At 47.2% G+C, this 243,793-nt stretch overlaps 15 protein-coding genes, 1 non-coding gene and 1 pseudogene across 45 annotated transcripts; 12 read left to right on the forward strand and 5 right to left on the reverse strand.

The window, feature by feature from the left end:
* Nucleotides 1-16,189: 16,189 nt before the first annotated feature.
* Nucleotides 16,190-24,604, forward strand: C17H3orf84 (chromosome 17 C3orf84 homolog). Its single transcript, XM_010978508.2, has 4 exons — nt 16,190-16,216; nt 18,069-18,182; nt 23,629-23,685; nt 24,083-24,604. Exons 1-4 carry the CDS (start codon nt 16,190-16,192, stop codon nt 24,497-24,499), a joined length of 615 nt encoding a protein of 204 aa, XP_010976810.1. The 3' UTR covers nt 24,500-24,604.
* Nucleotides 24,605-25,300: 696 nt separating this feature from the next.
* Nucleotides 25,301-30,135, reverse strand: KLHDC8B (kelch domain containing 8B). The gene is made up of 6 exons (XM_031470308.2): nt 30,003-30,135; nt 28,573-29,082; nt 27,375-27,539; nt 26,811-27,035; nt 26,612-26,713; nt 25,301-26,167 (listed from the first exon to the last, which is right to left on the reverse strand). The coding sequence occupies exons 2-6, from the start codon at nt 28,946-28,948 to the stop codon at nt 25,971-25,973; spliced, it is 1,065 nt and encodes a 354-aa protein (XP_031326168.1). The 5' UTR covers nt 28,949-29,082; nt 30,003-30,135; the 3' UTR covers nt 25,301-25,970.
* A 2,062-nt stretch (nt 30,136-32,197) lies between these two features.
* Nucleotides 32,198-35,974, forward strand: CCDC71 (coiled-coil domain containing 71). The gene is made up of 2 exons (XM_010978529.3): nt 32,198-32,273; nt 34,223-35,974. Exon 2 carries the CDS (start codon nt 34,275-34,277, stop codon nt 35,736-35,738), a length of 1,464 nt encoding a protein of 487 aa, XP_010976831.2. The 5' UTR covers nt 32,198-32,273; nt 34,223-34,274; the 3' UTR covers nt 35,739-35,974.
* A 15,971-nt stretch (nt 35,975-51,945) lies between these two features.
* LAMB2 (laminin subunit beta 2) lies at nt 51,946-64,103 on the forward strand. 2 transcript variants are annotated; one of them, XM_031470282.2, is made up of 33 exons: nt 51,946-52,066; nt 52,155-52,240; nt 52,358-52,530; nt 52,611-52,746; nt 52,827-52,900; nt 53,306-53,494; nt 53,584-53,647; nt 53,883-54,085; nt 54,174-54,294; nt 54,628-54,816; nt 55,017-55,196; nt 55,318-55,430; nt 55,695-55,774; nt 55,863-55,995; nt 56,179-56,337; nt 56,415-56,542; nt 58,495-58,627; nt 59,081-59,273; nt 59,351-59,494; nt 59,715-59,946; nt 60,029-60,192; nt 60,274-60,498; nt 60,587-60,804; nt 60,916-61,012; nt 61,104-61,476; nt 61,579-61,763; nt 61,837-62,078; nt 62,158-62,506; nt 62,833-63,040; nt 63,115-63,256; nt 63,340-63,516; nt 63,609-63,768; nt 63,848-64,103. In XM_031470282.2, exons 2-33 carry the CDS (start codon nt 52,156-52,158, stop codon nt 63,982-63,984), a joined length of 5,406 nt encoding a protein of 1,801 aa, XP_031326142.2. In that variant the 5' UTR covers nt 51,946-52,066; nt 52,155; the 3' UTR covers nt 63,985-64,103. The 2 variants fall into 2 exon arrangements, with proteins under 2 accessions (XP_031326142.2, XP_064352611.1); XM_064496541.1 differs by having other exon boundaries at nt 51,973-52,061.
* Nucleotides 64,104-64,332: 229 nt separating this feature from the next.
* Nucleotides 64,333-75,821, forward strand: USP19 (ubiquitin specific peptidase 19). 17 transcript variants are annotated; one of them, XM_031470293.2, is made up of 27 exons: nt 64,333-64,466; nt 66,037-66,299; nt 66,557-66,595; nt 66,765-66,893; nt 66,980-67,113; nt 67,187-67,489; nt 67,605-67,764; nt 67,951-68,107; nt 68,208-68,279; nt 68,395-68,510; nt 68,613-68,833; nt 68,918-69,113; nt 69,189-69,322; nt 69,431-69,589; nt 69,667-69,777; nt 70,266-70,376; nt 70,457-70,558; nt 71,263-71,403; nt 71,498-71,616; nt 71,841-71,978; nt 72,077-72,390; nt 72,496-72,606; nt 72,695-72,911; nt 72,994-73,146; nt 73,248-73,408; nt 73,488-73,666; nt 75,330-75,821. In XM_031470293.2, the coding sequence occupies exons 2-27, from the start codon at nt 66,173-66,175 to the stop codon at nt 75,444-75,446; spliced, it is 3,921 nt and encodes a 1,306-aa protein (XP_031326153.1). In that variant the 5' UTR covers nt 64,333-64,466; nt 66,037-66,172; the 3' UTR covers nt 75,447-75,821. The 17 variants fall into 17 exon arrangements, with proteins under 17 accessions (XP_031326153.1, XP_064352622.1, XP_064352620.1 ...); XM_064496552.1 differs by having other exon boundaries at nt 68,619-68,833; nt 70,233-70,376; XM_064496550.1 differs by lacking the exon at nt 75,330-75,821 and adding an exon at nt 74,678-75,183 and having other exon boundaries at nt 70,233-70,376.
* Nucleotides 75,822-78,958: 3,137 nt separating this feature from the next.
* QARS1 (glutaminyl-tRNA synthetase 1) lies at nt 78,959-85,784 on the forward strand. The gene is made up of 24 exons (XM_031470299.2): nt 78,959-79,097; nt 79,243-79,390; nt 79,762-79,871; nt 80,045-80,120; nt 80,344-80,408; nt 80,946-80,999; nt 81,142-81,202; nt 81,548-81,619; nt 81,747-81,832; nt 82,005-82,091; nt 82,642-82,741; nt 82,856-82,934; nt 83,016-83,124; nt 83,223-83,353; nt 83,461-83,553; nt 83,652-83,789; nt 83,877-83,964; nt 84,054-84,197; nt 84,298-84,402; nt 84,592-84,684; nt 84,800-84,927; nt 85,017-85,083; nt 85,158-85,283; nt 85,646-85,784. The coding sequence occupies exons 1-24, from the start codon at nt 78,981-78,983 to the stop codon at nt 85,694-85,696; spliced, it is 2,328 nt and encodes a 775-aa protein (XP_031326159.1). The 5' UTR covers nt 78,959-78,980; the 3' UTR covers nt 85,697-85,784.
* Nucleotides 85,785-86,947: 1,163 nt separating this feature from the next.
* On the forward strand, nt 86,948-127,966 carry QRICH1 (glutamine rich 1). 4 transcript variants are annotated; one of them, XM_064496554.1, is made up of 11 exons: nt 87,498-88,103; nt 88,605-88,664; nt 97,264-97,593; nt 111,136-112,179; nt 117,190-117,367; nt 117,987-118,141; nt 119,472-119,586; nt 124,516-124,624; nt 124,984-125,135; nt 125,471-125,561; nt 127,018-127,966. In XM_064496554.1, the coding sequence occupies exons 3-11, from the start codon at nt 97,285-97,287 to the stop codon at nt 127,208-127,210; spliced, it is 2,346 nt and encodes a 781-aa protein (XP_064352624.1). In that variant the 5' UTR covers nt 87,498-88,103; nt 88,605-88,664; nt 97,264-97,284; the 3' UTR covers nt 127,211-127,966. The 4 variants fall into 4 exon arrangements, with proteins under 4 accessions (XP_031326157.1, XP_064352624.1, XP_010976867.1 ...); XM_010978565.3 differs by having other exon boundaries at nt 87,498-87,799; XM_031470297.2 differs by lacking the exons at nt 87,498-88,103; nt 88,605-88,664 and adding an exon at nt 86,948-87,111.
* On the forward strand, nt 106,891-107,010 carry LOC116158409 (U8 small nucleolar RNA). The gene has a single exon (XR_004142711.1). It is a non-coding gene; the product is annotated as a U8 small nucleolar RNA (small nucleolar RNA).
* Nucleotides 127,967-128,200: 234 nt separating the features above from the next.
* Nucleotides 128,201-133,074, forward strand: IMPDH2 (inosine monophosphate dehydrogenase 2). Of its 4 annotated transcripts, XM_010978569.3 has the most exons (15): nt 128,201-128,400; nt 128,834-128,882; nt 129,098-129,199; nt 129,312-129,386; nt 129,705-129,911; nt 130,414-130,501; nt 130,575-130,774; nt 130,855-130,945; nt 131,045-131,140; nt 131,386-131,457; nt 132,122-132,265; nt 132,352-132,496; nt 132,591-132,734; nt 132,813-132,896; nt 133,001-133,074. In XM_010978569.3, exons 1-15 carry the CDS (start codon nt 128,303-128,305, stop codon nt 133,020-133,022), a joined length of 1,617 nt encoding a protein of 538 aa, XP_010976871.1. In that variant the 5' UTR covers nt 128,201-128,302; the 3' UTR covers nt 133,023-133,074. The 4 variants fall into 4 exon arrangements, with proteins under 4 accessions (XP_010976871.1, XP_010976886.1, XP_010976894.1 ...); XM_010978584.3 differs by lacking the exon at nt 129,312-129,386; XM_010978576.2 differs by lacking the exon at nt 131,386-131,457 and having other exon boundaries at nt 128,204-128,400.
* A 556-nt stretch (nt 133,075-133,630) lies between these two features.
* Nucleotides 133,631-135,262, reverse strand: NDUFAF3 (NADH:ubiquinone oxidoreductase complex assembly factor 3). 3 transcript variants are annotated; one of them, XM_031470305.2, is made up of 5 exons: nt 135,089-135,262; nt 134,673-134,763; nt 134,394-134,586; nt 134,162-134,228; nt 133,631-134,067 (listed from the first exon to the last, which is right to left on the reverse strand). In XM_031470305.2, the coding sequence occupies exons 2-5, from the start codon at nt 134,747-134,749 to the stop codon at nt 133,772-133,774; spliced, it is 633 nt and encodes a 210-aa protein (XP_031326165.1). In that variant the 5' UTR covers nt 134,750-134,763; nt 135,089-135,262; the 3' UTR covers nt 133,631-133,771. The 3 variants fall into 3 exon arrangements, with proteins under 3 accessions (XP_031326165.1, XP_010976915.2, XP_010976907.2); XM_010978613.3 differs by having other exon boundaries at nt 133,631-133,888; nt 133,967-134,067; nt 134,673-135,262; XM_010978605.3 differs by having other exon boundaries at nt 134,673-135,262.
* Nucleotides 135,263-135,821: 559 nt separating this feature from the next.
* DALRD3 (DALR anticodon binding domain containing 3) lies at nt 135,822-140,649 on the forward strand. Of its 3 annotated transcripts, none has more exons than XM_031470304.2 (13): nt 135,822-135,970; nt 136,285-137,795; nt 137,877-138,172; nt 138,321-138,577; nt 138,660-138,739; nt 138,824-138,952; nt 139,296-139,366; nt 139,471-139,532; nt 139,620-139,702; nt 139,890-139,973; nt 140,050-140,163; nt 140,254-140,322; nt 140,417-140,649. In XM_031470304.2, the coding sequence occupies exons 2-13, from the start codon at nt 137,631-137,633 to the stop codon at nt 140,534-140,536; spliced, it is 1,530 nt and encodes a 509-aa protein (XP_031326164.1). In that variant the 5' UTR covers nt 135,822-135,970; nt 136,285-137,630; the 3' UTR covers nt 140,537-140,649. The 3 variants fall into 3 exon arrangements, with proteins under 3 accessions (XP_031326164.1, XP_031326162.1, XP_031326160.1); XM_031470302.2 differs by having other exon boundaries at nt 135,825-135,970; nt 139,830-139,973; XM_031470300.2 differs by having other exon boundaries at nt 135,833-135,970; nt 139,794-139,973.
* Nucleotides 140,445-147,759, reverse strand: WDR6 (WD repeat domain 6). The gene is made up of 7 exons (XM_010978626.3): nt 147,361-147,759; nt 142,017-144,498; nt 141,830-141,913; nt 141,621-141,737; nt 141,400-141,518; nt 140,697-141,302; nt 140,445-140,581 (listed from the first exon to the last, which is right to left on the reverse strand). Exons 1-6 carry the CDS (start codon nt 147,458-147,460, stop codon nt 140,842-140,844), a joined length of 3,363 nt encoding a protein of 1,120 aa, XP_010976928.1. The 5' UTR covers nt 147,461-147,759; the 3' UTR covers nt 140,445-140,581; nt 140,697-140,841.
* On the reverse strand, nt 147,755-162,117 carry P4HTM (prolyl 4-hydroxylase, transmembrane). The gene is made up of 9 exons (XM_064496555.1): nt 161,796-162,117; nt 161,468-161,549; nt 153,072-153,262; nt 152,115-152,211; nt 150,620-150,782; nt 149,866-150,051; nt 149,056-149,146; nt 148,722-148,845; nt 147,755-148,196 (listed from the first exon to the last, which is right to left on the reverse strand). The coding sequence occupies exons 1-9, from the start codon at nt 161,955-161,957 to the stop codon at nt 147,976-147,978; spliced, it is 1,317 nt and encodes a 438-aa protein (XP_064352625.1). The 5' UTR covers nt 161,958-162,117; the 3' UTR covers nt 147,755-147,975.
* Nucleotides 156,460-157,973, forward strand: LOC116158229 (secreted frizzled-related protein 2). The gene is made up of 2 exons (XM_031470306.2): nt 156,460-156,648; nt 156,951-157,973. The coding sequence occupies exons 1-2, from the start codon at nt 156,504-156,506 to the stop codon at nt 157,265-157,267; spliced, it is 462 nt and encodes a 153-aa protein (XP_031326166.2). The 5' UTR covers nt 156,460-156,503; the 3' UTR covers nt 157,268-157,973.
* Nucleotides 162,118-163,808: 1,691 nt separating the features above from the next.
* Nucleotides 163,809-209,525, reverse strand: ARIH2 (ariadne RBR E3 ubiquitin protein ligase 2). 3 transcript variants are annotated; one of them, XM_031470277.2, is made up of 16 exons: nt 209,386-209,525; nt 206,746-206,809; nt 205,046-205,388; nt 180,855-180,922; nt 177,624-177,687; nt 175,980-176,130; nt 175,083-175,204; nt 174,004-174,113; nt 172,492-172,609; nt 171,436-171,486; nt 171,324-171,345; nt 169,290-169,441; nt 168,274-168,417; nt 167,605-167,673; nt 166,403-166,486; nt 163,809-166,185 (listed from the first exon to the last, which is right to left on the reverse strand). In XM_031470277.2, the coding sequence occupies exons 3-16, from the start codon at nt 205,292-205,294 to the stop codon at nt 166,114-166,116; spliced, it is 1,476 nt and encodes a 491-aa protein (XP_031326137.1). In that variant the 5' UTR covers nt 205,295-205,388; nt 206,746-206,809; nt 209,386-209,525; the 3' UTR covers nt 163,809-166,113. The 3 variants fall into 3 exon arrangements, with proteins under 3 accessions (XP_031326137.1, XP_031326138.1, XP_031326139.1); XM_031470278.2 differs by having other exon boundaries at nt 166,403-166,542; XM_031470279.2 differs by lacking the exons at nt 206,746-206,809; nt 209,386-209,525 and adding an exon at nt 191,335-191,380 and having other exon boundaries at nt 205,046-205,187.
* On the forward strand, nt 208,909-210,992 carry LOC116158348 (uncharacterized protein ARIH2OS-like; annotated as a pseudogene).
* Nucleotides 210,993-218,546: 7,554 nt separating this feature from the next.
* SLC25A20 (solute carrier family 25 member 20) lies at nt 218,547-243,585 on the forward strand. Its single transcript, XM_031470275.2, has 9 exons — nt 218,547-218,746; nt 225,482-225,574; nt 228,734-228,861; nt 231,495-231,585; nt 240,357-240,474; nt 241,178-241,250; nt 241,609-241,718; nt 242,211-242,335; nt 242,741-243,585. The coding sequence occupies exons 1-9, from the start codon at nt 218,642-218,644 to the stop codon at nt 242,801-242,803; spliced, it is 906 nt and encodes a 301-aa protein (XP_031326135.1). The 5' UTR covers nt 218,547-218,641; the 3' UTR covers nt 242,804-243,585.
* Nucleotides 243,586-243,793: the final 208 nt, after the last annotated feature.

The raw sequence follows: 243,793 nt of genomic DNA on the forward strand, positions 1-243,793 counted from the left end.
AGCTCTGGCAGTTAGCAGAAGCCAACCTGCTTTGCACACAGCATTGAGATCAAGTGTCTTTATATACAATAAACGAATTTCCTTCTAGAATATTTGGAGCTGTTGAAAGGATAAGAGTTCACAGCCAGGGAAATATTAATAAGTGGTATGATGTCTCTACACTTTTTTCTCAGGAATTCTACCTAAGTTATCTGCCTCTTCCACCACCAGAATTCTTCTAGATTCTTCCTTTTGTCCTAAATTTTGGAGGAAAAATTATTCTGTGACCTAAGGCACAGCTTTATGATCTCAGGGAAAATTTTTACCCACTATGTGTGATGATACTGAACCTTGATTAATGGGCACAGAAATTCAGGAGGTACAGCCAGAAGCAGGGGATTTATTAAATGGGATATCTCAAACTGTATGTCTTCTCTCTGGAAAGGAAAGTGTATTGAACATCAAATAAATACAGAGTGTCTTACAAAAAAAAAAAAGAAAAGAAAATGAAAGCAGCAACCACAGTTAACTAGATTAAACAGAAGAGATTCAATATATGCATGGTAGAAATTGAAATGATATTTTTGGTCAGTTGTTCTACCTTTACTTGGGCACCATGCTTGAGTTCACCATATGGTTTACCCAAGCCTGAATGTGTCCATCTTCCCAGCATTCAGCCAGAGGAATGGTGTCCTACATAAGCCAGGAATTTGACCATCAGTTATAATCATGACCCATCTAACCCCACTCACTCCCCACCCCCACAACAAAGAGGTCTTTGGATCATCTAATTTTATAGTTTCTATTAAGTATGGAGTTTTCCAGTGGCTCATAGGAAAAATCTACTGCTCCTTGCTCCTGACTGGATAACTCAAGCCCCATGATGCCCTCTCTGCTGGTGGTGGACTTGAGATGATGATGTTTGCATTTACAAAGGCTACAACTTTGGGAAGCGGCAGAATGAGAGAAAAAGGAAAGGAGAAAAGTAACAAAGTTCTTTGTTAGCTAGCCGGCTAAAGGTAGAGAATGTGGAGGTGGTTATGGGTCAAACACTCAGCCAGAACATGGACAAGTGGTGGGTGTCAGGCAGTGGGTCTCCAACTTTGAGTCCTAGGGAACTAAGTTCCTTTGTCATAGAGGTCTGCTTATTTTGTAGGGGCAGCAATTAATAACTGTGCACAAGATGAGAATACAGAGAAAGGTGGGCTTTTCTTGAGAGATACAAGTTATTGCTGACCCCAAACTGATCTAGAAATATTACATGTTAACAACTAAAAGAATCATGAAAAACATTTAAATTTAAGAGGCTAAAAAATTTAGATTAGCTGGTGCCTGCAGACTACATGGATTTAAAAACAGACATTTCTTTAGAAACAGTCACAATTTTAAACAGCAGCAAACTAAGCTATGCTATTTATTGCACTGCAGCATACACAGTTAATATTCCAGTATTAAATCGATAGCATCTATGATATGCAGCCTGAATTATAAGGACTAAAACTTGCCTGAAACAATCCCCTGAGGACACATGGTTGATGCATGCTCTAGCTGCAAAATTAAACAAGGTAACAGCATAACCAGTCATCAAATAAAGGACAAAAACAAATGAGCTTTGCTTTCCCTGCCCTCTTTTACCTGTTTATGTTCATTCCATACATTCACTGGTGAATTCTACTAAACATTTAAAGAAGAATTAATACTAATCCTTCTCAAATATTCTATTTCTATTTCAGAAAATAGAAGAGGAGATAACATTTCCAATCTCATTTTATAATACCAGCATTATACTTATCAAAACCAGACAAGGACACGGTAAGAAAAGAAAATTAAGCCAATATCAAAATTATCAGGCCAATATCCTTAATGAACATAGAGGCAAAAAGCCTCAGCAAAAAATTAGCAAACCAAATTCAACAGTACATTAAAAGGATCATAGACCATGTTCAAGTGAAACTTATTCGAGATACAAGGATGATTCAACATTTGCAAATCAATAAAAGTGATACACAGCATTAACAAAATGAATAAAAATCATATGATTGTCTCTATAGATGCAGAAAATGCATTTGACAATATCCAACATCCATTCATGATAAAAACTCTCAACAAACTTGGTATGGAGGGAGCATCCCTCAAAATAATAAAGACCACATATTACAAGCCCATGGTGAATGTTATATGTAATGGTAAAAAGCTGAAAGCTTCTTTTCTATGATCAGGAACAAGAAAAGGATGGCCACTCTTATCATTTTTATTCAACATAGTAATGGAAGTCCTAGCCATAGCAAGAAAATAAAGGACAGCCAAATCAGAAAGGAAGAAAAACTGACTCTATTTGCAAATGACATGATGTTATATATAGAAAACCCTAAAGATTCCATCAGAAAACTGTTGGAACTAATAAGTGAATTCAGTAAAGTTGCATAATACAAAATCAATAAACAAAAATCAGGTGCATTTCTATAAACTAACAATGAAATAAAGAAATAAAACAATCTCATTTACAATTCCCTCAAAAAGAATACCTAGGAATAAATTTAACCAAGGAAGTGAAAGATCTATACACTGAAAACTGTAAGACATTGATGAAACAAACTGAAGACACAAGTAAATTGAAAGATGTTCCATGCTCATGGATTCGAAGAATTAATATTGTTAAAATCATACTACCCCAAACAACTTACAAGTTCAATGCAATCTCTATCAAAATTCCAACAGCATTTTTCACAGAAACAGAAAAAACTATGCTAAAATTTGTATGGAACCACAAAAGACTCCAAATAGGAATCTTGAGAAAGAACAACAAATCTGGAGTCATCACACTTCCTGGTTTCAAACCATATTACAAAGCTATAGTAATCAAAACAGTATGGCCTTGGCATAAAAAACAGACACATAGATGAATGGAATAGAAAAGAGAGCCCAAATATGTGTAATTTACTGTATAAGAATTATGCCATAATAAACTTTTTTTTTAAAAAGGGAAAACATAAAAAATAAAATAATAAAAAAGGGGGCAAGGGCATAGCTCAGTGGTAGAGTGCATGCTTAGCATGGCTGAGGTCCTGGGTTCATTCCCCAGGACCTCCACTAAAAAAATGAATAAACCCAATTACCCCCCCCCCAAAAATGAAAAAATAAAAATAAAATAAAATAGATGTAAAAAAAAAAAAAAAAAAAGAGAGAGAGAGAGAAAGAAAAGAGAGCCCAAAATATGATCACAAAATTTATCATAAAGGAGCCAAGAATATACAATGCGAAAAGGTAGTCTCTTCAATAAATGATGCTGGGAAAACTGGACATTCCATTCTCATACAAAAGAATGAAACTGGACCCCTTACATCTTACATCATATTAAAAAATCAATTGAAAATGGGTTAAAAACTTAAATTTAAGACCTGAAACAGTTAAATTCCTGGAAGAAAACATAGGGGGTAAGCTCCTTGACATGAGTCTTAGCAATGATTTTTTTGGACTTGATACCAAAAGAAAAGGCAACAAAAGCAAAAATAAACAAGTGGGTCTACATCAAATAGAAAAGTTTTTGCACAGCAAAGGAAACCATCAACAAAGTGAAAAGGCAACCTACTAAATGGGAAAAAATATTTGCAAAGCATATGTTAAAATAAGGGGTTAATATCCAGAATATATCAAGAACTCATACAACTCAATAGCAAACAAATAACCTGATTTAAAAATGGGCAGAGGAACTGAAAAGACATTTTTCCAAAGGAGACACAAAAATGGCCAACAGTACATGAAAAAGTGCTCAACATCACTAATCATCAGGGAAATGCAAATCAAAATCACACTGAGGGGGTCAACTGTACGGTGGGTGGTGGAAACTAAACTTTTGGTGGTGAGCACACTGTAGTATATACAGAAGTCAAAATATAATGCTGTACACATGAAACTTATAAATCAATGTTACCCCAATTTTTAAAAACCGCTAAGATATCATCTCACACTTTTCAGGATGGCTATTATCAAAATGACAAGAGATAAGTATTACCAGGGATGGGAGAAAAGGAAATCCTTGTGCATTGTTGATGGTAATGTAAATTGGAACAACCAGTATGAAAAACTGTAGACAATTAAACAATTAAAAATGAAACTCCCATGATACAGCAATCCCACCTCTGGGTATATATCCAAAGGAAATGAAAGCAGGGTATCAAAGAGATAACTGTGCAACAGCCAAGAAACTGAAACAATGTAAATGTCTCTCAATGATGAATGGATAAAGATGAGATTATTCATATATACATATATTTCAACCATCAGAAAGAAGGAAATCCTGTCATTTTTGATGTGGATGGACCTTGAGGGCATTATGCTAAGTGAAATAGGCCAGACAGAAAGACAAATACAACAAGGTATCACTTACATAAGGAATCTTTAAAAAAAAGGTCAAACTCAGAAAGGGAGAGGAGAGGGTGGAGGGTAGGGGAAATAGAGAGAGGTTGGTAAAAATGTACAAACTTTCAGCTATAAGATAAGGTCTGAGGATCTAATGTACAACATGGTGAGTATAGTTGATAATACTGTATTGTATAATTGCAATTTGCTAAGAGAGTGAACTTAAATGGTATCAATCAATCAACAGATAAATAAAGTGAGGTGATGGATATGATAACTAGAGAGGAATCCTTTCACAATGAATATCAGATCATCTAGATGTACACTTTAAGTATCTTTTTTGTCAGTTATACCTCAATAAAGCTAAAAAACAATCTAGACAAAAACTTAAGAAATGTTCAAAAGCTATATGAGGAAAACTATAAACCATTCTTGAATAATGAGAAAGACATATCATGTTCTATGATAGAATGATTCAACATCACACATCACAAAGACGTTAAATATCTCTAGGTTAATTTATATCTTTGAAATGATCCCAATAAAAATACTATTAGGTTTATTTTTGCAGGCAGAAAACTGATTATGCATAAGACAAGATACAATAAACCTCCTAGAAGAAAATATAGGCAAAACATTATCTGACATACATCTCAAAAATGTTCTCCTAGGACAGTCTACCCAAGCAATAGAAATAAAAGCAAGAATAAACAAATGGGACCTAATTAAACTTACAAGCTTCTGCACAGCAAAGGAAACCATAAGTAAAACAAAACGACAGCCTACGGAATGGGAGAAAATTTTTGCAAATGAAACCGACAAAGGCTTGTTCTCCAGAATATATAAGCAGCTTATACGACTTGATAAGAAAAAAACAAACAACCCAATCCAAACATGGGCAGAAGACCTAAACAAGCAATTCTCCAAGGAAGAAATACAAATGATCAATAGGCACATGAAAAAATGTTCAATATCACTAATTAGCAGAGAAATGCAAATGAAAACTACAATGAGGTGTCACCTCACACCAGTCAGAATGGCCGTCATTCAAAAGTCCACAAATGACAAATGCTGGAGAGGCTGTGTAAAAAGGGAACCCTCCTACACTGCTGGTGGGAATGCAGTTTGGTACAGCCACTGTGGAAAACAGTAAGGAGACTCCTCAAAAGACTAGGAATAGACTTACCACATGACCCAGTAATCCCGCACCTGGGCATATATCCAGAAGGAACCCTACTTCAAAAAGACACCTGCACCCCAATGTTCATAGCAGCACTGTTTACAATAGCCAAGACATGGAAACAGCCTAAATGTCCATCAACAGATGACTGGATAAAGAAGATGTGGTATATTTATACAATGGAATACTATTCAGCCATAAAAACCAACAACATAACGCCATTTGTAGCAACATGGATGTTCCTGGAGAATGTCATTCTAAGTGAAGTCAGCCAGAAAGAGAAAGAAAAATACCATATGAGATCGCTCATGTGTGGAATATAAAAAAAACCAACATAAACACAAAACAGAAACAGACTCATAGACATAGAATACAAACTTGTGGTTGCCAAAGGGGAGGGGGTTGGCAAGGGACTGGGAGTTCAAAATTTGTAGATACTGACAGGCATATGCAGAATAGATAAACAAGATTATACTGTATAGCACAGGGAAATATATACAAGATCTTGTGGTAGCTCACAGCGAAAAAAATGTGACAATGAGTATGTTCATGTATAACTGAAAAATTGTGCTCTACACTGCAATTTGACACAACATTGTAAAATGACTATAACTCAATAAAAAATGTTAAAAAAAAAAGGAAAACTGATTATGAAGTTTATTTGGAAAAACAAACAAGACTAGCCAGGGCGATCCTGAAATAGAAAAAGAGGAAAGAGAAGAAAAAAAGAGAGGGCAGCTAGCCCTACAGGTATTAAAACATATTATAAAATTCTATAATTTTACAGTTTTATATTGGCAGATGATTAGATAGACAAACCAGTAGAATAGAATATAGCAATAGACCTAATTGAAAATGGAAATGTAGTATGTATATGATAAAAGGAGCATCTCAAATATCTTGGGGAGAGATAAACATTTAGAAAGTATAATTGGGATAACTGAATAGCTATATGAAAAAAATTGTACCTAGTCCTTTTACTGTATATTACAAAATATGCCAAATGGATCAGAGATAAAATAGAAATGAAACCATAAAGCACTGGCAGTGGGAGGGGAACTGGTAAATTCCTTCATAGCCTGAAAGTGGGGAAAACTTTGACTCAAAGTCTGGAAGAAAAAAACACTGACAAATTTGATTACAAAAAAATTTTAAAAAGAAAAGTTTATATCACAGAAAATTCTTCTAGAAAATGGTCAAGACAATGAGCCAACAGTTCACAGTAAAAGAAACACAAAGGCATATATATATATATATATATATATATATATATATATATGAAAATACAGGCAACCTCACTCACATTAAAAGAGATACAAATTAAAATCATATTGAGACTATTTTCTTTCTTATGAAATTGGTATAAATCCAAGTATAATGATATATTCTGATACTGAGGTTGTAAGGAAAGAAGCACTGTCATGAACTTCTGATGGGAAGGCCAAGTGGTATTTCTCTGTGGAGGAAAATTTGGCATTATCTAGGAAATATATATGTATTTACCATTTAATCCAGCAATCCTACTTCTAGGGATCTATCCTGATTAACACTTTGGCAAAAATACAAAATTATATATACACAGGCCTCATCAGTGCAACACCATCTATAACAGCAAGACCAGAAACAATTCAATGTCCATCAACTGAGGGATAGCTGAACAAACTATGGTACATTCATAAAACGGAGTTCCACAGAATTCTTAAAAGGAGTAAGGAAGATTTCTTCTGTATACTCTGGGAATGACCTCCAGGATATACTGCTAAGTAAAAAAAGGCAAGGTGAAGAACAGTGTGTATGGTATGCAGTATTTCATGCAAGAAAAAGTAGGGGAATATGAATATAGATACACACACATACAAATATGCTTATTTTTTTTTAAGGAAGGAAAGAAGGGAGGGAGTGTGGGAGGGAGAGGTAGAGAAGATAAACTGAAAACCAATAAAAATGTTTACCTTTAAGGGGAGGGTGGCAATAGGGTGGAGAGGTTAGGCTTCTCCAAATGTAGCAGTTTCCACAGTTCTAACTTAGAAGTATCTAAATATTGTTTACATGCAATCACACAATTACAAAACAAAATTAAGTCAAAATGGGAAAAAACAAAGCAAACTCATCAAAGAAGCAAAATGAAACAAACAAGGTGGTGACAGCCCCAAAGAGAGAGTTTATTTCTTATGCCTCTATATGTGGTGATTTGACTCCACATCCCTAGTGGAGCATATCAAAAAAAAAAAAAAAAAAAAAAAGAGCAACAAAGGAATCTGTGTATCTGTTTTCAGTAACCATAGTTAGTAGGGGAAAAAAAGTATATGTGTATATATATCAGTATGAAGCAAATAAATATATTAATGTCATTAGGAATCAAATTTTTTTTTTATTTTTAGAGTGAAGGTATATTTATTCAGAGAGATAACATACTCCATAGACAGAGTGCAGGCCATCACAGAAGGCTAGAGAGGCCATGAGGCATGGGGGTGGTTAAAGTAGATACCCACTCCATAGAGTGTGGGCTATCTCTGAAGGTGAGGGAGCAAGAGACCCAAAATTTTCAGTGTGTGAGAAAAGAGATACAAATATAAAATCAGTGACAAAGTTAAACAAAAACCCTATAATCTTATGTTTGAAATAAATTGAAATATCATTAACTTGATGTATTTTTATCTTTAAAAATATGTTTCATAGCTCTGTCCACTAAAAATGCCAGGAAACAGTGACCAACCTTAGGTCTTGAAATATCATTCCTCACTAAAGGGAACCAGTTTGGGGGCAGGAAATGTGCAAGATGAATCTGAGACATCCTGTTATACTAGAGAACAAGGAAGTTATCAAAGGCTACTAGGGCCAAAAACTACTGGAGCACTAACTAAAGGGGCTTTCTCTGTTAAATTTATAATTTTTTTAAAAAAACCTTCATCAGTCACTTTGGAGGATAGGCAACCAACTCATTTTTCTAAAAACTGGTAGGAAAAGAATCAATCATTTGTCTTACCTTTATAGAGCAAACCGTACCTCAGGGTAACCAACATATAGATGTGAAAGAGTTATTTTTTATAAAAGTATTCCAGCTAATAAACACAGAATAAATGGTAGAATTAGATTTTGACCATTTTGGAGCCCTAATAAAAATGATGGATCTAGGAAATAATCATTAACGGCTGCTAAAACCATGACATGAAGGGCTGATAGGGTACTTGATAATGCATAGATCAGGCTGGGAACACCTAACCTCTGGACTGATCTTTTCATCACAAAGAGAGATCCAGACTTAGTATGTACTTCCTGATGCAGTTGAATAGGAAGTTCCCAGCATTACCAAAGAAGTAAGTATACTTGCCCAAAATATTTAGCCTTAATTTGATTAAGCTTCTAGATGTAAAGACCACATTACAGAAAATACAGGGATTAAGTGACCCCAGAAGAATACAATCAGCAAAATCCAGAGAGTGGGGAATTCTACAGTTTAAATGACCCTATTCTTTCAAACCATAAAATGCAAGAAGGAAGGAGAGGTGGAAGACCATGGATTAAAAAAGATATATGAGGTGGGGAAGAGTAAAGTGTGTGCTTAGCATGTCAAGGTCCTGAGTTCAATCCCCAATACCTACCTTAAAAATAAGTAAATAAATAAACCTAATTACCTCCTCAAAATTTTTTTTAAAAAAGAGAATTCTAATTTAAAAAATTTTAAAACACACACACAAAAAAGATGAGGCACATCAACCAAATACAGCTGACCCTTGAACAACATAGGGATTAAGGGGGACGACTCTCGGTGCAGCCGAAAATCCAGGTATAACTTTTAACTGGCCCTCCATATACATGGTTCCTCCATATCTGTAGTTCCACATCCCAGGACTGAACTAGCTGTTCGTGTAGTACTATAGTATTAACTATTTTAAAAAAAATCCATGTATAAGTGAACTCCTAGTTCAAATCTGTGTTGTTCAAGGGTCAACTGTACTGGTCCACTTATTTTGGATCCTGAATTCTAAGAAAATAATCAAGGAAATTTAAACATTAACTAGCTACTTAATGATATTAATAAAATTGTCATTTTAAGAATGATAGTGATATTATCGTTATGATAAAAACAGTATATTTATACACAGATAAGCTTTAAACGGATAAAATAATGTTTTGTGCTTTGTTTTAAAACAGTGGAGATGGGTTCAGGGAGCTGGGGAGGGGTACAGATCGGCCTTGGATTGATCATTGTTGAAGCTAGGTGACAGGTACATTGGAGTTCATTCATTTATGACCTCTACTTTTGTATGTTTGAACTTTCCCACAATAAAAAGCTAATAAATGAATAGGTAAATACCTTGTATTAGCAGACAATTCCCAAAATTATTACCTCCAGCCCAGACCCCTCTCCTGAACTTCAGTCTGCTGACCTGACATCTCTACTTGGGTGACTAATATGAACCTCAAACTTAACATGCCAAAACCAAGATCATCATCTTTCCCCCTAAACATCATACACGTAATCTTCCCATTCCAGGTAATGGCAACATCATCTTTCCAGTTGCAAAGGCCCAAACCTGAGAGTTCTCCTTGACTCCCCTTTCTCATATTCAGTACGTTACCAAATACAAAGGCAATTCTTTCAAAACATATCCAGAAATTTAACTGGGTATCCTGTATTTCTATCTGCTAAATCTGACAGCCTTATTCCACTGCAACAAACCTGGATTATTGCAGTGGCCTCCAAACTGATCTCCCTGATTTCACCCTTGTCCCACTTTATAGTCTCTTCCCCATGATGCAGTCAGAGTTACCCTAACCTTAAGTCGGATCATATTACCCCTTTGCTCAAATTCTCCACTGCTCCTACCCTACTCAAAATGCAAGCCAGAGTTCTCATGTCTTTCTTCTGGGTCTTCTGCAATGTTCCCTTAGCCTTACCTCTCTCCCATCTACACTCCATTCCACACCTTTATGGGGATCCTCACTGTTCCCCTCCCTTGCTTGGTACACACCAGCTTCAGATCCTTTTCCCATTCTGTTCCTTCTTCTTGGTTTATTCCTCCCTCAGATATGAGCATAATAGGCCATCCCACCTCCTTCAGGTATTCTCTTAAATTATTCAAAATTGTAATACCACAATAGTCACTATGTTTCTCCTCTGCTTTTTCTCCACATCACATTATCATTCTAATATATATTTTATTAATTTATCTTATTTTGTCCGTCACAACATGTGCACCCATGCCTACCAGAATGTAATTTTAAGCTCTTTAAGGATAGGAATTTTTGTCTGTTTTATTCACTGCTATATCCTCAGAATCTAAAAATTGTGCCTGGTACATAATAGGTGCTCAGAAAATATTTACTGTTAAATGAGTAACGAAATGGAAACTAAACTAGGACAACAGAGCAAAACTTTCCAAGTATCCCCAAACTTAAAATACATGATTTATTCTCAGTTTTTACATTTCAAGTCTAGAGCAGCACAGACTTTATTCTATATTAAAGGAGATGAAGTAAATATGGGATTCCTGATTCTTATGTTTGCTTATTTCTTTGATAGTCCAAGTTTTTTTTCATCCACACTAGCAGAATTTCCTTCTTCTAAAGTATAAATTTAGAATCTTATACATATCACTTATACATATCACTACAAGGCCATAATTTAAGGCCATTATTACTTCATCTAGACGATAAATCCTACTGTCTTTCACTTCTGTTTCTGCTGATAGAAGGAGAGTAATTTCTATAGCATGTGGCTTGGGGTTTAGAATAACTACTCCTGAGGTTCCAGACCTAACTTACTCTTAAGAGGTTTTTAAAATGTGTTTAAAGAAATTCCATGGTTATACCCGACTATATCTAATGACCACCTGGTGGTTTACCTGTTCTGTGCATTGACTTGTCACCATGCTACCTTTTATATTCCCTAAGGGCAGAAATCCCATCTGCAGAAACCCTTCTCCTTGCAGATACTAGTACAAAACTAGTAATAAAGAGGTAGTCATTCTTAGACCCCAGACATTCTAAGGTAAATTAAAACTGAAATGCACAAATTAAAATCTTTCAAGGGCAGTCGGCTGGAAAAAAAAAATAACAGAAAACAAAAAACCAGAAACAAAAACAAACAAAAACTTTCATGGGTAGAGCTCCCTTTTCCTCTTATCCCCCAAACCTATTAAAGGAAGCATAAAAGGGAGAGAAAGCGACTATTTCCACAAGAAAGGCCTTAGCATGGCGGTAGGCAGGGAGGAATATGAGGGCTCAAGAGGGTGTCCTAAGGGGCACAGAGCCCTCCCATCTGACCCCGTCTTCAACTCCGAGAATCCTGGGGCCGGGGTGTGAGGCCATCCAAGTACCCCTCTGTCTCCTCCACTTGGAAAAACTAGTCTCTCCCTCAGACTCTGTGGACCCTCTGGCCTCGACCTGGCCCGCCTCAACCTCGTACAGTCGCTCTCTCAGAGAACGACTCTTCAGTTTCTTCTACCAGGAGACAAGGTCTAGGCTCCTAGATTAAATCATCATGCTGTCCTTTCCAGAAGCTACCATAATGATGACCAATCCCAGGGGGCTTCCCTGGGCTCCGGTTCACCCCGACTTCCGGGGCCCACCCTGTTCCCGGAGTCTCTGAGGCAGGCCGGGAGGCCGTGGCTCCCCCACCCCTGACCCGGTGCAGTGCATCTGAGGAAAACAGCTCTCGGAGGTTAAGCACAGAAGTCTCCTGGAAGAGCCAGGGCGGTCTTCCGTCACAGAGAAAGAAAGGGCGACTAGGAACTCCAAGGTAAAGTTCAGGCGGAGAAGCCAGCGCCCTGGCAAACTCCTCGATATCCCCGGGAATGCCGAACCCATCCGCAAGGCCCTGGCAGTTCCTCAACCTTCCCCCCACCCTCACCTCACTTCTCTTCAGCTCGTTCAACCATAACCCCTCCCGCCTCCACCTCTGAGGGCCCGCACGTGCCGGACCTGGGGCTGCGCGGATCGGTCTGGAAGCCACAGGGTTCCGCCGAAGCCGCCTAAGTATGCGCGAGGCCGCTTAAGTATGCGCGACCCCGCCCCCAGGGCGCCCTCTGACCAATGAGAGCTATGCCCCGTCCCCTGAGCCCGCCCCCGCTGCGGCACGCAAGTAACGGTTTTAACGGTCCTAACGGTTTTAGCGGTTAATCCTTTCACCTTTGGCAGGGCCTGCCCGCCTACATTTCGCCATGCACCACTTCGCGCCACACCCAGCCCACACGCACCTCACTAGATGGACTCTCACACCTCCACACTCACACCCTTCAGCCCATCCACACCTCGCCGGGAATCCCTTCGCTAATGCAGACCTCTCCAGAGTCACCTTACACACAATGGTTATTGATGGCTTTCCAAGCCATTCAATGGGATGAAATCACCAATGAAGGAGTATGGATGGAAAACAGATTGTACTGTGTCCCAGTACATACAACTTTAGAGGCCCAGATGCGAAAAAACCAGCAAAAGGACCTGAGTGGGAGTGGTCAGGCACAGAGGGACACCAAGAGAGTGAGGTGTTGTGGAAGCTGCCTGGACTGTCTTTCAAAGAGGGGATCAGCTGTGTCAAATGTTGTTGTTGAGTAAAGGAAAATGAGGAATGAGAATTAATTATTGGTGACCTTGACAGGAACAGTTTGTGATGTAGTGGGGACAAAAGCCTGACTGGTGTGTGGATTCAAAAGAGGTAGCTGATAAAGGACTGGTATGCAAAATATATTTTTTAAAAAACTCTTAAAATTCACAGAAAAAAATTAAACAGTGGGCCAAAGATCTGAACAACCTCACCAAAGAAGATACATAGATGGCAAATAAGCATGTGAAAAGATGCTCGATATTATATGTTTTTAGGGAAATGCAAATTAAAACAAGATACCACTACACAACTATAAAAATGACAAAAATCCGGGATGCTGGCAGCACAAAATGCTGGTGAGGATGTGGAGCAAAAGGAACTCTCATTGCTGATGGGAACGTTAAATGGTATAGCCACTTTGGAAGATGGTTTGGCAGTTTCTTACAAAACTAAGCATACTCTTATCGTATGATTCAGTAATCACACTCTGGTATTTGCCAAGAGGAGCTGAAAACTTATGTCCCACAAAGACCTGTACCTGGATATTTACAGCAGCTTTGTTCATAATTGCCAGAACTTGGAAACAACCAAGATGTCATCTACAATAGGTGAATGAATAAATAAACTGTGGCACATGCATACAACGGAATCTTATTCAGCAGTAAAAAGAATTATCTATCAAGCTATGAAAAAGCATGGAGGAAGCTTAAACTCATTTTACTAAGTGAAAGAAGTCAATCTTGAAAAGGCTACATACAGTGTGATTCCAACCATATGACATTCTGGAAAAGGCAAAACTCTAGAGATAGTAAAAAGATCAGTGGTTTCCAGGGGCTAGAGGGGGAGGGAGGGATGAATAGGTGGAGCACAGAGGATTTTTAGGGCAGTGAAACTATTCTGTGTGATACTAGAACGATGCATACACATCCTTTTACATTTGTTCAAACCCACAGAATATACAACACCACGAGTCTACTCTAAGGTAATCTATGGTCTTTGGGTGATTATGTTGTGTCATTTTAAGTTTAGCAGTTATAGCAAACATACTATTCTGGTGGGGGATGTTGATAATAGAAGTTATACATGTGTGGGAGCAGGAGGTATATGAGAAATCTTTGTACCTTCCACTCAGTTTTGCTGTGAACCTCAAACTACTCTAAAAAATAGTCTATTTTAAAAATGAACTTAAAAAAAAAGAGCAAGAGGAGAGATTTGGCATATTCATACAGTGGAAAGTTACTAAACAATAAAAAGGAATGAATGGTTGATAGGCCCAACAACATGGAAATTCTCAAAATAATTATGCTGAGTGAAAGAAGACAAAGACACACAGAAGAATACATATGGAATGATTCCGTTTGTAAGCCAACCAGCAGTTGCCTGAGGCCAATGAGTGCCATAGAGAAGGATTAACAATGGGCAGAAATAGATAAACAAGATTATACTGTATAGCACAGGGAAATATACGCAAGATCTTATGGTAGCTCACAGAGAAAAAAATGTGACAATGAATATATATATGTTCATGTATAACTGAAAAATTGTGCTTTACGCTGGAATTTGACACAACATTGTAAAATGATCATAAATCAATAAAAAATGTTTAAAAAAAACCCAATGGGCAGAAAGAAACTTGGAGGTGATGGATATGTTTACTATCTTAATTGTTGTTATTTCATAGATATATACATAGATCAAAACGTGTCAAATCGTACACTTCTAATGCATGCACTTTATTGTGTTAATTATACCTAAAGAAAGCTCTGAAAAAAAGTGAGCACATTACAGATAGAGTTGGAGATCCACGCTGCCCTCCCTGATGCCATTCCCCAAGTGACTTCTATCCCATTTGATGCTTATCATTTCTATGCATGCTTAATACTTTCAGTTCATGTGTATGTATCCATAAACAATATGGATAGCCTTGTTTTGCATGTTTGTATCATTTTATAAGTGGCATACTTTGTGTACCTTTCCACAACTTTTTGACTTACCTTTTTTTAAATTGAAGTATAGTCAATTTACAATGTTGTATTAATTTCTGGTGGACAGCATAGTGACTCATATATACTTATATATTCTTTTCCATTACAAGGTATTGAATATAGTTCCCTTGACTTACCATTTTTAAGATTTATCTCTGTGGATTCAAGTATCTGTAGCCAATTTATTGTAACTGCAGTATTTCATTGTGTGACTACAAGCCAATTTCCTCATTATCCTCTTGATAAACATTCAGGCTGCTTACAGTTTTCCCCCTATACACATGCTGCAGTGAACCTTTTATAGTTGTGAATACGTGTGAGAGGGGATCTCCAGGGTAACTATACTAATAGGGTGGACTTTCTGGCTGGTAGGGCTTGTGTGCCAGTGACATCAGCAGGTCTGAGTGTTTCCTGTTGTTGAACTTTTCATTGGCATATTTTTGGAAGCTGATCACCAGCTTCTTTGGGTTAGTAAAAGGAGTGAACTGTTCACATCCCTGTCTTACAACTCTGTGCAAGGCTAGCTTGGAATGGAACCACGATGTCAAATATTTTCATGCTGCTGCTTTTGCTGCTCTGTTTTGCTCTCCTCCTTCACTTGGGCCCTTTTAACATTCACTTGCCATGATTAGTGTTGCCAGTTACCACAAACTCCTGAGAAGTTGACAGAGCCTAATTCTGAAGCAGCATTTTTATCCTACCAGCTCCTTTAGCATTTATTCTGACTCCACGGAATGTGCTCTAAATTTACATCCCTGGCACTATGGTTGCACAGTTTTAAAAATGCAGGAGTTGCCTCTAAAATGTTCTTTGATATTTCATTGTCTGTGTGTTCATCAGACTCCACTGTGGAGCCTTATATGTTTCTTTATATAAAAACTCTCCCCCCCACACAAAAAAATTCTCCCAAGCTGTTAGCTGAGGGGCAGCTTTCTCTCAGAGAGAAGTAAAAACAGAGCAGGAAGTATAGAGGGTTAGCAGGCCGGGCACTGCCTCAACAATTAGGAGCATTGTGTAGTCACAACCTCCCTTTGTCACTAAGCAACAAGAAGTTGACCTGCTGAGATGCTCTTTCTCTAGATGTAGCCTGAAAAAGACAAGAGGAAAGTTTGCCTTTTCTGCTCCTTTCCTGGAAAGATGCAAAGTGCTTTAGTAGGCTCCTGGGTAAGAGTACACTTTACAATTAATCGTGGCCCCTGGCCCTGGGGTAGTACCTGTAATTTGAATGAATCCTAAGAGTGAAGCAAGAAAGGTTTCATCTGGCATCCAGGCTCAAGGGGTACCGCCAAACTACGCACTCCCCCTCAGCCATCCTGAGCTTACCTCGTCTTCCTGACACCATGTCTCCTTCCATGTATCCTGGTCTCATGCTAACTAGCTGATCCTCTTACTTCTCCAGCTGCTCCATTTATTTCCAGTCCTTTGGTTGATCCCCACCAAACTTGTGTAGTTTGACTGCTGTCTAGACTGAGAACATCTTTAGGATTTATTTAAACACTGTTTTCTTCTATATGTATGTTCCACGTCTTGTCCCATGCCTGGAATACAGTAAAGGCCCAATAAATACTGTTGAACTAAACTGAATAGAAAGGGGTGCTTGACAGGTAGTAGAAGGATGGACAGATAAGTTGGAAGACCCAAGCCCTCAGTGGAATGAAAAGATAAGGGGCTTCCCAGTCATACTTAGGAACCCACTTTGATGGCCAGAGGCCAGCTTGGGACAAATTCTTTCTGCTCAGGGCTATGATCATGGAGTGGACTAGATGCACTGTCCTATCCAGGGAGCATTCAGGACAATGAGGTTGGGCCATTAGGAGTTCACTGACCAGACTTGGTCATCCATGTTGTCAGCCCAATGACATCAGCGCAGTACAGCTCCTTATACCCTTGATAGGGGCTCATTTCTGTCTTCTGTCGGTCCTTATCTCTGAAATTGTCTCTAGAAGGTATCCACTGTTGGTGAAATACTTCTTTTGGCAAGTTGATCCCTTGCTTAGGTGCTCCAGTTTCAGAGGGTGCCCTACTTGCTCCAGAATAGTAAAATGTGTGGCGAAGAGATGTTCATGACTTTGTCAATAGATGCAAAATATGGATCCACTTAATCCTTGCTCTTCTGGGACCTTTGACCTATTAGAGAGGACAATGAAAGGGACTTCCTTTCAGATCCCCTGGGGAAAAACCGCATCACTAGACGGTGGCACTGTTCTCAAAAGTCTGCTCAGTGCTTCATAACTCACACCAATTCAGAACCTATCTGATACCCTCCCCTGCTGAAATCTTCCCTTGCTTTTAGAAGAGAATTCATATTTCTAACCCAGTCTAGGACCTGTCTCTCCTTGACCTCACCTGGCTTCTCCCCAGCTTGGTCGCAATCCTTAAGTCATAAGGCCTCTTTTTGTTGTTGTTCTTTTGTTCTTCCAACACTACTCTCTCTCTGGCCTCTATATCTTTGCACCTGCATTTCCCACCACATAGAATGCTCTTCCACTGCTCTCATGGTCAGGTATCACCCCCATTGTCATGAGGTGCTGTCCCTGTTCCCTGTCACTCGATCTAGTCATCAGGTTATTTCTTTCCCGACCCTTTTCACTTGTCTCTCTCCCCCATCAGGAAGAAGTTTCATAGGGGCCAGGGTCTTTCTGTCTTCTCACTGCTGTCACCCTAGCCCATATTAGGACCCTATGAAGAAAGAAGGAAAGAAAGAGAAGGAGAGAAAGGAGGAGAGAGGGAGAAAGGAATGAGGGAGGGAGGAAAGAAGGAAATTACCCCTTCCTTACACACACACATAACCCTCCCAGGTGGGCCAGCACAGCTGAGGCCAACTGCTCTAATGGTGGAGGGAGATGTCTCCCCCTGGGCTCTCAGCTGGCCCCTCGCCCAGGGTGTCCCCTGTTCTCTGATTCTTTCTATTCTGTGAGGAGCTCCCAGGAGAGGCTTCTAGCCTGGGGGACCCAAGGTCTGGGACTCAAGAGTAGGGGTTTGGCTGGGATTCACCTTTAAGCCTGCCTTGTTACAGCACAACAATGGCTTCTATGGGCACTACAGAGGCCAATTCAAGGGTGAAAGTTCTCGAGAATACCGCCTTGCAGCCAAGCCCCAGCCTCCAGCAGTGTTCCTGCAGCGATGTCAGGTAAAAGGTGGCCCTGGGGGCAACTAGGGCAGTTGGGCCAGATTCTGCTTCTCTGGCCCCAAGAGCATTATCCTCAGCACCACCACAGCTGGACTGTCACAAGGCCAGCCTAGCCCTGGGACTTGCATGAGGCCTGGACCCTCTTCCCCTGAAATGTCAGGTCTTCCCCCTGCAGATAGCATGGAGTAGAGCCAGTACCAGGCAGTCTTGCTCAGTGCTCCTTCTGCATGGAGGAAGGGTCAGGGCCTAGGTGGGATGGGTGGCCAGAGGGAAAGAGCCTCCAGAACCCAAGAAGTAAGCCCTGAGCTTTGCCAACAGCTGCCCTTCAGCACAGATTCCTTCATGCGGTGAAAGTCCACTCTAGCTCACAGTCAGCTTTATAGTCCAGGGGCTCAGGAGTGAGTAGGAGACCTCCTCTGGTCAGGGAGACAGCATTAAAAGTAGCATGTACCCACTCCCATGCCTAGCCAAGGAGGATTGGAAAGTATTGATGGCAAAAGTGGCCTAGGGTGGCTAGAAAAGGCTTCCAGAAAACAGGAGAGGGATGGAGGGATCCAGGCCCTCCACTACTTCCAGGCCTGGAGACAAGGAGGCACTAGCATTAGTCAGAGTCACAACAGTAAAAAGCCCACTCGAAACAGGGGAACTCAGGAGGGTATACATTCAGAAGAGTAGGTTTGGGGCCTCAGGAAAAAGCAGTCTCACAGGGTGGTAAAACTGAGTTATCAGTACTGCTGGGCCTGAAGGGACAAGGGGAAGGGGGTGCTCCTAGAACCCAGAAGGAGAGAGTCGTGGAGGGGGTTGGCCTGAGTTGGAGCCAGGAGAAGAAACACCTCCTCCCATCTTCCCTCCATCTTCTTCCAGGGCACCCCAGTGGTCAGAAGGAAGGCAATCTGGGGAAAAGTGTGCTCAGATAAGACTCCTGGGCTGGATTAGGGTGGAAGAGGGCTAAGGGGGACCTGGAGGTATGCCTGGAACAGGCTCTGCCCACTGCAGCTTCTTGCTTCCCAGCCTCTAGCCAGGTCCTATTTGGCCACCTGGATTCTCTACAAATTGCTTTCCCAGGCCAAGAGCAGGGTCTTGGAGTCTGCTGTGCTGCAGAGCCTGAATTTTCTTAGCATGCCAGTTGGAAGGGCTGCCTGGCATAGCCTACTGAGCCAGGCCGAAATGCAGCTCCAGACTGCTCATCCGGGGCTACTCTCCCTGAGAGAGTGATGAGGTCTGGGTAGTGCAGGGACAGAAGCAACCTGGGGACTTCCTGCTAGGTGTTTGTAGTAGTCCTCAGTGGCAGCTCTCATCCCAAAGAACCGAATATTCTCTCAATCCGTCCTCCAGGAACAGAGTAGGGGACATATTTGGGCACATGTTTTGATTGAAGACTTGCTACATAAAGCATTTATCAGCATTATCAGTAACCCCAAACAGTATGATCTGTGTGTTAGGTTCCGGTTGTACAAATGCCAAGTCTCCTGGCTCTTTCTCGATCGAAAGCTGTTTTAGTTAGCTGGGCTGCTCAAGGAAGGTGCACATTCTTTTCTCTTATTAGCTGAGAGATACCAGGTGTCAGCTGGCTGATTGTAGCTATTCTTGTTGAAGACCTTTCCAAGATACAGCATCCACTTTACTTCAGTTTGGAGCAGGTAGAAATTTTGTCATTCAGATGTAAGAAAACTCTTTTTTATTTTTATTCTTCATTTTCTTTTTAATTTCTTTCTATCTGACGCTTGGGAAATATAATCCTGGTCTTGTTTGTTCTTAAGGTCAGACAAGAGTCCCAGGGGCTTGGTTGGAGTCAGGTCCCTCATTGGTGGTGCCATGATTGCTGTGTCCCTTCCTCTGCCCCACCCTCCACCACTCCTCAGTCTGCCACAGGGGCTCCTCACTCAGTATCCGGCTGACTGCACACTGCCCAGCCTCCACAGGGACCCTTAGCCCTCCCACATGCAAACACTGACCCATCCCAGGAAACCTACCTCTCCTCCAAGACTTCTTCAGCTGGAACCCCAGCCCAAGCCCCACCTGCTCAGAGACCATGGGTTTTACCACCTCAGTGGAAAAGTAGCCCTTTTTTTTAGAAACAAAGATGCAGGTGAAATTCTCCTCAGGGACAAGGATACTCAGAACTGCCTGGATAGAGAGGAAATGACTGCACTTTTTACCAGGCTCCCACAGTTGTGAGAATAAAACTCAAGTCAGTGGGAGTCGATAGATTATCCTGTCACTGTAAGAAGAATGAGTTGCCTGAGTCAGAGCTGCCTCCACATTGTAGGGCTGTGTACAATTTTATAGCTGAGGATTGAAATGGGGAAGAAATTGGAGGGGTTAATTGGAAGATGTCCCAGACGCCTAGGTTTTTTTAATTGAAATTTTTATTGAGATGATTGTAGATTTATAAATAGTTGTAAGAAATAGTATAGAGAGGTCTCTTCTATGCTTTGCCCAGTTTCCTCCAATGGTAACATTTTGCAAATCTATAGTATCATATCATAACCAGGACATTGACATTGATGCAATCCACCTATCTCATTCAGATTTCCCCAGTTTAACTTGTACTCACTTATGTGTGTATATCAAGATCTATAAAATCTTATCACCTGTGTAGGCTTTTGTAGCCACCACTACAGTCCAGATACTGACCAACATCACAAGGATCCCTGGTCTTGCCCTTTTATGACTGCACCCACCAGCTTCTCATTCCTCCACTCTTCCCTTGACTCTAATACCTGGCAACCACCAGTCTCTCCTCCATTTCTAAAATTTTGTCACTTCAAAAATGTTATGTAAATGGGATGATACAGCATGCAACCTTTGGGGATTGATTTTTCTTGATCAGTGTAACTTCCTGAAGATTCATCCAAATTGTTGTGTGTATCAGCAGTTCATTCCTTTTCATTACTGAGTAGTATTCTGTAGTATGTATATAGCAGTTTACTTAACCATTCACCTATTGAAAGATATCTGGGCTGATTCCCATTTTTACCTCTTACAAATAAAGCTGCTATGAACATTTATATACAGTTTTTTTTGGTGAACATAAAATTTCATTTCTTTGGGCTAGATGATCAGGAGTACAATTGCTGGATCATAATGTAGTTGCATGTTAAGTTGTTTTTTGTTTTTTGTTTTTTTTTAACTGCCAAACTGTTTTCCAGAGTGGCTGTTTTATATTCTACATTCTCACCTGCAATGTATGAATGATCTGATTTCTCTGAATTTCTGATTTCTCTGAATTCTCACCAACATTTTGTGCATTGTGGTTTTAATTTGCATTTCCATTATGTTCAGTGATGGTGAACATCTTCTCATGTGTTATTTATCATCTGTATATGCCCTTTAAAGAAATGTCTTCATGTCATTTGCCCATTTTCCAGTTGAATTGTTTGTTATTTTACTGTTGAGTTGTGAGAGTTCTTTATACATCTAGATACTAGTCCTTTATTGGATCTGTGGTTTGCAAATATTTTCTCCCAGTTAGTAACTTGTCTTTTTATCCTCTTCATATGGACTTTCACAGAGCAAATTTTTTTAAACTTCAGATGAGTTCCAATTTATCAATTTTTTCTTTTATGGCTCTTGCTTTTGGTGCCATGCCTAAAAACTCTGCATGTCTCTGGATTCTGAAGATTTTTTCCTATATTTTTTTCTAAAAGGGCCCTGGGTTTTTAATTTCTGTTGCATCACCTTGGTTTTATGAGGAATGAAAGGTAAGGCAAGCTGTCTTCCTACCTTCATGGAGCTTTCATTCTATTTGGAGACCACAACCAGCTGTCTAAGGCAGGAGGTCCCAATAGGGGAGCTTATTAAAGGCTCCACTCTAAAGATTATGGTTCAGGAATCTGGGATGGAGCTAGCCCCTGACTTTTACCTAGGAACCTGCTGTCAGCCGTTGCTCATATCCTAACCTAGCCAATACTGAACTTACCAGGTCAGGTACTACATTCAGGCCTGCAGCAGGAGAAGCTGAGTGGCTGGGGAGTGGGGTCCTGGGGGCAAAGACTCGACTGCCTTGGGAGAGATTCCTGCTGAGGTCTAGGGGCCTGAGAAGTGGTCTTGCTCTGCCTGGGGATGGGGCATGGCTCTCTGGCCCCAACTGGGCCAAAGCAAATGCCCTGGGGACCCTCTGTCCCTGTTCACTGATTTAACAGCAAACATGAATTGAGCGCAGTGCAGTGCCAGGCTCTGTGCTGGAGATATAGATGTAAGATAGACAGTAACCTTTGCCCTTGAGGAGCTTATGCTCTAGTCAGGGGCATCATATGATAAGCAACATCATAATATGTAGTCATATAGTTCATTAGACAATTAAAAATGTGGGGTTGGGTGATGGGACTGCTGATGTAGTGGTCAAGGAAGGCCTCCCAAGGGGTAGGTGAGAGGGAGTCATGGCCAGCTGGGAGAAGAGTTCCAGGCAAAAGGAACAGGTAGTACTAAGGTCCAAGGTGAGTAGCTAGTGTATTTGGGGAGCAGTGAAGATGCCAGTGTGGCTGGAGGAAGTAGAGAAATCAAAATCATGTGGGTCCCAGGGACCTCTGTGATGACTTTGGCTTTTACAAACAAGTGGAACTATTGTGGATTTTGGCAAACAAGGAGTGTGATCTGATCTACATATTAAAATAATTACTCTGCTAAGAGGACAATAGACTGAAGGGGCAAGCTTGGAAGCAGGGACAAGGGGCAAGTAGGAAGCTCTGGCAGTAATTCAGGATGAGAGGAAGGTGACTTGGACCAGGGAAAGCAGTGGCCATGCTGAGGAGTGGTCTGATCCTGGGTATATATTGAAGGAGGTATCAACAGGATTTCCTGGCACATTGGATATAGGTTGTGAAGGAAAAGAATTAAAGGGACTCCAAGGTGTTTGGCAGGATCTAGCTGCCATGACCTGAGCTGTGGGAGGCTGAAGATGGGGTGGGTTTGAGGAATGATACAGAGCTCAGTCATGTGTTTGGAGATGCCCATTTGACATTTACCTGGGGATGTGGAACAGGCTGTTAGCTAGTGAGTCTGGAGTTTAGGAGAGAGCTTGAACTATAGAGAGAATTTCAGTTTCAAGGTGGTCCTTAGGGCCAAGAGCCTGGATTACTGATGAGAGAGTAAAAGAGGGAAACAGAGAGCTGGAGCCTGGTCCTGGCAGATATAGAGCTAATGGGCCTGATGGAAACGAGCCATTGCCTCACTGATGGCAGGATGTCCTGCAAGATGCCTCAGGCCCATCCTCAATCAGTGGCCCCAAAGACTTCTGCTTTGGGAGTAACTGCTAGGATGAGATGGCCCAGGAGTGACTTGGTTGCTTTAATTTGTATCTGCCCTTTCAGGGTGTTGGCAGGTTAGCAGTTTAAGGGTGGTGGCTCCTGGCAACTTCCCTCCATTATGGGACCCTGAGGTAATGTCTTGGGGACAGGTAAGCATCATTTTTTCTCATTCACCTTCTTTCTCACTGTCTTTCAAGGAGCCAGCACAGCAACATTTCTTCTCCAAGCATGACAACCGTACTTCCTTCGACAGAGTGAGTGCTAGAGAGAGAAAGGAGAATGGGTAGGCCCCCAGCCCAGGTTGAAGCTGAGGTAGGGAGGAGGGGATAAGACACTGAGGGGAAGGAGGGCTCCTTTATACAAAGGGTGTCTGTCTGCCTGACAACCTCTCTCCTCTGGGAAACAGATCATTCCCCAAACAGATGTACCTCCACTTTGGTTTCCTCCACCAGCTTGCCTAATGTACAAATATCCTGGGGCCACTGACTTTCCGGGGGCTTCATTCACTCTGGAATGGAAAGTATGGCTGGGAAGGCAGGCCAGAAAGCTTAGGCACAGGTCAGGCATCACTAGGCAGGCCTCGGTTTAGGAGAGGCCCAAGGAATTGCCTGGTACCAGGACTGTGGGCCAAGGGCCCGTACCGTTGAGGAGGGCCCTTATTGCCTGCTCCAGGGAATTGGAAGGCGGAAAGACCTGGAGCGCCTGTGGCAACAGCACACCTTCCTGCGCTGGGCACCCTGTGAGCTGGAGTTGCGCCAACAGCGGCCCCTCGAATCCTCCTACCAGGCTGATTTCCGGTCAGGGCCAGGACTCAGTGAACTCCCCCAGCGCCTTGTCCACTTTGTACAGATCCAGCCTCCCCGTATCTGCACCACTTACCAGCAGAATTTCTGCCAGCCATCCCGGGGTGGCCATTGTGGCAGTGACAACATGGGGCCCCAGGCCCGGGTCACTGACACATTGCCTAACCTCCCAGGGACCCCAAGACCCAAGCTGCTGCAGCATTACCTTCATGCTGGGGTCTCCGAGTGTCTAAACTGGTCCAGAACATTAAACAAGGACAGCTGACACAGTGGCCTGTCTGTGCTTGCAGCCCAAGGGATCTCAGAGGCTGGAGAAAGGCACTGCCAGGCCCTAGGCCTGGCTCCTATGGTGCCTGTGCCACACACCTTGTACTGGGCAGGGGAGATGCTGCCTTGGGAGCCCTGCCACTGAGTGAGAGGAGGTAAGGCCTGCAGGAGGCTAAGGGTCCCGGAGGGATACTTTGGCCACAGTGGGTGGGTTCCAGGACCACTCTTGCTGCAAACCCAGCTGTGAACCCCTTGCAATCAAGTGTGGTGGCAGAGAAAGCAGAGTCAATGGCCCCTACTAGTGGGCAGCAAAGACCAGAGGAGAAGGCAAGGGCTGGCAGTTTTGCATTCTCTGGGAGGCCACTGCCTCTAGGGGTCTAGTGAGTGGCCACACAGTCCTGCCTAAGAGACAGCTTCCCCACAGCTGGGACAGAGGGAGCAGCCCCTGCTGGACTTCCACTGAACCACCTCTCCCTATGGAGATGAACAGAGGCTTTGAGGAAATGCTGTGCAACATGGCTCTGGAGGTCATCCTGATCGTGTGGCATTTTGTTATAGTTTTCTGAGCTCTGGTCTTCCTGTGAGTGTGCTCTAACACCCAGGGCAGTGGGGGATGGTGGTCATCCTATGTCACCAAGAGAGAAACTGAGGCTTAGGTGGGGCTGAGACACCAGAACACTCTGAGGGGAGAGGCCAGGTCCTAAAGGCTCCTCTAGACCCTCATCCTTGGGAGAGTTAAGGTGCCCAAAGGAGGGCCAGGGGTGCAGGGTCAACACAGGAGTCCACACCAAGGGCTATATACCAGATTTTAGCAGCAGTTTTACTTCCACATCTGAACTCCCTAGGTCCTCACAACAGCCCTGTGAGGTAGGTAGGGCAGGAAGGTTTCAGAGATCCTCATTTATAGATGAGGATGCTGAGGCACAGAGAGGTGAAATGACTCGCCCAAAGTCACACAGCCAGCCGTGTAAAGAGCCCAAAGCCAACATTCTTCTGGCCCTCTGGAGGTTCCTACATCCACCCCTCCACCCCTCTGTGTTCCCACCCTCTCTGAACTCTCCTGGATCCACAGGGGCCTTCAAGGCCGGCTGACAGGATTTTTCAGGAACAGCCATTGGGGTGGGCCTGATCAACTCAACTCCAGGTAGGCACTGACCCTGTGGTACATGAGACCAGCTCTCCCTTCCCCTACTTCCCAGTTGGACAGAGGGCCTAGTAGGTTCCAGAACAAGGGTGGAGCTGGGCATGGTCCATGAATGAATGGGGGGGTAAATGTGGGTATAAGCGTATGTATGTCCTGCGCTAAAGATGAGAAGGCCACCCCTAAATCCCTGAGGCAGTGACTCAAGTGCCCCGCCCTGTGCCTCCCTCATCCCACATAGCCACAGTTAGCTTCCTCGGCAGCAAAAGGAACCACAGGCATCTGCTTTGGCACTGAGCTGCTCCAGGGGACAGGTCCCATCAGGCATTCAGACTCCATCACGCAGACACAATGCCTCCACAGCTTGACTGGGACCCTGGGCCACACCCCCGATGGCAAACAGCCGGGGCCCAGCCTGCAGACTAGAACAGGAGCAGCGGGCCGTAGGCATGGCAGGCAGTGCCTCCCAGCGCCGCCGTGTTAGGCTGAAGCCCTCCACAGAGCCTAGAGGGCACGGCTGGTTTCCTGCAGGAAGGAGACAGAAGTTGTAAAGGGCACAGGCTGCAGGGCCTACAGCTCTTTTGCTCCCTGAACCAAGAGCATGACCCAGCATGCATCGCCCCAGGATGGGCTATCTGTGGCCTGTTATTCATTGCCCCCATTCATCTCTTGTTCATTTATTCATTCACATTTCTATTTCTCCAGTATTCAGTGGTCATTTGTCCTGTTCCTGTTTCCTAGGACCCTGCTGGTACAGAACCCAGTTAGGCACTGAGGGACACCCTAAGAGCTGAGTCAGGTAGACCATCTGCTGCCTGCTTCACAGATTGGGAAAGGGAATTTCACAAAGCCCTGACCCCTGGAGTGCCTATAGAAGGGCAGGAGGTGGTGCCCATGTGGGGCAGGGAGGAGAGGCTCTCCTTCCTGTCTTGGGATCCCTCTCACATACCTAGTCCAACAGAGACTCACCTAGGCCCCCAATGGCCACGATATGGTCCCCAAGGGAGCCAACCACAAAGTCGGCCCTCTTATCCCTCATGCGCAGGCTTCGGGGCAGCTTGGTCCAGGACCCTACAGGACAGGGAAGGTCAGATCAACCCCCTGACACACACACTGTACCCTTCCATCCCCAAAAGTGGAAAGATTGCCCAGACCAGCCACTGCTTACCATGCTCCAGGTCAAACATCTCCACAGTGTTGACAAAGTGTGGGCGGGAGTAGAAATTGTGAGGCCCAGGCTGCTGCAGGCCACCCAGGCTAAAGACGCTGCCTTCGGCCATGGCGCAGCCAGCAAAGGCCCGGCGGCTAGGCAGGCTTGGGTGTCGGGTCCAGGTACGGGCCTCCAGATCAAAGGCCTCAAAAGCAGTCACTGGGAGCTTGCCCTGGCGGCCCCCTGCCAATGGAATTTGGGGACCTAGGAAGCAGCCCAGGGGCCCTGGCAGGCTCTTCCTATACCAGGTTGCTGAGCCTTTACCACTGCCAACCCCAGCCACCCATACCCAGCTGTGTGCACACCAGAGCATGGATCACCCACCCCAAAGGTCCTCAGGTAGTGGGGTTTGGCTTTCCAGCCCCAGCAGACCACCAGAGGTCAGAGCCTCAGAGCAACCCTGGCTCAACCCAACAAAGCTTCTCTTGTTCCACCATCCCAAACCAAGCTTAATCCCAACCACTCCACAGGGATAGGTGCTTCTGGACTTCATTTCCTTTCCCAAATCCCCCAGGTCCTTACCCAGGACATAGATCTTGTTCCCATGCAGAAATGTGGAGGCCCCATAGCAGGGTGTTGGCATCGAGGGCAGTGAAAGCCAGCAGTCCCGTCTGGGTTCATACACCCGAACCTGGGCCTGGGGAGCCGTATCAGGGCCCATTCCCCCCAGAGCATACACCATACCATCTGCATAGAAAAGAGTAATTCACACTCTATCCAAGCCTGGCTAGGACACCCCACCCTGACAATTGCCCTGATCAGGTGGGGGGTGGTTTGGGACACAAGTTTATAGTACTCTTCTCCAGCAGCAGAAACCCTCCTGGGAGGCTGGGAGAGCTAGGATTCCCACTCTGGCCAGGGCCCCTCCAAGTGAAGAGCAGGAGGCAGCAGATCTAATTATAATCCGTCTCCGTCTCCCTGGAGACGCTATGGCAACCAAGTCTGGCATTCAAGCAGGGCCCGGTGGTCAGAACTGGAGACCACAAGGTGGGGACTCTCATGGGGGAAGGAGGGTGGAGAATGGTTTAAGCCAGGAGTAAGGGCCATATGGATATCTGTTCAGCATGGAGCTGAGACTGGGGAGGGGGCTCTGAGGGTCAGCTGCAGGGTTGGGAGAGGGGCTTGGGCCTGTGGGATGGGGGTACTGTCCACAGGCCTTCTGCCCTGGAGTCCTGTCAGCACCTCTGTGCCCTGTCCTTTCACTAGAGTAGGTTCTTGCTCTGTTATGCCCTCAGAGTCAGCTGGGGGCCTTAGGGAGATGGGCTTCCATGGCAACTGTCCCCAGGCCAGCTTGGCCTTTGTCCATCTCAGGCTCACTGATTTGTGTGTGTGGTACGAGGAATCTAAGCATTTGCCAGGCTCTGAGCCAGGGCCCTGCTCCCCTCCCCCTCTCCCAGACTATTTATAACTGTGGGAGTCATCGGGCCACCCCTCCTCGACTCTTGGAGAGGAGGAATAGGGGAGGGAGGTGGTTGGGGCCTCCCATCATGCTGGGGACTAGCCTGGGCTCTGCCTCCCACCTCACAGCTGGAAAAGGCAGTTAAGGCTGCTGCCAGCCCAGCTCAAAGCTAGGTAGGGAAGAGTACAGGGGGAAAGCCATGTCCAGGGCACCTAGGTAAAATTTACAGCACTTGCTGAATCTTGGAAGGTAAGGGACCAAATCAGGAAAGAATGGAGAGTGTTGGGGCACCTGAAGGACCTTCCTGGGGAGGTCACTCACCTCTCTCCACAGTCGCAACCCCCATGGCTGCCTGAGGGAGGGTGGCCCGGCGCTCCCAGCGGCCCTCGTCAGCCAGAAAGGCCTCCACAGCAGCTACTGGGCTCTGGCCTTCATCCACACCGCCCACCACTAGCACCTGCTTGCCCAGTACCACAGCAGCTGCACCAGCCCGGGCAGTGGGCAGGGGCGCCAGTGCCAGCCATGTATGCGAGACCATGTCCAGTGTCTCGGCAGTGTTCAGGGGCAGTCCAGCCTGGCCACAGCCCCCCAACACTAGCAGATGCCCATCCTGGTATGCCACTGTGCTATATACCCGGCAGGTGGGCATGGGGGGGAACACCTGCCAAGCAAAGGCTCGGCCACCTCCAGTAGCCATGGTGTTCACCTCAAGTGGCAGGCCATGCTATCTGCTCAGGCTGCAGGCCTCACTGAGAGGCATGATGGGACCTCATCTTGACTCTACCAGGGCTACAAGGGGACGTCTGGCCAGTCCAGGGGCTTTGCCTTCACCTAAAGGAGAGAGGGAAAGCAAAGGGTCAGCCACTGACCAGCCCCTCAGGATACAGATGAGCAGCCTGTAGCTGAGGGCAGAGCTGGCCCAAAATCGCTGGTGGGAAAAGCAGGTGGAGGACCCACCCCCCTGCCTAGCACACTGCTATGGAGGCCCTCCTAGAGTGGGAAGGAGGGCAGTCTTCCAGTCACCCAGGCAACTTCACCCCTTCCTATGGGCCATGAGGAGTTCTCCTCCCATTCCCTGCCCTCACTGCTCCCAGGTCGAATCTAGGTCTAGGTGGGAGGTAAGGTGACTAGGATAGGACTTTTCACCCTAGACCTCTTTCTTTCCCCTCAACAGTCCTCATGCTGGTGCCCTGCATAAGTGGAGTTTTACTGTACCTTCCGCTTTACTGGCTTCCAGTGTGCTCTGGGCAGCCATCAGGGTCTCTCACCTGCTGCCATGGATCAGACTCCAGGGTATCCTTACAACCCCTTTGGGAGCCATTCCATAGAGTTCGTCCATTCCCACCAGCGAAAGGCCAAGATTAGGGTGTTTGGGACTGAGAAGGGAGGGGCTGGAGGCCTGAGTCCCACATTTCCCCTCAAGGTCTACCCTCCCAGGTTTGCCATGCCAGGTCCCCAGAGGCCAACCTTGGTGTCCGAAAGTGGGGAAGGGGATGGTTTGGGGATCCCATGAACACTGGACTCTACGTTCTCAGAGTCCAGGGCGTTTCCAGCAGGGGTGGGCAGCTGACTTCTGGGTTCCCTAACAGCAGATCCCCAAGTTTCCCAGTTTCTTGGGGCCCCTGGCGCGAGGGCCTCCGGAGGCCCCAAACTTCCAGCTCGTGGAGGGGGGGCGGGTCCCGGTGAGCGCGCTTGGGGCTCTACACCCCGCGCCCCAAACTTCCCCTGAGCGCGGCTCCCGCGGGACTCACCGGCCCGGGCTCCGGCGCCACCGGTGCGCGGGGTCTGCCGTTCAGGCTTGGCTGGTGCCGGCTCTGGCTGGGGCTGAGGCCGGGCTCCGGCGGGGCTCCGGCGGGGCTCCGGCTCGGCTCCGGCGCGGGGCGGGGCTGGACGGGGTCCGCCCCTCGTCCCCCCTCTCGCCTCAGGAAAACCTCCCCCCGGCTTTAACCCTGCACCTGCCGTGGACAGAGCAGGGCGCGCCGACCTGTGGTCACACGCAAAAGGATGAACTGACAGACCAACACGTGGACACTGGGCCTGCCCAGGATTTGGGGTCAGACCTCAAGTTGGGGAAGAAAGGAGGCAGCGGTGGGCTGCACAACACGCGTACGGTGGGAGGCGTTCCGAATGGGACTCAGCCTGGGAAGCACCGGCGAGGGGGCGGGCCAGCAGAACCTGGGGGCTTGAGGGGCGGGCGCCTGCCCACTGCCGCTGCGCTCAGGAGCCCAAGGACACTCTTCGCAGCGGCGCCCCCTGGAGGCCACTTGGGGTGTGGCCTGGGCCTGTGATAGGGGCTGTGGCTGGGTCGCCCTTCCCCAGGCACAGAATAGGCCTTGTGGTGTACACTGAGGCTAGCAGGGAGGGAGAAACAAACAGTGCCAGCCTCACTACTTGACAGGCCTCTCCACAAGCTTGGGTGGGAAGGTATCTCTGAGCAGAGGGTGAAGAGTCAGAGGCCAAGGGACCTCCCAGGCAGGTCATTCTGGTCTTACTCTGTAGGGCCTGAGGCCTGGGCTACTCTGGTGCCCAGGACACTTTGTGACTGTCCAACTTCAAGGTTCTGGGCCTGCCTCTAGCCAACTCTGAAGTCAGGGGAGAGCAAGTTGGTATGACAGAGGCTGACACCTCAGACCCAGACTCTGGCCCGGCCTATCTTCTGAGCATTCAGAGTATTGGCTAAGTCTGTGGATTGGGGATCCATTTATAAAAGTCAGTGGTCACCTATGAAAAGAGGGCCTCCTGGTTGTCTGTGTTTGCTACAGTCTTGTCCCTCTTTCATTGACAGTGTCTGCCTCACTTTCCCCAGAAGCACACCTGGAGACTGAGATACAAGTGCATATAGTTAATGTGAGATGAGGACAGGAAGCACCAGCAGATGAATGGCAAGGAGACAGGGAAAGCAGTCAATAAAGGGTGTGTCATCAAGCAAGTTCCCACTGTGGGCAACTGGGACCAAATCCTTCTGAAGACTCTGGGAACCAGTGTAGAACTTGGGCATCACATTTTTGTTCCCCTCAGAGCAAGGGTTACTAAGCTACTCATTCTCAAATCTTTATCAGTCCTGGGTTGAGAGGAAAGGTGCCTTTGGTCATAGCAATAGAGACCAATCTGACCCTTCAGACTCCTAGGGTTTATTTTTACTGGTGTCCTCTCATCTGGTGCTGCTTGGGCGGTGGGCCCTATAAGCACCACCCTCTGCTGGCTCCAGGGTACAAGCGGAAAGATTGAGATCCCACTCTTTTAGGCCAAAGGTCAAGGATTTGGAGCAGAGTTAAGACTTGAGGGAGGGCTTCCTATCATTGAGGGAGCTGAGGCTGGACCAGGATCCTCCCATCATACCTGTGGGCATGTTTGTAAGCAAGTACACTCAGGCCCACACTGGTATAGTGGGACTCTCAGATTGGACATGCCCAGCTTTGGGCTTACGTGCAATACATGTGTGCACACCAGCCTTTCAAGCCACATGCAGTAGGCTGCATTCTCAGAAAGGGGGGGGGGGTCTGCTGTCCTCAGAGATACACCTGCTGCAAAATAAAGGAACTCCAGTGGGACACTCTCAGGCAGGGGGTACTCCTCTTTCACCTTCTGGTCAGGTACCTGGGACAGAGGCAGGCCTTGTCAGTGGCTGCAAGCGGACTTGCGAATGAAAGATGGCTTGGACCTTGCCAGCAATCCCTCGCAGATGTCGCTGCACCACCAGGTCCCTGAGAGAGGGTGTCCGGCTCAGGCACAGTCCTGCCTCGGGCAGCCTCTGAAAGCGCCTCTGTCCCTCACACTCCTGCACAGGCCCGCAAGAGTTTGGAGCGGTCCCCGCAGCCACCTCCTCCAGGAAGTCTTCCCTGGTTCCTACTTGTCCAGCCCCCAGACTTTGGGGGAAACGGGGTCTTGAGGGGTCAAGGGTCACTAGGGCGGGCCAGATCCCGGAAGCGGAAGCGCAGCGCACTTCCGGTGCGCAGCGGGCGGCCATGTTGGAGCAGCGGAGGCGGCGCAGAGGCGCGTCCTGTGTCCCCGCGGCGGCGCCGGTAGGTTCGGGCCATGGGCCTAGCCACGCCGTGGAGGGGCCGTCCGCGAGGCGGCCGGGCGGATGGGCCGGGCGGCCGGTTCCTTCGGAACCCACGCCCTCCGCCGGCCCGGCCGAGACTCCCAACCCCCACCCCGTACCCAACGACCCCACCCTGGGGCTGCGCGACCCAGTCGGGCTCCCACCGCCCACCCCGTGCATTTCGCTCCCTCCAGGACCCCCGCTCCTACCCGCATCTCGGGCCCCAGGAACGCCGACTCCTAGCCCGAGGGCCCTGATCTGTCCCCACCCCAGTTCGGCTCGGATGGGTCCTCTCCCTTACTGCATCTTTCATCAGTCTCCCCTGTCGGCCCCGGGGGCACGTGTGAAGGGAACTCAGGGGTCGGGCTGCAGTATCTGTTTTCCGGAACCTCTTGAAAAGCCCGGAAGACCCCTCCCAAGGGCCCAGACCGACTTGGGCAGAAGAGCCCCCAGTTAACTGTTCGGAAAGTAACAGGCTCCTCATTCCACAGATCAAAGCTCTGGGAACTACCCGCCCTGGGGGAAAAAAAGTACTAAAGTCAAGTGCAAGGGCTGTACTTGGAGAGTGGCCTCTGGAGAGGAGAAGAGCCCGAGACAGCTGAGGATCTAAGAATGTTTCCAAACAAAGAGCTCCAGGGCACTTCCTCCAGGGAAAACTTCCTCTGCTCCATTAGGGCAGAGGAAGTAGCTGCACAGACGCACCTCTTGGCCCCAGGGACTTGCTTGATCCCAGCTGATCTTTTAATGCTTTGGTGCAGCTGCGGAGCTGCCTCTGGGGCCCCTCATTGCTGGGCTGGGCTGGAAATTAGTCATGATTGACTGCCTACAGCTTCTTTAGAGAAGCCTGGGGCAACTTGGGTCTTCCCAGACAGCTTCAAATGGCTGTACCGAGGTCTGCAGCCCTCTAAGCCCTAGGTAGGACAATTCAAATGTCCAGTGTCTACTTTATTAACCATGTTACTTAGAGTCATTAGCTCCCACTGTCAGACCTTGGGCTCATGGTCTGGCTGCTTGGCCCCAGGCTGCTTGATTGCCTAGAGATATGTTTCTAGTACCTGCTACTCATCATCTTTTTAGTTTCTGTTGAAAGAAAGTCTGGCTCTTTCCCTGGGGTTGGTCTCCATGACTCTGGTACTAGGAGTTGGACCTCCCAGTGGTCTGTCTGGGAACTCTGAAAGCAGAACTTATGCTTGGGAGGAAGATTTGCCCCTGGGCACCTGAACAGCAGCAACTGGAGGAGCAGAGATCATGGACCTTGGGTGTAAGTCTGGGCCCTTTGGCCAGCATCCAGGGAGCATTCAAAGCTTGTATTGCCCTATTTTCACCTGCTTTTCCAGCTGGACCTCCCAGCCCTGACCACAGATTTTAGTCACACTCAAGTTTGCCTTACTCTTTCTCACTTCAGAGCCAATGCATTGGCTGTTCCCCTTTTTGCTCTGTTTCCGTCTGGTCTTTTCCTGTTCATCACTCGTGTCCCACCTGGGTGTTCTTATCCCAGGAATCCTTCCCTGACCCATTGGCAAGCTGAGCTGGGTGCCAGTGTATACTCCCAAGAACCTTGAGGGTATCTTTATCTTGCATCTTGTGCAGGTCTCCTGAAGGACAGAGATATTTGCCTGTGTTCACAGTGTTGAGAATAATACTAGAGAGTTGGCCAAGCCCAAATCATTCCAGGGGCTGGACAACAGGTTGGATGGCTCTGATGAGCTTATGAGCACATATCCTGAAAAAACTGCCTCTGACTGTCCTCCACCCTCCACCATGGTAGATGAGGAGACCAGGGTTTTTCCCCAAGGAGTGACTCACTCTCACCAGGCCTCTCTGTGTCATTAGGTGTTGTGAAAAATGCTGGCCCTGATTGACTTACCTACCTGTCCTGTCCCCTGTCTTGGTGCCATTCTTATTGACTCTTTTCCTCTTTCCTTGGAGGTGCCAAGAACTTATTTGCGGATACCCAAGCAGATCTGCAGTGCCTAATGCCATGAGCGTGGTGGTGCAGCATGTGGAGGAGAAAGCTGTGCACTCCTGGTCGCGGATCTCCACAGCAGGGAAGAAGGCGCTGGAGGAGGCGCTGCTTGTCTTTAACCCCATGAGCCAGGATCTCAGTGCCACAGAGGCTCAGCTTGTGGCCTTCCTGCAAGGCCTGCGAGATGATGGCTTCCAACCTACCATCCTGCGCAGTGGTGATGTCTATGGCTATAGTTCATGCACAGCTAGTCCTCCAAGCCAGACAAAGCTGCAGGCTCGTGCCCCTACTGCAGCTGCCACATCACCTCCAGCCAGTGCTCCCCAAACTGCCATGCAACTGCCTGCAGGCCAGGCCACACTGCTCCCCATGCCACTGTCTGGCAGGCTGGCCAAAGCGTCCACACCAGCCCTTGCCAAACATGCTACTGCCAACCTGCTACTGAGCTCCCTGAAACAGTCAAGTGCCAGCCGTGCCCGGGGTGCGGCAGTGGGCTTTCCCACCCACCTCTATCCAGGTGTCTACCCTGCCATGCGGCTCTCCGTTGTCCTTGAGGCCCTGGTTCCACTCAAGACTCCCGTGCCCTGCTTGAGTGCCAAGCACAAGGCACAGTCACTGCAGCTCTCACTTGCAGACTCTCCCCTGAAGCTGAAGAAAGGTCCAGGGAAGAGGCTGGGGAATTCCCAGCCCAAAGCTCCCAGAAAAGCCACAAACAAGGGCCCCAAGTGTCTGACTCAAAGAGGCCCCAGGGCTGGACCCAGACAAGGCACTGGGCCCCAAAGCAAGACCTACAAAGCCACCACGTCCCTCAGTGGCCAGCAAATGAAAGGTGGCTCTGCCCTGGGCATCAAAACGGCCCAGGCCAAAGCTGCCCGTGCCCAGTCCAAGGTGGCTCGAACACAGGCCAAAGCTGCCAAGGCCCAGGAAAAGGCCAAGGCAGCACGGATCAAGGCCAAGGCCAAAGCCAAGGCAGCACGGATCAAGGCCAAGGCCAAAGCCAAGGCAGCACGGATCAAAGCCAAAGCCAAGGCAGTGCGGGCCAAGGCCAAAGCCAAGGCAGTGCGGGCCAGGTCCAAAGCCAAGGCAGTGCGGGCCAGGGCCAAAGCCAAGGCAGTGCGGGCCAGGGCCAAGGTGGCTCGGACCCAGCCCAGGGGCAGAGGCAGGCCAAAAGGATCTGTTCAGGCCAGGACTGCAAGGAGGGGCCGGAAGAGCTGCCCTGAGTCTGTGGGGCAGAAGAGGAAAAGGGCTGAGGAGGCAAAGGATCTTCCTCCCCGAAAGAGAACACGGCTTGGGCCCCGATCCCCTAAGGTGTGGCGAGGACCTGGAACAGCAAAGCTACTGAAACTCCAGGCCATCAAGGTAGACAGGCATTCTTCAGATGATGAGGTGCGTCAGCAGGCTCAACGGATCCTCTGTGTGAACCTTTCCCCTGTAATACGGCTCCAACCATTGCTGCCATACTCAGCATCCTTCATATAGCTTGTTTGTGGAAACTGAGCCCAACTATCTGTGTGGCCAGTGGCACAGTGTGCAATGCCCATGGATTCCAGAACTCCAAGGACTCCAGGTGCCTCTCCAGGACCCTTTCAGAGACTGGAGGATGTGGGGTGGGGTGGGCGGGTGGGAGGGGTGGTCTCATGGCGCAATGCACTGTGACTTGTTAGTCTTCAAGTTGTATGTCCACTGTTCCATCTATCACGTTTTATACCTTTCCACTTCCAGTCTCCCTGCCCACCCTCCATGTTCTTTTTTGCGCGTGGCTGCCAGTAGGCCGGCTTGAGAGCATATGGGAAAATGTCCCCAGGAACAGGGATGCCAGAGCCTGTCTTGGTAGCCCAGGCAGTTCATTGATGTGAGTGAAATGGCAACTTTCTGGCCCCTGAGGGCAGGGGCAGAGCCGCTCTGAGGTGGGACACCTCCCCTTGGGGCTGCCCTGGTTTTTTATCCAGATGGGTCCCATGGAGGAGGCTAGTAGGTGGCTCTGTGGGGAATCTTGCAGGCAGCAGGTTTTTGGGCCAGTGAAGGGGCGGTGTAGACTGCTTGGCCTTGTCTCCCAGCCTGCTCTGGCTGAAACCTTGGGGCTTTGCCTGGGCTTGTCAGGGACAGACTAAATTGGCTTAAGTACCCCTGCTCATTCTCCCTTCTTCTCCTTCCAAGAGAGGGACTAGCCTTGACTTACCCAGTTGATGGCAAGGGGTTGTGAGTTGAGTCAGGCAGGGCAGGGTTGTAGGGGCGGAGTCCTTTCACTGACTAGTTTTCTTGGATGGGTGGGGTAATGTGGTAGCTGAGCTTGGAGAGTGTCTACTGCCTCTCAGTGCTTTCTGCCTGGGTTCCAAGTGCTCTGTATTCCCAGGTCCAGCCTCAGCATGCTTTCCAACAGGGGCCTCTGTTTCAGACATTATCTGTTCTTCTTGGTTTGGAGAGGGGGCAGGGCCCTGAGCCCAGAACAAAACCAGATCCCTGCCCATCTGCCAGTCCTTTGCTGGCTGCCCAGCATGAAAGGCAGTGGCTGGGGCTGGCGGGGAGGGGGACACATTCCCCAGAGGCTCCTGGAGACGAACAGCCTTTCAGGGCTAGGGATAGAAGCCTCATTTGAATGAGAATCAGATCTTTTCTGTCTCTGTGGGTTAGTCTGAACCCTGGCCCCACTAGCACCAGCTGCCTTGGATAACGGATCTCTAGAGAAGTTCTGTGTGCTTCCTGGTGCCCCCCTCCCCACCTTTCTTCTGCATCTGGTGGCTGTTATTAATATCCTTCCCCTGGGCACGGTCACCCTTCGTTGCCGAGGCTCTGGAGACCCCCTTGCTCCTAGCTACACCATTGCCCAACAACCATGCACACTCCTTGCCTCTGGCAGCCCTACTTTCATCTACCATGTGAGTATGGGGAGGAACCTGAGGGCCGCATCAGATCCTCAAGGGCAGTCCAGCTGCGGGCCCACTCTACATCCTCTCTCTCAGGCCTGATTCCAGCTCCCACCACTCAGGACCCCCAGCCGGGCTAAGTGCCCTTCTTTCAGCTCTGCTCTGCTATCACCAGTGGGTAAGAGGTTGTCTCTTTCCCTGAGAGCCATCAGTAGTGGGAGAAGAAATTACCAGGCCTCCTGGGACGGGGTGAGGTGGGGGATACCCCTAGGATCTCTACTCAGACCCTGCCCCTCCCAGTCCAGGCTTCCAGAACAGTTGCTGAGGAGGTGCCAGACACACTTCCTCCTCCTGGCTGCTTCAGTGGCAGCTGCTTCCCACCTACCGGCAACCTGATTATTGGCCATGGCCAGAGCCTTCGAACTTCATCCACCTGTGGGCTCCATGGCCTTGAACCCTACTGCATTGTCAGTCACCGACAGGTGAGGAGGAGGGTATGGGCTCTGCAGATGGTATCTGGGTTTTCCTGGGCAGGTGACCCAGAAAGCCATGGCATTGAAAATGTGGTCTCCCAGAGTGGTCCTGGTGGCAGAAAGACCTGGTGGCAAGCAGAGAGTGGTGAGGGTGCTTGTGTGCCCATGTGTGCAGGTCTGGGATCTGGGGTCAGGGCCTGGTCACTGACCAACCCTTGTGATTAACAGGTGTTGAGAATGTCACCATCCAGCTGGACCTATAGGGTGCCTTTTACTTTACCCACCTCATCATGACTTTAAAGGTGACCCAATGCCCCAGCCTAAAGACTTATTCTCTCCCTCCTGACTTCATGGCTACCAGTGATGGTTGTCCCTGGTGACCCAAGGACCTCCCCTCTGGTCCCCAGACATTCCGCCCAGCAGCTCTGCTCCTTGAACGCTCAGTGGACCATGCCACTCCTGGCATGTGTACCGCTACTTTGCCCACAACTGCTCAGGCCTCTTTCCTGGGATCCCTCCAGTCCCTGGCCACAGAGTTGGTGACCTCGTCTGTGACCAGCATTACTCAGATATCGAGCTTTCCACTGAAGGAGAGGTCAGGCCCAGAGGAAGAGGGGTTGGGCCCTGGATTGAAGCCACAAGCTCAGGCTTGCTGCTTCTTCAAAGGTAATTTTTGCAGTTCTGGATCTGGCCATTCTGGTGGAGAACCCAAACAGCCCCAAGATTCAGGGTAATTATCCACAGGCAGTCCTGTACTTGTGTGTCAGGAAAACCAGATCTCACTGAGGGGAGGTAGGGTCCTGAATGGGTATGTGCACCAGTTGGGCAGGGTGGCAGGCAAGCCAGCTCAGTCCCCCAAGCATTTTTCCCCAGCTCTGCCCCATCATGGTCCTCTATTGTGGTCCCTGTTACGGCTCTCCATTTCTGTCCCTTTACTGTTCCCCATACCTGTGCCCAGTGCATACAGAGTGGCATGGATAGCAGTTTCTCTCTCTGTCCCTTAGCCCTGTTGCTGAATTCCTTTGTGAGGCCCCATTGTGTTGTCTGTCATTTCTCTCCATTCCAGCCTAATCTCTGTCCCCCGGCTCTGCTCCTATCACTGTACCTCATAACTCTCCCCTTTGTGAGCCACTGTCACCATCTCCTATTACTGCCCCATCACAGTACCCTGTCATTGCCTTCCTCCCTCCTTGATTCATTACCCTGGCCATGATTTCATCAGGGATTCAGTTGCCCAATCCCTGAGGCTACCTCCAGGTGGCGCCAGGGCATCTCCGGGTGTGACCTGTTGTAAAGCAGAAGTCATGTTAAAAGGACAGGAGAGGCAGGACAACCCAGCATGGCAGCCCAGAGCCAGGCCAAGAGAGTACCAGAGCAGGAGGACAAACCCTGAACTAGCTTTTTCTCTACACTCTCCACCCACTTTGACTTCAGTTGTTACCAGCTACTCATCCTGAACTTCCACTCTAGGGCCTAGAGCAGCTGTTTCCTGTTCCCCTAGTCAGGAGAAAGGGGAGCTCTGTTAAAAGAGGGATCCAGGAGGTGGCCTTGGCTTGGTAGTTGACGTAAGCTGTGTAGAGAAAGAGGAGCATGGACCCATCTCTCTCCATATGTGCATTTAACAAGTGCCCATTGAGCCCCACTGTGTGCCAGGTATCTTCTGAGCAGTGCTCAGTGAGGAGCAGACAGACAAGGTATCGGTCTTGGAGCTGACATAAAAATGAGAAAGACAGTTGATAAATAAGCAAACAAACATACCTTATGTGGTTTGGCTGGATAATAAGCTGACTTCTAATTTGAATGATGAGCTGGGGAATGGAATCCTTTTCTACATTGAGGAAGAGGTTTCAGATATCTAGAGGTGCTAGAAAGGGATGTCTGGGAAGTGGTGAGATGTGCACGTCTCAGCTCAGGAGCGATATCAGGTCTGGAGCAGTGCACAAGTGGAATTATCACCGTTAGGCTGTTCATCCTAGAATGGTATGCTCAGGGGAGCATGGGTGCTGGAGGAGGTGGCTGCAATGATGTAGAGAGGAGTGATGCACCCCAAATTCCTCCCCTCCATCCCAGACATAGAGGGATAACCACCAATGCACCTGAGGTCTCTTGATCTGTGTCTCCAGAGCTCCTGCATGTGACTAACCTCCTGTGAACTTCAAATTGCACACACTGGGTGACAGGCCCCTGGGGGGCCTCAAGGGACAACCCTTCTACTCCTATGCCCTCTATGAGCTTGTGGCCCAAGGCAGCTGCCTGTGCCACGGCCATGCCTCAGTGCAGGCCCGCACCTGGGGCCCCAACCAACGTGGAAGACATGGTGAGAACCCTGGGAAGGGCATCCTGTGGCTGGTGGGGTGGGCAAGCTGGGGCACTGGGGCAGATTCGTCTTGCCCTCCTCCCTCCCAGGTGCATGGCCTTTGTGTCTGCCGCCACCACACAGCTGGGCCCCACTGTGAGCGCTGCCAAGACCTGCACCAGGACCACCCAAGGCAGGCAGCAGAGCCTGAGCACCCCAACACCTGCCGGGGTAGGTGCCATGCCCTACTCTGCCTGGCCATACTTGCCATGGTCAGCCCACTCCATATCAACCTTCCTTGTTTGCCCCAGAATGTGAGTGCCATGGGCATGCCCGCAGTTGTCACTTTGACATGGCCCTGTATCTTGCATCTGGCAATGTGAGTGGAGGTGTGTGTGATGCATGTCAGCACAACACAGCTGGGTGCCACTGTGAGCTCTGTCAGCCCTTCTTCCACCGAGATCCCGGGGAGGATCCCTGCTCCCTTCACTCCTGCAAACGTGAGCCCTCCAACTCCCAGTTCCAGTCCTGACCCTGATCCTTCAGCTTCATGGTGAACTCTGACCTGACTCTGTTCTCACTTCTGACCCCTGATCCAGCCTATTACTGTGACCATATGGGTGCTCTGGAAGGGGGTTTGTGTGATACCCACACAGATGAAACCCAGGGCCTCCTTTCTGGGCAGTGTCGTTGCAAAGTTCATATCAGCGCTGTGACTCCTGCCAGCCTGGTCACTATCGCCTGGGCCCCACCCAGTCAGGGGGCTGCCAGCATGAGTGACCCTCCGAGTGGACCCCTACTCCCATGTCCTCCTCGGTTCTCCCCCCCGATTATTGCCCTAGTAACATGGGCACCCACCTACCCCTGCAGCAGTCCCATTAGCATCCTGATAGCCCTGTGCCTTAGTCTGCAGGTACGATCCCTGGGGGCCAAGTCCCTGGCGTGTATGCCTGTGATCCCCCCAGTGGTGCCTGTCGTTGCACACGGTTTATCTCTGGATGGGACTGCAGCCATTGTCTGGTGAGGCTTGACCCACCTTCTGATCTTTGGTTTTGGGTGCTGAGCTTCTAAAAGCTGTCAAGCACAAGACTGTAATCTGGGTGACTATAGACTGAGCCTTGCAGGTGGGTTGGTGTCACTTACCGACCTGGTCACCAGACTCGGCACCACCTTGGCTAGCTGTTTGAAGGAACACTGAGTGCATCTCCTTCTTGCCTTTCCTTGAATATTACAAATCTTTTGCTTAACTTTTATTTTGACCCTGGCTGTATCCTTATCGTCTTTCCTCTTACATCTTCTCCACAAAGCCATGCAGGAGTACACCAGGGTCTCCTCTCCCCCTCTCAGCCAGAGGCAGAAGAGCATTCAAGCCCTGCACTCACCCTCCTTCTTCCTGCAACAAGCAGTCCCAGCATACAAGACCTCCCAACCCCTGACCCTTCTCTCCTTGCTCAGATCTTCCTTTACTTCCTCCATCCACCTGCTCTCTCTTGTAGCCCGAGTTCTGGGATCTGAGCACTGACTCTCTAGGCTGTCGGCCCCTTGACTGTGACTTTGGGGGTGCCTACAGCAACAGGTATAAGGCAGGGCCTGGGGGTTTGGATCAAGTGGAAAGAATGGGGAGTTGACTCTGTCCCCTCCCTATCCCCACACTGGTCCAGGTGTTCCGTAGGGGAGGGCCTCTGCCTGTGCCGCCCCCACTTCCATGGCTGCCGCTGCCATGAACTCCAATCTGGGTATTTCTGTGCTGCCCTGGACCAAGCCACTGCTGAAGCCGAGCTGGGTCAGGGCCTCCAGCCTGATGACCCCCGGCTACCTGTGAGTGTCTAGGAAGGGCAGAGGCAGGGAGGGGTAGGAGGAAGTCAAGGCTCACACCTTGGGGCTCAGGAGAGGGAGTGAGTGTCCAGAGAGTGCTAGTTGGAGGAAGAGGCTGGACAGGGTTAGGAAAGTGAGGAAGTCCAGGTGGAGCAGCGTCAGCATGGTCAGAAGTTTGATGTCTTGGACAGAGCTGATATTCCCAGGACAGTGTGTGAGAAGACAGGGCTAGAGTTTTGGAGGTACTGACACACAACTTGCCCCCAGGGAGGCCCCTGGAATGCTCCCCACTGTACACAAGCCCCAGGGACCTCCCCTACTTGGCTCTGGCCCTGACTTCGGAGACAGCATGACCCTCGATGTGTCCTCCACCCTGCCAGGCGAGCCCATTACAGCCACCATCTACCCAAGGTGAGAAGTATGAGGAATGGGTTGGGTCACAGGTCACTAGCTCTTAGTAGGGACGAGGCCTAAGAACTGGGAATATGAGTCCCTGGGGGTCTTAGAGGAATGGGAACCTAAATCCTGAGGATCCTAGGTCCTGGAGTAGATGGTCTGGGCCTGGGAATCTGTGTCTCACATCCAGGCCCTAAAGGAGCCCTGCCTCTGCATCAGGGAACTGGCTCTGCATTGTGGCCTGGCTTGGACTTTGCATGTGTGGGTGATGCTGCTGGCCTCTCTCTGCTGGCACCCGCAGTACCTCGGGTCCTAGAATATAACATTGTCCTGTGCTATGAGACCCCGGTCAGTGGCGTGGGTGCCAGGCAGGTGGAAGGGTGGTGCTGGGTGGTATGTGGGGGCAGCTCTATGACTGCTGACCCCTAACCCTAGGCACCTGGAAACTGGCAGGCATTAGTCAGTGTCCGTGCCCAATCCCAGCCTAGCAGTACCCGCTGCGCCCATCTGCTGCCCTCAGAACAGCTGTTCCAGGCGACCTTGACCCATGCATACAGGTAGGCAGGACCCTGTGGCCCCCAATACAAGACTCTATTATGTTACCAATACATTTGAAATAATACCCAAATGAAGTGGAAACCCTGCAGTATGATAAATCATGTCACAGAATAATCAAAATATGGACCTAATTTAAAACAGAGGGATTTAAGAACTTGGTTTTTTTCCACTGATCGTATGGACCCCATATCTGCACAATGGAAATGGGGCATTCTTAGGACTACACGATAGTGGCCTTCTTACCCACCCTTACTCCTCTGCCCTCTCCCTGCAGAGCTGTGGTTCTATCCAGACCTTTCTGGTTTGAACCCAGAACCCACTACTCTGTGACCCTGTGGCTGTGGCAGACCAAAGGGGTGCAGAGGCCTGAGGGGGGCACCATCCTTCTGGATTCAGTAAGATCTTAGGGGCTCCACCCCATATCTGGGGGAGACACAAATTATAGCAGGGTATTATTGGATGCAGTGGGCCCGGGGGACGGGGTGGTGGAGGCCTAGAATTGCACCAAGAGGACTGAGACAGGTGGAGAGTGTAGGGAAGGGGATCCTGGCAGGAAGAGCACATGGCAAGGATAGAAGGTGAGGTACCAGACTTCACAGGGCCTTGTGGGCCAGGAGAGGGCTTATCCTTGGTCAGTGCAGAGCCATGGAAGAAATATGAGCAGGGAAGAGACATGGGGAGAATGGATTGTTAGGGGAAGGCTGCTGCAGTGATTGAGTGAGAGGTGGCATTGCCTGGACTAGATTGGAGCCATTGAAGAGGAAGGAGAAACAGACTCAAAAGAGAAACAGAAAAGGAGCGGGAAGAGGCTATGAAGGCCAACGTAAGGAAGTTACAGCAGTATAGGTGTTAGTGCGTGGGGCAGGGCTCACTTCCCCTGCCGACACCCTCAACCTACCAGATTGTGCTCCTGCCACGGGTGAAAGAGTTGCCTGGGCTGAGATCCGTGGACCCTGGGGCCACAGGGAGCTCCACAAGGTGGGCTGCATGGAGGCAGTGAGGATGGGCCCCTCTAGCACCAGGCCTGAGGCCTGTGCCCACCTTGCTTGCAGCATCTAGGCCCTGCTCCATGGGGGCGACCTCGGTGAGTGTGTGGCCCTGGCTTGAGGGATCTGAAGCATAGGGATTGCAGGAGGTACCATGAGGTTCATCTCATCTTGCCTTTTCCTGGTAGCATGTGAGTGCCATCCCCAGGGTTCACTGAGCACCAAGTGTGCCCTGCTGGGTGGGCAGTGTCCCTACCATCCTAATATCATTGATTGTAGCTGTGACCACTATGTGCCTGGAATGTATGGCTTCAACCCCACTGGCTGCAGTGTTGAGCCTTCAGGGCCAGTGGGTGTTGGTGTAGGGTCTGGGACCAGCCATCTCCTTTCTCTACATGGCTTGATTGCCCTGTCATTTCCCAGAGTGCCACTGCCACACTGAGGGTGCCACCAGTGCCATCTGTAACCCTATGAGTGGGCAGTGCCCATGCCAGGCTGGCTTTGCTGGTCTCCGCTGTGACCACTGCCTCTCTGGCTGGTGGGGCTTCCCTCACTGCCAGCCCTGTGCCTGCAATGGTCATGCTGAGTTGTGCCACCCACTCACAGTCGTCTGCCAGGACTGCCATGAAGCCACCATGGACCGGCACTGTGACAGGTCAGGCTGACATTGGAAGGGTTGGGGAGGAATTATGGTGAGTGGGCTAGTCCCCATTCTGTGTGCTCATGCCCCCAGGTGCTTGGATGGCTACTACGGAGACCATACCCTGGGCTCAGGCCAGCAGTGCCAGCCTTGCCTCTGTCCTGGGCAACCTGGCTCAGGCCTCTACCATGGGATTTCCTGCCATGTGGACAGTGCAAGTGGCCGTGTCCTGTGCCTCTGTGCACCTGGCTATGCAGGTGAGGCGCTGCTGGCAGTGACAAACCATGGCCCTGCTCACTTGTTCACAATCCCATCAGATCCACAAGGGAAATCTTTACCAGTGCCCTCTGTATGTAGAGCTGCAGGCTGGGCACCTCTCCTCAAGAAGTTGCTGTTCTTGAGAAATTATAGGCATGGAACTTGTAAGTCAAGAAGATGGACCATAATGTAGCTATTGTGTCCTCTGCCCTCCTGGCTTAATCTCAGACTTTCTGGCTGGTTAAGTGGGACTCAGAGGCCCCAAGGGTATAGGAAGATAACTGAGACAACCCACACATATCCCAATCTTCCCCAGGCCCCCGCGGTGTCCGCTGCTCCTCTGGCTACTTTGGGCGCCCTTGGCCAGGAGGAGACCCCAGGAGGAGTCCGTACTGGCCCTGCCAGTGCAACAACAATATTGATCCCTGTGACCCTGCTGCTTGCGATCCCCACAGTGGGCACTGCCAGCACTGTTTCCAGTACAGCCATGGCCCTGGCTGTGCACACTGTAGGCCTGGCTTCCATGGCACTGCCCTGCGCCCAGGGGGCTGCCGGCGTGAGTGTGTGGGTGGGATGGGTGGGGGCATCCCAAGGTGGATAGATAGGTTCTTTTTCCTCAGACCTTGTCAAGCCCTTCCTCTTCCCAGGCTGCCGCTGTAACCCCCAAGGCACCATCCCTGTGAGGTGCCCATCTGGGGCTGAAGCCTGCTTCTGCAACCAGGTCAGCGGGCAGTGCCCCTGCTGCCCCACACACTGGGGCGGGACTGTAGCTTCTGTGCCCCGCCTCTTCTGGAATCTGGGAGGGCCCCGAGGCTGCAAACCCTGCAGCTGCCATGCCCGACACACTTTGCAGCCAGTGTGTCACCCAGTGAGTGAACCCATGTTGCAGGTAGCATGTGGCAGCAGCCAGGTGTGAGTGAATGTGTGTGCCTGTGACAGGTGTGATTTATGGCTGGTTAAAGTGTTAATGTGATCACCAGCCGGGGTGTGTGTGGCTGCAAATAGCCGTGTCTATGCTCTTGTGTGACATTAACTGTGAGCAGACTCGAGATTGCATGGGCCCGACCCCACTCGCAGCCATGCATTAGTGTGTGGGTGAACCACAATGAGTGGGTCATGACAAGTGGAATGAGCGTGGGCTCAGGAGAGGGGGCAGAGGGTGAGGACTGAGAGCTGGCACAGGCAGAGACGGATGGCCTTGGGAAGCGCATGTTTCCGGGAGGAGCATGGTCAGTGACTGAACAAGATGATGTCTGAAGCATGTTCTTGTGTCCTTGAGGAGGAGAGGGTGGGTGTTGGGGGGTGAAGGAGGCATGGGTTGAGAGTGTGGAGACAGTGGGGTGCTCGACTCAGGACACTGAGGAACAAAGGGTAGCAGGTCAGGAGTTGAGAACTTGGAGGGCCAGTCTGTGAGGGGCGAGGCTAGCAATATGGGAAGGTGGGGACTGGTCAAGGGGTCAGGTTGGAGGAGGCAGGAGGGAGAAGCCCTCAGCCAAGCACAGGTGTGGTGCTGCCTCTGAGCACTCATGTCCTTCTCCCTCCCCTAGAAGAGGCTCTCATTATTTCTGACTGGTCATATTCCTTCCCCTCAGGTCACCGGTCAGTGCCCCTGCTGGGCAGGATTTGGGGGCCGCACATGCTCCCCGTGTCAGGATGGGTACTGGGGTGACCCAGAGCAGGAGTGCAGAGGTGAGCAGGCTGCTCACACAATCCCCCGCCAGGGGTGAGGCTGCCCTGACGGGGCCCTCAGTGTAGGGGAGCAGGGGAGCAACTGGGTGGTCCTGGGGGAGAGCACAGTGTGTTTATTGCTGTTTCCTCCAAAACTTAATGAAATACTCATGAAAACAGCTGTAGGAAAAAAGCGTTGGCCAGGCTAGGTCAGGTATGTCTGCAGAGAGGACACGTTGGTGGCTCTTTCCTGACCCTACCTTGCCGTCTTGACCCTAGCTGACCCCTGACTGGTCTGCAAAGCCCCTAGAGCCCCGTGCCTTCCTGCCCCAAGGCTGCCATGCAGTATGGCCTCTTTGGCCAAGGTAGATGCCCGTGCCCATGGCCGTTCTGGACAGTGGCTTATGTGAGGACCTTTACAGTCACACAGGGCCGTTTTCTTCCTTCAGACTTCTTGGAGGCGAGGCTCCGGTGAATGCTGCCTGCTTCCTTCCCTAACCCTGTCTCTCCCCCGCAGCCTGTGCCTGTGACCCCCAGGGCTCCATTGCACCAGCTGTGACCCACACACAGGCGCCTGCCACTGCAAACAGGGCATCTCAGAGTGAGATGCCAAGCATGTGCCCGTGGCTCCAGAGGTGGCTTTGCACAGTGCACGTCCTGCGCTCCCTGTTTCACCTCCTGGAATCAACACCTGGCTCTGCTCCAGCTGCAGCTAGACGTAGTGGCCTGGGAGGTGGCTACCCTCTGTCAGGGGATGCCTGGCTGGGGTACCAGGGGCCAGGGAAGACACCTGCAGGCCCTGGAGGGGATACTCCAGCAGGCACAGACGCTCCTGGAATCTCCCTCCCCCACTGTGGGGCCCCTGCAACAACTTGCAGAGTGGATAGCTGGACTCAGGCAAGGGGTCTGGGGCCAGTAGGGAGGCGATCTCCAGCTAGCTTCCCAGGTCAAGGACTCAGAGGGTCACAGGTTGGCCTATCTGACTCCTGGGTTTGGAAGTGAGGGGAGTTTTCTTGAGTGAGGAATTGGGGAGGAGAGGGCATCTCTGGCCAGGCTGTTGATACTCCATCTTCCCATAGGAGGAAGACAATTGCATTGGCCCAGACATTGTGGGCCACCAAACAGGTTGTTGTAGAAAGAGAGCCATGGGTTAATGGGCAGTGTGAATGTCTTAAAGAATTATCCCAGGAGCTAGACTGTGTCAAGGGCTTGGCCTGGCCCAAGAAGGCCACAGGAGCCCAAGGTGAGGCCAGGTGGGCAGGTGGGTGAGCAGCAGGTGAGGGGAGGGGCTAGACTGGGGCAGAGGAAGGAAAAGGGTGCCGTTGCTTACATATCTGGGGGACCCAGGAGGCCCATGGACCCTGCCTCAGCCACTGGAGCCCTGAGCTGCTCCTCTGTCCAACCTTCCCATTCCCTGCAGATGCTGAGGCCCAGGCCTATTCAGCTGCCCTTCTTCCCCAAGAGGTCATACGTGGACCCCAGATTATGGCAACACCTGGAGGACCAGACAGCATCCTGAGACAGGCCCGAGAGGCTTGGTGGTGGACTGAGCAGCTGCTGTGGGGGTTGGGCCAGCAAAGGGATAGCTGTGTGGCAGCTGAAATTGGAGGGGCTGGTCAACAGGGTCCAGAGTCTACACCCACAGCTTCTGAGACTCCTAGTCAAGCTGGAGTGGTGGGTGGAGATATGGATCACTGTGGGAAGTTTTGCCAAGACAAGGACTCTCTCCTAGGGGTAAACTGGGTATAGGGCGATGGGAGATCTGGGACATGCATTCCTCACTGGATCCCCTATCTTGTTGGCAGGAATGCACGGGTTGGGGACCTGGGCTGGCCTGTGTTCCTATGCCCTGTGTTGTTCCCTCTTGTCCCAGGACCCTGCCCACCACCCAATGGGTTCTGGTTGCCTCTTGTAACTCCTCTTATAGCCTGGACCTAGCAGTCACAACTTCGGAGCGGTGTCAGCAACTGGTACAGAGCCATGGGGGCCATGGAGGGGAACATGGGGGAAGTCATAGGGTATCATGGCTTGACCATGGGGTTGCAGGAGAAACATTCCACGTCTGATCTGCCCCTACCAGCTACTGCAAATCCAGGCCACTGCAAGCTCTATGGGAATCCAGGCCCAGAAGATGTGGCGTCATATAAGGGGGCCCAGGGGTGTGGCCACTGTGGCTCATGTGCAAGCAACTGTTCAGACTGTCCAGCATTCCCTCTTGGGTACATATCTGCTAGTTGTGTGTCTGAGGGCAGGGGCAGGTGGGCATCCAGGACCTGTTATAATACTCCTAGAATTAAGAATACTCAGTGGGTGGGAAGGGACTGGGATTTCAAAATGTAGAATAGATAAACAAAATTGTACCGTGTAGCACAGGGAAATATATACAGGATCTTGTGGTGGCTCACAGCGAAAGAGAATGTGACAATGAATGTATGTATATTCATGTATAACTGAAAAAATGTGCTCTACACTGGAATTTGACACAACATTGTAAAATGACTATAACTCATTAAAAAAAAAAGAAAGAATACTCATCAGGGTTGACCAAGGGTCAGGTGGGAGCACTAGTTTTCTATTAAATGTTTGGCAAGTCAGGGTTGGGGGTCAGGAGGAACTGATTTGTAGTGTTTGTCAATTTCCAGTGGAAGGAATCCCCCCGTGGCTGATTTCAGTCTACCTATCATTTAACAGTTGGTTCGCAAAATTCTTGAAAATTTGACAATTGGTTCTTGGAAGCCTCCAGCATACCATGTAGTCATGTTAGACGCAGGATCAGTGAGAGGTTAGGGTCAAGGTTCGTTGGGTCAGGGATCAGAATTCATGTCCAGGGTCCCTACCTCCATCCCTACAGATGAAGGTGCAGATGCTATGAGTGTGGAGCTGGTGGCATGGCATGGGCTGGCGGTGCCTCTCCCCCGAGGTGGAACAGCAGGCATTGCCCTGCTGGATCAGATCCAGGGTGCCTGCCCTGTACCAGATGTCATAGGCCAGGAACTGCCCAGAGCTGAAGGTGTCCTCCATCAGGCACAGCAGACCAGGTGAAGGGCAAGGAGGCTGGATGTAGAGGTCAGAGGGTGGGGAAGAAAGGGATGCCCAACTGATCATCTGTGCCCTTCAGGGAGGGTATAGTCAGGGCCCAGGACCAAGCACTGGATGTTCAGGGTGTGCTGGCTGAGGCGGGAACTCATGCAAGAGCTATAGAGCAAGGGCTGCAGGTGGTGAAACAGAGACTTCAAGGCCTGGAAGCCAGTATACAGGAGGTGATACCCCACCCAAACCCCTCAGCTCCCTCACACCTCTTGTTCAGAGGCCACTGTGATCCCTGTTCTCCACCTGAAATGTTTGACCCACTGTGATACTATGGTGCTACCAAATACCCTGACCATGTGAACACTTTACTTAGTTGCTACCCTAATGTGACCTCTCTGTGATCCCCTGACCTTTGCCTCAGGTGGCAGAGCTACTGGCCTGGGTGGCTCTGGAAGTGGATGTGACCCCAGTCCTGGGGCGTTTGTCCAGTGCAGCTGTGGCTCTCAGGACCCTTTTGGCCCTGAGTCAGCTGCAGGCCCAGGAGGCAGAAGAGCAGGCAGCACATGCCTTGGGCATGGCTGGGAGCCTGAACAAGATGAGATGGGAAAAGTGGACATTAGAATCTCAGGGACACCTCTGGAACAGTGTGAAGTGGGGTTTAGGCTGGGACTGGACTGTGCTGGGCTGAAGCAGGATCTCAGTTCTAAAAGCCCCTGCCCCCCAGGAACCTTGGGCAGCAATGTGTTTGGGACAGTAGGGTCTAGGTGGGGTGGGGTTTCAGATCCAGTCCTGCTCTAGGAGTTGCAGGTGTCCCAGTTAGGTGTGACAGAGTTGCAGGAGGGCACGTCTAGCCTGGTGATCATGGTGCAGGATGTAGGAGAGCGGGTACAGCGGGAATGAGCTGAGGCTCAAGAGCTGCTAAAGCTGGCACAGAACAGCTGGAGCCACCTGGAGGGTGCATGGCTGTGCCATGGTGGGGAGGGTACAGGGGCAGGATCAGGGTCAGAAGGGAGGGTCAGAGTCACAAGGGTGGTGTAGGAGGGTCAGGGCTGGGTCCAGGTCAGGTCCAGCTTCATGTAGGGATCAGGCTGCGGACAAAGTTCAGAACAGAGGGTCAAATGTTGACTAGGGTTAGAGCTCATTTAAGACTGGGGTCAGAGTCAGGCCGTGACAGAGATGAGGACCAGGGTCAGAGATGAGGGCCAAAGGTCAGAGCCTGGCTCAGATGACCTTGATCCCCAGGCTTGGAGCACCACCTGGCACAGAACGAGCAGGCACTGGGCAAGAAGGTGGCCACCCTGTGGACCCTGGAGCAGCAGGCAGTAGAGCTGCTTGAGGACACGTAGCTGTGGGCCAATGCGTATGCCACCTGCTGACTGCTGTCTATGGATGCCAGTAAGAGGGACTCTGGGACTGCTTGGGTGACTCAGAGTGACCAGAGTGGCCCAGGAATCTCCTGACCTTGAGAGACCAGAGACACCACTGAGTGGCTCCCCCATCCTGAGCCCCAGGAGACACCATGATGTCTTCCAGTGGCCCTCTGACCTTGAGAAACCTGAAGCATCATGTAAAACTCCCTAAGGCCATCGAGTGCCCCAAGACCCTGATAGATCCTTATCTTTAAGTGATCTAAGGTTCTGAGCCACCTCTAGTATCCCTGAGCCCCTCAGGTGGACTATGTGACCCTCAGGGTGACTGGAGATCTCTACTCCAGATAACTGGTGTAACTCCCAGCAACCCTGGAAGTCCAACAGATTGACTGCCTCCTGATTTCCCTGAAGAACCCCCAGCTTTCTCCCCTGGGCCAGCAGCTCCGGGGTACTCTCCACTCGACCCCAGACAGAAAGTGGGTGCAGCTGTGGCAGCTCAAAGTCATCCTGACATGGCCCTACAGTCCCACAGAGTCCCTGGTCCTGCCGCTGTCCCAGGGGCCTGGGTGGGGCACGCGCTCCGGCAGCGCGCATTCCAAGCCCGGGCTCAGGCACTCTCGGCAGGCCAGAAAGTCCGGAGTGGATGAATAGCCGTAAGATCTGGATTCGCTCGCTACTGCTCTGCTCTGTTGTCGGTGCCCAGCACCTATTTATACCAGGAAACTAAGCACTTCTCGTGCCTATGTGCTGTAGTGACTGGGGGAGGTGGAGACCTTGGGCAGGGGATGGTCTTTCTCCATTTCTATCCATACCCCTGTGTTGTCCTGTCTCTCCTGCCAGGCCATCCTAAACCTTCCCAAATCCCTGAGTAGGGGAGCTTGACAGCCCTGAGTGCACCCTTCCACCTCCCTGCTGATGCTGGAGCCCTGGGACTGAAAAGACTACTCGATGGTGACTTCCGAAGCATCGACAACACTGGGGACAAAGGCTAATTTCCATGGGCCCTTGAGGTCTCGAAGATCAGACTCCTTTGCTTATGCCATGGCCCCTGCTTGGTGCGTTCCTTAACTGCAGTGGCGTAAAGCCCCAGGCCCCTACCTTCCCCTGGCTCTGCACAGGCCTGGGTATGGGGGCACAATAAAGATTTGCAGGTGAGCAGGCCTGTGTCTGGTTTCTAGAATGAGGGAGGAGGAGGTTCTGCATGATGGTGGGCAGCAGAGGCTCAGGGAAGGGAAAGGTCCCAGGGGCCCACACCAATTTGTGGCTGAGCCAGTTCCAGAAAGGTGGAAGGTTTCTGCATGATGTTGTGCTCCTGCCCGAGATCCACTCCATGCTTTGCTTCCTGCCATGCTTCCCAACTTTGCTCAAAGTCGCCAGACTCGGAGCAAGTGGAGGGACCGCTGGACAGACAGAGGACTGAGTGGGGAATCAGCCAAGGACCCACACAGGCAGAGTCAGCATGGGACCCCAAGGGTAGGGGTGGGTGGCAAGGGCCCCAGACCTCCCACTTCCCCTCTCATCCCGATTCCCCTCCTCTTCAGGATGGACCGGGCCTCAGGGGAACGAGGGAGGGACCTGAGGGGACAGCTTGGGCCCTGGGAGTTTCGACTTGGCCTGCTGCTGAGTGGTGAGAGGGCCGGGTGAAGGCCTGGGGTTCGCGGGATGTGATGGTGGGTCCTCGGGTAGCTGGCCCTGTGGCTACTGGGTGGGAGCTCAGCAGAACTGGCTGACCCCCTGTTCCCAGTGCTGGCCACCGCCCTGGCCCAGGCCCTGGCCCCGGATGTGCCAGGCTGTTTGCGAGGAAGCTGCTACCCTGCCACGGGTGACCTGCTAGTGGGCCGCGCCGACAGACTGACCGCCTCATCCACCTGTGGCTTGCACGGCCCCCAGCCCTACTGCATCGTCAGTCACCTGCAGGTGCGGCTGGGGGTGGGGTGGGAGGGCTGACTCAGGGTGGGGCTGGCACTGGCTGAGGCACTGACCCTGACCCAACCTAGGACGAGAAGAAGTGCTTCCTGTGTGACTCCCGGCGCCCCTTCTCTGCTAAACACAACCCAAACAGCCATCGCATCCAGAATGTAGTTACCAGCTTTGCACCACAGCGCCGGGCAGCCTGGTGGCAGTCAGAGAATGGTGAGGCTGTGGGTGGTGTATGGGTGAGCAGGGCTGCCCACCAGTAGCCTCAAGTCCCTGATCTCCGACTCCTGCCCCAGGTGTCCCCGTGGTCACCATCCAGCTGGACTTGGAGGCTGAGTTCCATTTCACACACCTCATTATGACCTTCAAGGTGCCCGCGTGTCTGGGAGCCTGCTTGAAGCACCCTGCTTGGCTCCTCATTGCCCCTGAATAGAGTCCCAGCTTCTCAGCCCAGCCTCCCTGCTCTCATATGCTGTTTTCTGGCTGGATGGGAGGTTCCTTCACCTCCCACAACTTCTGTTGCCTCCTACTTCCAAGCCTTTGTCCATGCTGCCCCAAACCCAGGCTGGGTCAGGTACTGCCTCCCTGGGCCCCATGTCCGCTGAGTCTCCCCACTAGAGGTGGCTTCCCATCCTAATCCTTGCTTGGCTTCCTCTCTTCACCCTGACCTGTCCGTGATCTGCTTGAGGGCAGGCCTCAGCTGGGCAGGGCTCTTGATGGGCCTGGGCTGGACTTGGGTCCTGGTGCTCACTGATCAGCCATGCCCCCTACCCAGACATTTCGCCCTGCTGCCATGCTGGTGGAGCGCTCAGCAGACTTTGGACACACCTGGCATGTATACCGATATTTCTCCTATGACTGTGGGGCTGACTTCCCAGGAGTTCCACTGGCCCCTCCACGGCACTGGGATGACGTAGTCTGTGAGTCCCGCTATTCAGAGATCGAGCCATCCACTGAAGGAGAGGTGAGGGCTGGGATCTGGGCTTGGGGCAGAAAGGGGCATGATGGGCCTGAGTCAGGTCCAGTGTCTCTAATGACTCTATGCCCTTCCAGGTCATCTATCGTGTTCTGGACCCTTCCATCCCTATCCCAGACCCCTATAGCCCACGGATCCAGAGTGAGTGTTCCATTCTTTGAAACTGGCATAGTCCCAGCGTCCGGCTGGTGACTATTTGGGGCCTCAGTAGCTATTTTGGGTGCTTCCTAGGGCAGGTGCCAAGTCCAATTTAGCTCATATAGCTGTAGACACAGGAGGTCTCCCAAGGTGACCTTGGCAGCTTCAGCCCCTGGGTGGGCATGGGGCAGCAAGGGCCTGCCTGGCCAGCTGGTCCTCATCCTTTCCCCCCACTTAGACCTGCTAAAGATCACCAACCTACGGGTGAACCTGACACGGCTACACACGCTGGGGGACAACCTACTTGACCCACGGCGGGAGATCCGAGAGAAGTACTATTATGCCCTCTATGAGCTGGTTGTGCGTGGCAATTGCTTCTGCTATGGACATGCCTCACAGTGTGCACCCGCCCCAGGGGCACCAGCCCATGCTGAAGGCATGGTGAGGTCCTTCAACTGGCTGGAGTAGGACTGCGGGCAGGGGTGGCATGGCTGGACAGTGCTGACCACTTGCCTGCCCACCCTCCTAGGTTCATGGGGCCTGTGTCTGCAAACACAACACCCGTGGCCTTAACTGTGAGCAGTGTCAGGATTTCTATCATGATCTGCCCTGGCATCCGGCTGAGGACGGCCACAGTCATGCCTGCAGGAGTGAGTGAGACCCTGGCCCCCATAGTCCCACAACTCTGTGGCCTGGCTGTGCCCTGGGCAGAATCTTGAGCTGGCTGGTTAAGTTCCTAACACCTCAACTGTGTCTGAAGGATATCCACATCTTAATGCCCCTGGGGATTTCCTCAACTCTCCTCCACAGTCTGCTCTGGTTAGGGGCCCAGTTTTATGATGCTGAAGCCTTCAAGTCCCTGAACCCCTACTCACAAATTCTGGCCTGTGGCAGGGACCTCAGGAGACACTGGGGATCCCTAAGCCCCTTACCCTCAGGACATGGTCCCTCAAGTGACCTTTGCCCTGCCCTTCCCTCCCAAGAGTGCGAATGCCATGGGCATGCCCACAGCTGCCACTTTGACATGGCCATATACTTGGCGTCTGGCAATGTGAGCGGAGGTGTGTGTGATGGATGTCAGCACAACACAGCCGGGCACCACTGTGAGCTCTGCCGGCCCTTCTTCTACCGTGACCCAACCAAGGACCTGCGGGACCCAGCCGTGTGCCGCCGTAAGGCTGGGATTGGACACGGGAGAGGGAAGGCTGATCCTGGGGTAGGAGCTGAGGTTCCAGACAGCTGTCCAAGTTGCAGGGATTTGGGGTGGGGGGTATAGGATGGAGCCAGACTGAGAATCTAGGGTGGGGACTTGAGAGATGACTGGTGCTGGGTAGCTGGGATAGGATAACCCTGTATATCTTTTTGCCCTCAGCCTGTGATTGTGACCCCATGGGTTCCCAAGATGGTGGCCGCTGTGACCCCCATGATGATCCTGCACTGGGGCTGGTCTCGGGCCAGTGTCGCTGCAAAGAGCATGTGGTGGGCTCTCGCTGCCAGCAATGCCGTGACGGCTTCTTCGGGCTCAGTGCCAGTGATCCTCTAGGCTGCCAGCGTATGTTCTTCCTGTCCTGACTCCTGTGCTAACCTTAACCCTTGATCTTTTATTCTTGACCCAACTGGACATGAGCAATGCCACAGCTCCCCACAGTGCTGATAGGTCTCCTTCCCTGCAGGATGTCAGTGTGATACACGAGGCACAGTGCCTGGGGGCACCCCTTGTGACCGCAGCAGTGGAGCCTGTTTCTGCAAGCGTCTAGTGACTGGACGTAGCTGCAGCCGCTGCCTGGTGCGACTGGATGGGGCTGGAATTCTGCACTTATACTCAGAGCACAGGGATGGGGTGGTGTCCGAGCCCCATTGGGTGGGTGCTAAGAGTTTAGGGGCCAGTCCTGGTTGAGAGGCCTCAGGTCTGGGAGGCCACGCCTGGGAGTCAGTGGTCTAGGGTTCATGTTTTCCCCAAGAGATGGTAGAGGCTGACAGCCATCATTGGAATCCCTGCTGGACAGCGAGGGGATCTAATTCTGGCCCCTAGCAATTTCCTCTCCCCTAGCCTGGCCACTGGGGCCTGAGCCACGACCTGCTCGGCTGCCGTCCATGTGACTGCGACGTGGGTGGTGCCTTGGATCCCCAGTGAGTGCTGTATAAGGGGCTCCAGGACGGGTGGGAAAAGATCCTGGGCAGGATGGGAGTCCTTCTTGAGTAATCATTCACTTTCTAGGTGCAACGAGGCCACAGGTCAGTGCCGCTGCCGCCAGCACATGGTGGGGCGCCGCTGTGAGCAGGTGCAGCCTGGTTACTTCCGGCCCTTTCTTGACCACCTAACTTGGGAGGCTGAGGAAGCCCGAGGGCAGGTAGGGAGGGCAGGATGTGGGTGGTACTATGACTGGAGAGGCAGGGTTACAGGTGGTGCCTTCTATGGGGAGGGAGTCAGCCTTGAGCAGGGCCTCAGCTGAAGAGCTGGGGTTTGGGAACAGACTGTGGCAGAAGAGGAGATGCCTTGCCCGAGTCCCCACCGCCTCCACATTGCCTCCAAGGGGCTTGATGTGGTGGAGCGCCTGGCCACCCGCGGGGGTACTCCGTCCTGGACCGGCCCAGGCTTTGTTAGACTGCGGGAAGGCCAGTCACTGGAGTTCCTGGTGTCCTCTGTACCAAGAGCCATGGACTATGACCTGCTGCTGCGCTTGGAACCCCAGGTCAGGCCTTGTGACACTTAACCCAGAGCTGATCCTCCGGGTGTGGGAGCATCTCCTCCATCGTCCCATTTCCCCAGGTGCCAGAGCAATGGGCAGAGGTGGAACTGACAGTGCAGCGCCCAGGACCTGTATCTGCCCACAGCCCATGTGGGCATGTGCTGCCCAAGGATGACCACATCCCAGGGACTCTACGACCAGGCACTAGGTGAGGACACTAATGGTTACACCTACAGCTGTGGGTCAGCCCTAAGCTTCCTGCAGGGTACTTAGAAGACCCCACTGGTCATTAGTCTGGTTCCTTCCTTCAAGTGCCTCCTCCTCTTGAGTGCTGTTTGCCAGCTGCTGTTGGGCATGGCACTAGTCAGAGGAAGGAGGCAGACAGAACAAGGCCTGCTCCTGCATGGGCCTGGGTTCCAGGGGCCAAGGCAAGAATTAATGGGAACCCATCCAGTGTCAGTATGGGGAGTGCCCAGTGGGGGAAGCGAGGGCATCAGAGAGTACTCTCAGCAGGGATGTAACTGGTCTGATTAATGTTTTATTGTCTTTGGGGTAGTATTTGTTTCATGTATCTTCTTTTATTTAATTTTTAAATTTTTTTGATATAAGCAAGATTTTTATTAGTTAAGTAAAAAAATAGTGAAAGATAGTACACTCCCGAGAATTGGGAGCAGGGCAATCCAAGAGAGGAAAAACAGCCTGGTGTATCTTCTTTTAATTAATTTACTTCTTTTAAACTTTTTATCATGTAAATATTCAAATATACAGAGAAGCAGAGAGAATAGCATAATGAACCTGGATGTACCCTTATAGATATTTTGCCAATTATAACTATGTTTAACAAAGATTCTTCTAGTTGCTGAGTGAATAGACTTAAAGGGCCAAGGTGGAAGCTGGGAGACCCCTGGCAACTGTTGAGTTAGCTGAGTGACAGTGGACTGGGCAGAGGTGTAGCAGTTGAGGTGGTGAGAAGAGGAAGTTTTCAGAGGGTTCTAGTGACAGAGCTGATGGCTTAAACAGGTAGGAAAGGGAGAAAAAGTGGAAAAGTGACTCTAGGGTTTTTGGCTTGGGCATCTGAATGGGGTGAGGCTCTTTATTGAGATGGAGACATAGGGAGGAGCAATTCTGAGATGCTTAGACATGGAGGACAAGGCCAGTGCATGGTTGGATTTCTGTGTCTGGAATTACTGGGAGGGCTCAAGTTGGAGATATAAATTTGAGACTTGTCACGAAAGAGGTGGGTCTAGATTAAATGAGCAGAGAAAGGAAGGAGGACCAGAACCAAGCTTTGGGGTACTCTAGTGTTAGAGGCCAGTACAGAGGGAGGAGCTGGGGGATGGGGAGAAATTGAGAGTCTGGACAGAGTCCCAGAATCTAAGAGAAGAATGTCTCAGGAAGGAAGGCACACTGATCTCATCACACGCTGCTGAACACTGGAGCAGATAAGAATAGAGAAGTGACCTCTGGATTTGGCTACATGGAGGTCGCCAGTGACCTTGGGACAGGCCGTCTGCATGGCATAATGGGGCAAAAGCTCCCCTGAAGTGGGAGGCTATATATAGAGTGGAGACAGTGACTACAATCAAGTTTTAGTCACCTTGATCTCAGACTTCTAGCCTCCAGGATGCGAGACAATAAATTTCTATTGTTTAAAAAAAAAATGTAGGGATTCATTGGGCAAGAGAGCAAGGACAAAGCATCAATCAGCCAGGGAGAGACTGGAGGGACTGAGCAAAGATTTTTTTTCAGCGGGGATCAAAGAACCCTAGCATGGGTTTGCAGGCTGATGGGAATGACCTGGGGTGGTGGGAGGTGATGCAGTCTTGGTGAAGAGGAGCAGTGGTTGGAGGCTGGAGGTCGAGGTTGGAGGAAGTGTGAAGAGGTCACTGAGGAAAAATTGCTAAGTATTTGTGCCAGGGAAATGCCGTATGGAATGTTTTAAGCAAGACAAGTCTGCACAGGTGATTCCAGTGAAGCATGTGTATGGGAATCTTCTGTACAGATTCTCTGTCAGATTGTCCAGCTGTCTTTGGTCTGGCCCAGTCCTAGTCTCTTTCTTGGCCAATGGTTTGGTTGCTGTGTGTGGGGTGGGAAAGCCCAAGATGATGGGTATAGGGACTCTAGGTGACCCCCGTACCTGTCCTTGCCTACCTACCCCAGGTACATGGTGCTTCCCAAACCTGTGTGCCTTGAGCCTGGCATCTCCTACAAGCTGCATCTGAAGCTGGTGCGAACAGGAGGAGGTGCCCAGCCTGAGGCCCCCTATTCTGGACCCAGCCTACTCATTGACTCGGTGAACAGTTCCCTCTCCCCATACCAATCAAGATAGCAGGGCCTGTGGGGTGGGTCCTGTAGTGGTGGCTATATAGAAGGGGTCTGTGACAGAAGAGGCAAGTCCATGGGAGTGCTAAGCTTAGTGCTCTGGCAGTGCCAACATGGTCCTAGGTCTGAACCTCACTCTTCCTTGCTCATGTGTTTTTATTTTAATTTAAATTTTTAAAATTTTTTAAATTAATGGACTTAATTTTTTTAGAGCAGTTTCAGGTACACAGCAGAATTGAGCAGCAAATACAAAGAGTTCGCACATAGCCCTCCCCACCCACACATACATACTCCCCTACCCTCAGCATCCCTCATCAGTGTGACAAATTTGGTACAATTGAGGAACCAACATGGACACATTACTATCAACCAAAGTCCATAGTTTACATTGGGGTTCACTCTTCTTGTATGCTCATGTCTTAAGCTGGTGCTGCTGCCCCGTGTCCTGGTGCTGGAGATGTTCAGTGGAGGTGATGCTGCGGCTCTGGAGCGCCGTGCCACTTTTGAACGCTACCGCTGCCACGAGGAGGGCCTGATGCCTAGCAAGACCCTTCCCTCTGAGGCCTGTGGCCCCCTCCTCATCAGCCTGTCTACCTTTCTCTACAACGGAGCCCTGCGTGAGTGCCTGGGGGGTAGCTGGTGGAGCAGAGGTGTTGGGGTTCATCCTGACCTGCTCTTTACCCTCTTCCCACAGCCTGTCAGTGTGACCCCCAGGGCTCACTGAGTTCTGAGTGCAACCCCCATGGTGGTCAGTGCCTGTGCAAACCTGCAGTAGCTGGGCGCCGCTGTGACCTCTGTGCCCCTGGCTACTATGGCTTTGGCCCCACAGGCTGTCAAGGTACTCGCCTGCCCCTTCGTCCCTCCTGTTCTCTCTCCTCCCCACTACTGTTCTCCCTCCTCCCTCTGGCTCTGCTTCTTCCCTCCCCTAACTCTGCTTTGGACCCCACAGTCTTAGTCCTGGTCACATGAAATTCTCTTCCGTTCCCTGACCTTCTACCCTGACCCCACCAGAATCCTCTCAAGCTCCCTCCCTGGCTCAATCTCTGCCTTGCCCCCAGCCTGCCAGTGCAGCCCCGAGGGGGCACTCAGTGGCCTATGTGACGCGACCAGTGGGCAATGCCCCTGCCGAACTGGTGCCTTTGGGCTTCGCTGTGACCGCTGCCAGCGTGGCCAGTGGGGGTTCCCTAGCTGCCAGCCGTGTGTCTGCAACGGGCATGCAGACGAATGTGACACCCACACAGGCACCTGCCTGGGCTGCCGTGATCACACAGGGGGTGAGCACTGTGAAAGGTGAGCCTGAGCAGCTGTGAGCGAGCTGATGGGTGGGCAGGCTGCTCAGGGATGGCACAGCTCTTCCTCCTCCTCCCTGCAGGTGCATTGCTGGCTTCCACGGGGACCCACGACTGCCATATGGGGGCCAGTGCCGGCCCTGTCCCTGCCCCGAAGGCCCTGGGAGCCGGCGGCACTTTGCTACTTCTTGCCATCGGGATGGGTACTCCCAGCAGATCGTGTGCCACTGCAGGGCAGGCTACACAGGTGAGTAGGTAAGGCGCAGGCACGGGATCAGGGTTGTGCAGCTGGGCTAAGCACTCACGCCTTCCCCCTGACTGTGGGCAGGGCTGCGATGTGAAGCTTGTGCTCCTGGGCACTTTGGGGACCCATCAAGGCCAGGAGGCTGGTGCCAACCATGTGAATGCAGTGGGAACATTGACCCCACGGACCCTGATGCCTGTGACCCCCACACGGGGCAATGCCTGCACTGCTTACACCACACGGAGGGGCCGCGCTGTGCCCACTGCAAGCCTGGCTTCCATGGGCAGGCTGCCCGACAGAGCTGCCACCGTGAGTGTGGGCATGGGACGGGATGATTGGGGTGGGTCTCCACTGCTCCAGCTCCCCTTGATTAGTGTGCTCATCTTGCCTGGCACAGGCTGCACCTGCAACCTGCTGGGCACAGATCCCCAGCAGTGTCCATCCACTGACCGATGCAACTGTGACCCAAGCAGTGGGCAGTGCCCGTGCCTCCCCAACGTCCAGGGCCCTAGCTGTGATCGCTGTGCCCCCAACTTCTGGAATCTTACCAGTGGTCATGGCTGCCAGCCCTGTGCCTGCCACCCAAGCCGAGCCAGAGGCCCCACCTGCAATGAGGTATGGGACCTTACTGCGGCTCCCTGGGGAGAGGGGGCCAGCTACCTGCCTTAAGTCTTGAGGGCTCAGCCTCTGATTGAGGCCTTGACCTTTGCCCTGTTTCCCCTCTAGTTCACAGGACAGTGCCACTGCCATCCTGGCTTTGGTGGGCGAACTTGTTCTGAATGCCAGGAGCTCCACTGGGGAGACCCTGGGTTGCAGTGCCGTGGTGAGAGAGCCAGCGGGGCCAGGGTGGATGGGGGACTTCCCAGGATGCCCCCACCGGCACCCTAACTTTGTGGTCTCCCCTTTTCCTGCAGCCTGTGATTGTGACCCTCGTGGAATAGACACACCTCAGTGTCACCGTTCCACAGGCCACTGCAGCTGCCGCCCAGGCGTGTCTGGCGTGCGCTGTGACCAGTGTGCCCGTGGCTTCTCTGGTGTCTTTCCTGCCTGCCACCCCTGCCATGCATGCTTTGGGGACTGGGACCGCATGGTACAGGACCTGGCTTCCCGTACACGGCGCCTGGAACAGTGGGCACAGGAGTTGCAGCAGACGGGTGTGCTGGGTGCTTTTGAGAGCAGCTTCCAGCACATGCAGGAGAAGCTGGCCACTGTGCAGGGCATTGTGGGTGCCCGCAACACCTCAGCTGCCTCCACTGCGCAGATCGTGGAAGCCACAGAGGAGCTGCGGTGCGGATGGGAATGAGCATACGTGGTGGGTGAGGCAGAGGTCCAATGTACCAGGGCCAAAGCCTCTTTAAACAACATCCTACCCCGCCCCACCCCATGCAGGCGTGAAATCGGGGAGGCCACTGAGCACCTGACCCAGCTGGAGGCAGAGCTTACAGATGTGCAGGATGAGAACTTCAATGCCAACCATGCACTAAGCAGTCTAGAGCGAGACGGGCTTGCCCTTAACCTTACACTGCGGCAGCTTGACCAGCATCTGGACCTGCTGAAGCATTCAAACTTCCTGGGTGAGTTGTTGGCCAACTAGGCAGGTGAGTCAGGGTTGACCTTCACCTGACTGCCTGTCTCTGCCCGACTTAGGTGCGTACGACAGCATCCGCCATGCCCACAGCCTGTCAGCAGAGGCAGAACGTCGTGCCAACATGTCGGCCCTGGCAGTGCCCAGCCCTGTGAGCAACTCAGCAGGCACCCGGCACCAGACAGAGGCACTGATGGGTGCCCAGAGGGAGGACTTCAACCGCAAATACATGGCCAACCAGCGGGCACTGGACGAGCTTTCTGCCCGTACCCACACCCTGAGCCTGACAGGCATAAATGAACTGGTGAGGCACAAGTGTGGGGTGCAACATGCGGGTGTGGCCGTTCCTTCCACTGGGACCTGACTTGTTCTGTGTCTGGCAGGTGTGCGGGTCCCCGGGAGATGCACCGTGTGCTACAAGCCCTTGCGGGGGTGCTGGCTGTCGGGATGAAGATGGGCAGCCCCGCTGTGGGGGCCTCAGCTGCAGTGGGGCAGCAGCCATGGCGGACCTGGCCCTGGGCCGGGCCCGCCACACACAGGCAGAGCTGCAGCGGGCACTGGCAGAAGGTGGTGGCATCCTCAGCCAGGTAGCTGAGACCCGTCGGCAGGCAGGCGAAGCACAGCAGCGGGCCCAGGCAGCCCTGGACAAGGCTAATGCTTCCAGGGGACAGGCGGAACAGGCCAACCAGGAACTGCGGGAACTTATCCAGAGTGTGAAGGACTTCCTCAGCCGTGAGCCTCCCTTGTGGCCCAGGCCATGTGGTGTTTCCCCTGTGTCTGTGTTCATATGTGGGTCAGGGCCTGCATTGTACCTGTGTTTATGGTCACAAATGGGCAAGAGCTCATGTCTGGACCCTGAGCCCTTGTCCATATGTGGTCCAGAAGTCGACAGCCCTGAATTTATGTCCCATGTTTAGTCCCTGTCATTGTGGTTATGTCCTTATGCCTGTTAGCAATCCCTACCCCATGTGTGGTCCCTGAGTACATACCCCAAGATTGTGTCCCCATGCCTGTGCTGGGGAATCTGTGTCCCTAAGCTCTTACCTATGTTCCCATAGAGGAGGGGGCTGATCCTGATAGCATTGAGATGGTGGCCACACGGGTGCTAGAGCTCTCCATCCCAGCATCACCTGAGCAGATCCAGCACCTGGCGGGTGAGATTGCAGAGCGGGTCCGGAGCTTGGCAGATGTGGACACCATTCTGGCGCGTACTGTGGGAGACGTCCGTCAGGCAGAGCAGCTACTGAAGGATGCACGGCGGGCACGGTGTGACCCCGACCTTAGACCCCATTCTTGACACTTCCTGATACTTGCAGGCCCTGATTTCCTTTCTTCCTCAGGAGCCGGGCTGAGGGTGAGAAACAGAAGGCAGAGACAGTACAGGAGGCACTGGAGGAGGCCCAGCGGGCACAAGGTGCTGCTCAGGGTGCAATCCAGGGGGCAGTGGTTGACACACAGGACACAGAGCAGACCCTGCACCAGGTATGGTCTCTCTGGGACATCAGTGGGGCAAGGTTATGGGTGTGCCGCATAGACCTTTTTAACCCTGGGCCCATTCATGGCAGGTGCAGGAGAGGATGGCAGGTGCAGAGCAGGCACTGAGCTCTGCAGGCGAGCGGGCTCAGCAATTGGATGGTCTCCTGGAAGCTCTTAAGTTGAAACGAGCAGGGAATAGCCTGGCAGCCTCTAGTGCTGAAGAAACAGCAGGCAGTGCCCAGGGTCGTGCCAGGGAAGCTGAACAGGTGGGTTGTGGCAGAGCCAGTTGGAAGAGGGTAGGGGTAGAGGCTCGGCTTCTACTGGGCCACCACCCTGACCCTGCCCTTTATATCTGCAGCTGCTGCAGGGCCCACTAAGTGACCAGTACCAGACAGTGAAGGCCCTGGCTGAGCGCAAGGCCCAGGGTGTGCTGGCTGCGCAGGCACGGGCAGAGCAACTGCGGGATGAGGCTCGGAGCTTGCTGCAAGCTGCTCAAGACAAGCTACAGCGGCTGCAAGGTGAGGATGGGGGTGGGTGGGCTCCAGAGATGTGGGCCTCAGGGAGTAGGCCCCTTCAGCTGAGATCTGTCTCTCCTAGAGCTGGAAGGCACTTATGAGGAGAACGAGCGGGCTTTGGAGGGCAAAGCGGCTCAACTAGACGGGCTGGAGGCCAGGATGCGCAGCGTGCTTCAGGCCATCAACTTGCAGGTCCAGATCTACAACACCTGCCAGTGACCCTTGTCCGAGGACTACCCCAGACCTCAGTCCCCAGTCTCTCCCTGCACGCATTACTGCCTGTGCATGGAACAGTCCCCAGCCTGGCAAGGCCCCCAATAAACCGGTGTGAATCCCTACTGTGTGGTCTGGACTCTGATTTGGAGAGGGCGGGGTCTCTGGGCGGAACCTCGGGGCTGCCATCAGCCTGGGCCCCCGGCAACGCCGAGGCACCGGAGCCCCGCCTCCTCCGTTCGGCCCGCCCCGGAGCTGCCCGTCGCCGCGTGCCCGCTCCCGCAGGAAGTGCGTCACGGGCTCTGCGTTCAGCCTCCCGCGGCCACTAGAAGTCGAAACAAAACAAGCAGCTGAGGCGGTGGCGGCGGTGCCGGGACGGGGGAGGGGCGCGCCGGAACCGGAACCGACTTGACGCCGGAACCGGAACCGAGAGCGGGTTGCCAGGGCCCGAAGAGGGCTGGCGGCTGCGGCGGCGGCGGCCTCGCTCGGTGAGTTGGGCGGGCCGCTGCTCGCCTGTCTCGCCAGAGCCGGGAGGCCGCGACGCGGGCCCGGGGTGGCCTGTTCAAGGTCACGGGCCGTGCCAGCCTCCATCCCTCGAGCCCTGCGGCGTGCCGGGCCCACTGATGCAGGCGGGGCCGTTGCGCTACTCCCGTGGCCGTCCTCCCGCTTCGGAGAGTGCTGGCGGCGAGCGAGGGCGGCTTCCTGGAGGAGGTGGTGGCGGGCCCAGGGTTCGGAGGCTGGAGCTGGGGCGCAGCCCGGCTGGGGCGCTGGTCAGTCGTCAGTAACCCCGCGCCGCCGTATTAGGCCGGCTTGGGTCTCTAGGCAGCCCCTTTCCCTCCTCGATGTCCCAGGAGGTTAGGGGAGGGACGCGACCTTCGACTGGGGCTTGGGTGCAAAGAGGCGGAGGATGTCCACTCCTCATTCTCTTAACCTGTCGTCATTGAAGATCCAGCCCACTAGTCCCACATCTGACCCATAGAAGGATATCTACACCCACCTTTCCCCCCGCCCACACACTCACGTATCCAAACCCTGGGGAACACAGACTAGTAACTATCTGTCCTGCTACTGTCTCAAGCCAGGCTTGAGGCTGCCAGGGGTCGTGATCCATGATTCATCCCCGCCTTTATCTCAGTTTTGATAACTTTATTTTGGATGGAGAAACAGCCCAGAATCCACTGGTGGGTCTGTGGGAAACTGGGCAGAAAGCCTCTTCCCTGGCTCAGCGCTGATGAGTAAGTGGACCTGGGAAGGAAGGAGATAATGTCTGTTTCAGTCTCTAACTGGATGCCCGCCCTGCCTTGGCTCTGGGGCAGGGTTGCTGCTGAAAGGGTAATGTGACATCTGAACACCGTTTTCACCCTAGCTTTTGCAGGCCCCTCTCTGCATGGTACAGCAGCTGGAGAGAGGAATCTCTCCAGATGCAGAAAAAGAAGAAGAAGAAGAAGAAAAAAAAAAAAAAAAAAACCCTATGCAGTGGAAAGAAGCAGGTTCAGAGGAGGGTGGGAACTGGCAGGTGGCAGATGGGGTGCCTTAACTTCAGGACCTTGCCTGGGCAGTGGTAGCACCTGGGCTGGGCCTGTTTTCAGCCACAGAGCCTGGTCCTCCTGCTGCTTGGTTGTCTGGCTCCTCCTTTTCTGCCTTCGTCTTCTACCTCCTACGTCTCGGCTGGTGACTAAGCAGCCAGTGAGAGTGAAGGAAAAGTGAGCACCCTGCTCAGAGTGCCAGCCCTGTGGGCTGGAGCCATGGCTCTTCTCCAGACTGATGATGGAGCCTGGTCCCAGGTCATGGCTGCCTTGACCTGGCACCTCCTCAGTGAGGCTACTCTTTTTGTGGGTCTGTATGGCAAGCATCTAGGAGTCTCAGCCAGAATTGGTTGCTGCTACTTGCATTGTTTATTCCACCTTCTGAATAGTCTAAGAGTACTCAGGGGTATACCAGGTGATGGTGGGATATTGCTCTGTAGGGTTAGAAGTGTCCCAGGTTGTCTAGCCCTGGCTGTAACCAAGGAGCAAATTGTTGGTCCTTTGTAGTAATCACTGGTCACCTTCTCGTTAGGCTGTCAGTTCCTTGCTGGAGAATTTGGCCACAAAGAGTTGCCAAGATAGCTGGGCCAGGAAGAAAGCGCCGTAGCCCTGACCCAGACGCCGTTGCCGACCCCGGGGCACTCTGGCTGTCGACCAAGCGGCTCAAGATGTCTGGTGGGGCCAGCGCCACAGGCCCAAGGAGAGGACCCCCAGGACTGGAGGAGGCCACCAGTAAGAAGAAGCAGAAAGATCGAGCAAACCAGGAGAGCAAGGATGGAGATCCTAGGAGAGGTGGTAGTGGCATTCCCAGAGTGCTTGTGGCCTTCTCCTCCTTTCCTGTTGAGTATACAGAGTGGGGGTTGGGAGATGACTTTTTTTGCTGTTCCTTCCATCCTGGTCTGATGCTGAGAGGACCTGTGCAGCCTAGGTAGAGCCTCAGCTTTGAGGTTGGGGTACTTGGCTGAAAACCTAAAGATGGTGCTTGGTGGAGTGGCAGGGTCTTGGAGACTGCCTGCCCATCATCGTTTCCCTGTTCTTTCCTTTGTTGTCAGGTTCAGCATCTTCTCCTCGGGAGGAACAAACCAAAGAAGGTGAGTAATGAATAGGCCTTTTGGATGCTGGACTGCTAGAGGAGAGGATGGGGCACTGGGGATAAAGCCCTTATCTAGAACAGCCCATTAGGGCTGGGTGTCTGCTACCTGCTTATCCCCATCAGAATATCACAGAGACCCTCACAGTCTCTTTGGCACTCCTCTACAGAATTGTTACTCGATTGGAGGCAGAGTGCTGATGAGGTAATTGTCAAGCTGCGTGTGGGAGCTGGTCCCCTGCGACTGGAGGAGGTAGATGCTGCTTTCACAGACACGGACTGTGTAGTGCGGCTTCCAGGTATGTCCATCTGCTCCAAGCTTAGCAGTATATTTGATTCCTTTGATATCCCCTACCCTTGCTCACTGCTCCCACTCTGTCACCAGGTGGTCGGCAATGGGGTGGTGTTTTCTATGCTGAGATAGAAAGTTCCTGCACTAAAGTGCAGGCTCGCAAAGGCGGCCTCTTGCAACTGTCACTGCCCAAGAAGGTGCCTCTGCTCACGTGGCCCTCTCTCCTGGTAAGTTCCAGAGCAGGGTAGGGTAGGGATACCCTGTGTAGATGACAGGGCCTAACTGCTGTATCTTTGGCAGAAGAAACCTCTAGGGACCCAGGAGTTGGTGCCAGGGCTGCGGTGCCAGGAGAATGGGCAGGAGCCATCTCCCATTTCCCTGGAGCCAGGCCCTGAGCCCCGCCGGGTTAAGCAGGAGGCTCGGAACCAGAAGCGGGCCCAGGGCCGAGGTGAGGTAGGCGCAGGGGCTGGCCCTGGGGCCCAGGCAGGACCCAGTGCCAAGAGGGCTGTGCATCTCCGCAGAGGGCCAGAGGGGGAAGGATCCAGAGATGGCCCTGGGCCCCGGGGCGATGCCCCACCCTTCCTCGCTGAGCCAGCCACCCAGGTGAGAATGGGGTGCCTGCTTGGGAGTTGGGAGGTGAGGAAGAAGGGTGTGAACTGCAGTGGGGGCCTCATGCCAGACTCAGTGCTGATCCTGCCCACAATCTTGCCATGAACAGGCTGAGGCTGAGGAACAGCTCCGTGTACCACCACTGAACCCCCAGACCTGCCTCCTGGGCTCAGAGGAGAACCTAGCGCTTTTAACAGGAGAGAAGGCAGTGTCCCCCAGGAATGACCCAGTGTCCCCAGCCATGGCCCGGAGCAGAGACCCTGAGAAAGGTGACCATTCCAAAGAGGAGATGGCAGTGGCAGCAGATGCTGCAACCTTGGTGGATGGTAAAGGTGGGGCAGGGACTGGGCAGACAGAGCTCTAGGTTGGATTGCAAGGTTGGTGGCGGGTGGGGAGTAGAATAGCAACAGGCTGGAACTTGTACTGGGTGGTGCTGAGCTGTGGTCTCGATGTAGAGCCTGAGTCCATGGTGAACCTGGCATTTGTCAAGAATGACTCGTATGAGAAGGGGCCGGACTCAGTGGTGGTGCACGTGTACGTGAAGGAAATCCGCAGGGACACCTCTCGAGTGCTTTTCCGCGAGCAGGACTTCACGCTTATCTTCCAGACCAGGTGGGTGGGTAGGCAGACACACAGGGCAGACAGTGTGTTTCCAGCAGGACAGTGTATCTTACACTCTTCCTCCTGCCCTGCCCCTGCTCTGCCTCTACAGGGACGGAAACTTCCTAAGACTGCACCCAGGCTGTGGGCCCCACACCATCTTCCGCTGGCAGGTGAAGCTCAGGTGGGTGGTGCCCGGCCCCACCACTGTTCCTGTCCCACCCTGGGTTCTATCTCCCTGGCCCGTCCAGCTAGATAACCCCTCCACCTAAGTTCCTGAGTTCAGCCTTTTCCTGCAGGAACCTGATTGAGCCAGAGCAGTGCGCCTTCTGCTTCACAGCCTCTCGCATCGACATTTGCCTCCGTAAGCGGCAGAGTCAGCGCTGGGGGGGCCTGGAGGCCCCTGCTGCACGAGGTCTGCACACGAGCTCCCTTCATTGCCCAGTCTTCAAGACCAGGACCCCCATCCCTTGCCGCATGCTGCTAACCACCAGCCCTCTTGTTCCCCCTTTTTAAGGTGCAGTGGGTGGTGCAAAGGTTGCAGTGCCGACAGGTCCAACCCCTCTGGATTCAACCCCACCGGGAGGTGCCCCCCACCCCCTGACAGGCCAGGAAGAAGCCCGAGCAGTGGAGAAGGAGAAACCCAAGGCTCGATCTGAGGACACAGGCCTGGATGGTGTGGCAGCCCGCACCCCCGTGGAGCATGTAGCCCCAAAGCCAGAGCCACACCTGGCTTCGGTAAGAATCCTGTGGTAGGGAGGGCCAAGGATGAAGGCTAGAGAGCCTCAGGGCTGCTCTCTCACGCCCCTCTTGCTCTCACAGCCCAAGCCTACGTGTATGGTGCCTCCAATGCCTCACAGCCCGGTGAGTGGAGACAGTGTGGAGGAAGAGGAGGAGGAAGAGAAGAAGGTGTGTCTGCCGGGCTTCACTGGCCTCGTCAATCTAGGCAACACCTGCTTCATGAACAGCGTCATTCAGTCTCTGTCCAACACTCGGGAGCTGCGGGATTTCTTCCACGGTGAGAGCAGGGCCTGGAGCCCTGGGGATGGGATACCTTCCCTTGCTCATACATCTACTTGGTTGCTGTCCCTAGACCGCTCCTTTGAAGCTGAGATCAACTACAACAACCCACTGGGGACTGGTGGGCGTTTGGCCATTGGCTTTGCTGTGCTGCTCCGGGCACTGTGGAAGGGAACCCACCATGCCTTCCAGCCCTCCAAATTGAAGGTGAACTGTGGCTATTCCTACCCTTATCTGGAGAGGGCGGGAAGGGCCAGGCAGCTGGGGGCATGGAGGTGCTGGGGTTCCATGCTCACACCTTGCTCTTGCATCCAGGCCATTGTGGCGAGCAAGGCGAGCCAGTTCACAGGCTATGCACAGCATGATGCCCAGGAGTTCATGGCTTTCCTGCTGGATGGGCTACATGAGGACCTGAACCGCATTCAGAATAAGCCCTACACGGAGACCGTGGACTCAGACGGGCGGCCTGATGAGGTCAGGGTTTGGGGTGGAGGAGGGCATGCACATCCCAGTCTCCGGGTCTCCTTAGTCCTCAACACTCTACTCTTCAGGTGGTAGCTGAGGAAGCCTGGCAGCGGCACAAGATGAGGAATGACTCTTTCATCGTGGACCTATTTCAGGGCCAGTACAAGTCGAAGCTGGTGTGCCCTGTGTGTGCTAAGGTGTGATGGGCTCCCCTTGGAAGGCCCCCTCGCTTGGCCTAGCTAGCCTGGTCAGATCGGGGTCAGAGGCATGTGCACTTTTAGGTGCTGCAGGGCAAGATTTGGTCAAAAAAGCTAAGGGGAAGGCCTTAGGCCCTATGTGGGCTGCAGAGGTGAGGCTGGGTAGGCTTCCTGACCGAGTTATAAGTGATGTTTGGGTGACGAAAGGTGAAGTATGGGGTATGAGCAAGATTGGAAAAGCACATGGGGTGCAGGTCAGCGGCAAATTGATAAAGTGGCTCTGCTGGGCAGGGCCTCAAGTGACGGAAACAGGGATTGTTGTCTTCTAATGGCTCTCCTGGTCCATCTAGTGTTCTCAAGTCTGAGTGTTTGCTGGTTGGCCTTGAGGACCTGAGAGCCATCCAAAGGCCTGGATTGGGCTCTCAGGGCATGAGCATCCTGCCCCCCATTCCTAGTGTGGCCACCCAGTGCCACCGGTGTATTTGCAGGTCTCCATCACTTTTGACCCATTCCTGTACCTGCCAGTCCCCTTGCCACAGAAGCAAAAGGTTCTCCCTGTCTTCTATTTTGCCCGGGAGCCCCACAGCAAGCCCATCAAGGTGAGAAGAAAGCCTGTACTTCTGGGCTATCCCAGAGACCCTGGCCCCTTCCACCATGGACTCTACTCTTGTCACCACAGTTTCTGGTGAGCATCAGCAAGGAGAACTCCAGTGCAAGTGAAGTGTTGGACTCCCTTTCGCAGAGTGTCCACGTGAAGCCTGAGAACCTGCGTCTGGCTGAGGTCTGTCTGTTCTTCCTTTGTGGACACGTGAATGTGTTTACAGCATGCAGTTTCGTGTGTATGGTCATTAGTCTCTGTACACGTATGCACAAATGTGCGTGACCCCACAGAGACAGGTGCTGTGCTATCAGTTGAGGCATGGCTGAAACCAGGCATTTGGGCTTTGCAACCAAGTTGCCCACAGTTCCCAGCTGTCATGAGGGTTTACTCTCCACCTTTTGGTGGTACTTCTGACTGCTCTTCCCTCATCAAAGGAGCTTGAGCTGCAGGACTATTTCTGCCAGCTATGGTTCTCCCTTCATTCTACTTGTCCCTCTTATTTTCCCAGGTCTGTGTGCTGGTTTTCCCCAAAGGTTCCTAGCCTGTAGCCTGGCAGTGTCCTTTTTCTCAAGGGAATAGAGGTGGGGCAGAGTCTTCTGGAATGTGGCCCCTCCATAGTCTCAGCCAGCCCACTGGTTGACACAGGGTAGAGGCCCTCGGTGTGAAGAGTTGCTGTGGTTGATAGCTGTTCCAGGCCTGGTCTTTCAGGCTCCTTGTTCCATTGGGCACTGAGGCTGGTGCCAACAGAGGCATATTCTTCTTCTGGGTTGCATTCTCTACCCTGCACCCATAGACCCAAGGTCAAGGCCAAGTTTTCTTGTGCTTTGGGGCAGGGCTAGAGAAAGGGCTTGTCCTCACATAGGATCTATGTGTTCTGTCCCCAGGTGATTAAGAATCGCTTCCACCGTGTGTTCTTGCCCTCCCACTCACTGGACACTGTGTCCCCTTCTGACACGCTCCTCTGCTTTGAGCTGCTATCTCCAGAGTTGGCTAAGGAGCGGGTGGTGGTGCTAGAGGTGCAGCAGGTGAGTGGGGGCCGACCTGATGGCACGGGGCCCTGGTGGGAGGGGGAGCATTCCCACCTGGCCTGGCCTTGCTGAGCCAGACCACCCACCCTAGCGTCCCCAGGTGCCCAGCGTCCCCATCTCCAAGTGTGCAGCCTGCCAGCGGAAGCAGCAGTCAGAGGATGAGAAGCTGAAGCGCTGTACCCGGTGCTACCGCGTGGGCTACTGTAACCAGTGAGGATCCCCGTGGCCTCCCCCATCCCTCCTCACCACCTTTCACTTGGCCACCCTACCTCTTCTTCGCATAAAGACCCATATGTTTTAAGCCCTCCACCCGCCACCCCACTGGACACAACCTTTGGGAGGCAGGGCTGGCATACCCAGTTTCCAGGGCCAGATGTTAGCCCTAGCGTAGAGCTTGGGCTAAAGCCCCGTTCTTGCCTCCCTCTTTCCTTTAGACTCTGCCAGAAAACCCACTGGCCTGACCACAAGGGCCTCTGCCGCCCTGAGAACATTGGCTACCCTTTTTTGGTCAGTGTACCTGCCTCACGCCTCACTTATGCCCGTCTTGCTCAGTTGCTAGAGGGCTATGCCCGGTAAGTGCCCAGTGGTTGTGTTAAGGTGGGGTAGCTGCAGGGGCACAGGTGCCAGACAGACTGGTTTGGATTATTTTTGCTCTGCTGCTTGTCTCCAGGTACTCTGTGAGTGTGTTCCAGCCACCCTTCCAGCCTGGCCGCATGGCCTTGGAGTCCCAGGGCCCTGGTTGCACCACGCTGCTCTCTACTAGCTCATTGGAGGCTGGGGACAGTGAGAGAGACCCTATTCAGCCACCTGAGCTCCAGTTGGTGACCCCCGTGGCTGAAGGGGACACAGGGGTTCCCCGGGCATGGACATCTCCTGATCGGGGCCCTGTGCCCAGCACCAGTGGCGTTTCTTCTGAAGTGCTGGCCAGTGGGCCCATTGAAGTTGGCTCCTTGCCTGCTGGTGAGAGGATGTCCCGGCCTGAAGGTAAAAGTCTGGGGAAAGACTCTGGAGCTGGGGTAGGGGAGGTTGGGGGAAGCTTGTTTAGGCCGTGGTAGACAGGGAAGCTCTGATTATCATGTTCTCTCACAGCTGCTGTGCCTGGGTACCAACACCCAAGTGAAGCCATGAATGCCCACACACCCCAGTTCTTTATCTATAAAATTGACGCAACTAACCGAGAGCAGCGGCTAGAAGACAAAGGTGTCTGAGGCTGTGGGAGGGAGCCCTAGGGTGGGTTGGGCTAGCTACTCTTCACAGATGCATGACTCCCTTCCCTGCCTGTTTCCAGGAGATACCCCACTAGAGTTGGGTGATGACTGCAGCCTGGCTCTGGTCTGGCGGAACAATGAGCGCCTGCAGGAATTTGTGTTGGTAGCCTCCAAGGAGCTGGAATGTGCAGAGGATCCAGGCTCTGCCGGTGAGGCTGCCCGCGCTGGCCACTTCACTCTGGACCAGTGCCTGAACCTCTTCACGCGGCCTGAGGTGCTGGCACCTGAGGAGGCTTGGTGAGGACAGGGCAGCAGGCAAGTGGTGGGGCAGGGTGGAGTGGAGGTCTGCTGATCTTGACCCCACCTCTGTCCTCATCAGGTACTGCCCACAGTGCAAACAACACCGCGAGGCCTCCAAGCAGCTGCTGCTGTGGCGCCTGCCCAATGTGCTCATCGTGCAGCTCAAGCGCTTCTCCTTCCGTAGTTTCATCTGGCGTGACAAGATCAATGACTTGGTGGAGTTCCCTGTTCGGTGAGCGTCGGGCCCTTGTGACTGTAGTCGGGGCGTGGGGGTCAAGGTAGGCATCCTGGGCACCTGTTGACCGTCTTACCTCTCTCTGGCTGGCCCTGCAGGAACCTGGACCTGAGCAAGTTCTGCATCGGTCAGAAAGAGGAGCAGCTGCCCAGCTACGACCTGTATGCTGTCATCAACCACTATGGAGGCATGATCGGTGGCCACTATACCGCCTGTGCACGCCTGCCCAATGACCGCAGCAGCCAGCGCAGCGACGTGGGTGAGGGCGCACAGCCAGCAGGATAGGTGGTAGGGGTGGTGGTGCAGCTTATGTTCACACTCTTCCCACCTCGCTACAGGCTGGCGCTTGTTTGATGACAGCACGGTGACAACGGTAGACGAGAGCCAGGTCGTGACGCGTTATGCCTATGTACTCTTCTACCGCCGGCGGAACTCTCCTGTGGAGAGGCCCCCCCGGGCAGGTCACTCTGAGCACCACCCTGACCTAGGCCCTGCAGCTGAGTCTGCTGCCAGCCAGGTGAGGCATGGGGGAGGCTTCGCAGGCCAGTGGGGCTCAACTCACAGATGGGTGGGGGCGGGGCACAACTTCCTCTCTTCCAGCCATAGACCCCCAGAACCTTGGGATTTGTGAGAGCTGCAGACAGGGTTCCCTTATAGCAGAGCCTTAGCCTGAGGGGTCCCCAGACTGTAGGGACACTTACAGAGGTCATGCACACCAACATGCTGCCATCGATGTGCCCATAGGCACCCACTTGGGATGGGCCAAGGAGCTGCTCCGAACTTCACTGGGTACAGTGCCGTGAACAGACTGTACCTGACACCCTCCCAACTTTCCCTCTGCACATCCCCCCACATGCTAGCCCACAGACCCTCACTTGTGATCGTCCCTGTTCTGATGTGCACTCTGGACAGGGCCTATCCAGCAGGCCATAGCCTAGTGTGGCTGTCACCCTCTCTGAGGTGAGCGTCTGTCCCCACTGAGCCTTCAGGATCTTCTTCATACTGACGTGGGGTGCCATAGGCCTGGTTGGTGGGCAAAGCCGCATCTCTGTTCCAGACTGGTCTCCTTGCTGCCCTCTCTTCTCTTGATCTCTCTATGCTCAGACTCAGAGAAATTGCTGAAGACAGTGGTCAAGATCTGGACATAGGTGGGAGGGTGGCACCTGGGCTTGGCAGCTCTATTCTCCATGAGCCAGTCCCTTCTGTGGGAAGCCTGGACTAAAAAACTGACCAGTTAACCCCCTCACTCCTCCCCCCCCACCAGAAGTTGCATGTCGATTGGGGAGCTTGTTGAGGTCAAAATGCTGTCAAGATTCACCTTCTGTGGTGCTCTGTCTAGACAACCCTGCAAATGGCGCACTTGGCTCCTGCCTGCCTACCTCTCTGCTGCTTGACCTAGGATGTGTAAGGGTTTAGCACCTGTCACCTTGGGTGGGACTGTTGTGGCCAGGGGTCTTGGGGACACTGGGTCCCCCTAACTCTCCCACCCCCCATCCTGGGTGCTGATGGCCGTTTCCACACACCGTAGGCTTCCCGGATTTGGCAGGAGCTGGAGGCCGAGGAGGAGCCAGTACCCGAGGGGCCTGTGCCCCTGGGTCCCTGGGGGCCCCAAGACTGGGTGGGCCCCCCGCCACGTGGCCCTACCACATCAGACGAGGGCTGCCTCCGGTACTTTGTTCTGGGCACCATGGCAGCTTTGGTGGCCCTCGTGCTCAACGTGTTCTATCCTCTGGTATCCCAGAGTCCTTGGAGATGAGCTCGCCTGCAGGCAGCTGCTGTGAGCTGGCCCACCTGCCTACCCGCCAGGCTATGCCTGCCTCTGGTGGGGACCAACTCTGGGCTTGGGCCTCAGTGTGTGCATCTTAGGGGAGAGGGTGGGACTGTGGCTCCTGCAGGGGCAGAGGATCCTAGGGTGGATATCCATCCAGCTGTCTGTCCGTTTGTCCTGCTGCTCCGACCTTTGGCCTGGGGCTTAGCCCTGCCCAAACAGCTTCCTGTATTTAAAGTGTTAATAAAGCGAGACTGTTCAGGCCCGATCTCGTCTCTCTGTCTCAACGCCGCTGCTGTCTGCACCTGCCTTGGGGCCCTCCCCTGGGTGCCGGGGCTCCAAGCCAGCACCCCCGGGATGCCAGGCGGCATACTGGGCAGCCCCCAACCCCTGTCCTCATATTCTGTTGCAGGGACTAGGCCCTGGCCAGGCCCCCGAGGTGGCCCCCACGCGGACAGCCCCTGAACGCTTCGCCCCCCCTGTGGACCGCCCAGCCCCCACCTACAGCAACATGGAGGAGGTCGATTAGCAGGTCCCTGGCTGGTGGGAGGACTGGGCTTGGAGGATCCCCCACAGAGGGCCAGCTCTTTGCCGCTTCACTTTCTCTAACCCAGAGGACACTGGCTTCATCAATGGGAAGTTGTGGGGTATGATTTGAGGGTGGAAACCTCACAGGTTGGTACCTCTTTGTCAGCCTGACCTCCCAACCAGTGGGCCTTGGCTTCTCTAGCCACCCCCAGTGCTGCGTGATTTGATTCTCAGTTGTATCTTCAATTCTTTCTGACTCGCATTATAAACATTTTAATTTTATTCTAAAAATTGTAATTTTTTTTTTTTTGCATTTTGGAAGTGATTGCTGCTGTTTAAATATATTTTAAAAATAAATGACAAATAAGCAGACTTAGTCACTGTGATGCCCTAGGTGCTGTGGCAACCTCCCCTCCCCATCATTCATTGTGTTGTGTGTGTGTGTGTTTAAGACCCTGAAAGTGCTCATGCCTGAGGAGAGATGATAAGGTACCAGCTTAGGCCCTTTGGGTCATGAAGCCCCAATGCCATCAGCTCTTTGGGGCCTGCCTGCTGCCCTTTGATCCCACTGATTCTGAGTCCCAAATGGAGGCAGCTGTGGTTGGCATCACTGTCAATACCTCAGACCCAAGGGGTGGAGTATACTCCATTAAATTCAAGAAGCTGACAGCATGGGGTTGAAGTTGCAGGCACTGGAGCAGCCTGGGGTTGATAGCCAGATGGGAAGGACTTGTTGGGGAACAGGAGGTACTGGGAGAGGGGGACTCTCTCCTTTTCTATTCTCAGGTCTTTTCTGTAGTTTGAGCACAATCTGGATCACTCAGGAGAACAGAGCAGGAAAAAAAATGCTGTGGGGAAAGAGGCCCCATTCTAAAAGGACAGGCAGAGAGGACCAGAGCTAATCTTGGCTGACTTCCTGTGGGAGGGAGGTACGGGGCTTGCCAGGCCATTTCTTCCCTTGAGTCCCTGAGACTTTGGCTTTTGGCAGCTGCCCCAGGCTGTTTACCCACAGTGGGTCTGCAGGCTTGTCCCAGCCTCAGGGCCTTTGTGACCTTGTACATAAAGCAAAGGCAAATCTTGTGAGAAGCCTAAAGAGACTGCTATAATGCTGCTCCCTCCTCTTTCTAACTGCTTGGGGTTAGGAGTGGGTGTCTCCAGCTGGAGGGAGATGGGGAGCAAAGGTACTCATGAAGCAGGTGTTCAGGTAAGCCAGAAAGAGTGTAAGGCAACCCTAAAGGTCCATCCTTGCCCCCAAGCCTGTGGGATCAGACTTACAAGAAGTTCAGCATGTGGGTCCTGCTAGCACCCCTCAGTCTCAGCTTGCATTAGGGGTGGTGGTGAGCAAAAGGACCTCGTGGAGAAAGCTAGGCCTGTGACCAATGTTGGCTTTTTTCTATTGGGACAACAGCACAAGGGCCATGTAGGGTTGTTGGCCATGAAGAGGGGCCAGGAGAGCTGAGTGTGAGGCCCTGCAGTCATGGGAGAATTACCAAGCTGGGTGTTGGTGCTGGCATACTGCTGAAGGGCCTGCTAGACATGGGCTGCAACAGGATTGTGCTTGGCTTTCAATGTGTGTAGCCCCAAATATCTGGCCACTGGTGGTCTGCATGTGTTGGATGCACTGACCAAGGGGCTCTCTCCACCTCTGACCATGGCCCTGCTGCTTCTGAGCCTGCCACATTACCCTTCTGTGGCATTTGCACAGGGCTGCTGTGGCCATCAGTACTGTGGTCACTACTGCTTCTTTGCTGTCAGTCTGTGCCACCAGGACCTGTCCGTGGGCCTGGCTGCTGGACCCTGCCTCTTAACACGCCACAGCTGGGCTTTCTTGGTTGCTGCCTGGCTTTTCTTGTTGATTTTTTTTTTCTTGATTTTCCTTAAAGTAGCGCCAGAGGCTTACACAAGCAAGCCTGTCCCCCAGGGCCTGGACCCATACAACTTCACGGTTCTGCTCTGTGCAAGTCATAGGGCTCCAGAGGACTGGCTGGCCTGCCACTGCTAATTGTGGCATTCTTGGTCGCACTGGTGGAGCTACCACCCCATCCTGTGACATGGAACCACAAGGTCGGCACCATGAAGGAACCAGTGAAGAGGTTACAGATAGACCCTGACCCCACTGAGGGGATCATCACCAGACCTGCAGGACTCAATGTTGGTGGTGATGGTGCTGTAATGAATCCTGCAGTGGCATCAGGCACTCTGTTCATCATAGGCACCCTTGTGGTGAGCTAGGTACTTGCAGCTGTGGACTCAGCACAAGGCTGGTGTGCCTATGGCTCTGCTTCTCGTGCCTGTGTATAGCACCACTGCACTGCATCTCCTGCTTAATGCCTGCTCCTGGTCTTGGCTGGGCTGGGCATCAGGCTGGAGCTAAGGGGCTATCTGGAGCCAATACACAGGACTGGACCTGGATACTGATGTAATGTGTGGACCTGGCCTGTGGTCATGTGGTGCTCAGACATGGACTTGGTCATTAGTGAGATATGGCCACAAAGCAGGACACAGAATAGAGATATAGACTGCAATCAGGATTCTGCCCAGTGCTTGAAGGTCCAGGAATATTAGGGACACCAAGTTCTCTAAGACCCTGAGTTTCCATCCCAGATTTGGGGATCTCCTCACCATCCCACCATCAGCAGCTCCAGTTCCATAAAGAAAACAGCTTGTATGTCCAGCTTTACCCTGACCTTCCAGTAGGTCCTGGAAGTCCAGTGAGAGACTGTGGGGAGACTCCCAAGCACAATAGCCATCATCATGACTATTCTACCTCCTCTGTTCAACCCTTTCCCAATTGCAATAAAATATCCTGTCAAAAACCTGCATATGGATTTCAAGGTCTAATCTGCTTGTGGTTTTTCTGACATTTGAATACTTTGTTAAGGGGAATAAGTATGCCAGGAGATTTTAAACCAAATCACAGAACTTATGAAAGGTCCCTCCTGGCCCCAACCCTCCCCTCTCTTGGCCAGGTGTGTGTTCAGGTGGGTATACGAAAAATGTTGGTCTGCTGGGGTCCATCAATGGGCCATTAAGCATATTCTCTGCGCTGGAGTCTTGAGTGGATTTCCCGGGCTTCAGTTTGCTCATCTGTTTCTAAGACAGCTACAAAGCTGTGACGTCAGAAACGCGATGTGGACTCACGTTTGTTCCCAAGAACAGAATTGGGTTGGTCCCAAGGTTTCCAGGGCTTAAGAAGAAAAGTCTAAAAGCAAAGGGTCATGCCAGCGTCTGCCTCCTGCCTCGGTGCTGAACACCTTCCCTCCAGGACCGCGGCAAATCTCCCCTTAAAGCCCCGTCGCCCACTACTCCTTCATGGGACCGGGAGTACGAAGACGGAAGTGAGGCGCCCGGAAAACCCGGCTGTGATGCCTTCTGCCCTTTAAATGGCGCTGACAACTCTGGAGAGTCCCGCCCCTCCCCCAAGGAAGGACACCATTGGCTCTCCCAGACTGTTTCGCTCTCCTATTGGTCAGTGGGCTAATACTCGCATACAGATTGGCCCCAAAGTTTTCTTTCGGTTTCCGGTGTCCCAGCAATGGCGACTCTGGACTCCCTGTCGCTCTTCACCGGCCTCGGCCTGAGCGAGCACAAGGCCCGCGAGACGCTCAAGAACACGGCTCTGAGCGCGCAGCTGCGCGAGGCGGCGACCCAGGTACGAACCTAAGCCCCTGGCCGGGGCTGCCGACTGTGCCCCAGCGCAGCGCCCGGCCGGGTCCGGATCCCGACCAACCCACCTTGTCTTGCTCATGCCTCTCTTACCGGGCTTGGGGCTTATCTCCTAACCCCTCTGACCCCAGGCGCAGCAGACTCTGGGCTCCACCATCGACAAGGCTACTGGGACCCTGCTCTATGGCTTGGCCTCCCGACTCCGAGATCCCCGGCGTCTCTCTTTTCTCGTGAGCTACATAGCCAATAGGAAGATCCACACCGAGACCCAGCTGAGCGGTGAGACCCCTGCCTGTCCTGTCCCTTCCACCTCCAACTCTTCTCCCAGCCAAGATCCCTATCTACCCATTCTGACAAGTGCCCCAAAGTCTCTGGCTTACTAGTTCTATAATCTCCTCTAAACCCAGGCCCTGGCTCTGAGGGATGGAGGGCCACCTCTGGTGTGACTGACTAGGGAACTGTGTAGGTCTGAGGGAGAGTTTCCTTCAGAACACATGCTTCTTTCCTGTGGCCTCAGGGCTTCTCTAGAGGGGTGCAAGGCTTAATTTACCAGGAGGCCAAACTCTTAATTGGGGTTTCATGGGATTAGGGCCTTGTCTTCCTACTCTTTGGAACTGTGATGCACAGACTCCTTGGCTCTTTTTTCTCAGCTGCTCTTGAGTATGTGCGAAGTCATCCCCTGGACCCTATCAACACCACGGACTTTGAGCAGAAATGCGGCGTGGGCGTCATGGTGACCCCAGAGCAGATTGAGGAGGCTGTGAGTCTTTCCCCAGGCATTGGCTGCCTCCTTAGTAGTGACCCTGGAAAGTGTGGCTCAGTTTCTCCAACCAGGAAGACCCAGAGTGAGGGTGTGGGTGTGGGTGTGGGTATGGGTCCCTAGAGTATTGCTGAAGGACACTTTCCTGAACCACATGGTTTGGCTTTCTGTAGGTGGAGGCTGCCATAAATCGCCACCGATCCAAGCTCCTGGTAGAGCGTTACCATTTCAACATGGGGCTGCTGATGGGTGAGCAGGGCCTGGGGCAGAGGACTATATTGTTCTCTCTGGTTATGCCTTTTTTTCTAGGCATGAGTGAGAGGAAGGTGGGGGGAGAAGTAGGAACACCTTAAAAGTGGTCTAGCTGGGCCTAGGCTCTGGTTCCTGAGGTCAGCCAGATCCTTTTCTCGGGAAAGAGGGTGGGAAGTGTCTTCTTTTGCCTTTTTGCAGCTCCTTATGTTCATGTTTCTAGGAGAGGCTCGGGCTGCACTGAAGTGGGCAGATGGCAAAATGATCAAGCACGAAGTAGACATGCAGGTGGGTTCGTCCTTGAGCTGAAGCAGGTAAAGACCCTGCCGTAGAGAGGGCCTAGAGTCCACAGAGGAATAAATAGGGGTGGGAGGGGAAGAGACCCTATTCTTATTCTGATGGTGGATAGTAGAGCCTGGGGCGGTGGGGCAGCACCTGGGTGGGCAATGAAAGTCTTGGACCTCTGGGTTGTGCCTAATTTGGGGTGAGTTGCTTTATTCTGAATCTGTTTCCTCATCATAAATAGAGGGGAACATGGCCTTCATCTCAGGATGCTGGCAGAGACTCACAAGAGGGTGATGGCTTATTTTGATGCTGGGCCCGCAGTTGCTCTCTAAATGGATGTTTTTGTTACCTGTGTCCAGTATGGACCCTCAGGAGGGAAAGAGCATTTGAGGCTAGCAGAACCATGTGAGGAGCAGAGGTGGGATGGGCTATGTAGGTTTTTTTAAGGTGGTGCTGGTAGATAGGCCAGGAAGCCCTTAGGTGGATGGGATGGGTCAAGCTTTGGCTTCTGGTCCAGTCCTGACTCTGATCTCTACCCAGGTCCTCCACCTTCTGGGTCCCAAGACGGAGACTGATCTAGAGAAGAAGCCCAAGGTGGGACTGAGCATCGTCCTGGGTCCCTAGGGATGACATGGGGTAGGGTGAGACTTCAGGCTAGGAGAGGGAGTATCTGACCCTAGTGATCCCAATACCCTGCCCAGGGGAAGCCCTGACCCAATTTCTGGACTTCCCTCAGGTAGCAAAGGTTCGGCCAGAAGAAACAGCCGGGAGGTCAGCGAAGGATGTGGTGGAGAATGGTGAGAGGCTTGAGGCTCCAGTCACATTCAGTTCCCTGATTTCTGGGCTTTCCACCTGATGAGTCTTTACAGCTAGTCTCCTCAGGCCATTGGCTTACTCAGCACCCTGCCTTCTGCTGCAGGACTGGAATTCCTGGTGTTTCCTTTGTTCCCCTTACCCAGAAACTAGCCAGAGGAGGCCTGAGAAGTCTGGTTCTGTATCTCTTGTCTCTGGGGTTGGGGGAAGAGGGGACTGTTTGGTTCTATTTTGGTTGCAGGATATGGGTAGTACTGGCAGGCACCTCCCTGAGCTAGATGTGGTAGCTTTATCCAGAGAATAAGTTTTCCTTGATCTCTTCTCTGCAGGTGAGGCTGTTGGCCAGACCTTGTCTCTGATGGAGCAGCTCCGGGGCGAGGCACTTAAGTTCCACAAGCCTGGTGAGCTGGCAGGTTGAAACTGTGGAGGGAGGGCTAGGTCTGAATAGCAGCTCTTATAGCCAGGCCCCTGGGGTAGGGAGCCCTCGGCTGCAGCCTGGTGTCATCAGGCTTGTTCTGGTCTTGACAGGAGAGAACTATAAGACCCCAGGCTATGTGACCACTCCACATACCATGGATCTGCTGAAGCAGCACCTGGAGATCACTGGAGGACAGGTGTGTGGGAGTATTGCCAGGCAAGCTAGTGCAATCATCACTTGCCTGGGGGTTTGGGCTGCCTCCGTACTACCCCACCTTACCTATCACCGTGGCCTCCCTGGGAAGGGGCATCCTTTAATGTAGTCTGAGCTCTGACTTAATTCTTCTGCTTCCATTTCCCTTATCTCAGGTACGTACCCGGTTCCCACCAGAACCCAATGGAATCCTGCACATTGGACATGCCAAAGCCATCAATTTCAACTTCGGCTATGCCAAGGTGAGTGTGTCTGGGGATCTGGTAAACAGGGTGACCACTTGTTGCTCCTATTACTGGGTACCAGAGAGGTGTTCCTACCTTTCCTGATGCTCCATAATGTGACCCAGAGCAGACAGAGGCCATGGAGGGGATACCTAGAAATGTGTGACAGATACCTAGGAATCTACCCCATTGGGCTTATTGGGAGAAAGCTCTGGGTGAGGCAGTGAATTCAAATTTAGGGAAATTCCCAGTGCAACCTCTTGGACTTAGGAAGAAGCTATGCTGGGTTCCACATTAGTATGAGATGCCTTGTTTAGGGCATTTAGATACAGGAAGAGGGGAACAGAGTATATCTGTGGTAGAGCGCATGCTTGGTGGGCATGAGGTCCTGGGTTCAATCTCCAGTGCCTCCATTAAGGGGGAAGAAAGGATACAGGAAGATGAGTGAAACTCTTTAAGACATTTTTAATTGTGACGTGGAGAGTTCTGAGAATAGCCCAGTTTGATGAGCTGGACTGTCTGTAGATGCTGATGATGTGGGAGTTCATGGATACTGCAACTCTCCTAGGCCAACAATGGGGTCTGTTTCCTGCGCTTTGATGATACCAACCCTGAGAAGGAGGAAGCAAAGTTCTTCACTGCCATCTGTGACATGGTGGCCTGGCTGGGTATGGATTGGGCAAGGCCTGGGCAGAACTGGTGATCAGTGGGCCTCTCCCTGGGCTATGGTCTGCCCTCAGGTGTCTGGCTGGCTACTAATACTATGTCTCATTCTGCCCCAGGTTATACGCCTTACAAGGTGACATATGCCTCTGACTATTTTGACCAGCTATATGCCTGGGCCGTGGAGCTTATCCACAGGTGAGGCCAGGGTCATGATGTGGTGCCAGACAGGCTGACCAGGACATAGCCATGCTGGGCACTCACACCCCTTTCCCACAGGGGCCAGGCCTATGTGTGCCACCAGCGAGGAGAGGAGCTCAAAGGCCACAATCCACTGCCCTCACCCTGGAGGGACCGTCCCACAGAGGAATCACTGCTGCTCTTTGAGGTGGGGTTCTGGGGGCACCACTGGGTCTGGGCTGGCCAGGATGCTGAGGATAAGATGCCCTTGTGCTGAGTGGCAGCCTGAGCCCTTGCTCCACTCAGGCAATGCGCAAGGGCAAGTTTGCGGAGGGAGAGGCCACACTGCGGATGAAGCTGATAATGGAGGATGGCAAGATGGACCCTGTGGCCTATCGAGTCAAGTATACACCGCACCACCGCACAGGGGACACCTGGTGGGTATGAGCTTGGGGTGGAGTTGTGGAGTTGTTGAGTGGGGCGGTGGACCGTGGGTAGGGCAGAGTGGGGCTGGATGGTGGGGCCCACTGCCTGTGCCCTGCAGGTGCATCTACCCCACCTATGACTACACACACTGCCTCTGTGACTCCATCGAGCACATCACCCACTCACTCTGCACCAAGGAATTCCAGGCCCGGTGAGGGAGCTGGCCCATGGGGTGGGTAGGGCCAGTGGGATTCCAGCAGCCCTTCCTGGTCGGCAGTGGCCAGTCCTGACTCTACCCTCTTACCCCAGACGCTCTTCCTACTTCTGGCTGTGCAATGCACTGGACGTTTATTGTCCTGTGCAGTGGGAATATGGCCGCCTCAATCTACACTATGCTGTTGTCTCTAAGAGGAAGATTCTCCAGCTTGTGGCAGCTGGCGCTGTGCGGTAGGTGTGGCTGTTTGGCTCACTGAAGGCTGCTGATACTTGTAGCATGTGCTGTCAAAGGCCTTTTCACCACCTCCTTGCCCACAGGGATTGGGACGACCCACGGCTCTTCACGCTTACAGCCCTGCGACGGCGTGGCTTCCCACCTGAGGCCATCAACAACTTCTGTGCTCGGGTATGGCCCAGTGGGCTGAGTGGGCAGGTGGGGGCTGAGCACAGCAGTATGTGGTTATGGCTGTGACTGAGGCTGACCTTACCTGCTAGGTGGGGGTGACAGTGGCACAGACCACAATGGAGCCACATCTGCTAGAAGCCTGTGTGCGTGATGTGCTGAATGACACAGCCCCGAGGGCCATGGCTGTACTGGAGTCATTACAGGTGGTCATCACCAACTTTCCTGCTGCCAAGGTAGGTTTGTGTCAGTGTGTGTGTCAGGTATGTGCCTCTGGATCTGGCTGTGGGAATCCCAGTGCCTAGTTATGACTCAGATACCTATCTCCTTCTATAGTCCTTGGACATCCAGGTGCCCAACTTCCCAGCTGATGAGACCAAGGGCTTCCATCAGGTCCCCTTTGGACCCATTGTCTTCATCGAAAGGACTGACTTCAAGGAGGTGAATGGGGGGAAGGGGTGGAGGTTCCTGTTTGCTCCTGAGCCCAGTCCTGAGGTCCTGTCATCTGTCATTCCATCTACTTCCTGCTTCAGACAAACCAACCCCTGCCAGACACATGGGTGGGGAGAAGCCTCTTGAACCTGTCTGACCCTTGCAGCCTCTTGTGTCCACCCCATTTCCTACCTCTAGGAGCCAGAGCCAGGCTATAAGCGCCTGGCATGGGGCCAGCCTGTGGGCCTGCGGCATACAGGCTACATCATCGAGCTGCAGCATGTTGTCAAGGTGAGAGCCAGCTGCAGCCTTCCTACTGCAGTGCCTGCTGGGGTGAAAGTCTCGGTGCAGCCTGTAGCCTTGGTAGTGGTCTCCAAGTCTGATTGCAGTTCCCCTTGACTTCCAGGGCCCCAGTGGCTGTGTGGAAAGCCTCGAAGTGACATGCAGACGGGCAGATGCTGGAGAAAAGCCCAAGGCATTTATTCACTGGGTATCACAGCCTCTGAAGTGTGAGATTCGCCTCTATGAGCGACTGTGAGTGAACAGAGCTGGGGTAGGGGCAAGTTCAAGATGGGCATTGCTGTGGCCGCCCAGTTGGAGTCTCACCTTCATTCTGGCTACAGATTTCAGCACAAGAACCCCGAGGATCCTGCTGAGGTGCCTGGTGGATTCTTAAGTGACTTGAACCCGGTAGGCTCATGGGGTGTGGGGTGAGGGTGGTGGGCCTCTCTGTCTGGATGGCTACCTGAGTTCCCTGTCTGTAGGCATCGCTACAAGTGGTGGAGGCAGCATTAGTGGACTGTTCTGTGGCTCTGGCAAAGCCCTTCGATAAGTTCCAGTTTGAGCGGCTTGGCTACTTTTCTGTGGATCCAGACAGCTACCAGGGACAGGTGCTTGAATTTACCTTTCTGTAATAATAGTGGCTACCATTCACTGTGCAAGCGCTTTCTTATTTAATCCTCACCACTTGATATGGGGTTCATGTTCTGTTTATGAGGAAACAGGCTCAGAAGTTAAGTTCACACACAAAATTTTGTATGGACCTGCTTTTCTCACTCAAGATAGGGGCAGGCATGGGGATTGTTAGAATCCTTTTAAAATGGAGGCCCAGAGCCATCCAGTCCTTGAGCCAAAGTCATAAAGTTATTAGGAATTGAAGTTTCTTGACCCTTGGCTCCTCTCGGATGAGGTGAGGGTTGGAGTGTTGTCCTGGTTCTGGCCTGGTGGTCATTCTTACACCTCTTCCCTCCAGCTTGTATTCAACCGGACCGTGACACTGAAGGAGGACCCAGGAAAGGTGTGAATTAGAAGCCCCATGGACCTACCTCATCCTCTGGAGGCTTGGGGTACCCAGACTCCATGTCAATAAAGAACAGTTTAATCCCCCTGGAGTCTGTGTTACCTCTCTGCCCTCCTAGCGCCTGATGGCCTAGAGCCATGCTGGGGTTGGGGGAAGGTGCAGTGCACACAGGGCTGACAGCTTTGAAACCACTGGTGCACTCCTTGGTGCTCAAGGGCAGGGGCCTGGGCCTGACTGGATATCTTCCACACCTGGTCTGAGGGAATGGCAGGTCCTGGGCTGCTGCTCCACTGTTAGGAGCCCTGTGTCAGAGGGACCTGGAAGGCTTGTGTCTGCCTGCATGCCTGGCTCCAAGTTCCATCATTCAGCTAATAATTGAGTGCCTACTATGGGCCAGGAACAGTGAGATGAGGAAGACTTGTGCAGTGGCCTTCCAAGTCCACCATCTAGTTGGGGAAGCAGAGGGTGACCAGGCACTGTGCAGGAGAGGTCTCCCTGGGGCCTGTGTGAGGCTGGAGGAGCTTCCTGACCCTGCCTGGGCCTCAGAAAACTAATCTCAGGAAATACCTCCTGAGCAGAAACCCAAAGGACTAGGAGTCCACCAGAGCAAGGGGAACAAGTGCAAAGGTCCAGAGGCCTTTTTAAGAAAGATCCTATGGTAGACTGGTTGCCCTCTGGGGCAGTGTGGGCTACTGGTGAGGCCCATGTGCGCCTGCAGCTTTAACACTTTCCACATTTTCCCTGTATACAAACACCAGGCTACTGGAGGCCCGCTTTAAGGTGGACTGGACTGCAGAAGGCTGAATTAGGATGACAGCAGATGGAGGGTGAGGGGTGGGTCCCACATGCTAGGGACTCCTGGAGTAGAGTGAGCAGGGGCTTCCAAGGTAGGGTGCAGCTGGAGGCGCTGGGATTAGGTCAGGGGTTTTGGGGGGCCACCTTAAGTAAGAGGCCGGGCTCCGCGGCGCGACCCAAGGAGGCCCGGGAAGACAGCAGCAGGGTCCACAGAGCGAGCTTGGAGTCCTGGCTTGCCCAGGCTCCTTGGCTAGGCCGAACTCCAGCCCTGACTCCGCCCCACATGGAGGGGAGTCTGAGGGCGGGGCTCTCTGCCCCACCCCCCGGGCTCTTCTCTTTGCTATTGCAGCCCTAGGTTCGGCCCTTCTCTTCGGCAGAAGCGTTCCCTTTAAGTCTGGCCAGGAGGTAGCCTCAACTCTCGCGGGATTCGATGCTTCAATTATCGCGAGAGAGGCATTCAGCACCCATTGGCTGGGAGGGTTGAATGTAAGATGGCGCCCAGGGAGCTGTGAGGGGAAAATCCTGTCGGTCTTGGAGCGGCGACGGCAGAACCGGGGCCCCGAGCGGTGCGGCGGGGCCAGCGGGTAGAACGGCGGCGGCGGCGGCGGCGGCGACGTCGCCGGGTGAGGGCTCCAGTGGGGGCAGGGATGCGGCGAGGTTGCGGCCCTGAGACAGCGGGCCCACCCCACACAACGGCGGGCGGGGGCGGGCGGGACGCTGCCGCTGGGCCCAGGAGACCTCGGGGCGGCTCCGGAGCCGAGAATGTCCCTGGGCTCGCGCGCCCCCGCCCCCTGGGTGGGGGAGGGGCGGGTTGGGGATTCGGGTGGGCGCGGCGCGCGAACGCGCGCCGGTGCTCGCGCGCGACCGGGCCTGTTTATACGTTCGGGCGCGCGCGCGCTGTGCGGCCCTCCCGGTGCGCGTGGCCGCTGACGTGCGCGTCCCCGGCCCGGATATCTCTGTTCCTGGAGCTGCAGCCCGTGGGCCAGAACGGCTTTCTGGGGCGCGCGCCCCGAAGCCGGGGGTCGCGGGCGGGCGGGCGCGCGCGCCCTACTGTTGGGTGGTGGCACCGCTGCGAGGGCGCGCGGGACACCTCTGCTGCGGGGAGGGGCGGCTGGCGGGCGGGCGCCTCGCAGTGTGTAGAAGGTTGCGGGTTGGGCCCTTCCTGCTCAGGTGACGTCCCCGGACCGCCGGGGCCTAGGCCTAGGGAAAAACCAACCAGCTTTGCGGTCTGCCTTGCGGCCCCGCTTCTTTGCGAAGCGGGCGAGATTGCTGGATCTCTAAGAATGCGGTGTTCCGAGGCCCTTGTGCAGGGTGGGTGCTTGGGAGGTTGCTGTCCTGATTCTGAAACTGATCCCTGTTGGGTTTATGAGAGCGGCGAACCCCCTCGACTTTACTCACCTTGTTTTGATGCTTTGTGCTAGAGAGGGAAGGCAAATCCTAGAAGGCCCTTCAGTGGTACCTGCTTTCTTGTCATTAGAAAGTAATTCTACTTGAGCACAATTCCTACACGTCACCTCTGTGCGCTCCGGAATGGGATCCACTTCTTCGGACGCTGTGGAACCACCCAAGCTCTAAAATGACACTTTAAATCCTTAAACGCAGCCTTTCCCTCTATGTGAGTGGGAGGGGCTTACTTGTATTCTGTTATGTTAAGGGCCCGCTATTGCTCAGCCAAAAAGTTGCCGAAGCAAAATTGAACAACCTGAGAATCTTTTCTTGTTTTGTAAATCCAAAGTTCTCCAGCAGAAATTCCTAAAATCTGCCTATGTCTCACTTTTGATGGAGGATTTCAATCCATTTCAGCTCCCCGCCGTCCCCCCCCCCCCCCCCCCGCGCCTTGAAATCCCAGCACTGTGTTCTGATGCCAGGGGAGTTCTAGGTTTGTCCTAGAGAAATGTGCACTTCTTTTTCCTAAGACAAAACATCTGCTAGTTTATATTTTACAGTTTTGCTTCATTAAGTTGAAGGAAAAAGAAACCAAAAGAAGCTAACAAAATCAATAAAATTGATAATGATGGGGTACTTTTTCCTAATATTCTGTATTATTTTAAGAACAAAGTTAAAATTTAATAAGAGGCTGAGGGTGGAAGGAACTTCTTTGTTCTATCTTCTTCAGAATGTTACAAGTCTTAAGAACTCAGGACAAGCAGCAGAAATACATGCAACATGGTGACTGGTGAGTTAAAATCGTTCATATGCTGGAAATACGTGTGCAGTTTTTTTTCCCCTGGTAATATTGAAACATTACACATCCTGCCAATCATTCTGGGTACTGTCTGCCAGAAACTGCTAGGTGCTGGAAAATTGAATATGTGGGACAACTGCATCTTTGAATCCAGCTGGTTTGCTGCTTGAACAGTTTTTCTCTCTTAAAATATAAGTCAGTGCAACTTTAAGGTTTTAGCATGACAAGACATCAGCTTTTCTAAGGACCCGAATGGTTCAAAGACAAGCAGTCAGGTTAACCTAGAATACACTTAAATTTTTAATATACCATTTAAACCTGCTTTTTCTGGAATATCTTTGTTTTTAACCATTAAGTTTGAGATCTGCCTTTCAAATTGGTGTCTGTACAAAAATTTTTTCATAAGCTTATTATTAAGATTTACCTATTAAAAGATGTCCTACTTCCAGTCCTCTGTGATGAATAATTTGTGTATGTCTTCATGAACCTCTGCCTTTCCACATCTCCTTTCAGCTTATGTTGCCATTTTAAAGGAAAGATCAAATAGTGTTTGAATTTTCTTGTAAATTTGAATTGCTCCAAAAAGGTAACCAAAGTTAGGAGCTCTGGGTGTGGCTGTCTTCTATCATGACAGCTTCAGAATCTTTCAGAAGGGATTTCTTCCTTCAAGCTTGCCTGTCTTCTTTTAACTTAAGTGCAAATTTGTCTTTGATGTGCCCTGCTTCTTGCTTGTCTGTTTTTTAAATGGTCACTTTATCTGTAATGGTCTTATTTCTCAGCCTCAGAATGAGATGTTACATGAACACCTGTTCTTTTCAGTTACTTTGTATATAGGTTCCTGCATTTTGTTCCAGATGTTATAAGTTATTAGTCCTTTCCAGGCTTCAGTTAAGTGCTTTGTTAGTTTTTCCCTAAGTGTCACAGTGGATTGTGATTTCTAATTGTGGCTGCAGGAAGAAATAATAGATTAACCCCTTGCTTTTCTGGAAAGAGGAAAAGAATGGTTTCACACTTTAGGCTGGGGCAAAACTGTAGGAAGAGCTGGTAGGCTGTGTCAGAGAGCTTGTGTGTGTGTGTAAAATATCTATCTATATTAATTCAACTGATCTGTATACCGTTTAATGAAAAATTATAAAGTGAACCACTGTGTAGCTAGCACCTCGGAACTAGAACAGTGCCAGCACTTCTGAACCCTTCATGGAGCCCATCCTGGTCACAGCTTCACAACTCCTATTGCTGTTCTGACTTCTGTGATAATTGTATTTTTTGTTTTTCTTTTTAGTACCTTGTACCCCTCAACAATGTAATTTTATTTAATTTTGAATTTTATATAAATGGAGCCATAATGTATCTTATGTTTTCTTTTAGCTTTGTGCTTGTGAAATTCATCCACATTTTGTTCATTCATCCTTGTTTCTATATAATATTCTGCTGGATGAACATACCATAATTTATTTTTTCATTCTATTACTGATAGACATCTAGAATCTTTCCAGTTTGGGGCTAGTAAGAATGCTACTATGAACATTATTGTGTAAGTACCTTTGTATATGTGTGTGTCATATACATCTAGGAATAGAATTGCTGGGTCATGTGGAATGGATGTTTTTAGTTTCACCAGATAATGCAAACAGTTGTACCAGTTTACAGCCCATCAGTCGTTGGTAGGAATGTGAATTAGAAAAGTTCCTAGCTGAAAGTATGTTGTCCAGAACTAGAACCATGGTAAAAATGCCCCTACATCAGGGATTCCTGTCTGGTGAAGGTATGGGGCAGATGAATGTTCCAATGGGATCATTTCTATCACAAACCCTATAGTGGGTTAGTATCTTTTTTTTTAACCTCCAAAGAATTTTATAAAACTAGTTAATACTTTGAACAAATACAAAATAACTAGGTAAGAATTAAAATTACGCACTCTAAACCCAAGAAAGCGGAGACACCATTATAAGCCAAATCATTCTCTGAGCCGGTCATCCCAGGTTACAAAAATGCATAAAACAAAACTTGTACTTTTTAGGCTTAGTGAAGAGAAATAAAACAACTCCAGAAAGAGGGCTAGTATCTTTAAGAATAGAAATATGTCTCCTAATCTCCTTTGAAATGACTCCTTAAGTTAATTAGGACAAATGTGGCTGCAACTTCTTAAAATGGGTATTGATTTTTTTTTTTTCCACACAAATGTATTCTTCAAACCAGAACTAAGCTATGAGGATTCACTGCTAATAGATGTGAGCCTTGAAAGGGGCCCAAAAGCATGACTATTGGGTAACCAGGAAGAGGCTGGGCTCTGAGACAGCTCCTGGTGTCTTCTCTTAATCCATCACATATTCAAGACCCACTCTGCAGAGCTGCATGAGGAGCCAGGAAGAGTATCAGATTTGAGAGGACCCAAGAAGGGGTAATTCCCCTGAGTACTTAGACTTTCCTTTAGCACCTAAATAGAAGAAAGAAATTAGCAAACTGAAATGTAATAGATTGTTGCTTTGGACTAACGTTTGTCTATAGTACCATCTTACGTCCTAGTGATAAAATAATTAGAATAATGATAACATTGATATATCTCGGGTCTGCTTTGTGTCAGGCACTGTGCTAAGCTCCAGTAGAAGGAACTACAGGGGAAATACCATTGACAATATGTGTGTTGTAGTGAAAATTTCCTGAGTCTGTTGTTGAGGGGTTGGTTTACCTGTTTATTGTTTTGCAAAGCAGCTATACTTAAAGTATTCAGAAGCAAATGCTTGTTTACAGACTCCTCCACCCCAGTGAGCCCCAGAGTGTTTTCCCCTCCATTTCTGACTCCAGAAATTGGGAGTACTCAACTCCCAATTCATGTTTTCCAGAAGTATTCTAGTTAATCAGTTTATTTATTGCTCTCACCAAGTCTTTGACTTGGAGCTAATTAAGAATATTGTTTGTTTTAGGGTTATACAGAGTAGTTTCGTTAAGTTTATCCATTTTTATTTCTCTTGTTACCAAGGCTTAGCATTGTGTATCTTGTGAGAAACATCTTGAAGTTAACAGTCTCCATTATTATGCAAGCTTCTGGTGCTTGGTAGTTTTGTTTGTATTTTAAGAGTTTCAGATTTTGACGGAAAAATCAAACTGTGATCAACCATAATTGTTAATGTATCTGTTACTGTTTTGTGGTATAACTGCTGTGCAAAAAGTGTTACTTTTTAACTATGTTTTTGGTTTAATACAAATTGTGGAGAATACAGGAGTGTATTAAACAGGAGGAAATTTAAGTCTTACTGTGATTTTACACCATCCAGGCATAACTGCTGTTAGCATTTAAATGCAATTTTTGCCAGTTTTTTTCTTATGTACACAACTAAACCATACAGGGATAAATAAATAAAATTGTATTGGCTCCCTTTTTGCACATAATGTATTTCTGTGCCATTAAATTTTTAAATTTTAAGCCAAACGTTTTGGTGGGAGGAGGGATGGGAATCTTCTTTTTTTATTTTTTTAAGTAACTGTGTTACAGAAAGATCTGTGGAATCATACACAAAAAGCTTAGAAGCAGACCTTCTTTATATATATTTGGTATATAATCACAGTGGCATTTTAAATCAGTGAACAAAGGAATTTCAATAATTCAGTAAATGGTAAAGGGACAATTTGTTTGGTCTTTGGTAAAAATAATATTAGGCCTTTACCTCACACTATGCAAAATAAATTCTAACTAGATCAAAGCATTGTATAAAAAATTACACTGTAAATTTAAAGTCTGTAGATGAATGACTTTATGGTAAAGGAGAACTTTTTCTGAGCATAAAAGCAAAGGAAAAACCATTACCACTATTAAGAATTTGTTTAATTTTTCTCAGTGTTTTTCTTTACTCACTGACTAGTCTGAAATATTTAAGTGTATATCTGAAGCTTTTTGGCTTTCCTCTCTTCTAAGCAGCACTTTTGTGTCAGGTCAAATGCTGACTTAGTGTACTTTCATTATTGGGATGTGTCAGTCTGGTAGATACTGCCAAGTGAGCAGGTTAAAAGGACAAGAAATGAAGCCATGTGTGTTTTAGTCTATAAATGAGCAGATTGGAATGTTCTTTCAGATTGACTTTTTCTATTATATATATGTTTTTTAAGTACTCCATTGAATCCATTATTTGTTAATATTTTTTAGCTTCCTCTCATTTAGTGTTTCTCAAATGATTCTGTGGACTTTACAGAGTCAGTGAAGAATCTCCTGAGGGCTTAGTGAAAGAAAAAAGCAATAGGAATTGGGAAGCAGTGGCTTCTGCTTAGAGCCAGCAGTAGACTCTAAGCTTGGAGCACTGCAGAGGGTTTTTTATATTTTGGAGTCAAAACTGCTTAAAACATATGGCTAGCTACAAACCAAAAGGTGATTTTATAATAGGATATTTCAAAAAATTTCACAGTAGAGAACATAAAGAACCTATGTATGAACCTTTATTAACATTTTCTAAGTTTTATAGAATTTTTTCTACTTCAAGATGTTGGTCTTTTCCTTTTTTTGATGAAAACTTAAATACTGAACTTTGAGGTTTTATAACAGATACTTTTCCAAGCTTTTATTCCATTCTTACTTGCCCTTCTGCTCAGGGAATAAATTTATATTTGGACTATTCTTGTAGTGGCTTTTTTGAAGGTAGTTTTCTAGAAGTACTGACTGATAGGATTTATTTGGAGCAGATTGGTTTTATTGTTGGGACCTTGATTATTTAAAAAGTTTGATTTGATATGAAATGCTGTGTTTTAAAACTAAAAGGTTAAACAGAAGCTGTACTCAGCTAAATTCTTGTCAAGAATAGAGGGCATGGAAGTTTAATTTCCTTATCTTACATGGTGGGAAGTCCAGAAATACTGTAAAATTAATAAGTCTACGAGTAGAGATTTACAGCTATGAAAATGGTCATGACAAAAATTAAAATAAGACTGAGCAAGGGTTAGTGAGAGGAAGGTAATCTATTTTTTAATTATTATTTTTTAAAACTTTTTATTGAGTTATAGTCATTTTACAATGTTGTGTCAAATTCCAGTGTAGAGCACAATTTTTCAGTTATACATGAACATATATATATTCCTTGTCACATTTTTTTTTTCACTGTGAGCTACCACAAGATCTTGTATATATTTCCCTGTGCTATGCAGTATAATCTTGTTTATCTATTCTACATATGCCTGTCAGTATCTACAGATTTTGAACTCCCAGTCTATCCCTTCCCAACCCCCTCCCCTTTGGCAACCACAAGTTTGTATTCTATGTCTATGAATCTGTTTCTGTTTTGTATTTATGTTCTTTTTTTAGATTCCACATATGAGCGATCTCATATGGTATTTTTCTCTCTCTGGCTGACTTCACTTAGAAGGACATTCTCCAGGAACATCCATGTTGCTGCAAATGGTGTTATGTTGTCGGTTTTTATGGCTGAGTAGTATTCCGTTGTATACACAATGGAATACACCACATCTTTATCCAGTTGTATACACAATGGAATACACCACATCTTTATCCAGTCATCTGTTGATGGACATTTAGGCTGTTTCCATGTCTTGGCTATTGTAAATAGTGCTGCTATGAACATTGGGGTGCAGGTGTCTTTCTGAAGTAGGGTTCCTTCTGGATATATGCCCAGGAGTGGGATTACTGGGTCATGTGGTAAGTCTATTCCTAGTCTTTTGAGAAATCTCCATACTGTTTTCTACAGTGGCTGCACCAAACTGTATTCCCACCAGCAGTGTAGGATGGTGTCCTTTTCTCCACAGGAGAGAAAGGTGATTTAAATGCTCTAAACTTACCTTTGCTAAAGTGTTTAAAATTGGTAGATTGAGAACCAGGAGTCAAAGCATACTCAGCTGTTTTTAACTTTTTATTTTATACCTTCCTATACTATTGAACAATTTTCCTAAGAAAATAGATGTATTCCTTTTACCCTCCTCCTCCCAAAAAAAACAAAGACAAAAAAAAAAAAAAAGCAAAAAGTAGGTGGGATTTTATACTGAAAAGTGAAGAAAGCTTGTTTCTAGGAAGAAAAGTTGGTGTAATTCTGCTATATATTTATTATCAGACTTCAGATGAGGCTTAAGCCTCCTTCATTACTGAAACTTCAAAGAGTGAAGGAAAGTAAGGTCATGAGGAAGATTCTGTGGACAACTGAGTAGTATTTGTGTGAAGGTTTTTCAGTTCTATAAACTTAATTTGCAGTGTTTGATACAGTAGCTATGATTCAAGCAATGTCTTAAGTATTTTATGTGAATGCAACTAATTGTTGAAGAAAATATATTTGAGGAAGTATAAATTCCAGTTGCCTTCTGCTTTTCTTCTATAATGGAGGTGAAAAACTGAAATGTGTACCAGCATGGTAGCAAACTGGTTAATGAGTATTCACACAGTCTTTTCTTTGTCCCTTTTCGAGCAGAAGGGTATATGTAATTGGATATTAGGGTCACATATTTTGAACTTTGTAATGTTGTTGGTCTGTATTATGAGAGATGCCTTCTTAAGAAGGAAATTTCAATTGTGATGCTTTTATCAAAAGGAAGCTTTAACACATTCTGTGCCAGTGTGGTGACTGTGGGTCGCCTACACTGGAGTGACCTGCTCTGAATATGTAACAGAAGGATGAAGTGCTTGGCCTTGTTGCTCCTCCTGCTCTTTGTGCCATGAGTATCATTGATAGTTTAGTCTTGAGGTCCCATAGCAGACCTTCTAAGTTTCTGCTCTGAGAAAGATAACTGAAAGCCCTTGCAGCAAAGAGAAGGGAGAATTGGGCAAGGGAGATGGTTAGAAGAGAGGCGAGAAAGGGACGAACAAGAGTTAAATTTCAGAAGACTAGAGACCATCAGTGACAGTTCACCTTGCACTCCCCTGACCTGTATTTGTGTCCTCCATAGTCTCTTGTGCGTAAGGTCCCTGAGAAGTGTAGGCACTCCTGAGAGTAGTAGCATAGGAATTTTGATTTTAGACAGGATGAGGTATATGTAGTGTTCCTTATTTTTGGAGGAATGTATTTGCAGTATATTATGGGCATCAGTATAAAAGATTTATTGCTGGGTCTGTGCTTGAAAGTGCCCAAATACAATTTGTATACTATACTTACAAAGTGCCCCACAGAAATATTGCCAGTGTCAGTAAATTAACAGTAAGGATCATGTTTTTCCTTTGGTCTCACTCTTGCCCTGGATAAATAGAATTTTTTTTCCTCCCAAGGTATAAACTAACCATTTACTAGGGAAAAGCATACCATTTATGGTTGTGAATTATAGTTGTTACAGGAACAGGGTCATAATCCTTGTTCCACATTGAATTCCAAGTGCAACAGATATACAGAAAGTACCTACATGTGTCAGCCATTCAGAGGACCAGGACACAGCCCTGTCTACCAGAGTTTAGAGCCAGGTGGAAGATAGGAGATGAATACCCACACACCTTTTATCTGTTAACATAGACAGTGAAAGAGAGACTAATATTTTTAGCCTGATGGCTCAAGGAAACAAATCACTTTCCCAGACATTTGAGATTGACTGAGTCTTTTTCTGGCAAAGAGATTGACTTTGTTTTCTTTGCTCTCATATTCTGCCATTGCTTTTGTTCTGGAGGTGGTACTGGTCAAGAGAGAATGGTATGAAAGCAGCAGTGACAGAGTACTCAGCAGTTCATAGATAGATTGCATGGTTGTCCCCCAGTTAACTGAGAGCTGCTGTCCATCCCTGCTGATTAATTCTTAAGGTAAATACTGAGATGAAAAATTTGCAGAATTGATTTCCGAACGTTAGTAATGACCTAGTTATTTAATGTACTATTCAACTCGTTCCCCCAATTTTAATAATATTAGTTACTATTTCTATGGCACTGTCTGTATGTCAGGTGCTTTTCTAAGTGCTTTACATATATTTAATTCTCATGTCAACTTTGTGAGGTAAATACTATTTTAATTCCCATTTTATAGACAAAACTAAAGTTAACTGACTTGTGTAGGATTACACAACTAAGGAGAGATCGAGCTGGGATATGAACCCAGGAAGGCTGGCTCAAATCTGCTCTTAACTAGTAAACTCTGCTACAGAAGAATGTGAGCAGAATATGGCAAATGGGATTTTTGGTGTTTCTGGTGGGAGATGAAGAACGCATGCCTTGTCTCTAGGGTTTTGCCACAGCTAGGTGACACATACCTGTCCCTTTGCTGTAGGACATAGTTGGCAGTGGAAATAGAACATGTCAGTAGGAATACCTGCTCCTAGCTTCCTCTGCGATGGTCACAGAGCAGTGTTTGCATGTGACTTTTATTGTCCAGTGCTTGGCTCTGTGGAGAAGATGGAATTGGCCTAGAGCTGGGTGGAGAGTGTATTTTCAGCCCATTTCATCCAGTATTGTGACGCATGCTTTTGTTTTTTGTTTTCAGTGTGTTAGTTTGATTTAAGAAATGTTTATGGAAACAATTTTCAGATGCCATTAACTGAAAAAATAATGTTGTTTAATAAAATTTTACTTTGGATTCCAGATATGCACAGCTGCCTTGAATATTCCACTATGGTGTAAGAGTGATTGCTCTGTGCATTTCAAGATGTAAAAACAATGGCATAATTTTGAGTTCTGTCCATTTATTTCTAGGAACCCTAAGGACTCTGCAATATGAATAATTCTCTGGAGAACACCATCTCCTTTGAAGAATACATCCGAGTGAAGGCGCGGTCTGTCCCGCAACACAGGATGAAGGAATTTCTGGACTCACTAGCCTCCAAGGGGCCAGAAGCCCTTCAGGAGTTCCAGCAGACGGCTACCACTACTATGGTGTACCAACAGGGTGGGAACTGCATTTACACTGACAGCACCGAAGTGGCCGGATCTTTGCTTGAACTTGCCTGTCCGGTCACTACCAGTGTTCAGCCACAAACCCAGCAAGAACAGCAGATACAGGTTCAACAGCCACAGCAGGTTCAGGTAAAAGGGAAATGTTGAGGTGCATCCTATTTAATAGACTTTATTTGCCATCAGAATTTTGGTTAGTAGAGCATCACATCTATATACAGATGGTTAGAGGTTATTCTCACTAGGGAGTATTCTAGGGGTTTTTGAAACATTTTATTTAACACAAGGGCTTTCATAGTTAACACTGACTAATAATATTTGCAACTGTTGTAAACTGAAAAGACCACAGATACTTGCCTCTTGCTTTGCAGAACTGAACAGTATAGAAATTGGGGTCTTCTGGGACTGGATTTTGATGTGTTATAGCTGTGTGTGACTGAAGCTTCCCTTCTGTCTGTGTCACCCAGAGGAGATCAAGAACATAGAAAGGCTGGTCTTAGCTCATTACTAAAAAGCATGATATTTGGAACTTTTAAAATTTTATTTAAATTTTTTTGTGTGTAGTTTTTCTCTGAGAGGGGAGGTAATTAGGCTTATTTACTTATTTATTTTTGGAGGAGGTGCTGGGGATTGAACCCAGAACCTTGTGCATGCTAAGCATGCACTCTACCACTTGCGCTATATCCTCCCACCTAGAACTTTTTTTTTAAAATGGAAAGGCTGTCATATTTTAGTGATCTTCAGTTAGTTGTATGGTTCCATGACTCAGGTCACCTGTAGATTTCTAGGCCTGCATTTGATATTTATAAGCCTTAAGAAATGATACTAATTGATAATAAGCTTACTGAAAAAGGAGAAACTAATATATTTGCTGAGAAGGTACAAATTTTTCTCTTTATGGGGTCCTTGTGTGAAAGTAAATGTCTCCAGTTACAATTGCTGCTCTCTTGCTACTGTCTGTTGTGGTTGCATTTCATTTTGCCCTCGATGACTTTTCCACCAAGAGTATAGGAAAGGAAGTGGAACATGATGGAGAGGCAGGAGTCTGAAGAGATGTGTTTGTTGAGATAGAAGTCTTGGCCCCTTTGCCCCTTAGGAATGTAGGTGGGAAAATTAGAAGGGCTTTGGAGTTGCAAATTCCTGGGTTTAAATTTGGCTTGAGCTTTTATTTGTTAACATGATCTTAATCTTTTTAGCTCTAGTTTTTCTGTCTGTCAATAGGGTTAATACTATTTAGTGAGACTGAATGAGATAACAAGAAAGCATCTGGCACATGAAGGGATGCAGTCGTTTATTCCAGTCTTTGTAAGGAAGGAATGGTACAGGAAAGGTAAATCAGAGAAGGCTGACTTTTCGGTTCAAGAAATTATTCTGCTGTTATTTACAGCTTGGACCTTCTTTTCCATTAGATTAAAATAGTTTGGGATTTGAGTTTAAAGTGTAGTTTAAGACTTTATGTTCAAGATGGCTAATTGAGATCACCTATTAACATCATCTTCCCCAAACCTCGTGTAAATGAAAGAAGAAATACAAATATAATAATAAACCCATGAGATAAGTACAATATGGTGGGCTCACATGTATTCATATTTTCCCATTCTGAGTGACTGAAAAGATACTTTAAAAAAAATTTTTTTTTTCCTACCAGTGCTAGAAAAAACAAATACCATCAAAAAAACCACTAAATCTGAGAAATTGCTGTAAGAGAGGATGCAAACAATCAGATGACAGGAATTCATGTAGGAGAAAACTTTTGGGGAAGGTGGAACAGTTTTCAGGGTTCCTAATCTGAGAAGTGGAGATTCCAAAGAGCAGAAGGCTACCCTGGGGACTCTTGGGACCTGTGGACTGGGAGTTGACCAAAGACTTTAAAATAGATACAGGCTCGTGTGTCTGCCTATGTTATGAGTAGATACCAGGTATAGGATAAGGGTGGCTCTGCTGATCAGTGGACAAAGGATATTATTCTGTTAGTGAAGTAAGGCAGTCTGCTCCTTTTTTGGAAATAAAGTCGGATACCTCACATAATACAACTAAGGTTCAAATGGGTTGAAGAGTCAGATAAAAACAAAACAATGAAACTGTTAAAAGGCAGCATAGAAGATTTTTGTAATTTTAGGTTGTGGAAAGCTTTCCTAAGGAAGAAAGTAAACTCTGAGATAGCTTTCCCAATCTTTTTTTTACCCTGAAGGTATCTTTGAAATAATTTTCAGGTCTCAGGGAATCCTTGCATAAAAATTACTATATTTACAGCTCATGGAATGTTAACTTGATCAGCAAGCGATATAATAATTCAATAATAGTTATCAGTGCTCTTTTGAGAAGAATGATACGTATTTTTTTCTATGGATCTACATTTTGACCACCTTGTTAGGGTACTTTTTATGTGTGATTCTGTTCCCCACAGACAGGTTGTCAGTTTTAATTCAAGTTATTGTGTAGAGGAGAATTCATTTGTTCCTTTTTAAAAAAATTTCCTACTTGAGGGTTTTTTGCCTTATTCTGTAGTCCTAAAAACCACAAATTTCTACTGTACAAGTTGCCAAGATATAGTTTGTGGTATATGATATGTGCAAGAGTAGTTTTTTCCCCCTTTATTTAAAATTAAAGATGACCTTTTAGCCAACCTTTCTTGAACCAAAGGGTAGTTAAGCCTTGCTTACCTTTCTTGAGACTAGTCTTTCTTTCCTTTTCATAAATTTTTAAAGTTCTTAAAGCAAATTTATTTTCATTGATAACTGGCTTAAGCCAGATGGGATTTAGTTTTTTCTAGAAGTTGACTTTCTAGATTGAATTTAAATAAAGATTGAAGAGTGATACTAATTAATGTTACTTACTTGAAAAAAAATTTTTTTTAAGGCATCTGGGATTCCAGGCATCCTTTTTTTTTTTTTTTTTTTGGTCAGTGGTTGGGGAGGTAATTAGGTTTACTTGTTTATTTTTATTTTAGCAGAGGTACTGGGGGATTGAACAAAGGACCTTGTGCATGCTGAGTATGTGCTCTACCACTTGAGCTATACCCACTACTTGAAAATTGACAATTTTTATAAACCTAAAGCTATCAATATCATAAACCAGACAATATTAATAAATATATGGCTAAAGATACAACTTTAAATAAGACTTTGAAAAAACATTTTTTTTCTGAGTGGTGTCAGTCTCAAATATAGGCCTAGCAGTTACAAAATTATTTTATACACATGCTGGCTTCTTGATCTCTTTTATAGGTTTCTGTACTAAAAGTAGCACATGAGGCATAGAGAGGTTAAGTCATCTTCCAGTAACTAGCATTTGCACCCAAGCTGTCTTATCTTGAGCCTGTGCTCCTAGCTAGTACTCCTAATACACAAAGAATTTACAAACTAGAAAAAAATACTATAGTGGAAAAAGAAACAGAGGATATAAATAGCATATCAAAAGATGCTTCATGTGACTGGTGATTATGGAAGTGTAAACTTTAAAGTGAAATATCATATTTATTAAATAAAAAAACATTTATAAAGTTTTTACCCAGAGCAGCAAGGGTATGAAAGGATAAATTAGTGTATTTGGCAATACACTAGAAGTGAATTTGGCAATACTTGTCAAGTATTTAAGAATGCATACCTTTGGCCTTGCGTTTGTGTTGACAGATATGTGTGTATGTAAGGATATTCACTGCTGCATTGCTCGTAGTAGTAACATTAGAAACAAGTCACTCTTTCAGTAAGGGAAATGGCAAATAATGGTACAACTGTAGTGTATTGTCCTATGCAGCCAGAAGAAAGAGGTAGATCTATGCATATTGACAGAGTAGAGTGTTTAATATTTTCAGTTTAGTACTGGCTTTTAACATATGTAGAATGTAGTAATCCTTAAATAGTAGTAATAAAGCCCAAAGTAGTAATTGGAATGGGGAGTGGGATACTAAGGAGGAGAGCTTAAGTTTTTTTTGTTTTTTAAATTAAACATGAATTACTTTTATAATAAAACCAAAAAGTGTTGCTTGGGAATATTTTGATTTGAACATATAGAGCATTGATCCGCAACCTCTTCTTCCCTATCCCAGACATCTCCATATGTCTGTGTTGATGTGTAAACCCCTTTGCTAGATGCTTGAGTATAGCATTGAACAGGACAGAAAGCTCACTGATCTTGTGGCACATACATTATAGCTGGGAGGGGATAGATGATACATAAGATTAAAAAAAACTTGTTATATAGTGTGAAATGCAAAGGGAAAAAACAAATCAGATGGGGGTGGCCAGGGTAAGCCTTAATGTGTGGGTGACATTTGAGTTAAGACCATAGAGAGTTGGCGAATGAGCTATGTGGTTATCTGAGGAAAGAGCATTCCAAATCAGAAAGCCCCAAGGTGAGAGCTTGCTTATTTGAAAAACTGCAAAAAGGCTGTGTAACTAGAGTACACTGAGTGAAAGGATGAGACTAGAGAAGTGACGCATGCACTGAAATGTGGAGCTGAACAGACCTGTCTTCTCAACTCAGGTGTTAAAGGGCTCTTTGCCCCATAGTGTTTTCAGTCTAACCCTTTTGGTAAGAATGAAAAAATGCTTATATTAATGTTGTTTGAAATTTCAAAACAATTTGTTACCTTGAAGGCAGAGGTGATTTAAAATTAGATTGCTTTATTTTTAAAAAACCATCTGTCACCATCCCAGAGAGTTTGTTCTGTCCCCATGACTTTCTCATCCATCCAACCTAGAAGCAGCACATCGGTTTTTGGATTTAATGTAACAGTTACATCCTTAGAAAAGTTTAGTGAACTGATGGGAGACAGTTCTATGTCAGAGGTTAATTAGAAGAGTAACTATCTGAATAAAACTCACTGTGTTCCTTTACTCTCTGCTACTACCACACGCAAACTTCTGGCTACCAAATGTATGTGTTTTTTCCCACAACAGCCAGTTTTTTAGTCAGCTGGCTGACCTGTAATTCAACTCAGTTCTGACACTGTCTGCTTAAGAGTTAGCATCAGATCCCACAAGCTAAGGGATCGGTCTCACAAGACTGCCCCCTACTTTAGACACTAGTCGCAAGTCCCAGGTTGTCATGTGTACTTCTGACTAACTGGCTGTAAATTGGGGTTCTTACTACCTCTCCTTGAGTTTGATGGTTTGCTAGAACAGCTCACAGAATTCAGGGAAACATGTTTAGCAGTTTATTATGTAATAAAGGAAATGATAAAGGATACGGATGAACAGCCAGATAAAGAGATACATAGGGCAGGATTCTGAAGGGTCCTGAGCACAGGAGCTTCTGTCTACATGGAGTTGGGGTGCACTACCCTCCCAGTACATGGATGTATTCACCAACCCTGAACCCCATACTCTTGGGATTTTTATGGATGCTACATCACATAGGTGTGATTGATTAGTAAGTCAATTTCTAACCCCTCTTCCCTCTCCAGAGAATGGTGGTTGGCGCTGAAAGTACCAGGTTCTAATTATGGCTTGGTCTTCGTGGTGACCACACCCCATCCAGGAGCCCACCAAGAGTCGCCTCATTAGATTACAGTATGTTCTTAGCACCTATATTATCACTTAGGAAATTACAAAGGTTTTAAGAGCTCTGACCAGGAAGGAATTAAAGACAAAGACCAAAAATTTATTTTTCATTATATCACAGTATCACAGTAGCATATGTCTAAGATAGACACCTTTTTAAGGCAAAAGGAAGAGCTCTCATGTAAATACCTTAACAGTTTGTACAATACTAGGAAGGCCTAAGTTTCCTTTTGTTTATAGGTCTGCCTGAGCTAGGTGAAGGAAGTTCATTTGGAACTTGACTTTCAAGAGCTTTCTTGAGTTGGGTTACATTCTAAAGCATCCACATGGAGTTAAACGTGTATGCCAAAGAGAAGACCCTCTCATGTTGAGTTGGTTTCACTTGGCACCCATAGAATTGCTTGTTTCTTCTCTGCACTTCTACAGGGCTGGAACTGAGGCTTCTGACTCAGTGGGGTCAGTCTGGCTCTGCTAAATGAAGGGTGCTTTGGGGAAGGGGATTTCTCAGCACTTGCTTCTTTGTTGCTAGAAGTAAAGATCCCAAGCCTTCAGCGGATCAAAGTGCAATTCTTCCTTATTTGTCATCCCAGCGTCTGTCCGTCTTCCTTTTTTTCTTTTTGCTGTTGCACATTCCCTCTGTGCTGGGACAGTGAGTCCCTAACCCTTCACTACAACGTAGAATTGCTGAGAATGAGGAACAAGGTCATCAAGAGCAAGTTACTTTGAGAATTACGTAAAATAGTAAGTCCTGACTACACTCCCTGGCACATAGTCAGCCCTCAGTAAGTAAATAACAGCTGCTGTTACTGTTTTCTTCCTCTTATTCTCATTAGTGCTATTCCTCCCTAGGGCCCCAGTTGCTTTTGAGACATTTGAAAACTATCCAGACAAATATTTATAACAAATATTCCCACTATGTTGGCAGTTTGCCATTTTTGCCTTTTCTTTAAGACATAACGTCACAGATGCAGTTCAAATCTCTAGTACACCTCTGTGAATATCCTCCTCTTCCAAGGTAAATACTCTTAAAATTTTCAACTTGTGATATTTTCTGTATCCATGAATTTTGGTTTTTAGTTAGAAGTACTGGGCAACATTCACCCTCTTCCCCTTAGTTTACTCAGAAGAAGAATTGGCTAAAGGATAGTGGTTAGCTCAGGGAATTTATGGGAGGGCCAGAGAATGGGTCCTAAAGGCTACACAGCCAGGAATAGGAGTTAGGTCACATTGTTGTCTGCTCTGTTGGAGACATTCAGCCACACCCCTGGAACAGGTCCTTGTCCTACCGTTGTCTGTCATTGGGATTTATGCCATTCTGCTCCATTTCTGCCATAGTCCTCCACTGTTACCAGAAAATGGAGGTTGTGGTGCCTGCTACTTCATGTTGCTCCCTTCTGAGTCCAGATTTCATGCAGTGTGTCTAATTTGGGAAGCCTTGGTCACACGCCTGCACTCTAGCTGCAGGAGAGGTTGGGAGAGTGATTCCAGCTTCTGCCTTGGGGAGGCCGAGCTCATAATGTGGTGTATTCTACAAACATGAGTTTGTAGCCAAAAACAGGACTAAAATCAGCTACTGTCTCTCTGGAGCTTTGTGGGCTGATTGGGATCCTGATCATCGCTTCATATTAGTGGATCATTTGTTGCTGCCTTTCCTGGCCCTTCATGTCCAGCCTTTTACCCACATTTAAATATCTTCCCTCACCATGCCTAAGTTGATTTATATAGTAAGAGTTCGGTAAACGTTTCATACTTGGATAAAGATTTACCACGGGAGAGCATTATTTGAACAGTGAAATTCCGCCAAGGTTTCGCTGATTAGTTGTTAAAAGGCACAGGTGTGTTTGGATCCCAGGTGCTGTGATTCCTCACTCAGTGGGGTCTTCTGGCGCACTGAGCACTTCTCAGTAGTCCCTCCTCACTGAGACTCAGAACATGAAGTATTATGTGAGCCACATGTTATTCTAAATTTTCTTGTAGCCTTTTGTAAAAGAGAGGAAAGAATGAGGTGAAATTGACTCTTTTAAATCACATTTTATTTAACCTAATATATTATTTCTACATGTAATCAGTCCAATATTATTGATGAACTATTTTACCATTTTTGGCACAAATCTTTGAAATCTGATTGTGTTTTGCATTTTAAGCACATTGTAATTTGGATTAACCACATTTCAAGTGATTGCTAACTACTAACTACATATATCTAATGGGTTTGGACTGGTGCAGCTTTAAAGAAATGTGAGAGAGGAGTTCTTTATTCTTCCTTGTGGAAATAAGAAAGTAGTTTAAAAAATTATTTGTGAGGTGGAATTTGGAAATTGACCCAACACACTCACCTACTTGATTCTCCTTTCAATAAAATACTGGTTTTACACTCAAAGTAGCTCAAAGCAAGACAAATCAATCAATCTGTGCTTTCTTTTTTTTCAAGTGCCAGTGATTGGAAGAAGATTCCCAATAAGGATAATACATGTGTTACTTCATTGTTTCTCATTGTTCCTTAGTTGGAGTACTTAGTCCTTATGTTGTGTTGAGCCTCTATTTACTTAGGTTCTGAATGACACTGAGAAAAAAGATTTTTCATTTGCAAACAAGTTAAGAACCTAGACAAGTGGGGTCCAGTATAACTTCTAGACTCATGGTTATCAAACTTTAGGGTACACTAGAATCACCTGGAGGGTTTCTTAAAACAGAAATGGCTGCTGCCCCCCTCACCCCCCCCATTCTAATTCAGTAGATCTGGGGTTGGTTCTGAGAATTTACACTTCCTTTTTATCCCTGCAGTTTTATTGAGATATGATTGACATGCAGCACTATATAAGTTTTAAGGTGTACGGCTTAATGCTTTGATTTGCATGTATCATAAAATGGTAACCATAATATGTTTAGTTAACATCCATCATCTCAGATACAGAAAAAGAAAAAAATATTTTTTCCTTTGTGATGAAAATTCACAATTTACTTTGTTAACTTTCATATCTATCGTACAGCAGTGTTAACTCTAGGCATCATGTTGTATATTATATGCCTAGTACTTATTTATCTTACAGTTGGAAGTTTGTACCTTTTGACCACCTTCATCCAGTTACTTCTTCTTCTACCCCCTGCCTCTGGTAACCACAAATCTGATCTCTTTTTCTGCGTTTCACTGGATTTTTGTTTGTTTTTTAGATTCTACTTACAAGTGAGATCATATGATATTTGACTTTCTCTGTCTGATTTATTTCACTTAGTACAATGCCCTCAGTGTCTATCCGTGTTGTCACAATTGGCAAGATTTCTTCCCTTTTTCGACTGAGTAATACCCAAAATATATATATTCCACAGCTTCTTTATCCATTCAACATATTGATGGACACTTAGATTGTTTCCATGATTTGACCATTGTAAATAATGCTGTTGTGAACATGGGGATGCAAATGTCTCTTAAACAGTCTTTTCGTTTCCAGAGAAGGTACATTTCTAACAAATTCTAGGTTGATGCTGTTGTGGCTGATCTGTGGACCACATTCAGACGTACTTTCTGAAAAATTTAATTGATAGTATACTCAATGAAATAAAGAATCTAGGAATGAAGTCGTAAGAATAAAAGAAACAGAACCAGCTTAGAATCGAGATCTAATCCAAGTTTGGTAGACCCAGAATGCAGTCTGTCCAGGTTAGAATAGGAAATAAGAGTGCTCAAGAAGAAAGTAATTAGCATTAAACATATGTGATCAAGAGCCCAGAAGTATAGTTATTTTAAGTATATTTCTTCTGATCAACAGGAAAAAAAAAAGCAATTAAAAACCCTGGAAAAGGTGGTAGGGGGCACTGAATGAGAAATAATGATTTGGATGTGAAGGGAACTAAAATATAGTGTGATTTATGAGGGATTGATAGAAGGCAAGAAACAGTACTTTTTGAAACCTTAAAACCAAACTCATTGTCAGGTAGGCTAATCCTTCTTGTTCCTCCTTTTGGAGGGCAGGATAGAACATGATGATTGGAGCTCGCATGACTCGTGATTAATGGACTTGCTACACCCAGATTGTTCCTGTCTGATTCTTCCTGACAATCTCACCCATAAATATGTTAGAAAGAGAAGTATATATATGTTTTTTGAGTCTTTGATATGTCTATACAAACACATCTCTGCCCCAAAGCTGGAATGAGACACATGAAAAAGCTTTGTGTGGGTTTCCTTTGAAGGTGTTAATTAAATGATTAAAACTTGGGGAAAAAAAAAAAAGCAAATTCATTCCCCTAGAAATGATCCCCCTACTCCATTGAAATATAACTTTTCTAGCATACACATGGCTTTGAGATGATCTTTTTCCTTTTCATATTTCTTTAGAATCACCTTGAAGATCTAGGTTTAAGTTTCAAACTGCCTTTAAAAAAATTTTTTTTTGTTGTTTATGTATCAGTCCATCAGTTGGTTTTATGAGACAATTTACCTTGGGATTTTATTTATTTATTTATTTGGTGGTGGTGGTGGTAGGGAGTAGGTAATTATGTTTATGTATTTATTTTAATGGAGGTACTGGGGATTGAACCCAAGACCTCATGCATGTTAAGCATGCACTCCACCACTGAGCTGTATCCTCCTGCCTACCTAGATTTTTTTTAACCTTGAAAATTATAGCTAAACCCATTTTGAAACAGATAATAAAGCACAATACCAACCTTTAAATTCCTTCCTTAGATTTTTTTTCTTTTCCTCTTTTTTTTATTTTAAAGGAGGAATCTTTTAGGAGCTTTCTTATTTTGAAGAAATACTTATCTGAAATTCAGTGATTCCTTCAATTCACTTGAATTTTGTTTTCTTCTAAGTTCAAGTAAAATTTAAAAGAATTTTTTTTTCACTTTGCAGTTTCCAAAATTTACTGTGACTATGCGGTAATTATTTAACCAGATAAAAAGCTATATTTTTGTATAAAAAACATGAAGGGAGGTAATACAAATAGTAATTCAATTTCTTACTGACTTCTGATACTTGTGAGTAAAGGTTATAAATATATAATTGATTTCTTATTCAATATGTTGGCATTGGTAAGGAAATATCAGAATGTGCTTGAACTTCTACTCCCCTAATTTTAAATTCTAACTACTTTTGATATAAAATGGCATCACGTTATTTGTACTTGTTTGTTCTGTAGTGAGGGTAGATGCCTTCACTTCTAATTCTTTAGTGTTTTTGCTGACTTGTTTCTGTTGGAAGCTTTATTGTTGATAAATGGTTTCTAAGAAAATTCAGTTTAAAGAGATACAGTAAAATCTAAGTATATGAACTATAATTCAATCAGTGAAAATAAGCAAATTTTTGAAATTTTGTTTTTAAGCAAGTAATAATATAGTTATAAAACATACTGTGTATTTAACTTCACAGCATTGGTTCTTAAAGGGTAGTTCAGAGATTGATATTCCCTAACACCCTTTGAGGGTTCCTCAGAGTTAAAGCTGTTTGTATCATGATACTAAGATGTTATTTGCCTTTTTGACTGTCATTCTCTCATGAGTGTACAGTAGAGTTTTGCAGAGGCCATGTATGTGTTCGTAACAAATTGAATGCAGAAGCACATGTGAGAATCCAGCTGTCTTCAATTAAATCAGCCATTAAAGAGATTTGCAAAAATGTAAAATAATTCAACTCTTATTATAATTTTTTTGTTTTGGCAAATAGTTATTTTTCATAAGAATATATTATTTATGTTACATTTATATTGGTTTATGTGGTGATTTTTAATGAATTAATGTTTTTCTAAGTCTCCTAGTTTTACTTTCTAATACAGTAAATAGTGATGTCTATACTCATGTAAACAAAAGCTCTTTGGGGTCCTCAGTAAGTTTTTGGAAAGGTCTTGAGACCAAAAAGCTTGAAAACTGTTTTTCTGTCATAATTGGCTTCATAGTTTTATGTCCTTAGTGTCAAGCACTGAATCTCAAACTTGAGTATGCATCAGTCATCTGGAAGACTTGTTAAGATACAGAAAGTTGGGCCCATTCTGCAGAGTTTTTTGATTTAATAGTTTTGAGGTGGGATCTGAGAGTTTCTATTTTTAACAAGTACCTGGATGATGATAGTGGCCTGGAAACTACATTTTGAGACTCATTGATGTAAAGGATATTGCTTATAAGGAAGAAAACCTACTTTTTGAGCATCTACTATGTGTCAGTAAATATTTTATGCTCACAGCAACTCTGTGCAGGTAGGCAATCTCCTCCTTTTTATTGTACCCAAGGAAACAAAAACTTTGGAGGACTCGGAGCCAGGAAAGTACAGCATCAGTCCAAGTCTGTGTTCTCAAGATCTTTTGTTTTTTATACAATTGCCTCCTTGCTTATCTTTTTTTAATTATCAGTGGCTTTATTGAGATATAATTCTCATATCATGTAATTCACCCATTTAAAGCTTACAACTTAGTGGTTTTTAATCTATTCACAGTGAAGTGCAACCATTACCACATCAATTTTAGAACATTCTCATCATCCCCAAAAGAAACCCTGTACCCATTAGCAGTTACTTTGTATTTTCCCCAATCCTCAGCTCCTGGACAACCACTAATCTCCTTTCTGTTGCTACAGATATGCCTGTTTTAGACATTTGTATAAATGGAATCATACAACATGTAGTCCTTTGTGACAGACTTCATTTAGCGTAAGGTTTTCAAGATTCATCTGTGTGGCAGCATGTATCAAAATTTTATTTATTTTCTTACTAAAGAAGAAAATTCTGTTGTATGGAAATTTTATCCGTCAGTTGATGGATATTTGGGTTGTTACCACTTTTTGGTTATTGTGAATAATGATGCCGTTAACGTTCATGTCCAAGTTTTTATATGAGTATAGTTTTCATTTCTCTTGGGTATGTACCTAGGAGTGGAATTGCTGGGTCATGTGGTTTATTTTTCATATCTTTGTCATATGCTATGTTTACCCTTTTGATGAACTGCCAGACTATTTTCAAAAGCAGCTACACCAAGTTTACATTCCCACCAGCAATGTATGAGGATTCTAATTTTTCACATGGTCACTAACATTTGTTATCTTTTTTTATTATAGCCGTCGTAGTGAATTTAAAGTGGTATCTCATTTTGCTTTTGATTTGCATTTCCCTGACAGCTAATGATGTTGAATAACTTTTTGTGTGCTTACTGGCCATTTGCATATCTTTTTTGGAGAAATGTCTATTCAGACTGTCTCTCATTTTTTGTTTATGATATAAGGAAGAGGTCCAACTTCATTATTTTTGTATGGATACCCAGTTGTCCCAGCACCATCCTTGGTTATCTTTTGTGTTATGTATAATCACTCATCTGCCGCCTTTTCTACCTTCCTAATTCCTACATGCTTTTAGAATCATTTAGATATGTGTGTTTGATGGAAAAATCTTTTATTTTTTAAAATTACATACTATGAATAGCATTGTTTCATGCTGCTTTTGTATATGCTGAAGTAACAGCAATAAAACATGAGCTGTATTATTAGAAGTGTGTTGTCCAGGATATAGTAACCTTACTTAGATTAAATTATCTGGAATCTTGTGGGAGTTTTTACTGTCTTCTCTATTAAAACAAAAGTGTCTTAAACACTCTAAAGAATATTCAACAGTGCCTGCATCTTAGCAAAGTTGGAGATACCTCCAAGATTTCAAACATTTTGTCTCTACTGTGTTTTATAGTAGTTGTTTGTGGTGGGAGTATTTTTGGTCGTGAGTTGGAAATTGAGTGCCTGTGGAATGCACTTGTCTTTCTGACCTTTTAGAAGTGTCCCCACACTCTTATCATTAACCACATGGATTAACTATTTTTGAACATACACCTAAGTTTATATTTATTAATTATATACTTGTACTTCATATGTAAATTATATGACTGTATATCAGTATGCAAAAACAAAAAGCGTCAGATTTACCGAGAAAAGTTAAGAAATGAGCAAAAGTTTTGATATTTCCCAATTGATAGTGTTGCTTTCTCTCAGGTAGATAGATATGTGTTGCTCTGAATGCAGTGTGATGCTGGAGAATTTTGTGTATGGTTTTGGGGATTGTGGCCTCCTCAGAAGCCTTGGGTATGGCTGCCCCTCCTCCTCACATTACCCAGGGTTTCTCCCTGAGATCTCTTCTTCCCTTTGGGGCTGGATTCTCAATGTTGCCTGGTTCACTCACTGGTGGATCTTGTCACTGCAGGTACAGGTGCAGGTACAGCAGTCTCCGCAGCAGGTCTTGGCTCAGCAGCTCTCCCCGCAGCTCACCGTTCACCAGCCTGCTGAGCAGCCCATCCAGGTCCAGGTGCAGATCCAAGGCCAAGCAGCACAGCCGGCAGCCCCCTCCATCCAGACCCCGTCTCTGCAGAGCCCCAGCCCCTCACAGCTACAGGCGGCCCAGATCCAGGTGCAGCACGTGCAGGCAGCCCAGCAGATCCAGGCTGCAGAGATCCCAGAGGAGCACATCCCACATCAGCAGATCCAGGCTCAGCTGGTAGCTGGCCAGTCTCTTGCTGGGGGTCAGCAGATCCAAATCCAGACTGTGGGTGCCCTTTCCCCACCACCGTCCCAGCAGGGCTCACCTCGGGAAGGAGAGCGACGGGTTGGCACAGCCAGTGTCCTCCAGCCAGTGAAGAAGCGCAAAGTGGACATGCCCATCACTGTGTCCTACGCCATCTCAGGGCAGCCGGTGGCCACCGTGCTGGCCATTCCACAGGGCCAGCAGCAGAGTTACGTGTCTTTGAGGCCAGACTTACTGACGGTAGACAGTGCTCATCTGTACAGTGCCACTGGGACCATTACTAGCCCTACAGGAGAAACTTGGACCATCCCTGTTTACTCTGCCCAGCCCCGGGGGGACCCTCAGCAGCAGAGCATTACCCACATTGCCATTCCCCAGGAGGCCTACAACGCAGTTCACGTCAGTGGCTCACCCACAGCCCTGGCAGCTGTAAAGCTGGAGGATGACAAGGAGAAGATGGTGGGCACCACGTCTGTAGTGAAAAACTCCCATGAAGAGGTAGTGCAGACCCTTGCAAACTCTCTCTTTCCAGCACAGTTCATGAATGGCAACATCCACATTCCAGTGGCTGTGCAGGCCGTGGCAGGCACATACCAGAACACAGCTCAGACTGTCCATATATGGGACCCCCAGCAGCAGCCACAACAGCAAACCCCCCAGGAACAGACGCCGCCGCCACCACAGCAGCAGCAGCAGCAGCAGCAGCAGCTCCAGGTTACTTGTTCAGTAAGTGAGACTTAATCTGTAGGGCAGCCTGCTCCCTCAGGGCCCAAAGCAATGCAGAACTTACCTGGCAACCTCTGGTGCCTCTGGCTTGTTTACTGAAATGGTGTTGGTCTCACAGTAATACAGTATTTAGTATTTTAGTTACGGTTGGGGAGGAGGGCCAGAAGCAGCAGGCGAAGCTGCGCAACAGGCAGGATTTCTATCCTGGTACCTGGAGGTAAATGAAATGATCAGTAACTGGTTTGGGGATAGATGCTTGTGGTACTTTTTTGCAGTCTCTTTTTAGGAAGAGTAAAGTTCTAGGTAGAGACTAATGGGTCACCCCAAATGTTACCTGTGTCTCGGAAGCTACTTTCTGCATCACAAAGGAACAGATACAGTGGAACCCTTGAAGTTTAGCACTCAGGCTGTAAACTCATTATAGTGGAGAGGCTGTGACATTGTCTTTTCTTTAGTTGTCATCTGTGGACATAGTGTAGGTGAATTAGAAGATCTAAAAATCCTCCTGGTGGGCCTGTTAAAAGTGATCACCTTTGCGAGTCTTGAATAAGCCATCTATGCAGTGTGACTTCCCAAAGTTATTTTTATGTTCCTTAAAAATAGTTAAGCCCTCCTTAATTAAGTTTTCTGTCATGACAGCTATATTGAGCTAAGTTTTTAACTTTTCATCTTGAAATAATTTTATAGAAAAGTTGTAAAAGTAGAACTGTTGATATTTTAACTCTAATTGCTTGGCTCTTTTATCTTAATCTTCTTAAGGCTGTTACAGATTGTCTCTTAAGACTGTTAGTAAAATTTCTGGTCCCTTGTCTACCAGACATTTAGAGTAGATGTAGGGACTCTGGTCTCATGGGGCTGCTGAAGGCAATGTCCCTCAGCACAGGAGCAACTGGGAATGCATGTGGAGGAGTTGGCAGAAATAAAGCACTGTTACAACAGGGACCACACTCAGAAACTCAAGCCATAAATGAATGAGTAAGCAAAAACTGACCTAATGGTTTCATAGAGGCAACAGTATTATTAATCTTGGGTGACTTTCTTAAGGATCTGTTAAACATCCGCCTGTCAGGCCTAGAAGTAGAACAAGACAGAGTCATTGCTTCAGGTAGCTTTTAGTCTAGTGGAGGTAAGAACGTATGATTTTTGTTTCTTTGAATTATTTATAAAACAGCATAATCAAGTGTGACAGTGTGTGCTATGCACTCAAACTGGGAATTCAGAAATCATTCTAGGTTAAAATGAGAGCAGAGGCGTATTTGTGGAAAAAGTTGCGTTTGCTGCCTAGTTTATAGCTTAGATTGACAGAAGAATGGAGCAACATAAATACAGAGCTAGAGATGAACACAAAGGACATGGCCTAGGTTAACATGAGAGGGAGACTGTGAGAGAGAGAGATAGTACAGCGGGCAATGAGACTATTTGCCGAGAGCGAAGAGTTGACCTGATCTGTAGTAGGAAGTTTTTTCTAGAATCCTGAGTCGTGATAACAAGAAGAATCAAGTACAGGTGTGTAGAATTGATTGCATATGGAGAGACCAGCCAGGAGACTTGTAATGGGGATGGAGACAAAGCATCAGGCCTCTCCTCTGCTCTCCTGGGCCTGATGGTCCAGTTTGCAGTTCAGGACTCTTCTGTTGTTCATTGGTCTCTGCTTGTAATTTACGTATCTGGGCCCTTCAGCAGGAGAAAATCTTTTCTGGAATTTATTTTAGTAAGCCCTTGTTACTTGTCTAGAAGTTGTGTCTCCTTCGGTGAAAGTCTTTGGGGACTTTGTTAAAGTCTTTTAGGGACATATGTCAAGGGTTATTACCAGAAAAAGAAAAATTGGGAATACCAATCATGCAGGAAAGATGAGCTTGTCCATTTATACCACAAATATCCCTCTGCCCCCCTTATCAGGCTGTGTTCTAGGTGCTGAGGAACAGGGATTAATAAAACAGTCGTGGCCCTTGGAGCACTCAGTAACCCATGGAGAGAATCGTGCTGGAATGTGAGTTGAATCCTAAGGAGAGCTGATGACAAAATGTTGTGTTCCTTCACTTGGCATACCCTTTATGAAAACTTTTATTGCCTAACTTTAAAACTAGATTTGTGGCGAAACCTCCCTCTCTTGACCTCACATCCACTTCAATCTGTAGCCCTGTTTCTCCACTTTACTTTATTCCCAGAGTTCTCAAAAGCATTATCTGCACAAGCTGACTCTACTTGCTAACCAATTTTCTCTTCAGCTCATGACTGGGTCCGCTCTTGTCAAGGTCAGCAGTGACCTATTACCTCCCTGTGGCCAGATCCAATAGGCATGTCTGTTTTTATCTCACTTATAGCAACACATGGCACAGCTGACCATGCCTGCCTTCTTGAAGCATTCCTCTAGGTTTCCATGTTACACATTCCTGGTTTTTCCCACTGGTTATTTTTCCTTCTCAGGAAACTTTCTTGATGCCTCCTTCTCTGTCTGAACCATACACGTTTATGTTTCTCAGAGCTCAGTACTAACTCTCTTTTCTCCCTAAGGGATTTCTGTTTATTGCCATGATTTTCGGCATCCTCTAGATGACTGCTGCAGAAGATAATAATCACCGAAACCTGCCAGGCACTGTTCTTGGTGTTACATAACTAATTCATTTAATTCTCACATCAGTCTTAAGAGGTGTGTACTACTGTCTCCATTTTACAAATGAAGAAACTGAGGCACAGAGAGATTAAACAATAAGGCCAAACCCACCTTTAATAAGTAGCAGAATGGGCATTCAACCTTGGGCAGGCCAACTCTGGAGCCCATGTTTTAACACATGTGCAGCTCATGTGCTGCGTTGATACACAGATCTTTATCCCTAGACCATGTCTTTCCCCTTAGGATCCTTCCCATACATTCAGCAGCCTACTTACTGCTTTTTTTTTTTTAATTCCCCCCATTCCCAACTGCTCTGCTCCCTGCTTCTTCCTCCTCTCTCCACTGGAACCATGAGAATCAGCAGCCTACTTACTATTTACTTAGGTTTGTTGAAGATACCGCAGCTCTTTATTAGCATCATCTCTACCACCATCAAAAACTTTCCCATCTTAGAAAGTGGTACCATCATCCACTCAGTTGTTTAAGCCAGAAACCCAGGAGTCATCCTTGAATCTGCTTTTCCCTTACTCCTTTCAGCCAGTTCATCAACCAGTCACGTTAGTCATTCCACTGCCACCGTCCTAGTCCAGGCCACCAGCACCTGCTTTCACTTTTGCTCTTAGTCCATCTGTAGATCAGCAAGAACAATTTTCTTAAAATGTAGAATTATATCACTTCTCAGCTTAAAACTCTTTAAGGGCTCCATTATTAAATAGGAAAAACTCTACACCAAGTGTACAAAGCCCTATTGACATCAGTAATTTTCAACCTGGATGAGATTTCTGCTTCCTCTAGCCACTTACAAACAGTTGAACATGTGTAGAAGAATTTCTTGGTTGTCAAGATGACTGGGGATCTTACATTTAGTGGGTGGAGGCACACGGTGAAGGGAGCCTGGCTAATAAGACAGTAGAGAAGCACTGCCCCATATACTCTGGCCCCATCTACTTATCCAGTCAGACTCCTAGGTTTCCAGCTTGGGTAGGTGGTGTTGCCATTGAACAAGGTAACGGGAGGAAACTCAGAATATTTCTGGGTGGACAGAGTGATGAATTCTCTTCGTAGATGTTAGTTTGAGGTGGCTTTGAGATGTTCAGTTGGAGATAATACAGTACCCACTGAGTATATTAAGGTGAGGTCTAGCTTAGAGGTACATAGTTAGCAATCATTTCCACAGACATGGAGATCCAAGCTGGGAAAATGGGTGAGACTCACTCTGGAGAATGGTAGTTGAACTGAGAAGTGTATCTATAGAGTAGAGCTCCAGGGTTGACAAACATTTAGGGGCCTGGCACTGGTATTACTTTATTTCCTTGTTTAATAATGTATTTTATATCAAATATTGTAGGATAGTTTTTATTTTTATTTGTTTATAAGCAAATTTATGTGTCATATATAAATTATTTTGCCTTCAACTTGAATGATATGGCATTCCTCAGTCCTTTGGATAGGCCTTGGCATGGAGAATTGCTCAAGGGAATTTGTTCACAATGTAGACATGTGTGTGAGACCTAAGAACCTGTACTTCCTATGTGTGTTTGTGTCTGTCCTGCTCAGTGGGGATTGTGATTGAGGCTTATGGGCATTCTCTGCCCATTTGTCTGCATGGCTTGACTGTCAGACCATTGAGAATGAGATTACTCTTCCTTTGGAGTCAGGAAACTAGAATAGTGCCTCCTGTCTTCAGAATATGTCATTATGAGCCTTGGCAGTATTATGAGAAGGAATGTGAAGAATGATTCTCAACCATGGCTGGACATTAGAATCATCTGGAGAGTTTTTAAAAACACTGATGGCAGGAAAAAAAGAATTGATGGCAGGCCTCCACCATAGACCAGTTAAGTCAGAATCTCTGGGGAGAAGGCCCAGGTGTTGAGTATTTCTTAAAAGCACCTGGATGATTTTAAGGTGCAACCAAGTTTAATGATCTGGGCACTTGGTTCTCAAAAGTGTGGTCTGCAGACCACTCCCTCACTTGGGAGCTTGTTGGAAATGCAGAATCTCAGGTCCCACCTGAGATTTTTCTCATCAGTTTGACTAGCAGTTCTTTGGGCCAGTAGTTCTGAGCAGTGACTGAACGTTAAAGTTGGCTTTTTATGTGGGAAGGTTTTAAAAAGACTGATACCTCTTTAAAAAGAAATTCTGGGGTGGAGCCCAGCTATTGGTGTTTTTAAAAAAGAGATTCAGAAGTACAGCCAAGGTTGAGAAGCACTGCACTCGCCTTTGCTATCTCTGGAGTAAAGAATAGAACTCCAGAGTTTCTTGAAAGTAACACAGCAAGGAGAAGAGAGGTTTTTTTTAATTAAAAGAACTATAAGTAACATTTTCCTGGTAGTTTTGCTGGAGGGCCTAATGTAAAACAGTATTGATACATTTTGATGGTTTCTCTCTCATAGGCTCAAACTGTCCAAGTTGCTGAAGTTGAACCACAGTCACAGCCACAGCCTTCCCCAGAACTTCTGCTTCCAAATTCTCTGAAGCCAGAAGAAGGACTTGAAGTATGGAAAAACTGGGCACAGACCAAGAACGCTGAGCTAGAGAAGGATGCTCAGAACAGACTGGCACCCATTGGGAGTGAGTGTTTGAGAGGGAAAGGGGGTTGAATTCTATCTAAAATTCAGTGGTAGTGAAGCAGCAGGATGATGGCAGGAAAGTGATGTCCCTTGGCTGTGGGGACTAGGGAGCACCTTCTGAAAGAGTATGCTGAATTCAAGACAAATGACAAGAAAGCCTGACCTGCTGCAGATGAGCAGGATTTGTGCGGTTCGCCCAAGACTAGGCATTTTTGTACACATGAATTTCTGGAGTCAACCTAGCGTGTCCGGGAAGAGAGGCTTCTGGGAGGAAATAGGAACCAGTGAGTGCTCTCAACGGGCTTCTTCCTTAGCATTATCCTCATATACTTCCTCATATTACAAAGGGTGGGTTTTGGGTTTTTCTTTTCATGTATTGGCCCTAGTAATTATTTTGAGGATATGTGAGGTGGGAAGGATTGTGAGAAGGAAGCCCTTGGTGTAAAAGGGCAAACAGGATTATTGTCTTCGTAGGCCAGTTTCGTTCATACATACAAGTGACCATTTCATCCCAGCACCCTGATGGGCAGTGTCTGCTCTGAGACCTTCCAGATATGAGCAACCAGTAAAGAGATGGCTTTTGCCAGGACCTCTGCTCACCTCTGGGGCTTGTGTTGCAGGGCGTCAACTGCTGCGATTCCAGGAAGATCTAATCTCTTCTGCTGTGGCTGAGCTGAATTATGGGCTTTGTCTAATGACACGGGAAGCTCGAAATGGAGAAGGTGAACCCTATGACCCAGATGTGCTATACTATATTTTCCTGTGTATTCAAAAGGTAGGAAACAGAACTTCATAGAAACATGTTTGAGCTGTTCCATTTGAGTATTTGCTGGGTGGTCAGATTAGTAAAATGACAAGCAGCTGGTTATAATAAAGACATTCTCTTTCAGCTGTATAATGAGTTTTTGGAGGGGGGCAGTAATTAGGTTTGTTTGTTTAATGGAGGTACTGGAAATTGAACCCAGGACCTCGTGCATGCTAAGCATGTGCTCTCCCACTGAGCTATACCCTCCCCCAATAATGAGGGGTTTTTTTAATGCTTAATTTTTATTTTTATTTTTTTATTTTATTGAGTTATAGTCAGTTTACAGTGTTGTGTCAATTTCTAGTGTAGAGGATAATGAGTTTTTAAATGTATATTTTTTGAAATTGGAAAAGACCTACCTGTTCACTTTAGAAAACAAAATATAATAAACATCATCATAATTTCACTATCTAGAGAACCTTCTGTTAAAATATTTGATATATTACCTTAGAGCCTTTTTTAAAAATCATAAAGCATTTATATAACATTTTTTGTTACAGTAAACGTGTAGTTTGCATAAAAGTAGTTTATCCGAAATTAGGTATGGTGCTGAGATATAGCTTGTCTTCTCATTGTTCACTGCATTAATGCAAAGTAATTATTTGAAGGAATCTAGCTAGAATATACAACTGCAATTAGGTTTACAGGACATCTAAGGTGAAGTTTAAGAGAGGAACTCATTTTAGGACTGGCAATTTAGGAAAGCAGAGGTAGATTTTTTGTGTTTGAAAGCCCATAGTATGATGAAAGTACACTTGCTGGTTGTGACTCACCCTGTTGCCTAGGCCTAAGAAAAGCCCACTTTCCAATTTGTTCCTCTTTCTTACCATCACCCAGAACACTGGGTGTATTGCTTTACATGCTCTGTCTCATTCCATGTTCTCCCAGTCCTGGAAGGCAGGCATAGTCATCTCCACTTATAAACAACGAAACTGAGTCCCTAAAGTTAAAAGGCTCACATGAGTCACTTAACTTACACCATAGCTGATAAGAGGCTGGCCCCAGGGCCCACATCATGTTTTTTGCTGCTACAAGACAATGCCTTGATTGGGTGAAATAGCATTCACAAAATCTGCCCCGTTGACCCAACTCTCCAGAGTATTGTGAGAATCAGTTCACATGATCTGAAGTGTACTGTGAAAGTGCCACAGGCTGGACAGTTTTGACCTGGTATGTTGGTTTGTTAATAGGTGAGGAATGAGTAGGGAGAGGTGATGGTACTTTCAGAAAAATGTTTGCCTCCCCTCAAAATCTCACTCAGGAGACTACCAACAATTTTTACTGATTATTTTTCCTTTAGTATCTTTTCGAAAATGGACGGGTTGATGACATTTTCTCCGATCTTTATTATGTTCGATTCACGGAGTGGCTGCATGAAGTTCTGAAGGATGTTCAGCCTCGAGTCACTCCACTTGGTAAGAATCTTCCTAGTCCTTGAATGTCTTTCCTACCTGGGTTTTAAAAAGATCAACTGTTTGTGTGGCTGGCTGTGATACAACATGTGGGTGAGGACCCTCTAAATTCCAGGCAGCAGCATCTGTCTCTGTGCTGCTTGGCCTAATGTGAAAGGGGCACTGCTCACCAGACATAGGATCCAGCTGGTCCAGGTGTGGTACAGATCTGGGGGCATGGAGAGTGTGGAGTAGTTACTCCTTATTTTTTTCCTATTTAAATTTATTGATTAAAATTAGAATCATTGCAAAAATTAAGAATTATGAACTGTTTCCTTTGTAGGTTACTTGTGTTACATATTGGGGTTTTTTTTCCCGTATCTTTGAACATATGTTCTACATGTATAGAATGTAATTTTTTCTTTACCTGTGGATAACCTGAGCAGCATGTTATGTTGGAAAGAACATGAGTTTTGCAGTAAAATGTTTGAGGTGTTTATACATATTTTCTAATAAATTATTTTTTAGAGCAGTTTTAGGTTTACAGAAAATTGAGCAGAAGGTGCAGAAAATCCCATATACTTTCTCACACGGGGTTCCCCTATTAGTGTCTTGTATTAGTTGGTGTATTTGTTAAAATTGATGAGCCATATTTGATCGCATTATTATTAACTAAAGTCTATAGTTTACATTAGGGTTCACTCCTTGGGTTGTATATTCTTTGGGTTTCAACAAATGTATAATGACATGTATCTGTACTTCAGTGTCACACAGAAATTTCATTGCCCTGAAATCCCCTGTGTTCCACCTATTCATTCCTCCCTCCCTCGAATCCCTGGCAATTTCTGATCTTTCTGTTGTCTCCATAGTTTTGCCTTTTCCAGAATGTCATATAGTTAGAGTAATTCAGTGTTAATTTCTTTCAGTAATTTCTTTCACTTAAGAAGTATACATTTAATGTTCCTGCTTGTCTTTTCATAGCTTAATAGTTCATTTCTTTTAATTGCTGAATAATAGAATACTCCATTTTATGGATGTACCAGTTGTTTATCCATTCATCTATTAAAGGACATTTTGGTTGCTTCCAAGTTTTGGCAATTATGAATAAAGTTGCTATAAACATTGTGTGCAGGTTTTTGGTGAAAGAATAGACAGATTAGTGGAACAGAATAGAAAGTCCAGAAATGTAACTCACTTATCTTTGACAAAGGAGCAAAGGCAGTTAAATGGAGAAAGAATAGCTTTTTCAAGTATTGATGCTGGAACAACTGGACATCCACATACCAAAAGAAATGAATCTAGAAACAGACGGTATGCCCTTCACAAAATTAACTCAAAATGGGTCATAGACCTAAATGTGAAATGTAAAACTATAAAACTCTTAGAAGATAACATAGGAGAAAATCTAGGTGACCTTGGGTTTGGTGATGACTTTTTAGATACAATACCAAAAGCACACTCCATGAAAGGAAAAAATCATGTTGGACTTCATTAAAGTTAAAAAAAAAAACAAAAAACAGCTTATGCTTTGTGAAAGACATTGTTAAGAGAATGAAAAGACAAGCCACAAACTGGGAGAAAATCTCTGCAAAACACTGGTATCCAAAATATACGAAGAACTCTTAACACTCAGCAATAAGAAAAACAACCCAGTTTAAAAATGGGCAAAGAATCTGAACAGATACCTCACCAAAGAAGGTGGCAGATAAGTATGTGAAAAGGTACTTACCATATATCAACAGGAAATTACAAATTAAAGCAAAATATATATACCACTATACACACCTGTTAGAATGGCCAAATTCCCAAACATTCTCTTACCTTAGGATCCAGCAGTTGTGCTTCTTGGTATTTACCCAAGTGAGTTGAAACTTGTGTCCACGTGAATATCTGAGTTTTAATCCTGGTTCTGCCATTCAACATTCAGTAAAATGTATACTGCTTACCTTTTTTTTTCCATCTTTTTTTTAAATTGAGATATAGTTGACATATAACATTATATTAGTTTCAGGTATACAACGATTTGATACAGTATGTATATGTTGTGAAGTGATCTAGCCTAGTTAATATCTGTCACACACACGTAGTTACATACTTAACTTAAAAAATATTGGTTAAACAAGTATTTTTTGAGTGCCTACTATGTGCCAGGCAATTCCAGGTGTAGATAATATAATTCAGTAATGAACAAAATGGAGCTTACGGTCTAATAGGAGGAGACAGTATATAAATAATCAGACTAATTTATGATAATTAAGTGCTTTGAAGAACAAAGCACAGGGAATGGAAAGTGTTAATGACATTAGGAGAGAGGCCTCCCTGAAAGGCTATCAGTAGAACAAACATTTAAGTGAGTCATTCTACGTTACTTGCAAAATTTCAAGCCAAATGTGGCTATATAAAGTTTGCTTTTTAAAACTTTTTATTAATGGAAATTTAAAGCACATACAAAAATAAACAGAATAGGTTAATGTCACTCCCCTGTACCCACTCACTGTCCATGGCAAATCTTGCTTCATGTATATCCTACCTGTTCCCCCCCCATATTATTTTGAAGTAAATTCCAGACACTTTATCCATAAATATTTTAATATGTATTACTGACATACCACAATGCCATTATTGAACTTAAAAAAGATAATTCCATAATGTCATCAAAATCTGCCCTTTGTTCAAATTTCTGATTGTCTCATAAATGTCGTAATTTTGTTTGTATGAGTAAAGGTGCAAATAAGGTCCACACATTGAAATTGCTGATGTACCTTTTAATGTTTAGCTTTAATCTTTAATTTTCCCATTGATTCTTTTTCTTGCAGTTTATTTATGGAAGAATCTAGCCTTTTAAATTGTTACACAGTCTAATTTTTGCTGATTATATATATCTCTTTGCTTTAGTTTAACATTCTTCTGTCCCCTGTATTTACAGCTAATTGGTAGTTGCATATAAAGACTTGATTGATCAGGTTTTGGTTTTTTTGTGTTTTCTTTTTGGCAAGGCTGCATTCTGTCAGATTTACTTCTATCGGATGCCCATAATGTCTGGATCCATTCATTCATTAGGAGTTGCAAATGGTGGTATTCTGATGTTACTACTACTTCATTATTAGCTGAATGCAAAGAGAAATTTACCCTTGTCAATTCTTTGAATTCCTAGCAGTATAGATTGTATAGAAGAGGCAGGATAAGAGCTTGTTTCTTCTCCTTTGTTTAGCAGTTTTCACAGTAATGAATTGGTTCACCAGCTTCCCCTAGCTGGGTTTTTGTTTGTTTGTTTGTTTCTTTCTTTCAAGAACCATTGTGAACTAATTAATTTAAACATTTAATATGATTGAATTCATTGCAGTTGTTACCTTTAATGATGTACAAATTGTCCCATCTCTGGCCATTTGGAGCCTATTTAAATTGGTCCTTAAGTTCTTTTGATACAACCCTACTTCCTTAATTTCTGCTTTGCAAAAAATGTTCCAGGCTCATCCTGAACATTTTCTGTCCCAGTGTGGATTGGGCAGTTCTTCACTGAGTTCTCCATTGGTTCCTTTTACTGTTAAATAGTATTTCAGTATCACAGTCTGGATACTCGGATTGCTTATTGCTCCTGGGTTGATCATTGTTTCTACGCCTTTCAGTGGGCAGAACTAAAAAAACAAATATAAAATAGATCATTTTGATGCTTTGCAGTTCAGATTCAGAAGTATGAGGCTTCTTATATGATGTTTCTATATGTATTTACCATCTCCCATTGTCAGTAGTTGTGGTTTTCAGGCATTAAAGTTCACTTTGTGTTGTTAAGTGATTAAAGCTAGAGAAGTGACACCAGGTGGCAGAGTGAACCCAGAGAAAATAGGGCATGCCAAGGTAAGCCTGGGACTACTCCTAGGGCTGGCCTTCCCTGAGAAGGGCTGTCTTCTATCACTCTTCCTGCTTAAGATATGTCTGAGAGCAGGGCAGCTTAACTCATTGCCATTGGGCCACAAAATAGAGGAGTAAAGGAAGAGCTACCCGAAGAGATGGAAGTGCACTAATGGAGTCAGAGGGCCGGCTTCGGCAAGAACAGAGAAAAGGAATGTATTGGAATATTTTTTCCCATGCTTCTGGGAAGTGCCACTCTCACTGCCTGCATGTAGAATTCTGAAACTCCTGTAACAGGAGAATGCTGGTGTCTGCTGCTGTATCAGCATGCCCTCAGTGCCTGGCACACATAAACTTGGACATTGCCTCTTGAATGAACACGTGAAGGGGGCTTGGTGATCAACCAAAGTGTTATCTTCCTGTGGTATAGACGTGCCTGCCCAGGGCTCTTGATCAAACAACTGACCTTTGCCCCTGTCCATCTTTCAGTTAGCTTATGAACCAGGTCTTATAATAAAACCTGCCCTATGGGGGAAACCTGTAATACATCTGAATATCAGTCTTCCATTTATCCAGAGGGGATGAGCATAGTCTTACTTTCTAGAAATGGAAGACACGAGAAAAAGTTTAAGAGGGACAGAGGTGTGTATACCAGTTCTTTGGGCCTTGGACACCTTTAAAATTTTGGTAAAAGCTCTGTATCCTCTTTTCAGAGAAATGTGCATATATACAGAGGTTGGTTTATGGTTTTGAGTGTTTCCCTCTCTCTGAGGACTATCCTTTTACCCAATACTACCCTGGGATTAGAGGAAGAATTAATGTCAGGTAAGAGCAGTCATATAGAGGGCAGTGGTTCTCAAAGTGTGGTCTTAGGAACTTGTTAGAAACACACATTATTGGGTCCTACCCCAGAAACTTGGGTTGGGATCCAGTTGTTTGTGTTTTAACAAGCTTCCCAGATGACTCTTCCATACCCTAGGAAGACTTCTCCAGTTAAACTTGTACACACCTGTGTGATCCTTGTTGTGCCTCACACCTCCCATCCTGCACCTTTGAGGGACCTCCTGCCATCTTCTTCTTGTAGCAGTACTCTATTCCTCCTAGGCTATGTCCTGCCCAGCCACGTGACTGAGGAGATGCTGTGGGAGTGCAAGCAGCTGGGGGCTCACTCCCCTTCCACCCTGCTGACCACCCTCATGTTCTTTAACACCAAGTAAGTGTTCTGGAGGCTCTATACTTAGCCACTGCCGGCATCCACCCAATGAAAAGGGTAGAAACTCTCCAGATAGGCGTCTGAATTCCTTTGACACATACTTGAGAGCCTTTGGGCTACTGAAAGCCTTCATCCCCACTTGGCTACATTTTGTGTGGTGACCAGTGAGGCAGACAGCCTTGCCAGTTCCCTACCAGCAGTCTTTATGTGACTTCTCCACTAGACAGTGTGTTTGGGTGTGGGCCTGCCCAGATTCTGGGAGTGTGGGCAGTGGCTCCTCTGAAGCCCTGATGGCGGAGGGTAAATCATGGTCTCCTCCTGGCACCCCTCCCTTTGCCTTGCTTTCACTTGTGGTACAGATACTTCCTGTTGAAGACAGTGGACCAGCACATGAAGCTGGCCTTCTCCAAGGTCTTACGACAGACAAAGAAGAACCCCTCTAATCCTAAGGATAAAAGCACGAGTATTCGGTACCTGAAGGCACTTGGGATACACCAGACTGGCCAGAAAGGTAGGGGAAGGAGGCAGGGGTTACAGAAACAGGTGCTTCTAGTCCTGCCCTGCCTTTGTGCCTGTGGGGGCTAGTGATGAGTGTGAAGGTTGGGATTTGCTAGATAGGAGTTCTCCATTCCCTTCTCCCCAGCCAGAAACTTCAAACACTTCTAGAAGCAGAGATACCCCAGAAATGATAGCTGCCTTTTCCTTTCATACTCACCACCCATCCCTCACACCCTTTTCCCTCCCAATATTTCCTAGTTGGGATGGCTGGAAGCCTAAGGTTCCTAATCTGAGCCTAAGCAAAGGCAGTCTGATGCATGTCTGTGGTGGGGGGGGTGTGTTTTATAGTTACAGATGACATGTATGCAGAACAGACGGAAAATCCAGAGAATCCACTGAGATGTCCTATCAAGCTCTACGATTTCTACCTCTTTAAATGGTGAGGAGGCATTATTGTGACTGAGTGATGTGTGTGTATGTGTGTGTGCGCATGCACGTGTGCGCAGAGGCATTCTCTAGTCCCAGGCTGAGTAAAAACACACTTCCAAAAAGCTAAATTTAGAAACAGCCTTACTGGTTTTCCCAAAGCTTGTGCCTAGCACTGCTCCCTGATGGTTCCCTTTCATGGAGAGATGAAGGTAGAGGGAGGAAGGTACAGAGAGGCCGCCTCTGTCACATGTTGAATAGCCTTGCATCTTCCTGGCCTTGTCCTTTTGTCACTACCACCATCAATTTAAGGGGAACTCCTTTCCCTGACTTTTGGTCTCTTGCCCCTGCAGTTTGGCATATCATCTTCACAATGTTGCCAGAAGATCTTTCTACATTGTAGGTCTTACGTGATACTTAGATTAAAACCTTTAGTGGTTTCCTTTTGCTCTACAGAGAAAGACAATAATCCTAATGTGGCCAATAGGGCCTATCATGTACTCTCCCTTGCTCACCTAATGTCCATATAGCTCTTGACTCTCTTGCCACACTGGCTCCACTCCACTGAAGGGCATCATGCTCTCCCCTCAGAAGACCTCTGCACAGAATTTCTTCCTGTTGGGTAAACGCTACCACCCCCCACGTATTTGGCTATTTAGCTCCTATCCATCCTTCTTAAAACAGCTTTATCGGGGAAGCATTTCCAGATTTCCTACCTGTTCCCTGGGGCTGTTTCTTCTGCAGCACTTACTACTGTTTGTCATTTTGTGTGTCTTTATGTAACTGTTTAATTGCTGTCGGTCTCCCCTCTTACCTTTAAGCTCCATGATACAGGGGCTGTTAGGTCTTACTCATTTCCTTTAATATCAGCACATATCAGCACCTAGTGCAGGCCTGGCACACAGTAGCCCTTTGATAAATCTTGATTTAATGGTGAATAACTGTTAGAGGATGGCATGTGCTAAGTACTTAAGGAGAAGTACAGCACAACATTGAGGGGGTGTTGGAAATGTTTGTCCAGGTAAGGGCCCCAGCATCATCGCCAAGCTAAGAAGTCAGAGGCCCTCAGGTAAAATTGAGGAATTATCATAATGGGTGGGATAGAGGAAACAACTTAAGACTTGGAGATAGACCTTCTGGGTAGTGAAGTTAGTTCCTAGTGGAATATGGTTGGACTCAAGTAGATGGACCCCAGGAGCCCTAGGCAGCTGGTTAGTCAGAGGAATCACACCTGGCAGCGTATGATGGAGGAACAGAATGTAGGCAGCCTATCACTGGCATTTGCAGTAACTCCAAAGGGAAGTCCTAGAGGTAGTGTAGTATGTGTTGGCTGCATAGAATTTAGGAGCTATGCCGCCATACTTTGCAGAGCTTCCCATCCTTTGCAGACAGCATCTATCCAGGAGGTTCAAGGTGGGAGGGTTGAGATTATGGTGGTTTTACCCAGCTTTTACCCATGTATTCTTCAGCCCCCAGAGTGTGAAAGGCCGGAATGACACCTTTTACCTGACGCCCGAACCGGTGGTGGCCCCCAACAGCCCAATCTGGTACTCGGTCCAGCCTATCAGCAGAGAGCAGATGGGACAGATGCTGACTCGGATCCTGGTGATACGAGAAATTCAGGAGGCCATTGCAGTGGCCAACGCAAGCACCATGCACTGAGATCCTTCAGCCATGGTGCAAGGGAGACCATCCAGGAAAAAACGGACAGACTTTCACACTAAAGAAGAGGCCTCCATTTTTTTCTTTTCTTTTTTTATTGGTGTAGTTATGAAGCCTTTCAGACTGCTTCTGTTTAAAATGTAAAAGGAAACTTTGCCCCCTGTGCATCTTCATAAACCTGCTGTGGCAGACTCCTCAGCCCATGGGGGCTCTGGGTTTCCTGAGAGCCAGATGTCCTAGAAAGTTGCTGGCTGACTTTTTTTTGGTCTGGGGCCAGGGAAAGGGCTTGGACTGTTAGGAGAAATGTGGCCCCTTCCCTTCCTCTAGAAAGATTGAATTAATGATGGATGGACCCTACAGGGAATCTCCCCAGCTGGCTTCCATGTTGGCAGACTTCGCTGACCACAGGGGAGCCATAGTCTTTTTCTTTCTTCATGCTGAGACATAAACGTAGCATCTTAATGGAAGGAAAATGAGGGGAACTTCAATTATGATTTATTAAAGACAATTTCTATTACACCCTCCTTTATGACAAGTGACATTTTAGATGTTAAAGTAAAAACTTTACCATGCCTTTTTTTTTTTTTTTTTTTTTTTTTTTTTTGGCCTAACATTGAGGCCTTAAACCTGAGGCTCCTGTGCCTGATGGAATTCTTGTAACATACACTTGTGTATCATATAAAGATACCACTCTGTTTCTCTTATGTATTCTTAATCTAGTTGTTTATTAAGAATGACAAGCACGTCTTTTCAACATGCTATTGAACAACGCCTCTTTATTTGGGAGGAGCCTGGCGGGACGGTAGAAGCAAAGCCTTGACTTACTGAATGGGCCAAGGCCCTGCGGGAGGGGTTAGCGAAAGGCAACAGCCCAGCTCCCTGGTGATAACTGCTAGGGCGCACTCTGCGCATGCGCTCCTCGCCCGCCCCGCCCTAGCGGCGTACAGGCTCCACCCGCGCGTTCGGCGTTCTGACGTCAGCGACGCGCAGGGCGCAGTGACGGTATCGGCGGGTTTATATTGGCGCGGCCCAGAAGGCAGAGGCCTCTGCGGCTCGGTCCTTGGAAACACGCGGCTTTACCCCGCGCTGGCCATGGCCGACTACTTGATTAGCGGGGGCACATCCTACGTGCCGGACGACGGGCTAACGGCACAACAGCTGTTCAACTGCGGGGACGGTCTCACCTACAAGTGCGGGCCTAGCGGGCTCACCTGGGCGAGGAGAGGAGCGGCGCGCTGGGCTGGGAGGCCGGGTGGGGCTTCCATTGAGCCGGCTTGGGCCGGGGCGTTGGAGACAGGTTCCGGAAATTCCCCACCCATCTCGAGCTCAATTTGACAGATCTGAAGCGGGCGGAATGGAGGTGGCATCTTGGCAGTGCGTGGGATTTAAGGCTAGAAACTCTGGGCACATGGAGTTGTTAGGGTGCCAGGGACGCTGATGACAGCTAGGTGGCAGAAAAGGTCCCACGTCTCCATCTCTACCTTGTTTTCTGCCTTGCCTGTGACACTCGGGCTAGGTCATTGCTCTCTCTACCCAAATACCTTATGAGGTAAATTATGGGGAAGGCACTTCAGACTGCCCTAAGCCTGACCCTTACTCCCAATTCGCTCCCATCCCCTATAGTGACTTTCTCATTCTCCCTGGGTACATCGACTTCACTGCAGACCAAGTGGTGAGTATGGACAGGACTTGGAACCTGAGCATCATGGCTGGGTAAGGTGCTGCTGTCCTGTCTTGGCTACCTCAGCAGATTGGGTTGGGAGGTGGATTCTGTGGAAGAGTCTTACTGGCATGCAGGTCATAGAGGTCACCTGTTTTGTGGGGTATATGGCACCACCCTGAGGTACATGAGGTGCTTTTCCACATTAGTTGGCCTTACTTCTTTAGGACCTGACCTCTGCTCTGACTAAAAAGATCACTCTGAAGACCCCATTGGTTTCCTCACCTATGGACACAGTCACAGAGGCTGGGATGGCCATAGCAATGGCGGTGAGCATAATGGCATGTGAAGGCAGAAGCCTGGGCCCCATCTCTCTTTCCCAAAGGCATACAATCATTCCACTCTTTGTCACTTTTTCCCTGTCTTCTGTGTGTCCTGCAGCTTACAGGTGGTATTGGCTTCATCCACCACAACTGTACACCAGAATTCCAGGCCAACGAAGTTCGGAAAGTGAAGGTCAGAGAGCAAGGATCGTGGTCAAGAGCTCCTGGGAATTGCACTGAGTTGGAGTGGGGGATTTGTTCTCTTAATTTATACTCCTTTTCTCCCACTGTGAGGGTTCAATTCCTGAGAAGAGCCTGAGACCTTGTGTCCTAAAGCAACAGAAGATGACCAGGTGGACAGTGCACCCACCCACCTAGCTCTGGGTTTGAGGTGTTTGTGTGATCTGATCCTGTGGCACTGCCAAAGCAGAAGCTAGCACAGATCCCAGGCTTCAGACCAAGAGCCTAATGAAAATGATTCAGAAATGCCATTTCTCACCATCCTTTCCAGAAATACGAGCAGGGATTCATCACGGACCCTGTGGTCCTCAGCCCCAAGGATCGAGTGCGGGATGTCTTTGAAGCCAAGGCCCGGCATGGATTCTGTGGTATCCCCATCACCGATACAGGCCGCATGGGGAGTCGCCTGGTAGGCATCATCTCCTCAAGGGACATTGATTTTCTCAAGGAGGAGGAGCATGACCGGTTTTTGGAAGAGGTAGGTGCCACTAACAGCACAGCCAAGCTGACAGCCCAGGCTAAAGAAAAGGAGCCTTCTGTTGCCTGAATGGCATCTCTGAGGGCCTCTGCTGTCCAGGAAAATGAGTCCCCAGCCAAGTTTCCTGACCCTTTTGTGGGGTTCCTGCATCCCCTCCTCACTGGAGGCTTTCAGTCTGCCCAAATATTTGCCAGCATACATGTCATATTTTTTTTTCCACATTGAGTGGAAGCAGTGCTCAAGGACCAACTTTAGCCTCCTCTTGCTATTATTGCTCTGGTGTGTCTCTCCACAGTGTAATAGGCTGCTCCGTGTCCCTGACTTCTTTCTACTCCTCTTGCCACTAGATTGCTGCAGACTGTTGCATTTACTTAAGGAGGGTGGTCTAGGTGCAGGTGTGTGAATATGGTGGTCTTTGGAACCTCACCCCTGAGTTAGGGCAGGATCTCTTGGGAGGTGTGGTCTCTGATTGGCCCTTCCTCACAACTCCACTCCCTCCTAGATCATGACAAAGAGGGAAGACTTGGTGGTAGCCCCTGCAGGCATCACACTGAAGGAAGCAAATGAAATTCTGCAGCGCAGCAAGAAGGGTGAGTCCTAGAGGTAGGAAGGGTTTTGGAACCAAAGACCAAGGTCCTGATTCATGTCCTGCACTGCCCCCAGGGAAGTTACCCATTGTAAATGAAGATGATGAGCTGGTAGCCATCATTGCCCGGACAGACCTGAAGAAAAACCGAGATTACCCACTGGCCTCTAAAGATGCCAAGAAGCAGCTGTTGTGTGGAGCAGCCATTGGCACTCATGAGGATGACAAGTATCGGCTGGACTTGCTAGCCCAGGCCGGTGTGGACGTGGTGGTTTTGGTGAGCTGCTGCATAGGTGGGGTGGGGCAGTAGGAGCAGCTGCCATAACACAGTCTCACTGGGACTTCTTCCTGTCCCAGGACTCTTCCCAGGGAAACTCCATCTTCCAGATCAACATGATCAAGTACATCAAAGAGAAATACCCCAGTCTCCAAGTCATAGGAGGCAATGGTAAGACAAGACTGGGTATTGAAGGACATGGGGCGACAGAGGGGGAGATAGGCTCCCACCTAGACTTTCATGTGAGCCTTTCCCTGTTCCTCACTGCAGTGGTCACGGCTGCTCAGGCCAAGAACCTCATTGATGCTGGTGTAGATGCCCTGCGGGTGGGGATGGGCAGTGGCTCCATCTGCATCACCCAAGAAGGTAAGAAGATGCTTCGGCAGGGCCCTTAGCCCCACATGCCCTGGAGCCAAGTGCTCTTTTGGGAACTGCATTGAGTCCTCCAATAGGGGCAGCCCCAGGGCCAGTGAGGCCCCTTAGATGGGTGACATGCTGGAAGCAAGACGAGCTCTCGTCATTCCTCACCTGCCACTTCCCCCTCGCCTAGCCTGGCCTCCCGGCTCCTGCTCCGCGCCCTCTCTAAACTCTGGTCTGTTTGTTTTATTTAGCGGCTCCCAAGATCCCTCCAGACATAAAGTCCCACAGCCCCAAATGCCCTTCTACTGTCACGGGCTGCTATAGTAAGTCTGGCCCGGCACAGTGGCCCGGCCTAGCTGCCCACTGCCCGGCTGCTTGGTTGACTGTAGCTGTAGCTCCCGGAGTTTGTGGTGCTGACGGGTGGGCAGGGCATACTGAATGATAGACCATGGTCTTGGGAGCTGCTCAGGAACACAGCTCCCTCCTCCTGGGGTGCTTGTAGAGCAGGACCTCCTCCAGGTAGGGTCTGCTCTGCCCACGTCTCCTGCAGTAGGCACAGCTTAAGGACCAACTCTGGGGTCCACTTTTCCTTCCACAGGATCACTGCCCTGATACTGCCTGAGCTGCCCACCATGCAGGGAGCAAGGGGTGGGCCTCTGGGTACTAACTGCACGGTGACCCCTATCCCACCTGATACCAGTTGGGCGGGGCTTTCCCGGCTGCTGACTGCATGTGCCTGAGGCTGCCCTGGGCCACGCACACATGCACGCGCACACGCAAGGGTGAATGGAGGCCATCACAGCTGTTTGTACTGTTCAAGGCAGATGGAGCAGCAGCCATCCCAGACATGACTCTTCCTCAGCCAGGCTGCAGTCCTGGTGCAGGTGTAGCTGAGAGCTCCTGGGTACTGAATTGTGGCCACAGGGCCTCTTGCCTGTCCCCACTATCTCCACCCCCCTCCCCATTTGTCCCTCCATGTCTCAACAGTGCTGGCCTGTGGGCGGCCCCAAGCAACAGCAGTGTACAAGGTGTCAGAATATGCACGGCGCTTTGGTGTTCCTGTCATCGCTGATGGAGGAATACAAAACGTGGGCCATATTGCCAAAGCTTTGGCCCTTGGGGCCTCCACAGGTGAGGCCCAACACCCGGGGAGCCTGGTGGGACTCCTTCCCTAATGCCAGTCAGGATCCTCCCCCAGCACTCCTATCTGTCCCTAGTTATGATGGGCTCTCTTTTGGCTGCTACCACTGAGGCCCCTGGCGAGTACTTCTTCTCTGATGGGATCCGGCTAAAGAAATACCGTGGAATGGGTTCTCTTGATGCCATGGACAAGCATCTCAGCAGCCAAAACCGATATTTCAGGTGGGACAGGCAGGTCAGTTACCCTACACTAACCCTGCACTGGCAGCCTCATCCATGCTTTGACTTTGCTCGTGTTTCTTGCCTCTCCTTGTAGTGAAGCTGACAAAATCAAGGTGGCCCAGGGGGTGTCTGGGGCTGTGCAAGACAAAGGATCTATACACAAATTTGTTCCCTACCTGATCGCTGGCATCCAGCACTCCTGCCAGGACATTGGTGCCAAGAGTTTGACCCAAGTCCGGTACGCTTGGGGAGCTGGGCCATTGTTTAGAGGGGCTGGGCCAGGGCCAGTCCACATCTGACATCTGCCCCTCTGCAGAGCCATGATGTATTCTGGGGAGCTCAAGTTTGAGAAGAGAACATCCTCAGCTCAGGTGGAAGGTGGCGTCCACAGCCTCCATTCGTGAGTGACCAAGCCTTTTTTCACTCCTCTGTCCTTGGGGTGGAGGTCTCTCCCGTGCCTCTATTCTCCTGCTCTCACCTCACAGCCAGTCTTTCTGCCAACAGGTATGAGAAACGGCTTTTCTGAAAATGGATACAGCACACTCCCTCGGTTTTTCAATAAAAGTTTGAAAAATAAATGGTGCCTGATCTTTGAGGTCAACAGGCAAGTGGGGCTCTACAGCTGCCACCACCACAGATACAAACACAACACCCTTTCCAGGAAGAGTCTCGGGCCCTGAGATAAGGGTGCTCTGGAAGTAGGGGTTAGTACTAGATTCAGAAAGTTCCCCTGAAACAGCACAGACCAACCAACTCTGGCTCCCTAGGGTTTGGGCTCATACTGAGAATCTGAGTATGGCTGCTTAGGAAGGGTCATGGAATAGTCTGTGGGGCTCTGGACTAGCATCCACGGGGTCTCCTGCTAGCCCAAAGCTTAGCCACATAGGACCAGGTTGAGACCAACATACTTGTTCTCTAACTTGAATCTCTAAAGGACATTATGGAGAAAAGCACTGAGGTCCCCTCAAATCTGCATGTGAGCAAACAGATCTGGATTAGAACAGGTGCCTATACTGCCTCCTCACTCTTGAGAGGTAAGTAGAGATGAAAAGGTGACTCCTTGGTTTCTTCAGAATCCCGACCAAGAACCCACAGAGCCATCAGCTCCTGGCCAGCAACACACCAAGTACAAAATCAGAGGCGTGGATTAAATTATTATTGCTGGCAAGCAAAATAAATATTTACAGCACCAAAGGGGAGGGGCTAGTGAAAACTTTGGAACCCCTGCGCTCTGCAAAAGATGCCAGGGTCCTGGACAGGTCAGTTCCTGGTAGTTCATTCTGCAGTTTGGGGCAGAGATGTGAGTGGAGACCCTCCAGGTGGGGGTATGAGAGCAGCTCCTGTCACTCGGCCTTCATGACACAGGAAGTTGAAAGTGGCACAGGCATTGGGCTGCAAAAAGAAAGCCAGCATCAGCTGGGCTAGGGCTAGGCCTGGGCTCTCCTCAGCATTCCCAAGTCCCGGACGTACTGTGTCCTGCACTTCCACAGCGATGCCCCGCCGCCTCATGGCTCGCAGCACCTCGGACTGCAGCCGCTCAGTACGGTCTCCAGTGCCCACCACAACAATCTCTAGGGAAGGATGGGCATGGCTAGTCTACAACCAGGTCTGTCGAGAGGGTGGCTTTCTGGGGCTTAGCACCTCAGCCCTCCCCTCCTCCAGTACCTATTCGGGGCTCCAGCATCCAAAAGAGAGAGAAGCTTTCTTCGGTGATGTCCTGGTGGGAACCTACCTGTGTGGGGAGGAGGCAAGTTAAATACAAGTCCCCATAGATTTCCCCACAGACCCTCCATCTGCACCACAGCGGGGCAAAAGGAAAGCCAGGTTTGCCAGGGAGAGAATCGGGGCAGGTCTGTGACTCTGGCCCTTGGTTTCCTCATTTCAGGGAAGGGCTCACGTTCCACTGCACCACAGACTGCGGGAGCAGCGCGCAGGGCCCAAACACACGATTTCCGTTGACCGTGAAGCCGCGGCTGTTGTAGCTGTCGATGTACATGGCGTGCGGGGACTCGCGCTGCAGCAGAGAGATGCGCGTCCGCTGATACAGCTCGTCATCCGCTGGTGTGAGCCGGTGCCCACGCCGTGGGACCCTGCGGAGGGGTATGGTCAGGCTCCAGGGGGTGGGGAGTCGCCGACCGTTGGGGCGGGTGGTCTGGGATGCTCCGTCTGGACTCACCATGGCAGCTGCGCGGACGGCCAGCGAAGGGCAGGTCGCGCGCCGCACAGGTTTCGAAGGACGAACGGGGCGGCCATAGCGGACCGGAGCGCTGAGAGAATGGCGAGGGGTCAGCGGGGTCGTGGCGGAGCCCAGCCCAGCGCGGCTACAGCGCCCCCAGCGTCGCGGAGGGCACCGCGCAGCTCAGTCGGCCCAGCGCGGGAGAGAGGAGAGCCAGCCAGGGCCCTTGGTTTCAGGAGGGCGCGGCTCCGATGTCTGCACCTGCCGTCCGCCCCGCCCCGGGCCCCCGAAGGCCGTCCTGGGGGACCCGGAAACCAGGTGGCCCAACCGCGGTCTGACCCGCGGCTCTCAGCCATCACGCCGGGCTCCCGGGGCCTTGGACGAGGCGGCCGAGCATCTGTTCGAGTCCCGCACACCTGGCCAGGGCGTGGTGCCAGCCTCCGAGCCTCTAAATCCCAGCTTTGGGGCGACGGATTTCGAGGGCGGGGCGAGCGTCTCTGATTTCCCCCTCTCGCCCTCGAGTCACGCCCCTCCCTAACCGTCACCCGCGCGACCGTTGGCGTCGCCGCCGCGCGTCGCAAGGGGCGTGGCTGCGCATGGATTGGCTTCTCCGGAGCGTGAGGAGGCGTGGTTGGTTGGTTTTGCCTTAAAATGGTTCCAACTCTGCGGACAGAGCAAGCGGAAGCGGACGCTGTGGAAAATTAGTGGTACTTGGTCTGTTGGGACCGAGCGGGCCAAACCGGACCAGACATTCAACTAGACAGCGCCTGGAGCATCGCCCCGCCCTCGCTCACCTCGCTTGCGTCCCGAGAATCTCCCGCGCGCCGTCTTGAGCCGAATCAGAAGGCCTTCTGCCTCGAGAGTCGCTGGCGCCCGCGCCTGTTTCGGCAACTCCGCGCGCCCACCGTGTGGTACCCTCAGAAGAACGTTGCCGCGTCTGCTACCCTCGGGGCCCGGCGGGCGGGAGGTTCGGCACAACTGAGGACGGTCGCAGTGGATTTCCGGGGGGTCCCGTCGCCGCTTGGTGGCCCATTGGGGCCCCTAGCACTCCGGGCGCTGGCACCGTCACCGGACAAAGGGCCCCGGGTGCGGGGGTGTCCCCAAGGCGGGTTTACTTCCTCTCGGGCCCCACTGGCACGTTTCCCTCTTGGCTGATCTCAAAGCCCGCCCGGCCACCGTCACCGCAGTGGCCCTGACTGCATAGAACCAACAGGACTAATCCTACCCCGTGGATCTAATGCAGACCGGGATCTGTTCCCAGGGGAGGCCCCCACCATGCCTGTTGTTTGGGGGCCCAGGTGAGCGGCTCCCCCACTAGACTAGATTTTACCGCCTACTCCTGGGGCCGCCTCCTGGGACTAGGAATGAGGGGATTTTGATCTGGCCCCGGGGCGAGGGTATCCCCTGCTCCCCCACCCCCCCACCCCCCCACGGCTGGACAGCGGGCAACGGAATCCCAAAAGCAGCTGTTGTCTCCAGAGCATTCCAGCTGCGCTTGGATTTCGTTTCCTGCTCTCCTGCCTGAGCAGCGTCCTGGCCCAGATGGGGTGGGCTATCCCCTGACCCCCAGACATCATTTATTGGGTCGCTCTGGTCTCCGTCCCTCCCTCAGGTACGCCCTCAGACAGCAAGCGACGGGCGTAAACGTCGGAGAGCCTGAACGGCTGTCATCTCTGGAGCCCGAGGTAACACTGGCGAGGGAGGGACGACCCAGGGCCTCCGGATAGGGCTGCAATGGCGGTGAGTCCCACAGGGCCTCCCCAGCCCGCAGCTCGCTAAAGATAGCCCTTCACTTCCTGGGGTAAAACCACCCCCAACCGTCTTCATACACCGAGACTAGCAGCTATCTCCGGGTCGTGTGCCTGCGGCATGGAAAGCGCTTTGGAATGACACGATCACTCCCGTTGAGTGGGCACCCAAGAAGCCATCGGGAATGTCGTGTCCGCCCAGTGCTCTTTCGGCGCCTCCCAATAGGGCCTTGCATCCCTGGCTCAGAAAGGGGCCTTGCCAAGGTTTTCCTATCCCTCAGATCCTCTCCTTTGTGAGCTCTGGGCACACAACTGCTCCAGGGCAGAGATCACGGGTTTTCCAGTGCTCAGCTGCATCAGGTTCAGTCTTCGTTAAAGACAAGAGAGAAAAGGGGGATTTAAGTTACACTGAAGTGAAAACATTCAGGAGCCCCCGTGGGACAGCGGAAACAGCTTTCTTGCTGGTAGAGGAGTGGGATGCTCTGAGAGCTGTTCTTAAACTGGTCCCTCTCATGGTCACATTGTGTAGTTGATCCACAAAAGCTTGTTGCCTAAACCAGGAAGTGGGAGAATCCCTGTTAACGTACACCAGGTGAGAGTAGCATTAAAAGAATTCTGGAAACCATTATGATAGTTCTAATTCCACCACATTCAAGAGGAGAAAACTGGCAGTTCTACCAGCGGGCATTTATTGGGAATAAAGACAACGCGTATCTCAAAGGAAATAACCTGAGACCGCAGAACACAAATTCTTTTAAAAATTTATTTTTTCAGTAGGTCGTCAAAATGGCTTTAATGTTCGCTGCCCTATTTCAGTGATAATTCATTTGGAACTTTTGGCGTTTTTATCATGTGTAAGATGGGAGAAATGAAACGTTACCACAAATACATAGATGTAAGACTTCGATAGAGAAAAGCCTTGAGTCCCCACCGAGTCGCGTGGATTCTGTCCCCGGTTGCGAATACGGGTGACGCCGAGAGAACCCGAGGCCTGGAGCGGACCTGTAGATTGCTGACCTGGAGCCGGGCCAGGCTAGTGGGCTACGCGGAAGGAGAGCTGGGGCTGTAAGTCGAACGCGGTCGCCACAGCTCCTTCTGGCGCACCTGTCCACTCCGGAACCGCAGCCAAGTCCCCGCCCCAACCAGCGCTCCTCCCGGAAGTTCAACATCGACGTCTTGGTTCCGTTTCCGCTTGCTCTTTCCGGTCGCCATGGCGATGGGGCGCCTTGGGGTAGAGGAGACGCTGGAAGCCCTCAACGCGGCACTGGGTCCGGGCGGTCCCGTGTGGTTCAAGGAGACGCGCGCCCGTCACTTGCGTGTCCGAGACTTCTTTGCGCCGCGGCGCGCGCTACGAGCACGCTTCGGTGACGGACAGGTAGGCGCGGGCCGATGGGGGACGTGCGGCCCAGAGTAGCTGGGGGCGCTGCGACCCGCTCACCACCTTGTCTTCCCGCAGGTCCCCGAGCGCGTGGTTCACGCCATCGCCTGCTTGCAGGGTCCCGGTGTGGCCCCGGTGCTGCGCTGCGTGCCGACTCCCACGGGGTTGGCTCTCCAGCTGCAGCGGTCCGCCGTCTTCGAGCGCGTCCTCGGCGCCGTAGCCGCCTATGCCGCCCCTTCCGCGATCGCTGCACCAGGCCGGCGCGTCGTCCTGCACTGCCCAGCGCTACGTGGCGGCCCTGGCGCCCTCCGCCTTAGCCAGCTGCGTGCCGTGCTTGTTGCCGATCACCTGGCGCGAGCTCTGCGTGCTCATGGGTAAGCGGGGACGCGGGCCATAAAGGAGAAGGCACGCCGCCGGTGCTGCAGAGCCGCGCGGCCAGGGGCGGGGGCGGGCCGCAGTGGGTGGGAAGTCGGGGAGAGCCGGGCCCGGGGCTCGAGCTGAGACGGCCACCTCGCTTCGCAGGGTGAGTGTGCGCCAAGTGCCCGCTGTGCGGGATCCGCACATGTCGACCTTCCTGCAGCAGTTGCGGGTGGACTGGCCTGTGGCCTCGGAGAGAACCGCGAATGAAGCCCTGAGGAGCCGCGCGCATGCGAAGCTCACCTCCGCTGGTGACTCGGGAGCTCTGTTCCCTGGAGCCCTGGGCAGTGTGCGCCTGAAGGAGCTGGTAGATGAATGCGGACACACAGCTAGCTATGACCCCAACCTGGACAGCTGTCTGGGTAAGACCCAGACCCTAGCAGGCCCAGAAATTAGGTGGGCCCTGCACTCACTACTACTCCCAACCCTGTGTTCTCTTCGCAGTGACAGAGGATCTGCTGTCTGTGCTGGCTGAGCTGCAAGAGGCTGTGCAGCATCAGCTTGAGGAGGGCTCCCCAGGCATGGTTAGTGACTGATTCCCCACGCTGTTGGCCTTTTGCAAACCAGGTGTTTTGTGTTCCCGGCAGTGACTGGGCTACTCTATTTAGGCTGCGGCCCCAGACACTGGTGCAGAGGGTTACCTGGTTGTCCACGTGGTGAGCTGTGAGGAGGAGTTCCAGCAACAAAAGTTGGACCTGCTTTGGCGGAAGTTGGATGACCAGGCTCCTCTCAGACAGGTTAGTGACGGTGGAGCTCCCCTCACTCACTTCAGAGGGCCCTGGAAACCCACCAGGGGGCCTGTTAGCTGATGGGTCTAGAAGGTGACACTTGACCTTGGGGGAATGGGCAGGTGCAGCAGATGCTAGAAGAAGGTGCAGCCTGGAGGAATAACCCAGAGAATGTTGAAGAGTAGGTTGAGGAGGCTGGCCTGTTTCCTGAAAGCCCAGGCTTGAGGTGGAGGCCCCTAAGCCTGGTAAGGAGCTGGGGGGGGAGGTGGGGTCTAGGAAACAGATTGAGCTTCCTTGAGGTATTGCTGGCAGGTATTGCCAAGTGGCTGAGCCCCTGCTGTCTTCCTGACAGAAGCACCTGGTCTGTGGCCCAGTGAAAGTAGCTGGTGTACCCGGCACCCTGACAGCCCCTGAGTACTACGAGTGAGTGAGTAAGGCCAGAAGGACGGCCACCGAGCCAGGGTAGTTGAAGGTGGGGGGGTGGGGCTTCGCCCCCTGGCCTCCCTCTCACTCTTTTTAAAATGCAGGCTGCGGCACGCCCAGGTATGCAAGGCCTCAGCACTGAAGCATGGCAGGGACCTGGCACAAGGTGCGCCTGGCAGACCGGGCTGTGCTTTGGGTAGGGACAGGTCCTCTGCACCTGTCTCTGGAGATTGACTGATCCATACTTTCTCAGACCCAGCCTGGACAGAAATCTTCATGGTTCTCTCTGTGGCAGCCATTAAGTTTGAGATGCTTAGCACAGCTCCACAGAGTCAGGTGAGCCTGAGTGCCCAGCAGGGATAAGGCTGGGGGGCAGCGTGTGTGGTGGCTGTCCTCTCTCCCTGCAGCTGCACCCCTCATTCCTCAGCTTCTCCTGGCCCTGACTGACAACATTTCCACGAAGGGTACCAAAAGTGGCACCTTTGTCATGTATAATTGTGCACGTCTCGCTACACTCTTTGAGGGTTACGAGTGCAGCATGGAACAAGGTCTATACCCAACTTTCCCACCTGTGAGCAGTCTGGATTTCTCCCAGCTACATGATGAGGTGAGTGCCCCTCCTGGGGAGCTGGCACATACAGGAGGCTGGGGCCTTTTCCTCCCATCACCCTTGTCCCCCACAGGGTGAGTGGTTGCTGCTCTTCAACAGCGTCCTCCCCTTCCCAGACCTGCTGAGCCACACAGCAGCCCTGGCCTGCACAGCCCCGGGGCTCCACATCACAGCACGCACAGAGATGGTGAGGCAGAGAGGACCAAGACAGACTGCACACACTATTTATTCTGGTCTGGGGCACAGAGACAGGCCAGTGACTTGTCTCTGTCTCTAGGTTTGCAAGTTCCTGGTACAGCTCAGCATGGATTTCAGCTCATACTACAACCGTGTACACATCCTAGGGGTAAGCACACAGCAAAAGGGGGTAGGTACATTGTGGAGGGGGGCAGTGCAGGGGAAGTAAAGGATGAGAACAGCAGGCCCCCTCTCTCCTTTAGGAGCCTCGACCACACCTGTTTGGTCAAATGTTTGCCCGTCTGCAGCTTCTGCGGGCTGTACGTGAAGTGCTCCACACTGGGCTGGCCATGCTGGGTCTCCCTCCACTGAGCCACATCTAAGGCCACAGAGGCCCCAATAACTGGGAATGTCCACAAAGTCATCAACTGAAAGAGAAAACCCCCCACAGATTTTATTAGAGACCTGGAGCCAAAATAAACTGGCTTGATACAAAGTTCTGTTGTGGGGAGTGTTGGTCTGCACAAGCAGCAGTCTACTCACCTCCAGCTCCTGCTCTGAAGTCAGGAACCCGCGGCTGCCTCCTCCTCCCCTCAGGGCACACTGGGCTGGGCACAGACAGTCACTCCTGCACCATCCTGTCTGTGAGCAGGCCCCATGCCCAGCACACCGGCCACCGCGGGACACCTCAGTCATACCAGTTGTAAACCTCAAGGCCCTGGCCCCCAAGAGCACAGCGGTGGCCAAACTCAGGACTCACGGGCCAGCAGTCCATGTCGGACACATCTGGTACGTGGTACACTGTACTGTTCATGAAGGTGGGTTCACCATGCCCCAGACGCCAGAAGGTCAGCCGTTGATCGATGGAGGCTGAAACCATGAGGTTTGGGCTTAAGATCTTGAGGCCAGTGACGTGGGCAGCATGTGCACAGGGAACAGTATATTCCTCTAGCACTTGTAGCTGGGGCACCAACTCAGCACCTCCCACAGCCTCTTCCAGCTCTGGCATCTCCACAGCAAGCACAAAGACATGGAGGGAGCCATCCTCACTGCCACTGGCCACGAGATGACCCTCACGAGTGGGCAAGGTGTGCAGGCTGTTGACACCACAGCTGTGTGCCTGGAGGGTCAGGCAGGGGGTGCCCAGCCCTGGAAGAAGAAGATGGCAGTCAGGGCTCAGTCTGCCACATGGGTGAGTGCAGCGGGGACATGGGGGGACAACCACAGCTATATTCTAGCTACTCACGGTAGGGAAGCCCAGGGTCCGTTGGAGACTCCAGGGCAGTGGAGCCGTGGTCCAGCACAGTGGTGAGATCCCAGAAGGCCAAGCTGCCGTCCGTGGCTGCACTGCACAGAAACAGCCTCCTGGCAGCCAGGGAAGGGCAGGTGGGTCAGTGAGGAGGGTGGGTGGAAAGCAAAAGGAGCCCCCACCCAACCCATGAAGGACTACCATGCAGCCATTCTCACCGCCGCTGATTGGGTGCCTCATGTGTGAAGGAGTGGACCTTGAGGACACACCGCTTGTGGTGGAAGGTTTCAGCCAGGAGCTGCAGCCGCCGCCCAGAGTCCTGCAAGAGAAAGAGCCTGGGGGGGCGGGGGGTGGCCCAGCTCAGAACCCATTCTGGACATCCTTTGGTCTCCTTTGTCTCCCAGCCCCCTTGGTCCTATATTCTCACCTCACTGCCCCATCACTACAGGCTGCAGCCACAAGGGGACCAAGGCCAGGCTGATCAAGCTCACATACGGCGAGGGACATGTACCTGGAGGAACAATACACAGCCATCAGGTGACACCTGGGCGCAGCTGCACAGGGCTTGCCCTGCATGCTCCCACCCCATGCTCCTCTCTGGCAGGGTTCCTCACCTGGTCTCTGGGTCCACTTTGATCATCCGGTGCCGATTGCGCTGCCGGTCCCAGTACTCATCCAGCCGGTGGGATGAAAGGTGCATGACATGGCAGGCAAGGCGGCTTGGGGTGCTGGGGTCTGGGGTGACCATGATGCTGAAGCAGTGCATCTCAGCCCGGCCCCCCGCAGACACCACATGGGCAGTCAGGCCTGGCCGAGGATCCTGAGGGCCACCTGAGGTGCTAGTGCCCCACACAGCCACTGCACGCACGGAGGAGATATGGTTGCAGACAGCTGTAAGCGCATGGGCTGAGCCAGTGACTGTGGGGAGTGCCAAGACACAGACAGTAGTGTCCTCGCTGCTCGTGATCACGATGTCGATCAGGCCAGGCCCCTCACAGCTGGGCTCCAGGTGGTCAGGCTGCATGAAGCTGGGCACCCCAAATTCAGGCCCCAGGGTGATGGTGCCCACACGCTTTACGCAAGTGATCTCACGGCCATGCAGGCTCTCTCGTAGAATCACATGTGGCCGGGTGCACCCACCCAGAGCCCGGTACAGCATGACATCTCCATCCTTGAGGTAGGCAAAGGCCATAGCTGCCTCGGTATCAGAGAAGGCCCAGGAGCGATGCCCTCCACCACAGTTGATGATATGCAGCTTCTCATGTGAGCGGGGGCTCCACACCACAAACTCATTGGCATGGAAACCCAAGATGACCATGCTTCCATCAGCCACCATACGGACCCCAGCCACCCAGTTCATGCCTCGACAGGACTTCTGCCGTAGGACTGGCTGGAGTTGGCCACCTCGCACAAAGAGCTGGTAGTAGGCACCATCCCGCCCTGTGGTGTACACGTAGCCACCATAGCAGGTCACTGAAGTTACACCCTGCTTCCCATGCAGAGAAGGGAGGGTGGACACAGGGCCCCATTCAGCCAAGGTGCTCTCACACCCATCACTGCCACTACCTGCTCCAAGTGCTCCAGTACCAGCCCCAGCCTTGCCTCCAACCCCAAGATCCTTGAGCAGATCTGGTCGGGAGGGGAATAGCAACACGGAGCCCCTGCGGTCCCCACACACCAGGAAGTCGCCTGGGGGCAAGAAGGCACTGCACGTGTGCCATCTCTGCTTACTTGGAGGTAGCAGGTACCTGCAACGTTCCTTGACAAATATAGCCTTGCCGGTGGGTGCAGCAGAGATCTCTAGGCAAGCCACCACGCCACCAGGGCCTGATGCCAGCAAAAGGAGCTCCTCGTAGCCACGCAGGGCCCAGCTCAGGCTGTGCACCTTCCCGTGGAACAGGGTCAGGTCCACAGCTGCAGTTGGAGTGTTGATGGGGACAACCTTGACACGACCCTCCCCATTGGCCATGGCACACAGTCCGAAGCCCTCAGGACCAGGGGCTGCCTCCAGGAGGCAGTAGGACTGGAAGCGCTTGTCCTCCAGCAGCTGCTCCCAGCACTTGACCTCGAGGTCATACAGGTACAGGGCCCCCGCGTCTGTCACTGCCAGTACTCGCCATGAGCCAGCCAGCGTCACAGCCTTAAGGGCACCTGGCCTGCTACGGGACTTAAAGCAGAGAGCTGAGACCCCTGAACCCGGGTGCCCACGCCCCACCAGGTGCCACAGACGGATGCCCGAGTCGTCCCCCCCAGTGATCACCCAGGCCTGCCTTTCATGGGCAGCTATGGACCTGATCCCACGGCCCTGGTGGCCCCGAAAGGCCTGGAGGATTTCGCCTTCATGGCTCCACACCAAGCAGACGCAGTCTTCTCCTGCACTGATAAGGTAATTCTCTAGGAGCTTGACCTGCCATACACGGGCGCTGTGCCCGAAGCAGTGCCCAATATTCTGCACCCGACCCCCAGGCACTCGCAGGTCACCCACCTTCCAGATGCGAACACTTCGATCTTCTGAGGCCGTGGCCAGCAAGCCCTTGCTTTCTAGGTATGACATGCTGAAGATGACTCCCACGTGCCCACTGACCCGGCGGTCAGGGGCTACAGGCTTATTATCTATTAAAGCGGCTGCTGGGTACCAGACCAGGAGCTGGTTGGAAATGGCACCCGCCACTATGGTCAGCTCCTTCCAGGTGTCTCCAATCAGACAGGCTGAGGAGAGGGTGCACCTGTCCGTGCAGGGCACGTCCTGCAGGATGCACCCTACCACAGGGTCGTATAGCACCACTGAGTTGTGGCCCAGTGCCAAGGCTATGTTCCCCTCAAGCCAACGTGCATCCCAGATCCAGTCAGACATGTTCCACAGGCCAGAGCGCCACAGCTCTCGGAAGCGGCCCTGCCCCCAGCTAATTTTTACAATTCGGAGTCCCTTGCTCCCAAATACTGCCACCATGGCTTCCGAGTCAAGGTCTCCGCTGGGTTCTGGTCGCACCCGAAACCCATGGATAAGATAGTGTCCAAGTAGGTTCTGTACTCGTTTCATCATCCGCAGATGTCCACCAAAATCCAACGTGTACACCAGGACATCCGGCCCCTCACCTACACAGAGGCAAAGAGCCACATCAGAACCCCTCACCCAACTGATAAGCCATGAAGAAGAGACAGGGAGCAGGGAAAATTCTTAGTATGTAGCCTGTGACTGCCAAACGTCACTCAATCCTGCAGGCCTGAACCTTGGAAAATCCTTGGTCTCCGCTTCAGCTGTACTTTCAGTGCTGACTTTCTGATCCCCTAGTCAGTCGCATTCAGTCTCCTCAGCCCACCTAACTTCTCATGCTTCAAACAGGAACCCTCTCAGCTTTAGTCCCCAAATCTTTGGTCTCCTTTACCTCTACATGCCTTCCTCCCCCTCCCCCAGGAGAGAGGTGGTCCCAGTAAGGCAGCCTTTCTACCTTGGGGCCGCAGCAGAACCCCTCCTGATTTCCAGGAGCTTCTCTGTATCTCTGAAGATGTGAGCATGTTCCATATCAATAGGGAGAGGCAGCCCACACTCCTGTGACCCTCTGCTGCCACCTGGCTGCCCTGCAGGCACCTCCCACTCTACTAGCTTCCAGTTCTCTCTGCTCCTCATCCCAGTGACCATTACCACCCTCTGCCCACTCCCCAGCTCAAAACTGGGAAGCCCATTCCTCTAACTTCTCATATCCTGTCTCCAAGTTCTGCACATTTCATTTTCTAAAGAGTGCAAATCCCACCACAGTGACTTTGGTTCAGGACATCACCTCAACCTGAGATGACAACAGCAATCCCGCATGCTATTCCCAGCTGGCAATCTCAATCTTTTGACATTCAATAAACATTTATTGAGCATCGATTATAAACCAGGCAATGAACTATATGCTGGAGTAGTGAATAAGACCTTGCTCCTGGATTAGGCAGACATTAAACAATATCACACAAGTAAACATAATTTTGGTTAAGTTCCAGGAAAGAATTATACAGGTTGCTTTAAGAATATAAAATGGGAAAGTCTACTCCAGTAGTTTGCAACAATTTTTCCCCCAAAAGACATCTGGCAATGTCTGAAGACAGTTTTGGTTGTCACAACTGGGAGTTGTGCTACTGGCATCTAGGAATGGAGGCTGGGATGCTGCCTAACATCTTACAATGTACAGACAGTCCCACACAAAATAATCTGATCCAATATATAAAGAGTGCTGAGACTGAAAAACCCTGGTCTAATCTAACCAGACTGGGTGACTGTCAGGGGAGGCCAACTTGAGGACATTTAGGTTGAGGAATCAAGGATCAGCAGTAGTTAGCCAGAGGAAAAGCAGACAGGAGGGAGAGGGGGTGAGCCTTTCTTGGTAGAGGAAATAGCGAGGGTAATGGCCCTGAGGTGAGTGAGAGCTTTGGGTAGAACAGGAAACAAAGGGCTCAAGGATGGGCTAGAGATAATGCTACTGAGGTCAGAGACAGTGCCATGGCCTCAAATGATGGCAATAAACATAGAAAAATAGACAGATGCCACATGTATGAAGTACAGATCAACCAGACTGGCTTGGGGGAGTGAGGTCAATTCTTAGGCTTGGGACACCTGAGTGGCTGGTGTTCCCCTAATGAGCTGGAATACCCCCGCAGGGGTAATTCAATTTGTAGGCACCTGTGCACTTGAGCCTGGCGCACACAAGAGAACAGGGCTCGGAATTCAGATTACAGGTACAGATTACATGGGTGGGATTTGAGAACTATCAATATAAAAGTCACTTTGGAAGTCACAGGAATAGGTGAATTCCCTTTAGAGCTTTCTAACCTGTGTTTCCCAAGCCACTCCCCCGCTTAAAACCTTTCAGTGGGGCCTCCCCACCGCCATTAGGGATAAAGTCAGATCTAAGCCTAAAATGGTCAGGCCTCATTTTTCCAGCCTCTTCTCCTAGATCCCCACCCCTGCTGAAGCCGCACAAGAATTCCGTTTCCCACAAAGTGACAAATTCAGTCTCAAGACCTTTGGCATGTTTACTCTCTGCCAGGAACTCACCCCTTCTCTTCTAGCTTCTAGTTCACCCTTGCGGTTCTTTGGGTTTCTACCTAGCTATCCCCTTCCTCCAGGAGTCTTAGGGGTGCAGCTCACAGTAGGAACCCTGGGCTCCCAGAGCTCCCACGGCAGATCAAAACTAGGCCGTCTCTCGCCCCATCCCCCACCCCTACACATCTGTCCCTCTTAGGATTGAGAGCAGTCCACTCAAGACAGCCAATGCCCTGCCTCGGGACCCTTAAACTAAGCAGCACCATCATCGGTCCCTAGTGGCTTCCAGTCAGGACTCAACTGCTCTCCAGGGCTCTGCCACCTCAGATTCCTGACCGTTGCTTCCCGAGCCGACCCTCCTCGGAGGGGCACCGACATCGGATTCCTGGACCCCAAACATCTAGGGAGGGGCCTGAGCCTCCGCCTTCCCGAGCAGTGGCCTGCTCAGAAAGGTCTCATCCCACATTTCCCGCGACCCCATGCTGATCAGAGGCTCTTCATCCCCGCCTTCCAGTTAAGAGCCTCAACCACCGCCCCCTCCCACGACAGGCCACGCTCCCGGCCCTGGACCCGCCCTCCTGGGGGGGGGGGGGGCGGTGCTCATCACCGACCTCCCGTCACGTCCTCTTGGGGGAGACCATGCCCCTGCCTAGACCATCGAAGAGGCCACTGGCGTCTCTCCCTCCCCTTGCCCCGCCGACTGCATTTCCCCGCACCTTTCCGCCGCCCCACCCACCGCGTCAGCCGCAGTGTATGAAGGGCCTCGATAGCCCTTTGTTTCCTGGGCTCCTCTGGCTGGGCCTCAGTCCCGCCATCTCTCAGGCTCCCGCCCGCCGCCCGTCCTCTTCCGAGCATCCCTTTGTTCTCAAGACCCCTCCCCAAGCAAGCGTTCGGTTTCTTCTCCGCTAGGGCGCGCGCCTCAAGCCAATGCTCACCCGCCAACAGCCTCTCCCCAACGCATTCCAGACCCGTGACCGGGAGGAGTATAAGCTCCGAGGTTGCCCGCGGCCAAATGTAGTCCTCGTGAGCGTCCATGTCGGTCCCCGAGCCGCTGCAGCTGCCACCGTCAAGAAAGGAGGCGAGCTCTCGCGAGACAAGGCTTCCCGCGCGCCGCGCAGCCGCTCTACAACGCCCGTAGCAACAGGTAGCAGAGGCAAGGGGCGCCCGGCCCCGAGGTCCAATGACGACCGCCCTCCGCCGCACAGCGTCCGGCTGGGATTGGCTGGGCCGCCCTTGCCCCCACTTCACGTGACGTCCGCTGCACGCCCCCGGCCTCCGCCTGCTCCGACTCGCCCAGTCTTCCTCCCTCCCACCCACCTGGAGCTTATTGGGCCTGCGGCTCCAAGCCGTGGTTTTATTTGTCGGGGCAGCACGGGTCTGTACACAATAAATAACATGGCTATAGGAACTGTGTCCTAATCGCGGCTGGAGGCGGGGGTGGGCCAAGATACTGGCCAGGCCTTTGGCCTGCAGCTGGACAAGGGGACGGCATGGCCCCCGACCTCGGGCGGCCGGCGACCTGCGGCTGGGGAACCGGGTGGACACTCCCCTCAGAGCTCCACGCGCGCATCGCCGTAGGCCCGGTCCAGGGCCCACTCCGGCTGCGAATCGGAGCCACCTTCGCGGGCCAGGCGCGCCATCTCCTGCTGGAATAATGCCTGCCGTGCCCGGCTGGGGTCCACGTTGATCCAATTGTTGGCTATCCACTTAGTGCCGCGCGTGACCAGGCAGCCCCCGTGCAGTGAGTAGTCGTCCACGTCGCCCACCCAACCTAGGAGAGGAAGATGGTGTGAAAAAGGGGAGGGGCCAGAGAGACTAGGCTGGGCAGACCCGAACTTGTGGGCTGATCTGAACTTGACCTCACATAGCCCAAGTGCATGGCAGAGGTGGGCCTAGCTGTGCACACTTTCAGTGGCAAAAATTTGGCTCTAGGGCTTCCTTGGGGGCTCAGCACCTCTTTGTAATGAATGGCTTATCAACACCATTGGCCCTCTGAAACCAGCTTTCTTGCTGCCAGGCCTGTCCACAGCCTTTCTTAGTATGGGTTACTAAGGGACATATGTCCCCAGCCCCAGTGAGCTGGAAGGCTGGAGCATCAGGAAATCACAGGGTTCCAGATAACCCAGGATGCTGTACAGGTGCAGGCTGCTGAAGTCACTGAGGATGGTCTCTGGGCGACACTAAGAGCAGACAACCATTTGAAGGGCAGCCGGAAACAGCTCACCAGAGTGTCAGGCAATGCTGGGTAAAGGGAAGCTTCCCTCAAGGCAGCCCTGGGCTGGCCACGGGTCCTCACCTTGCCCATCAGGCAGGTAGTTGTACCAGAAGACTGCTGTGCCTTGGCGGGGCTTGACACGCAGGTTCCCCTTGTCACAGTGCCTCCGAGTGTCACGGAGGTCAACGTCATCCTGAATCAGACTCTGTGGGCAGCAGGGTGGTATAGTTTTCAAGCTACTCCTATTTTATGGCCAGGAGCTGAGGCCAAGCAGCCAAACAAATGTGGCCAGAGGGAAACCAGTCAGATGTGCCCAGGGGACCACTTAGATCCCAGGTCTTGAGGATACCAGTATGAATTACATTTGCCCAAGGCCCTGCCATCCCACCAGAGTAACTGCCCAGTTGTCCCTTACCATTTCATCATAGGTCCTGTTGTCTGCTACAGGGAAGACAGTCTCGCCCCCACCGGTGACGTTGTTCAAATAAAACAGCACTGTCATGTAGCTGTAAGGCAGGGGGGCTGTTGAGCAGGTCCCCAGCTGTGGACACTCCCAGGGGCTTACCTGTGGGCAGGATAAGCTGCCCAGGTTCCCAAGGGCCAGAGGGGCAGGCTGGGATCAGTGACAACAGAGCAGGTCAGTGCCAAGATGTCCCCAGTCCATTCTTCTCCCCACAAACCCAGTCTTTCTGTGTATCACAATGTCTTTTGGCAGCCAAGACCACAGGTGCACCTAGCTAAACTACATGGCCTGAACCAAGGGCCAGCTGGGTAAGGTAGGCTAGCAGAAGCAGCAAGATCATGCAGGGGGCTGGCAGCGACTAGAAGGGGCTGAGCCAGAGCAGCCACGTGAAGAGAAACCTGCCGCCATGCCTTGGCAGGGGAGGGGCACACAGCTTCAAAGGCGCAGAGCAGGTGGAGACAGGATCAGAACCAGGGGAGGGGGCAGGAAGAACTGGGGGGGTCTAACCTCACCCCTTGCCTGAGAGCTATGGGGGTTAGTTTCAGTGTCTGTGGGTCTCTCAGTCTGGCCACTGACATAAGATGGCCACCCTTTTGGGGCCACTTGGTAAACACCCTGGGGGGAAGGGTATCCTCGACCAGGATGGCCCAGAGCTCTCCTGGCCCCAGATAAAAGGGCATAGCCTCAGGGCAGGGCTGGACTTGTGCCATGGGGGTGCCTGGTCTGGGAGTTGAAGGCAGCTCCCAGGTGGGAGGTACTTGCCGGCAAGAGGTCTCGAAGGGTACAGACTCATTGGCCACCAGCTTGGTATGGGAGCAGATGGTCTCTGGGTACACAGGCCCGCTGTCCACGTGGGCATGGTAGTGGCCTCCCTCACCATACCGCACGACCTGCAGTGGCTCGCTGAGCTCCACGATCTCAGGTGAGAGTTGGGTGAGACGCAGCACCCTGGTGGGCAGCAGGCAGCATTCAGCTGGGCAAGCCCTGTGCCGGGTAGCACCCTGAAGGAGCTGCCAAGGTGGACCCTGGGCCTGCCACAAGCACTGCCCCTGCCTATTTCTCCTGGAAGCCCCTTAAGCCACCCCAGACTGGCCCTCCGGGAGCAGGAAGGGGTTACTCATGATGGGCCCTTCTCCCTGGATGCCAGAGACATCCACTGGGTGGGAAAGATGAGATTTCCACTCAGTTGGGGGAGGGGGTGAGAAACGCCGTCCGGGAAGAAGGTTGTTTATCTAAAGCCCGACTGCTCAGGGGCAGGGGGTCCTGTGGAAAGAGGTAAGAGGTCATTTCTCTAATTAGCAGAAAACAAACATTCCACCTATTCCTAATCCCAAATGAATATTGTTTGCCCACAATTAGGGCTAATTTGCCTTTGTTAACTGCCTAGTTCCTAATGGGTACCAATCCTGATCTAACAAGTAGAAATTAATCCTGAGTTGGCTAATCAATTCTGTTCCCTGGGACGCAGCCAGGGACTTCTCCCACTGCAAAAGGGAGGGCAGCCTCAGATGCTCACCTCTGGCGGATGGCGCGCATGACGTGGTGGGCACCTTCACCCTGGTAGAGCCACGTGTGGTGGCTGTTCCGCACCAGCTCGCTGGACTCTGCCTTATGGCTCCTCATGTACTTGTGAAAGTCTCGAAGGTCCATGTCGGAGAACTCCTGCAGGCTCAGCACTCCTGCACAGAGCACCCACCATCAACGCCCACCAAGCTCATGGCGGGAGGCCACGGTGGGGAGGCTGCACCTTCCTACCTACCCCTGGCCTCAGGCACTGGGGGGCCATATGCACCTGTCCCCCAACCTGGACTCAGGTCAGATGAAGTTGGCTTCTGTCACATCAGGCCCTACAGGAAGACCCAGAGAAGTTCATTTTCTCAGTTTAAGCCCTGATTTGGCCCCAAAGGATGAAACCCAACCCCTATTAGATTGGCCAGAGTAGGGTCTCCAAAGGAAGCTTAAGCCATATGGCCAGGACCCTAGGCCAAGGACTGCCCCTGGCCCTCCAGCCTGGCTCTGTAGAGCGTGGTGGCTACCCTGCGGTCCTGTAGAGGGTGAAGAAAGAGAGCATTCAGTGCTGGCTTTTGTCCAGGGCCTTCCACACTACAGAAGTCCCCTCATGACCTCAGGTCCCATTCTGAGCGGAATACACCTGGCGGGTCCTGCCTACTAGGTAACCAGCCCACCTCAGCAGAAAAAGCCAGGCCATGCTCCCAGATGAGAACATTCTCCCCTGTTCTTGCTCCATGTTATCCTGGCTGACCCCCAACTGAGACATTTCCATGCTTTGGCCCAGATTTCTCTGATGGTGGGGGCCCTCAAGGGCTGTGAGTCTGTCACTAGCTCTGTATGTAGGGGCAGTAGCAGCATGACACCCCTCTAGCCACAGGCCCTGGCCAGATTCTCCACTCTGGGTTCACCAGCCACAAGGCTATTCTTCCAAGTTCTGTGTGGCAGATGTATCTTCCTCAGTTGGTCCAGAAGTTGGGCATGAGGGTGATGACTACACCTCAGAAACCTCCTGGGGGTTATTACCAAATGGGTGGGGTGCTTACATGACAGCACCTCTGCCCACGCCCACCCCCAGCAGTTAGCATGACTCCAGGTGGGCAAGAGGAAGGCAAGGGGGACCTTGGTTCAAGCAGGGAGGCAGTCTGCTGGGGCGGACTGTGTGCCTGGCTAGAGAGGTGAAGCTGGAGCAGAGTGAACAGCCAAACTCAAGCTGATCTCACTGTCCCTCTGCTCCTGCTCTACCACTCTGTCCTCCACCAGCCAGCAACCCTACCTCCTGCACCCAGATGCTGCCTGACGAGGTCAAAAAAGTCTCCAAGAACTGCCTTGGAGACTGTCACCAAGGGGAATGGGAGGGCCGGGCTCCTGCCTACTTCCCAGGGGTAAGGCCAAGGCTGGATCCTCACCTCTTCATCTCTGGCTACTCTAGAAGCTGTGCATACAGGCTATCTGGCTGTGAGGGCTCACAGGGGCAGAACTGTGGTGAGGTATGAGCTCACCATCACCATCAGGGTCAGCCTTGATCGCAGAGTACATCTCCTGAATGTTCTCTGGAGTCATCCACCGTCCATTTCCCAGGCGAGTCTGGGCCAGGACCTAAAGCACAAATGGTGCCTCGGTGGTGTGGCCCCAATGACAGAGAGTCACCAGAGCAAAGACAGCCTCCCAGTTCTTGCTATAGGGCTAAGAGCTCAGGTGACAGGGCCTAGGTGAGGACACAGGACAGAGACCGAGTTCCCTGAGCTGGAGTGAGGGTAGGCAGAGAGGTCCAGAGGCACATGGGTAGGAGACCAGGAAGATAGTCAAGAAAACTGAGAGCTATAAGCATTCCCAGCCCTCACAGGACTGTGGCCTCCATGGGGAGCACTGTTGGCTGGTTGGAAGCAGAGTGAAGGACAGACCTATGTTCCACTCAGACACTCCAGGTGAGGTGGGGGAGGCCAAGGCCTGGGTGTGAAGAGGGAATAGGCACCATGGGGAGGCCTGGCCAGCAAATGACCACTGGGGCCATTAGCAGGCTCACTGAGGGCCTCTGTATAGGCAAGGGACCCTACACCCCACCAAGACCACTCTCAAAAGCCTGGGTGTGGGGTATGCAGGGAGCGGCAGACTTCTGGCCCCCTCTGAGCTACCACCCTACCCACCATGAGTTCTGTGGGGCCCCCAGCAATGGAAGCAAGGAAATCAAACCACAGACAGCACACCACCCAGGAACTGTGGCAATAAATGCCAAAACCCCCAGGTGAATTCTGCCATCCTCTGGGGTTCCAAGGGCAGCAAGGGGCTCTCCAGGGAAGGAGGGAGGACCCTGGGCCTGGGCCTGGGCCTGTCCAAGCTGATCTGAGGTGGCATCTGACTCTTGAGGCCAGAACTGATAGCACAAGAGAAATGGCCACCAAAAAGATAATTCTGGGTACCCCCACCCTGGTGCCTAATCCAGGTCCCAGGATCCCAACCTCACGGAGCTGCAGGCGACCATCGTGGTTCTGGTCCAGCAGCTGGAAGAGGTCCAGCTGGCTGATTTGCATTGTGCCCATTGCCTCTTCGTACTCTTCGGTGGGCAGGATCTGGCTGCGCTGTAACCCCTTCATCTGTGCCAGGTGGATGATGAGCCGACACTCCTCATCACTCAGGAAGCCAGGGATTTCTGCCAGAAGAGGAGGTAGGTGAGGCCAAGGTCCAAGCCACGGCACTGATGCACCCACTGCCTATCTCTCTGCAGAGTTCCTGGGTGCTCCCTGTCCCCTGCTGGTCACCAAGTCAGGAGGACTCCACATACCCCTTTACATCTGTTCTGGACTCTGACCCCAAGGTCAAGTTGTCCTGCAAAGGTTGGCCAGTGTTTGGAGCATGGGGCCTCTCTCTTTGATGCTGAGAGCACACATTTTCCAGGGGAGTCCTGGGAGGTGAGCCAGAGGTAAGCTGGGTGTGGGCTAACCCAACCTGGGGTGAGACCAAAGGCCAGAGGGTTAACCTCTACTCTTTAATGGGTATATATTTTAAAAGCAGGGGGATGGTGGCTGGTTTTTGCTTTTATTATTACTTTTCAGCGTCGTTCAGACAAAAAGCGAAGACGTCCAGCACTGTAGGCCAGCCCTTGCCCTCCATTCTCCTGCACAAGTGGGCACTGGTCATCTGTCCAGGGATGAGCTGCCCAGTGCTGGGAGGTCAGTGGGGATCACTCAGGTTTTTGGCAGATGCTCTGAGATGTCCCAGTGCCCTTTGTTTTGGGAACAGATGTACACTGAACACCTACTCCATGCCTCTAAGCGCGAGTAAAGGCCAGTCAGGCCTGGGGCTTGGCCCCAGTGGCTGGATACCCCCACACCAGCTCCACAAGCAGCTCGCTAGAGCTGGAACGCATGCCTCACACCTGGTGAGCCCACAACCCAGGGGCCCCAGGCACGTCTAGGCTCAGAGCCTGAGTCCTGCTTCATTCCCTTGTTCCTGGAAGAGAAGATTTCCTAAGACAGGGGGACAAGAGGCCCACAAAGGAACTGATGGAGGAAGGGCCGTGCCGCCACTGTGGTCTGCCACTTCTCTGGATTATTCTCCCAGCGTGAAGTTCCAGTCATTGCCAAGAGGAAGGAAAACGGCCACCCAGTGCCAAGACTGGAGCAGCTTTTAACAGTAATCACAGCAGATCACACTTAGGTAGCACAGACTCTGTGTCCTGACACAAGCTTGTCATCAACTCTGAAATCTGAATACTCATCCTAGAAAGAGACCCTGTTAACTCGCCCACCCTCCCGATGAGAAGCCTCCAGTGCAGAGAGATCAGGGAGCTGGCCAGGGCCACGCAGGCTGCTGTATTCCAGACCCCATGCTCACAACCAGACCCAGCTTCCATGGGTAGGTGACCCAGAGTGATGACACTGAGGACAGGACAAGGGCTCCTCGCCCCTGGCCTGCTTGATCCCCCCAACCTGGCAAACCCAGAGAGGGTGTGAGCCATCCCCTGGGGAGCAGCGCTGCAGGACAATGGGTTAGACCAAACTGCTAATCAACAGACTAGGCTCCTGATGGCTTAAAAAATTAATAAACAATTAAGTAAGCCAGAAGAAGAAAAGAAAACACAGGCCCAAGTTTCTTCAGTTTATTAGGTGCCAGTAATCCGCAGGCCCAAAGGAGATGCCACCAGTCTCTGAAGTCCCCTGCCATGTGCTAATCAAAAGCAAACAGCCCAGGCCAGCACACTGGAGCCTCACCAGGTGGGTCCAAGCACCTGGGAGCTGGGCAAATACTGGTTCCTGGGGTGTGGGTATAGCCCTATAAAGCCCCCAGCCTCAAGCCATTAAGACCAAGGCAGAGAAAGCAGGTGATGGATCGAGGACCGTGGCTGCTGGTGGCACTGGTGGTGCTATGGGGTGACGGCAGGGAAGGGGTTCCCTGGGGCCCCACGCGGTGCATGCCCATTCCCCAGGCCATGGCACTGTGCCACGACATTGGCTACACAGAGATGCAGCTACCCAACTTGCTGGACCATGACACTACAGCTGAGGCCATCCAGCAGTCAGCCAGCTGGTTGCCTCTGCTGGCCAGGGAGTGCCACCCTGATGCCCGCCTCTTCCTGTGCTCCCTCTTTGCCCCCGTGTGCCTCGACAGGTAGGGCAGGGGCTCCCAGGTGAGGGCGGGGGGCCTTCACTAGCCACTGCCGTGTACCTATCAGTGTCGAGTGCCAACGGGAAGATGAAGGGGTTTTTTTGTCAAGACGTTGCTGGAAGAGAGGAGCAGGTGCCCACGGGACAGAGGAGACATAGGCAGGGAAGCAGCAATGGTGAGCGCCTTTGATCTGGATCCACAAATCATCAAGGGCTCCGGAATGTCAAGGGAGGGCAAGGCGACAGGCTGCTTTAGGCTAGGGGGCTGAGGACCCCTCTCCAGTGGAAAGTCTGTCTGCCCAAGGGATCTGGGCAAGACATAGAGCCACGGCTCATCTGGTGGCCTTTTCTCTCAGGGAGTCGAGAGACTGCAAGGCTGATTCCTCTTCCCCAGCCTAACCTATCCCCGGAACAACAGTTCCTTCGGTTTCTTCCTTGCAGAGCTAGGACCTGGAGCCTCAGGGTGACCATGCCTGTGGCAGCAAGAATGGGCTTTTTCAGAACCTGAGGATTGGGCCTCTTCAATCCTTGCCAACCCCAGGACTGGCCAGAAACTGCAGCAGCCTGCAGGCCTTTCAGGACAAGAGGGAGGCCCTGCTTTCTCCCTCCAAGATGGGGAGTGAAGGCCCAGAGGGCAGGGCCCCCTCCCACACCCCTCTCCCAGGCACGAGAAGTCCACCGGAGCTGCAGGGGGAGGTGCACTGGAAACTGGAAAGGAGCCAGGCCGGGGGAGGGGAGGTAGGAATACAAGACAAGAAGGGAGATTCAGGGCTGAGGGCGAAGATTACAGCTGGCAAGCAAGAAGCCAGGCTGCAGGGCTGTTGCTATGTGACCAGGGTGTCGTTGCCCAGCAACAGCAGAGTTCCTGACCAAGCCTGGAGCTAGGAGCACCAGAGGCCCCAGCCTGGAGTCTAGGAACCCTGGTCCTAGGTGTCCCACTGGCCCTGACCTCTTCCCCCTCCACAGGGTCATCTACCCGTGCCGCAGCCTGTGCGAGGCTGTGCGGGCCAGCTGTGCACCCGTCATGGCCTGCTACGGCTACCCCTGGCCAGCCATCCTGCACTGCGGACGCTTCCCCACAGGCCATGGCCTCTGCGTGGCTGCCGTCTCCAATGGCTCCCGCCCGAGCCGCCCACGTGAGTCTCTGCACAGTTTCTAGGCTGATCTTGCCCTTGCTCGGCCCCAAGGGCTGTGCCCCACCCTTTCAAATCACTCCTCTCAGGGATCAGGTAAATGGGTCTCACAGGTGCGAAAAGAACAAAGGGAAAGCGGGAGAGACCCCTGCTGATGGCTCCCCTCCCCAACCCGGGGCCCAGAGGGAGCCTCACTCCACCCTTCCCCCCAGTGCCACGTGCCAGCTGCAGGGACTGTGAGTTGCAGGACACCCGCTCGTCCAAGGAGGTTCTGGACACGCTCTGCGCTAGCGACTTTGGTGAGCCCCTAGTGTCCGGCACCCCTTACAACCCCTTACAAGTGCCTTCATTGCAGCTCTTGGCTTGATGCTCAAACAAAAGAGGGGATATTCAAATGATACGCCTGGTTAGAACTAAAAAATAAGTTCCTTTAATAAGCGTGGGACATTGCTAAAATAACAGCCAAGAGGACAGGCCTTCTCTAGGACCCTGATTCCAAGAGCAGAGCATCAGACAAGAGTCTGGTTCACCAGGGTGGAGGGAAGGAGGGGGGATACTCCCAGAGGGAGACCCATCACCCTGCCCCTCTGATCCCATTCAGCAGTGAAAGTTAGGCTCTCCCGGCGCAATGGGTCGTCCTCCGGACCCTCAGACTGCGACCTGGACTCACGGCTAGAGGTTCTGAAGGCGGGCCCACTGTCTCCTGGGGAGCTGGCGCCCACTCTGCGACGCTGGCTGCAGCTGGATGCCACGTGCGTGCACAACCTCCTGCGTGGAAGGCATGCTGGGACCTACGTGCTGTGTGGGGAGGTACAGGGTCACCGTCTGCTGGTAACCACGGCCTATGCTTGGAGCCAGGGCCACCGAAATCTGCAGTTGGCTGTGCGCAGGTGGCGCCATCACCAGTGCCCAGAATAGCGGCTAACGCAGGCAGGGAGAGCCTGGGACTTCACAGCCACAGCCTCTGCAGTGGTCACGTGAACCATGTGCTCCCCTGGACACACATAAAACCTTCTTTCTGCTGCCCTCCATGGATATCTGCAGATCAGAGTCCAGAGAAGCCCCAAGGCTCACCCAGGACTGGCTCAAGTAGGATGGAAGCCCACCTACATGGTCACAGTGAGGGGCCCCTTCCTGAGCCAGTAGTGCCCTGCCTGGAAAAAGGTAGCTGTGTATGCTGGGCAGGCAAGACCACCTTTCTGTCCCTCCCAGAACTGGGATGTCAGCCTGGCTGATGCCCTGCTGCTGCCCACAAACTCCAACACCCTACACTGAGCCTTGGGGCAGGCATGCAGCCTCAGGCTACACTCACCCAGGCCCCATGCAACTTGTCAAGCCCCAGGCAGACTCGATTATATCTTCCTGACCTTTACTGGGTCCACAGTTCTGCCCAGCAGCAGGCTTGTGGACCAGCAGGGGGGTGGGTGCATATAGAAAACTGCATTAAGCTGCTTACAAACATGAACTAATATGCACACTAAAATTCTTTCCCTACTTCTGCGCTTCCAGTGCTTGTCAAGAGAGCATAGTGGTCTTATGTACCTGCCTAATTGTATTTTTTTAAGCAGAGAAAGAATGTGTTTGGAAATCCTATGCTAAAGCAGTGATAGTTTTAAAATAAATCGTTTGCTGTAGTACTGCTGTCAATTACTCATTTATGGGGAGAGGATACAGCTCCGTGGTAGAGCGTGTGCCTAGCATGCATGAAGTCTTGGGTTCAATCCCCAGTTACCTCTATTTAAAAAAAAAAATTACTCATTTACCCTAGTTAAGAACGTGTACTAAAACTCTTGCTGGCCCACTGGAAGTGCCCCCCGCTGCTCTTGAAGAGGAGGCAAGTTGGGAGGCACCTGGCCCGGATGGTGATGGAGACCACTCTGAGCAGACAGACAGGTGCTGCGCTGGCTGAGAGTACCCAGTAAACCCCTCCAGGTAGCCAGTAACTGTCAGCAGTAGACTGGCCGCTGCACACACAGTGGGAACAGATCAGGCCTCCCACACATGCAGCTCACCTTTAGGGGCAGAGGCACAATTGACAAATAAATACAGAAGATAGTTTCCAATGATGCTAAGTGCTGAGAAGAACAACAAGCAGGCTGACGCAGCAGAGTACTGAGGAACCGTTAAGACCAGTCTGAGGTGGAGAGAAGGCTCTGAGGAGGGGAGGTCTGAGCAGAGTGATGGGGGTGAAGGCAACCTCTGTGGGAGAAGCCAAACTGAGCCTTCTGGTGGAGGGAACCGCACACACAAAGGCGCCGAGGCAGCAGTGAGCTTGGTGCCTGAGAATCAGCAGGAAGGGAGTGAGGGGTGGAGTGGCAGATGAGGTTTGAGAGGTGAGAGAGCCTTGGGGATCAGATGAGACTTAGACATGAAATGGGAAATCTTGGAGTCGTTTAAAGAAGGGAGTGAGGAGAGCTGATCTGCTGTTTAAATAAGGAACGAATGTGGGCTGAGTGAGGTGGAGGGAGAAGTGAACCACCTGAGAGAAAGCAATGTCCCCAGGGAGGTGACAGTGACTCAGAATTGGAAGACCTCCCTTCTGAACTGAATGAGACAGTCCTCATCTGACTTCTGACAGTCCAAACCCTTGGGAAATGCCTATCGGTCAAACAGGTATTTGCCCGGAACTTAGGGTAGGGCCTTTTATGGCCAGGTCCCACTTGCCAAATGTCTCTAGGAACAAAAGTGGGAAACAGGAAATGTTCCCCAAAGGGAGAGGCTGGAGGCTGCATGGGGATTTCCCTGTGAAGTGGTGGGATGCCTTTCTATGGAGATGGGGACACCCTGAGGTAACATCCAGTCCCTCCTCCCCAGCTTACACTGTGAACACCTACCCCTTGAGCCATGGCATCTTGGGTCCCTGATGGTGGGTCACAGTAGGGTAGTGGTGGCAAAACCCACAGCAGGCCCATTCTCCTCGGGCCCTTCCTGCCTCTTTAGGGTGACAGTAGATGGATGGACAGGCAGGCACAGAAGACAGACAGACACTGCTCCTTCTTGGGGTGAGGCTTCCTCCTTTGGATTCATCCAACACCACATTCAGGAACGCCCCTCTTTGGACACCCTCTCCCATGTGGCTGGCCTGTCTCATAAGTGGAATTCTTATAATCATTGGTCCCTTCTTCATTTGTCTCATCTCATTTCACCAAGCAGCGAGCCCCAGGCCTTTTCAGGTAAAACCTGGGACATTTTTCACCAAAAGACTCAAAAGTCATGTAAGGGTTTTGGAGGAAATGAGAACCTCAATCAGGAAGGTCTTTCTGCAACTGCCCAGTTCTCCTAATCATGCCCCGTCATTCATCTGCAGAAACAGAGACCATCTGACAGCTTAACCAGAATCAACCGACCTTCTGTTCAATCTCTTCTGCTTCCTGTAGTGTACTCTTGGAGAATTTGGGTCTGGGTTTCTCATTCTCTGCTTTGTCGGACTTTGACACAACAAGCTGCATGTTAGGGGGTAAGGGTCAGGGGTTATGGCCTCATGGTTCACTTAACCTAGCATCCATCTTAATTAGGTATATACAGGTCCCAAAAAGGCTGATGAGAGAAAGCACACCCACCTCAGATGTGTCTGTTCACAGCTGTGTAGTAGTGATGGGGAGAGTTGTTCCCTTTGCCTGGACCACCTGTTTCTGACAGCCACCTGGCTTGATCCCACAGCTCCTGCAGGTCTGTGCTCAAATATCTTTCTCAGGGAGGCCCACCCTGGCCAAACCCAGTTGAAGTTCTGCCTTACTGGTCTGTGATCACTTATCACCATCTGACACACCATGTGTGTTTACTTATTTGTTTATTTTTTGTCTGTCTCCTCATCTGAATGTTAGCTTCAGGTGTTTTGTTTTTACTTTCCTGTTTTGTCCAATACTGTGTTCCCAACACCTAAAATAGTGCTATGCACAGACTTCAACATTATACAGTAATCATAATCATAATAATCTTTTAGAGCCCCTCTCACAACAGGATTTGTATCATAACCTACCTTCACTCAGACAGCATGCATGTGAAATCGGTCTCACAGGTCTAGGCATAATCCCACCCAGAGCCCTCTGCTCTGGGGGTAACAGCATGTGCTCAGATGCTCTGCTTTGGTTCCCAGTCCCCTCCTTAAATCCCCTTACCCACTCCATCCCCCAGCAGCCAGGAACACCTCAGGTCTGCAGGTAAGTGTGCCACTGAGGCTGGGTAACCAGGACTGGGCCAGACAAACCTATCCTGGGAAGGGTCATGGGTATGGAGTCAAAGACAGTCTTGTTGACATTGGTGGTCTTTGAAGGGCTTCAGTCTTCACAGCTAGCACATTGGCTTAGAGTGCAGGCTCCAGAGAAAGGCTGCCTTGTTCTAATCCTAGCTTCACAGTGAACCAGCTATGTAAGCCTGGCCAAGCAAATGGAGCTCTCTGTGCCTCACTTTGTCACCCACTAGCCTGAGGGTGAAATCTACAACCCACCTCCCAGAGGGGTTGTGAAAATTACACAAGATCGCATGAAGCCTAGCACATAACAAGGGCTCAGAAAATGTGTGCTCAGCTATGATGCTGGTTCCAAATGAGGTCACTCTGAAAGGCTTTGTCTACTACAATGGCTGAACACAAAACTTCATCCTAAGAATCCCAAACTGTGGTAGCAAAGGCTACCCTCATGGGACAGGTTTTGGCGCACTAGCTTATCCACATTTGGACAGCCTGCTTCTTATCAGACCACAGGGCCCACTTTGGGAGTGGGATTCCCCCTCAGAGGCCCTGAGATCAGCTAGGACCTGGTTATCAGTTTTTCCGACCCTCCCCCAATTCTAGAATGTGACAGAATTAACCATGGCAGGGAGTGTCCAAAGACAGTTTCAACGAAATGCTTATCTTTTCATTGCCCAACTCTGTGATGGAAGGATCAGCTGCAGAGTAGGGTCACAGAGGGGAGTGTGGAAAGGTCACCATGTCACCCTATTATGGAGGTGGGGGCGAGTACCTCACTTGGAGCAAACTCTGGGTAGAAAGGAAAGGGCTACTCTGGAGCAACCATTTCAAAACAGAAGTCACGTGGTCAAATGAGCCTCAATGCGGCCACAGCACCGCAGCCCCTGGCCCTTGGGGGGGGGGGGGGGGAGGGCGCCCAGCGTACTTACCAAACAGCAGCGGCTTGAGGCTGAGGGTTCGGATTAAGTGATCCCTGTCGTCGACCAGCCGGACCTTGCGCTCGTGCCCCACCTAAGGGAAAGCGGCACAGCGGGCAGCTAGGGCGCCAGGCCGTGCCACCCGAGGAGAGAAAAAGCGCCTCGGAGCGGAGCGCGGCGGCGGGAGACCGAGGGGGTGAGCGCGGCAGGCCGGGGGCGGCGCAGGGAACAGCGCAGGGAGCCTGGGGTTGAGCGCCGGCAGTCAAGGGCTCGGCGGTGCGGGGCCTGCAGCGCGCCGGGGCTGGGGGCTGGGGGCTGGGGGTGGGGGTGCGGTGCTCACCTTGATGCCTTCGAGCCGGGTGAGGGGCGCCAAGGTTGGCGCGGACCCAGGGCCCTGGGCGCGGCGCTGAGGCCCGGGGTCGCTGCTCTCGTCGCCGTTGCTGTAGTGTACGAAGAGCAGCAGGGCCAGCACGTTGCCCAGGTACAGGTGCACGAACACCATCAGCACCAGAAAGTAAGCGCGCGAGCAGATGCCGCGGGGCTTGCACAGCGGCCGGACCGGTACGTCCTCGCAGTCGCCCAGCCCTGCTGCTGCCCGCGCTGGGTCGTGTTCGGGCGGCACCCACCGCGGTCTCGCGGCTTCAGGCCGCGGGCCTGCCGCCGCCGCCGCCGCCGCCGCCGCCGCCGCCGCCATGGCGTCCAGGTCGCGCGTGCGCCCAGGGGAGGGGCCGCGGGGATGCCGGCGCCGCGCCGCGCCGCGCCGTCGCCGGGACAACCGCCGCCAAGCCCGCGCACGCCGTGGTCACGAGGAGACGGTGCCTCAGGATGCCGCGCGGTGCTGCGCTCCCTATCTCTGTGCGTTGGACCCCGGCCCACGCTAGGGTTTCTCGTTCCGAGCTGTGTTACTGTCAGGCGGAGATGCATACTCCCCAGGACAGACGCCGACCCCCCAAATGTAGATGCAGACAAGAGCTGCACAGTTAAGGAAACCCCACTGGTAGTTTCTCGGTTCCCGGGTTAAGACGCACTTCCCTCTTGCCGGGAAAGTATGGTTTACATTTTCTTGCTCCCAGGAGTAGGGTGGCAGCAAGGAGGCCATGCTAAAAGATGACTCATTACTGTCGTGGTTTGGGGGCACCGCGGAGGCCGATGACTGTGCATGTGGTGGTGTAGGAACCACGGCTTTCAGCACTGATACTCGCCAGTGTAGGAGACCAAGAACGCCTTGGAGGTCTGCTCTGCGGTTGATCTGAACCTCCTGGGGAGGCCTGCAGTTCTCAGGCCTTAGAAAGAAACTGCCTGATGTGCGGGGTAGCATAGACGAGGAACCCAGTGTGGGGTGGTCAGAGAGGGCTTCCTGGAGGAGCCCTGGCACCCTAAGTGTAACCTGCAGGAATGCAGCAAGTGCTCAGGTGCACAGGAACACTCCTTGCCTCAAGCTGGCACATATGAAGAAGGAGAAAAAGACTTTTCCATAACTGGGACCATAGCCTCAGAAGAAAATTAAACTCAGATTAGCACCAAATATGGAGGTGGGAGGACATACTAGCCGCCAAGTGCCAAAGCCTGTGGAGAGCTTCTTTTTTTCCCTACTCTGCTCTGAAGGGCTCCTAGAGAGTAGAGCCCATGTATCTTTCGCACACCATTGTATTCCTTGGGTTTGGCACATTAGAAGTCCAAAGAGGAGCAGCTGTGGAGTTCATACTGGCAGTGTCTGGGACTTCCCTGGCCTGGGCTGTCCTGTGCATGCTGCCCACAGCTCTGGAGCCTTCGACTCTGAGCTATCACTGAAGTTGCTGCCACTCCTGACACCACAAATGTGGACCCCCTTAATCAGAACTGAAGCCTCATTTCCTGACTTCAACCTTTGGGATTAAACTCAAAGTATTTCTAGTTTATGCCTAGAGCCATCACTTCATAACCCCAGGGCCCCTGTGAAGCCACAACCCATCTTCTCACCCCTATCCCCGCCATACTCTTTGGCCCTTCGCTGCCACATCTCCTTTGGACTCAGTAGTCTTCTGATGCAGCTCAGGGCATCAGCAGGGCTGTGGGGCATTAGAATCAGTACGTTAACACATCTTGGGATCTGTTTCTGGTGGGGCACAGTTTGGCCTGTGCCCAGGGAGGGAAAGGAGAGCCAAAACTACCAGGATATTCCACTTCCCTCCACAGTGCCCTCTCCCCAGAAAGGGAACAAAGGTAGAGCAGAGTCAGGCCAGTGGGGCCTTCACAGCCCTCTGGAGGAGGGGCCGGCCAATAGTAAGGCCCCCATTTGGTGCTCACTGGCAGAACCCCCTGGGGCACTGGCTCAGAAGGCTACTTGGATCCTCTGAAGAAAGACTTCACACAGTTTTATAATCAGAAACTTTCAGTTTATTTTGAATAAACCACTCAACTTTGAGCAGATGACATCGCCTCAACTTTTTCTTTGAAGAAGACAAAGACACACGGTAAATTCATGAAAACACCGTGCCTTCCTTTGCAGGGCAGAAAAATCCTGACTTTTCCCATCTTCCTGATGATATTAACGAGGGACAGCCACTTGGAGCACAAAAGGAAGCTCTCCACAGGTCAAAGGCTGCAGTCTGGACACAGAACCTGCTGCAGCTCCAATTGTTGGGGCCACGGCTGGATGCAAGTGCACTATGTGGCAGCTGTGCAGTCCAAAAACGCCCAGGGATGCCCAGGGTATGACTTAAGGTACAGAGCTGCAACTCAGGTCCTGCCTGTGCCAGGGTGGTGACAGAGAAAGGACGCATTGGAGAGGTAAAGGCTTCAGATGCCAGGATCTTCCATGTGCCAATGCAGCAGTCACGCCCCACCCCTAGGTACCCCCAGCAGGCACTCTCCTCATTCAGTTAGCTCACCACCATCCAATTCTGGGTTCATCTGCTACACTCCTAACTTATCCCCTCACTCCACCCCACTATCCCTCCCTTGCAGGGGATAAGAAGAAGAGGCAAAACCTGAGTGGGGAGAAAGGGAGCCTGCAACCAGCCATGTACCCCATGACCCCAAGGGGACAGCTGTCCTCTGTCCCCAAGAGTGATTCAGTTTACAGCTTACATGGTACCTGGGAAATTACTGACTGAGGTGAAAATGTTTGCATATCAAAGAATTTCCAACACAATATTTAATCACAGATCTCCCAAGCAACTCTTCCAGGAGGTCAAGGAGGCCCTGCTGAATACAGACAGTTCTGCCAGTCTCAGAGTGGAGGCACTGAAAAAGGCCACAGGCACCCCAGGAGATCACAGGTGTAATTTCTGAAAGGCCCTCAGCACCAACTTCAGGACAGGCAGGATACCACACAAACCACTTGTTCCTTTGTCCTAACTGTGGAAAAGCTGGCCCCGTCCTCTGTCCAGCCTCTCTAGCACAGGAACTGGGACCACAAACCAAAGACCCTCCTGGCCTCAGATTCCCAGACCCAAGAGATGATCTCCTCCAACAGCTTGAACCAGGCCAGGGGGAGCACATCCAACCCCCACAGCAGGTAACATGGAGACACACACTCCAAGTAACATGAAAACCACCTGTGCAAATAAGGCCCCTGAGCCAGGCCGACCAGAGCCCATGGGAGGGCCATGCTGAACTCTGACCCTGACGTTCACCAGAGGAGAGTGTGGCAGGACACTGTCAGGCACGGCTGCGTGTGAACCTGGTCAGAGTTACACCACTGGAACACTGGCACAAAAGAAGGGACCAAGGTAAAACAAATTTATTTGGGAGAACAATTCCCTTTAAAAGTGAATCTCTAGCTTTAGGAGACAAAACGAAACTGCTGAACTCACGTCCCCTGGTCTGGAGGGCCACAAGCCCACCTACGGGGTATGCTGTGGGCTCTGGCCTCAGTAGCCAGTCCTAGGTAAACCTCACTTTCAAGAATAAACATCAGTCCACAGGCCTGCAGCGCCATCAGACACGACTGACACACCACGGCAAGACTCTGTTCTGTACTGTCTCCTCACTGTCAAGGTTAAGGCAGCATACCTGACCACTAAAGGGTCTACAAGGACCAGGCAGGAGGCACAATGTGATTCCCTGTGCTCCACACCTGTTACACAGGCCTACTCAGTTTCCCACCATCTGCCGCCCATACTCTTCCCTTGGGACTCTAGCTGTACCAAACACATATGAATCTGGAAAGTGAAGGCCACCCTGGGAAACCTCTTGCAGTAAGTAGACATTCTGAGGAAAGGTGGGCAGGCAGCATACGTTACATTCTAAGTAAAATAGCTAGAGGGTAAAACACTCCAATGCCAATTTATTTTTAAAAAGGGTTCTGTGTAATTCTATGGTTTGCCCCCTTTTGTATAATTGTACAACCTTTGACAATTACATAAGTTGTAATGATCTAATACTATTAATAGTCATTCAGAAAAAACTTTCCCTCCCTCCCAATAACCATCCAGGGGGAATTGAAGGTCCTGAAAAGAGGCCAATTCAACATGGCCTCTACCCTGGTAGAAACAAAAAGCGAAAAGATGAGAAAAAAACAGAAATTGACTAAGAGGTGTGTGGCCAGTGTCTCTCAGGAGTGGGGCCCTGGCTGTCGCCTGGGGTCGTGAAAGGCAGAGCCTGCAGCATGCAGTATGGCAGCCGGGAGACCTTGCAGCCACATCTTCCTCACTCCGGCATGTCCATGTCCCAACCTAGGTGTCATGGAAATCCTTCAGCAGGGTTCTCCTCCGCTGCTCTGCTATGTGCATCTGGTTCTCTAAGTCCTGCACCAGGGAAGTAAGACAGGTGCTTGCAGGGCCCAGTCCCGTGAGCAGGGAGCAGCCACCAGGCCAGGGGCTCCAAGGAGTCAAAAGCACTGCTGCCCTTCCCACCATTCTCAGCAGCAGCAGCCAGTCCACATGCCGACCACCATGCTAACCATGACCACACCAGCCCTCCCTCACCTGCAACAGAGGGTCCAAGAGGACCACAGACACTTACCCCTCTGTCATAGCTGTCCGCACGCTCCACTTTCCATGACAGGTTTTCGATCTCAGCCTCCAGCTGAGCCTGCTGGTATTCAAACTGTATGGGTAGAGCAGGAGGGTCAAAAGGAGAGGGGGCTGTAGCCGGGGCAGGGCCTGCAGATGGGAGGGGCAGACGCAGCACCTCAGGCTCGCAATGAGCTACAGACAACCCTGATACTGTCCTTAGAGAGCAGTGCTAGTTCCTGTACCCAGAGCCAGAAGCCAATCAAAAGGCTACCTGGAGCACAGCCACATGGCAAGGCCTCACTCACCCTCCGCCCCCAAAGAAAGAGGAAGAATTTTAGCCACTGAATAGAATGCTCTGAACATATAAGGAAATGGATACTGCAAAAACAGGTCAAAATGGATATTCACAGACACTGTGTTCAATGAATACTTCATTTTTTTCAGCCTTTCTGAAAAATCAAGTCTTAAAAATATTCAAACCATTTGACTTAGTAATTGTACACCCATTCCAAAAAACAACTCCCAAAGAGGTTTTCCAGTGTCTTATTTATGATAGTGAAAAACAGAAACAATAAATTCCCCAAATGACGGTACGACTATATAATGGAACATTTATGTAACTATTAAAAAATGGCATTTTACCAGCCTGGTAAATAATGACAGCTGCCAGCACTAAACTGTTGTACCAATAAAATGTTATATATATAAAACCTTGATTATAGAAATAATATTAATTTTAAAAGGCTGGAAAATGCTAACAGTGGCCATTTCTTTCTGGTGGGATGATGGATGATGTAAATGTTTTTCTGTATTTGCCAACAATGAAACAATAAATGTGAATTATAATCAGGGGAAACAACCCACATCTAAGATGAAGAATTAAAGATGTAAAACAAGTCCACTATATTTAGGAATATGCATGCTGCTATCCTCCCAAAGCATGGGCACTGGCCTCCCAAGTGGCCACAGACATTTTCAGCCAGTCATCCTCTAAATAAAGTTGTTCATGGGCTTCAGTATATCTGCCTTCCTGTTACACAAAGTGCTGGCACCTGAGATCTACTTTGGAGATGAGATTTTATAATTGCCAGTTTTGTTTTGATTTTGCCCTCCCAATAACCAGGTCTGGTCCCCACTCTCCTACAATGGCTGGTAGAGAAGGGCACCTCTGAGGCAAAAAGGGCAGAGTAGAGGGATCCATCGCCTTACCAGCTTCTTCCTGGGTCCAGATTCCATGTAGTATGCATACGGGTACGTGTACTGCAGGGTGTATCGACACTGCAACAGAGAGAAGACAAGGGACCTGTGTCTATGACGCTAACCTACGTGGATCTCAGGTGGCTGTTACAGCTCTTACCCCACCATGCAAATTAGCCTGGCTCTACGGGTATGGGCCTGAAAGAAATGAGGCCAAGGAAAATAAAAGATGAATTGGGGGACAACATGGTAAAAACTGAAACAAAAATGGTCACAGAACACCCACAGTTCCTTTTTCACACTGTGATTTATTACCAGCAGCTGCCTCAACGGCTCTTCCCTCTTGAGTCGGACATCAGAGTCCACACATCTATCTCAATACTTGTCCAAAGACAATCTCTTATTTTCCTTTGAGTGATGCATGGATGGGACAAAAGAAGAAAAGGGCTCTAGTTTTCTCTGCAGGTCTTTCTCTGCAGAGGTACTGGAGTACTCTTCTTGAAATCCCCTGGACATCCACAGAGGGCTGGGTCCTCAGTGGACGCAGCCCAGGGAAACGTGGACCCGTAAGCAGAAGCATGCAGGGCTGCACAGGGTGCTAAGTCCCCCTGCCCCCTACAGTGCCTCCCACCCTCAGAGGTCTGGGCCTGACAGGGCTGGGAAGAGCAAGGTGGTACAGACCTTGGCCAAGAGCTTGGCAGCGTTCTGTAGGTACTGCCAGTCGATCCATGTCCCCAGATTATTCATGACCCTCTCCTGAATTTTCTCATGAATCCGCTGGTAAGTCTGTGCCTCCAGCTGCAAGCTCTTGTTGTGGTTTTCCCACTACGGGGCACAGAGAAGGGAGAAAGCTGCAGGAGTCCCGGGAAGGTGCAGAGGTTCACACAGGAGTTGAGAACAGACACCTCAGCCGGCAGGGCATGGCCACAGCTTTAACTAACTAATGGGGGCTGTGTGTCCTTGGGAGTGCAGAAGGGGGCTTCTCCAGTCCGCACTACTAACCCTGTCCAGAGTAGCTGCCGGCCTGCGAGATCACTCTACCCCTGGGGCAATATGGCTCCAGCCCTGAGGACAAAGCAAAGCTAGGTACCTGCAGAAACTACATGTGCCATGCTCTGTGGGCTTCTGAAGGGTCTCCCTGGAAATAACTGCACTCTGAATCTGAATATTAATATGGCACTGGATGGGAGAGAGGGACAAGATAGGGGTGGGGATTAAGAGGTACTACAAACTACTATGTATAAAATAAATAGGCTACAGGGACATATTGTATAGCACATGGAAAATAACCAATATTTTATAATAACTATAAATGGAGTCTAATCTTTAAAAATTGTGCATCACAATGCTATACATCTGAAACTGGATATAATATTGTAAACCAATTATACCTAAATTAAAAACAAACAAACAAACAAGGCACTGGTTGCAAAAGACTGTCTTATGGTTCTTCATTATCCTTCAAACCATCATTTGAACAAGGTCAGCACCCCATCTCTCCTTGTTGGCTGTGGCTGCCCTGTGGAGCCTGAAAGCCCCATCTATGGGCGGCACCACCCAGGCCACTGCAGGAGCTCCACTTCCTGACTTCTGTGTGCACACACTGGCTGTGGCTACCAGTCAGTAGGAGTTTCACACCAGCAGGCCAAATGGAAGAAGCCCACCCTCGTGGAGTAGGTGCAAGAGAGGACACCTACCCTCTCAAAGTAGAACAAGTACTTCTTGAGGGCCTCCCTGGCCTGGGCTTGCTGGCTCTGATTGACAATGTCGGGATTCTCCTTGTACCGACTGCACTCATAATACTCGCTGCCATGGGTCTTCCAATCTCCCAGACACATCCAGCAGAAGTCTGCACAGAACAGAGAAGGAGGCATTTACACACGAGACAGCCCACATTCCTCCACAGGCATAAGCAAAGGAGGGGGATAAACAGATCCTGCCCCTCTTGGTGGGGATATCACCTGACCAGAACTCCCCAGAGGGAATGTACACCTCTCATCCCTGTCACATCATACTGTCCCTGTAGCCTGTCCCTGCCAACGTGAAGACCAGCCTAAGGACAGTCTTAGTTCCATGAGCACACATGCTTTATGCCTTTTTATTCCAACACAGGCAGATGCAGACTACACGAGACCACTGGTTTGCTGTGTGAATGCCTTGCTGAGAAGTGGAAGTATGTCGAGCTGAGGCCAATTGATCATTCAGGACACATCTACCCTCCTGACTACCTCCTACTCTTGACACCTGTCCTAGAAAGATTTTGTACATGAAGCTGGAAATAAAGGCTTTCCCCTTTTTCCTTCTTTCTGAAAAAGCACATTTTTATAAAGCCCACAGCTATTCAGTAGTTCATACTCAGAATTATGACTCGGTTTCCACACTGAGGAAGCAAAGAGGGAAAAAATAAAGATCCCCATTGGATGCTATACATCCAAACAATCACTGTGGCTTAATGGAAAGAGGCCAACAACAGTTCTATATTCTGTCTCTGCCAGAGATCCCAACAGTGGTAAATGCTGTTTCCCAGAATTCATTCCTATAAGTTGGCTCACTGACTTCCCAAAAGGTGCTTTTGTAAAATGTGGGGAAGCTCAAGCCAAACCCAGAGACCTAGAGGTTGTCCATTTCTCCTAGGAGCCTTCACTGAACAGTGCCAATGTTGCTTTCTCCTTAATCAGCTAGGCTGGGCTTGCTTGCTACTGTTTCAAATACCACTGCGTTGCTTAGGGTTGCCCGTGCAGGTGGTGACACTACACAGCAACGCAAAGGACGGCAGTTAACTCTGGGTGGGGAGGGACACACAGGGGACTTCTTCAGTACTAGGTGTGTGGTGCGTACTGGGGTGTTCACTTTGTCATTTCTCCTTAAACTGTATGTGTGTCCTATGCACTGTTCTAAGTGGATGACACACGTTCCTCTCATTCACACACACAGAGACAGAGTGGGATATCACTGAGGAAACATGTCACTACCCTTGGCCTGTTTTCATTCTGTATTTCAGAGTCACTGTTCCCTTCTAAAATCTTGCCATGTCTACTCTGATTACAGTGGGCTCATGGGAGAACATAGGGATAGAATTAGGTGGGCACTTACAAAGAGAAATTCTCAGGACCTCCTGGTGGGCATCTAAGTAACTGGGTAGGAAACCCATCTGGGCATATTTTCTACCTGAAGAAATTTTATTTCTTTACTTGATTTTCTTGGCAGGAAGGAAAGCAAAACCAACAGGTTCTATGTAATCTATTCCTAACAGATGAAGGAAGCCTGAAAGGCCAAATCAAGACCCCCTCTGAAAACTTTACAGAACGTCAAAGGAAAACTATTATTTTACTACCACCAGTAAAACCATGTGCAGCTTGCTCTAAAAGCTATCTATCCATAAGGTAGCACAGATAAGCCCCATGCTACTTACCTGTCTTGGCAAAAATAAAAAGAACACACTAAGACCTTCTTCTTGGATGACTGAGGACTCATGAGGGTCTAAGAGTCATCCCAAACTTGACTTCTGACTACACGTGTCAGTGAGATGGCAGTGGGATTATACAAGGGACCAAAAAATAATAAATCAATAAATTAAGAGCTGCTTTACTCTGGTTATCAGGACTACAAGTGACTGAGGCTGCCCTTTGTTTTGTCACTTCATCACAAAAGCACTTACTAAACAAGCAATGGAGACCCGTGCATAAGCAGAGACTGTGCACTAGGTCTCGCACACCAAGACTGGGACTCACCGTGTTTACACTTGGAGCATTGCTGTCAGAGGGAAACAGAAGAGAACATGTTAAAGGCACGATGACCAAAGGCTCCATGTCACATAAGCAAAGGGTACAGGCTTCTGCTCACCATGTGATTGCAGCCTCCGTTCTTCTCAATGCAGATGTTGCACTTGGGACACTGAGGAGACAGAAGGGCGCCGTTAGGCTCACGCACCATCAGGCCGGTTCTAAGACAAATTACACAAAGCTCCTGGCACCCGAGCCCAGTAGCTCATCGTGCGAGCACTTCTGGGGAGGAGCATCTCACTTAAATGTGGCGGGTCGCTGAGGCTGGAACAGCAATTCAAGGAAATGAGGTCAGCATGTTTGGCTCTGAAACACTCCAAGCACCAGCTGAGCCCCACTAAGTCTTCCACCATCTGTCCCTGCCATGAGGCCGCTCAGATTAAGCACAAGCTGAGTCAGTAGAAAGCTTGCCTGCTTGGGAGAAATGCCAAAGCAGCACAAGAGCTGCGACTCTAGACTAAGTCCTGGTGCTTCCCTGGACTTCTGCTTCCAGGAGAGGGCAAGGAAATAATCTCTAAATCTCGCTCACTCTTATTCATTTGACAGCTGCCGGGAACCCCAGGCAGCAATGCAGAGACCAGTCTAATGCTGTGCTCTCCCACTGCCCCGACAGTGGACTATGCTTAATGATGTCACGGTCACAGCTATGCTTGTGGGTACATCAGCTCAGCGTGCGACTGGCACAGGTTATAGCCTTGAGTGCTGAGTCACGCAGGGCTCAAGGGGCTGTAGGCTATGCTTTCCCATGGGAAGTTTCCAGAATGAGAACTGGACAGGCCTGGGCTTGCATTAGAGTCTTGCTGTTTATTAGGTGTAGCCATCAACCACTCCCTCCCACAGCTGTTAAAGCTTGGAAGGCATTCAATAAAACCTAGTTTTCTAATTAGTTCTCCTATGGGTTAAACTTTTCCAGGCATTTCAGCATTTTATTAAAATAAATGCACCGAGAGCATACTATGATAAACTGCTGCAAATTCTGCCAAGTCTGAGCAAAGGTCTGCCTCCAGCAAGGGCCCGGAGGCCCTGGGTGTTCTGCTCTCAGATGGCAAATCTCCCAGGCAAGTGCCGGGCAGCACTAAGGAGGGCAGATCCATGACAGGTAAGATACAGTCCTTACGTCTTTAGTGTGAGCACTAATGTAGTTGGCTGTTTCAGAGTCGTCTGCACACTTCGTTAGCCATTTCCGGATTGTAGCGCAGTCTGTGGGGGCGTGATACATCTGACGACACTTGAAACTTAAAATCAGAAAAGAAAAACATTCAAATAATAGTTAGGTCAGGTCCTGTGTTTTTAATTTTCCTTCTGTCCAAGCCAACAGATCCTGAATTAGAGCTTTTCAAAGAGGTAAAGTCAACTATTAGGGCCTTTGACATCTTTACTTACCCAGGATTATACAGAAACACTATATGAACTACTCTTTAATCTAAGCCCTTCTAAGATATACTTTCCATAAACTGAAATGATGTGTTTGTTTTAAATATCTTGTGATGTTAACCCTTCCTGACAGGACGTCAGATTCAGAACTCAGCCTCTCATAGGGCATGCGGAGGTACTCCGAAAAGGATACCTCAACTCAGACCCAAGGCAGGACTGAGACTGGCTTCTAGGAGCCTTGGCTTATCTCCCAGCCAGATGTGCACACATGATGCACAAACCCCAGAACCTGAGCAGTCTGTAGGGGGCAGAATACATCTGATATGGCTTTTAAAACTTAAAATCAGAAAAGAAAAACACTCCAACATGCATCAGGCCAGGCTCCCATGTTTTTAATTTCCCTTTTGTCCAAGCCAACAGAACTTTATGGATAAAGGCTCTCAGGTAGGCTAACAAACGTCCCAGGGAAAGAAGTTCATAATGTGAGACACAAAGGATGGGATTCAGAGCAACTACATTAGTGATTCTTAACCTCTGGTGAGTGACAGACTCCCTTAACAATGTCTTGAAAGGCAGGCACACATGGGCACACATACCACATTTCCACATAGTTTCTCTGAAGCCTCACCATGAATTTTCCAGGGAGGCATAATTAGGGGGATATATCTAGACCTAAATTATGGCTCTGCCATTACCTTGCACCTTAATTTCCTCACCTATAACATAAGGGAAGCAAAAGTACCAATCATACACAGTTGTTGTGACAATGAAGGTAAAGTGATCAAAGTGATAAAAGATGGAGTGTTCCCCTGGAAGGCCTTTAGCTATTTCCATCGTGTTACTGAATGGAGTAAACCCTAAGTAGATGTAAACATTTATGAATTAGAGTGTTATAAAATAGCAGGAAGGCCAAGGGAGAGAAAGATTAAAATGTTGAAGGTTGTTATATGTGCAGGTAGAGACCACAACCACACAGACACACATAATCTATGAGCCATGAGTCTTAGTAGCATAAACCATAGCATGTTCTGCAAGAATCTGTGCCCCTTTGTTGTCTCCAGACTGAATATTATCAAACAACTCATGGAACAAGAGATGCTAAGTACAAACCCTGCCCACGTGGAGTAGAGCCGCTCTTCTGGCTCAAAGACTCTGTCTCTCCCAGGCCCACCCTCACACAGAGCAACAGCAGTGGTGCTTTGGAACTGGAGAAGGCATGAGCCCAGGGCTGCTCAGCGCCCATGTTCACTCTTACCAGAAGACCTCGTTGCACCGATTGCACTGTACTCGGCGAGCTCTGGGCTCCTGTACCCGGATAACCATGGGACAGTCTGCACCAGGGCACAGCTGGAGCTGGTAGTGACTCTGTGAACACACCAAGGGGAAATAATGAGGACATCTGTAGTTGGTGCCTCCAAATTTGACCTCCCTGAGTACTCAAACACCTTCTGTTCTTCTAGTTGATGACTTATATCAAGGGGCTATAGGAATTCAAGATGGATACTGTGAAGACCAGATATTTGAGAGATACTGAAAATGACCTTTGAATGTTTGCTTAAACTAGGTAGCAGCTCACTAGAACGATCTAAGATTAGATTACAAAATGGAATACAGAATTGTGTTTCTGAGACAAACGTACATACAGACCAGGAGTGGAAAGGAACACAGCCCATCAGCTCTGCCTAAGACTGAGGGGATCAATGACTCTCAGGCATCTAACAAAGGCAGCAAACAACACAAGGAACAAGGCATTCTGTTTATCCTGCAGTATATGCTTAAGAAGACCCAGACCATCAATCAATCCAATGAGCTGAGGCATGAAAGACAAAGATGAAACCTATGCTGCATGGAAGCAGCAAGCCTGAACACGTAGCCCACTAGAGGGGAAGGACTCCAAAACTGACCATGCTGAAAACCTGGACAAGCTTTCATATTGCTCAAGAAGCAATACTTCTTTGTGCTGAATCACACAGTGAACTGAATGGAACAGCAACTTCTGAGATATGCCTGACTTGTGTTCATCCCCTGATATACAATAGCTTGTTTAAGCAACTGTGTATAAGGTGGGGATGCCTGACCATTCTACAAAAGAAAACCAAGGCTCAGAGAGGTAAAATACAGGTCTAAGGAGTGAGGAAGCAACAGATCTGGGATTCATACAACTGTCTGCCTGACTCCAGGGTCTGTGTTCTTCACTACCACTCTAGTGGAAAATAATGCTCATTCTTCACACAAAAGTATCTAATGGCAGCCCCATCTAGAAAGTAAGTGTGGTGAGCATCTGATGGGAAGTAGACCCAGGAAGACAGAGGGCACAGCAGGGGCTGGGCATACCTCCACGTAGTCCCTGAAGAGGTAGCGCCTGTATTTGTCTCTCAATTCTTCATTGGGCAGCAATGGAAACACAAAGTCCTCTGGTGTTCGGAGTGGGCAGTCCTGAGCCATGCAAGAGACACCTGTTGAACAAAGACAACCTGATGGGCAACTATACTACAGAAGACACTACGATAATACATTTGCTCCCTGAGTTCAACCAACAAATTCAGGTTCTACACAGGGAGCCCCTGAAGCAACAGATTTATTCAGAGAAGACAGAAATTAATATATTTACACAGTGACACAACTAAAATATTACCCTCAATTAAATGGTATATGTCACAAATAGCATCAATAAAAAACAAAATTGTTTTAAAAATCCTGTAGAGTTCTTGACTAACAATTTAGTTTTGTGATGTTTAGTATTATGTACAAGTGATTACCAGTAACACAATGAGATTTGGCAGATACAATTAATGTAATGCTAATTTAGTTTCAATATCATCAAGTCATAGTTTTAACAAATACTCCTTTAACTGATCATCAAATCTGATTTGTGCTTATATTACCTAATAGCAGCAAATTTGCCAGGTGTTTCTGAGTTCTGGCTGCCATTTTGAGAATCACGGTAGACCGGGTAGTCAGCTCCTAGGACAGTTCTCCCAAAAGGCAAGAGAAGGCAGCCTTGCACTCAAATTAACATTGACATACATGCCCAAATATTAGTCTTAACTTACTAATTTTGCTTAGGAATGGGATAAACTTTGCCTTATGTGTTTGGAAACCAATGGTTCTGACAATAAAAACTTCAACTAAGCTCACAAGAAAACAGTCAGTTGATCTGAGTACCTGAAAGGGCAGAGCTGAAGCTAAATACTTCATGTCAGTCTTTTACAAACCCTATGGCAGACTCACCCACACCCACGCCGTCCTTGACAAGTACTGAGCAGTGCTGCTCCCAGCAGCTACGGCAAAACTGGTGCTGACAGGCCAGAGACAGTAGGTTTTCCTTCCGCACAAACTGCATACACACTGCACAGTGGTGAGGGGGATGGGCTGTGGGGACCTGGAGAGAGGCAGAGTGATATGAGCCACAGGAGGCAATTCTGACCCTTCAACGAGTGTCAGAACTCAACTGTGATGTGTGGAGTCCGTAGTTCCAGGAGTTCTGAGCAGAAAGCATACACCAGGAAGGCTTCCTGAAGGAGGTGGCACCTGAACTGGGAATGATGAATCACTAGGATTTAGAGAGGCAGAAAGAAGGTGGAAATGAGAACTTAACAGTAGTTTATAATGTGAGGCTGAAAAGACCAGGATATTTCAGAGTCGTCAAGGTCCTTCGAGGTCATTCAGTCCAACTTCTTTTAGAGGATACTGGGTATCTTTTGTAAACTGCCCCCATTCAGCACAGCACAAAGCTGCCCCTCAACAAGTACTACAAACCCAGCCATACAGGTTCTTAGAGGCTGAGTGTGAGCTTCAAACAGCCCATAACACAGTTTTACTTGTCAAAGACAGTGGTTTTCCCATACCAATAGGCCCAAAACATCTAACATTACAGTTTTTACCAAGTTACAACTTATCCTTAACACACCAGAGAGATAGCACATACAGTTTTAGGGGGATGAGGAAGGCTTCTACTAGGGAAGAAACTCTTCTAGGATGTGGGCAGATTAACTGTAAAGCTTAAGTTCCAGAATCCATACCATGTTACACAGACTGACAATCTGGGGACTTTAATCAAAACCACAAACCAATGAGAAGGTCCACACATATTTATACTAGGTTCTTGTTAGTTCACTAGGAATACAAAAAACAATTTGAGGAAAAGGACTATTCTCATGTTTGTCCCATATGCTCCCGGAAATTTCTCCTAAGAGGCTGCAGAAGTTTTGTGGTGACCTTAGCCCCAATTCTCCCTTCTGAAGGTGCTCTTAACAGGGCCCTCATTCATTTGACAAATGTTTACTGAACTCCCAGATACAGAGGAAATTGCTATACATTTTAAGATATGGTTCCTAAGCTTAAAAACCACTTACAGTCTGGTAAGGGAGCTGACAAGATAAGAGTGAATCACTACAACACACATGTAAAAGTTTAAAGATATAACTTGACAGTTTGGAGGGGAATGATCCCAGGACACAGGCTTTGTAAGAGATGGCTTGGATTTGGGTCTTTAAAGGTGAGTTCCATTCCCACAAGCAAAGATGGGGACAGGATCTGGACATTACAGGCCAGGGAAGGTACAAGTAGAGTCAGAGAGGCACGTGGTGAGCTTCGGAACACCAAGGAACACAGCAGGAATGGTGTGCAGGCTGCGTTTAAGTGCAAAGAAGAAAGTGAGGCTGGAAAGGGCCCCAGGACAGGCAATGATTAACTCCTCATCTATGAGGAAATTTTCCAAACTATAATGGAAATGGAAGACTTAGGCCCATATTGGAACAAATATCTTGGACGTATTGCACTATAAACAAAACAAGATAGTTCTCAACAACACTGTGAGCCACAGCAAAAGTCACGTGCATCAGAAGAAGCCTTACTCAAGTAGGAAACACTCACATGTTTCGATGGACTGGGCTGAACTCGAGCCTCAACAAGCAGCTGAGCAGAATTAGACTTGTACCTACAAAACAAAAAGCAGAAATAAAGGGAATCAGAAACTGAAGACAAACACTCCTACCTCTGAACAAAACCAGGACAGACCAGCATGTGCTGCAGTCATACTAAAGTGTCTTTGTCTTTTAATTACCTTCTCACAAAACCAAGCTTCCTTTTACCTTACTACAAATACTTTTTCCTTTTTCAAATTCTTTAGCTCTCAGTTGGCATGAGAATAAAATCCTGTTTTAAAGGCACTGAACTATATGAAAAATACTTACTAAGGACCATATCTGCTATAAGTCCCCTTCTGGAATTACAGGCAAATATCTCTTCAGAATAGGAAAGGATATCTTAATACACAAAAAATGCAAAGCATAAAGGAAAACGCTGACAAATTATGCTACATTTAAGAACTTCAGTTCATCAGAAGACATGACACAGTGAAAAGCCAAGCTATAATTGAAAGATAATTCAACACATATAAAACAGGCCAAAAAAATGACATTCAGAATAAACAAAACAAAATAAAAACTCCTAAAAGTTCATTTGAAATGAAAAATAACAATAAAAAATGGGCAAAAGACACAGCAGGCATGCCAAGGGTGCGGGGGGTGGGAAGGGACAGACTGGGACTTTAAAACGTAGATTAGATAAACAAGATTATACTGTATAGCACAGGGAAATATATACAAGATCTTGTGGTAGCTCACAGCACAAAAAAAAAATGTGACAATGAATATATGTATGTTCATGTATAACTGAAAAATTGTGCTCTACACTGGAATTTGACACAACATTGTAAAATGACTACTACTCAATAAAAAAGATGTTAAAAAAAAAAAAAGACAAGCAGGCATTTCACAGAAGCAGCACAAATCATTACTGAATATATGAAAAGATACTCAATCTCCTCAGTAGTCTGAGACATTGAAATTAAAAACAATTTATAAACAAACAAACAAATACAATTAGATGCCATTTATACTACCAGATTGTAAAGCTTGAAATCGGACAGTGTCAGGAACACTCATATATTATTAGTGGGCATGAAACATGGCACCATCACTTTGGAAAACATTCTAATATTATCTAGTACAGCTGAAGAAATACATACCCTACAGCCCAGCAATTCAGTTTCTATACTTAACCCTAGAAAAATTATGTGACACTGTGAGTCATGTACAAGAGATTTCAGAGCTGCATTATTTATAACAGCAAAAACCCCTGAAAATTCACAAATTTTTTTGGGAGAGAGGTAATTAGGTTTATAGTTTATTTGTCTTTAATGGAGGTACTAGGGACTGAACCCAGGACCTTGTGCATGCTAGGCACCCATTCAAACAATGAGCTATACCCTTCCCACCTTCACAAATGGTTTTTGACAGAAGGATGAATGTCATGAAATGCAACCTTGTTAATTTAAAAAGCTGAAGAACACATACAAAATGATTCCATGTCTGTGAAGTTCTAAAAACATACAAAACTAAAAGATACATAGTTTATGAATAAGTAAGAATATGTTGTATACCAGAAATTGACACAACATTGTAAACTGACTATACTTCAATTAAAAAAAAAGAATAAATAAGAAGACTATCAATACCGAATTCAAGATACTGGTCATCTAGGAGAGGAAGGAAGTGCATGTGGCCAGGCAGGGACTGCCACCAGAGGCCTCTGGGTAGTGTCAGAGGGTTTCTTGTTTGGGTGGACACTTAGAATGTTTGCTTTATTTATTTTTAAAACCTACACACATCACACATACCCATGAGTGGTGTGCACACTCACGTACACATTTTTTAAAAAGAAGTATTTCATAATAAAAATTTAATTTCTTTCTGGAAAGAGTGTGACATAAGTACATTTAAAATAAAAAACAGTTATCATGTGGCAACAGAAGTGCTGCACAAAGTCCAGGTAAACGCATTACCAAGATACCAGGAGTCTGAGCGGGGAAGAACTACGTCTCATATGTGTGATTTCCTTACTCCAGCACCTAGTCAGAATGCCTCCTTCAACTTTTATTCCTAGTTCTCACACTAGTATCTTAATCTTTAGCCATCTAAATCTTTTCCATTGCCAATTTAGGCAGGAGAGTTTGTACAATGATTGATCCCCACTACTGGAACCTAAGTGGTTCCAGAGTTTGGGTAGCTGAAGCAGAAGTGCCAACAGTGAAGTTCATCTGGAAGTCTATCTAAATGCATTCAGCTCTTGAGTACAGAGAGTGAGAGTGCTGTTAGTGAACCAGGAAAGCATTTGCCCCTTCATGAGTGGGCTGAGCTGCTCCAGCTGGTCTGGTCTTCTTACTCTAAAGAAGGAAAAGCACGACCTTCCCCTGCAGGTAACAGAATCGCACCACATAGAGAAAGGAAGACGCACTGCAGTGTGGAAGAGCAAGGGAGTGACCAGTGCTTCTCACCAGGGACAATTTTGGCTTCAGGGGTTATTTGGCACTCTAGTAGCATGTCTGATTTAAGGAATTCTAGTAGATAGAGCCCAGGGATTGATCAAACCTCCTACAACTCACAGAACAGTCCTGTCACAACAAAGAGTTATATAGCCCAAAATGTTATAGTGCTGAGGGTGAGAAGCCCTGAGCTAGACTGAAGCACGTGCCTTTAAGAGTGGGGCACAGGGGATCTCCCTAGAGGATGCAGGAGGAGGAGAAACCCTTCCTCCTGACAATGTCCAAGACATCTTGAGACCCTAAAGGTCTGTGCCCCAAGGGCTCTGGTTCTGGAGGTGGGTGGTAAGCTGGTTGACATTTTCTCTGAAGGCAATCTACACTACATTATGACCTATTCCTCACTTGATGTGTCCAAAAGAAGTAACTAGAGATTTTAACAACTGTTATGTAGAAGGGCACTGATGAAAAACTAATAATGGCATAAGAAATTTGAACGAACTTCACTGCCTAAACACCAGGGGTTTGGAAATGTATGGAACATCTATACGATAAAATACTATGCCAGCATTAAAACTGAGGTAGAAAGAACATGCTGAGAACATGGAATATTCTCTATATATTGAGAGAAAAAAGGCTATACAATATGATCCAGTATTTTAAAAATATAATATGCACATTGTAAGGACATTCTCCAAAACATAAACAATAATCACCACTGGGTGGGTAGGCAAAGAAGGGAGCTACGGGTGATGCCATTTCTCCTTTCTCAAACACCTTACCTGTCCAGTATCTCTGCGACTTGCCAGTGGAAATTAACTAATATAAGTTTAGCAACTGAATGAGATACCTAGAAAGAAGAAAGGAAAAATCAAATTACAACTGTAGTTTCAGAGTCCTCCACATTTTGAGAAATGCATACATGCATACATTCATGTCTACTGCAGGCCCAGGCTTGATTTCCAAATTCTTCCTCTTGGTTCTCTGCTTCATCTTTTAAGTTCAGACTCATAATCTAAATGATTTCCCGGATCTCTTAATTTTTTTCTATATTTATTTTCATTAACGACCCTTGAAATAAATTGGTTTGATTTGAAACTTAAGCAAAATCATCCCATTTACAGTAACAACAACACAGCATCCAATTTAGGCAAAAGAGTTGTGGGTTCCCTAATGTAATTTAGGTTTTCTCAAGCTGCTGTAGGAGGCAATACATGTAAAGTGCACCTCTAATTAGGCCTGTTACTTGCAGAAAATCTCTGAGCTTGGACTTCCTGTACAAACCCAGCAAAACAAAGCAAAACAAACAAAAAACACTCCAACCAATGAGCCCTAATTCCAAGGATGATTTAAAAGTCTGTAGGCAGCCCTTCTGGCTTCTACACTCTCTTTTAAAGTACAATGGTTATAGCTAACAAAGAGCTTCAGAAGGTGCTCTGAACTAGAAATTCTACTTCTGTAAATTCTTTCTGAGGAAATGATAAGGCATATGTACAGTGCAGTGTTATTTACTAGAGCGAAAAATTAGAAATAACCTTATGGTCCAACAGAAAGAAAACAGACAAATAATATATGACAGGTCTATGCAATGGATTACCATGCATTCACTGAAAAGGATGTTGCAGAGGTAAGTTTACTGACACAGAAAGTAGTTCACATTTATTTTAACATTTAATGTTCACAAGGCAAGTTAGCTAGTTATAAAACAGAATACCCTAAGTATCAAGACTGGGCTGGGGGCCTAATCTAATATGGCTGGTGGCCTGGAGATTAGGATGCATTTGGAGGTCGAGAGAAAGCACTGCACAGCATGATGATGATACTGAATCAAGGAGAAACAAGGAGCTCTCTTCAGCCTAGGGAGCCAAGAGAACACACAGAACCTTGGTACTCTGCTCAATGGAATGAGTCTTCACACAGGAGCAACCAAGGGCCTATAAGGTGGTGCATGCCTGGTCCACAGACAAGAATTGCAGAAGGGAAGACACAGTGGCCAACACGTGGTCCTGATCCCTAGAGCTCAAATCACTCCTGAAAGGAGACAGGTACGTCCCTATTAAACAGGGGCATGTCCCAATGCACCATCAGTGTCAAAGGCTGGGCAGTGAGTGAGCGCTTCCCGGTCCTACAACCCAGGCACATTTGAAATCAACCAAGGGCTCAAGACAGCTTACTTCACTAAGGGTGGTGGGTAGGGGGGTCCTCCACTTCCCTTCCATACTAGGTAAGAGGCATCTGGCCCATGCATGTTGCTGTAGTATTTACTTGTTGAGGCCCACGGAGACTTTAGGCCTAGGATTCCTGAGTTATAGCTGATATTCCTTCTATATGATTGTATAATACACAACAGACAACAATCACAGAATGAAAACAGAGACAAAACATTTGGTCTAAAATGTTATTGTTAAATTGTTAAAATTTGCTTGAATGTAGCTTTTGGCTACAAATATATTTTTAAAACCTGATAATGATACTGCTTTAGATGAGCTCCTTGCTGGAACCTTTTTAGTCTTCTCTTACCGAGGGGGGCCCAGTCAGACTTATACCCACTGTTTTCTGTCCTAACTTCTAAATGTCTCATGGTGCAGTGGCTACCAGGTCCTATCAAAGGCACTCAGGAAACCAGAGGAGTCCTGGCCATGTTCAGCAGCCACCTTCCCTTACCACCACAGATGGTTTAGGGTGGAACCTTTAGGCTAAGAACAGGAGTCAGGTGGCTTCTCACAGATCCACAGAGCCCAGAAATGGACTGGACACACGGTAGCCACTCAATACATGCTGATTATTAAATGACATTATGTCTTTAATCTGTGGATTTTCAAAATGAAATTTCTTGACCTTCCTTAAGAAACAATTTTAACACCACATCTGGTCTGATCCCTTGATCTAAGCAGCACTAACAGCAGCAACAAAGCCTCAGAATTAGCACACCAGGTATAGCCCATTCATGGAAAACAACACAACCCTCTGCTGAAACTGAAAATTTTACTGATGACTACAAGTCCACTAATGATCAACTCAGAATATTCCAGCAGAGCTGAGTTCTGCTAAGAATAGGTAATGTGAAGAGAAGATGCATCTAGCACTTTATAGGCACATGCGTCCACTGAATGCACCTCCCACCAGCCCTCTGCAGGAGGAGCTACTGTGATCCCCATATCACAGATGGTGAGGGGCAGTGAGAACTGCCCATATCATGTCTGTAGTATATATCACAGAAGATCAGGGACTCCTCCCCTCAATAAACCACTATAAACCTGAAGGAATTCTGAGACCATTAATTTAAGCAAAATGCAGAATTACTGCACCTTGCCCAGTAATGGACACTAGGGAAGATCTACAGCGAAGTCAGGTTCCAAAAGGCCCTCTGAGCAAAACAGCACAGGCGTGGAGGAAGAGTACCTCAAAGAATTTATGCTAAAAGGCAGTCTCAGGGAGGCCACCTCCTCCCTGATTTGAGTCACAAGAGAGAACTGACTTCACACCACCCCGCCCTCCTCAGCAGTCTCCTAGAAGAGACCTCAGGTGACCTGAGAACAGAAAAGGGGGGGGGGGGGGCTGTGGCAGCCCATACTTAAGCCATCTTCAGCAGAAGGACGTACATACAAACCTTATGTATGACATTAAAACAGTAAAGATAAAATCTTTCTTAGAGTACAAACAGCTGAGCTCTCTCATGAATGAACTACCATTTACTGTTTAATACTCAAAGAGCTTATTAGCAATACATTCTGAATCTATCCATTCTGAATCTATTGGACAACACTTCACAACTGCAGAGTCTTCCACTCTTATGTATTCAATCACGGAGGAGGAAATCTTTCAGCAGAACCAAGATGAACTCTTGCAGAACTGTTTTGTTTGTTTGTTCTTCCTCTTTTTTCTTTATGGGGAGGAGGTAATTGGGTTTATTTATTTATATTTGGAGGAGGTACTGGAGATTGAACCCAGGACCTCATGTATGCTAAGCATGCACTCTACCACTTGAGTTATACCCTCCCCCCCAGAACTGTTTTGTTTTGATCAAGAAACTAACAACCTGTTTAGTAGTTAGGATTATGTCTTATCAAGGACTTATAATGAAAGGTCAAACTTTCCCCAATCAACCACCGAAAGCCAAAAAAAGACTAAATACTTAGGAAGAAAAACGACCATGTCATGTTCAAAATAAATTTATGGTTCTATTAGATCAACTTGTAATAAGAACACTAAAAGTCTTATTAATTTATGAGGTTTTTTTCTATTTCTGAAAACACTAATCAAGGAAAAGACTAGAAACTAAGAACTAGGAAGTTTCTGTCCAAAAATCTCGAGTCCCAAGGTAATTACTCACAGATAAATCTGAGCCTCTCCTCACAGAGACAGAATCAAGTCCATCATTCAATCCCAGGGGTCAAAGAGGGCCCCTCTCAATGGAAATAGGAATCTCACTATTTCCAGAACGCCTGGGAATATCACCCCTGTCTAAATTGCAAACCCTTTGCTGGTGGAATTTGTCCACTTTGGACAGTCACAAGACCATGAGTCAAGCATAGTTCTGATGAATTTAACACTCTCAAGAGGAGAGTTGTTTTCCCATCCCACTACTCCTCCCCCAAAATGTTGAACTACATTTTAAAGCTATTCTCAAGAATCATACTTGATAATTTATATATAATACTTTAGAAAGTTTAGTGGGTATAACTGCCCATAGGAATTCAATTCGGTTCATAGTTTGACAAAATGTTGATTTTAATTGCTGAATTTCAATCTATCAGAATTGTTGATGGTGGATATACTAAGGTATTCTCTGTTTTTTGTGTGTGTTTGTGGGGGGGGGGGGAGGTAACGAGGTTTATTTATTTATTTTAATGGAGGTACTGGGGATTGAATCCGGGACCTTGTGCATGCTAAGCATGCACTCTACCACTGAGCTGAACCCTCCGTCACACTGAGGTATTCTTTATACACATACACCAGGCAATATAAACTCCCTTGTTGCCAAGTTCAACAAACATTTCTCATGCTTCATCTCACACTTAAATTTCCTCTGCCTTCACACCTCTCTTGGTCTCTGTGATGAGTCTCTCACAGCACCTGTTCAGGTATTTTAAACATGCTCTTCCTCCTGAATGCCCATCTTGGCACTGGAGGCATCCGACACCTCCCTTGGCCTTTTCCTCTATGTCTCACTCTTACTTAACACTTCACCCTCTCCCATCACCACCATTCCAATGCCCAAATCTCAAGTCCTGCCTCTCCTAAGCACTCCTATCAGAAGGTTTCACTATCACCTGGACAAAGGGAAGGTATATTATACTGATATGCCAGTGTCTGTTGTCTGGACCCCTCCACTCCATAATTCTCAGGATGAGTTTCCTGAAGCTTCAACATAATAATTACAGTAATGGACAATTCTTAGCACTCTCACATCTTGTCCGGATCAGTTTACCCATTTAAAACCTAACAGTGCTCTCCAGCATTGACAAGACAAAACCCTAAGCGTTAGTGGAATAGTCATTAGGATCCAATGCAGAACCACCGCCCTGAGGAGTCCAGCAATAGACCAAATGATTCCAGCATCCCAATGAGGCTTCCTAAGTGTTCTCTGCCAAGCACACTCTTCTTATATAACAAATATTTGGAAATTAAAAAACGTAATTCTATAGAACCTGTATGTCAAAGAAGAAATCACAAGAAAAACAGAAGATGTTTTGAACTGAATGACAATGAAAATACCATAAAGTTGTGAGATGCAGCTAATATAATGCCTAGAGGGAAATTTAAAACTGTAAATGTTTATACTAGAAAAGAAAGGTCCAAAAATCAATGACATAAGGGCCCACCTAAAGAAAGCTAGAAGATGATAAAACTCAAAGTGAAAAGAAGGAAATAATAGATAAAAACAGCAGTAAAATCCAAAACAGTGAAAATCAATAAAGTCCAAAAGCTGATTCTTTAAAAAGATCAGTAAAGCTGACAAAAACTTTAGCTAGAACAATTGAGAAGAGAATACAAATTGCCAAAAACAAGAGTGAAAGAGGGACTATCCCCTACACATTTAACAGATATTAAATGCAAAATAAGAAAATACTATGAATAATTGAATTTTAATAAATTTGGTATCTTAGATGAAACTGATAAATTCCTCAAAAAATATTTACCAAAACTGACACAAAATGAAAAAGAAAAACTGAATAGCTCTGTATCTAATAAAGACATTGAATTCATGATCAAAAATTTCCTCACAAAATTCCAGACCCAGAAGTTTTTACTGGTGAATTCTACCAACACTAATCTTATACAAACACTTTCAGAAACCAGAGCAAGAAGGAATACTTCTAACAAACTCACTTGATGAGCCTAACATAACCCTGATATAAAAGTCTGACAAAAATGCAACAAAAATAAAATTACAGACAAACATGCCTTATGAACACAGATACAAAAACCAATCTAAATATCTGAGCAAATTCAATCCAGCAATACAGAAAAAGGATCAAGTATCATAATCAAGTGAGATTTATCCCAGGAATAGAAGGCTAATTTAACATCTGAAATCTCCTAACATATTTCACTGAATTAACAAAATAAAGGCAGAAAAAACCCAAATGATCATTTCAGTAGATGCAAGAAAACTCATTTGACAAAATTCCATAATCATTCAAGATAAAAATTCTTAGCAAATTAAGAAGAAAAATTAACTGCCTGAATCCAATATAGGGCATCTACGGAAAACATACTCAATGAAACAGTGAATGTTAAGATCAGGAAAATGGCAGGGATGACCACTTTTAACATTTCATTTAACATTATATTGAAGGTCTTACCCAGGGCAATTAAAAAAAAAAAAAGACATACTGAAAGATTAGAAAGGAAGAAGCAAATCTATCTCCATTCCTAGATAAAATGACTGTTTACACAGAAAATCCTAAAAGAATCTACAAAACTATTACTAGAAGGAATAAATTTAGTAAGATAACAGAATAGAAGATCAAGATATAAAAATCAAATATATTTCGATATAGCAGCAAACAAATGAAAACCAAGATTTTAAACAGGTGAAAAATACTTATAAATATATTTTATTTACCCCAATATATCTAAAATATTATTTCAACATGTAATCCACAAAGAATTATTACTGAACTATATTTTACATCCTTTTTTTCATCTAAGTCATCAAAGTCCACTGTATATTTTACAATTATAGCACATACCAATTCAAACTGGCCACATTTCAAAAGTCCAATATACATGTGATCACAGCTACCATACCAGACAACACAGCTATACACTGAACACAGTAATCAAAATCAAAGAAGGGGTTCTTGGTACAAATAGTTGAGCCTAAAATTTGTAGAAATGTAAAAGGAACCAGTATATCCAAAGCAATCTTGAAAGAGCAAAGTTGGAGGACTTAACACCACCTGACTTCAAGGCTTACTATAAAGCTACAACAATCAAGGCAGTGGGGTACTGGCTTAAGGAAAAATATACAAATCAATGGAACAGAATATGGTCCAGAAGTAAACTCATGCACTTATGGTTAATTTTCCACAAAGGTGCCAAGGTAATTCAATGGAGGATAGGACAGACTTTTCAACAAATGGCTCTGGAATAACTGAAGATCATTATACAAAACAAACAGATAAAATACAGAACTTACTTCATACCACAGAAAAATTAACTCAAAATCGGTCACAGATTTAAATGAAACTGAAAACTACAAAGCTTCTAGAAGAAAACGGAGAAGAAAACCTTTGTGACATCAGTTTCAGGCAAAGATTTCTTAGATATGACACTGAAAGCACAATCCTTAAAAGAAAAAATATGATAAACTGGACTTCATTAAAATTAAACTTCTACTCTTCAAAAGATATTTATAAGAAAATGGGAGAGACAGGCCACAAAATGGGAGAAAATAATCATGTATCATTTACCTGATAAAGAACTTAATTAAGAACATATAAAGAGCTCATACAACCCAATAATAGGACAAACACCCTAATTTTTAAAAAATGGGCAAAAGATTTGAAAAGACACTTCAACAAAAAAAGTGTCAATAGCAAGTACGCACGAGAAGATCCTCAACATTATTAGTCATTAGAGAAACACAAATTAAAAACTACAAGATACCACTTGACACTTATTAGAATGATTATAATCCAGAAGACTGACAGCACTAGGTGCTAGCAAATGGGTGGAGAAACTGAAACCCTTATATAACACTGGTGGGAATGTAAGTAACAGTCACCTCGGAAAACAGTTTGGTAGTTTCTTAAAATGTTAAACTTACCATATGACCTAGCAACCCATTCCTAGATATCGATCCAAGAGAAATGACAACATGTCCACATAAAACCCTGGATGGGAATGACCATAGCAGCGTATTTCATAACAGCCAAAACTGGAATCAACCCAAATGTTCATCAACTGATGAAAGAATGGATAAACAAAATGTGGTATATGTCCATACAATGGAAAATCATCACTGGTCAATGAAAGGAAAGCATTACTGATGTGATATAACATGGATGAAACTAGAAAATATTATGCTAAGTGAAAGCAGCCAGACACAAAAGACTAAATATTGTATGATTCAATTTATATGAAATTTCTAAAACAGGCAAAACTATGCAGGCAGCAAGATAATCAGCAGTTGCCTGGGACTGGGAGCAAGGACAGACTACAAACGGGCACAAAGGAACTTACGGACTACAAACCGACACAAAGGAGCTTTCTGGGTGATGAAAATGTTCTATAACTTGGATTGTGGTGATGGTTGTACATCTGTTTATATTTACTAAAACTTGTTTAGTGGTTTTACTTAAAATGGGTGAATTTAATAGAATGTAAATACCTCAATAAAGCCATATAAAAATAAAATCAACTGATGGATAGATACAGAATAAAGTAAATGCAGCAAAGATTAGCAATTGTCTAATCTAAAAGGTAGGTATATGAATGTCCACTGTACAATTCTTTAAACTTCTTTATATGTTTTAAAATTTCCACAAAGTTGGGGGCAAAGTCTGCCAAATATAATCCAATGGCAATCATCTGCCTAAACAAATGTCACAATAAACAAAGGGTTGACCCTTACACTATTGCATCAAATAGTTCACTCTGACCTTTTACTTACTCCTCAAAATGAAAAATTCCCCTTCAGAGATTTTAGGATGGTTTTGACAAAAGGTTAACTGATTATACAATGTGAATTTCAGCATAAATAAGTCTGTAATGCTGATAACTTCACAACACTCCTGGCTCTCACTAAATCTTTCAGATCAAGAAGCCTTCTTAGTGTTCCATTGGATGCTCTTCTTCCAGTCTGTCAGCTTCTTAAACTATTGCTGTTCCATAGGGTACAGCTCTCAGACCTGCTTTCTTCTCACGTCTTTGCCTGTCTTTGAGCAATCATATTTGTGCCTAAGCCTTGGTCAGTGGGACCATAAGCCCTGAAGATAAGAACTCCTCTCTTCTTTCCCAGGGGAGCTGGGAAAGGGAGTGTGACCAATCAGAGTGGGGAAGGGAGGGCAAGTAGTGGTACAAAGTTCACCAAAGACTAAAGGGTGCCCTGAAGACCCTGGGTGGTCCAGAGAAGGCTTTCACAGAGTCAAAGTTGGGGTCAGAGTAGAGGTCAAGTATAGCCCATCTTCTCCACCTTTTCCTCCCTCATTATCTGTGCCCTCAAATCTAACCCACAATGGATCAGAAGCCTCTGGAGAGCTTTTCCTCTAGCTTGAAACTATGGAGTCACCTCTGTTGTTATCTGCCCTGGACACTGCTCTGCATTGCCAATCCAACCTGGCTTTGTTTTGCCATTACATTTACAATCTCAACACCCTTGGATGGTTTTCAGATCTTTATTTCAGGAAGTATTTTGCTATATGCATATAAAAAAGGACTGTGCTACTGTACATCACTAGTCCCCAAAGGTTGCAGGCAAACTTCTGTCATCCTCCATAGTCTGTGTTTGGGACAGATACTTAAAAGATATTTCCCTGATACAGGCACTCAAAACAGGCACTCAAAACATGTTCAGTAGTTACCACCCATGCATAAATACCTACAGGAGTAGACAGCTGCAGGAAAGTCAAGTTCTCCTTTCTGTTCTTTAATAAAGACTATATTAATTGTGCACACAATTCTATCCCTACTTCACAAGCAGTTTTTAGAGGATGGAGTGGGTGGTGGGAGGTGAACCTGATGGGGAAATCCAGGATATGAGCCAATGATGCTATGATTTTCTCACAGAGATGTAATCAAGTGTACATGAATACTTTTAGCTGCTGTTATCAGTAGTTCCTAACATGATCAACAGCACACAAGTCCACAACCTCAGTATTTCATCAGATATTCTGGATGCACTTTCTCCCATGATCTAAGGGCTTCAGAGACTAGAGAAATGAAATAATGTAAACATCAACCTGTCAACGTGGAACAGAGACTACCTTGGTAAGAGAAAATTTCTGGATCTATGTGGCCTCTGACCCATGCATTACAAGGAGACAGATGCAGGGTTCCAGGAGCTTAGATTAGGCAACTTCAGCAGCAATTTGGTTACTGGCTTATACTTTAGCATTCCTGTGACTTGCTGCCCTACTCTATGTTTCAACTTTATATCTTTTCTCCATTAGGTCCCTAAGCAGAAAGCAGACTGTGATGAAAAAAATGTTCAAATCACAGGATCCCAAGTCCACCTAAAGTTTGTTAGTAAATGAGAGCCACAAATTTATTTTCTGATTTCCACCAAACCCTTCCCCCTAGAAAAATACAAGTCTCTGTCACAATTTTATAAGTTAATCTTTGGAACAGACATTTCTTGATCTGACCACAAAAACTTAAAGTACCAGAGAGAGATAAATCCTGCTACTGAAGGAAACAATAAGTACATACATTGTTCTGGACCATTTCAGATACACAGCCAACATCTATCTTTGGGGAAAATGTTTTAAGAATTTCAGGAAATTTAACAATTGACATCCTAGAGTACCTGGATGGTATATGTTTATTATGCAAAATAATGCACAGAACATGCTACTTTTATGTAAGGATCAAGGCACATACTGAATAGCTTTAATTCCTGACAACAGTTCCCCAAGGAAACCCCTCAGCATGGTCAGTTGTTTCTTTATCTTTTTGGTTTTCTATAGCTGGTTCAAGCTGTCCAGCCCTCAGGGACAAGTTAAAAACACAGCTTGCAAATAGCCATTTTTCCCCCAGAAAAAAGAAATTCAGCAGCCCACCAAAACTGTCACCAGCCCTTCCCACACTTACCAGTGCCATAGGGAGGATGCAGCTGATGGCAGTGAGCATCAACGGCCTGAAAAAATACAGGTGGTAGTTTCAATTTTTATTTAGAATTCTTACTTGCCAACTGCCTGAAATCTTTTAAGGCTACACGAATGGGTCTCCATTCCTCAGCCTGTCATTAAGCCACTTCGTGGTCCAATCACATTTGTTAACAAACACTAATGGTCATTCACTAAAAAGCAGAGATGAAGGAAAAGAGTGAATTCTGGGCCTGGAGTAAAAAGGGACATGATATAGGAAAACTAGCCTAAGGAGATCAAGATGGATGGATTCAGGTCTTGGAGGGTAAAGGGTGAGGCGAGAAAGTACTGAAAGAATAAGAGAAAAGAGTAAGGTTAAAGCACAGAGACAAAGGAGTAGGTGAACATCAGCCTAGAATGGGGGCAAAATCAGCAGTGGTGCTGGTAGTGGGGTCTCACTGGGCCTCTGACCATAGGCAAGGCTCACCCCTAAAGTCTAATTTAAGTGGTGGGCCTTCTCTTCTTGCATACCTCACACCTTCACACTCTCAGCATCTGAAAGGTCAGCTCTCTGGCACCTGATCACAACTCTGCTTCCTTCCTCTTTGTCTTTACAGGTCTGCATGGAGGGCTGACTTGTAATTGAGGCACCCATGTAAGTGCTTTAAAAAATCTGATCAATGAAGATAAATTTGAAGATTTCTCTCCAGTCTAACCTTAATTTAGTCCTGTTATGGTCTCTGATCATTAAAATCAATACCAAAGACATCCCAAAACCTCACTAAATAATTTATGCAAAATACAGTAAAGCAAAAATATGAAAGACATCCATTCCTTGACCATGAGGGTCTTTTTTTTTAATTATTATGAAAAATTCCAAGTATCAACAAAAGTGAAGAGTATAATGAAACCCATGTACCCATCATCCAGCTCCAACATCAACTCATGGCCAGGCCCACTGTTATCGATCCCCTACCCTCTAGATTATTGTGAAATAAATCCCAGCCAGCATGCCTTTTAGGGTTTGCATTTCAGTGAAAACCTCTGGGAGATACTTAGTACAAAAGGCTGATTACAGCCCCCTTCTAGAATTCTAACAGTTTTTCAGGGGGATGCCTTATAATGGCAGAATGACCACTACTTCAGTGAACCAAGGTCATATCCAGCAACCAAACCAAAAGAAATGGAGATAAGAGCTGATAGCCAATGAAATGCACATAGTAGGACTAAAAGTCAAGTCTCCTACCATGTTCCTGCAGCCCATCTTGTCCAAAAGTGATCTCAAACAATGCTCTGTCTCTTCCCATTACTGCAACTGTGAGGAGGCAAAGGAGAGGGAATACCAAATACCTTCTAGGCAGTTCAAGCTAGGTCACCTCTCTTCTCCAGAGGACACTTCAGAGGCTAGCGTATCAGTGACAAAGTCATAAATTTCAGCAGCATGTTTCAAAGACAGAGCCACTGACTGCTGTTGTTAGCTATGCTCAAAATATATAACCCTGTTTTTATAACCTTTCTGTTCATGTAAAACTATTAGAATAGAAGCTCCTCTCTGAGGGAAGAGATTTTTAAGAACACTTTCCATCTCTGCCATACCCAAGCATGGAGAACAATGCCTGTGCCAGTACTAGGTCCTATATGCTAACACTACCTCTGCCTGTCTCCTGGGGTCTAGTCTCAAGTCACTGAATATCCATATCCTCCTCCAGAGCCCAGGTAGGCACCAAGGTCTTCCAAGGCCTCAGGAGGTGCACATTCTAGCAGGAGAGGCCAGAGACAGCTCTAGAAGGGAGGTTTTTAAAATAAGAAAAAAAAAAAAAAAGGATGGAGGGCTGAGAGGTCTTCTGAGGGCTACTGGAAGGGCAGAAGTGCTGATAGGAGGTTTGAGAAAGCAAAAATCAAACATTAGGGAGAGGAGCAATAGAAGAGTTTAGGCTGGAGTCTGGGGAAGCCACTTTAAGTTTTTCAACAAAACAAGATAAAATGGTGCTTTTAGTGGATATGTCAGAAACTATGAAATAGTAATAGAAAAAAATTTTTATTTATTTATACCTCCTTTCTCATCATTCTAAAAAAGGAGGAAGAAACTAAAGGGAGAGAGATCTTGAAGTTATTTTATGGTAGAGGTCAAACTACTTATTCCCCATCTTTCCTAGCATCTATCTAAAAGTTAAAACAACAGAAGACACTCAGGAAACACTTCTTTATTGAGAATCAACAAATTCTTAACCTATCCCAATTACCAATGAACAACAGAAAAACCAAATGGTTTATAAAAAGCACTTTGATGAAAAGGAACAAAACTTGCACCCCTATTCCTCCCTACCCCAATCCTCCCAGTCTTCCTGTCCAGAAATCTCTACCAGTCACCTGTATGGGTTTTTCTGGTTGTTATCAACATCGCTGGTGCCCGTAATTCTCTACCAGACTTAGCTTACTTGTACCACCCCCTTCCAAGCCCCAAGTTTTTGATATTTAAATCACTATTTTCAGTTCCTCCATCAGTTGCTTTTGCAATTGTAAGATACTGTTTACAGGATGAGAACTGCACTTCCTACCTTGAGCTTCTAACATCAGCACCCTTGGCCCACTCAAAGGAATTCATACATCGGACACAAATACTCCTGTTATATGCTGCAAATTAATTACTCATACTTGTGCCATATGTGTTTGCTTTGTATTTATTTGGCTTGTGATTTTTTTGTGTGTACTTTTTCTGCTTTGCATGGAATTCTAACTTCCTTTCCCATCGTGAAGAGTTCATGGCTTTTTCACCACATCCCAACCATCTTCCAGCTTCTTCATTCTACTGCTTGGAATCACCTCATTCCTATTCCTGAAGAAATTTTTCTTGGATCCCACCAAGTTTCTGTTCAAATCTGGGCTATTTTCCAGGCCTGTTATACAGCTGAACATCATGAGACTTTTCACTGGACTACCAGGTTAGTTCAACCATTTCCTGAATTCTTTATTTTTCTCTTTTTTGATTTTCATCTTGAAGTAACTATTTCAGAAAAGGTACAATGGAAGTAAATTTCATGAGTCCTTGCACATCTGAAAATGAGTTTATTTTGCAGTGACAGAATTCTAGATTCGAACTATTTTCTCTCAGGACTTTGAAGGCCACTGCTCCACTGTCTTCTGGTAGTCACTGTTGCTGATAAGACATCTGATTTCCATTTCTTTTAGAAGACTCAGTATGTCTTCATGGAAATTTTTAGGGTTTTCTGTCTATCCTCATTTTTCTGAAATTTCACAATGACAATTCTGGCAGTAGGTCTTTCTTTATTCTTCTGGGAAATAGGCAGTCCCTTTCAATATGAAGACTGCTCCTCCCTTTGGTTCCTAGAAATTTTCTTCTTACACTTTAAGTATTTTCTTCCCTTCAATTTTTTGTTCTCACTTTCCACAAATCCTAGTAAATGCTAGGTCTCTGGATTGATCTTCCATACCTCTTTTCTCCACATACATTTTTTTACCTGCATTTTGGCTTTATATTGAGAGATTTTCTTGATTTTACCTTTTGATCTAAGAAATATTTTTGTTTATGAGGGGGAGGTAATTAGGTTTGTTTATTTATTTATATTTGGAGGAGATAGTGGGGATTGAACCCAGAACCTCATGCATGCTAAGCATGTGCTCTACCATTTGAGCTATACCCTCCCCCACCAGAATATTTTTTAACTTAGCAAAATAATTCATCTCCACAAGCTCTTTCTTATTTTGTTTCCTCCTGATGACATATGATTGTTTTATAGATGCTACACCTTTTTGAGTATCTTGGGAAGTACTAAATAGGGCACTTTTTAAAACAAGCAAAATTATCTACTGTTTCAGCTGTTTCAGTCTGTTTCAGCTAAGGTTAATTTTTTTTGTTTCCCTTTCATTTTGCATGTTTTCTTCACATGTCTGGTGATTTCTGGTTAGCCATTTACATTAAAAAACGAATGGCCACTCAAAAAAGGGGATGAAGTACTGATAAATGCTACAACTTGGATGAACCTCAAAAACATTATATTAAGTAAAAGCAACCAGACACAAAAAGTCACATATTGCATGATTCCATTTATACAACATACATGGAATAGGTAAATCCAGAGACATAAAAGCAGATTAGTGGCTGCCAGGGACAGGGGGAGTGGAGAGTAACTGCTTAATGGGTACCAAGTTTCCTTTTGGGGTAAAGAAAATGTATTGGAACTAGATGGAGAGAAGGGATGCATAACATTGTATGAGTGTACTAAATGCCACTGAAATGTATACTTTAAAATGGCTAATTTTATGTGAATATTACAATCAAGGAAATGAATCCTAACTCTGTGTATATGAACAGAACCTGCCAACTGACGGGCTTTTCTTTAGGGTAAGTGATCAGAGGCAGCTATTACTCAAGACTCAAGGGCCCCTAAAATGACAAATGAGGACAGCCAAATCTCACACTTTCTAAGGGCCCTGTTTCTCCCCAGGTAATTCTATTTCTTAAAAATAAGCAGATTATTTTGCCTAAAAACCAAGTTGGGGCAGGGTTGACTGTTCGACATACAGAACCCCCTATGTACAGCACGCTTATCTCTTCTTTGTTAGTCAAGTCAGAGCCCACAACCCCTTCAAAGACATGCTGGACAAACTAGCTCGCATGTGCAATGATTTCTCATATGTTACCCTCCCCCCACGCTCTCTTTGTTATCATGTATGTCTTTACTTTTATTTTCATGGTATTTAAAAATGGAGAAGCACCCTTATATCTACCTCATGCTCTTTAATAATAACCTCTCCCTGCCCTCTCCAGCTCTCTAGACACCTATTAATTTACTTTCTTTTACAATAGATAAGTTTGCATTTTCTAGTATTTTATATGATTGAAATAGTAATTTATTCATTTTTTTGATTTTTAAAATTATAGTTGATTTACAATGCTGTTAGTTCCAGGTGTACAGCAAAGTGTTCAATTATACATACATATATATAAATCTGTTCCTTTTCAGATTCTTTTCTATTACAGGTTATTACAAGATATAGAATATAGTTCTCTGTGCTACACAGTATGCCTTTATTGATTATTTATTTTACATATAGTAGTATGTATATTAATCCCAAACTCCTAATTTATCTTTCCCTCCACCTTCCCCTTTGCTAACTTTGTTTGTTTTCTATGTCTAAGTCTCCTTCTGTTTTGTAAATAAGTTCATTTGTATAATTTTTTTAGATTCCACATAAGTGATATATATGATATTTGTCCTGTCTTACTTCACTTAGTATGATAATCTCTAGGGCCATCTATGTTGCTGCAAATGGCATTATTTCATTCTTTTTTATGGCTGAGTAACATTCCATTTTTTATATATATACACACATACACACATACACACACACACACACACCTTTTTTATCTGTTCATCTGTCAATGGACATTTAGGTTCTTTCCACGTCTTGGCTATTGTAAATAGTGCTGCTGTGAACACTGGGGTGCATATATCTTTTTGAATTAGAGTTTTCTCTGAGTATGTGCCCAGGAGTGCGATTGCTGGATCATATGGTAACTCTATTTTTACTTTTTTTTAAGAAACCTCCATACTGTTCTCCATAGTGGCTGCATCAATTTACATTCCCACCAACATAATTTATTCTTTTTCTCCCTGAGTTCCCTCATGAAGCATACTTATTTTGAGATTTATCAATGATGTTCATACAAGCAGCTCACTCTTTTTATACTGATGGGAGTATGCTATTCTATGGGTATACCACTATACATTCATTCATCTGTTTGTGGATATTTGGGTTGTTTCCAGTTTTTGGCTATTGCAAATAAAACCGTTACAGACATTTGAATATCAAACAAACAAACAAATGCAGAAGGGACAAACATGTGACAGCAGCCAACCATCTTGAAGCAAAGATGTGATGTGTTCTACTACAGTGCCATAAAATAAAAAACCTTTAAAACATTCACACCATATTTATGACTATAGATACTATTAGTCACTTTTACAGCTACTCATTATCAACATGGACAAAAGAACCCACTTTTACCTTGATAATGAAGTATGAAATTATGTTTACACATCAAAAAAATATTATAGGAAACCTTCCAATTTGCAAGTATAGGTAAGCAGTTTACATCCTACTCCCATTCTGGTTACAAAGCCAGTATACCCTGAATGTTGGATATATCATTTCAGCAGCCAAAGATAAAATACTCTCCTCTCTCCTCATTTCAATAACCTGAATCATTTCACAGTATTTTTTGTACCTCCACATGAATATAATGTAAAATACCTCAGCTCACCTCTGAAGATTCTGTTTCATTACATCTACATGAAGTTCTACATGAAGTTCAGGCTTCTGTATGAGAACTGCCATAACTAATTCTAACATGCACACCAAGCTGAGAGCCACACATTCATCAGGTATATACTAGCTCTACCTAAAAGTCAGCTGTCTTCAATTTACAAATGGGAGCATACAGAAATAGAGCCTCAGGGTTAGCTTCTCAACTACTGGCCTGGGCTTAGTCAGATCAACAACAAGCAACACTTACTGAGAATAAAACATAACCAGGCATTTTTGCCAGATGCTGATATATAAAAAAAAAAAAAATGTGGACCTCTATCTCAGAGTACAACCCCTGGCTTACATTCAACTAATTTCCAAACAGCATAAGTACATATCAAGAAACATGCACAAAGTGGTATAGCGGGAAGAGCATCCAACTGCCTAAGGGTCAAGGAGGGCTTCATGGGAGAAGGGAGTCAAAGGTAAATTCTCAGTTTCCAGCTTGGTGGATGGTGGTAATCACCAATTAAGACAGAGTCCAGAAAGCCAAGTTTGACTGTATTGGAGTTATCTTTTATTATAGAAGGCCACAAGGCTATCTAAAGACTAGAAAATGATGGTGAGAGCATTGAAGAGACTGGTAAAAGCCTAAAACAAGGAATAAAGGAAATGAGAGGGGGTAGAGCATGTACTGGACAGGAAAGAAACTGCAAGTCAAAGAGAGCAACATTTCCAGATAGAGACCATTCTCTGTTCATGATTATAAGAACAGCTCTGTTCTCCCTGTTAAAATCTCCAAAAAAAAACCTCTCATTCATTCCTGCCTGAACTTTCCTATATTTATGGTTGATAACCTGTGATTATCACAGTAAAACCATTTAAAAGCTTGTTGATAGTTTAAAGAAAAGGGAACACAACATAAGCTTCAAATTCTGGCAATGCATGTCAGCTTAAGTAATTAAGTCACAGGCAGAGACATTTCAGGACAAGTAAGATGAGAAGCTTCCTGCTGTCTCAGTCTGTACCTTTCTCAAATGTTTCCTACAACTCTTCCATCTTTTGGGGAGAGGAATCTAATCCTTTAAATTTTTCCTAGAGCAGTAGAGGGTAAAGATAAAGTTTAAACAAAAAAAAAAAAAAAAGAAGAAGAAATGTTGGGACAGAGCAAAAGTTAAAGTAACATAGAAGTATTTGGAGTCCCTCAATAACAAGGACCTCAAAACCAACTAAGCTGAGCACTTCATTAAGTGTTACTGTCAAGGCAGGTGCAAAGCCAAACATCACAGTTAACTAGAAATGTAGGAACAAAAGTCAGACTATATTCCCCTATAACCTTTTCCTGGTCTCAATTCAAAATTCAATTTGTGCTGTACATCAGAAATTGACACAACATCGTAAACTGACCATACTTCAATTAAAAAAAAAATCCAATTTGTGTTATTTTTACTTTTCTTATCAGTAGCCCCAGGAGGACACCACAGGCTCTGGATGAAGATAAAAGAATCCAAAATACATGACCCAACTATCACATGTGCACTTAAAGAAATCAGTTAGTAACATGTCACTATGAATCCTCCGCAATGTGGCTCCTAACCTATGACTCAAAATGCACAATTCTGAGAATGTGCTTTAAGGAACCACAACAAATGTGTGAAAGCAACATTACTGTTTGACTCTTGTCCTGCTTCCACCATGACTGTACTTGAATACTCCAGGGCCAGGCACTTTCCATGCATTATCTCCTTTAATGCTGTGCAGAAGGTATCATTATTTTATAGATGAGGAAACTGAAGCTTAAGAGATGTTGAGAAACTTGCCCATGGTCACATTATATTAAATGGTAGAAAAGGAACTGGAACCCGGTCATCTGACCATTAGTCCAGGCTCAACGGACATAAAGACCACATCCATGAAAATGCTCACAGCACTATAACCAGTCCCTGACAACTGTAACACACAAGTAGTCACCTAAATGCCCAATGAAGAAAGCTTGAGCAAATTATGGTTCAAGAACAAGATGGTGCACTACACACAAAATATTTATGAGAATGAAGTATAAACAGGAGATGTTTGAAATACACATAAAAAACTAGAATATATAAATATATATACATAATGATTACTAGAACGTACTGCAGTCCAGGGCAGGGATTTTGGTCTATTTTGTTCACAGCTATTCTTCCAGTGCCTGGCACATAGTAGGTGCTCAATAAATATTGGCTGAAATGAATGATTGAATGAATTGCAGCAGTTATATTATCTATAAATATGAATAACCTGAAGATAAGGAAGAAAACTCTTATTTTAAGTTAATGGAATTACGAATGATATTCTTTAATACTGTGGCAACATCTCAACAATAAAAATTTAAATATAAATTCAGGATTAAGACACAACTGTGGAATTAGAAACATCCCTTGATTACACATGGTTTACATGGTTCCTAAGGTAGTGTGAAAGTACAACAGAAGACTAGAATGAAAGCTGTCCTTGAATCCGACGAATAGCTTCTTTTCTGGAAGGCAGTGAGCATGTTGTGTGTGGTGCCAGGTACACAGTGAGCACACAAAGTCAATGATAACAATAACCTTTCTAAGCTGGCAAGTCAGGGACAACTCTAGCACTAGTTGTACTTAGGCAATTCTCAATGTCACTCTGGACATTTCTCATCTCCTCTTTAAAAATAAATTTATACATCAATAAAACACACATAAAACTTCCAGGCTACAGTACAGTGAAGTATGTCAACACTAACAACCAACTATTTGAAACACAGGAATTTAATCTAGATTCTACTGAGATACAGGCATGCAAAGAAATCTGACATCAAATCACAAAAATAGAAATCAGATGGCTGCTCAGCACACAAACATTCAGTGTTACTAGGCCTGACTTAAAGATACTTTCCCATGAGTATTAACAAGAAAACAACTATTATTTGGTTAATTAATGAATGCATAAATAAAAGTAAAATGTTCTTAAAATTCAGCTCTACCAGAATACAAGAAAGTTGATTTAATAAACAAAATGTCTTTTCCAGATATTATACAAAAATTTAGTGCCACTTGAGAGAAAGGCTAAATGTAAGGTATTTTTTGTTAAGACCATCAATTACTTATGTTACAAACGATAAATGCATAGAAACTAGGTTATTTCGAACAAGGGACTACAAAGACTTCTGCACCTGGGAGTCAGAAGCCCTGAAAACTCATGATGATTCATCCACAAAAGGGAAAAATGATCCACAGAAGAAGAATTTTGAGAGATTTTTCCAGCCACATGTTGCTGGATAGATAGCAAGCACTAGATCTTAAATTCAAGCTAGAGGGTGGCAGAATAGTGTGTTCTAGGGAACATTTTCCCAACTCTAGTGCAGTTAATAGAGCAATTCATAAAGCAAGAAGAATTGTAGTAAAAACACTCATAATAACCAGTTTTATTTTTCTAACCCTATCTGGGGAAAACCAGGCTTGAGAAAGTAAACAGCATAGTTCAGCACTCAAGTTAAAAAAATATACTCCTTTCCTCCAAAAGTAAAGACATGTCAGGCATCATTCATAATCCTCTACATTTTATTCCTTTTTACTTATACATCTGGTCTCCCACTCCAGATCAGAAAGTAACTTTCCCACTCCCATGCTTAATCAACCCATGGACTTCTGTTGCCTGCACAGCTGTTGCAACCCACCTTGAAGGTTCTCATATCAACACAAAGCTCAGATAGCTCACTGTAGCTCCGTGGACTAGATCTAGCCCAAAGTGGATTATTTCTTTTCCTTTCTGAAGCATGGGTGGGGCTCTGAGCAGCAACACTCCACTTTTGCCCATAGCCCTAACAAGCTGCTGAGAGAAGGAGCACCAAGAAGGAGCACACGATGCAGGAGACACTTCCGGCCCATCCCCAGTGCAGGTCTGCCTGGGCTCTGTCTGGGGCTCTGCCATGGCTAAGCCCCTTTCTGAGCAGCTTGACAGCAAATGCCTCATGAGTTTCAGGGAACAGTACTAATAGGATTCACTGAATGACTAAATACTTCTTAGCTAACTACTGCATATTTTGCAATAAAAATACCTGTTATTACTAAAAAGGGCCTCTCTCATCTATAGCAGTAACAATATTCTTTGTATAAGTTTCATATAAAAATATAGCATGTAAAAAAGGTAACTTTGTTTTCTTTAAAGACTCACATATGATCACTAAAAATATTCCTCAGAGATTTTCACCCTCTTATAACACAATCTTTCACGACTATTCCATCTGTGTAGGATGATAGCTCACTCCCCAAAGAATACTTCTGTTTTGCCATTATTCGAACACCAGTAGTTTCCCCCTGATAACAAACAAGCATTTTCTCTGCTATCTATCCTCAGCCCTTAATCTGATTCTCTGGGCACTTTTCTTTCTCACTTAATGACCTTATTCATGGATTGGTCCCAGAATACATACAGGAAGTTACTCTCTGACACAAGGACCCTCACTAAACCAGAAGTCCAGCATCACAAACAACTGGGATTTTTCTACTTAAGAAACTTCAAATCCCAAAAGGTAACAGAAGGCTTAACTTTATGCTAGCCTATGGCTCATCCACAGGCAACTGCCAGACATAACAAAACGAGTAACACAGACAAGAGTATCAGTGGAAAATTGATGCTGCTCCTCAAACTTAGCTTCTGATCACAGACAGCTGTTCATAAGGCTACAGTTTTAAACACACACATATTACATTTCCTATTAGCCAAAAACCTCCTAAATCATATGAAAGAATTAAATATCTTAATGTCAGAGTTGTGCAAACAGCGACACGACCAATGAGGGAAATCAGCAGTGGTCTGCGTGACGACCATTGAGCTCCATCCTCAGAGACACATACAACAGGGGAGAGAGTGGCCAAAGCACCTGTGAACACTGTTCGTAAATTCAACAGTAAATTATTCCCTCTGTGTCAAAAAATACTGGTTACAAAAATTAAAAACAATGTTAGTTTTTAGCCAGCCTGAAGGAACACTGTGTGTGACTCCTGTTTTACTCTTAACCAAGCTGTTTCTGCCTAGCCTCTTGGTCAAATTCCTGAACCACTGAAAATACCTCTGAGTCCCTTTCTGTGCAGCCAACCCACTAAAAGAGCCAAGACCCTTGCTGCCCAACCCCAGAAAGGAAATGGTGCTAACACGCTCCTCAGTAAGGTCTAGGGTTGGAAAGAAAAAAATTCATCTTCTACTTCTACCATTATTTAAATTTTCATGGATTATTTTCCTCTTTGCTTCATTTTCTCTTTAACCCTTTCTTTGGGGTTCAACTTTATTCCACCTCTTTTCGTTTCTTCATCTCTGTTCCAAGTTTTTTTTTTTTCCTACTCTTCGTGACCTTTGGGACCAGAATAATGCTCTTTCATGACAGTAGAGAATGTACAGCAGGGACTAGGGGATGTAGTTCACATGCAGCATGAACAACATCATCAACAGGTGACAAAGTCCACAAGTACCCCAAAAGTATTCAATATCTATTAGGGATGAAACACTGTGATAGGAATGACGGGGGAGATAAGGTATAAAGCAGTTTCTGCCCTCCAGGAAGAGGCAATTTAGTTGGAAAGAGCATGCCAAAATATGTGAAAAGATAAAACAACACAAAGCAGTCAGAAGACTGCACTATATGATGTAAAAAACATGGGCTCTAACATTTGGGCACTGAGAACAAAAGAGGAGGCAACCACTGTGTTCAAGGGAGGCTCAAGGAGGCTCACTCAGGGAAAGCACAGGCAGACTCTGAAGGAGCCCTTGGGGTACTAAAAGGTGAAGAGATGAAGGGAAGGCTTTCCAGGGGGCTGGCAATATGACACCTTAATAAGAAAGAAGGATGTAAAATGGTAAATTTTATGGATTTTACTATTTTTTTTAAAAAGGAGGAAGGGGCCTGGGCCCCTCAGCTGTCTCTAGCAGAGTAAGAAAGTCGGCACAGAGGGCTTGACAGACTGTGAATTCCTATGCATAGATAAGAATATCCTGATGAACTCAGTCAATTAATACTGTCCAGCGCAAAACCACACACCTGCCAATTCCTTTTCTATTACCAACACTGTGCATAATATGGTTAAAGTAAAAGAAACTAGTTGACCAGACAGGGAGAGGTGTACATGAGGAGGAAGAAAGAGATCTGATGTCTCTTTTCTCCCAGGAAAATGCCCTCGGGAAGCAGAGGTTCCAGCAGTTTTGTTATTGCTATGGTGCAGAAATCCCAAACCCAGAGGTTCCAAAGGGCTTCCATTCTTCAGAGTTTTCTGCTGAGCATGAGAAGAAGTCTAAACACTTCTAGGAGTGAGTCACACACACACAAAAAGCTTTAGCTTTTGGCTTCCAGCTAGTTGCTAGTAAAGTCCTGAGTATCTAAATCTAAGGTATTAGCCTTTGCCAATCACCTGGGAAAAAAAGACTTTGAACTAGTAGATAAGGCAACTTTTACAGTAATCATACATGACACATCTTAGTTATTTCCATTTAAATACCAACAAGAAAATTACTTGGTTGAAATCATGCCAATGTGTTCTTGATCTTAAATTTTAGCAAATAACAAAATCCATATAACAGTTTCTGAAGGAATGTCAGCGAAAACAGTAAAGTAAGAGAAATGTCCACACTTCCACATAATGGCCAATGTCAGAGGAGAAACATGCTGGGAAACTGTCTAAATGACAGTAATAATATTCATAGTACACTGTGTTCTATGTAAGCATACTACATACTACTGTAATATGACATAGTAGAAAATGTACACAGGGAGGACAATAATTGGCCTAAGATGCAAGACATTGAAACATATGCTAGATTGTGTTAAAAATAAGATGCTTGCTAGAATAACTAATTTGGTCACTTTTTTTTAATTGCCATATTAACATCCCCCAAAACCAATGAAATATAAGCTATGGGAACCTATGTTATTCTTCATTATTGCTAAAATCTCTTTCAACAACAGACATTAGTCATCAGTATATGAAACAAATGAGCTCATTAGCCCAGAAGCACTGATTATTCAGGCAAACCAGGACATCTGGGTAACACTCTCAAGACATTTATCAGTGACCCACACATGGTTGTGTTGAAGATGGTGATTTCAATGCTTATCCTATCTTACCTCATCAAGTTTCATAAGACTTTCTGAAACAAGTGTTAATCTATGCAGTTCTGCTTCTACATACTTCTGATCTATCTTTCCTGAATCCACCCTACCCCTCCTTTCTAATTCTTAGTAGTCTGGGAATCTGAGGGCCTTAGATATACACATATTAGCAAACAAAGTAAATGCATCAAATGCATCCAGATGATGCAACATATACTTAAATTTGGTTTCAAACTACAGGCCATTTAGTCAGTCTGGAGGTGACATTAGCAACAACTCATATTTAGATTTAATTGGGGGGATTATACTTAGAATTGACAACACTGCTCACCTTTAGGACAGAGGCTAAGCTGGTCATGTGCTCATTGAGGGCACCCTCAGACTCCTTGTAGGTCAAGCAGGTGAACTGGTACTCCTCAGGATCAAAGGCATCGGCCCCCTGCTGCTCCACATCGCTGGCTACTCCCACGTAATAGTCCTCTATGTCCCCAGGGTCTTCATCCTCTTCCTCCTCCTCACAATTTGGGTCATAGTCCTCTTCATTGCTGTCAGACCCCTGGCTATTCATGTCCACAGACATCTTAACATCCAGCCAAGTTGCAGATCAGGAAAGCAGTATTTTCCCCTCCCCCCAAACTTTACCACGTTCTCAAATGCATTAGTGTTTTTGTCTTCTAAGGGAGGAAAAGAAAAAAATAAGTGTCACTTACTTTCACTATAGGAAGTTGTAACAGAAATCACTGAAGAATTAAAATGGCATAACCCTGGTCCTACCCCCACTATGGCCTATTCCAGCTCTCCTCTCATACTTCACCATCATCACCCGGCTTAGGCTTTTCAAAGAAAACCCTTTCCTGGAGGGGCAGAAGCAGCTAATGATGGTAACTTTGCATCATCTGTTCCATGTCAAGGAGTCAAATTCCTTGGACTTATCCTTCCTGCCAGAGTCCTTGAGAAAGAAGCACATCCCCACAGCTGGCTGCCCAAAGGGGAAGCAACCTAAAGGCTGAACTACCAAAGTTTAAAATCTCTTAGCTAATCATGACTCACTGAGTGGTGACACAGACAAACAGGGACACAATTCCTTTCCACTATAATATCTAGGGAAAGAATACCACTGTTTTAGAGACATCGCCCTCAGATATCTGGAAAACAGGTACATAGTTAGGAAAGAAAAAATAAAAGTCATACAGCTCTTCAACATCCTCCTCTAGTCCGCAAAGTTAACTAATTTTTCCATTTTAAAGGTTTCTACTGATCCTTTAACAGCGGTACTTAGAGGCAAAGAAACTGATTCAACAGTGAAGGAAAACTATAGATATTCGGCTTTAGCAGGATGAAGGCTAGGGAAAACCAGAATCTATTTAGAGTGAAGAAACAAGAGATCAAATGGAACCAGCTACTGAAAAATCCTCACAGATCAAAATGTTACTCAATTACATATAAATGAAAACAGAACAGTAGCTGAGAAAGCAAAACAGTCACAAGTGCTAACTTCATCTCAGAGAATACTTTGGCAAATACCTATTAACTTCTCTGCACAAGTACTAGTTCAAGCGATCATTTGCAAGGAACAGTATCATATAGTGATTTAAATCCAAACTAACAGGACCTTAAAATGCAACAGCATTTGGATTGAATGGTATGTAAATGACTTACATAACCAAATCTGGATTAAATACTCAAGTAAATTTAAAATCTATTTGAAGTAGAGAATCTCTCCAAAAAAAAAAATCAACTATAATTAAAACAAAGATTAAAAATGAATGTGTACTAAATATGTAACCAGTCTAAAGGACTACAGAGCCACATTTTAATGGTATTACTAAAATATCAGTGACTCCAAGCCTGGTATGTTATCTATAAATGCTCAAGTTGTTTTTAAAAAGTCACAGTAATGAAAGGGCAGTAATATTACTTGCAGTTTGACTTTCAATAAATTGTTTTGTATGATAAAACCATATAATCACAACTAAACTTAATTATAGTATTTTTCCTTTAGGACAAAGTTAATCTTTAAATTAAAAATACCTGTAATTCTTGAAGATCTTTCAGGAAGATGTCACCCAAATAGTCTTTGTCATATAATTTCCATCTAAAATGAAAAGAGATAATTCTATTTATATATCTTTAAATTGGTACCCTGAGTTTGCAAATTTATTTTTCAAAAAGCAAAGACATTCAAAAGGACAAGCAGCAAGGGACCAGAAATTATTTTCTTATAAGTCCCACAGAAATCCATACGTCATAATTATATATTATATATTGACAAGAGTTACATGGTCTTCTAAAAAAGAGAAGTATCCAAAGTAAGCAGCTGACAATAATATAACCTGGGGTACTGGTTATAGAAATGGATACCCAGTTTCCTCCGTCAGTTTAAAAGCCCACCACCTTACTCTTACCGTTCCAATATTCTAAATTAACTATCACAATTTCAATCCTAAATGTTACATAGAGGTTGACATCACAAATTGTAACTGACTTAAACTAGACTTTTACTATAAAGTCATCTAAACTGCGGTAATCTAACACTTTCAGAATACTACCAATATTTCAGATCTCAATTTACTCATGAAAAAATTATTTTCAAATAAAAAAAAGTCCCCAATAGAATGTCCATTGGGCAATACTGATACCATTTCCCACCTCTTTTCTGATATGCTCAAGGGCCATCTGACTTTCTCAGTTACAGATCCCACTATCCAAGACTAAATAAGTACTACTTGCTTACTCAATTAGAAATTTCATGTTCATTTCTTTATCCTTTTGAATTTCTTGGAAAACCAGAGCTTTTAACTTTCAAAAGTACTTCATAGACAGGAAAATATAAACTAAATGAAAATCAAAGTCCAAACAATGATTATGGAAGATGACTTCCAAAACAGTTGCAGAAGAATTGATTCTTCCAATCTTTTTTCTTTTATCTGTATTTCTATGTAAAATATTGCTTATTGGCCAAATATGAATAAATAGCATTATAAATATTGCTCCCATCTACAAAATATCATTACCAATAATAGCTTTCATTTAACGAGAGCCAATCTCAGGTCAGACTCATTCTCATTAAATGTTTATAACCCTGTAAAATTGGCTATCATTCTCTTCTTACAAATGAGGAATGTAGAGTTCAAAAAGATTAAGTACGAGAACCACACTGCTGGCAACCAGTAGAGCCCAGCGTCATACTTTCACCAGATCCATGGCCTAAGGATTCATAACTCCCCATCACCCTCCCAGGGAGCCTAATACTATCCACAAAGCTACCTCCATAATAACAACAAAAGAGCATGCTTTTCACTTTCTCTGAATTTCTCCTCAGGATTTGGGCTTACAGGTTGCCCAGAGGCTTCTCACCAACTAAGTATCAAGAAGCAGGGGAAGACTTCATGCTCCCTTCCAAAAAGGAGACTGTCATTTCATGCTTATTGGGTGTTCTAGGTCCAGATTTAAATAAAACCTTAACTTTTAATTCTTTCAAAGTTAGAATATCCTTATTCTACTTGAAAGAGTACTGACACTGCTTAAAGGGGCCAGTATGTTACTGCCTAAAAGAACTGATGAGAATGCTTTGCTTTCCTTCGGATGTTAAATATTATTCCTACATCCCGAACAGAAAAAGAGTAACAGAAATAACTCCTCCCGCCCGGCCTGGTCAAAGTCAAGTGTTCGTAAGACCTGACACCCACCACAGGCTACAGAAGCCAAACTTAAGACTTCTCAGTTTAAAGTTGACAACAAAAAAACACGGACTTTTTGGTGGGTCTGACAATGTTTACTCCAGATATAATAAATAAAACTGGTCATTTACTAAGTCTACATCTCCGAAGAAAACTGCTTTGCACAAAATATAAACCAGCAACTTAGTTTCAAAACCCTACACTAGACCTGCCCTGTTCAATACGGTAGCCACTAACCACATGAGATTATTTAAATTTAACTCAACTTAAAAATTAAATAAAACATAACATTTGGTTTTTCAGTCGCACTAACCATAAGTCAAATACTCAAGGGCCAAGTGTGGCTAGTGGCTACCCTGCTTAGCAGCAAAGGCACAGAATATGACTATTGTGGCAGAAAGTTCTATGGGACAGAGCAACAGTACTGAGGTGAAGTCATCCGAGAACACGGTTGCCTCTCCCCACGGCTAGCACAGCAGTGTCCGGCGAGGCGGCTGCGCTGCTCCTGGGCCGCATGTCCCGTCTGAAGCGACGGGATATCCTAGAGGACACGGAGTCCACGCGCTGCGGGACCCTTCACCGGCGGGCGTTAACTAACCGCGCAAGCGGCATTGCGAGAACTCCCAATGATGACTCGAGTGGGGAGCACCTGAGGCGCGGCGTTTCCCCGGGGCGCCGGGCACGGAGGGCCCAGATGCGCCGGCGCCAGTCGGCCAGAGGCGCTGGCCTCCGACCTCTCCGCGATCTGAGCAGGCGGCGGGAGGAGGAAAAACAGACGCCAGGCGCCGGCTCGCCCTTGTCGCAGCCTTTAGCTGGTCCTCGGCGGGTGGCGGAGGGCGCTTAGACTGTGTATGGGCTGCCGGGAGCGCAGGGACCTCGCGGGCAGCGACGAAGGCGGAGCCCCAGCCGAGCTAGGGAGGCGCGCGGTGAGTTCACCCCCTCCCCCCAATTGCCAGGGTAAACAAGGCCGCGACTCGCGCCCCGCACTTACCGGGAGCCGCGGCCCCGCGGCCGCTGAGCCCAGGCGTGCCGGACCGAGTCTGGCCAGGCCAGAAGAATCGGACACAGGCGCGGTGGCGACGGAGGCGGCGGGCCAACGCCGGTCCAGGCCCGCGCTGCTTCCTCCGGCGGAGCCGTCTCCACAGCTCCGGAAGTGCTCAGAGCGGTTGCGTCACTTCCGGCCTGGGGTCGACCCGCGGTCGCCGGGGTCGCGGCAGGCGCTGGGTAATAACGCCCCTCCCGTGACGCTTCACTGCAGCCCAGCGAAGTGACCTAGAGTCAACTCAGCGCAGGGCAAACGCCGACGACTGCGGGAGGCAGCAGAGGAGAAAGTTCGGCTTATTGGAGAGTGGTCAAGGCATCTCTTTTGGCTTTCGCCTACCAGCGCCGCCCGCCAGGATATTTTAAACCAGCGTTTTTCTGACAGACTCCTTCACGTCACTGTTTGTGCTCGGTGTCCGGCACGGAGAAGACATCCTGACATTCGTGGAGTGAATAAAAGACTGTTGTTTCCCAGCCTCTATCTTGTCGAAGGAGAGCTGGGTCTTCGGATCATCGCGGCGGGCGGAGAATTTCTGCCTACGTTCCGAGGCCATTGACTGATGGCCCCTAATTCAGAGATCCACGCCCGTCTTCCGCTTCCCTCTCCACTGCCTAGTTTGCCGCCTAATTCTCTGGTTTCCCGTTCACTCAAGATTGAATGTAGCACAGTTTCTTCAAACAGTATGGGAAGTGCCTTTATGATTTTCAGTACTTTCATCAAGTATTATGGATCGATAGAGCCACGAAGCCTCACTCAAGTTGCTGCGGCACAACAGTGGAAACGCCAGTGTAAAGCCAGAGATGTTAGGGAGCCTCCTGGCTGTGCACGTCCGTAGACAACCCAAACCATTTCCACCCATATACGAGTAGTTATATACTGATATTCAAGATATCGATGTGTAACAGGCTCTTATTTTTAGTTCTGCTTGCATGTATTCGTGTATTTCTTATACAGGGTATAAGCTTCCAGTTTAACTCAGAGCATGTAACCCAAATCAAGTGCATTTAAATACTAGAAAGTCCCAAATTAACTTGGAGTGAAAATTAATAGAAATGAGTGAGTAACATATTGCAAGGTTATGAATTTTATATATCAGCAACGTAAAAGTCTATAATCCAGTGTACTTATTTGTTTTGGCAAAACATATCCCTTTACATCATGTAAAATATTTTTGTTTTTTTTGTTGAGGTCTTAATCCATCCAGAATTTGTTTGGTAGGATGTGTAGAGAGTCTAGTTTTATATTTTCTAATTTGATAGTCAGTTGCCCCAACACCATTTATTGAATAGACCATCATCTTTTATCCACTTTTATCACACAAGCACTTCTATCATGGTCTAAATTCCCATGTATACATGGATCTGGAGTCTCAGTTGTATTTGAAGGTCTGTTTGCCTAGTCCAACTCTAATACAAAGTTTTAATTAGAGCTAAATGGTTTGTTTTTGATATATAGTAGAACAAGTTATCCTTATGATCTTTTAAAAAATTTCTTAGCCAAGATCATACAATTTTTTTTTGTATAAAACTTAGATTCAGGTTGACGTTTCATTTTTGAAAACCCACTGAAGAGCACTGAATTTCTAAGAATAACTTAAGGATAGTACTGATATCCTCAATACTGAGTTCTTGTATCCAAGGAATATAATATATCTTTACACTTACTTTATTTTTATTTTATGTATTTGAATTTTTATAGCTTTATTCATGTGGATCTTTGGTTTAGTACTGCATATATTATGGGTTTCATTATTATTTTGAGGATTCTTTTTTTCATGGTCTCTAGTTATTGTTAATTTATTGAAAAGCTATTTTTTTTGTATGTTTGTTTTTTTAATGGCGGTACTGAGGATTGAACCCAGGACCTTGTGCATGCTAAGCACATGCTTTACCACTGAGCTATTCCCTACCCCCTCTCTTGAATTTTTCTTTCTTTCTTTCTTTCTTTCTTTCTTTCTTTCTTTCTTTCTTTCTTTCTTTCTTTCTTTCTTCCTTTCTTTCTTCCTTTCTTTCTTCCTTTCTTTCTTTCTTTCTTTCTTTTTCTTTTTTAATATTTCCAGAGAAAATTTTTATTCTCAATTCCCAAATTGGTATATTTCCAGTCACCTAAAAGTTCTTTTTTTCCTCATTTAACATTTTTTGAGTCATAATCATTTTACAATGTTGTGTCAAATTCCAGTGTAAAGCACAATTTTTCAGTTATACATGAACATATATATACTCATTGTCACATTTTTTTCTCTGTAAGCTACCATAAGATCTTGTATGTATTTCCCTGTGCTATACAGTATAATCTTGTTTATCTATTCTACATTTTGAAATCCCAGTCTGTCCCTTTCCACCCCCCACCCCCTTGGCAACCACAAGTTTGTATTCTATGTCTGTGAGTCAGTTTCTGTTTTGTATTTATGTTTTGTTTTGTTTTTTAGATTTCACATATGAGTGATCTCATATGGTATTTTTGTTTCTCTTTCTGGCTGACTTCACTTAGAATGACATTCTCCAGGAACATCCATGTTGCTGCAAATTGCGTTATGTTGTCAGTTTTTATGGCTGAATAGTATTCCATTGTATAAATATACCACATCATCTTTATCCAGTCATCTGTTGATGGACATTTAGGCTGTTTCCATGTCTTGGCTATTATAAATAGTGCTGCTATGAACACTGAGGTGCAGGTGTCATTCTGAAGCAGGGTTCCTTCTGGATATATGCCCAGGAGTGGGATTCCTGGGTCATATGGTAAGTCTATTCCTAGTCTTTTGAGGAATCTCCATACTGTTTTCCACAGTGGCTGCACCAAACTGCATTCCCACCAGCAGTGTAGAGAGTTCCCTTTTCTCTACAGCCTCTCCAGCATTTGTCATTTGTGGATTTTTGAATGATGGCCATTCTGATTGGCGTGAGGTGATACCTCATTGTAGTTTTGATTTGCATATCTCTGTTAATTAGTGATATTAATTAGTGATATTGAACATTTTTTCATGTGCCTATTGATCATTTGTATTTCTTCCTTGGAGAATTGCTTGTTTAGGTACTTTGCCCATTTTTGGATTGGGTTGTTTGTTTTTTTCTTATTAAGTCATATGAGCTGCTTATATATTCTGGAGATCAAGCCTTTGTCGGTTTCACTTGCAAAAATCTTCTCCCATTCTGTAGGTTGTCTTTTTGTTTTACTTATGGTTTCCTTTGCTGTGCAGGAGCTTGTACATTTATTTAGGTCCCATTTGTTTATTCTTGCTTTTATTTGTATTCCTTGGGTAGACTGTCCTAGGAGAACATTTTTGAGATGTATGTCAGATAATGCTTTGCCTATATTTTCTTCTAGGAATTTTATTGTATCTTGTCTTGTGTTTAAGCACATGCTTTACCACTGAGCTATACCCTCCCCCGTCTCTTGAATTTTCAAAGTAAGCATTTGGATCCCTTAAAAATAGTGATATTTTGAACTCGATTTTTAGTATTAAATTTTTAAATTTATTCTTTCTTCTGTTTCTTTTCTCCCTCCTTTTTTTTTTTCCCACCTCCTTCTTTCCTTCTTTCTTTATTCCTTACTTTCCTACTTCTTTCCCTCCCTCCCTTCCTATTGGTCTTTTTGCATTAGCTACCATGTCCAGTAAAACTTTCAGCAGTAATCATGATTTAAAACATCTTTACCTTTGTTCCTGTCATTAATAGGAAACTTTCTAATATTTTACTATTACATACTTTTGCTAAGAAAAATATGATAGTTACTAGTTTGCTTTAAAAAAAAAAAAGGTAGTTACTCTTTATCCATTACAAGGGAGTTTACTTCAAATCTTAAGTTTACAGTTTTATATTCTTTTCCTTTTTATTCTATCTAGTTTTTAATAAGGAATGATGTTGAATACTACTATTGCAGTCTGGACTCCCTAGAAGCAAATGTTGAGATGGAGGTTGGAGAGCAAGATATTTATTAGGGACCAACATATGTAAAGGGAAGGGGCAGGAAGCAGAACTGGGCAGAGGTAGGATTTAAACTGCAGGCCAAATGACGCTGCCAACAACCCAGCAGGGAGCACTGGAGTGAATACTGCCTGTCAGAGTACCTTATACCAAGCCAGACTGGCCTGGCATGAAATCCCTGCCTTGCTTAGTCACTGGGTATGGGCTTTCTTGGGAAGGGTGTAACCTAAGGGGAGTTAGTTCTCTGAAGCTGAGGCACATCCTGAAGGACTGAGAGCTGAAGGCTGTCAGCTGCCATGTTCCCCGCAGCTGTGTAGCCAGGCCTTCCTTGAAGGAGGTTCTAGGAGGCACAACTCCATGTCTACCACAAATATCACATGCTTTTTAGCATTTATTGAGATGATCATAGGATCTTCATCCATTATTGTTAGTGTCCTGATCACATTATGAGATTGGCTGATTTTAAACTATGCTAGGTCAAAATACCTTATCCATTTAAAACTGCTGGGATTGATTTGCTAATATTTTACTTTTAATATTTTTGTATTCATACGTTGAGTGACAGTGGTCTCTGGTTTCCTTTTTGTGTGTGAATGCCATCCTTATCTGATTCTGGCATCAGTGTTATGCCATAGCCTCTAAAAGTTAGAAATGAGTAATGTCTGAAAATTTGCCACACTGCATATAGATGTCTTTTTTATTCATCCTGCTTGGTATTTACCAGCCCTCTTCACATGAAAGTTTTACATTTCCTATATGAGATATTTTTGTCTCTATTTCTTTGATTATGTTCTTCTCTCCTTACTCTCCATCTTTTCTTAGTGGAACTCCTATTAGAGAGGTGTTGGAACTTCAACATCTATCTTCTGTCCCACAGTTTCTCAATTTCTCTCTTTTTTCATTCTGTCTTTTTAAAAATCCAATCATCTGGGGGTTTTTTTCTTTTTTTTAATTGAAGTATAGTCAGTTTATAATGTTGTATCAATTTCTGGTGTACAGCATAATGTTTTAGTCGAACATATACATATGTATATTCTTTTTCACATTCTTTTTAATCATAGGCTACTATAAGACATTGAGTATAGTTCCCGTTGCTATACAGCTGAAACTTGTTTATCTTCTTTCTGTCTTTTTAAGAGAATTTATCAGGTTGATCAGTCAGCTTTCTCTTGATTTCTAGGAGTGTCTATGCTTTAATTCCAATCACCTGTGGAATATTTTTAGAATTTTATTTCTTATGGGTTGTTTTTTCCTGGACACAATTTACCTTCAGGTGCACATTTTGAGTTTGAGATCCCTGTGGGGAGCTAGAGAGGCAGGGTTGAAGTCCATGAGAAAAATAGAGATTGGGGAGATTTCAGCCAGATTTGGAATTTGAAGCCAGGAGGAAAGAAGGAAAGAAGAAAAGACATTGGAAAAATTAATCTCTCTTATCCATGCTTGACACCCAGGATTTAGGAACAAGGCTTCTCATCTGAGGTTCAAGAATGGCATTAAATTCTCATGAAATTGATAGCAAACCTGGAAGTGCATATGCATATGTGCACTTTCCTGGAATTCTTTACCCTTAAAAAGGCTAAGAACCACTGGGTGGACAATGTCTAGAATATGGGCAGCCTGGTATATCTCTCCTGCATCAGTGTGTTATGGAGTGGGGAGAGGAAGGAAACCCTATGCTAAAAGGGACAGTGTATGTAAAGGGGACAGTAGGAATGGGTCTGTTAAGTAACAGGTCTGTGTGGTAACCCAGGAGAAGCTCAATTTGCTCAGAGATGAAGATGCAGTCTACAGAATAACAAGGTTGAATAAATAAACTAGCATGAAATTATGAAAAGCCTTGACTGCCCTTTAACCACTTATATATTTATTATTATTATTGTTGTTGTTGTTGTTGTTATTATTACTACTACTACTACTACTATTATCATCATCCTTACATATTATTCTGAGCAGCTGAGGAGGTTTTCTGGCCAGGGAATGACATAGCCAAATTAAATTTCAGGTAAGTTTTCTGTGTGTAAGGCTTATCAGATGAGGAAGTAGGAAGACCATTGGTTTAGTGGATTATCAGCTACCCTATGAGGATTTAATAGAACCTGGTAGATTTGTGTGGAGTCCACATTCAGGTCTGTCATGGAGATATCCAGGTTTACCAGGAGAGTTTACCAGAAGAGCTGTTCTATAACAAACACCATCTCTTCTTGAAGCTGCTCTGAGTGCAGACTGACTCTAAAATTGTTCCTCTTTTGCAGCTGGAACACTACAGGTCATAAATGAGATAAACAAGGTCCCATTGCCAAACCTTAAATCTTGGATTTTCTGTCTAATAAAACTCCTGAGGCCAATCCAGTGGTGAATACAGAGTTTTTCAAACCAGAAGTGTTCAGTAAATGAGTGGCCTGGATACTGACCCAGTCCTGCCCTCTCATGGTGAGATAAGTAGGCTTATGGTAGGGGAGGGGGTGGACATAATCTGTGGGACACAAAGATGACAGTGTTCCCTGGGGTAGGAAGTCAGGAGGAAACCTCAGGCCTCCTCAGGAGCTCACAACCTGCTTTGTACCTGAGCTCTCTCCTAACAGGCCTTTCTTGTTCCAAAGTCTGAGATTCTTCCCCTCAGCCATACTGATGCCCTTTAAGGACAGGCACCCACTTTATAACTCACCCAACTACACTCAACTTTTTAAGCACCTACAGTGTGTCATGTGTTATACAACAGTCTTTTGTATTTTATATTTGTGAGCTGTCTCCTTGCTTAGCTTGAACACTTTTCCTTCTCTCTTGGAGATTCTTAACAATGCAGCTTCTCAGTCAGAGAGCTTTAAAGACTCTTGTGCCAGGATTCAATTCCAGAGATTGAGTTAGAGTCCTGGAGATACTTGGACATTTAGAAGAAACTAGTGATGCCACAGTGCCAGGTGATGCCACACACACCAGATCCCCCCACTACCACCTCAGGGACCTTGTCTTATCAGTTTTCTCTCTCCTTTCTTGATAGTTCCCTCAGCCTCAGTCCCACCTTCACAAACACTGAACTCTAAACTCTCCTTTAACCCTTTGTCCCCTTCCCTTCCCTCTGTGCCAAACTCCTTGAACCCATAGTTGACTCTTGGTACTTCTGCCTTCTTGCTGCCTATTCAGTATTTGATCCACTGTTGTCAACACTCCTGGCAAGTTTCTCCTAAATGTCACCAATGACCAATAGTTAAACCTTATGAGCAATCAAAATTCCTTATCTTGACCCAGCATTTGACCCTTCCATTCCTTGAACTCAAAAGCACCACTTTTTCTTTGTTTTCCTCCAAAACTCTAATAGCAACTTTGGCTTTGGGGGCTCCATCTTCCATTCCCACCCCTCTTCACATGGCACTGTCTTCCAGGGGTGGCATAGGCATCTTTATGCTGAAGGCTTCCTGGCTTCTGTCTTTGGCATTCGCCTCTCTCCTGGTTCCCATGCTGTACACCTGACACTGACCAGATATGTACCCAGATATGCCATGGGCACTACAGTTGCAGTGTGTCCTAAACCCAGAGTTGCTGCAGGTTTTCTGGTAATGCCTCTGGGCTCTATCTCCTTTCCCATCCTTCCATGATCCCTGGCTCAGTTCATGCCTTCACTGTCTCTTGCCTGGACCACTATAATTTTCTCTTAACTGGTCTTCCTGCTACCAGGCTCTAATTCATCCATCCAAAATAGATTTGCTAAAACAAATTGATCTGTCACCACTGTGCTTAAAAATCCTTCCATGATTCCCCATCACCATCTAGAAAAAGCCCACAGTACAAAGTAGGCAGCGCTTGAGACTTGTCCCTGCCTCCTTGCCTTCTACTCCCATACAGGCCTTCTGGACCAGGCAGGCCCAGTCATTTCCTGACCCCAATCGTGATCTGTCACTAATTTTTCCACCTCTAGCATATGTGTTCCATCCTCCCTGATCTAGGCTTCCTGCTAGCCTGGGAGTGCCTTACAGAGGAGAACTGTTATCAGGTCAGCTTGATAGTGAGGTACCTGGTGCAGAGGAGGGGTATGTTTATTGCTCATAGCTTTTTAATTTGAGAAATTTTAAACATACAGAAACAATGACAAAGTAATATAGTGACCACCTGGATACAGTCCATCTACAGTTAATAAGGCAAAAACATTAGCATCATCCTTAACTCCTCTCTTAAGTATCTTATATTCTGTTCATTAACAATTCCTTTAGGTTCTTCCTTCAGACTATATCCAGAATCCAAACATGTCTCACCACCTCGTTGGCTATCCTCTGATCCAGTCAGCATCTCTGACTACCACCTTAAGCCTCCTCAAGTCTCCTTGATTCCTCTTTGCTCCCTGGTCGATTCTCACCCAGCAGTAAGAGGGATCCTAGTAACTCAAAAGTCAGACTATGTTACTCCCCTGCTCAAAACCGCAGAATGGCTCCCATTTCCTTCAGAGGAGAGGCTGATGTCCTTACAGTGGCCAAGAAAGCCCTGTTTGACATACCACCATTACCTCCACGTCATCGTCTCCCTAAGTCTGCTCTAGTCACCAGGGTTTCCCTGTGGTTCCTCAAACAGGCCAGGCACAGCCCATCTCAGGGCTTTTGCATTCTTTTCTTCTGCATAGAAAGTAGTTCATCCTCCATGCCATATCTATGGACGGGGACTCACTTTCTCAGGTCTTGAATCCAGTCACCTTTTCAGTGAAACCCTCCCTTACTCAATTAAAATTGCAAATTACTTATCCTTCTCCCCAATACGCTCTAAGTCTCTTTCCAGGTTTATGTTTCTTCATAGCAGTTGTCACCGCTTGATACACTATGCATCTTTCACTTATTTACTTTTGATATGGTCTGTAAGTTCCACAAGAACAGGGACCTATATGCTGTGTTACCAGCCGTGACTTCAGCACCTGGAAAGACGCCTGGCACATAGCAGTCGCCTTCTGCGCAGTGAGTGTAGGAATGGGAACTTAAGGGAGAAACCACTTAAGTCCGGAAAGACTTCCTGGAGGAGTAAGTCCACCACTCGCCGCTACTCCCAAACACCGCCCACAAGGCGTCGGCGCCAGCCCCGCTCTCTCAAGCCGCGCCCATCGAGGCCGGGCTGCGGCCGGAAGCAGCCCCACGGCGGAAGCCAGGCCCGCCTGGCGGTCTAGGCCCTCCTCCCGGCCTGCCCCGGGCTCATGCCCCGCCCACCCGAAAGTGGGTGAAAGGTCGGCGGCGCCTGCGAGGCGGCTAGGTCAGTGGAGCGGGGCCGGCCGGGAACCCACGGACTCTGTGACGGACGGACGTACCATGGCAGACGAGGTGAAGCCCATTAGCCCGCTCAAGAACCTGCTGGCCGGCGGCTTTGGAGGCATGTGCCTCGTGTTCGTGGGGCACCCGCTGGACACGGTCAAGGTGCGAGGAGGCTGGGGCGCGGGCTGGAGGAAGGAGGCCGTGGCAGGGCGCGGAAAGCAGGGTCTCCCGCGAGGCTTGGCCCGTGACAGAAGGGAGGTCCGTGGCAGCGTCCTTGAAAAGTCTAGGGAATTTCCCTTTCACCCTTTTTGAGGGTTGGGGAAACTGTACCTGCACCCCAAAGAGCTGGACGGCGCAGAGTAAGCAGCCTCTTACCGCCCACCAAGGGCTCTTGGTTTAAAGTTCTCTGTCCCCTAATCTCTTCTGATCTGGCGCCATTTCTTTGGGGATGGGAAAGAAAAAGCGCCTCCCTGAAGCTCTGACTTCTGCAAACCCTCACATTATCAACAGGGTTGAAATAGTTCACCTCAGTAATAAAGACTGCAGCATGGTTAGTCTAGAGGTTTTTTGACACATACCTCTGGAGTCAGAGTGGTCCATCACTGTCTCCTTTGCACCTTTCTCGCCCCAGAGAGAGGCTTGACAACATCTTAAGCCTGTCGCTGCACATCAGCCTGAGTGGCCTCCTGTGGGAAGCGATGATGTCTTCAGTGACTGAGCCCCTTCCAAGGAAAGCAAGTGATCAGCTTTCCCCAGGGCCAGGCTGATCCTCACAACATCGGGGTGAGGAAACCATGGTCAGATTGACTCTAGGAGGGAGTAAACTCATCAGGGTTCATTCCCTAGTTATCCTCACATTACACCTCAACTCTATCCCTTGCAACACTCTCAGCAGTGCCTTGCTGGAGACCAAAGTCCATACCCTGTGACTTAGCATTCAGAACTTCATGCTAGTTTTCTAACCTTATTTCTGGACAAACAGGTGGAGAAAAATGACAGATCATGGCTAGAGTGTGCCTGTGTGGAGCAGACATGAGCCTTATAGAGTGGGAACCCTATGTAGGGGATTTATTAGAATATTGGATCAGGTTTCTTCCTCAGGGAAATTGCTTTGGGGATATTCTCTAGGCAAGTTTGGCAACAAGCTCTTTGATGCCTTTCATCTAGGAGAGGATCTTGAGTCATTCTACACAAGACCAAGGTTAAGCAGCAACCAGGCTGGTTTAGGCACTGAGAAACATGAAATCAGATGTTCATTCAGTAGTTGGTGAATGCTGTGTGTGTTAGGGCTTCGCAGACAGTGGTCATTCTAAGTGGCACTGTCTAGTAAGGGAGAAAAATTGGCCTCTCTTCTACTGTTGATTTCATGTAGGCAGAGATCTTGTTAGTTCCTGGCATCTGGGGCCTCTCTTTAAAGAAAAGCAAAACCCTGTTTCTCCCTAATACAAATGTTGCTCTTACCTCCATATCCTCTTGCCCTTCCTCCCAATCAGATGTCAATCCCAGGAAGGGCCCAGTGACCTCTGTACTGAAATGTAACTGACTGAAAATGCTCTTTGGTATTTTTTTTTTTTAATGGAGGTACTGAGGATTGAACCCAGGACCGCATGCTTACTAAGCATGTGCTCTACCACTGAGCTATAGCTACCCACTAACTGGGATTTTTAATAGCCAGAAAGTCTCTTTTTAGCTTAAAGCAAAACCACAAATTGCTGACTGCTATCTTTTGACCTCAGCGAGCCAGGTGGGCTTCAAACAAAGCTTGGCCTAGAGGCACTTCTAAAGGTCCAAGGCAACTCACAGTGGCCTGAGAAGGCAGGAGCTGCAGCACTTCAGAGTTGGAGCTCACAAGGCTCTGTGGCAGGTGGTGAAGGGCTGGCTGAGTTCTGACTGGATAAGTAGGGAGACTCAGCACTTCTGGGCTGGGGGAGGGCAGGAATGGAGGCAGATGTAGGCTTGGCAGTGAGAGTCAGGTGTAAACTAAGACTAGCCATGAGGACTTTTATGTTCTTGCTGGGCTTGGATGGCTAATGTCATAAGACAGGTATGAGATTTATACAAAATCACGGAAAGGTATCAGTCAGATGTTTTGATCTATTTCTCTCTCCCCACTAACTACGGGAGCTTATGCCTAAGCATGGAGGATCTGAGGGCCAAATAAGGGACTTTGGATGTAAGCAGTAGGAGTCTCTGGAACATTTCTACTGTTGTGTCCTATAAACTCCTCAGATGTGCATATCACCTCCATTGCCTAGAGAATGATTTCTTTAGTGTGGATCATAAGGCCCTAACAAATACAAGAATGAGAAACTAAAAAAAAAATAGAAGAACAGCATGATGAAAATGGTGTTTTGGAAAGGTTAGTATGGTAGTAATCTGAGAAGGATTTTGAAGCAGAAGAACTCTAAGCACAAAAAGAGCCAGGAAAAAGACTGCAAAAGTGACGTGAGTGTATGAGTTATCTCTTGCAGTGTAACAACTTACCCCAAAATTTAGTGGCCTAAAGCAATAACAATATTCATTAACTCTCACAGTCTGTGAGGCAGCTTAGATGGGTAGTCTGGCTTAGGGTTTCTTGTGTGATTGTGAGTATTGGCTGGGATCCAGAATATATAGAAAACTTACAACTCAATAACAAAAAGACAATCCAATTTTAAAATAAGCAAAGGACTTAAATAGACATTTCTCCAAAGAAGATATATAAATGGCCAAAGACATGTGAAATAATGTTCAATTTCACTAATCATTAGGGAAATGCAAATAAAAACTACAATGAGATACCAACTCATACCCAATAGGATGGCTACTATCAATAAAACAAAATAACAAATGTTAGCAAGGATGTAGAGACATTGGAACCCTTGTGCATTATTGTTAGGAGTATAAAATTGTACAGCTACTATGGAAAACAATATGCCAGTTCCTCAAAAAATTAAAAATAGAATTACCGTATGATCCAGAAATGACACTTTTCGGTATATACCCTAAAGAATTGAAAGCAGAATCTTTTTTTTAACCATTTTAATTTTATTGTAGTTAATTTACAGTGTTGTGTTAGTTTCAGGTGTACAGCAAAGTGATTCAGTTATATATATATATTCTTTTTCAGATTCTTTTCCATTATAGGTTATTACAAGATATTGAATGGAGGGGTAAAAAAACAAACAAGATATTGAATATAGTTCTCTGTGCTATACAGTAGGTCCTTGTTGTTCATCTATTTTACATGTAGTAGTGTGTATATGTTAATCCCAAACTCTTAATTTATCCATCCTCCCCATCCCCACCTCCATTTTCCCTTTTGGTAATCATAAATTTCTTTTCTGTCTGTGAGTCTATTTCCATTTTGTAAATAAGTTCATTTGTATCACTTTTTAAAATTCCACATATAAGTGATATCATATGATATCTGTCTTCCCCTGTCTTACTTCACTTAATATGATAATCTCTAGGTCCATTCATGTTGCTATAAATTCATTCTTCTTTATGGCTGAGTAATATTCCATATATATACATACACACATACACACATACACATACATATACACCTTCCATTGTACATGTATATTCCACACCTTCTTTATCCATTTATCTCTTGATGGACATTTAGGTTGCTTCCATGTCTTGGCTGAAAGCAGGGTCTTGAGATATTTGTACATCCATGTTCATAGCATTATTCACAATAGCTAAAATATGGAAGCAAGTGTCCATTAGTGGAAGAATGAATAAGCAAAATATGACATATACATACAATGAAATATTTTTCAGCTTTAAAAAGAAAGAAGTTCTGACACTTGTAACAACATGGATGAATCTTGAAAGCATTAGACTAATATGTGAACTAATTCAGTCACAAAAAGACAAATAGTATATGATCCTACTTACAGGATGTGCTTAGAGTAGTCAGAATCATAGAGAAAGAAAATAAAATGGTGGTTGCCAGGGGCTGGATGTAGGGAGGAATGGGGAGTCATTGTTTAATGGATATAGAGTTTTAGTCTTAAAGGCAAAGAGTTATGGATGGTGGTGATGGTTGTACAACATTATGAATGTATTTAATACCACTGAACTGTACACTTAAAAATGGTTAAGATGATAAATTTTATGTATATTTTACAACAATAAAAAAATTGGGAAGGAAAAAAGGGGCAAAGATCTGAATAGACATTTCACAATACACAAATGGTCAATAAACACATGAAAAATGTTCAACATCATTATCCATCATGAGAATGTAAATCAGAATCACAGTAAGATACCACGTAACACTCACTATGATGGCGATAAAAAGAAAAAACATACACACACACACACACACACACGATAGTTCATATACTATGAACTATATACCTCATATACTCCTGGTGGGAATGTAAAATGGTGCAGGCTCTTTGGAAAACATTCTAGCAGTTTCTCAGAAGGCTAAACATAGAGTTAACATATGACCCAGAAATTCTCCTGTGATAATTTTATGTGTCAACTTTAGTGGGCCATGGGGTGTCTAGGTATTGTTCAAACATTATTACATTATTCTGGGTGTATCTGTGAGGGTGTTTTTGGATGAGATTAGCATTTAAATCGGTAGACTAAGTAAAGCAGTTGCCCTCCCTAATGTGGGTGGCCCTCATCCAATCAGTTGAAGGCCTCTTTAGAACAAAAGGCTGAGCTTCCCATGAATAAGGGGGAGACTCCCCCTTCCTGACTCACTGAGCTGGGACATTGGTCTTTTCTTGCCTTTGGACTCAAACTGAAACATTAGCTCTTCTTGGGTCTTGAGCCTGCCAACTTCTGAACTGGAACTTAACACCATTGGCTTTCCTGAGTCTCCAACTTGCTGACTACAGATCTTAGGATTTACCTACCTCCATAACTGTGTGAGCCAACTCCTTATAATAAAGAAAGAAAGAAATGGATCTCCATATCCTATTGGTTCTGTTTCTCTGGAGAATCTTCACCAGTACAATACCCAAGAGAACTGAAAACATATAGCCACACAAAAACCTGTGCACGAAAGTTTATAGCACCATAATTAATAATAATTTTTAAAATGGGAAAAATGCAATTTTTCATTATCTGATGAACAGATAAAAAGTGGTGTATTTATACAATGCAATATTATTTAGCAATAAAAAGGGATAAAGGACTGATGTATTCTATAACATAAATTAACTTTGAAAACATTATGCTAAGTAAAAGAAGCAGGTATGAAAGACCACATATTGTATGATTTCATTTATATGAAATATACAGAATAGGCAAATCCATAGAGACAGAAAATAGATTAGTGATTGCCAGGATCTGAGGGGAGAGGGGAATGGGGTGTGACTACTAATGGGTGTGGTGGGGGTTTTTTTTTGGGGGGGTGATGAAAATGTCCTAAAATTGATTATAATGAAGGCTACACAACTCTGAATATACTAAATACCATTTAACTGTACACATTAAATGGGTGAATTTTATGGTATATGAATTATATCTTAATAAAGCTGATAAAAAAATTGGACCAAAGACACCCCACCAAAAATAAACCAGAAAAGATGTTGGCCAGGACTGCACTCATCTGAAGCACTGGCTTCCATGTGGTTCATCCATATGCTGGCGTGTTGGTGCTGACTGTAGTCAGAAGGCCTTGTTTCCTCTACACATGGCCTTTCCAGACAGTTTGAGAGTCCTATGACATGGTGGCTGACTTTCCCCAACACAAGTAACCTGAGATGGAGATAGGCAGAAGCTGACCTTTTTGTCACCTCACCTTGGAATTCACATATCATTAACACCACCACATTCTATTAGATAGAAGTGAGTCACTGAGTCTGGCCTGTATTGAAGAAGAGAGAAATTAGGATTTAACTTTTGAAGGGAAAAGTGTCAGAGAGTTAGTGGACATAATTTAAAACCTCCATGCTGGGTAAGGATGGGTGAGGACTTGGCCTAAGAGAAGACTCCATACAGAAAGAGAAAGAAATTAAGATTCTGGAAACACCTTGAAGGAACTCTCCAATAGACTTGATGCCCATGTGAGTAAGAGGAGGAAAAGCAACAGGAAGTAGTCAGATGCTAGAATTTCAAATCCCTAGAAAGAGGGTGGCCTGGTGGCTCTGGCACAAATGGGATGTTCATCAGGAGGATGACATTCTGGAGATAATTTGAGTAGGGAGAGCTTCTCCAGGCAGTTGGAAATGTAGCCCTAAAGGTGGGGAGAGATAGTCTGAAAATGGCCAAGTAAAAGTCATCACTGAGCAGAAGCTGAAGCCCTGGAATCTGAGTTTTCTGAAAGGGCTAGTGGACCAGATGAGTAGGGTACTTAGCCTTAGAGAACACCTGGAGTAGAAAAGGAGACAAAGGAGGGAAGTTTAAGGAGAGAGACAGTTTGAGTCATTGGATACACCAGAAGGTCAAGAAGGATGAGGACCAAGAAAAGTAGGATTAAATCCACCTCACTCTGAAATACCTTTGTTGGAGCACCTTACCTAACCACCAAAAAGGTGCTGCCCATGGGCATAGGGAGTGCCTAGAGCTGAGCTTTGCATCAGCCAGGTCTGGTTTCTGTCACATCACTTGAGCTCACTAAACCCAGTCTCCTCATCTATAAATCAGTAATACCTATTCCACTGGCTCATTGTGGGGTCCATTAACTAAGAAATAAATGACAGAAGTAAATGGCTGAGCAAATCAGAGAAACTGTCGTTCTCTAAAAGCATGCAACTAATGACTTACAAGTGCAGGGTTTGAATGAACTAGAGGAAAGAGAAGATTGAATCCAGCAGGGAAAGTGAATGCCAAAGACATGCACACAGGTGCAGCTTTCTCTGCTCAGAGTTTGGCAGACAGTTGGGCCATTGTTACTGACAGGCAGTTCTGATTCTGGGAAATGATTGTTTTAACTTCTGGTTTCAGGTCCGGCTGCAGACGCAGCCTCCGAGTTTGCCTGGACAACCTCCCATGTATTCTGGGACCTTTGACTGTTTCCGGAAGACTCTTATGAGGGAGGTATGGTATCTTGGTGCCGGGCTTCCATTCCTTTTATCAGAGGAACACGTGTACAGGGTTGGTTTGTTACTTCCCTGTGGGATAGGGTGACTGTGCAGTTCTGCTGGAGGTCTAGCCCACAGCTGCAGCTCTCAGTGTGCCATCCCTCCTATTGTCATTGCTCTGGAGTCTATGATAGTTCTGGCTACTGTTTTATGTGGATGACTGAAGCTAATAGAATGATTTTATTTTGGAGGGCAGAATTTAGACCACAGGGAGTTTGTGAGGAATAATCGGAGACATGAAATGAAAGAAAATGCAAATCTGGATCAATCAATTCAACAGGGTTCAGTGACAGAAGCTAACTTAAAGTCTAGAGGAAAAGTCAGCCAGTCTGAGGATCAGTGAAAAAGGCCAGCAGTGTCTTCAAACCCCTAGACAAGGACACTAAATTGGTCTGGTGCTATTGCATTACATAATTTTCAGATAGTTCTTCAGAGTGAAAACATGGGATTTTTAAAAAGTTTTAATGATGTCTATTACTCACTTCATTAGCACATATGTGACAAGACCTTGTTGAGAACTTTTCCTTTGCTCCCTAAAACATAACTCTCATATGAATAAATACTCTATAAATACATAGTCTTTATTAAATATACAGAAACTGAGAAGCAGGTGTCACCCAGGTAAAGAAGGGATGCTGATAAGTGATGGACTCGGCCTGGAATGAGAAGCTATTCCCAGGGATCCTGCAGGACCCAGGCATGGGAGGAAGATTTTGAGGTGGCTCTTATCCAACCATCCATGAGTGAGATGGTGCTGCATTTTCTTCTGTATGGCTCTCTTTTGTCTCTGCTGCCCAGGGTGCAGTCTTTGGACTTTAGGTCTGCTCAGAGTCCTCTGCCCTTACAGAGAGGCAAGATTACCTGCTCTTGGTCAGCAACTGTTTGTAAGAGCACCTATTTAGCAGCTGGGCAATGTGTTGGATGCCGGGGGCCTGGTGAGAAGGGCTTGTATAAATCCATCTCCCCACAGAATGGAATAGGCTTCCTTAGTCTGTATTTTTGCATGTCCCCGGTTTTTGCTGTGTCAGATTGAGCTCTCTGCTTTGAGCTGCCAGACAGGTATTGATTGTTCTGAGTGGAACTGGGTGGGTCAGACAGTGAAAAGAAGGCTAGAGGAGCTGTCTGGAGACATAGGTTTGGCCCTTGGGCCTGGGGCATCCTTCTCAGCCCAGGTGGGGAGCTGTGGGAGGAGGTCTCGAGGGGCTTTGTCACCTGCCGCTTTTGTAGATCCTCCTCAGAACCTTCTCTTCCCATTCACCCTTTCCTATTTACTGCCTCTGCACTTTGTCTTTGGAGAGTCTAGTTGCAGCCTGTAGAAGTGTTAAACCTTTGCAGGATTGGGAGGAGTGCTGACAGGTATAGTTGTGCCCCTTTAGTTCTGGAAAGAAGATGGGTTGTGAATGCCCAGAGTCTGCAGCCAGGCAGTTCTTCAGCCTGAGCCTCTGGACCCTCCCCAGGTGCAGCCCCACCCTGTTTCTCCTCCTACTTTCTGTAGGGAGCAACTTTAACATTTTTTTGTATTTTGTTTTAAAAGTTATTCCTTACTTTGTATTAGAGTGATACAAGCATTTAGTTTGTTATTGAAGAACTTGTAACAAAGTGACCTGCCAGTCCCAATTCTTCAGAGACAGCTACTTTCAGCTCTTTCAGGTGTTAATGCTGTTTTCTACCTAGCTACATAATGTATATTTTATACATTTTTTATGTTTTAGCTACCTATTTGTGGTAGATGATTTTAACTCTTACATTCCTTATCTCTTCTTTCAGCCCTGCCCATATAATCTTGTCATACTTTGTGGTTTAACACAATTAACCTTTTCATGATTACAACTTTATATATGTTTTTTTCTGTTAACTAATGTTGTATAATGTGCATTTCTTGTGCAATTTTTTGTTTTTAATGAAGTTGGGTTAATAATTGTGTCAGTTTCTTTTGCTTGTGTTTCTTTGAATTGCTGTCTCTGTCGTACCCTGAATGCTCTGTAGAATACATTTTTGTTTGGTTTTCCACTGCCTGAACAGTTATAATCTGTTTTTCCAATGCGTGTTGTTCTGCTTTGTTTTTCTTGGAAACTTCCCTCCTAGAGTCCTCTGTCTTGGTACTCTCCTGTGGACTGGCTCTTTCTCAGGCCCACTGCACCCACCACCAGCCTAGAAATCCCCTCCACCTCTCTTGGGCTGAACTTGTGGTCTCCTCAGTCCCAGATCTTCCTCTTCCTTGGTTTACTAACCTGTTTGGTTGGGATACCTATTTGTCTGACTGTCTATTTATTGGCTACTACATGGTTCCTTTCATTACCAAACTGTACTAGTGAAAACTGATGTGGAGTCTTACTATTGTTTTTAACAATAAAACCCCCATGTCTCAATACTTGAAAATCCCAAAATTTCTTACTTACCCATAATCTCATCCCAAGGAAGTCACAATGTACATTCTGTTTTGTAGTCTGCTTTTTTTCTACGAGTAGTCTCTTCTCATGTTACCATGTGATTTTATGGACTTCTTGCTGTTTCTCTCATTAATCTCTTATTTGGGAGTTTTCAGGTTCATTCCAAAATTTTGGTACTTTGTAAATGCCTGATGTCATTCTTTTTTATATCTTTGAGTATTTCCTTAGAATACATTTCTAGACAGAGAATGTTCCGATGCAAGTGTATGCTACATGTTGCCAAATTGCCTTCCAGAGTAGCAGCTGTTCCCAGTTTCTCCAGCAATGTGTAAGAGGACAACTATTTCTTTTTTTTTTTTTAATTGAAGTATAGTCATTTTACAATGTTGTGTCAATTTCTGGCGTACAGCATAATAGTTCAGTCACACATATACATACATATATTCATTTTCATATTCTTTTTCATTTTAGGTTACTACAAGATATTGAATATAGTTCCCTGTGCTATACAGAAGAAACTTGTTGTTTATCTATTTATATATAATATAAGAGGACAACTATTTCTGATGAATATGGGGGTCTTCTTCCTTTTAAAAGTTCTCCTTGCTTGGAGGAGAAGTAAAGGAAGGAAGCCAGAGTATCAGAGGACACACTGCTTCCCTGTTTCAGTGATGTAAAGGGTAGTTGTTTCTGTAAAGAGCTTCTGCTTCTGTGATTCCTTGCAGGGCATCATGGGTCTATATCGGGGCATGGCTGCTCCCATCGTTGGGGTCACTCCCATGTTTGCTGTGTGCTTCTTTGGGTTTGGTTTGGGGAAGAAATTGCAACAGAAACACCCAGAGGATGTGCTCAGGTGAGTACTTGCAGACCTGCAGCACTTGATGCTGTCCTGCCTGGTGGTGTGATGTGGGTTAAAGGAGAGATCTTTGGCAGACAGTCAGTGACTGTCCTCCTGGGTCCCCAAGGCTGGTTGCTGGTTGTTCTGCATGAGGGAGATACTTGAGTTTCCTTTGCCCTGTGAACCAAAAGAGAAAAGAGAAAACCCAAAGCTCTCCCGTACCCCCTTACCAAGTCATCATAATTTCTGTGAGGTAGTATCGCTTACTGGGGCATTAGTAATACCAACCCCACAGCAAAGGGAGATCTGAATGCCATGTGTGTAAAAAACCATGAAGGCACCTGGTGCTGCAGTAATGACAGCAGCAGCTTTGTTTTCCATCGCCTGGGCTGGGAAAAGGGAAATTTCCAGCTTTTGTTTTACTTCATTTTTATAACATGACTATAACTATTTCAGATACTGGCTTCTCTGTTCAAGTGAAATAAATAAGTATATTTCCTTTTAATAAACTTAAAGAAGTTGGATTTGGGTATGAAGAGGCAGGTGAGGCAGAATTATAGTTCAGAATTTACCAAATAGTTAATGAAAACAGGCTTTTGGGGATGCAAGGGAATTCTGAGTGGGGACATGGGAGGAAAGACACGCTCTGTCTGAGCTGTGCAGGGTGACAACCCCCGGGAGGGGCTGTAGGCAGCACAGGACTCGCAGAGGCTGGCCAGGACTGGGATCCAGGAGCTCAGGGGAGGAAGCCCAGGGTGCTATGTGGTTGTTTCTGTCACTACCTCAGGCCACAGCAGGCTGAGTAAGGGTCTAGATGTAGACAGAGATGCTAGTAATGTGATGCACTATTTCTGGAGTCCTTGTGATCCTTTGAATGTGACTGGCTTCTATAAACAGTCACAGGTAGCCCCAAATGTGGGTGTTAGGGGTCCTTTTGAAGCTGTGTTTGACTGTTGGTCCTTCAAACGTCCCTTGGACACATGTCCTCTCTGAGCACCTGGTCTTTTAGTTCATGTGCCAGCTCACAGCCGTACCAGGGCCATGCAGAAGAACCCCTAGTGGGGTCACTGCTACTATTTCAGCCTGTGGGTTGTATTCCCTGTACTATTGCATCTGTGCTCAGAGAAACACACTTCCTGCTTAAGCAAAGGTTGAGACACTCAGGCCCTCACCGCCATAATCCTACCCCACGTTCTTGAACGTCAGCCTGGCCACATTCCTCTCCCTGCAGTAGTCTTTGGGGATAATATGGAAAGGAGCATTATCAAGACCTTGCGGTGGAAGCCCAGCACTCACAGATGCTCCCCTGGTGTGGGGGTGAGGGGTAGCAGAATGGCCCGGGGGTCATAGGGTATCTACGTGGTACCCTGTGTATACCCAGAGACCCCATTCAGAGTCTAGTCCCCAGTCCCAGGAGATGGAAGTGTGCCCAGCCTAAGATCTATTTTTCCCTGTGATCCAAAAGAGAAAAAGAGCATATTGGTGTCATGAGGGGAAGTCTAGTTGCTGAGAGGGCTCCTCTTGGGGACAGCAGTGTGAACTGAGACTGTGAAGGAGGCCATGCATGAAAGCAAGTCTCTTGACTATTCAATAGTCAGCTCATGTGCTGGGCTTGCATGCCTGGGGTAGTGTGTGAGCCCTGCGTGGGCTGAGTGCATGGGAAAACCAGGGATGCCCTGTCTAGGGGAAAGGACCTGAAGTGGCTGTCTCTCTCCCTATCCCATTTTAACATCTGTTTTCCAGGTTTTGGGCTCCTTGTAGGGTGGGACACCAGGCTTGAAGGCTTAGCTGTCAGATGCTTGGGGTCAGGAGGGGCCTGAGGCTTAGGCTAGTAAGTCAAGTTTTTCAGCAACATTTGTTAAATTGTGGAGACTCTGTTGAAATTCTGTTTGTAGCTTTGTGCTGCATCGCTTCCAGACCACTCTGGTATTGCTAATCTCAGAAAGAAAAGGAGATGCCAGGGGTAGCACAAGCAGTGATGCCAGGAGCCTCCAACTCTTCCAAATACTCAGTGTGGCTCATTCTGGGGGGGCCATGGTGAAGATCCATATCCCTGACCACTAGGGAACTATTCCCTGCACAGAGGGCCACAGGGCCCATCAGTCTGTCTGGGTACCATCCCTGTCTGGGCCTTTCCTAGCATCTTACAACACATTCCCTGCAACTGGCAGGGCTGCCCCTTGGCCTGTGGAAGTGGCCACGTTTGACTTAAAATGTTCTCAGGCTCTTGGTGATCCAGAGGAGGTGAGCTTGATGGGAAACGGGTTGACTGAGGTTTACATCATGGGTTAGAAGCTTTTTTCCACAACAACCCTGAATTTTGCCGATGAGGACTCAAGGCTCGGAGAGGCTGGAAAACTTGTCCGTAGTCACAGTGCATGGCAGGACTAGGGTGGAAACCATCTCTGACTCTAAAGCTTCTGTCATGAGGCCATCTGAATGGCTCATAATGTTCCTGGCACTGAGACCCCTGCCCTACGAATATACCTAGAACTTGGCTTTTGTGCAAGATATGATATATTTGTGCTAGACTTCTGCCCAGTCCAATTACCTATTTTTTCTTACGAAGTTATCCTCTTTGCTGGGCTTGCCTTTGTCCTGGGTGTTAAGTCACGGGTGCTTGCCTCTTGTTTTTGTTTTCAATGCAGCTACCCCCAAGTGTTTGCAGCTGGGATGTTATCCGGTGTATTCACCACGGGAATTATGACCCCTGGAGAACGGATCAAGTGCTTGTTACAGGTAAGGGTATGATCCGGGGTGGGGGATGCGATCTGGGAGGGAGGTGGCTAGCTTTTCCCACTGGGTATACAGTTTTATTTGGATGTTTATGTCCTTTCACCCTTTACAAAGGCTTCAGGTCAGGTGAGCAAAACAGTTTCAAGGTTTTCAGAAACATGAAAGGAATCATAGTAGAATCAAGAACCAGGACAGTATAACAAATCAACCAAATGTCACACCTGTGACATGTCAGACCAGACTTATCCACCCTCATTAGCAGCTACTTCAGGAACTCTGAAAGGTGAGTCATGTCTCATCAGAGGTGGAAGGGAGGCTGCTCCTGCCCAACATATCTTACGTCCCTTACCCTTTGCCCTAAGTCTCAGTGCCCTTCGAGTGCCTGGCTTGGTCCCAGGCTGAGGATGTGAACTGGCTGCCTGCTTTACCACACAGGGCTCCTTTTTAAAAAAAAGTGTCATTGCTTTGTTCTTTAAATGGCTGAGCAATTTAACACACAATCTTTGCTAGAAAATTTTGGTACTGTGGAGAAGCACAAAGAAAACAATGTATTTATTACTCATGTTATCACCCCTCTGAGGGAATCACTTTTATGCTTTCTGTGTGTCTCCTAGTCTTTTTTATAAACATGTATATTAAGAAATGTTATCTTTTGAAATAAAATTGGGGTCACATGGTGCAATTGTTTTGTAACCAGCTTTTTTCATTTGCTGTATCACAATATTTTTGTGATTATTTTTCTCAAGCATCATTTTCTACATTTTATTTCAATATGTGGCTGTCATTTACCTAATAATACCTCATATGGGGGTATGATAAATTATATGCCATAGTGAAGATCTTTCAATAAGTTTTTGCCGATGTACCTGATTATTTTCTTAGGATAAATGTCTAGGCTTGAAATTAGTATGTTTAAAAAGTATGTACTTTTAAAAATATTTTTAATGCATATTAACAAATGGCCTTCCTATAAAGGTCTGTTCCTGTCTATTTCTGTCAACAGTAGAAGAGCACCCACTTCCCAGCAGACTCTGCAGCATCTAATTTACAATGTTTGCTAGTCTGATGGGTGAAAAATTTGCAGTTTGCAGTTTCAATTTTTCACGCTTTTAATTGTTGGTGAGATTAATTATTTTGATGCATATTAGCTGTTTGTAATTTTTCCTTTGTGAAGTGTCTACTTGTGTTCTTTGCTCACTTATTTTTTAATTGATTTATAAAAGCTTTGGACATATTTTTAATATATTGTTTAAACATTTTTATACAGTTTTTAAAGGTTACATCCCATTTACAGTTATTATAAAAATATTGGCTATATTCCTTGTGTTGTACAATACATTCTTCTAGCCTGTCTTACACGCAATAGATTGTACCTTCCACCTCCCACCCCTAAAAACTTCAGACATATTAAGTTTATTAACTTCTTATCATATGTGGCAAGTCTTTCTCCTGGTTTCCATTTGTCACTTGATTTTGTGCATTTTTTAATTAAACTTTTTCTTTTGAGATAATTATAGACTCACATACAGTTGTAAGAAATAATACAAAGAAAAAAAAAGAAATACATGATACAGAGAGAGCCCATGTACCCTTTACGCAGTTTTTCCACACAGGTAACATATTGTAAAACTATATCAAAACCAAAATACTGACATTGATATAGTCAAGATACAGAACATTTCCATCATGCCAAGGATCCCTCATGTAGCCCTTTAACAGCCACATTCACTTCCCTTACCCCTCTCCAGTCCTTAACCACCCCAGCAACCACTGATCTGAGCTCCATTTCTGTAATTTTGTAATTTCAAGACGGGTATATATAAATGGAATCATACAGTACGTAAACTTTTCAGATTGGCTTTTTTAACGCAACATAATTTTCTGGGGATTCATTCAGATTGTTGCCTGTATGAATAGTTCATTCCTTTTTAGTAGTCCGTGGTGTGGATGTACTACAATACATTTAACTTTTCATCTATTGAAGGACGTCTGGGTTGTTTCCAGTTTTTGGCTATTATGAATAAAGATGCTATAAATATTCATGTACAGAGATTTTTTTCTGAGAAAATCAGTCTTCATTTATTTGGGATAAATGCCCAGGAATATAATTGCTGAGTCATAGGGTAGGGTAGTTGCATGTTTAGTTTTCAAAGAAACTACTGAACTGTTTTTCTGAGTAGCTGTATCATTTTACTTTCCCACCAACGAATGAATGATCGAGTTTCTCTGCATCCTCATCAACATTTGGTGTTGTCAGTATTTTTAATTTTAGCTATTCTGATAGGTGTGTAGTGATATCTCTTTTTAATTTGCATTTCCCTAATAGCTGAAGATGTTGAACATCTTTTCAGGTGCTCATTTGCTGTCTGTATATCCTGTTTGGTGAAATGTCTGTTTATGTGTTTTGCTCATTTTCTAATTGGATTATTTGTTTTTTTATTATTGAGTTTTGACAGTCCTTTATTCTAGATACTAGTCCTTTGTCAGATATGTGGGTTTGCAAATATTTCCTTCCAGTCTATAGTTTGTCTTTTCATCTTCTTAACAGTCTTTTGAGAAAACATTTTTAATTTTGATGAAGTCCTGTTTGTTAATGTTTCTTTTATGGGTTGGGTTTTGGATGTTTGGGGCATCGGATCTAAGAACTCTTTACCTAGCCTGAAATCCCAAAGATTTTCTTGTGTTTTTTTTCTAAAAGTTTTATGTTTTCCATTTAAGTCTGTGACTCCATTTTGAGTTAATTTTTATATTATATATGAGAATTAGGTCAGAGTTCTTTTTTTTTTTTCTTTTGCCTGTGGCTGTCCAGTTGTACCATACCATTTGCTGAAAAGACTTAACCTTTCTTCCATTGAATTATGTTTGCAACTTTGTTAAGAATCAACTGGGCATGTCTACTTCTGAGCTATTTTTCCCCCCTCATTGATCTATGTGTCTATCTCTGTACTAATATTTCACAGTCTTGATTAGTATAGCCGCATACTAAGTCATGAAATTGAGTAGACTGATCTTTCCCACTTTAATCTTTAAAAAAAAATTGTTCTAGCTATTCTAATTCCTCTGTATTTTCATATAAATTTAGGATAACTTAGAAAATTGAGAAAAATCTTGTTGAGATTATGTTACACTTATAGGTCAATTTGGGCAGAGTTAACACATTATTTTGAGTCTTCCAATCCATGAACATGTTCTGTCTCTCCATTTATTCAGAACTTTAATTGCTTTCATCAGCATTGTGTAGTTTTCAGGATAAGCCCTTATTATGTTTTCTTATATTTCTACCTAAGTGCTTCTCTCTTTTTTGACTTTGGAAAATGGCATTGTAAATGGTGGTACTATAATTTTTATTTTATTCTCTACATGTTAATTGCTAATTTATAGGAGTACAGTTGATTCTTGTTTGTTAATCTTACATACTGTGAACCTTCCTGAACTCCTTTATTAATTCTATGGCCTTTTTTTGGTGGATTCTTTGGGATTTCCTACATAGATAATCATGTCCTTTGCAAACAGGGACAGTTTTATTTCTTCATTTCTGAACTGTTTGCCTTTTCTTTCTTTATTTCACTGGCTAGGACTTCCAGTACTAAATTGAGTAAGAGTGATAAGAGTGGATATTTTTGCCTTGTTCACTATTTTGCTGTTAAATATAATGTTAGATGTAGGGTTTTGGGTTTTTTTTTTGTTAGATGCTCTTTATCAAATTGAGAAAGTTACTTTCTATTCCTCTTTTTCTGAGAGTTTTATCATGAATGGATATTGACTTTTGTCAAATGCTTTTTCTGCATTGATTGATGTGATCATGTAATTCTTCTTTTTTAACCTCTTAATATGGTGGATTGCATCAGTTGATTTTCGAATATTGAACCAACTTTGCATTGCTGGAATAAATCCCCCAACTTGGTCATGGTGTATAATTCTTTTTATATATTGCTAAATTCTATTTGCTTATATTTTGTTAAGGATTTTTGTGTCTAGTCTTGAGAGATATTAGTCTGTCATTTTTTCCCCCCTGTATTGTCTTCTTCTGGTTTTGGTATCAGGATAACATAGCTTCATAAAATGAATCAAAAAACAATCTCTGTTTTTTGAGATTGTGTAGAATTGGTATTAACTTTTCTTTAAACATTTGGTAGAATTTTAAGTGAAACCATATAGACTTGGGGATTTGCGGGAAGGAATTTAAAGTTAAGAATTCAATTTCCCTAATAGTTACAGGGCTATTCAAATTACTTAATTTATATTGGGCAAATTGTGGTATTTTTTGTTGTTGCCTTTTTATCTAAGATGTCAAATTTGTATGTAAAGTTGTTTGTAGTATTCCTTTATTATTCTTTTCTCATCTGCAGGTTCTGTGGTGTTATCTTCTGTTTTATTCCTGGTGTTAGTAATTTGTGAATTCTCTCTCTCTCTTTTTTTTTTTTTTCTGTCAGCCTCACTAGAGGTTTGTCAATTTTATTGATCTTTTCAAAAAAGATCTTGTTTTCATTGATTTTTCTCTATTGTTTCTATGTTTTCAATTTCATTTCTTTCTGTTTGTATTTTATCATTTATCTTCTTATTTTCTTCTTTCTGCTTGTTTTGGGTTTAGTTTGCTTTTCTTTTTGTGTGTGTGTGGTTCTTGAGGTACAAGCTTAGATTACTGATTTGAGGCTTTTCCTCTTTTCTAATGTATGTAGTTACTGTTTTTCAGATTAGATATTTTCCATTGTTCTATCTTCCAATACAGATTTTTTTTCTCTCTTCCTTGTATTCTGCTGTTGAGGGGGCCATCCACTGAGCTTTTTATTTCAGTTGTATTTTTCAGTTCTAAAATTTCCATTTGGTTCTTCCTTATATCTTTTATTTCAGTGCTGAGATTTCATTTCTTTACTGCGGCTTTCTGTTTTTTAATCTATTTCAAGCATGTTAATAATTACTCATTGAGGGATTTTTTTTTTCACAATGGCTGCTTTAAAATCTTTGTTAGATAATTCTAAGATCACTGTCATCTTGGTGTAGGCATCTATTGCTTCTTTTTTCTTTCAGTTTGAGAGCTTCCTGGTTTTGGATATGATGTATGATTTTCAATTGAAACCTGGATATTTGCATATTACATTGAGATTCTGGATCTTATTTAAACTTTCTGTTTTAGCTGGCTTTCTCTGACACCACTCCAGCAGGAAGGGAAGGATGCTACCTTGTTACTGCCAGGTGGAAGTCTAGGTTCCCCACTTCGGCCTCTGTTGACACTTGAGGATGGGGCGCTCCTTTTTACTGCTGGGTGGGTGTGGGAATTCCATTGTCTCCACTGACAAGACAGGACAGGAGAGTGCTGGTGCCAGGCTGTCAGGGATGAAAGTCCTTATTCCATACTTAGACTTCTCTGACTCCACCCAGGCAGTATGTTGGGTACCTCGTTATAACCCTGTAAAAGGGGAATTCTAGGCTCCCCGCATGGTCTTTGCTGGCGTGGATGGGGGTGAGGCCACAGTTTTTCTACGGTGTACTGCTATAGTAGAGTGTTCATTGTCTGAAGTTTTTCTATCTTTCTAGGCTGTTCCTTTCCTGGTCCTTTGCCTAGAGAATGTAAGCTTTTGTTGGGGCTTCTTTTTGGTCTGTGCCTGTTGACATTTCTGGATTGCCAGTTTCTTTTGCCTCAATTTTGAGATATAGCAAAACAAAAACAAAAACAAAACAAAAAAACAGGAACTCACCACTGTGTCATTCCTCAAGTCCCAAAGTCCTTAGCCACTTTGCTTCTTCCCTCTAAACTCTCAGAGTCCTCTTATATTTGTTTAAAAAAAATAATATCTAGGGCTTTTTGTTGTGTTCAGCATGAGGAATAGGGAAAATACTCCTTAATTACTATTTTTTGTTTCAGTTTATTTTTTGAGGGGGTAGGTAATTAGGTTTATTTATTCATTTTTAATGGTGGTGCTGGGGATTAAACCCAGGACCTCATGCATGTTAGGCACATGCTCTACCACTGAGCTATACCCTCCCACCTCGGGAAAATATTTCTTAGAAGTGCAAGTCTATATATTGGTTTTGACTAAGGGAATGTTTATTTTCAGTAGGCTTGTCTGTTAGTCTTTTCCTTCATGGTTTCTTCTTTCTTTTCTTTCTTCTTTTTTCCACCCCTTCTTTCTCTTTTATGCCTGTAGTCCTTTTCTCTCCTACAGGAGACAGTCCCCATCCATATTCTTCTCTTACATTCCTCCACTCTGCTGGGTGACTGCTTTGTACCTCACTTCTCTTCTGAAGCTCCCATCCTCTCAGCAGATGATCTGGCTTGCTATTTCACTGAGAAAACTGAAGCCACCAGGAGAGGACCTTACCAGATGCCCTCCACTGCCTCCAGCCACCCACTTGGCATCTGCTGCTACGTCCGTGACTGCCCAGCTTGTTTCCACCAAGGACGGCCCATGCTTCTGTTTGACCCTACCTCCTGTCCCCTTTTGCTCATCCAGAGACCTTACTTCAACAATTCTCTCTCTCCTCTTCAACATAAATTTTTGCTCTTCAATGGATTGTTCTTTTCAGCAATACAAGCATCAGCATGTTTGTATTTTCACCTTAAAAACACAAACTTCTCTCTTGGAGGAATGGGAGGTACAAACTCTTGGGTGTAAGATAGTCTCAAGGATGTACTGCACAACACAGGGAATAGAGTCAATATTTTATAACAATTGTAAATGGAAAGTAACCTTTAAAAATACAAACTTCTCTTTATTCTGCTTGCCACATCAATTTCTGTGTTTCCTGTTTTTTTCCCCCTTACATCAAAACTCCTTGAAAAAGTTTTTGTTTTTCTTTTTTTTTTCCCCTACTCTTTGTCTCTAGTTCCTTTTTGCTAATTGTTAAATCCACTTCAGTCTGGCTTTTTCTTTACAACTGTAATGAAAGTACTTTTGACAAGTTCACCAGTGACCTTTACACTAAGTTTAGTGTTCAGTTCTTGGGCCTGAACACTGATCCATTTTGATGCATCAACAGAAATTTGACTAAGCTAATCCCCTCATCTTCCTTGAAGAGCTATCTTCACTTGGCTTCTCTCCTGATTTTCCTCCTACCTACTTGGCTGCTCTTTCTCTGTATCCTTTGTTGATTCATCATCATCTTCCTGATCTTTTAATGTTCATGTGCACAGGGCTTAGTCCTATTACACTCATCTCCTTGATGATTTCTTCTTGTCTCATGACTTTTAGACACCATCTATATGCTAATGATTTTCCAATTTATATCTCCAATTCCAGACTTTTCCCGAACTCCAGAATAGTTTATCTAACACTTCCATTGCATGCTAATAAGCACTTCAAAGTCACCATGTGCAAAACTGAACTGGTCTTCCTTTATACCTGCTCTACCTACAACCTTCTGCAACTCAGTTGGTGGCAATACTATCCTAGTTTTTTAGCCCTAAAACCCAGGACTCCTCCTAGATTCCTTTTTGTCTCACTGTGCATATCCCATTTGTTGAACAATTAAGTTGGTTTTCAGCATATCCCAAATCTATCCCTTCCCATCACCTCCGTCACAATCACATTGCTCCAGGTCACCTTCAGCCCTGGCCTGGATCACTGTGAGGGCCTCACTTGTTTCCCTGCTTATAGTCTGTGCTGTACATACAGTGAGAAGATTCTGTTAATATGTCAGTTCCATGCCCAGTTCTCTTTGGCCTACTCCCACCCCCAGGTCACTGTGAATCAGCTCTAGTGTCCTCTGGTAACATGGGTCTCCCTGGTGTTCCTCAGACACACCAGGTTCACCTGTGCTTGGACCATCTGGGAAAGTTATATTTTTAGAAAGCCATGATACTCGATTGACATTGTCTTAAATTTATTATTTTTAGAAAAGTTGATGTCTTTCTGATTGAAAACTTCTCGTAACCAAAATTATGACTCTCTTCATTCACCTTTTCTTTTGTGCCCCTTGGAAATGTTTCAGAGTTTTATTTATCCAAATCATATTGCTTGATGCACATGTATTTTATTGCTATTTTGAATGGGATTCTTTTCCATTATTTTCCAACTAGTTATTGTTGGTATGTAAGAAAATTACTGGACTTACATATTTATTTTGTAAGTATTTCTCCTTGGAGCTTTTAAATCTGAACTCGCTTTCCAGCTTTAGTTACCTTTGGTTGATGCCCTTGTGTGTTCTGATTCCTCTTGACTGTGTACTTGCTGTGGATCCTGCACAGGGCTGTATTTCTCTCAGATCTTTTCTGAGATTACTCCCGCCTGCCCTCAGGCTCTTGGCTCTTAGGCCCTGGAGTCCAGAGGCTGGGATAGGGGCCTTTCCTTGGCCCTCCCCTAGCTCTGCACAGAACCTCTATCCAGGTGCTTAGAGCTCCAAATACAACTTCTGGTTCACCTTCTCTTAACTAAGTTTCACGATCAGTTAGAGCTTGGGATGGATTTGGTGTTCAGTGGATATTTGTTGAAGGAATAAGTGAATGACTGAAGTATTTGTCTCTTCCTTTCTAGACCTTCCAACTAGCTTTATTTGGAATGCTCTTATATTTGGGAAAGTTCCTCAACTTATTTTCCAACTCGTCTGTTGATTTTTTTCCTGGTTAATGTATGTGTACTTTGTCACATTTTCACCCAGCCTTATTTCATAATGACTTCCACCAATATTGCACATTCTAAATAACTATCGATTGGACAATGAAGTCTTTCATTGGTCTAACGCATAATGACCACTCCCACACTCACTTTGTAATCTTCTGTAACCTGTTGAGTCTGTTGATGGTGGTGCTGACTTGATGACGCTTCCCTCCTTCTCAGATTCAGGCTTCTTCAGGTGACACCAAGTACGCTGGTCCCTTGGACTGTGCAAAGAAGCTATACCAGGAGTCTGGGATCCGAGGCATCTACAAGGGGACTGTACTCACCCTCATGCGAGGTAACCTTTGAGGCCCTCCACCTGTGGTCAGTTTGGATGGGGGGACTCACCTGAAGTGGATTTGCCACAGAGGGTCTGGCCTGGATCACCAGATTAGCCTTGGCACCAAACATGACAGGGCCGGCACTGTGTGTCCTGGTTATAGGCCATCTCACCTCTGGCCAGCATGCACACAAAGAGGATGGGGGGACCTTCCATCTTTCTGGTCGGCTGGCCTTTAAGGCTGGAAGTCATGATAGCGGCAGTTGGAGTGGAGTAGACAGAAATCGTGACTGGAAGGATGAGTGGAAAGAAAGAAGGACTTAGGAACAATGGAGCTCTTTGTGGCTTGAGAGGCATGTCCTAGTGTGGTGGCAGTAGGAGAGGCAGAGACAGGCCCACCCTTGTCCTGAGATGGCAGCTTGAAGGAAGCCAGTTGCTTGCTGTGGTTATAACTGCTTGGCGTGGGCATATTAGTGGGGACCACTCAGAAGGCCTTTGAAGATGAAATGATGCCATGCATGTTTGCAGTCACTCACACCAGTGCTTGCTTGCTCAAGAACAGCATCTGATCACTGCAAAGTGATTATTGCAAATAGGAAGTGCTGCTGAGGAACTTCTAAGGAAACCTTGAAGGGTCCAGTGCCAAGCTTGGCTCTCCTAAGAGCAAGAAATCTGTGAGGATTTTATATCATTTAATTGACCTCTTTCTTGCCACTTATAGATGTTCCAGCCAGTGGGATGTATTTCATGACATATGAGTGGCTGAAAAATACCCTCACTCCAGAGGGAAAGAGGTGAGAACAGAAGAACTTAAAGTCACTTTTCCCAGTCGTGGGTAGGTTGCCCTTTCCTCTTAGTGGGTCTGAAGGCAGGAGTGGGGCTTGCTTCTGTCTCCATGTCTGCTTTCCTCTTGTTGCTGCTGAGGCCCAGCTAATACCTCTTACTCTGTGCCTCACCCAGTGGAGCAAGTGTCTGAAACAAGTACAGGAAGCCTCCTCCAAGGAGCGGCAGCTACCACGCCACAGGAGCCCTGGCCTTAGACCTCCAGCCAGTTTCTCCTTCTCTGTGGCTGCCCTGTCTGCCACTGGAGGGATGGTCTGAATGCATTTTCACAGCCTTTGTCTGACTGGGGCTGTGGTTGGTATTCTGCAGTGTCAATGAGCTCAGCGTACCTCGGATCCTGGTGGCTGGGGGCATCGCGGGGATCTTCAACTGGGCTGTGGCAATCCCCCCAGACGTGCTCAAGTCCCGCTTCCAGACTGGTTAGTAGAGGAGAGTGGGACAGGTTGGGGGTGGAGTGGGTCCCAAAACTGGCTGCCCCTGGGGTACAGAGCTCTTAAGGCCTTAGGGATACTCACTCTCCATAGCAGCACCCAACATCTGCCTGATCAACATTCTCCCTTGCAGTCATTTGTGTTCTTAGAACCCTAGACTAATTTTCTTGTCGGCTTAAACACAAAATTGAGATAATAAGTCAGAACCACCCTCCTTCCCCAACTTAAGCTGAAGGACTGTTTGTTTCATTCTTTATTCCCTTCTCTACCCTCTTGGCACCAGTAATCCAGATATTTGTGTCTATTCGTCCCAAGGTGAACTGTGTTGTCTGTGGATGGGTCCCAGATGACCTGCAAGGTGTCCTCTCGCTGGTGCTATGGCCCTGCAGGAAGACTTGACTACAACATTGTCCCCATGTGGGTCATCATGGTCAGGTCGGGAAGCTTCCCGAAGCCTTAACAGTTGGGTTCTGCCCACAGCGCCTCCTGGGAAATATCCTAATGGTTTCAGAGATGTGCTGAGGGAGCTGATCCGGGATGAAGGAATCACATCCTTGTATAAGGGGTTCAATGCAGTGATGATCCGAGCTTTCCCAGCCAACGCGGTGAGTGACTGGCAGGGGCTGTGCTTTTCCCTTTGGGGCTCAGAATAGGGTGCAGATGGGCTGACTTTGCTTGTTTCTGGGATTGAATTGGGGGCTCACTTTTCCCAAAACCCCACACTCAGCCAGAGCCTCCTTATTTGCTCCTTTCCTGAAGCTGCCCTTGTGATTCTCTGAGATGAGGAGCTTTGATTTCCTGATCTGGCCATTTGAAGTGGGCAGTTGTAGGACATGCGTTTTCCTCCCCTTTTAGGCAGGAGAAAGCACAGCTAGATTCCCTGACCTGGGTTAGGAGTACTATTAGGGAGGAGTTCTGGTCCTGATGAGGCCAGCCAAGCATGGTGCTGAGGTCTCTGTGAATAGTCTCAACTCCTGTTGGCTTTTTTCTTCCTTCCAACCCCTTCTCAGGCTTGTTTCCTTGGCTTTGAAGTTGCCATGAAGTTCCTTAACTGGGCCATGCCCAACTTGTGAGGCTGAAGGCTGCTCAAAGCTTCAGGATGCTGGAAGCTGTCGCCCGAGGAGGAACAATGGGTGGGACTAGGCCACCCTGAAGGGTGAGGGGAGGGGGATGGTTGGATGAGAACCCTGTGCATGGGCTTGTTGAGACCATTGCCTTAATGACATCCTCTACCTGGTATAATTTGCCATTTTGAAACTTGAATCCACTCTTGTCAATTGAAGGGATCTCACGAGGATTTGGAGATGGAGCAAGTAGCTTCTAGATTGGATACCACCTATGGCCAGAGTGTTGTCTACTGGTTGACTACTCTCCCTACTACACCCAAAATACTCCCCGAGAAAGAGGGAAATCTCAGCCTCTCACTGGAGACACTGCATGTTTTCAGCCAGCTGACCAGGAGCTGGGTCCGTCTTTGATCCCTAGCCAGGAACACTTACCAGATTTCCAGGGTGTCATCTAATCCTGGCCTGCACGTGGGAATGTGGACTTGAGGCCCACATCTGTGTGTCCATGTAGACTGAGCAAATGTGCCTGGGGCAGATAGCCTGTTAACCATCAGGTTATTTCTTTTTCATGCACGCAAGTAATCAAAATTAAAACTAGAGTAGCCTAATTTCCCAGGAGTAGGTGGAGAGCTTTCCCTCCTACAGTGAGGAGAGTTTTGAATCGACAATCCCAGCTTGCTAGGATAAGTGAGAAATCCCAGGGTGTAGGAAGGCTCTTTTTGCACACTCTTTTCTCATGAGAGCACCCTATTTTAACAGGAAACAATAAATATTGTTTCTAATTTTTACATTGTGTGAAATTGTTTTCTTTTGATTCTGGGTCATTTCAGCAGGCAGCCTCTGGCCTTGGTGAAGGCTGTCAGGGATCCAGTATCCTTCCCTGGTTGCTTCAGGCTGGGGCTCCAACAGGAGAAATAGCAGGAAGTTTTGGCCAGCCCAGCCTTCCTTGACTGCCCCAGCCCCAGCTGCTTGAGGGTGGGGTGGGGTAGGATGGGG

This window comes from Camelus dromedarius, chromosome 17 (genome assembly GCF_036321535.1).
Source record: "Camelus dromedarius isolate mCamDro1 chromosome 17, mCamDro1.pat, whole genome shotgun sequence".
Classification (NCBI taxonomy): Eukaryota; Metazoa; Chordata; class Mammalia; order Artiodactyla; family Camelidae; genus Camelus; species Camelus dromedarius.

Coding starts and splice junctions, on each gene's coding strand:
- LOC116158229 (XM_031470306.2), top strand. CDS start 156,504: ATGGCTCCCCTCCCCAACCCGGGGCCCAGAGGGAGCCTCACTCCACCC. Junction 156,649..156,950: donor GCTCTGCGCTAGCGACTTTG/GTGAGCCCCTAG, acceptor GATCCCATTCAG/CAGTGAAAGTTAGGCTCTCC.
- QARS1 (XM_031470299.2), top strand. CDS start 78,981: ATGGCGACTCTGGACTCCCTGTCGCTCTTCACCGGCCTCGGCCTGAGC. Junction 80,121..80,343: donor CAACATGGGGCTGCTGATGG/GTGAGCAGGGCC, acceptor TCATGTTTCTAG/GAGAGGCTCGGGCTGCACTG. Junction 83,554..83,651: donor ACCAAGGAATTCCAGGCCCG/GTGAGGGAGCTG, acceptor CTCTTACCCCAG/ACGCTCTTCCTACTTCTGGC.
- IMPDH2 (XM_010978569.3), top strand. CDS start 128,303: ATGGCCGACTACTTGATTAGCGGGGGCACATCCTACGTGCCGGACGAC. Junction 129,912..130,413: donor ATGACCGGTTTTTGGAAGAG/GTAGGTGCCACT, acceptor ACTCCCTCCTAG/ATCATGACAAAGAGGGAAGA. Junction 132,497..132,590: donor AGCCAAAACCGATATTTCAG/GTGGGACAGGCA, acceptor CTCTCCTTGTAG/TGAAGCTGACAAAATCAAGG.
- USP19 (XM_064496542.1), top strand. CDS start 65,134: ATGGAGAAACAGCCCAGAATCCACTGGTGGGTCTGTGGGAAACTGGGC. Junction 68,280..68,394: donor CGCTGGCAGGTGAAGCTCAG/GTGGGTGGTGCC, acceptor CTTTTCCTGCAG/GAACCTGATTGAGCCAGAGC. Junction 69,323..69,430: donor TCCAGCCCTCCAAATTGAAG/GTGAACTGTGGC, acceptor TCTTGCATCCAG/GCCATTGTGGCGAGCAAGGC.
- C17H3orf84 (XM_010978508.2), top strand. CDS start 16,190: ATGCAAAGTGCTTTAGTAGGCTCCTGG. Junction 16,217..18,068: donor GTGCTTTAGTAGGCTCCTGG/GTAAGAGTACAC, acceptor GCCTTGTTACAG/CACAACAATGGCTTCTATGG. Junction 18,183..23,628: donor TGTTCCTGCAGCGATGTCAG/GTAAAAGGTGGC, acceptor CTGTCTTTCAAG/GAGCCAGCACAGCAACATTT.
- SLC25A20 (XM_031470275.2), top strand. CDS start 218,642: ATGGCAGACGAGGTGAAGCCCATTAGCCCGCTCAAGAACCTGCTGGCC. Junction 228,862..231,494: donor CACCCAGAGGATGTGCTCAG/GTGAGTACTTGC, acceptor TTTTCAATGCAG/CTACCCCCAAGTGTTTGCAG. Junction 241,719..242,210: donor CAAGTCCCGCTTCCAGACTG/GTTAGTAGAGGA, acceptor TTCTGCCCACAG/CGCCTCCTGGGAAATATCCT.
- LAMB2 (XM_031470282.2), top strand. CDS start 52,156: ATGGACCGGGCCTCAGGGGAACGAGGGAGGGACCTGAGGGGACAGCTT. Junction 54,086..54,173: donor CAGCCCATGCTGAAGGCATG/GTGAGGTCCTTC, acceptor CCACCCTCCTAG/GTTCATGGGGCCTGTGTCTG. Junction 63,041..63,114: donor AAGGATGCACGGCGGGCACG/GTGTGACCCCGA, acceptor TTTCTTCCTCAG/GAGCCGGGCTGAGGGTGAGA.
- CCDC71 (XM_010978529.3), top strand. CDS start 34,275: ATGAGCGTGGTGGTGCAGCATGTGGAGGAGAAAGCTGTGCACTCCTGG.
- P4HTM (XM_064496555.1), bottom strand. CDS start 161,957: ATGGTGTTCGTGCACCTGTACCTGGGCAACGTGCTGGCCCTGCTGCTC. Junction 161,550..161,795: donor CCCGGCTCGAAGGCATCAAG/GTGAGCACCGCA, acceptor GCTTTCCCTTAG/GTGGGGCACGAGCGCAAGGT. Junction 152,212..153,071: donor GTCGCCTGCAGCTCCGTGAG/GTTGGGATCCTG, acceptor TTTGTGCTTTAG/GTCCTGGCCCAGACTCGCCT.
- DALRD3 (XM_031470300.2), top strand. CDS start 137,631: ATGGCGATGGGGCGCCTTGGGGTAGAGGAGACGCTGGAAGCCCTCAAC. Junction 138,953..139,295: donor ACCAGGCTCCTCTCAGACAG/GTTAGTGACGGT, acceptor TCTTCCTGACAG/AAGCACCTGGTCTGTGGCCC. Junction 139,703..139,793: donor GCACAGCTCCACAGAGTCAG/GTGAGCCTGAGT, acceptor CTCATTCCTCAG/CTTCTCCTGGCCCTGACTGA.
- NDUFAF3 (XM_031470305.2), bottom strand. CDS start 134,749: ATGGCCGCCCCGTTCGTCCTTCGAAACCTGTGCGGCGCGCGACCTGCC. Junction 134,587..134,672: donor CCGTCCGCGCAGCTGCCATG/GTGAGTCCAGAC, acceptor ACCCCTCCGCAG/GGTCCCACGGCGTGGGCACC. Junction 134,068..134,161: donor GATGCTGGAGCCCCGAATAG/GTACTGGAGGAG, acceptor ATCCTTCCCTAG/AGATTGTTGTGGTGGGCACT.
- WDR6 (XM_010978626.3), bottom strand. CDS start 147,460: ATGGACGCTCACGAGGACTACATTTGGCCGCGGGCAACCTCGGAGCTT. Junction 144,499..147,360: donor TGGGGAGAGGCTGTTGGCGG/GTGAGCATTGGC, acceptor GCCTCTGTGTAG/GTGAGGGGCCGGATGTCCTG. Junction 141,738..141,829: donor TGTAGTGATGGGGCAGTGAG/GTGAGAATATAG, acceptor CCGCCCCCCCAG/GCTCTTTCTCTTGCAGGACT.
- QRICH1 (XM_031470297.2), top strand. CDS start 97,285: ATGAATAATTCTCTGGAGAACACCATCTCCTTTGAAGAATACATCCGA. Junction 124,625..124,983: donor CTCATGTTCTTTAACACCAA/GTAAGTGTTCTG, acceptor CTTGTGGTACAG/ATACTTCCTGTTGAAGACAG. Junction 125,136..125,470: donor ACACCAGACTGGCCAGAAAG/GTAGGGGAAGGA, acceptor TGTGTTTTATAG/TTACAGATGACATGTATGCA.
- ARIH2 (XM_031470277.2), bottom strand. CDS start 205,294: ATGTCTGTGGACATGAATAGCCAGGGGTCTGACAGCAATGAAGAGGAC. Junction 168,418..169,289: donor ACTTGTTCTACTTTGAGAGG/GTAGGTGTCCTC, acceptor TGTGCCCCGTAG/TGGGAAAACCACAACAAGAG. Junction 166,186..166,402: donor CGGACAGCTATGACAGAGGG/GTAAGTGTCTGT, acceptor TCCCTGGTGCAG/GACTTAGAGAACCAGATGCA.
- KLHDC8B (XM_031470308.2), bottom strand. CDS start 28,948: ATGGCTACTGGAGGTGGCCGAGCCTTTGCTTGGCAGGTGTTCCCCCCC. Junction 27,540..28,572: donor GGTTGCGACTGTGGAGAGAG/GTGAGTGACCTC, acceptor TTTTCTATGCAG/ATGGTATGGTGTATGCTCTG. Junction 26,168..26,611: donor CGTGGCCATTGGGGGCCTAG/GTGAGTCTCTGT, acceptor TCCTTCCTGCAG/GAAACCAGCCGTGCCCTCTA.